This window comes from Polistes dominula, unplaced genomic scaffold (assembly GCF_049000335.1).
Source record: "Polistes dominula isolate Pdom_NZ unplaced genomic scaffold, Pdom_raw_medaka contig_78, whole genome shotgun sequence".
NCBI lineage: Eukaryota > Metazoa > Arthropoda > Insecta > Hymenoptera > Vespidae > Polistes > Polistes dominula.
This window is the reverse complement of record NW_028301042.1, coordinates 1219523-1507880: the sequence shown is the minus strand read 5'-3', so window position 1 is coordinate 1507880 and position 288358 is coordinate 1219523. Positions and strand designations below refer to the sequence as shown.

At 34.4% G+C, this 288358-nt stretch overlaps 1 protein-coding gene and 2 long non-coding RNA genes across 6 annotated transcripts in view; 2 read left to right on the top strand and 1 right to left on the bottom strand.

The window, feature by feature from the left end:
* The window catches only part of cut (homeobox protein, cut), a 163116-nt gene extending 154089 nt beyond the window's left edge, over positions 1 to 9027 (bottom strand). For all 4 annotated transcript variants that reach the window (XM_089175038.1, XM_089175040.1, XM_089175041.1 and 1 more), the window contains exons 1-2: positions 8096 to 9027; positions 1 to 1108 (exon numbers count right to left, since the gene is read on the bottom strand). The exon at positions 1 to 1108 is cut by the window's left edge and continues 1263 nt beyond it. The gene's annotated coding sequence lies outside the window, so the exon portion shown is untranslated. The remainder of the gene's footprint in view (positions 1109 to 8095) is intronic.
* Positions 9028 to 10412: 1385 nt separating this feature from the next.
* On the top strand, positions 10413 to 28478 carry LOC149031724 (uncharacterized). The gene is made up of 3 exons (XR_016177444.1): positions 10413 to 10987; positions 27488 to 27887; positions 28008 to 28478. It is a non-coding gene; the product is annotated as an uncharacterized LOC149031724 (long non-coding RNA).
* A 22794-nt stretch (positions 28479 to 51272) lies between these two features.
* Positions 51273 to 283136, top strand: LOC149031723 (uncharacterized). The gene is made up of 5 exons (XR_016177399.1): positions 51273 to 52063; positions 96702 to 96754; positions 122810 to 122950; positions 253556 to 253802; positions 278389 to 283136. It is a non-coding gene; the product is annotated as an uncharacterized LOC149031723 (long non-coding RNA).
* Positions 283137 to 288358: the final 5222 nt, after the last annotated feature.

The following is a 288358-nucleotide window of genomic DNA, read 5'->3' as shown; positions in this document are numbered from 1 at the left end:
CGTCAGAGTAACGATTCTGGAAATATTCTCGTCCTCTTCATGTTTACCAACCACCGTGGTCGCACCAAAATAATTGTTCTCACTTCGATGATAATTAGAAATAATATTATTGATGATGATGATGATGATGATGTTGATGATCCCTTGTTTCTTATTATTTCGTAGTGGAAGTCGTTAGGGATTCCGAAGGATACAACTATGTGTTAGATATATCCTATTGTATTTGATATCGATGTTGATTAAAATCAACTGAACACTGTCCTCTTCTACCACGTAACTGTTAGAACAACTCTCCTCACGTAGACACCGCATCACACGAATGGACCCTCTTACGTGAACTCTCACTCGCGTTTAACTATTTACTCTGACACACGACGAATGATTTTCGGTTATAACCAACTTTGACACCACGAGACCAGACCAATGACCACTGGGCAAAATGTACCGAACGTTCTCATTTGACATCTAATTGCTACGTGTGTGTATATGAGAGAGAGACAATCGGTTGTTTGACGATTACGGTAGATGATAACAGAAATGATGATAACAATCTTTGATGATCGATCCTTCGATTAATTATTATCGACACCTTGGATGAAAACAACAAATCGAATACACTTTCGGGGCACTAATAATTTCCTTTAGATATTATTTATCGAAAAACACCAACACACCGATATGTCACGTAATCCTTAGTTCCATCTGACAACAACACTTTGTTTAAAGAATAGAACAACTGTTATTGTGGGTTGATCGATATTAACAGGATTGTGTCCAATCGTTAATTCGATCCTGTTCCTTGACAATCCTTCTAGGTGTCTTAGAAGATGAATGGTAAATCCTTGGTTGGAGTCCTCGATTGTTCCTCTTCTTACCCCTTCCCTTTTTGTGCTAATCAGTTTAGTCAACCAATCTGTCTTTTATGCTTTCTCTCTCTCTTTATTTCTTTTCACGTTGCGTATCGTGTAATATTTCACTTTTAGTCGCGACCGGTCTGCGAACACCCGTTGTCCGCCGCCGCCGCCACCACCGCCGCCGCTCTCGTCCGGGTGCCTCAAGAAGAGAGAACGAGACCCGTCCTAGCAGGCTCCTAACCTGAAACTAAGAGCTACCGGACGACCGATGCAATGCCTGGAGGAGGTGCAGATACTATGGTGGGGGTATGGGCGGGATTATGACTCGGTGGAAGGGGTAGGACGACCCCCTAACGGCCAATAACTTTCCCAGATCCATCCCCACTACCAACCCAATGCGCCCGACGACTAAGAGGATCTACCCAGGGTGGGGATAAGCCGATACGAGTAGTGGGGGGAAAACAAGAACGAAGCGGAGGCTGGCTAGGTGGTCCCAACCAGAACGGATCTCATATTTTCAACTACCCGCGCCGCCCTTTTCCAACCCCTGCCGATCCAAGCCTGCCGCCCTTGCTTCCTTCCTACCCTTCTTATTCTTATTCCTCTTCTTCTTCTTTCCAAACTCTTTTTATTCCGATTTATTTCTATACCTTTCTCTTACTACTTTTCTTACTTTCTGTCTGTCCTGTCTTTTAGGCTCTCTCTTTCTCTTGTCTGCCTGCCTGTCTGACTGTCTGTCTGTCTTTACTTTCTTTTAGACTAGTCGTTTTCCTTATTATCGTTCGAGTTCATCGAAACCAATCGTGACAAACTATTAAACATAATATCGCGGGAAAAACAATGATTCACACAAACGCGAATTATTGATCTTTGATTATTGATCCAATCGAACTTAGGTGTAAACGATAATTGAATTAATTAAATGATCCCCTTCCCATCCTCCATCCGTTCACAAAGTACGAAAATCCTGCCACATAGTGGGGTTGGGGAGAGGGGGAAACTTTCTCTTTCGCGAAACGTAAATGATCCCAGCTCGGTACGTTTAAGATTCCGAAACGGAAAGCTCATTTTGGTATTTTGGATGGAAGTTAAGTTTCCTTAAGAAAACCCTTTCTCTCTGTTAAGTCGAAAACTAAGACGGTAAAGACGTGGCGCCCTCGAGCGAGGATAGAACCGTTCATGCTCTTTTACTCGTGATTCTAATGATCGTTAAGAGGGAACATTCGTGACTTTTGAAACGGTGTTCAAACTATCGAACCTTTTCCTTTCTTCTACCAACGATCTTACACTACCGCCATGTCGTTTAAGATTACACGATTTATTTTTTTATGGTTTTTTTTTTTTTTCTATCTTTTTCGTTTTTATCACACTTTTCTTCACTGTCATTAACTTAGAAAGAAGATGAAGAAGAAAATAAGAAGGTATAAGTTCTTTTTTTTATGGTCATAACCCAACCCATTCGCCACCATAATATCTGCATTATTATTATTATTATTATTATTAATAAAATTATGTCCCGAGAGACATAATTTTTGTGATAGTTTCTTTGAGATGAACATAATTATATTATTATCATTAATTAATTAATTATTAATTTTTAAATGATAAATCACTGATTAGTTTTAAACAAATTTCTCACTGAACCAGCTCGTGTTATTAAAATTCACTAGAAAATCATTTTCAAAAATTTTCAAGAACGTAACGAATGATCGGCTTTAAGAAATCCTTGTTTGCCCAAACATCGCATACGTCGGCAGGCAAGAATAAGAAAATGTATAAACACACTGATCAATTTTACTGTTTTATGCGAGTATGTTTAAGTGGTCACGATCGAACAATTAGGAATAGTCAACCCTTCATTTCATTTTAACAACCTTTCCAACCAGTTCATTTTATCATTAAAAGTGAATAACAAAAAACTAAACTATGCACCTGCGAATAATAAAAATAAACAGAAAAGGGTTAAAGAATGAAAACTCGTGTAACAACAAATGTACTTTCTTTTAACGTTTGTAAATGTGTTTGTTTCGAAAAAGGTTTGAAAAATTTGAGTTTAATTCTCATTTAAAAAATCAAGTTGCAATATGTATTTTAATTATTAAATAAACAATACAAAAATCATTGAGCTTTTCTTGGTATTAATCGTGTTATGTGTGAATGATTCTATTAATAATAAAAAAATAATAATAATAATAAAAATAACAAAATAAAAAGAAAGAATTAGGGAAGATATTAACAGAAATCTGTAATGGCGATAATGACACATAGAAATCGACGCAACCCTAATGATCGTCGAAATTTATGCTCCTTTCTACGAGAAGCTCGGTCGCGCGCGCACACCGTTAACTTTCTCGGAAGTTACGCGCGGCCGGAGAACGTAGACGATAATCCTGTGTAACGCGATGGTTGGAGTACTACCTACTACTACTACTACTACTACTACTACTACTACTACTATTACTATTACTACTACTACGTTGTTGTTGTTGTTGTTGTTGAAGCGAACGTTAGCGTGGCGAACGCGTTTGGCGCCGGCTAAACAACTCGGCATCGAACTACTACCAACAGAACCGCACGTAGTCAATGTTACTGGAGTGGAATCCCCGTTGATTATGTCTACGATCATTCTAACAAAAGTCTTAATGTTTAACCATTATCCTAGATTATCATTGAAATAATCATTATCGATTATTATCCACAAAATATTTTTCATAATTTAAACAAAACCAAAAGAACAACCAATATTCTCTTCTTTGTTATATTATTTTATTCAATTTAATAAAAATAATTTTTGTGTGTGTTTTTTATCACCCCCCCCCCCTACTTTTAAATTACGAGATCGTTGAAGTTTTTTTTTTCTATACGAGTGTCTTTTTTCTCTTTTTTCATTTTACTTTGTTCAAACAAAACGCGAAATCTTCGTAACACACGTCTGAAAGTTTATCAGACCCCAACTTCTTCGTTACCCGCCCACGAAAATAATACTACGACCGTCTAGTTGTCAGCGCGTGCTTTACGATCACCCGGTATAACGTGAGGATTAGTTTGTCAACGGCGAACACTGAAAGAGAAAGAGTGTATGTATTTGTGTGTGTGTGAGAGAGAGAGAGAGAGAGAGAGCACGCGCGTTAAGTGCGTGTTAGTATTCCGACACGCACACACATACAGATACACACACACACATAAACACAAACACAATTCTAAGTTTCGTGTTGTGTTCATAATCTGTGCATAGGTGAACTCGTTTAACGCGTTTCTATATCTTTCTAATGTTACTCTACTATCTATTATTATTATTAATAGACACTATGTTATATATACTATAAAACACTATACATAAACACTTTAAGAAAATTATTTATGGTGTCACTAACACATGTTCTTAACTTGTATCTTATAAATCGTAATCATCTTTTTCAAACTTAAGACTTGTTTTTGATTTTGTTCATTCTTTTTTATTTTAATTAATTGTAACACAAACACCTCTAGCCATTAATAATAATATTAAATAAATATGAATATTTTGTATATTTAAAAATAAAAAAAGAAAAAATTAAACATAATCGTGAAATTGATTAAACGCACATTTGGACACTTATGAGAAAAATATTGAATATTACTAGGGTTGAAAAAGAAGGAAGGATCGTAAACATCTTCTCTGGTTTGCGCAGCTATATAAACGGCATTTCGGTGACTGTACGAGGGCCCCTGACTTCAAACGGATCTTGGAATGCGTTTCTCTTCCCTTCCCTTCTCTAACTCCCCTCTCATTCTATCTTTCTCTCTTTTTATCCTTCTCTTAGCACGCGAGCAAGTTAAGAAGACGAAGAAGAAACGAATATGAGAAGATTCAAATGATTTTTCCAAATGTTCAGTTAATCATTTTTTTTCTTTTCTTTCTTAATCCCCATTGTTACAACTAACGATAATTTATTTAGAAAATAATTATTTAGATATGTGTGTGTGTGTGTGTGTTTAATTCTCTCTCTCTTCTTTTTTTTTTTTTCATGAATAAATTTGACAAAACTCAAGTGAAACTAGGCGATTGTCCAAAATCTATGAGATTTGGTTTGTGGGTGTATTGCGTTTATGTGTATTAAGTTGTGAATTTTGTAACGAGTATCTCTTCTAGGTTAAATAGAGAGTAAGAGAGAGAGAGAGAATTTTACTGGTCGTATATACCCGAAGTATGGTCGGTCGGTTCTCGTAATAGTACGACAAGTTAATGCGCCGTCTGATATGCGACGTTGGTCAGCGTGTTTTCGATGTACCGTGGAATAACTCACTTGCGACAAATCATTTCTGAGCTTTGAATTACCCCTCCCCCCGCCTCCCCCTTCCCCTTTCCCAGCCTTGCTCCTCAACCCATCACAACTCTCCTTTTATCCATGAAGACCCTATCTTTTCTCTAGTCGATCTTTCCGCCCCCCCCCCTCAACCCCTCAGCTCCTTTTAAAACATTTTATTTCTTAAGAGATACGACATCTTGTCATGGGTTATAAAAATCTTGCTATTATTATTATTATTATTACTAAAATGATGAACAATTGTGATCACTGTACATTGATTATTATTTGTTTAAATTTGTAATTGTTTATTGAAATAAATGTATATTTATTGAATATTATTTTGGAAGTTTTATTTGAATTGTATAAAATTTAACAAATGATGTTTCAATTTTGTTGTTTAGAAAATATTTATACAGAACTTAGTTGAGTATTTGAAATAAAAATCTTTGATTGTGGTAAAAATGATCGATGTCACGAGTTATAAAAAACTTTACTAACAATATTAATTTATTTATATATTTATTTATTTTTTTTTTTTTAAATCAAAATAACTTTAGTGTACACTTAGTAATACTCTGAAGTGAGAAAAATTAATTTACGATCAACTGTACATACGATACACGACCATCTTGTCGCGAGTTATACACAAAATTTACAATCACCAATTTTCACTTATTTATTAATAATTTTAAAAATTCAAACAAATATTCCAACCTTGCAATAAATACTTGTCACTTAAATTCTCTACAAATATCAAATGAACTCGATGAACACTTAAAAACAAATTTCAAATCAATCCCATCTCTTTTAGAAAATACCAATTACCTATCAAACAAATCAATCTTCCTAATATACCTAATTGATTTTCCAACTAAACGTTTAGAAGAAAAAAAAAATGTAGAAAAGAAATTATCCAAGTACCGATTAAAAATATTATAATCAAAGAATTTCGCTTGGAACAGCACACAGAGATCTCACTTTCTTCATACGGTCACACGCTACTCAATATACCACACACTGATGATAAAGGATTCCACTTCTCTCTCACTCTCTCTAATTCTTTATCTGTCTTCTTCTTCTTCTTCTTCTTGATTTTATTCTATATATCTCACACTAACATATTTAAAATCTTCTACACCATTTCTCCCTACTCTTCTCATCACATTCTCCTCATCTCATCTTCGAAGCAACGCGATTCCTTTCGTGCATTTTCTTTTCGAGAAACCCTCCTCTCACCACCCCCATTCACCACCCTCTCTCTCTCTCTCTCTCTCTCTCTCTATCTATCTTTCTTTATCTCTTTCTTTCTTTATCCTAACGATGCGATTGTAACAATATCTTTTGCCCCGGCACGAAAGATGCGGTGGTTTATTCTATACTCGTGTACTGTTTAAAAGATCCTGGGTAAGTTCAAGAGCCTCGTTCAGGGACATTCAACATAACACACACTAACTCCTACTTCGAACTCGAATAAGAAACACCGACACGAGAAGAACAACGTCTTATTCGTATGTTTAAAACGTTGTCATATCATTCGTATTATGTTATATAGTCTTCGATGTCTTTTCTATTTGTCTGTCTGTCCGTCCGTCATTCCTTCTGTCTGTCTATCTGTCCTTCTGTTTTTTCAACGTTTGACTATCTTTGTTTAATAATCAGACGAAATGTAAGCAAATTTTTTCTCTGTTACCAAGGATAAGGTGTCAAGAGATTTGACCGTTTAACGAAACGTCGGAGGATATGAAACTTACACGCGATATTTTTATCTTTTTTTTCTGTTTTTTTTTTTTTTCTATGGAAAAAATTATTTTTTCAAATTTCATTCAACCTATCCAAATTCAATCAACATTTTCAAATTTTCGTATATATATATATATATTTTGAATGATTTTTTTCTATTTTATTTTTTTCAATTAATTTTATTGATACTTTCAGATTAGATTCTTTTCTTTTTGATCATTGATGATTTAAGATACAATTGATTTGATATATATTATATATATATATATATATATTTTCTTTTATATTTCTGAGATATCAAAATCGTGGAATTTAGTTTAGAGATGGGTTTTGATTTTCGATAAATGCTAACTAACCCTAACGAAGTTTCTCACTTGCAAAGAATTGGATCGTGCTAGTCAGCTAGACGCTATCACAAAAAGTCTCGAGTTCTCATTTTTATTTCTTCTTCTTCTTCTTCTTCTACTGGTTAGCGATTTCTTTGCATCATTCTTTCTTTCTCTCTCTCTCTCTCTTTCATGACACGAGGTAAGTTGGTTGACCGTATGCGATAAAAGAAAGTACGTCTTTTCTCGAGGACAACGATCATAGGAATTCATTTCTAAAACATTATCAAACATCTCTTTTTATTTTCCTATCAAATTTCTCAAAACCTCAGTTCCCGTACACGTGTTCAATTTTCTAGAGAATATTTATTTATTTAAAAAAAAAAAAAGGGAAAAAAATTATTTAATTAATTAATTATTTAATTTATGAAAAAATAAAAAAAATTGTTAAGTCAGTTGGTTGAACCTGTTTGACTATTCCTCCTTTCCCCCGTGGTTTCTTTCAGTACTACGCGTCAACGATCTCCCCTCGTAAAATCCCCCAAGGTCATTCCCGCGAGTTAGCCTCCACCACCAACCCACCCGACAAAATAATTCCCGATACTTAGTGTCGAGTTTAACACGAGCTGTTTCCTTTCATTTTTTCTTTTTTTTCTTTTTTTTTTCATCTTTTTTCCCCCTTTTTTCTCGGGATACTTCGAGATTTTTACAAACTGTCATCTCAAAGAAGACAATTTTCTAATTTGTCATATCACTGATACTAATTTACGTATACATTTATATATTTCGTTAATTGTATTAATATATATATATGTATACATAAATGAAAAAAAAAATATAACACACAATTATCACAAGCACACAAATCTTGATTGAAGACAATCACCTTATATCGATGCACTTAATTATTCTTCAATCTCTTCAATCTTCTTTCAATAATTATAAACAATTCCGATTAGTAATAAATTTGTTAATATTTTTCATTAGTTAAAGATGAAGATTAAAGTGTCTTCGACGAGTAGTAGCGTGTTCCGGACTCGTTGGTGCATCCGACGAAACTCGGCCGTAAGAAGTTAGCGGAGAGAAGAGGAAACGACAAGAGGAGGAGGAGGAACGAGGTTGAGGTGGAGGTGGATGAGGAGAAGGTAAAAGTAGACGAAGAAGAAGAAGATGAAGAAGAAGAGGGGCAAAGAAGGTAAAACAAGAAGAAGAACAAGAATAAGAAGAGGAAGAGGAAGAGGAGGAGAACGCACACGAGGTGGCAAGAGGAAGGAGGAAGGGTGGGTAGGAAGGGGGTGGGGTTGTAGGTCGAGAGTACTCGCGCGTACGTGTTCTCGGTAGCACGCTTTTGACCAACTCTCGTTTCTCTTCTGAAAATGTTATCCTCCTTGGTTTAGTCCTTGTTGTTCTTCTCGTTTCCTCGATGTTTTTACCGGAGAGCCAACCGTGTTTCGCGTATTTTTTTTTCTATAAATAATTCGTTCCTTACGTTTCACCAATACTACTAATCGTATTAAAAATAAACGACGATAATTCTAGTGGTAGTTGATAGTAATGGTGGTGGTTCAAGTGGTGGTGGTGGTGGTGGTGATGGTAGTTTTGGTTTTGGTATTAATGATAATATTCAAAACAATAATCGTATGTTTGTTCACTTAATTTCATTTCGTTTCTTTTTAACTTTCAAATCCTCCTAATTGTCTTTCTCTTATTATTATTATTATTATTATTATTTTTTTCTTTTCCCATCCACGCACCTAACTCTCCACCGCTCGTCCCGTCTGCGTGAACGATGATCCTACTGGGCCTGTGTTCTGCCCGAGACTAACTCGAATGCTCGGCTCCTGCAGCCCTCACAGTCATCCCTCCAGTCACGCACTTTTCTACCCCGTCGAAACTATTGTCCAACTAACCTTACACCTTTTACTAAACATTCTATTCATTTTATTTAATCCTAAAACCTATTCAAATATACCTAATATTATATATTTATCAATTAATAATAAAAAACATATTTTTAATAGTAAATAATATAAATAAATTTAACGTATGAACGTATAAAACGTTTATAATCAAATACAACGAAACTTGGACTAAATTTTCTCAACCAGCATACGAGGGACGACTACGGCGCAGGCCGTACGGTGGCGCCTCGTGACGGTAAAACCATGAAACCTGGCCGATGGAACGCAAAGGGTGACTACCCCTCCACTATGGTTCTATCCTACAATCCCCCTCCTACTATCTCTCTCTCCGTTCCGTGACCACGAGGACACGGAACGCGCAAACCTTCGGGGGATGGTGCGCACCGTGTATCAGGTATCGGAAATATCGGTGACTTCAACGGCCTGATCGGAAAGAAGGGTTCCTCGCCATTGGTGATACGTTTTCTCTTCTATCTTTCATCAAATTCAAATATTTTCTTCTTCTTATTATTCTTCTACCCAAATTTATATTCTATTATTATTTATATTGATTGATTATTCACTTGTTCATTTTTTATCTTCTTCTTTTACAATTGATCATCAAAATTATCCTTTCCCAGGACATTTTATTCGATTATTATTCTTCAATACTTAATCATCGAAACTCGAGACACTAAAGTTTATCGACTTTTTCATATTTCTCTCGACAAATATTTGTCGAAAGTTCATTCAATTATAATTCTACGGGAATATTTTCACAATTTTAGAAACAGTTCAAAAATGATGTTCAATTTAAATCTATTTGTTAGACTATTATAAAAAACGATCTTATTCTATTCCAGTTAGAAATTTCATTTAAACGATATACGATTATTCTCCCTCCCTCCCCCCCCACTCCCATTTCCCTTTTATTAATCATTTCTCAAATATGATTACAAATACAAATAGATCCTCGATCATACTAACCTAACAAATGACGATCACGTAACCTTAAAAATCAACGATCGTTAAACAATTACCGTTCTATTTAATAGACAAATATATATCAAATTTACAAACAAAATTTGACAAATAGTTCGATAAAAACATAAAACAATAAAACAATAACTAAATGACAAGACAATAAATAGACGTTTAGGTATGAAACAACTATAGTAGTAAGTCGAACACGTTCGAATAGTCGCACGTCGTACAAGATCATTTACGAGTCCCTAAAGTCGTATCTCAAAGGACGTGTCCGGTTCGTCTGGCGAAAGGTGGATGGGAAAGGAGTAGAGGGGGGGAAATAAGAGAGGGGTAAAGGGGGAGAGAGGGAGGGGGTACAGGGTGGAGGTATGGAGTTGGTTGGTGGTGGTGGTGGAAAAGGTACTTTTTGTCACTCCCTCTCCCTATCTTTCTATTTCTCATACACATACGATACAAATACACATACAGATACATACATACACACAAACACACAGTACACAGATGAGACATGTTAAAGTTGTCTTATTCAGTATTTCTGTCTCTCTCTTTCTCATTCTGTCGAGAGCACCGGTTCTTCTTTCCGATCATATCGGGAGTCAAACCTCGGAGACAAGGGTGGGAAAACAGGGTTTAGGAGCATGCGCCGAGAAAGGGTGAAGTTAGGCGCAGGTTTCTAACCCCTCCGTTCCAATATCTTCCCCCACCATTGGAAAATCTCAAGCAGCGGCAGCTTCAGCAGCAGCAGCAGCAGCAGCAGCAACATCAGCATCAGCAGCAGCACCACCACCATGTGAAGGTGGTGGTAGTGGTGGTGGTGGTGGTGGTAGTAGTGGGGTAATGGTGGTAGTGGTAGTGTGTCGGGGGTGAATGGTGGGGGAACCCAATGCTCGGTGCGTTTCTCGACGGTCACACAACTCGACGTTTTTCCACCCTTATCTTTACTCGTTTCTCATCCCTACCTTGGAAAAGTAGTATAGGCACTTTCACAACTCGTTCCTATGTATAAATACATATATATGTTGTATATGTACATATATACAGAAGAGTACTATGACAATGTGTATGGTTAAAAAACACGAGGATGTTATTTATTTATTTTTTTTTTGTTACCCCCCTTCTGACTATGAGGGACAATGATTATTATTATGGACATCTTGTGTCTTTTTTGTTGTTGTCTTTTTTATTAATTTTTTTCCACCTTTTTTTTGTTGGAAAAAAGCATGTAACATATACTTTTATTGGGAGTCGTAAAAGAAACAAAAATAATTTGTAATAATTGCGAAACACGCGTACGACGTGTTTTACGATTTGACGTATCTGTATTTTTTTGTTATTTAAGACAATCGTTGTTATAAATTTGACATTTTAATTGTTTTCGAAGTATGTTGCAATTTTATACACAATTGTTAATTATTGATAACGACGATTGTCTCTTTTTAAATCGAGTTTACTTGTTTGCACATACGACGTGCCGTTAACACGGTAGTTCTCGTTGTTTCGTCATTACAATACCACGTACAATATGCTCTCGATTATTATCCGAAATAATTTTTTTATCGTTTTTAACGTTACGTAATACAATCGACGAACTACGTAATCTTTCAAAAATTTCATCTTTTTATTATCAATGTCGTTTACGTTATCATTTTAACACGTTCAAGCAAGCGCCACACGAATTTTGACGAAAATCTTCGTCAGCCCACGCGTGACAATATAAAGCGCACTATTGACAGATCATGTACTCGATGTAAATATGTAAAAAAAAATTGAACAATTTTTAGTTTGATATATCATATTTTATATTGTCAGTTATGTTAACTGATGATGCTGAACGATAGTGAGCGTCTGTCATCGATAACTAATGCGATTTAACGTTGAGTGTCAAGCATTGGTGACTGACACGGCCTGAATAGGAATTTCAATTTCTGACGTGACTGATTACTGACGTTAATTTATATTTACACGATGCAAATATGTAAATATTATTAAATATCTTTTATAAAATGATAAAGAAGAAGAAGAAGAAGAAGAAGAAAAAAACAAAATGAAAATATGATAAAATATCAAAGATATCGTTCGAATAAGTTTTCATTTGTTCATTTTATTTCATTTCATTTATTCGACTAAAATTTTCCATTGAGTTTAGAAAATAAAATAGAAATCTCGAACGACATTACTTACTTATTTTTCTCCCTTGATTTTACTTGAACGTAATTTCTTTGGATTTGGATGGAAACAATAATATCTTGTTTCTTTGCGTTGGACATGAACATCTATTCTAGTAGATACATTATCTTTTCTATCTGTGTGTAAACAGAGACAATGAGAACGAGTAATAACGTAGTAACGTAAAGCCCGTTAAATAACTATAACGTATGTTTTTATTTCCTTTTATATTTACTTTCTTTATATCAAGATAAATTTGTACGAAATAATCGATAGGACGTATTTAGAAATAATTTTATTTTCTTTACAAATTGTAAGACTAATGAAAGATGACGAATAAGAATAAATAAATTGATATATTTGATATTTGAATAGAAATATTTTATTTAATATTAATTAAAATTTATGTCCAAAAAAAGAAATATGTAAATTATTATTTATTCTTTACTTTTTTGGTAGAAAATATTTATAAATAATAATTAATAAATTATAAAATACAACGCAATGTAAATAATAATAATAATAATGAATTTAAATAATTATTACATTTCAGAAGAAATTAATTACCATCTTTCAAATTTTGTAAACGAATTTTGTAATTTTTACAACACTACAAAAATTAAATAAATATGAATTGTAATAATTGATTGACCATTCATATACAACAAATGAATAACATAAAACAATAAACAATTAACATTATTAAACAATAAAAAAAGTCAAGTATTCTAACATTACAATTAATATCACAATAAACTTCACTATAAATGATCAATTACTTGCTTTAAGATGAAAATAGTATAATAATAGTATAAAAACCTGTCGAAATAGAGAAGATGGTGGAACGAAGAAACAACTAAAAAAATAAAAAAAGAAAAATAAATAGAATGGCGTTAGAATGAGAGAGGGTCTTCCGCGTTGTGTCCAGTTGTTCGTTCATCTTTGCGTGACCTATTGTTTTGCTCCGTTGTTTCTGAAAGCTTCCACGCACATATATATTCTAAGCGTTTATAGTTTCGATCATATAATGAATGCCGATGTAGGCCAGGAACGTCCACGAGATCAGATTTCAACGTACGTGGCGACACTCAACACTCTCTCATTCTCTCTCTCTCTCTTACTCTCATTCTTTCTTTTTTTCTTTTGGACTAGCAGAACTCTTGTTCAGTGTCGCTGAACGGGACTGGTGTTCTCCTACAGGGAATAGAAACGATTGCAAATGATATCCTAGTATATTTCTCAGAATTTCATACTAATCGTCTCGCTTTGGTAAGGTATTATAATAATATAAACGCCATGAGAAGAATTGTTACACATTTCTCATACTCACATTTATTTTCATCTTTTATTTCTATGATTTTATTATTTTTTTTTTTTTTCACACCGTCAACGTTTCGTACTCCTTTTCTTTCTTTTTCTTTTTTTTGTTGTATTTTTTTTTATTTTTTTCTTTTTTTTTTTTTGTTATTATTAATATGAATGACTCATGCTGAATCTGCCGTATTTATTTTATTGCTAACAATAGTTTTTTTTTTTTTTTTTTTGATAGTTTGATAATTTTTTGTATTCTATGGTGCGACAACTTTTTTTTTTCTCGTATTGGGTCACTGTTCTTATTTTTCTTATATAATATTAATATAATGATAAAATTTTTTATATTACAATATACTTATGTATATATTTTTAATATCTATTTATATTTTATTTATATATATTTTAATTATATATATACAATATATATTATAGTATATAATAATATTTAATTTATATTATTAAAATTAATACTGTTAATCTATATTATTATAATATATAAATATATTAATATTTATATATATATTTTTAATATATTAAGATGAATTCACATGAGTCACTAAATGAAAAAATAAAAAGTGAGAAACATTTTGAAAAAAAAAACAAAAAATTAATTAATTTGAAAATATTTTTGATAATAATTAATCAACAAAATGCGCTTACTCAGCTTAAATCATTTTTATACATTTTTTTGGATACGTATTATATATATATATTTTTTTGTCTCTCTTTTCAATGACATATTACAAATACAAATATTATGATATAATAAAAATGCGTATAATAAACATCATCGAACTGTAGTAGCAGCACGCAATCGCGTTTCTCGATGATTTCCTTAAACAATTCAACGAAATTACGAGATACGCTTTTTATTAGCGATGAAAAAAATTGGAAACAGGAACTCCAAATTGTTTTTTTTCTTTTTCTTTTTTTAATTTAACATATTTCTTCAATGAGTGAATATTGCATAATTTACATAAACAATTATATACCAAATTATTATATTATTAAAAATAATACGTAAATATTGGATACTTGTTTTATTTATATTTTTTCAATGATAATACGATTTTTAGTTTTGCATTTTGTTTGTTTGTCTCAGTAAAGTAACAATTACAATTACGATAATTTGATTATTGCAACAAACCTTTTGCTACTCCAAAAACTAACGGAGACAATTGTCATAACTTTTTTTAATTCTATTTCTTCTTCTTCTTCTTCTTCTTCTTCTTCTTCTTCTTCCTTTGTCGTATAGTATACTTCATCTTTTTCTTCTTCATCATCATCATCTCCTTCTTCTTCTTCTTCTTCTTCTTCTTCTGTCGAGGACGACCGTTCTACTTTATTGTGCAACGTGAACGTTATAATTTTACCTAATTGCTCGGTGCGGCAAGAGGCAATTCGCAATGGACGTCTTCTCCGAGGATTAATTAAGACCTTTCTTAAAGGTGGCATTTAATTTCCATACGTTTAGAAAATCATTTTAATGTTAGAAAGAAGCCGGAAGAAAATTTCGTTTAATTTTTTTTTCCTTTTTTTTTTTTCCTTTGTGTTTACTCGTATTTACCATTTCACCCACGAGTTACACATTTTTATAAATCCCTTTCACCCCACCTTACCTCCAGCCTAAAAAATATTACACGAGTGAAGTATACATACAAAATGATGCATAAAGTGCATGAAGTAGAAAGAGAACTACGTTAAGTAAAATTGAAATCAATCACAGATACATATAAAATAAAATTGAAACCAATCTGATCGTTTAAAATAAAATTACAAACCAATGATATTTCATTTATTTCATTTTTGATTTAATTAACTAATACAAAATATTTTAATTAACAAACATACGAACAATATTAATATTTAATGTTCATAATAAAAAACTTACATTTCATAACGTTTACTTACAACATTTATGTGTCTCTATGTGTGTGTGTGTTTGACTGTGCATACTCTACAAATATTATTAAATAATTATTAAAAAAAAAATCCCAAAAAATAAACAACAAAATCAATAACAATTTAATCATCAAGGTAGGACAGATAAGAGAGATCCTTATTTTATTTTAAATATCAACTCTTTTTTTTTAAAGTTTCGTTTCCTTTTCCGTAGAACTCGTTTATCCGGTTTCTTTCAGATCGTACGATTATTATTCTCTATGGGAAAAAAAGAAATTCAACTATACTAAAGCCATTAATAAACATAGATAGAATTGTTATTCGAAATATCGAATTAGCATCGGACATGTGCGATTTGCTTTAGACTAACTCGATACGAAAATATATGCAACGATTACTACAAACCAAAGTTATGCGAATGGTTGCGTATACACAAGAGACAAATAGAGATAGATAGATAGAGAGGGAGAGAGAGAGAGAGAAAGAGAGAGAGAAAGTGAGAAAGGGGAAGAAAGGGTAGGGGGCATAGAGAATCCATCCAATTGGTGAATGCTCGCCAATTGTCATTAAGATTCCTCTAGCAACAAAGTGGTGGGGGGATGTTCTACATCTCGAATGTTACATTTGATCACCCTGTATAATTAACGGTATTACAGTTCACCTTTCAAAATTTCTAATACCCTTTTTTAAATCTCTGTACAATATCTTTCCAAGTATACAATTTATTTCAATTAATTTACAAGGATAAAGAGAGAAGAAAAATGAAATTGATGTTTATAACAAAACAAAAGAAAAATAAACAAATAAAAATATGACAAAAGTATAGATTCGTTCGAAACGAAAAGGACACAGTTTTACCGGTAAACATCTAAGTTACGTAAACTACGAAGTAATTACAACTGCCTAGATTTGTTCCGCGCCGATGAGTTATACAATCGTTATACAACGATTAGAGTGGGGGTTAAGAGTACAGAATGGGGGAAGAGAGATAAGAGAGGGGGAAAAAAAGAAGAATAACGAAGAAAAATGTGATCGAAGTTTTCTACAAGAAACTCATCCTGATGAATTATCTAACTCAATTACGAACAAAATATTTATAATATTATAATACAAATTTATTATAATATTAAATTAAACAAATTTAATATTATATTAAAATTAATATAATATTTGTAAAAAAAACAATTTGTAAACATTGAAATGTATGATTAATTTAGTAATATAAAATAATGGTATTGACTTGATCAATTTTTTTATATTTCATCGTCATCATGATTAACCTTATATACACACATACAAATACATATATACTAATATTTGTAAAAACCAATTTGTAAAAATGGAAACCTATAATTAATTAAATAATAAAAAATAATATTATTACCTTGATGAATTTTTTTTTATATTTCATCGTCATCATAATCAACCATACATACACACATACACAAATTTCTATATACTAAAATGAATTTAGGAATGAATGCAGAGTGCAGTTGGGTATATACTATCTTTCTCTAACATATATATGTATATATAGTCTTTCTATCTCTATCTCTATCTCTCTGTCTCTCTCTCTCTCTCAGTCGACGATGCAGACGATTGCATCCCTCCTGGAAGCCATTCGTGATGAAAGTCCAGCATGGCGAACGCGTACACGGGGGGCAATAGGGTATACTCGAGTGTGGGAGTCACATTCCGGCTGAGATTAATTCAGAGCAAAGAGGAATTTAGCATTCATCTCTCCCGCACCCGGGCGCGCACCATACCCCCCCCCCACCCACCCCTCCTCACCCTCTCATCCTCATCCTCACCCCTCTCTCACTCTCACTCTCTCTCTCTCTCTCTAACTCGTAGAACCATTTTCATGCAATTATTTCAGCAACATTGCAAAACGATCGTTTTGACCCGAGCAAGCAACAACGTTCAACCAAACGACTCAAATCACCAGATTGTTTTTAGAAAAAAATCTTTCTTTTCGAAAAGAATTCGAAAAAGATTCGATCAAGGATATTTTTAAATTCTAACTTTTTTGAGTACTATGTGGAAAACGCATATATGCGTTTAATCTTATTAAGAATTAATTGTTCTAACGTGAAAGTTTCTAATCTTATAAATTGAAACGAATATATTTTTGTTTAACAAGTTTGTATTTTTATTTAATAATGTAATCATTATCCCTCGTTATCAACAACCTTTTTTCAAATTGTAATACCATTAAAATTTGTAAAAATCAATCGGTTTTTGATAAAAAAAATATCCCAAATTGGACATTTGTAGAAGCGACATGACTTTCTGGTTCCTCCCCCTTTATACTTGCAACAAATATATCTGAGAATAATTAAAGGTGTCACGTTTTTAAATATATACAAGGTGTTACAATTATTGTTAATCCAATTTATTCATTTAAAATACAACGATGTTCTAACATCCTCGAATCTCACGGTACCATTTATAAATTGCTTAGGTATTATGTTAATAAAAAAAAAAAAAGAAAAAAATCAATAATGATTTTCAATGTTCTCACAGGTTACATTTAAATAGAAACAGGTTTAATTTGAATTATTTAATATAAAAAAATGCTAATATCAACGAATACCACCGTTTATATTCGATTAATCCAATGGTATAAATAATACATGTTAAATCAATGAAAAAAGGTTTTTGATTTAAAGTACGAGATGGGGCAAAAATAGGTGATGGTGGTGGTGGGGAGGGGAGGGGAGGGGGGATTACCTTTTTCTTTGTTAAAATAAAATCATGCTATCCATCCTACTCTTTCTTTTCTTTAAGAGAGAGAGAGAGAGAGAGAGAGAGAGAGAGAGAAAGAGAATGAAAAAGACAGGATGGGAAGATGATGACGATGTTAAGAAAATGTTAAATCAAGATGACGACTTGGTATACAATAATAAACTGTTTAATAATCAATGCGCGCGGTTCTCAATAATTACGATTCGTTGAAGGGAGCGGGTATGCAAAATAAGTACAAAACGCGAACTGGTTTTTCAGACAATGACGACTATGCGAATGAAATCGTCGTACGACGATATACGCTTATTGTAATGATATTCTTTACCTTTAGATAGCTATATATGTAGTATAAACCCAACGTATCTTTGTAACTTTTGATACGCCTTATATATATATATATTTTGTTGTTGTTGTTGTTCAATTATTACGTTGCCATTTCGATACGCTTTAAAAGTCACTTTATTCCGTTCTCACGATCATGACCTATCATTTAATTTATTATTATGTTTAAAATATTTATCGTTATATTAATGTAACACACTAAAATTGTGTTATAAAGTATATAATTAGGGATTGTTTTTTTTTGTGGAAATATTAATTTATAATTGAAAAGATGCATGAAAGATAATTGATAATTTGAAAGATGTATATTTAAATAAATTGTTTTTTTATTGTAATATTCACGATTTTATAATTGTTATTCGATTGTAGTAATTATTTTAGATTAATACCATGTAATTTTTGTTCTGTAACATTAATAATTAGGGTAAACTAAAATTATGGTGCAAAGTGAATAATGAATTGTTTTTTTTTTTTTTTTTTTTTTTGTAAAACTTACTTTGGAAATATTAATTTAGGTTTAACATTAAAGCCAAGGTTTTATAATTGTCATCCTAATAAAGTTACCTTAAGTCTCATTTTTGTTGTATAACATTAATAATTTTAAAATTATAATTACGACGATAAATAAAAATATAATAAAATTACCGAACAGTATTGGTAATGACCTATCATTTATTTATTATTATATTTATAATATTTATCGTTATTAGGGTAAACTAAAAATTATGGTATAAGGTGAACAATGATGGATTGTCTTTTGTAAACTTTACTTTGGAAATATTAATTTAAAAAATGCACCAACAAATTATATTTTGTTACAATATTCACGGTTTTATAATTATTATCCTAGTAGTTATCTTCAATCTAATTTTTATTCTGCAACATTATTATTATCAAAAATTACAACTACGACAATAAATAAAAATATAATAAGACTACTGAACAGTATTGGTAAGTTTGAGTAATGTTGCAAGATGGAAGGAAAGGAAAGGAAAGGAAAGGAATAAACCGTAATTCTCATAGATGAGAAGGAAGATCCTGGGAACACTCGAGGTTATCTGTCAATTCTTGGCATTGGGTTTGATTCAAAGTAGATATTCGGATTAATGGTTCGGATCAAGCAAACGATCGCCCGTGAAAAGTATTAGAAAAGAATTTTCTTCAATAGCCATCCTCTCTTCCTATCTCCCTCGTACTTCTACTTATGCAAGAAGGAATGAGATCAACACTGAGAACGCACGAGAGAGAGAGAGAGAGAGAGAGAGAGAGAGGACGTAGGTTTCTTGGTACAATGGTTCACCAATATACAATGAGAGGAAATATCCAAGATATGCAAATTAAAGATACGAAGTTCCCGATCATCTTCGGGGCCTGTTCGAAGCGGTGGCCCGGGAAATAAAAAAGGGTTTCCGAAAGACGAGAGTGAGCTCGAGCGCGCGCACTACCATGTGTCCCACTGGTGGTTACGTTTATTTGCATACCTTTCCCCCCTCTTAGATATTTGCATACGATGAAAATTTGCATCTTACGTGAAACCTGCGTGAGTTTCAAATACTTCTTCTCTTTCTATCCTACGTCTTCTAGCATTAGGGAGATAAAGAAAGAAATAATGGAAGGAAGGAAGGAAGGTAGGAAGAAAGAAGGGTAGGGTGGGCCCTTCATCCTATCTATCTATTGAAAGGGTATAGACACACGTAGAAAACGGCTTTGGTTATAGAAGTACGAGAGAAGAAAAAGTCCTCGAAAGAGGAATAATATATCAAGGGAGCAAAATGCTGCTAATGCCTTTGTACCCCCTCCCTCTTAACTCTTCACCGTCCTCTCTCTCTCTCTTTCCCTTTTCCCTTCTTTCTCTCACTCATTTCATCATTCTTTCTTTCTTTCTTTCTTTCATAGGTTCATACCGAGATATAATGCTACTTTTTCCCTTTGTGGAAATCCTAATGTATTTTCATTCTCTTTTCTCTGGTCGTAGCTACTACCACCACCACCACTACCACCACCATTACCACCATAACTATCTTCACAGTCTGGGATTTTGAATCTCGAGTGGATAGAAAGAGAAAGATTGAATTCCACCTGAAAACGATGTCTCTGGTTTAGTACTCGATGATCCCTTTTTCATTTATTTGATGGTTTATTTTGTGAAAATGTATGAAATTTTGGTTTAATTATTATTTGATTTATAATTTAATTATATTATTTAAAAATATATAAAATAATATAATATATAATGCATAAATATATTTTCAAATAATTTCTAATTTAAATTTAAATTATATATAATATAAGATATAAATAATATATATTGAAATAATTCATTTAAATTAAAATTAATTATTAAAATAAATTAAATAGATATTTTAATTTTTAATATTAGGGATACTAACAAAATATCTTTAATAAATATTATATTTATAAATAAAAAAAAATATATATACGACAAAGTATTTTAATATATTTTTAAACTATTTATATTTCATTATATTTTATTTTAATATCAATTTTCATAATTATACTTGACAGTAGTCGAATAGTATCGATATAGATATCTTTCTTTTTAGTTTTTTTATTTTTCAGTATCTTTTATTATAAAATATAAAAATGGGGGCAGATCGAATGATATTTTTTGATTCTTTTCGATTATTGTGTTGTTGTTGTACATTCTTTCTTGTCAAGAGTGTTTCTACCTGTAACTTTGCACTGTCTACTCTTTATCTCATTTTGTGTGTGTGTGTGTGTGTGTGTGTATCACACACAACTTCCGATAAAGTCTCGTGTTTCCAATTCTAGGACACCATGGAAACGTACAAGGAAGAAAACGAATGAATGGATATTATTTTCCTTTTTATACAATTCCTATGACACACACGTAACTTCTTTTCCACCAATATAAAAGCTGTCCCTTTTCTATTCTATTTATTTCTTTTCTTGTGTATCCTTCTCTCTTACACCTTCCTATTCTACCATTCGATTTTCGAGAGAAAGAGAGAGAGAGAGAGAGAGAGAGATAAAAAAAAATAAGATTTGTTTTTCTGTACTACCTGTCACCGTTTTTTTGTCATTTTTTTGTGTCATCTACTTTTCAATACCAATCCATGATTTTTATCCATTGATGGGGGTGTCTGGTGAAAAAAGAAACTGAAAGGGGTGCTATTGGTTCAAACTGTGTGGCCTAAATATAATAAATAATCTACTTTGACACATCATAGTTTGACTTTGATCTAATCCCATACACACATACTTACACACATTCATTCATTCATTCATTCAATCGGTTTATATCTTTCTTACATTCTTCTTAAATCTTCTGATTTTTCGACTTGATATCAAAAATCGATTAACTCAATAAGAAGAAGAAAAAAAATATTAACCCATAAAGGGAAAAAATTTCATAGAATTCCAAAAGAGGTGGTCAGAATTCTTTGATCTGTTTCAAAGATAATCTCGAGATTATTTTTCATCTTTTCTTATCTTTGTAAATCATGTGATACACGTTTTGAAAAAAAAAAGAAAATCAAATCACATTCAAACTAAAACCAACATTTATTTAATAAAATGAACAAAATAGATTGTAGACTAGTTTTGAAACACGAATAATTTAAAAAAAAAAAACGAAGGGGTTCGATGAAAAATAAAAAAAAAGGAGGGTTGTTTAAAAATATTCCATTGCTTGCTAACCGAAACGAATCGAAATCGGTTCACACACATAATGAAATGATACTCGAATAGTGTATCTCTCTCTATTCCCTCTCTCAACACCCTTATTCCCTTATTCCCTTTCCCCTTATTTGATCTTCTGTCTCTTCTACTTCTACTTCTACTTCTTCTTGCACCTTCCGTGCGATTGGTAAGATATGCAGACATTAACAAACAAAAAGAAAGAAAGAAGAGAGAAAAAAGAAAACTTGGCGCAATGCTAATCCGAGCTCATCGATCCGCAAACCCTTCGTAACGATCGAAAGACAGAGGAAACGGGTTCGACCTTGGGCTGGCCCTTTTTCACCTGGCCCAATAAAGGAGAGGTAAACCGGCCGTAAACGTTCTTCCTTCTTCTTCTTCTTCTTCTTCTTTTTCTTTTACTCCACTTTTAATACATGCATATATACAGCAGACACATACACATACACATATATATATACACATATACGTATGACTATCTTTCATCACTTTTTTCTTCATTTTATTTTCTTCTTTTTTTATCGAACACGTGAGGTGTTTCTATATGCGTGTCATACGATATTCCATATTCGCTAGCACGAGTTGGCATACCTTTTGAGTTAAAAAAAGAAATGAGAAAGAGTTGGTAATAAGAGATGGGAAATCATTTGAAAAGGAATAAGGGGTGAATTTTGAAAGGTTTGGGGGATGTTTTATCGAGGACATTGATGTATTTCTTTTTTTTTTTTTTCTTACATATATATATAAAAGAATCGAACAATTTGTTTTCAATATACAAAAAATGCGTTGGCACGTACATGTTCGTATGCACATATTTCTCCCTCAATTCTCCTCCCTCCCCCTTCCCTCTCACTCTCACTATCTCTGTCTCTTTCTTGAGCATATGTAAAGTTCGATATATACACGTGAATATGGTAATTCGTAGATATGTAAATAAGTTTGATTTGAGTTTTGTTGAACTGAACAGAACAGGGTGGTACTGGTTGGTGATGGTGTTATGGTTATATGGCGATGGTTGGCCCTCGAGAAAAGGAGAACCTCGATGGGAACTGTACCACAGGAAGAAGTGGAATCACTGAATAAGAAAGAGTGAGATAGATATAGAGAGTGAATATGCGTAAGCGCCTTAGTAGCTGCACGCATGATCCGGACGACCGGATCCAGATTTATTGGTTCCTTCGCATCGGGGAGGAAAGATGTAAGGAGATGGGATATAAAATGCGAGTGAACGGTGTGAACGGAAGCCGGGGATTTTACGATCTTGATTCGGAAGAACCCGCCATCGTTTCATTTCGTTTCGTTTCGTTTCGTTTCGTTTCGTTTCGTTTACTTTAATTTTATTTCATTTCTTTTTTCTTATTTCGTATCATTCATTTCAATGGGATATTATAAATAATAAATGAGAGAGCGTGACGAATAAATGATACTACTTGATATTCAATTATTTAAATATTAGGTTTACCGGGAAATTTTGTCCGTTGTTCAGAAACGTTAGTTCAATTTTTCGTCACTAGGAGTAAAGGCCCAATATACTAATTGCCACCATGTTGGCAAGAGTTCAAAAGTAATTCAATTTAATTAATTGTTCAAATTAGGAATAATTCATTATTTTATTTTAAATCTAATATCTCCTTGTTATTTTTTTAATAATTATTCTAACTAAAATTGTTGTTTAAAATTGGGGTCATTGGAAACTCGATGAAACGAAAATACGTCACTAAAAAAGTACGAAATATACAAAGTAAATCTTAGGTAGCTTTTATACATTTGCACAAAACAAAGAGAAAGGGTGAGGGGGACCTTTATGAAGAAGGTTCTACATTCGAACCGGTTTTTTCGGACACCCTCGCTCGTAAAAAAAAACGAAGACAAAATCTAACACTTTCCCGCTATGATTTACATACGCAATATCAGCCACCCTTCTTCTTCCTTTTCCTCCCTTTTTCCCACCCCCTTTTGCCTATATCTATCTATCTATCTATCTATCTATCTGTCTCTCTATCTTTGTCTCGTTTGAAACCCTCTTTTCATGGATCATTACGTTTACACGGACCGAGTCGAAATGTCTCTAGGAGTATTCGAATCCAAGGACTTTCTAGGCCGCGCATTGTGTCTCGTGGAATTGAACATCGAGGACGATTCAAAGGGTAGGTGGAAGAAGGGAAGAAGGGAAGATGTGACTTCTAACCAAGACAGAATCGGGTCGTCTGAAGTTTCCAAGGAATGGAACAATCGTCCATGCTCGGTTATATTAACATCTGAAAAGGGACGAATAACTTCGAATTTTCAAGACCTTCAAGAAAACCTGATCGGACCCTAACCCTACTTTTCAACCCACTATATTATTCTCTATCTTTTCAAATCTTTTCTTCAAACTTTTTCAAAATTGTATACTACTGTATTATCATTTTTTACAAATCAGTATTCAACAGACTAAAATGAAAGAAAATTCAATCGAAATACTTGTAAAAAATCAAAATTAAATCTATGTATGTGAAATGTATTATCAAACGTGTAAACAATTTGTCATTTTATAACTGAATTTCTGCAATTGCGTGCAAATATGCGATTTATTCTTAGTATTATTTGCAAATATTATTTATGGTTGCAAACACGTAGGATAGAAACGTATAGGATCCGGTTCGATAATTTCACACGATTACCTTTTCAAAGAAAATATCATTCAAAATAATTGCATTTATTTATTCGAATTATAATAATAATAATAACAATAATAAATAATAAATTATGCAAAAAGTAAAAAGAAAAAAAAAAGATTAGAAACGTAATATTGTTGAAATACGAAGTAACGTGAATTATTTTTCCTAAGCTGTATTTCGAAGTTTTAAACTGGAAACTGGTTTTGATGTGTCATACGTCTTTTTTTTTGTATATGTTCCTATATATATCTGTGTGTGTGTGTGTATGTGTTTGACTATCAGTGTCACGTAGGGTACTAACTCTAGGTAAAAAAGTAAACGCGATAGGCCGGAAAATACGAGCGGTCAGACCGCGATGATCGCATACACACTTGCTGTTATTAGCATAACACGATATACATAACCTAAACGGTGTACGGTCAACCTTTTGCCAGACCTTATAAAGACCATAAGCATAAGTTGTTTCTTTTGTTTTATTTTCCCCTTTTTTTTTTAACTTCCTTGCCGATTTCCACGAGTGTTTTGTTTTTTTGCGTTTGCTATCGAGAAAACAGGGTTAGGAGTAGGGGTGTAGAGGGGGTTAGTTGTAGAAACAGAAACGAAACGATTTATCAAACACAACGCGTTACAAATTCTAAACGACTTTCCATCTCTTTTTTTCCCTTTTCCTTTCTTGATGGTTTTTTTTTACTGAGACTTGGGTTAAACGATAACATCGACTATGGCCATAGTAACTCCTTGGTAGTATAAACGCGAATCAAGTCCCACCAGAGATTGTTGAAAACGTCAAAGAGGAAAGGTAGAAGAGTCACGACGAGTAACATGAAAGAAAGGGGGAGGTTGGCGAGGAAGGGGGTTGGATAATGTTGATCCCAACTGTGCGTGAACTTTCTGCTGACGTTAATCAAAACTGTAAAACACGAAGAGTTTACATTCGAACGATTAGCATTTAAAGTAAACTTGATATAATATTGGGTTGGCAAGAAAATAATTTTGGTTTTCTAGTGTAAAATAAAACTCAATTGTTTCTAAACTAACAGTTGTAAACAAAATTACACGAAATTTGTTTCTATAGCAACCTAAAATTGTCAACTTAACCTCAAAAGAACAAAATTCTAACATTAACAAAAGAATAACGAAACAAACATAACGCTATCTATTGGTGCAAGCCGAAATTACTTTCTTGTCAACCCAATACATTGTTAAATAGGATTAATCATTGTTATAATTTTATACGCACGTTAAAATGAAATGAAATTTGTATCCAGGTGTTGTTGTTCATCGAATTGAAACAAAAATATATATTAATCATTATTTGCCAAAAAGATTAATATCAATTTTTAGTTGTCGCGTTTAACTTAAAATTTGAGATTAATGATAGGGTGTTAATTTTTTGTTGTTCTTCCCCTTCTTATATACCGGGTGTTATCGAAATGTTTTCTATTGGTAAAAGATGGAGTATTCTGATTAAATAGATAAGAGGAGGTGGCAGCACCTGTCCGTCCCTCCGTCCGTTTGTCCGTTCATGTGTATATCTCACCCTCACTAAAGTTACTCACTCAAACTCACAAAACTCTATTCGTCAGGAGGACTAACACATTCGCACTTTCGTCACGCGTCTCTGAACAATGGCATTAATAGGCCCTGGCGAGTTATTAATTGCCGGTGCCCGCCGGATATGACTGTCTATAGAGCATCGTTCGTTCGTTCCTTCGTTCCATCGTTCCTTCGTTCAGTATATAGTTGAACGAGAACGTCCCTAATATCTGTGGTATTCCGTCAGCCGTCTCTTGGCTCTTAAATCAGGGCCCAGTCTTTTCAACCAACCTCAAACGCACATACGTCAACGTGTATATATTTCTTCTATAAATGTATCTTTACATGTGTATGTTCATATATCTGTGTATGTATGATATAGGTATGAACGAGAAGGTTTCCTTTATAATCCAAGAGAACCATTCCGGACGACCGAATAAAATTAAAAGATCACTTCTTCTCATTCGGTTTTATTCTATGACGTTATACTTCAAATCTCAATCATATATTACCTTCTTTTTTAACACTTAAATACTAGTAATATTCCTGAGAACGCGTTCATAGTTTTTATTTATTATATTATTATACTTGATCGGATAAAAATTTTGAGGTTAGTAAGGGTTTATCTTCGTTGTTTAGGAATTATGATTCAATGATTCTAATTTCAATGATCAAATGGTATTAAATTTCTACTTATAGTTTGTTGATTATAAAAATTAATTAACAAAATTATTTGTTTAAAAAATTAAACAAACTTTGTGTTAGAAGTTGATCAAAAGAATAATTTTTTTCTCAAAGTTTCGCGATAGAATAATAAAACACGACAGAGCGATTCGAATTGAAATTAAATCTATACCGGGTGTCCGTAATTAGTTGTACAAATAAATGACGTGTCTAGAGGCAATAAATAAAAAAAAAAAAAGAAAAAATGAAATAAAAAAGAAGAAGAAAAAAAAAATAGAGACCATTCGTTTGTTGTTTTTTCTATGTATATTTCTTCATCTCTTTCACATTAGTTTGTCTATTATTTTTCATGAGAAGGTTGCGAAGAGAGTCCCCTTCAGACTGTCCCCCCTGCCCTTCTCCCCATCGAAAGAATCGAGTATATAACCGAGTGATCTTTATGGTCAATCTACGTGCGCGCGAGGTTCCGAGGTGGCGTAATTAAGAGCGAATACCGACTGTCGGGACTGATTAATAGAGGAGACGAACGCTGAAGATAATCGAAAGGAAGTAACGAATGGAAAGGAGCTATAAGGTAAGAAGAAAAAGAAGAAAAAAAAAAGAAATAAATAAGAAGAAGAAAAAGAAGGAAAAGAATACCGGGGTAACGTCCTAACACGCCGTTGGTGATGCCATCAAATAAGAAAGAACAAAAAAAAAATAATAAAAGAAAGAAAAAGTATTGATCAACATCAAATACGAAGAAAAAGTATTGAAGGTTTGCATGCTGGTCTTAATTATGCAATATAGTTTTTGAATTAAATAACAATTTTCATTTTTTTTTGTTTTTTGAAAATAATATTAGGTTATTTCAAATTTCTTTCTACTTTTAAATTAGACGTCACGCCATCTTTGAAAACTAACCAAGAAACAGTAGAATTTCGTTTTCTACTCAACGATGCGTGCCTAATCGTCATCGTAGTGGTTGTGGTGGTGATGGTGGTGGTTGTGGTGGTGGTTCAGTAATTCGATTTTCAAGGAGCACAAGGAACCTTCGGCTTTCTTCTTCTTCAACATCGGTGACTTTGTCGAATGACAGTTTGATGAACGGACACAGGAAAGAGGAGGAGAACTAAGAAAGAGTGGGGGAAACTAAAGAAGGCCCACCTGGCTTCAAGCAGACAATTAGGATCACTCTTGCAAGGTGCTTCTCACTCTTTCTCACACTCATTGTCAATATTTCATTTGTTTCAATATTTTCTTAACAATTGTTTTAAATAATTTTATGATATTGAACAAACTCTTGCAAAGATTTTTCATACCTATTGGTTTGGTAAGGAAATAATTGCGAATTTTGTCGATAGGTGGCTTTATAAAAATCACCAATGACTTAGTTGCCAACCCAATATATGCAAATCAATAATTTACAATAATATATATAATTAAATAAATAACTCCATGATTAATTCATTTCAACCTTCTTTTTATTTGATCCAATCCCCTCCCCCCCCTAACAATCCTAACCTTATTTACTTCTAATGAAAAAAAAACCTAGAAAAAATTAGAAACAAAATGAAAAGAAAGGAAAAAAGGTAAGTTAGGTGAGTGCGTGGACTAAGCTCGGAAAGGATGATTAGAATCGTTAGCCGTTTCGGACCAGCGAACGAAATCGTCCACGCGTGGAAGACTCAGCTGCCTGCCAGGCCGCAATTACAATACGTCGGGGGCCCCGACGCGTGTCCCCCTTCCTCTTCTAAGCCCCTCTTTCTAACCTCCCACTCTTCAATCCTCTCTCACTCTTTTACTCGTCCCCACGGTCGGTCACCTATCCAACACTATAGTACCAACACACATATACACCTACACATGTATAATCTAAGTACTTTTCTTTTACTTTATCCTACTCATGAACATATCTGATACATCTGTGTGTTTACACACGTATACATACCACTTGGATACTTTTTTATATGTTGTGTATGTGTGTGTATATCTTCTGTACATCTCATTAACTCGACTCTGTTTCAACCTGACGATCTATCGGTCGGCTATCAAGCAGACATCGACTTTGAACGTAGGAAGTGATTCACGGTTCACCGTGCATCATTCTACGGGAATTCGAGGACGATCTAAATATGCATGTGACTTATGCATGTGAACTGAATTTATGTATCTAAAGATCCCTTTTGTTATCTTTATCTCTATCATCAATCCGATGACAAATGTTTCTATTGTATATCAACATTTGGTTTTAATCAAATTATTGTCTTGTTTTTGTATTCGCGAATATTTGTAGCTTCGTGATTGTCCGTTCCTCTGTCACGTGATCAAACGTTTAGGTTATGTAATGAATTTGTTAATAAGTGGACATCCGATTAATTTAATTTATAATGATTTTGGAATTAGTGTATTGCAAAATATATTAGAATTATTTTTTGAATGAAATGCTTATTTTCCTAACTTAACCTAACCTAACCTAAGTATTGTATGTTACTTCGTTTCAAATGAGTTAATTATATTCATTTAAATTTTGATATGATTTAGTAAAATTATTATAAAATATATTAAAATTATTTTCATTTACAAATATTAATTTAAAATTCATTAATTATTAGTTAAATCAAATATAATATTATTCCAATTATTTCGTGATCCACAATCTGAAAAAGTAATTACTATTATAAATAACTATTATTATTCTGAAATTAGATGTAGAATATCAAAAGTGGATTAATCTCATTTCGAATAATACAAAATTTAATAAAAATATTATTTCTCTCAACTCGAGAATACGTATGCAAAACAATATATATATATATATTAGATAATATAAATTTTGTTCACAAATTAGTTGATAATAATTCAAGAACGCGTCTAACGTACTTAAAAGTATTTAATTTTCTTCAGTAATATCTTTTTGTTTAATTTTTTTGTTGCTTTTTCATTTTGTTTTTTCTTTATTATAATAATAAACGCGTACCGCTAATTTCCTTCAACGAGCAAGAAAAGGCAAGATGCGTGGATTATCCATTCGTTCTGTATAATTATCATTAACTTTGATAATTGCTCCTTAGAGATTATCATTAACGGTTGATAATTGCTCTCGTTCAGGTACATCGCTTCAGGCAACTATACTACACGAGTGCTACATAAAAAATAATACTTCGTTGATAGACCGAACAAATCCCTTCCCCCACCACCTCTACCCCATTGGTAGATATTTTCTCTTCCAAAGAGAAACACATACACACATGATAAAATCAAACAACATATTCGTCTTAAAAGTATTAAAAACAATAAATAATCGAACATATAACATTTGTATACTTGAAAAAAAATCTCATAAAAGTATTTCTAAATTATTGAAAGACAAAATGTGAAAGTGAAAGACTATGAACAAAGGTGATACATATAAAACGTTAAATACTTGCTTGGCGGCATCAACAAGCGTGATATACGAGAAACATTATCGCTTGCTGCTGCAACTTCTGTTGCTGATGCTGGCTCAGCGGGTGGAGCGGGTTGAATACGCGCCCATGTGATTGCGCGCGAGCGCACCAGCAATATCAAACCAACCAACCAACCAACCAACCAACCAACCAACACGTACGTATAAAATCAGAGAAATTCTCAGTAAAGTCAGTTAGACATTTTATTTCAAATAACCAAAAGAGACAAAGTGAGCATCGGTACTCGCATTTGGTACCTGCCAAACAGTCAACTGCATTAAAATCACTCCCACCTTTTTTTCTCTCCTCTACTTTGTTGTGGAATGTCCTTTTGACACGCGACGAGCGATGATTGAAGCAAACTTATACATGTATATGTGCACGTGTGTATGTATGTATACGATGACGAGGGATATTCAACGGAGTCTCCGATCCATCAACTCGAACCGCTTGTATCAGCACGAATGAAACAAATGGGCACCGAGAGAAGCAATGGGACTAGACCTCGAGCGAGCCCTGGATTAAAACGAAAAGAAAAAAAAAAAAAAAAAGAAACAGAACAAAATAAAAGAACTAAACAATAAAAGGAAGAAGGGTAGGAAGGAATGAACGAAGAAGTTGGCTTCGAAATCGTGTCGACGAGTTTGCACTTTAACGTTTCCAAAAGGATCGATCTCAACCACCGACCTCAGGCTCGTCGTTCCAACCTTTTTTTATTCTTTTTCACGATCGGCTCTCCTTTTTTTTTTTTTTTCCTCCAACTAACGACACAGATACAAAACGTACACACATTCATATTCACCTTCACACGTATATTTCTCGCTTCTTTTTTTACTACACGTGTGTGTGTGTGTGTGTGTGGGTATCTGAGCTTTGAGAGCTTAAAACGCTACCCAGCTAGCAGTCTGTCGGTTACAAAGAGTCGGAAAAGATCGCCAAATGGGGTGGAGTTGGGGGTGTACAAGAGGTAGAAGGTTTTGGGAGGTAGTCTGGGGGTGGATTTACACTACCTAGCAATCTCTTTTTACTCGAGGTCTATTCCTAACGATTCTTTTTTCGTACACATACTTGTATATATTTCTTTTTTTCTATCATTTATGAACCACACGTGTGTGCATATTTATATATATATGAAAATACTATATATATATAGATGTATCTGTTGTATTCGACTGTACGTTTTCCTGTCATTACCGCATTCTCCATATCCCGCGTACCGTGCACCGAACACCCGGTGCATGTCTACTCGTTTCGATCCCACGAACAGATACGATCCTCCTCCTCCTCATCCTCATCCCCTTCCTCTTTCTCCTCCTCCTCCTCCTCCTTCTGCTTCTTCTTCTTCTTCTTCTTCTTCTTTGGACTTTTTTTTAAAAGCTACTTCGACTATTATAATTCTTAAAACTAGGACATATTGTTCAGTTCAATCTGATTGGTTACTTTATGCAATAAGATACACTATACTAAGTAAAAAGGTTTTACTAAACATAAGTAGTAAAGTCAATTATTTATGAGATATACCAAAAAAATATTCAATAGTATTTTTATAAACACCCTGTAGATAATTCATGTATAATAACTATTCTAAATTAAGTAGAATGCATTAGATTATTAAAATAATTGTTAATTAATCGATGCAAGGGTTTATTGTTGTTTAAATACACTTTATTTATGTCTAAATCTCTGTCCTCTTCGAAATTCACCTTCAGACTGATACCTTGTCATATATTATAGTTACTTTTGATTAGTTTATCCCTACTCACAAACCCTCTGGACCCATCTCACTCCCACTACTTCTACTCACTCCCCCACCAACTCTATTCACTCCCCACCACTTGTTTTTCACTCCCCACTACTTATTTTAGTAGAGTATCCTCTCATTAGCTGCTCGACTTTGCCGATCGCAAATTAATTACGTCGTTCGAGAACGCCCAATTAGGGCATATGAAGCGTAAAGATAGTGATCGGCTTCCTTTCGATAACCCCATGTATTTTATTTCATTTTTCCATGGTGTCGGTGAATATATATATATACTTCAATTAATTACCATAATAATAATCTTATATTGACCGTGGCACCAATGTTTTCCTTCCTGAATTTTATTATTATTATTATTATAATTATTATAATTATTAAATATTTTTAGAGTATATTCGTCAAGTAAGAGAATGGAATGATGGTGAAGTGTTACTTTATGAAAGAAAAACAAAAAAATCATTCGTTCCATGACGAATAGGACAAACAGGTAAGAAAACAATAGGCGGAACAACCTCTGGTCTAGGTTGTTGACTCGATCGTCACCCGACTTTTCTTCCGTTCCCCATAACTAAGACGTGATTTTCCATGATAATTCCTCTTTCATTCTTTCTTGGTTTTACTAAGGTCGAGTAACACTAAGACTTTACTTCGTGAAAGTTTCAATATCAGGTTGATCAGAAAATGTGTTTTGAAGTACAATTATTTATTTCATATTTTTATTAAATAATTTCATAAAAAAAAATTCATTCACATTTATACCCAGAATAAACAAATAATTTTTACATAAATAAATTCTCTATACAAATGTTCTTTTTGACAATCCTATTATTATTTAAAGAAAATTTTAATTAGATTCCTAAAAGTATTGAATATTTAATTGAATTTCAATTGAAAATATTCATATTAAATGTACAATAGATGTAAAAATTATTAACCAATAAAATGATTATAAGTTAGACGATACTTGAACCAATATTACCAAGACGCACCATGTTGATCATACAAATAACGACTATGACGATAATGATGACGATGATTCTCATAGCGTGAAGACACGAAGAACGAGTGTTCTCACGAGTGTCTCACGCACCTGCGAGTTCACATTTTCGTAGCGCGAGCAATCGACTTAAAACGTAGAACTGTAGTCAACGTATCTAACTAAAAGAAAAAGGAAAAAGAACGAAGGAAACGAAAGAAACTAAAGAAACAAGTGAAACAGTTCGGTGAAGGGGAAAGAAAAAAGAGAAAAACAGAAGAAGAAGAAGAAGAAGAAGAAGAAGAAGGTGGTGGGTAGAAGGGTGAAAATGTTAAAGGGTTTGGTGGCAGGGGGTGGGGTGGGGGGGTGGGGGGAACAGTGAATACCGGAAATAGATATCTGCCTGGTGGCACGAGTACAATGGGGAAACGAACTACTACAATATTGGCAGTCGAACGTACTCGAACAATGAAAACACGATGGCGGAAAGAAGGTTGTTAGGGAAGGGGCAAAAAAAAAAAGAGAGTTCTGTTCAAGAATGGAACTTGACGATTCGATGGATGCGCGATGTTCAAACCAAACGCACAATTCTTTCCAATTCTTCTCTACTTTCCCATCCAACTGCAACAAACTTTCACGGATTTTTCTTCTTCACGTTCGAACTAATCCAAAGGTCAACGGATAATACAATTCATGTGTGGAAACATGCATGCACTTACGCACGCGTGCGTTAGGATAATCTCTCTCGTCGTAATTAAATGTGTGTTGGAGTGGCGACGGGTTCATTTCATTTAAAAATTAAACTTCTAAAGTGTTTATCGTTTTATTCACGTTTTTTTTCTTGTTTTTTTTTATTTTTTTTTATCAAAACGCGATCGAGTTATTACGATTAATTTTCATTTGCCGTGTCTGTGAAAAACAATTAGAAACTATTAACGCAAACTGGATAAAAAGAGATTGGTTATTATATTTTTAATAGAATAATTATTGAGAGCATGTTAGGATAATTAAAAAGTAATTCTATCGACATTTGTATTTATGATTAAAAAAAAAAAACATTTGCAATTTAACAAAAAGAATAAAAGAGACAATCATATAATAATAATAATAATAATAATAATAATAATAATAATAATAATAATAATAATAATAATAATAATAATAATCTACGCAAATGTCCGAAGCGGGGCAGAAAACGTTTTACGGGTTGTTCGTTTTGCTTTGAAAAAATTAAAAAAAAAAAAAGGTAGAAAAAAATATTAAAAACAAAAAATATAAAACAACAGTGTTATATCCGAGATAAAGATACAGATAGAGAGAGAGAGAGAGAGAGAGAGAGAGAGAGAGAGAGAGAGAGAGAGAGAAGATGGACACACACGCATACAAAAACATAAATACGTATAGATAGATACACAAAAACATGCACGCATGCACCCATACACATATATATATACAAACGGGTCGGCCGTTCTCGATGGATGAGTATAATTATATGCAAATTGCCCAATTAGTTGTGCCCGGCATATTTGCAGTACTTGTTAATTTCACTCTTGCCGCGCAACAAATTGCAAAGATTACGACTTTGTATACATTTTCAAACGGCGTACGTTTACTTAGGCGATTAACTTTCAACACTTTGTTTTTTTGATAATTGTTTCTAATTTTATACAATACTTTCTATTTCGTTATGTTTTTTATTTCATTGCAATTGATCGAAAATATTTGTATCAATCAATATCAAAATAATTTCACACTGATTTGACTTTTTTCATCGGCACGCTTTTCAACCAATTCTGAAATTTGTAAGATTTGCTGTAAAAACAAAAAAATAAAAGAAACAAAAAATTCATCTTCACGGTTTTGGATATGTTGACAATAATGAAATAAAATGATTTAAAGGTACAGAAATTACATAGAGCACGCGGTTGCGTTTGAATTTGGGTTTGCTTGCGTGTGTGTAGCCCAAAATGAAAGTTTGCTCAACGTTTTGTCGTTCACGCAAGGACATGCGCGTGATAGACAAGAAGGGTCAGGGGGTTGGGTGGAAAGCTAGAGAATAGAACATAGGTGGAAGAGAGGGTTGTGTGTCTAGCGTACAGATTTTCAAGCACGGAATTCATACTTTGAATTTCCGCTCGCGTTCCGCGTTACCAAGCAGTGGGAGAAAAACGAAAAGCGTAAATAAAGGAGAAAATCGTGTGGCACAACAAGCTTGTAAACCAACGTAAGCCCCCCCCCCCTTTTCCCTTCAGTCTACCTCTTCCTCCCCTTAAACCCCTGAACACATCACCAAACGAGCACCTTTACCATATCTATATCTTTCTCGTCGTATGTTGTCCTTTATTTTTTGCTAAAACGAAATAATGCGAGATATGTCGTTGACGATGAATGATAAAAGAAATAGGAAGAAGAGAAAAATGAAATTGGAAGGGGTTGAATTGCGTCAGAGGGGATAGAGTGGTCCAGTGTATGGGTCTGTGTTTCAATTATTTAACTTGCGAGCCACGTGTAAAACTTCAAAGACGAGTCGTACAGTTGTAAGTGTGAAAAAGTTTGGAAAATGTTTTATGAAAAAAAAAAAGAAACTAGATGAGCACGTAGAAATTAGGCTCATAATTAATTTAATAAATTTATTTATGAATTTTTATAACAAATATCAATTTGTCGAGTTTCTATCTAAATTTAAACCTTTTTAATGCTACTAAGTTTTCCCATATAAATTAACTATAATAATTTGTGAAGTTTTAGCTTAAGATATATATATAGATAAAACAATAAATAGATAGATGCATAGATAAAAAAAAAAAGTTGGTAGAGAAATGGAAGAGGTTTAGGAGAACTGAGCTAAAATGTTAAAGGGAGAGGTCGGGGTAGGAAGGGGGAAGGATTGGGTTGAACCGAATTGCATCCCGTGGGCTATAGAGTGTTCCGGTTCGAAACCAATATTGCGATGTTCACCGCGGAAAGTTCGTCCAGTAATGCCATACAATATCTACTCCAGCTTCCATTACTCCGCTTTGCCAGGCCGTGCCCTGGTTGCTTTTCCTCTCTTTTGCCTCCCACTTTTATTCTCCTATCTCTCTCTCTCTCTCTCTCTCTCTCTCTCTTTCTATTGCAATAGGATAGGATAGGAGGTTTGCTTTCCCCTCTACCAATTCGTTCAGCTGACTCCACGTTGGTGGGAAGTCAGGGGCAGCAGCACCAGCAGCTTCAGCATCGTCCTCGAGTGCTTCAGTCCACCTCTAAACCTATACCTTTACCTTTACACACATACACTTACAGTCAGATAAAGATAGTGAGATTGGTTCTCATTCAATGAACGAAGAAAGCAAGAAGAAGAAGAAGAAGGATAGACTAAACAGGGTGGTTTGCCCACCACCCCATTCTTTTGCAATAAACGTACTCTACCCATACACTTTAACCTCCCACCACTGATTTATTCTTCCACCCAGCTATCTCTTCATGCCTCCCACTCCAATTCTATACGACTTTGTCGTACAATTCCACCACCAAACTCCCATTTGTGTCCCTTTTTTTTTCTCTCCCCAATTATCGATAAGACCGAGACGGCGCAATACCGCGAAAACCGTACAACCAACTCTTGACTATTTTTCTTTTTATTCTTTTCTCGATTATTCTCTTTCATTCTTTACGAAAAACCCATTCTACCAATACCAATCTACCAACGACCATCCACTACTACTATTGCTACCGAGTATAACTTGCTGGAGATTCTCTCGTTGGTGAATCTTTCTTCATTTCTTTCTACCTCAGTCCTCGTCTGGTTCACTCGAGCGATAAAATTGCCTTCTCGGTCTTGTTCGATTCTCCTCTTCTTCTTCTTCTTCTTATTCTTCTTCTTCTTCTTCTTCTTCCATCTCTTTCTATCGTTTCACGTATTATACTCCAAAGGTAGAAGCAGAAGAGGAAGAGGAAAAAGAAGAAGAAGAAGAAGAAGAGTAGTCCGTTCTTTGGTCCACGGTACAAAAGTAGTGGGAGGAAATAGCAGATACCAGCAGACTGAAAGAGAGAGAAAGAGATTCACTTTTAGTCTGAGTGAGATAGAAATAGTAGAAGGAAAAGAGAGAATGAGAAAGAGAGTGGTACGGTCGAAGCGATTTAACACGATTGGCCGGTGGGAATAAACTGGCAACACGCGCATTGGTTCCATCGGTTCCATTGGCTATCGAGAGTCCGCCGTCCTCTTCCTTTCTATCTCATTTCATCCAACATCCAACCCGATACCTCGTTCGTTCTACTTCGTTCTATCTTTCTCGAACCAATGCAACAGCAAAACCGTGTTCTCTCCTTCGACGTTTCCTATCGGTTCTCCCCACCCACGAACTCCCGCATCTCACTGCGCTTTGCCACTCTCTTCTCACTATTTCCCTCTCTCTTTCTCTCTCTCTCTCTCTCTCTCCCATTTTCCCTCACTGGGTACTCTTGCGAACCCGTTCGTCCATCTACCACTACGTGTGTATTATATATGTATCTGTGTGTACGTTTTTACAATTCTTTTTTTTGCTCCTTTTGTTTTACCCCTTTTTCCTCCTCTTTTCCTTTTCGCATTCCCAGTCCAACCTCCGACCATTACCAATCACCGCCAACTCTGCTAGTTGTTTGTTTTTTACTTATCAACTTCCCCAACTTTTCAACCTTTTCTAAACCATTTCCACTTTTTTCCTCACCCCCACCATTACTCCTAGTACTATCGTAACGTTTCAACCACTCCAACTTATTGTGATTATATTGCTATCAGTTCTTTTTCTTTTTTCTCTTTTCTTCAGCATGCACGTGTTTAGATAATCGCATTTTCTTTTTTCTTTTTGATTTATTCGATATCGTACTTACTAACGTAAATTATTTATCTATTTATCTTCTTTCGTTTCTGTGTTTTTTTTTTTTTTTGGTGTGTTTTTTATCTATCTATTTAGTATGTGTACACACACACGAGTATGGGGAGTTAGGCGCAACCTAACAGTTAACAACGATACTAAAGTGGTTCCCATGCTATTTTTCCATTTCCAAGTATCGCTACTGTCCATATACGTAATACGGTAGCGTGCACGTGCAACACGCGTCTACGATAACGCGGTAGGCGGAAAGCAATTGGCACGATTTCTCGTCACGCGCTATTATATTTCCTTTAACCACTAAGTTCCTTCATTTAGACGTCAAATAACAAAATAAAAAGAAAATAGAAAACGTTTAGAAATAATACACACACACACACACACACAAGTATATTTGCATTATTTAATTATTCTTACAAATACGGAAACAAATCATTATTTCTATCATTGAATAATCAATTAAAAGTCAATTTATTAAATAAGTAATGTTGTTATTTTCTTTTTCTTTAAACAATAAATTTCAAAATCGTTAAGATCCCAACGTACGTGTGTTGTTTAAAAACCTTCAACTGTATATCTCAAATCAATTGTCAACGAAGCGCATCGAACGTGTTACTTATCACGATGCCGATGGTAACAAATGATAAAGATCAGATGTTATTAAGTACGGTTAAAAGGATTCAGGGTAGAAAAGTAAGTATAAGTAGGGAGGGTTGAAAAAGAAGGAGATTGTGGTGGTAGAAAGGACAAGCAGGGGAGGAGAGAAGACAGGTGTTCTCAGAGTTCATTTTTGTATTTAAAAAACAACATTTAAAAGAAACCTAGCTACCAAGTTTCAACTAATTTACCATTGATAGATAGATAAATAGTTAGTTATATTTCTCTCATGGTGATGTTGATTATGGTCGGAATAATATTAAAGCCTGCGAGAGTAGAAGGAGGCGTTGGCGTTGCTCACTTCGAGACGCTCGATTGCCCCACGGGCGCCATGTTTGATTGCCCGACGTCGTTGATCGCAGTCCGCCAGGAATTATCATAACTCATCCCGGTAATCTAGCCACCGACTGGAAGAAAGCGACACCGTCACGTGGGTGTTATTTACCCGGCACCGAATGAAAGACAGAGACAGACAACAAGAAAAAGAACAAGAACAAAAAAAATGATGCGAAGGGAACCTTTGAGTCATGGTCATCGTTCCTTGCTTTCTCCTCCTCCTCCTCCACCACCATCTCTACCTCCACCACCACCTCTTTCTTTCATACGTTATTCGCACTGTTAGTCTCTTCACCAAGCTATATTGGACTTTATGTGACTCGACCTTACTGCTACGAGCTAAAATATATGAAAGTAAGACGACTGTTAATAAGACTTGTCCGCTTTCAATTCGGTTTTCATGGAAAAATTAGTATAATTACGATTGCCACCAGTTAACAGTCTGTTATTTTCAAATTATTCTTTATTTCCCGTTCTTTTGTTTCCCTCCGTTTAGATATTTTTCAGCAATTTGTTTAATTTATAATTCTACATTGTGTATCAATTTTATTCGATTCCATGTTTATTTAGGTTAGTATTTGTTTTGAAAAGAACGTAAGAGTGAACAAGAATAAATAATATTTTGCAAAATTTATTTTAAAATTGAAACTTCTTCACATCGCAGAAGAAGGCAGGTAAAATAAACCCTCCTTACTACCACCACCACCATCACTACCATCGTTCAACCATTATCGTGCAGGACGCGTTATACTTGTGGAAGGTAGCCATAACGTTAGCGGTATTATTTATCTTTTGAACACCAAACAGTGGTCAGGAACGTAGTACCAGGGCATTGTATTATAATTTACTTACCGACGTTATAATTACAATTTCGAGTCAAGTGACCACCGAGGTTACCTATGGGTTTCGCGAAACCTAGAGTCACTCCCTCTCTCTCTCTCTCTCTCTCAAACGTTTTCATGGTTCCGCGATGACGGTGGGTTGCCTGTTTGCACAGCCCGAGCATAATATTCAATTCCAATTCATCCACTATTAACCTTGCCGCGGAATATAATGGGTTACCTGATACCCAGTGTAACTTTCCCTCGCCTATAACGTGTCTGCACCCGCGCACAAACCTTTATATATATATATATATATATCTATGTGTAAGAGAGAGAGAGAAACAGTAACATCTACCTTCTCGGGTACTTGCATTCGACCAGCAAGAACGGACCCAGCAAGCTACTATGTTTATTTGATCACGGAAACGAGTACCGGTACTGCTACTAGAATTTTCAGCTTTTCTTGCCTTTCCACAATTTTTCAACCTCGAACCCCGGGATATTATATTTTCATCAAACTTTCTCGAATCTTTCTCTTCTTTCAATTTATTTAATCCTAGTCGTTCTAACAGATCCTAGAGTCGGTAGAAGAGTGTCGTATTTAAATATTTTCTTAATTAATTCTATCCACCGAACCCCAACCATCTTATAGGATACACTTTAGACGAAAGTCAATGAGTAAGAAAAAAAAAAATATCAAATAAAATAAGTTGAAGTATGCATTTCTGATAAATTCAAAGTAATAGTGTTATTAAACTATGAATATTCATAAATACAATATTATCTTATTCAAAAGTATCATAGTTTAAATAACTTTTGATAGTTTTTATATAATCCAATCACATAAAGATTTAACATTACACATAAAATATTGTTAAAAAGTTTTATTAACATTTTAGTATACATATGTGCAATATAGTGCATTTCAATATATGTATGATCAATGTTTTAATTAGATAGTAATGACAATGAAAGAATGAGAAGGAAGTTGTATTTTAATATTTATTTATATACCCTTCGTGTCTGGGTTAGCAAAGGGTCGTTTAGAAACGATCGACGAACGATCGGTATCGACAAAAGGTGGGGTTAACGTGCATCTGGCGCACCTGACGGTCAAACTCTGTTCCTTCCTACCTTCCTTCCTTTCTTCCTTTATCGACTATATCTATCTATCTATCTATCTTTCTCTTTCTTACACTAAGGTTTACTTCGCACTCGCCCTTACCCTTCCTTTCCCTTCCCTTCTCTCTCATACACTTTCAACTGAAGCGTGCAACGTACCTATACTCAACCAAACCAAGCAAGCAGCAGCACTCTCTCCTAACGTTCGCTTCTTAATGGCCATTATTGAAATTTTACTGCCTCTTAATTGGAAATTAATGGTGGGTTTAACCTGCACACATTGGTCGTTAGGAAATTAGCGAGACTGGACCTTGTTGTGTTCATATGCCAATGATCTTAAACAATTATCGATGCTTTATTATTATTCATTTATTCACAATCTTAAATTAATTTTACCAACACCTGAACACTACTTTTTTTTTTTTTTTTTTTTTGTATAAACAGGAAAAAAAGCGAAATAATTAATTAAACTTTCTTAATTTAATTTAACAATAGTCTTCAATATATTTTCTGTAAAATAGTGTTCAACTATTTAGCATTTGTACGATTGAAAAAAAAAATTGGAGAAACAAAAGACAAAGAAGTGATTAAAATTCAGTCAACGTTTTGACCAACTTAAAAGACTGGTTTCTGGTAAACACGAAAACGAATTGACCAATTCCATTTCTACGTTTCCTCGACAACGTATCTTTTAAACACACATATGCATATGCATACAAATACAAAGGACAATTTAGAAAGAAGTATATACATCGTATAGAATAGTAAGAGCACGTGACAGTGTACGAATTCGTGCATAGGTAAATAGTATCCGGGGGTAATAAAGGAAGACGATATCTGAAGTGGGTTACCTTGTATACTTATGCGAGTGGTCGCATCGGTCGAGTGACTTTTCGAACGGAATTTAAGCGACATCTGCGCGATCCAACCAACCAACCAAACAACCATCTTCGCGGCTTCCTTTTTACTTTCTTCCTTACGGTACAACGAACTCACCCTCTTTTTGTTACATACGTTATATGCACCTACGTATGTTTCTCCTCACAATTACGTTAGTGTTCTTCAAACCTGGGACTTGAACACGCACGATACGTCAAAGTGTTTCTTCTTTCGTTAAGCACGAACGAACACGATACAAACACACGTGCAAAAAGAACAGACGGACGACTCCTACGAAATTCTAATTTCATGATTTTAAACAAATGTCTTATTACGATATTTTACGTTTATTGAAGTTCAAATTTCATTAGAATCTAACTGATTTGACAATTCAGAATTTTACCATTTTTCTACTTCATTTTTTAATACTTTTCTTTTTAAGAATTAACAAACCATTCATAAAGTTGTCTGATTAACTAAAACAACGAGTAAGACTCATACGAAAACATTTGATTTAAAGAACAATTAGTACCAACCTGACTTGTTATAAGTCTTTTTTTACTTTTAGTTACATACAATTATTATTATTATTATTATTATTGAATAAACGAATATAACAAGGTGTTTACTATTCCAGTATTAAAATATTTAAAATAAAATTTCACTTAAATTGAATGAAAATTAAAATTAGCTCCTCCCCTCTTCCCCAAAAAAAATATTCTACATTGTATTTAGTTAACTAGTACAGGTGTAACGTGGCCGATCCTCATTGGTCGGATATAGAGTGGGCCATTAAAGAAAAGGTGGCAAAATGAGAGAGAAAGAAAAAGAGAGAGAGAGAGAGAGAGAGACACAAAGAATCCAAATTGAAAGTTAATTTTCTGCGGCTCGTTCTTACGCCTTTCTCGCTTGACTCGTCTCTCCTCTTTCTATTCTTGTCTCTATCCAATTCACTCTCTTTCTCTCTCTCTCTCTCTCTCACACATACACTCTCACCTTCTGTCTGTCTTTTCACAGCAGCAGGTACTTAACACCGATGGCGGTTAAGTACCTACCTGCTGTTAAAGCCACAGAGAACGGCAGCAAGTTTCCAGCTGATCGTTTGAAACGTGCCGAGGTCCCACGAACGAAGGAAGAAGGAACGAATGAACCAACGAATGAACGAATGAGTAACATCGATAATTAATATCTTCGGCCCGTTTCCGTACCGTGCGTTCTAATTGACGATAGCAATTAGTTCCGGTCGATATAACCCTACCAATCGGTATTACCGACCATCGTATGCTTTTGCCATCTCTTAAACCCCACGATTCAAACCCCAACCCCCACTCTACCTGCAAATCGACTGGATTAGGGAAACCTTCATAGTCTCTGTTACTCTCTCACTCTTTCATTCTGTGAACATATGCTCCCTTATGGTCCCTTAAATATAGGCACACGACTCTCTACACCAAATCTGGATCATTGTTCTTTGATTATCTTCTATCAAATTTCAATTAGTTAATCCCTTACGTTTATAATGTTTTACTAATGAATAAAATGTTAAAAATAAATGTTAATAATCCAGATTTGACATATCTTCATTTTTTAAAATAATTTCATTGCAAAATTGACGTTAACGTTTTAAAATTACAAACGATTCTATAAATGATGTTTGATAATTAAACAATCAATATTTTATCAATATAATATTTAATATATAATTTAATTTATTTCTTAATAGACAATTCTCGAAGACGTTTAATGACAATTACGTCTTTCTCTTATCTGTCTCCGTTCAGTAGGAAGAGCTATTAACATCCAGTAACGTGTGAAAAGGGCAGTAAATTCTGAGCGGCAGGATGTAATGGCTTGCAAGGACTTTAAGGATGTATAATACTACAGTGAAAGGAGTAAGGTAGGGAATAGGGTGATGGAGAGGGGTAGTGGGGGAGGAGGAGGAGGAGGAGGGGGGGGGGTTTGGATTTTCTACTGGGTTCTCATCGAGAGCCCTTTTCTCGGTAGATGTAGAAGACACCCTACCTACCTACCTATTGCGTAGATTCTCCATCCTTTTTCCTCTTTCATTTTCCATAAGAATGTGTAGAGTAATACACTTGGTGATGGTGGTGGGTTGCCCTTTAGGAAAAGGGGTAAGTAAAGTCGCCTTAAAGGATACCGCATAAACATAAATTATCAGCTGGTAATTACGAGATACAGCTAAGTCCTACCCGCATCGTTTAGGACCACCACCACTACCACCATCACTACCATTCACAACCACCGATACTACAACAACCCTTAACATATATTTTCTCTTTCTTTCTTCAAACGGTTTAAGGGAAAGACAAAATGATGCTTCTTCCTCTTACTGTTCGAGGGAAGAATTAGTGCACGGCAAAATACCACCCAACTTCCACCCCTTGATCCCCATCCTCTTCTCATTCCATCACCCTGCTACCATCGCACGGCAGTTGTGCCTTCTTCCACGTGCTGAAGGGAACAAACGATTCGGTGGTATGCTTAATTGTTATATACATTCCATTAGGTTAATTGCAAAATTAAGACTTCTGTTAAAAGAATGGGAACTTTCTATTTCACGTTCAACAGATAATTATTATTATTATTATTCTTTGGTATAACGGTGTTACAATAACCGCGAAACCATAGGCTCTCATAGCGACTAATAATTATCTATCATAATTTTATCTCTCTCATAAATATTATCAATGATTTATATTATTTATCATTTAAAATTTATTTTAAAATAGAAAATTAGAGAAAAAAGACACTTACACGAACAATACTTAAAAGAACATCTTCGATGAAGAGTCCCAAGTGTCCTTCGTCCTTTTACTGTTCTCCAAGAGACAAGTCTCGGCCCTTAAAACTGTGATTGCGTGTCCCGTGGGAGGGCAGACATAGAAAACATAATACACACGGAGTAAGTTGAATTTCAAGAGTGAAAAAGAAATAGAAAGAAAGAAAGAGAGAGAGAGAGAGAGAGAGAGAGAGAGATATGTGGAGAAGAGTAGGGTTGGGGTAGGGATAGGAGGAAGGGCATATGTGACGCACTTGGTCGCCTTCTTACTAGTTGCACGTACATATCTCTTGGAGAGTTCGCTTATGCGTGTGAGTAATTAAAGAGAGCGACTGTCACATCCGGCGACCCACGCGTCAAGGGTGCGGCAATTGTCCCTTTCTCCCTTTTTTGTTTTTTTTTTTTTTTTTTTACTTTCCTACCTTTTCTTTTATTTTCTTTTTTTCTCTCAGAACACGCAGAGAACACACTACAAGTCCTAATCACATCACTCTTTTACATCTACACACAACACATTAGTCTTTACTTTCATGTATTGTCGTTTTTGGATTCTCTTTTATTGTGTTTTGGATTATTTGAAATTATGCTCACAAAAGACTAAATTGAAATTACAATTTATTTTATGTTAATACGCGTACGTGTATATGTGTGAATATATTGTTAATGAGTAAAAGTAGAAAAGGATATTTGAGTAATTAGACAATACTAAGAAAGTAATGTTTGTCATAGAGGAACTGAATTTGTAGAAGTGTAAGAGAGAAAAGTGGTGAAAAGATAGAGGGATTTTAGAGAGGAGGAGTAGGAGGGGGGGGGGGAGGTTAGTGATAAGTAAGGGTGGTGAGTTTAGAATAAGAATTATGTTTTCCTACAACTCTTGGATAAAGTTTTCCGACTTTGGTAGCCTCTTCTCTTCGTCTCTTTATAAGAGCAAGAGAAAAGGTCGAGTACATAAAACATACAAAGTATGAGAGAGAGAGAGAGAGAGAGAAAGAGAGAGAGAGAATGAGAGGGAAAGGAAAAGCGTTGGCTTTTCGGAAAAGGGGTGGGCCTCTTCAACCCAACCCCCGTTTCATCTAGTTGGTGTGTTGCATTCAGCGCGTATCCTGGCTAATAAATAATTAAAACTTTTGTTTCGAAGATGGCGGTGATGTACGGTTTCTTCCTACCGGTCCTCCTTGTCCCCGTGCCCAAGTGCAGAGCTGAATAATCGCACTTTATGAATTAAGGTTATGCTTTATGTTAAAAGATTCGCCCGGCATCTGTTTCTAATTACCCGTTAATGGCTTATAGCACCATGGCGGTAAGGCATTCGTTACCATAAGGCATTCTCATCGTCTCCTACCGTCTTCTAACGCACCTTGAATTAATATCCTACCATATCATTCGCCATACGCATCGTTAAATTATTTCTCATCGATGTTATACTAAATTCTAGCTGTGTTCGATTAGTATCTTGAATTATTTTACATTTGTTTTTATTTTTTTAAAGTTGTCATTTGATTAGCTCACCATAGGAATTAGTTTACATTAAATCGTGATACGTTTAATTTAGAACAGAATAAAAAAAAAAATAAAGAAACTAAGAAATTTAAATTTTAAATCATTTGATTCGATAGTCAAATTTTTTGGATGATAATGAAAGAATGGGTCTAGGTTGAATGTAAAAGCACGCTAGTATTAACACTATGGGGTTGCCAATGGTTATCTTGCTTGGTAGCTCCCCGTGCTAACGGTAAATCAAGGATTTCTTTTAACGAGCATTAATTGTTTTTGCGATAGCGAGAATAGCCTTGGCGGGACGGTTAAACCTAACGGGCTTTTGCCGCTCGATATTGCCTGTCGAGCACCATGTAAACGGCCTTTCTCGAGACTCCAACCGAGACGCATTTTAACGTCTTTTCTTTTTTGATTAGATTTCATTTTCTTTACTCATAGTAAAATAAATTTTTAAATTTAAATAAAAAGAAACAAAACAAAAAAAAACAGTATTTTCTAGTAAATTGTTTCAAATGATTTTAATTCCTTAACAGAACGTACGCCACCCTTTCCAGAAGTTCACGTTGGAGAAACATTAGAAGCGGCTAGGTTAAAGGGGGTTGAAAATTGTCGTAGAATAAGAAGAAGAAGAAGAAGAAGAAGAAGATGGTAAGGGATTATAAGGGGGAGGAATAACACGTAAGAGAAAGGAGGAAGAAAGGGATTCGGTAATGGTATACAGCGGGTGAACACAACTCTTTGGCCCATAGATCAATGGTTGGCAATTATTGTAAGTTCATTAGAGCAAGCCCTACGTTTCTACCATACTCCGAACCCCCTAACCCTTTCTTCTTCTTCTTCTACCCCGTTCTTCTCTTCTGCTGTCTCGCCAAACTACACCACGGTTCGTTCCGACCTTCTCCATCTTCTCTAAAACCCTTTACCATGTTCCCAATGGATAGAAGAAGAAGAAGTAAGAAGTTTCTTCCTCCGCCGTGTACAATTCTACCTATCTATCTATCTCTCTTTCTCTCGTTAACATTTCTATCCACCTTCTATTCAAAGTAAACCCTTCCTTGTCTTTTCGTCGAGTCCGAGTCCCAACCCTTTGCCACTAACCCCCACCCTATCTCTTCCTCCTATCCCCCTCTAAAATCCCCCTGACTATTCTCGCGGACCTGAAATTGCGACATTCCGCGCGAAAACGCCGAAACTATTTGACTCCGTAATTTGTGATTGTAGTTTATTGTGCGGATAGACTAACGGACCCTCCTCTGTACTATGGCAAAAGCATTGCGTTAGTGTCACGGCTACCAACTATCGTATGTACACCTATTCTATCTCTCTCTCTCTCACTCTCTCTCTCATTTTATCTTTCTATCTTTCTCTCTTGATTCTACCAACTCTTCTAGCTAAACGATTTCTAGCTGTTAGATTCCGTTACCTTTTGTTAGATGAGGATCGTTCTCTACGAAAGAGAGAATTACAGGACTTAATTACTCTTTGAACTTTCCCGTTTTGCGTTGTAATTTTAGGTGTTTCCTTTTTAAATTGAAAACTTCTTTAGAATCGGTAAGTTAAAATCATTAAACAAAGGAGTGTGAAACCGATGAAACAAAAATGTGGCAGAAAAAAGAGACTATTGAGTTTAACGTGTGAGAGAATGAGACAGAAGATGGTATTCATTTGTTTCTTCTTTTCTTGGTTTCCTATTTGGTTAATATCGTTAAACAAAAGAGTGTGAAACCGATGAAACAAAAATGTGTCAGAAAAAAGAGACTATTGAGTTTAACGTGTGAGAGAATGAGACAGAAGATGGTATTCATTGGTTTCTTCTTTTCTTGGTTTCCTATTTGGTTAATATCGTTAAACAAAAGAGTGTGAAACCGATGAAACAAAAATGTGTCAGAAAAAAGAGACTATTGAATTTAACGTGTGAGAGAATGAGACAGAAGATGGTATTCATTTGTTTCTTCTTTTCTCGGTCTCCTATTTGTTGCGATGTTTCGTATCCCCACTCTTTCCTATTAAGCATTGTACGCTTGCATGTTAAAAAAAGTAGAGTTCTTTGATTGGACACTAGATAGCAATTATGAAGTTCTTTGACTGGACACTAGATGGCAAATTCTATTTGCATTTTCTCACAAGAAAAACCATCATATATTATAATAAATAAAATTTGATAATCAGAAACGAAATCAAATGGATTACAGTTTGTATTATAACATTCATTGGTCAATCTTTTCGAAACAAAAATCTCTATACTTTGATTTTAATTTAAAAAAACGAAGAAAGAAATAAATTGTAAAATTCATCATCTATTAAAAGTTATACTAAAGCAACACTCTTTTTGCGATAATCCAGCTATTTCATAAGAAAGTGACTTGCGGTTGACGTGGCTAGAAAAAAAAAAAAAACAAAAAAAAAAATAAAACTCGCTTTGAGTATCACGAAGTAGAATATTCGTTGTTCTCTGTAATCTTCGTAACGATGTCGCGGGTGCCGTAACACGGTAAATTACTGGATCAATGCATTTTCAAAATCATTTCGTTAGTTTCTTCTTAAACTTTATGATACTGATTCAACAAAACGATTCAACGTTCGAATTAGATTAAATAAGATAAAGATACATAAAAAAACAATGACGATTGAGAAATGAAAGATACGAGAGAGGTGAAAGAGTGGGGGGGATAGAAAAGAAGGGTCTTCTCGTACTAATCAAAAATTTCAATCAACAAAATGCGTTATGTCTTCGTATCTTTTCATTTAAAAAAATATATAAATAATGGAGGGAGAATGGGAAGAAAAAGGGGCTAATGGGAAAAGAGGGAACATAAATAAAAATGAATCAGGGACAATGTGATTAGCTAAAGTACATTGAAATATATTCGTGATTAGTTCATATCGATAATTTCATCTAATCAAAATGTATATTAATGATATGTATGACATAAAAGTGACGAGTAATATATTGCAATAACAAATAACCAATACGTATAAGCTAATTAATTATTAAACATTACATAAACAACCCTTCCCTGTCCCCACTTTTGCAAAAAACGAAACGAAATATACCAATAAGTTACTGAAACAAAGTGTAACGCAAAAAGATTACAAGTCTTTTGAATTAATGTAAAATAAGATTTCATTATCGTTGAGTTTCTCTAGAATAGTACAAGATAAAGAAAGACAGAAAAAGAAAAAGAGAGAGAGAGAAAGAGAGAATAGATTTGGTCGAGATGTTGTAGGAAGAAAAGAGAGATGAAATAGAAAGAGAAAGAAAGAATGAAAAGAGGAGGGGGAAATGTACCAAAGAGAAATAGAAAGAGAAAACGAACGAATGAACGAGTGAGAGAGTGCGAAAGAGAGAAAGAGAGAGAGAGAGAGAGAGATGCAAGCCCCTTCGCGCAGACTGGTAGTTAAAAGTTACAAGATGATTCGTTGAGTAATCCTAGACCGTTTCCAGACGGTTGCAAATTGCAATCGTGAACGCCGCGATAATTGTCGCGCCAGTTCGCGTAATGACAATTTTCATTCGTGTCGTCACACGGTTAGGGCAAGCAAAAGGTGGGAGGTTTAACGGGGTGGGTGGGAGAGAGGAGAGGATTTGAGAGGGAAAGAGTAGAGACGGTAATTTCCCTATTGCATCTTTCGAGGCATCGTTATTATTGTATGCACGTATAGACAACTCGAAAACGGTGACGGCCCTTCCCTTCCCTTCCCTTTTCCTTTCCATTCCTTTTCCTCAAGTAAATCTCCTTCCAACTCCCCATATCTTCATCCAACCTCTCCTCTTTCTTCTTCTACATCCTTTCCTACTCTGTCTCTTTTTTCTCTCGTAGGTTCTACTCTCTTCAATTCTAACTTATTAACTCGAGAGTTTATCTAAATTGGAGGAAATATTCTAGGTAACGTCTGTTAAAAATAATCGTTCCTCGATGTTGCGGAAGATGATAGGTATCTTTTTTCTTTTTTTCGCAAATTTGTCTTATTTCGTAAAATGCTTAAAGAAATAATTAAAGAGATGTGTAATAATAAAAGGTTTTTGTTTCACGAAGAAATTGTTCTTTTTCTTTTTTTTCATTTAAGGTTTATTAAACGACTTCTCGTGTAATTATAGTAACGAAATAATTAATAAAATAATTTAATCAATTTTTCTTTTTAAAATATTGTAAGTAATCTGTTCTATATAGTATACAGGTTAATTTTGAAAAGTTCGTAGGATATTTCCGAAAAGTTCGTAGGGTATTTCGAAAAAGTTCGTAGGTTCGTTTTAACGAGACTTGATCAAGTACACGCGTACTTTGCAAACATTCAAAGTCGATTTTCTCGAAACCAAAGCTTCAAACGAAAAATTTTTATTCTATATTTTCGATTTATTTTTTCATGTAGAATCACTCCCTTTTTTTCTTGTACCATCAATTACAGATCACCCTTTATAAATTACGTATACGTGCACGTGTACGCGTGTTTAGTTGTTATACAAGTAATATGCATTTTTATAATCTTTTAGAATTTATTTAAAAATTATAAATAAAATCTACAAAAATAAATTAAATTAAAATTAAAAAAAGTTAAATTGTTATTACAATATTTAAATAAATTATTATGTAAAATAATGTTTAGCTAAAGATTTATTTAATAATATATGTGTACGAGTGTATTACTACTGAAAAGTTATATATTGTTATGCATATATATATAAAGTATACGTGTATATACATCTAACAATAATAATTATTTAATAAATAATTAATCAAAGTATCATTAAAAAATAAAATATAATAAAACATTGAATTTAATATAAATGATAAAATAAATGATATAATACAACGTAACATACCCATAACAGGATCAATTTGAAAAATATCCTTGGTCACTGTATCCATACTGATGGTCACTGTATCCACACTATGCCACTGTTCACACACATGTTAACACACACACACACACACACACGAATTAATTAATAACGATAAAACATAATTTTATAATAATTCTAACAAAGAATACATTTAACACGTACGTTCATTATCTAAGAAGAATACTAACTGAAAAGGTAAGGAGAGGGGTATGTAAGTTTTTCTAATGAACGCGTTTACTTCTTGGTCGTTCAATGTTTTGTTTGTGATCACCTCTCTCTCTCTCTCTCTCTCTATCTCTCACTCACTCTTCTTCAATACCTCCTATGTTGTTTTTATTCTAGGAATACGTTATTAAACTCGAACTTCGTAAACAATAATGATAAAACGTAATATTATAATATTTCTAACAAATAATACATTTAACGTACACGTTCGTTCTTATCTAAGAAAAATACTAACCGAAAAGGTAAGGGGAGGGGTATGTTAAAAGTTTTTCAAATGAACGCGTTTAATTCTTGGTCGTTCAATGTTTTGTTTATGATCACCTCTCTCTCTCTCTCTCTAACTCTCACTCACTCTTCTTCAATACCTATGTTGTTTTTAATTCTAGAAATTCGGTATTGAACTCGAACTTCGTAAATATATTGACCTTCGGTTATGTTCGGAATCTTTCGAATGTACAGGAGTTTAGTCTTTATCGTATTTTTGGAGATACAACATCGTTATATTAGATTGGTATTATTTAATTCGCATTTTACGTATACGTGAGGGTATTTTATCATTGTGCAAGTGTTACGCATATATATGCAAGTATGTGCAGTGTTATAAAGTGACATACATATGTGACTGTGTGTAAATGTGCAAGTGGACAAGTGTGGGCATTACTGGACACGTATTACACCTATACACGGATACACAGATACACGGATACATCAGTATTGGATATTTATAATGACAGGTAAGAATATTTTTTCAATTCTGATAGATTTTTCTAATACCACCAAAGGTGGGGGAGATTATTTATTAATGTTATCGTTATTTAGCTGATTTAAAAAAAATATATATATTAATACTCTTAAAGGTTTTAAGAATATTATTTGACAGTTTAATTCGTTGTTTAGCATTGTAATTAATTATTAAAAATTTATTAATTCAAGTATGATAAGAATCACAGTGCTGGTGAAAAGTTGAAATTAATTACTAGACATGTGTTTTGCTTTTTAATAATAAAATTGCAGTTACAGTTATATGCAATTTCTGCATATTAGTTTTGTTCTCTTACTTGGTAATAAATAATTTTTCTTATAGTTAAAAAATTACGTTAGAATTTATATTAGAATATCAATGAACAAGAGTAATTATGATACAAAAACATATATGTAATTATTAACACAGATTAATATAAATTAATATATATATATATATATGTAATATAATAATTTATTTTAATTATATATTATATATAAAATAGTAAGAGTTAAAATAACGATAACAATTCTAATTAATTTGCACGAACAACAATTATCATAATTTTCCTATAAAAATTACTATCCAATTAATTTGTTAAAAATAAATCTGTTCAATTATAATAATCATTTTGGAATTAAGATATAAAAATAAAAGAAAATAAATGCATAAAAGATAAATTGTATACTTGAAATAGATCTTTACACCGAGTCGTTTCGTCGACAAAGAGTTTCCAAAGTATTACTATGTATGTGTATAGGTGTATATATATATATATATATATATATATATATATATATATATTATATGCTCGTATATGTAAGATGATAGTATGTGGTGACGTGTCGTGCACGCTTGGCAATAAATAATAAATAATTCTTAAAACAGTCGGCTATACATCATCGTGTCATTTTCTTCGAGGTATATCCACGACGTCATCGTTGTGTTACCGTTGTCTTTCTTTCTCTTCTTCTTCTTCTTCTACTTCTCTTTTCTCTTTCTCTTTCTCTTTCTCTTTCTGTTCCTTTGCAGGGAGTAGTTTCGTTACTCTGAGACATTGTGGAAGGTACGACGTGGCAGAAAATTTATCGATGCTAATTTCCCAACGCCCGTGGTCCTAGCTGAATTCGCGAGAAAGAATTGTTATCTTTCTTTCTTTCTTTCTTTCTTTCTTTCTTTCTTTCTTTTTTTCTCATTCATTTTATTCTCTATCTTTCTCTTTCTATTTTACATACATTTTTTTTTGTTATCCTCTCGTGTACGTTTTCCTGAGGTTTTACCTGTAAGAAGAAATAGAAGAAAAAAACATTTGGAGGAGGAAGATGAAACGTGGTTCGGTTCGGTTTTGTTCGGTTAAATTCGGGCTTTCTAAAGCTCCTTTTTTTCAAATCTTCTATTTCTTTTTATTATCATCTCCTCTTTCTCGGTGCAACGAAGAGGAGCTTAAATGGGTGACACGAGATGATGTGTCAGAACGATTTCAAACTCAAGGGTATTGGAAAATTTAAATTATTTTTAATGCATTTCTAACTGCAACCTTTTCTTCTTCTTCTTCTTGATTTATGCAATTTCTAATTTTTATTATTTTTTTTTTTTAGTAAGATCTTTTATCTTTATCTTTCCCTTATTTCTTATTTTATTATCTATGTTTCTTTATAGATGTATTTTGTCACGTTTTGCTTTTGTTAATATGCAATTAACGTTGCACTTATATAAATTGCATTTTTCGATGTTTCGAATCGATAAAACATAATCGTATTATATTTATAATTATTACAGGGAATATTAACAAACGTATTTAGTGCAATCTAAAAAAATACCTATTTTAAATATTAAATACAAATTCACCATTTAAAAAGAAAATTTGTAAACGAAAGTATAAAATGGTTTTTAAATTAAACAAAAAAAAAATAGATTAGAACTATACGTTAAATTTTTAAAAATTGATAAAATAAAAATGTTATTATCTATCGATTAGATAAGAAATAAAATGTAACGATGACAAGTTAAAGTTTCGAAAATAAATTTGAGATTATTTTTTATAGAAAAAATAAAAACCGCTGGTTATGTTGGTAACGTAAAATACGTTCGTTCGTTCTTACCGTTCAAATATCATCGTTGACATTTTATTATTATCGTACAACCCCTTCCTACCATCCATTTCTTCCCCACCCCACCCCACCCAACCCCACCCCACCCTTATGAAGCTTTCGCATTACTGTCATTAACGCCGGGCGTGCTGCCTATTTTCACTCTCGGTCCTCTCTCGCGTTCATCGCGGTCGTAGCATAATTAAATACGAAACTGTAAAGCGCTTCACCGAGTCTTGGGCTGCCCTGAATTTAGCAACATCTAATTTCCCCCTGTCCCTCCCCCACACCCACCTAATTTCTACTCTCTTACCGAAACACTTTTACCAAAGCAACGCAGCGTTAAACTCTTGAAGTCGATGCAAGCAACCAACCAACCAACGAACCAACCAGCAACTAACTCTGATGATGGAATCTCATTTTTTTCCCCTTTTCTTTTTTGTTAAACAACAAATTAATTTCATTTGAGGAATAATTAAATGATAATTGTTTGGAGTATCTGAAAGATTAATCGTATGAAGGGTTGTTACGTTTAATTAGGTTTTTTTTTTAGATAAATGTATTTGTGAACATACAAATGATTCGTTGTATGTTGTTGCACTTTCCAATGCAACTTTCAACTTTGTGCATGTAGAAAATATTATTTTTATTATTAATTATTATATTTGTTTTTATTTATCATATTTTTCATTATTTATATTAATATTTTTACATTTTTATCATTAATATTATTTTTTGATAAATCTATAATTATTATTGCATTATTATTTGATGTCTAACTTAGATGCATACACGTCATTTGCATGCTATATATTTTATTTGATGCAACCTTCTACACCTTTCTTAAAAAAAAACACACACACACACACATTCAAAAACGCAAATAATTTTTGTATTAATCATACTTAATATTTGATATTTAATTTTGATGCAACATACACTTTCAAAATAATTCAAATGAATATTATTAATTGTATTAATTAGAAACTTATTGAACAAATATAATCGAACCAAAAGATTATTATAAATATAAACATAATTTTTGACAGTCACCCCACTCATGATAATTGTTATAACAGCTTTCATCATCAGAGACGATTAAATTCCTTTTGATAATGCGAAGATTCGATCGGCACGAACAAAGGCCGAAGTCGCGAAAGCAATTTTCTCGGCTCGATACTGTAAGGTGCAAGCGAGTTTCCATCGATTCTTACAGGAGGTGAGTAAGAAGAAGGAGAAGAAGAAAGTTAGGGGTAAGATAGGGGGGTGGGGGTGGGGTGGGGTGGGGTGGGTGCGTTATAGTAAAAGCAGTTTACACCGCTTACACAATAAGATCCTTTAAGAGGAAAGCAAAAGCCTAATCGTGAGAGGGAGGAAGGGTGGGGATAGGAACAGGCAACGATGGTCTACGTTTTTGCCATAGTCGTTGTCGTTACCATCACTGTTGTCGTCGTAGTTGTTATTATAATAGCAGTAGTAGTGTTAGTGGTATAGTGTCGGCAAATTCGTCGAACTGAAGGTGCTGAAAACCTATTAACTGCCAGTCAATAAACAAAGGAACGTTTTGGGCGATATAATATTGATTAATGGGGAGGTTAAGGAAGCGTGGAGGCGTTTAGTCGAAGTTCTCTCTAAGGCATCACGTAGAAAGAGAGAAAGAGAGATAGATAGATAGATAGAGAGAGAGAGAGAGTAAGAGTAAGTGAGAATGAGTGAGTGAGTGAGAATTCTCTTAGAAGAAGAAGAAGAACAGGGAGTGAAGCCAAGTACGAGGATGTCAGATGAACAGAGAAAGAGAATGAACGATGAGTGGGATAGAAAGAGAGAGAATCTTTGGCACGAATCTCTATGTATATGTTTATGTATTCTATATATAATTGTGTGTGTTTGTGTGTATATATATGTATATGATTTGGGTTTTGTTTGTGTGTGTATGTCGAGCGATTATCGAATTTCCTCTACGTAACAATGAGGTCCTATTAACTCCCCCCCCCTTACCCCTTGCACCAGCAACACCCGTTTTACCCCGATACACAACCCCCCGCTTTTGTGTATTGTTAAGTCTATCCGCATTAAGCGATCCATAATGCGGAGTTACTCTTCGCGATAAATCGTTTCAAATTTCCGCGTCCGTTACGGATACCGTTCCACCCCCACCCGTCAGTATCCCTCCTCCTTTTTTTCAAACTGTAATCCCCTCCCTGTCCCTCTGTCCCTGTGCTCTGTGCACAATTCGAATCTGTGCAGTGCGACGAATTTTGTTTTTCTTCTTTGTTTTTTTTCTTTTTTCTCTTTGCCTAGTAGAACAGATTTTTCATTTGAATGAAGAATAAATATGTTTGAATATTATTGCAAAAAGAAACATTTGACGATGGATTATTGTTTATTTTCTATTTTGGTTAATGTTGTAAGTTTTTTTCTTTTTTTTTTTTTTATGGATTTAAAAAGAGAAAATATTGAAAAATTGAAAAGTATATGAATAACTTCGTTGGTAGAAATATTAATATAAACGAATACATTTTGTTATTGTTAAAAAATAAATGTAAGATTTAAACTATGCAAAAAAATAATATTTTAATTCAGAAAAAACAGAAATATATTAATAAAAATAAATATTGTTTGTAATAGGTCTAAGTATGATACTTGCATCTTAAAATAGTATGCAATATTAAGATTTACAAAATAATTGATTTGATGTTTCCAACTTCATAAAATACTACATTTAAAGAAGACTACTTTATTTTTTTTTTTATAAAATAATAATAAAGTAAGAAACATTGTTAATAATAATAAATACTTAGGTTAGTTCTTTGTGAAAAGGTATGTCATTTTTAGGTCGCATCTTGAAGAAAGATGAGAAGAAGAGTTTCTGTAGTAGTAGTAGTAGTAGTAGTAGTAGTAGTAGTAGTAATAGAGAGAGTCAGAGTCGGCATTCTTTCGTTAAGGTTATGTTGGTATTTGAGAGCTTTGAGAAGGGGTGGTAGGACGTAAAGTTCGCCTTCCTGCCTGCCTGCCTGCTTTGCTGGCTGGTGGATACGCGATTTGAACTAGTAGACAGAGCTTCATGCTCTAATTTCTCGTTTGCGTTTCATACTAAAAAAGGAATGATTCCCCCCTTTTATCTTTGAAGAGGCCCAACTATCTTTCGCGAGCCTGAAGCACGGCACACATACTCGAGCTACGACGATGCTCTAGAATTCCAGATATACTACGAGAAGAAGACCCCTATTTTTCTTCTTTCTTCTCTTTTTTTTTCCCACCCCCCTTTTTTTTCTTCTTCTACTAATACTATCTTACACAGGGTAGTATATTTTTTTATCTCTCCACCAACCTCCAACGTTTCCTGTTGTTTTTTCTATCATCGTTTCTCAACTATCATTTTCTATTTCTCGCTTAGTCTACTTCTTCATCTTCATTTACTTCTTCGTATTCGTATTCGTTTTCGTCCTGGTTTTTTTTTTTTTTACGTAGCCCCTATCTCTCTCTCTCTCTCTCTCTCTCTATTTCTTACCTCGTGTTTTTTTTTCTTTCCCATTCTCAACTTGTTTGCTGCAGAAAACTGTCCAACGTCTTTCGAGAAGGGTACCAATTAGATGCATTTTTCCTTCGAGGATTTCAACCTCTACATAGCGTTTGCCGAACGCTTCTACGTTTCTCTTTTCCTACGTTTCTTTCCTCCGGAGATACTCGGCAATAATTGAAAATATTTGTCCCTTCTTTTCTCTCTCTCTCTCTCTCTCTCTCAGAGTTTCCTTTTTCTTGCAACTCTTCTTCGTTCTATCGACTCGTTCGAAGGAAGAAGGAAACATTGGATAAGAAGAAGAAGAAGATGAAGAAGAAGAAGTTGTAAATGGTAGGGTGGAGTAAGAAAAAGGGGTGGGAGGGGTAGGAAGGAGAAACGAATGTTGAGAAGAAAAACGAGACTCGCCTTTCGCAAGAATTTCACCGGCTGCTTGCAATCCTACCGGTCGCTATTATTTCAGAGTACAACCAGTTTAATTGCGAACTGGTCGACCTGTCGCAACGTTGGACTCTGTAACACTCGACGAGAAAGATGCTCTTCTAAGGGGATATCGTATTGCGAAAGTTAAAACCAACTTAGAGATTAACGTCACGGATGTTACAGAATATACGTTCTATATTTCTAGTAGTTCAAATTATATTATAGGAAATATATTATCGTTTATTGATAAAATGTTAAATAATATGGTCACGTGTACGTGTTATTGTAAAATACCGAAATTGATTCACATGGTCCTAAATATTCAATCTTTCAGTGACATATTTAACATAATGTTAATTTTACCATCTTTCACGTCATACATATAAATAAATTAATTAGCTTTAATAGAAAGGAATTAGGTGGGGATAAGAATAAAAAAAAAAATAAAATAAATAATAATGTAAAACGAACAACACAATAGAGTCGGATGCACTTCCTTTGGTGGATCTTTTTTGAAGTGTCGAACAACATCGTTTGCAATCATTCCGGAAGCTTTGTCAAGGATCGCAGTTGACTCTGTAGAAGCGGGGGTACAAAAAAAAAAAAGAAGAAAATAAAAACAAAAACAAAAAAACAAAAGTAGAGGCAAGTGAACACACACTGTTACCATCTGCAGTCGTAGCAGAAGCTCGACGAGTCGTCGACTAGTCGACTGTTTCCTACGGTATTGAAGAGCCTCATTAGTGCTGTTTGTTATTGTTTGTAACCCGTACTCTGAGTGAAAAAGAGCGTGATACGAGAGGGTGCCCGAGGTGTCGTGCGCGGTGATTCTGCTTGATTCTAACACTTCCTATCTTTTACTCTCACCTAGTGGAAACGTCAACCGACAACCAACTAACCCTTTCACCCTACTCCACCCTATACTGTCCCTCTCCCAACTCTCACCCTCACCCAACCCTCTCTCTATCTCTTTCTCAACATCCCCCACTCCCCCATTCTACTTCGGTTTGTGTTCACACCTCTTCTCCGTTCGGACTACTTGTCCTCATTTTTGGTTTCCTTTTAAGCATGTTCCTCACAATGCGTGAAAGCTTGTTAAGTAGAAGCACACTTGGACTGATACACGGAAATACCTGGCTCTGACTACGAGCATCCCGACTAAAACAGCCTGCGGATTGTGACCCCGAAATAAAGGCTTACCCAATAGTATGAATCCTCTCTCTATCTTGTAACAAATTTTATCACTAAATACATATACATATGCAATAGTTATTATTCTACGGAACTACTAAACAAATATCGTAATTGCAATATCTTAAAATGATATCGGTTAGAATATTTGTTTAGGTTCATCATTAATATGATGCACACTCACTCATCCAGACACATATTTGAATTGTTGGTTATTAAGAAGGTAGCAACAGGGAAGATCATCTAAAAGCACCATTTGTTTTCAACCTTAGTTGGTGCAGACAATTACTGCACGTTTTTCTTTTTATTTTCCTGCACAACTTTCCCTCTTCAACCCCCCCTCATCTTATCCTCCGATTCCACTCCTTACTTCAACCCCTTTTTACCCCACTACTACTTCTTCTTCTTCTTCTTCTTCTTCCATCAGAGGCCACGTTCAACGTGGCGCGTGCTCCCGCAGTTATCTTGAGATTTGCTCCTCATTAGTCGGCGGCTGGTAAATATAAGACTCTGCTGCGTTATATGCCAAAGATTCTGAGAGAAAGAGAGAGAAAGAGAGATAGTCAAAGGTACAGGACGCTAGAAGCGAAGAATCTTGTGTTTCTCTTCCTTTTTTAAAAACCTTTTTTTTTCTCCCTTTTATTCTTCTTACCTCTTTCTTTCCTTTTTCTTTATTTTATTTTATTTTTTTTTTCTTAAATTTTCTTTTTATTTTTATTTTCCCTACACAGAGAGCAATCCGTACGCCGTTTACCTACAGGCCAGGTTCCCTTATTCTCCCTTTTTCTACACCTTTTCCTCGTTTTTGTTTTCTTCTTGTTTCTCACAGTTACCCTCGAGTTCAGGGCGAATAACCGAGAATTTGGAGAAAGAAATCGCTAGTAAGACAGAGACCAAAAGGATAACAGAAAAATCACGATGAAGGGGGAGAATTGAGAAAGGGGAGTGGTAGAAGCAAGGCAAAGGGTATGGGAATGGGATATGGTAGAAGAAGAAGAAGAAGAAGAAAAGAAAGGGAAGGCCTTCTTCATTTAGCTGAGGCTAATGGTTCAGCCCCGGGAAGAAGGTTATTATACGGAAGTACAAAAGCGATACCTTTGCAATTAAGGGAATAGCCGTAAACCTTGGCGACTATGCTACACACATATACACATGTACGTAAAACACAAGTCAAGTCAAATATGCACACGCATATACACACAAACACACACATATACATACGTTCGGAGATTGAAGTGGGGTGAGAAAAAGTGTTAGAGAGAAGGGATGAGGATGTAGGGTAGGGGTGGGTGGAAACGAGGCTGGTGCTCGCTTTGTTTGCCCAGCGAAACGACCTGAAAGGCTCTCGTTCTTGGTCCTCTTTCTCTCTTTCTCTCTCTCTCTCTCTCTCTCTATTTCTCTCTGTCTTTCTTCTCTTATCGTTTGGCGTTCGTCATTCTCTATTTCGTTCTAGCGTTCTCTTAGTCCGTGCAAGTTTGATGTCCTGCTAATTCTAAAGGAATGGGTAATCGCGCCCTCGCACCGCCCTTCTGCGCGAACCCCACTCAAGTGGACACCCTCGACCCCTTTTTGCGAAGCAACGGACTAGGTCAGAGTAAAAAATTTCTTTTTCTTTTTGTTTTTTTTCATTTGTAGACCTACAAAAGTCTAACAATCTAGCCTTTGAGTTTATTGTTGCAATATATTGGTTCAATAAGAAAGATCTGTTGAGTAGGTTTTTCTAGGGAAACTGTTGATTGGCGTATTTGTATTTAGAATGATTGTGTGGAATTAATTGAACGGTTTTGGATTGTATAGTTTAGAAGGGTTCGGATTAGAGAATCGGGAATCTGTTTGACTGACCGAATAGCAGATGCCAACTAATGCCAAGCAACAGAGGTTCAGATCTTATTATTCTCTGAATAATTCAACGAACGTCTTCGCGCTTTCACCGGTATCTTCCGGGCGAAAAGCCCGCCAACATGTTGGAATGAATCCTATGGTGGTGGATTTGGGGTGGTGGTAAGCACTTTGGCAGTTTCTCTCGTCGCGTGCAATTAAACGCGCAATCGCATCGAAACCTATACACACACACACACACACACAGAGGGAAAGGAATGAGAATTGGTCGATCACAATCGAGGTGTTGGCGATCTCTTTGAGAGAATCATCATTCAAGTGAAATCCCCCTCAAGTCGTCGTCTAGTCATCACTCAAAGGGCTAAGTGGACAGGGATAAGGAGTAGGTCGTCGAGTGATGAGGGGGGAGTGGTGATCTGCGTGAGGGCTTCAAAATATAGATAGAGAAAGACATGGATAGGAATGACGGACGGGGTGGAGGGGGTGATGATAGTATATGATGATTGTAGTGGTGGTGGTGGTGGTAGTGGTGGTAAGGGTTGGTTCGGGCGGCAGTAGGGTGTACTCATCCGCTGCAGTGCTGCAACTAATGAGACATCGCTAAAGGGCACGTGGGGTAGGTTGGGTGGGTTAGAAGGTACAGGACGGAATGTAAGAGGGGGGATGAGGGCTGGCATGAAGGAAAGGCATATAGGCGGTGGTGGGTACAGGCGATACACTTCACCTGAGACTTCGTTGCAGACTGCAAGAGATAGACATAGACATAGACGACGACGACGATGACGACGACGACGACGACGTCGACGAGGATGAGAGTGCAGGCACAATTAAAACTGACGCTCCTAATGGCAAGTCAAACGCCGACGGGCTCAAGAGGTTCTTGACTTTCCAATGAAGCGATTGTTTCATATTCCTCTGCGTTCCTACCCCTTTCGTTTCTCCTACTCCTCTTCTTCTTCTTCTTCTTCTTCTTCCTCCTCCTCTAGCACCACCACTTCTTCTTCTTCCTCTTGCTAGTACTACTGCTGCTTGCTGATGCTGTCTTCATCCATCGACCTAGCTTCTGCCTGTTGTTCTCTTTATCCAACTCTATTCTTATCTCTCTCTCTCTCTCTCTCTCTCACTGTTCGTTCTATCATCCTCCCCCATCCTTTCTTATTCGGCGTCGACACACGATTCCTCCTCGTGCGACGTGATAGAGCGAAAGAGAGGTTTGAAGTAGCACGAGTACGAGAAGGGAATAGAAAGTTTCGGCACGGAAGAGGGATAAGGTTGAGGGATGAGAGAAATAGGAGTAACCCGGGGGTTGGGGTTTGGTTGGACCGATTCCGCGGAATACGCGACACAACGGTGCACGTCAACTAAAGGTGTCTGTCCTTGACAGACATCACGCGATTTTACCTACTCCGATAATTCCCTATTTCACCAAACCCTCTCACTCACTTTGTCTCATCAAATGACGAGACACAGACACTCTTAGTATCGAGTAACGCGTTTTGTGTTTTAAACTTACATTTTAACAATTAACGAATATTCCTTAAGTGAATAAAAAATATATAAAACAAGTAGAAAGGGGATAGGGGGTGAACGTCATTGTCATTGGATTCGTAAGAAAGTAATTTGATACTCGAACGAGGAAACTTGTACGACGACTCCGATATGCGGAGACAACGAAGGTGGAAGTGGTGTAGGAGGAGGAGTAGGAAGAGTATGGGGGTTGAAGAAGAAGAAGACGAGAGAAGGGTGGATAGGAGGAGGAGGTCGGACGACGAACGGGTAGTAGTAGTCGGGGTTGGAAAGGTGGATACACAAATGCTAGATAGTAGCTCCAGGCGGGGCTTGATTATTTTCCGCTAGCTCGTTCATTCAGGTGGAGAGCGTGGCGCACGAGAGGTTCAATTGGAAACAGCAATCACTGCTCGCCTGTATTTTGTTCTCTTCTCGGGTGCAGCGAACTCCAATAATAAGCTTTCTCCTATATTGCCTCTTCAGCCTCCCCCTTTCCCTCCTCCTCCACCTCTTTCTCTCTCCTCTTCTTCTACCCTCTCTTCATCCCACCCCCGTTGCTGCTTCTATTCCTATAACCCACCCCCTTCGATGCCAGCCGACGAGTCTCCGCAGAGCTCGGGCGAGCAACAGAACCACCACCCAACCACCCACTTACTCGCTCACTAACCCTACTCTTACTACTTCCATCCCTTTCGCACCAAACATCATACCCCATTCGACCCTCGTCCCTCTCAAACTCTCCAACACTCTCTCGCAATACTCTTCCTTCCTTCCTTCCTTTCTTAGAGTTCCTAACGTTTCGTCTCCGTACTGTAACACCCCAAACTACTGAACACGGTTTAAGGTATTAAAGAGATGTGACTTTATTCATTTCTAGTACAACCATATTCGCATAACATTTTTCGAATTCACACCATAAACATCCTTGAGTTGCATCCTAACTGCCTTCAAATCCTTCATTCTCTGGGCTACTCAGGACAGCTACTGTTGTTTACTAAAATACACTCTTCGCTATTTTTAAATTTGGAAATATTTATTTTCAATCATGGCATCGATATATTTTATAATATACATATTACTGTGTGTGTGTGTGTGTGTAAACTTTTATTTATACAAATATTTCAGATACTAGTTAGTCTCGGTTGAATTTAAAAGGGGGAGGGTTTTTACTAGGATGTTTGGGAAAGGTTTAGGTCAAAGGACGAATAAGTAGAACGAGACTTTTGAACGACACTGAAACAACACGACGTAGGAATTGCTTGCTTAGACGTTTCGTATTGTGAATGAACAGTTCTCTCGTGTGTGAGAGAGAGAAGACTCTGATTTATTTATAGAAATATCGTTCCCTTTTATTTATGCTCACGAGAAGTGGCTAACGTAAGCTGGCTCTCGCCCGTTCATTGTCTAAATCCTCTCTCTCTCTCACTCTCTCTCATTCTCTCACTCGTTTCCTAAAATATTATAGTTATTTCGGAAAATGGTGGTCAGACGAAACGAAATTCAGAGAATTTGAGAGAAACAGAGAGAGAGAGAGAGAGAGAGAGAGAGAGAGAAAGATGTTTCCTAGGAGAAGGGAAAGGGGGAGGTGGTGTTGGTGGTGTTGGTGTTGGTTGGTGGAGATGGAGCATGAAGAGTAGAGACTGCACGGCACGTGAGCGAGGTGGCGCTATATCAAAAGACCAATTACAATAAATTCCGAGGACGCCGTTTACCGTGTTGGAACACGAAAGGACATTAATCCGAACTGGATGTCAGCGAGTTCGGTGATAATGAAACGAATCGGTTTTTATCGGTCTCGTGAGAATAAACCGACTATCCTAAAGTTCATCACCTCTCTTTCTCTCTCTTTCACTTATCGTTCTTTTCTTATTAACCACGAAAATATCATCGGTTATAGTATAAAAAGTTAAAGAGTTCTAATGCATTATATATATATGTTCGTATTTGTCGTAAAGTTCAACAAACTTTTGACATTTCGTTAAAGATGAAAATTAGATTCTTATTTTTATAGAATGGAATATCTATTTTTATATGACATTAAAAAGTCAGCTATTAAAAAAAAAAAAATAATTTTGAAATAAATTTGTTCATTTGTAAATGGTTCAAGTAGGTTTAATAGTCTCGATATTAGTCCTAGTACACGATCATTTTCCTGGCCCTTTTACGAAGGAACAGGTTGGATAACGTCCACCACATTGTGGCGTGCAATTACACGAGTGCCAACTTCAACCCTTTCTCTTTCTCTCTCTCTCTCTCTCTCTTTCTTTCTTTTACTATGTACACATACGTACATGCATTTACTTTTGCAACCACCAGCTCAACCTCTCTTTCCCCCTTTTTTCACGTAAACGGTACATAAATACATCGATTCAATTCCGTTTCGACGGTGGACACCCCTTCCTTCCCCCACCCCCAACCCCAAAACCCCTCAATTCCCTTTTTGTCGTAGCTATCGTCCCTTCCTATTTTCTCTCTCTCTCTCTCTCTCTCACTTCGTTTCTCTCATTCACTTTTGTACCTATCACGATTCCGCACTTTTGGTTGGTGCGTGCGCGCCCTTCTATAAAAATTTATCGACTGGCAAATTGTTTCACGCGGCGGTTCGGTGCGTACGCTTTTCGCGATTCCACGCAGATAGACGCAAAGTGAGGAGTGTTTGCCGAACGTTACAAGGGGTGGTAGGGGGATGTGTGTTTGTTGAAATGGTGTAAGCTTTAATGGACGTTTGGTATTTGTTTCCTACGACCGATACAAAGGGTCATCGAGGAAACAATCAAATAATCTTCTTCAATTTGTCATTTTTCATTTATGATTATCTAATAACTCGATTGATTAAGAGCAAGGTTCATTATGAAATCGAATTGAATGTTAAATAAAATCATGTTTTAAGGTTAGTCGATAATTCACCAATGAGATTACAAAAAAGAATAAAGGACAAGAATTCATTTAAATTCGCCCTTCAATTTTATGCTTACCTAATTTCTATCTTTTCTCACTTCTTTTATTTTTTCATTAGATTCTTCAGTAATTGTCATCAGTTTCGTATCAGGAACAATAACGTTTCAATTCCAGAAAGAACGGAACGCGTTCTTCATCCCCACCACTTGACCCTTCGTTTAAAAATTCGATTTAATTTCAATTTCGAATGAAAGTATTTCATCCCATCAGCGTTAAACTCGACGATTACCTAGCAAAGGTAGAAACACATTAACCGATATAGAACCCTAACAATAATTTCTCATAAAATAGTACTCTCATGTCGAGTCCCTTGGAAAAGCCAGCTACCCGAGTTCCTTCCCTTCTCCCTTTGCTTTCCTTTTTCCATTCGACTAACATAAATGTTCTCTGTACGAATTCGAAAGGGAAAACCAGTGAGAAGCCTAAACACCGCAAACCCTAAACGGCTCGATAATTTTCCGTTTAGTCGTTAAATAAATTCACCTGCTGCTCACACATACACCCCCTTCGCTCAATACACACACACAGAGTTTCGAGGATGAAAACAACAGAAGGTCCCCAGGTTCGTGGCAACAACGTTGGGTTCTTCCGCGTTTTGTATAAAACTCGAGGAAAATATTCTCAGTTGTACTTCCACTAGGTTCCATAGGGCCTACTACCAAAAGCTACATAGCGTTAGCAACCCTTATCCCTTAAAAAGGGGTTCCAAGAACCGTCGATTGCGATGACCACCATTTAACGTGCGGCTACATTTCTGAATTCTGAAGCTGAAATAATCGAATTTGTTGGCGTCGTTTAAATGAGACAACCCCTACCTTATCCCAGCCCCCCACGCAATAGTTGTCCGTGTAATTGGTACACACCACCACCACCTTCCCCACCTCCTATAATCAAACCCTGTCTCGGTCCCTTCAAAATTTTCTACCGTTTTACTATCTTTCCTCTATTTGGTATACACTTTAGCAAACGTTACGTTGTTTAGTTCACTCTCTCTCACTCTAATCGTTGACGATAGCCAACAAGATAGAAAGAGAGAGATAGAGAGAGAGAGAGAGAGAGATAGAGAGAGGGGGGTCTGGTCTATGCTGTAACTATTTGGCTCAAGTGTCTTCGCACGAGACCGCATTCAGTGGTTCTCCGTTATTTCGAGTTCTCCAACGATTTTCTAGACAATGAAACGATTTTGCACACCGTTTCCTCATCATCCTAGCACTCAACTCTTTTTTCCTATTTTTGTTTTGTTTAATTTCTAAATCCCTTTTTATTTTGTGACTTGTACTAATTAAAATAATCGATATCATAGTATTAGATTTTTTCTAATAATAGAATGAAACAATTGTGTTCGACTTATTAATTAATATATTGTTAATTATGTTTATATAATTATTTATAAATCTGTGATATGATTTAGGTATACAAAGTGAGTTGAGAATAATTGGAGAATCCCTGTTTCGGCTATTTACCGATATAGTGATTAAATGTTCCATGAAATCACGAGTTCCACGTCATAACATTTTAAGAGTGCCGGACCACGGTCCTCCTCCTCTCCCTCTCTTCGTCAACCCTCTCTCCTATTCCTCATCCTCTCTTTCTCTGGACTAGGACTTTAATACACTTGGACGGGTCAAGTGCGTATAGGTATGCGACGATTCGCACACGTTCGCATTAACGCGTCATGGTTGCACTTTAACTCACTTCCCATTCTCTTCATTTCTTCCTCTTTCCCTCTCACTCACTCTCTCTCTCTCTCTTTTTCTCTTTTGTAGTCTGTGTCCGTCTAGTTGATTGTCTCTTTCTGTTCCTCTTTTGGGATAGGCTCGAATCGTTGGTTCCCTCATCAACGTAACGCTCTTGCTTCTTCGCTTGCCGTTTAATTACAGTGCATTTGCTTGTCCTCTCTCTCTCTCTCTCTCTCTCTCTCTCTCTCTCTCTTGTTCTCTCTTTTATGCTTTTGGTTTAGACTATCTTTCTCTTCTTTCTGTTTTATCTTCGTTCAGTTAAGTTAGATAGAGATAAAATGATGTTGAACTGTTCTTTCTCGAAAGACATATCTCTTTTCTTTCTTTCTCTTAATTTTGATCTTTCTCTCTCATTCTTTTTTCCGTTTCCTATTTCGCGACGGTTTCGTTGTGCAAGAAGCGTAATAGTAATTAGTCAACCCCCATATATGTTGGCTGCTGAGTAGCAAAGTGTATGTCCACGATGAACGATTATACCACTCTTGGTAACTTCTCTTACTCTTATTCGTACTCTTTCATAGTCTTCTTCTAGGTTATTTTACATAATTGCAAAAGACGGATGAAAAATATTACCATATACGTTTCATTATAAAGTTTGTCAATTTTTTGTTGTTGTTGTTGTTGTTGTTCTAATTGAGATTCCAATAAAGTCAAGGAAAAAGAAAGTATCATAGTTTGTTAATTAATATCACTGTAAATTAAAAGCCATTATGGGAGTTAGGTGGTCTCGTTGGATCAGCTTCTTCGAGACTCGCATAGATTAGTTCGTGGTGTTTTACTAAGGTGAGGTAAAGAGAGGGGATGAATATAGCTGATGTGGTGGTGGTTTGGTGGGTCGGCTGGTTTGCGGGGTGCCACCATGGTTGCGCGCGAGAAACTGGATGAACGAAGAGGGTTGATTCGCGAAACGTGTTGGGAAAGAGAAAGATAGAAAGAGATAAAGGGAGTACCGTTAAACCCGAGTATAAACCAACATTATAGTAGTAAAAGAGGAGAGGTAAATAAGTGAGGAAGGAGGTGGTGAAAAATGGATAGAAAGGGGAGGGGGAAGATAAAGACGAGTGCAAACATCGAAAGCTAGCCTCGCTGTTAACGTCGGTGTTTCATCATACCTCTTAAGAAACTTCCCAGACAAATATATGTTAAGGTACAACCCCCCAACCCTTGAACTATCCTTTAGCATGTTTTATTAGATTATTCTACAAGGTTACCAAAGAATATAATCTTAGGATTTTTAGTTAATTGAATTATATAAATTTACATTATTTTAAGAATCGAATGACAGTTCACATATGTTTTATTTATTTCATAGTGTTAATATAATTCCAAAATTGTACAGAATAAATTGTAGTTTTATTTTAAAAATATATGTTGATTTAATGAAACATTTTTGATGATCAGAAATGATGAAGGAATAATTTAAACTTCACTTATATATATATATATATATATATATATATATATATATCATATTTTAGTGAAGTTTAAAAAGACCAAGGGTTGGGGTGAGATCGAGAAGATGGCGTAAGGGGGTAAAAGTTGTCATAAAGAGGTCTTCTAGTTTCATGATTGTTGGCAGATTTTTAGTCGGTCTAATTATTGTCCCCGAGGCGATTACAGCCCTCGATATGCTAGCCGTAGTCGAGCTATAGCAATCAACAAGATCGTAACCCTTCTCCCGTTCCCTTCTCTCCCTATCTTTCCTACCAGAATAGAACCTCAAGGACTTAGCAAGTAGTTTCGTCCTCCTCTTTCCACCCCTACCTCTATCACAGTGTCGTCGACATCGAAGAAACGAACTATCTTCACCCTCCCATGACATTCCACTTCTCCTACCCCCAGGTTAGCTTTGTTCAGCTTCAATCGGACATGCGCAACGTTTGGAAAGTCATATAAACAATATTTAATTAAAAGTATTTTGACAGATGACAACCTGTCAGTCTGAAGGTAAATTTCGAAAGGGATGGTACTCCGATCATATAATTCGAGCTTTTAAACAACATTAGACACTTGCATTGATTAATTAACAATTATTTTAATATTCTGATACATCCTTTTTATATTACATGTAAATTTAACCCTCGAAGTCATCACTGCGCATGTGTAATAAAATAATTACATTATAATGTAAGAAATAATCAATTTATAACATTATAATCTTAAATTTTATTAATTAAATGAATTATTTCTGTTATGCACATTAGCAACTTGTGGAAAGTCATATAAACAATATTTAATAAAAGAATTTTGATATATGACGACGTTTCAGGGTTAGCATCAGAATTTTATCAGGGTTTTGTCAGGGTTGAATTTTAATTTCGAAGAAGACAGTGCTCCGAACATATACTCAGTGTTTCTAAAATATAATACACATTTCGATCATTTAACAATTAATTAGGATTTATCTAACTCAGTATTGTTGTCTACTTATATTTATAATTACTTAAACATATATACATTGTTATAAATATTGCATTACTTTTACCTTACTTAGAATATTAATTAATTTTGATTTTATGTTTGATTGGATGACAATTTTAACTTTGAAGTTATCACTAAGTAAGAGCAATTGTATCTTCTGTCTCATTCTCTCACATTCTAAATCCTATTGATGCAAAAATGTTTGTCTTTTTTTAACGATGCATTTTTGTTTCATCGAGTCTGAAACATCACTTCGATTCTAAAGAAGCTTTTCATTTAAAAAACGATAATATTATAACTGTGAAATAGTTGTATAATCAAATTGGAAAGGGTCTTAGGGTTAGAGGGGTGGGTGTAAATCTGCAGTCCGTTGTATGAAGCATATCTCGCGAACAGTTTGGATAAAATGTGTGACGTTAGAAAGCGACTGGCAAAGCCAGCCTCCTCCTTTGACTTCTCTCCTGTGACCATAAACCTCTGATTTATGCTACTTTGGACTCTCGAGTCTTGCTACCGTTTGGCCCAAACCATGCGTGAGATCGACCTGTCGCGAAAATCGGATTAGCGTCCGAGTTCTTCTTCAATTCTTTTTATTTCTTTTTATTTTTTTAGAGGATTTTAATTTTTTCTTTTTGTTTATCATTCACCGAGAGAGTCTTCAGAAAGAAAGAAAGAAAGAAAGAAAAAAAAACAATTGTTATTTAAAAAGTGAATAATCTTCAAATTTATTTAATATTAGAATTTGTATAATACTGAAGAGTATGTAAGTAAAAAAAAAGCTGTACAAGATTTATTTAAAAAACATACCTATATATGTATATACTTAAGTTTAGATGTATTCGTTACTATAAAACATTCGTCTTTAGACTAAGATAAAAAGATTATGCGAAAATTTGGCGTGTGGTGTAGGACGCCGCCAAAGCGGACGAACTTACTTACATAAACGAAACTTACACGAGTGAAACGAAATAAACGTGGTCTCTTCGGCATAAGAGAGAAAGAGAGAGAAAGAGAACAAGAAAAAGAAAGATACAGAAAGTGAGAAAGAGAGAGAGAGAGAGAGAAAGAGATGAAGGAAAACGAGAAGACGCCGTTCGAAGATCGCAGGGGAAGTAGCCAAAGCAAACGTAAGTGGAGTGCACGTTGGTTTGTCGGCAAAAGCTATGGTTGAAGTGAGTAACTATATGTGTATGTGTACATGTGAGATAGAAAGAGACAGAATGAGAGAAAATGAGAGAGAAAGATGCCGCAGACTGACAAAAAAGCACTCGTATAACCAGTAGGAGTAAAGAGAGAGAATGAGAGAGTAAGAGAGCGAGAGAGAGAGAGAGAGTAGTCGGCGGATCTTGTATAGTAAAACGCATGTATCGCATATGCTGTTCGTTCCTGTATAGTTTCATCTTTTCATTTGTATTTTTTCTCTTTCCTTTCCTTTCCTTCCTTCCTTTCTTTCTACCATCTTCTTTCTCACTCTATCTCTTTCTATCTTCTCGCCGAAGATGCGTATATTTCGAATCTCGTTTCTTTCTTTCTCTTTTTTTTTTTCTGTAAATTTCAACGAGAAAACGTTATTTGGTTGTAGTCTTTCTTTTCCCCCTTTTTCGCAAATGATTCAATCTACTGCCGATTGTAAAAATAAACTCGATGTATTATTTTATTTCGTTCGATTTTTAACACATTGAGCGTCACACGAAGTCTTACGAAAATCTTACGGAGACTTTGAAACGCACTACTAATAGATTGATATTTACTTGATGCAAATATGAATTTTTACATACTTTTACATATTTTATAGTGTCAGTCACGGTGACTGACGAAGTTGAACAAAGTTTAGCGTCTATCAAAAGTGACTAATGCAACTTAACGTTCATCGTCAGTCACCGATGCCTGATACGGCCTGAATGTGAATTTCAATTCTTATCATTGACGATTGACGTGGCACTCAATGTTTGAAATCAAACGGAACGTTTGAAGTTTCATTTTTATTTCGAGTAACCAAATGGAAAAAGTAATTGCAAGTTCGCGTTCTGATTCGGGTAAAATTTGTTAAATAATTTCTACGCTTTATTGATCGCTGATGTTTTTTTTTTTTTTTTTCTATTAGATTTCTTTAAATGGATTATAGATCAATGAATTTTCTTCTATTTTTGGATACTTGGTAAGATAAGAGGGTTGATTTTAATTCGATTTTATTTTGTAGTAATGTTTCTTCAATCTAATCAATGATATCTTTAAATGAATTTTGATTTTGTTCGATATTAAGTTAAAGGATTTGGTTTTATTTCGAGTAACTGAAAATATTGTAATTTGATTTAATTTTTTGATTGGAAACCTTCTTTTTTGTTAATCGATGATTAATCGTTTTAAAATAATTGAATACACTTTTTCCCCACTTGTTCTTTTTCTTAATAAGATTTGAATTCGATTACGATGAGTTTTTATTGATTTTTTTTGTTAGTTTTTCCTTAAGTGAAATCAAAAAGGATTAAGTTTGTATAAACATTTGAGAAATGACGTGGGTGAAACCGATACTCGTGAAAATCGTGAGTTGGCCATGTTGTGTCGCGTTCGGTAACGTTCGGTTTCTCGTTCACCGGTGTATTTATAGTTTAATTTGTGGCTTAGGACCTCGTTGAGGGTCGCGAGTATATTTACTTGGTCGTTCCCCGGGTTTAGAAAAGAGAAAGAGAAAGAGAGAGTTGAAGACTCGAAAACCCGTTCATTCTCTTCTTCTTCTTCTTCTTCTTCTTCTTCACCTTCTTCTTCTTCATTTTCTTCTTCTTCTTCTTCATCGTCTTCTTCTTCTTCTTCTTTTTCTTCTTCTTCTCTAAACACCATGGTGGTCGAAGGAAAGAATTTTTATGAGGACATTAAACGGCCGAATGTATCTCAAGATTTTCGCCTCCCGGTACGATCGGTTTATCGTTCTTCGAACGATAGCAAGTTCCTCCCCCTCATTCACCTCCCCTTCTTACTCCTATCACCCCCAGATCCTCATACTTTCTGTGTTCTGTCGTTTTGAAAAATATACAAAGAAGAATCTTCTTAACGCTAATCTCACCATTGCCATAAATAAGAAGAAGAATCTCGATACGATTAGAAAATATGATCCTTGTGTTTCCAAAAATTCTAAACACCAATTTTATTTCTTACATTAGTATACATTTAAATACATATATATATATATATATATTTTTTTAAATTTTTAATTGAGAAATAAAATTGCATAATTTATGTGTCACACATCATCCTTCTTATGGGAGAAGGTTAATGAGAAAATAATAAAAAAAACATTGCAACAACATTTATTTAAATTCTAATAAATTTTATTCGAAATATAATCCTATGAACAAATTATTTTTTTTTTTTAAATTATTATTGTAAATAATATTGAATCGAATTTTCCCCCGAAAAACTGTCAAAATCCTTGACGATGAAAAAAAAAACACATTGGAACACAAAGAATGCTAAAATCTGAACGTTGTAATCTTAAATTCACTTTATAAGGAATATTATTACAGTTGCACACATGGGTAATGTTCGAAATAACATATACACGAGATTGAATAAAAAAATTTTGACAGAGAACAACCTGTCAGTCTGAAGGTGAATTTCGAAGAGGCCGGTATTCCGATCATATATTCCGAGCTTTTAAACAACAATAGACACTTGCATTGATTAATTAACAATTATTAAACATACCTACATTAATTTAATGCACTCTACTTACATTTAAGATAATTTTCAGCTTGCATATATTAAATTGAACATTACACTTCCAAAAAAGATATCAACGATGCAAATATCAAAGCATACAATGAATAGTTTTATCTAACAATATTTAGAAAACATATAAAGTTGTTTGTAGATAAGTAAATTTAAGTTTAGTATCTGGTAATGAAACGATTACTGTATTATATCGTCAAGTGTCGAGGGGTAACTTCCTCTTCTTTCTCTTTCTCCTACTCCTCCTCATCCTCCTTTTCTTCTTTGCCTTCTTCTTTCCCCAGTTGGTTTGAGTGGAGTCCTCCTTGGATGCTGTGGTCCGTGCGCCAAGTCGGTACTTGTTTGCTTTGGCTAACATCTCCGACGGATCTCTACGGGTAGCTTCTCATTTTCCATGCGGCAGGCACGCCGAGTTACTTTGCACGTTCTTCCTCTCCCCACTCCTCACTGTTTTTTCCCCTTCCCCGTTCCTTTTTCTTTCTTACCGATCGTCCAACTCATATGTAGAAATAATTCTACACACTCGTACGTTTACATGTGCTTATATTTATGCATGTATTTATTTAAATGTACATACGTACGTACGTATGTATGATGTGTGATTTGGCGGACTTAGGGAAAACAATGTCAACTCATCGTTACAGATGCTTTTAAATTGGAAACGAGATGCGAATTTTCGAGTGTGTCGACGTTGTCCCTCTCTACTCGAGTTTAGTTCAAAGAGAAATTTACCAAAGGAATGTTTTTTTTTGTTTTTTTTTTCTTATTCTTATATTTTCGTTTTTACTTACTTTTTGGCTCGTTTAATTAAATAAACATTCTTCTTCTAGCACAACGATACTACTAAGAGGATATAATTATCTCGAGGATAAACGTTAAAATATTCATTTTAATATCATTCAGAGATCATTTTTTTATATATATATATTTTTTTTTTTAATGAGAAATAATTGAATTGGTAGACATAAGACAATGAAAAGTAATTAAATAAATAAACTGAAGATTTAAGCAAAAATTTGTATCAAATTATGAGATGATTTTTACGTACACGGTTTGAATTTCTTTTGAAAGGAAAGATTGTGGTGGTGGGTGTTAGGAAGGTGGAAATAAATATATATTTAAAATTATAAATTCTATGGTAATTGTTTAATCGATAAGAATAGATTCGCTTAAGTGCGTTTGAAATATATTACTGTCGTTTGTTAAGTATACAATAAATAATGGATACAAACATTAGTCAAAAATCATGTAAATCTTTAGAATGCATTTGATGCGGATCATCGGTAAAAGCCTTACATTTAAAACAGTTGGTCGTAAATCTAACTTGAAATTAAACTTGGCTAACCGCACAACTAAGGAGAAGCATTATGAAACTATTATCGTTTCGTTTTGGAATTCTTAACCTAATTTACATCATATATTCCACGTTGTATCGAATTACATTGGTAATAGAAAACAAAAAAAAAAGACACTCAATAATTTCTTTCGAGAGTGAGAAACAAAATTCGTTTAATAAGAAATTCAAGGGAATTAGGATATTGTTTATTACAAAATGAATTAAATTTATTTTATTGTTTGAGAAAATTTAGAAACAATTTATATAACAAAAAGAAAATATATATAATACCCATATATAAATATAATATAATATAATAATATTATATAATAAATAAATATATAATACCAATACTCCACCATAAACAAATACCAAATACAATAAATAACCAACCCCCTTGATACAACCAACGAAAAATATTCCTACCCTAAGTCATAGACTATCAATTAACTTCCCTAATTAATAAACAAACAAAATCAATAATAAAATACTTACACATTATATATATATATATATATACATTTCTTTAAATAATTATATTTAAATATGACATACACCAGTTTTGTGTTTTCTATTTTAATTAAAATCGTATACAAAGAAACCAGAAGATTCAAATCATATAGATAAGATTGCTAAGCACCAAGCAAAAGAAGAAAAAGAAAAAGAAAAAGAAGAAGAAGATGAAGGAATAAGAGATGAAGAAGAAAGACGAGAAGACGATGAAGAGTGAGTGAGGGTGTCAGAGGGGAAAAGGGGAGGAAAGAGACGTTTGTGGAGGATGGTCTCTGCTCGTCGTCACGCTGTTAGCGCCAAGTTAATCGGGGCCGGAAATGAAGTGAGGGATAGAGGAATATTAATAACTGAATCTAATCAATTCCATGAAACGAGGCTGGCCACCCCGCGGAACTCCCTCTATCCCCCGTATCCCCCCCTCACCCCAGACCCCTCTTTCTCTTTCTCTTTCATTCTCGCAAAATGATAGAGAGAGAGAGAGGGAGAGTGCAAAAGCATCTATCCTCTTCCCCCTTTTCCCTTTTCTTCCAGCATGAGCCTCGCATTCGCCCACCCACCCTCTAGTCTACTTCACCAGTACCATCATCTGCACCTTCAACCTCGGCAGCGATCTAATCAAATGCATCGCATTAAGCTAATTTAGTGGCGGTGGTTAGTAGCATGGTGGAACCGTTCTCCTATCATCATCGTTTTCATTTTCCTTCTTGTTCTTCTTCTTCTTATTATTCTTATCATTATTATTATTATTATTATTATTATTATTATTATTATTATTATTACTCTGAACATTCATATTTCTGTTATTTGATGATTTAAAGTTTTCATTTTTGAATATTTGTACATTTTATATCAAGTTGAACAACGTACTGTTAAACAAGGAAGACAAAAAACATTGATGAGTCTCGCAGATGCATATACGTGTTTATAGAACTCGAAGGGTTGATAAAGGGTTAATTTTAATAAAATTTGAACATGTATATATTAACCACTTGATGTGCACCATTTCATGTGCCATTGTAGACTTTGACGTCTCCAAAACGTCAAAAACTGTTTTCGGTTGTTTCTGTTTGATAATGTATTACACGTTACAAAATTATTCAATTATTATTTTATAGTATTACTTAATTAATTATCAATCTTAGTGAATTTTATACAGAAATGTAAATTTCCAAAATAAAGCATAGCGCATTTTATTTGTATGTCAAGTGGTTATTATGAATTTATGAGAACATGTTGCCAATACTGAAACAATTCTTTTCAAAAGATAAACCAAACTTATTGTAAATATTTTCGAAAAAATGAATAAGTTAATTACACAAAATTGAGTTAATCTGAACTTAATTTTGGATAGAAAATAATGTTAAAGAAATAGAGTGAGATAGTGAGAGAGAGATTAGGGTAAAGAAAAGGATTAACGTGAAGTGTGAGAATTTTCGACACGGTTCCAAATTTTCGATCGTATAAATTCGAGCGGTGCAACACTTGGTCAGGTTTATTTTCGACGGTACGAAATTTAAGAGAAGACATCTTTTTTTTCTTTTTTTTTTTTTTTTTTAAACACAGAGAACAGCAGCAGCAGCAGCAGGAAGGACGACGACAACGACGACGACGACGAGGAGTACGACGATAGCCGTAAGCTCGTTTGTTTCGAAAGAGTTATCGGCACGCAGAAAACGGCTCGGATCAGCGAGGCTATACGTAAACGAACGTAAATTGTAAAGACAAGTTAGGGGAAGTAAAGGGAAGCCAGGGGGTTGAGGGGAGAAAAAGACGAGTATATGCATTCAACGATGGTATGTGTGTATGTGTGTGTGTCCGTAAAGTACATGATTTTCTTCTTTCTCTTGTCATGTGTGTAGGATGTTCCAGTATTCGTCGTCGTAGTCGTTCAGCTCTAATTTCGAGGATAAAGGTCGTGAAAAAATCGAAGGATATACTGCGACAATGTATACGACTAATTACTTCAACTCTAGTCAACCTGGATTTGCACGTATGTTATTTATATGGTAGGATAACCATAAGAGAATATTTAATGTGTATTTTATTGGTAACAGGTTAATAAGACTCAATTACAATTCATAAATTCATGAGAGAATGTTTGCAAATCAAATTTGAATATATCTTATTTAAATTTAAAGTGTAAGTGTTAGATAATAGATTAAATTATCTACATAATCATGAAAATAATAGGACTAGTTTGTGTAAGATTTTGAAAAAGATTGAAATCCATGAAAACAAACCATAATAGTGGAAGAGGTTAAATGAGTTTATTTTTAATGGGATTTATAGTGCTTTTTTTTTCTTTTTTGTATCTTCTTTCTATCCTGTTAACAACTCGTTAGTTTTAAATTATATTCATGTGTGATGAATATTATGCATGTATTGTGACCAACCATGCGATTAGGTTCGGTAAGAAACTTACTGAGTAATCAGAGCACTTCAACAAGTACTACCTGTATATTCTGAATTAATATATCGTTAGATTATTCGAATCTCTAATCATGATTTTTCATAATGAGCGTAGACGAACGAGTGCATCGTGCATCGAACTAGAACGAACAACTTTAATAGGGGAATTTTTCGATCTTAACATCTACGACAATTGATTGATTGTTTGCATTACAATTTGTACACGATTGAAATTTATTCTATTACTTTTTAATTTAATGAAGTAATTAATTTCATAACATATTCATTTTGTGTAATTACGATTAGAATTTTCATTGATTTTTTTTTTTTTGTCAAGATAAAATAATTATTTTGTAAGTGTTCTTAATTATTATTTAAAAACGATGCACAAATTTTTGCAATTAAAATTATCGTTGCTGATTTACTGAAAATTGTTTTAACTCGTTCGATGATAAACAATTTTTAAAAATTGTACAACGTTATTGGATTTTGTTTTGTTATTTTGTTGCAAAATTGGCAAACAAAACAGACGAATCGAACATCAGTTTCCATGGCTTTGTCTGTTCCCTTCGAATGAGAAAACGAGAGAGAGAGAGAGAGAGAGAGAGAGGGAAAGAGAGAAAGATCTCATAAGTGTTTCTTTCCACGGAAGTCGACGGTGGTCGTCGCATATTTGAAACAGAGAGGGCATACTTCAAATCGACACGATGATTCACGAGGCCATTAATCTATTTCCACGTACCACGCCACCGATGCCGATTTCCACGAAGTGGGTCTTTTGATCTGCAAAGATGAATCGACCCTGTGAGAGAACTGAGAAACTGAGAGAGGGAAAGAAAGAGAAATTTTCATACATTGGTTTGACTAAATTTCAATACAAAGAAGCATCATTTTGTTTTGCAATTTCATCCTTTTAACTTAAAATTGATTCAATCATTTAATCGATCATCAATAAGTTTCGTTTACGTATTTTCAACTTTTCCAAATGTTTATAACAAAAACAATAATGTTTATTGTATTTTTTATTTGTGTAAGTTGGTACAAAAGTAATTGCAATTGTTATTTGTAATTTATTCCGTGTGCAACTAGTTTTGTATCTAAAACAATCCTAAAAAAAGAAAAAAACCCCACAGAAACTGTTTAAGTTCTAAAAAAAAAAAAAGGAAATCACTGAACGAGTTAGGAATTTTTCGTAGTAGAAAATAAAAAAAAGCGGCCCATTTCCGTCTGTCATCGTCATTTCCGGAACCAAGTATTTTGCTCATAAATCTTCATATTTTTTTGTTCCTTCAAATAAGAGAGAGTGAGAAAGAGAATATGTCATTCGCATAAATCTCTGTCATATGTTTAAGAAAATCATAGCAATCGACGTTGGTGGTCAAGTTTGGTGGTGTATTCTTGGTTGGAATTGAGTACACTGGTTGACATTTTTATTATTTAGAATACATAATATTTTCTATTGGTAAATAGAAATGAAGGGCTAGGTGGGGGAGGGTTTGGGTGTTGGTTACGAATGGGTTGGGGACTAGTACATGCTTGTGAATGTTTTCTTCCTCTTGTAAATATACACGTCTCCTGATATTCTTGATGGTTTGGTGCGAATTATATTTAGTGCATAAGAAGACACGAGAAAATTCTATACATGTGTTTTGTGTGTGTGTGTGTGTGTGTGTGTATTCATGAGTTTGTATAAGTGTTGGCTTTTGCAACGAGCTACTTCGAAGTTTCAAGTAGGAATGAGATGGGTGTGTCCGTGGAACTCACACGTCGTGAGTGTCATCGAGAGGGAACGATCACTCATCCTTTCTAAATTTTCACCTAGCACTCGCATACTCGTTCAATTTTATTCACGTGTGTGAAGTATTTCGAATAACTCGATAAGAGAACTTTTGCGACTATTCCAAGTCTTTTATATGTATGTATATACAACATGTATATTAGGTTGTAATAAAATATAATCAAAGGAGTGGGGATGAACGATTTTTCATTTCTATGAGTGTTCAGTTCAATCACACACAAATATATTAAAGTTTATTATGTAAAACAATTGCAGTACGATTTATTTTTGTTAGATAAGATTTTGTAATATTTATGTAGTTTATATAGAATATATTACAATATAACAAAGCCAATATAATGGCTTGTATAGAATAATATAATAAAATTAGTGATGCTTGTTGTTTTATAACACGAAATTTTACAATGGTGTGAAACATCTTTCAATTTTTCAACTATTATAATAATTTGCATTAATAAATCGTAATAACAAAGATGGAACTGTATAATAAATTAAATAATTCTCAACTTTTTGAGTTTTGAATTAGTTCAACTCTCATAATTATCAAACACACATCATATACACAATATTACGGTGGAAGAAGAATTTCTTGGAAAACTTGTCTTCCTTTTTAAAAATAACTTATCCCATACTCGAATCGTTTTTTCTTTTTTTTTTTTTTTATGTTCTTCTTCTTCTTCTTCTCTTTCTTACTTTCTCTTTAACTTCTCTCTTTCTTTCGTACGTTATTGGTAAGGAAAAAGATCTTCTTTGATTTAATGCCGCTCGGTGTGTGTGTCGACAGCTGCCATATGTTGCAGCTCGATCGTCTATTTATTCTTCTCTTGGAAGAAGAACCGTTCGAATCTTCTTCTCCTTCTTCTTCTTTCTTCTCTTCTTCCACACTCTTTCTTTCTTTCTTTCTTTCATTCTCATCCAAACACACGTCACAAAAGTCGTGATTTCCATCGAGGAAAATATGTATAACACTAAGTCGATCTTCGATGACGATGATCACCGAGAATAGTCTCTGTCTTTTGAAAAACAAAAAAAAAAAAAAGCAAAAAGAAGAACAAAATTATTCTCAGAAATTGAAAAAAACAAAACAAAACGAGAAGAAAAAAATGAATATTTCGTAGGTCGTTAAAATCGAATAAGATTTTTAGCACAAAAGTTTCAAAAGAGGAATCCCCACCAAAGTTTTTTCAACCATTCACACTTCGCGCACCCCTTCTCCAAAAGAAAATGTCGACGACCGAAAAAGATTACTTCCGTTGGCTGTTGTTTATCCATTGGTTGCATCAAATTCGTGCAGTGTTAGAAAATGCACAGTTCAACCCTTACAAAATAAATTATCCTTTAATTGAAGTGTCTCCTAATCATACTATTTAATAAATTATATTTTATAATAACAAGTTTTGTTTAAACTAACCTAAATTTGAAACGACAAGGACTTTAAATAATTTGCTGAGCAATTTCTATCAAGCGTATATATGCGTCCACAACATTCACAAGAAATTTAGTATAATTTTTATGAGATATAGTTATGAAAAGATAAAGAAGAGTAAGTTTTGAGTGGACGTTTGTTCTCGATATTCATTCCACGAGTCTAAATTAAGACATGGTGGGATTTGTACGCCATGAAAATAACACCCCCATTCTTGCTCTGTGAGACGACAATAAGAAAAGGTAAAAGTTTCTGAGAGAAAATGAAGAAGAAAGAAGAAGAAGAAGAAGCAAAAGAAGTAAAACGAAGAGAAGGGTGGGGGTAAATGAGGTTGCAGGTCTGAGACACAAAGACGGTTCGTTTAAGCATAAGTCAAAATCTTTGGTATGCAAGCACATGGTAGGCGACAAACAGAGAGAATACATGTATGAGTGTGTGTGTGTGTGTTGAAATAGAAAGAGGGAGAGAGAGAGAGAGAGAGAGTCGTACAGAGTTTCCATTTCTCTGTTCATATCGTTTTCCTTTTGCCTCATGTGGTTTGGTTTGGTTCTTACCTTTCTCTCTGTCCTTTCTTCAACTCCACCCCTTGAACTCACCCTCCTTCCTATTTCCTCTCTCAATCGTTCGTTTCTCATTCTCCTAGTTCTTCCTATTCCTCTTTCTCTTTCTCATCGTTGCTGTCTCACTTAAACGCCGCGAGTGACAAGCGGTCGCAAGTAAAGAGAGTTGGCTGAGTTAGAAAGAGAGAGAAAGGAAAGTTCTATACCGAGGAAGAAGAAGAATAAGAAGAGGATGAAGAAGAAGAAGAAGAAGAAGAAGAAGAAGAAGAGTTGGAGTCGGTTTATTTCCGAGTCAATTAGGCTCGTTTGTTTGTAACCCCGGGATCTTCCCAAGTAATTATGCCCCCGTTAACAGCTAATGCTTGCTCTTACGCGGACAGGTGGCCTGCCAACTACTTTTTTCTAACGTTTTGACATACCCAATAGGGATACCTAAATTCTTCCAATTATTTTGCCTCTTTTTAATTGTTTATTCTTTCTTTTGATCATTTTTGTCTTTTCCCTTTAATTCTTCTTGGATGTAATCCCATACACACTTGTATTATTATACTTGTTTTTAGTCCTCAAGATTAGAATCTGAATTATTTAAACTACCTGTAGTTACATGTCAGTGTGTTGATGAAGTTCGTTTAATTATTAATTATTTATTAGATTGCATTTATCTATCAACATTTGAATAGTTGACGAGACAATCGAGGCAATGGCTAAATTTCACAACAAAAAACAAAAAGAGAGGTTATGTTCCTTCTCTTTACAGTTCGACATTCTATAAACGTTCATGCACCGGAACCGAGACGTCTTTTCCCATCTTATTCCCCGTGACGGAATGAGCGATGTTGGTTGGAAATTCCCCCCCACTTACCACCTTTATCCCCCAGTTGTAACACACACGGATAGTCGGATGAGTAAAAAGAAAATTGGCTCCAAAGTCCGAGTTAACGTTGGCCAATTAACCGGGCCATGCCACCTCGACCTTATCCTTCTTTCCCAACCTCCCTCTTGAATCTCATGCCTCACCCCCTTTTCTCTGAACCCCGTCTCCTCTGCTACGAGCCAATTCTTTATTTGTTATCTTCGTTTTTTTTTTATTTTCTCAATTTTATTGCTTTGGGTTAGGTCGTACCATCTTTCACAAAGAGATTCACGTTGCACTTTAGAAAAGAAAAGTTTTCTCTCTTTCTCTCTCTCTCTCTTTCTTTCTCTCTTTCTTACATTCATATATACAGACATACATACACACACATAGACGACCTTGACGCGTACAAATGTGCCGATGAATAACCGAGTCATTTTATTTAGAGAACCGATCCGTCTTTCCACGGGTTAGTATAAAGAGAGCGCCCAGTCGGCCCACGAATCTCTCAGGAAAAAGGGTGAAGTGGGAAGGAAGGGAGAGAAGAGATGGTTGAGAAGATGGAAAGATGGTTGGTAAACGGGATGAAGTGGGAGGAGAGAAAAGTCGAAGAGAAACTCGAAGAAGGCGCATCGTTTCTCCAGGAATAGACCAACGTAGTCATGGTTTTTCGTTTCTTCAGGATCATCAGCAGTGTCCCAACCAACCCCTCGCCCCCTCGCCCCCTTCACCCCTCACTCTTTCCCTTTTCCCCTTTTATTTCTTTATTTCATTCTCTCTGTTTCTGTTTCTGGGTCTGGGTCTCTCTCTCTCTCTCTCTCTCTCTCTCTTTTTCTCTGTCTTTCTCGCTCTGTTCGTTGATTTCAACTTCCATCGAGCGAATCTTCATTTCTCTTACTTTTCTGTTCTTGTTCTTTTTCCCTTTCTTGTCTACTTTCTTCTTCTTACTGTTCTCGTCATTCTTGCGGGCTGTTGCCTCGGGCGACCAATTAATGCCCTTTCCTTTGATTCCCGCGAATAGAATTTCACGGTACGATTTCGTTAAAGAACGTGTCGCATGGATTTTGTTGAGAATTTTGAGAGAGAGAGAGAGAGAAAGTCAGTGAGTTTATTAGTTCCATCATTTTTTTTCTTTTTTCTTTTGGTAAAAATATGCGAAGAGTTTTCGTGTCTTTCAATTAAGTTGTGTTGGTGGTGGTTTCATGGTGAATATTTTTAAATTTTTTCGATTAATTTTGGATCTCGTGTTTTAATAGTTTATCGTTGAATGCACGGATGAATTCAATTTATTTTGATCGAATATAATGACAATCGTAAATAATTGACGTTTAATCTTTTGTTCAAAGTAATGATAAATAAAATAGTGGATAATTTTGTATTATATTTATTTAAGGGTAGAAGGTTGGGGGGGGAGGTAGGCAGGCTATAATATTGTTAACGTATTGCGTGTTGTGAAAGAAAAAGTAATCTTTTGGGATGGTGATTAGTTCAATAAAATAGCCTCGATTCGTTGAAGAGAATTATGCATCTCAGATGATACGAGGAACGACAACGATATTCTGTGACTGAAGTGACAACTCGTTCGCATTTTCTAAAGTTACGAATACAGGTTAGAGTGATTTAGGATGTATTTAAGTTGAAAAGTCATGTGAAGTTCTAAGATAAGTTGAATTTAATAAAATAAGAACTGGAAATTCTTTTTTATCTTACCGATGAAGTGTACAATAAAAAAAAAAAAAAAAATAAAAATGAGAAGAACAAAATCCGTGACTTGGAACAAAAATCTTGATTGTTTTTTTTTCTTTCGTTTGTTGCAAAAATTCAGTTCGCTTGATTTGTTTTTGTTTTTTTTCTTCTTCTTTTATTTGTCAAAACTTGCGTCCTCGTTACTGTTTTCGAATGACACTCATGACTTTTAATCTTGATTTTTATCTTTATCAAGATTATTTTTTGTCTTTACAGTTGCTTATTCTCTCTGCAGTTTCTTTTTTTTTTTTTTTTGAAGAAGAAGAAGAAGAGATACGAGCAAAATGGAGTGGTTACTTTAACGAGTTGCTTTTAAATGGCGCACCACGCGCACACGCTTGCGGATTGATCGTCTATTCGCGCGTTAAATTATTTTTGGTTTGTTAGTTGGATTTCATGGGGGTGCCATAAACGTCAGTATAGATCAAATCTTCCTACGTTATTATCTTCCCTGTTAATACAAACATTAAAGAGAATGAGAAAGAGGAGTTGAGAAAGATTATTTTCTTTTACATTATTTTTTTATTTTTTTTATTTTAACCCAAGTGTACAATTGAAAAACCAACAGAAATAAAATTATCCAACGAGTTTATCAATTAATTGATTAATTTCTTTGGAAAAACAATAAGTTAAGCAAAAATAAATAAAAAAGATTTAACCGATAAAGTTGATTAATTTTTATTTACATTTATTTATAATGCATTTGACAAAATTTGAGTTCTTTGAAGAGAATCAGTTGACAACGATGACAGACGTGTCTTTGTAACGAGCCAATGTTTCTTTCTATTTTCTTTCTTAGACTTCTCACTTTATCTTTATCTTTCTCTCTCTTTCTCTCTCTCTCTCTCTGACTTACTCGTTTGAGTCTATACGACTTGGTTATGACTCGTAGACATAATATTCTTGACACAACAACAACGAGACTGGTCTAATAAAACCGCGAACAACGCGGAATGCAAGAGACCGACCGACAGTAAAACAACAAGAAGAAAAAGAAGAATCCAAACGTGTCACTTGGACGTTGTAAAGGGTGGTGGGTGATATTAGAAGGAGCGGGAAAAGGTAATTGATGTAGAAGGTATAAAACAGTTCTGAAGCTTAAGTACGAACGAATGAACACGCATCACGATTTGAGAAAGCCAAGCCGTAGATTTGAAACGGAGATATGACCGGCCTTTGTTGTGCCAAAATTCTATCTCTCTTCTTCTATCTCTCCTTTCGTCGCTTCTTTTAACACACACACACATACAGCAGCAGTAGCAGCAGCATCAGCATCAGAGACACGCAAAACTAGTGTGAGAAAGAGAGAAAGATGCGTGGGCGCGAGTGCAAACGCGAGTGCGAGGACAAAGCGATGGCATTTCCGCGAAAAACTTCGACACGAGTTTCGGTTATCGCGTAAAGACGGGGTGTTAGAGAGGAAACCAGGCAGAGGGGGGTTTGGGTTGACGTTGTTGAAGGGAAAAACGACGCTGGGATCCATTATGGCCAAAACACAACGATCAAACGTCGCCCGACGCATTAACTCGCCGACGAAACTCACCCATCTCTCTCTCTCTCTCTCTCTCTCTCACACACTTTTTTTTCTTTTTGTATTCTTTTTATCGAACTTCCTTTACTTTCTTTTACTTTCTTTCTTCTTTTGTTAGTTGATACCTTTTGACATTTATCTAAGTCGCTATAGTTCGACTTAAAGGTTTGAAAATCAACGTTTTTTATTCATTTGTTCGTTCAAATTGTATCGAGATTAAACAAAACACTGTATACATTAAACAATTGTGGCGGGAAAATGTGCCATGCACGTCGAAAAAAAATGGCGTACGCCGCACATCAATTGTTCATTTCTTTGCACTGCAACTCGTTAATTAGTGTATATTCATTTGCACAAATATATTGGACTAACTAAGTGTTATAAGCGTTGCTTATTTATTAATAAACATTTTAGAAGACGCGATAATGAAAACCATTCGAAGTTCTTACATTTGAGGTTATAAATTGGTCACGTGAGTGTGGCCATTGTTTGACACGAACATTCTTACATTATAGAACAAAGTATTCTTTATGTTGTAAGAGTTGGTTGTTCAAATGGATTTGAAGAAGCTGATTATTCTCTGACACTAAACCTTTCTCTAACATTTTAGAATATAAAAATGTAAGACTTTACTCTGAATCTCATTTATTGTATTAAAACAAGAATAAGTAATCATTTAAGAGAAAGAGAGAGAGGGCTATATGGAATTGGGAAAAGTTAAAGTCAGTAAGATTCGACGTTTATTAGATAGGTACTACTGGGTAGCAGAATGTGTCGGGTAAAGGCCTCCTCGTGTCGGGACATGAGAGAGGAGGTGACTAGATCCTAGCAGGCACTGTTCTTCCGTTTGTTGTTTTAGCAGTCAGCTTCAGAGAGCGTGGCAAACATATCTGACAGAAGATGGAAGTAGCCCGGTGCTACACATTCACATTGTCACAACGGGGGCTATGCAAACATGCTGCTTGCTGAGTAGCTTACTAGCTAGCAAACCTTCTTCTCTTTGCTACGAATTTCAAACCGAGCGATATCGTTTTCTTTCTCTTTCTCTTTCTCTTTCTCTCTCTCTCTCTTCTTTTTCTTTTCATTTTGTGTTAGGGTGGATCCGAACATCCGTTTAAAGTTCATTTGTCATTACCTTCATTCTACTAATGAATGTTTTTTTTATCTTCCAACAAAACATTTTGTCTCACGATTGGATTCTAGGATATTATATTAATCATTGTATTGATATCAAATATTTTGGCGAGATTGAGGTTAGGCTCCGAAGTTTTCTTGTTTAGTTGAATGTTTCTTTCGGCAGTTTATGCCGTGTGTTTCTCGTTAGGGTGGGGACGGGGGTTCTTCAGGAGAGTTCCTCCCCTCTTCTCTACCGGACTATTATACATAACGTACAACATTTTCGCAAAAGCTCGACGACGCTTCTGATGGCGGGGTTAGATATTATTGGATCGAATGCATCACGTCAAACGATACGTGAAATAAGTTATAGGTTAGTGGCTGCATTGGCACCGCTTCGTGACAGCCTATTCCTGGAATGTCTTCTCTCTCTCTCTCTCTCTCTCTCTCTCTTTCTGCCTCTCCCCTCACACTTCAATCTCTTTCTCTCTTTCTCTTTCTTTGCCCCCTCCCTCTAACTCACCCTCCCTTTTTCTCTCTTTCTCTTTCTCTTTCTCATACGACGACTACCACAACGACGACGACGACGACGACGACGACAACGACGACGAAGAAGAAACTGCTCTTTCTATAGATAGCGAAGAATACAAACCACTCACGAGCGCGATTCACGTTCCGCGTGAATCACTTCGTAAATGCAGTCCCAGTCACGATTATTCCACCGTATATTACGCGAGCGGTATAAATGCGTCGGCGAAACGACCGCGGACGTCTATATTTTATCCGTATTTAATAACGACGATATATTCAGAATAGATCTAGCGCGTTACGCTGTGTCCCTCCTCTTTTCCATCCCCCTCCCCCTGATATTTTTTTTTATACTCAATTTCTCGTAGTATTCTACTCTGAATGTTAACTCGTTGAACACGCGGCTGAACACACGCACGTTTAGAAAATATATATGTACTTTTAAAAGATACACCGTGTATATCAACGGTAAACGCATTATTTTAATTTCAACTTCAACTTCAACTTTAACCATGAAGATGAAGATGGGTGAAGATGAAGATAAAGAACAACAACTCACACACACACACACACAAACGACAGTAATCATCTTACTCATGCTCGATCGAATTTAATCGAGGTATGGTTGTATATATATTCAACTGACCAATAAACGTCCGGATACTCGACTTCGTGATACTATTATTCTTGGCATCAGATAGACCTAACCGTTCACTCGTGATGATTCATAACAGGATTGACGGGATCTCAAGCAGGTTTATCGACGATTAACGAGTATCGTAAATAATCATATTTTAGTATTTTACAATTGTTTATTTTGTACTTAATCTTTGATTTGGTACATCTCGTCTCAGACTGAATATTTCATTTACCGATGGTATTTGTTGCATTTTCATTCGGTACGTTGAATTATTTTTATGATCGTAGTATCGTTGAAATAATTATTTTCACTATTTAATGATTTTTTTTTTTGTTTAATTTTTATACTGAACAAGATAGAGAATCGAATAACTTTTTGTGTTCTTTTTTAAGACGGTGGGCGTTTCGGTGCATCAGTGATAAATTGTAGAAGATCTAACTCCTATCTGTTAACATAGTCTAACCTTCCGGGTAATATCTTTGGCCAACTATCATAGTATAGACTATCTTCTATTAAAACTTTTTCAAAAGAGTGTCCTCGATCTAAAGATATCGTAACCGAATTGGTAACGATGCCTCCTCTTCATCGGTTGCCAATAATTCCTCATTTTGATTAGTTAGAAATGTATGTTAGTAGTGTCTGTTGATTATTAACTACTATGTTTTATTGCCAGAAAGAATTATAACTCTTGTGTCTTCAATCAAAATCGTTGAATCAAATTTAAATTGATGACGATTTATACAAACGATCAATTTATTTCGAATAATTCGAGAGTGAGAAGAATCTCGTGTAAAATTGGGGCCAAATTGTTAGCTGAAAATTCGGAACGATATCCAAACGTCGATAAGATAAATATAGCTCCGTTCAAATTTTATTTTATTTTATTTTTTTTTTTACAATTAAATCATTATTAATGTAAATTGTATTTTTTTTTTTTTTAAATAAAAATTACAAAAAAATTACTTAGTCAGATTGCACAAAGTTGCATTTGGTGATTTGATTTGAAACGATGGAAAGAAATATAAGAAAAAATGTAATTGATTTAATTGTTTGATAGTTTTGTCTTTTTTTTTCTTTTTCATTAATAAACGCGTTTTTAGACGATATGTGCAGTTCTTGCAAACGTTGTTTAACTATAGTATAGTTGAAAAGCTTTACCACTCGGAAGAAACAGTCAGCGTTGGTAGTAAACGATACGCGTTTCGTTTCTCGTCTCGCTGACCACCTGTCCACGTCTTATTTCAAACTCGCTTTTACATCGAGGCCACCCGCTTAGAACTAACGCAAAGAAATGACGTTTTCAAACGATACACAACGTCCCTTTTAAAATGATTACTATTGTTATTGTGTGTGTGTGTGTTTGTTTGTTTTTTGAAGTAAAAACTTCTTTAGAATGGAAGTGATCTGAAAAGTAAATAAACGGAAACGGTGCTATGTAACGAAACTATAAAACGGCCGCCATACTAAATAATTTTTCAATAAAATAGAAAAGTTTTTAAATAGAAGAAACTCGATTACGAGGCTTTTAACCGAGGCTTGTTTACGAGACTCTTCCTACGGGGCCTAATAAGACACCCTACGGACTTATCGGAAAGACCCTACGGACTTATCGGAAAGACTTATTCTATTTATTATTCTATTTATTATTCTATTTATTATTCTATTTATTATTATCCTACTCCTGATATTTAGCAGTCGTCTCATTCTCTCGAAACTTAGATTTTCGAAGGTTTCACTTGTAACACGTGTGATCTGCCCACATGATATATCTTTTATCTTGTAAAACAAAACTAAACAATTTAATAAATTACAAATGGAACGAGGTATAATACGGTATTTAATACAATAAATTAATTAATTTTTTTATTAATAAATTCGAGCAAAAAATTTCAATAAATTTAATTAATATATTAACAATAAATTTGTATAGAATAATTGTCATAATAATTTATGTAATATTAAGTATACTTTGTTCCTATTTAAATTTGTACAAATAAAATATTATTACTAACAATTATTTTAAACCCCAAGTAAAAAATAAAATAAAATTGTATGTTTTAATCAATGAAATACGATTTAATTTTGCATACAAATTAATTAGAAATAAATATAATTGTTCATCGTTAATAAGATATGTATATCTCTTTAGAATGTTTTTACGTAAAACCAATAGTCACGAAATAGGGATTTGTTTTCCTTTCGTTTCGTTCTTGGTGATCTTGTCGCATTCCTTCTTTTTCCTCTCTCTCTCTCTCTCTCTCTTATACTCTTCCCAGAGAGTCTAGAAACTCGAACGAAAATAACAGTGGCAGTCACGATCGAGAACATATATTATTCGCTTCTAACCAAGAGACGGGTGTCGTCGAATGACTAATTGCAACAACAACAATGGATACGTTTTACAAGAAACGGGGGTGGTCCTCGTGGCCGGTTTGATATACATTTATTATTGTAACCCTCTAACCCTCCCCCTACCAATCCCCATCCCCCTCCAGATCCTCATCCCCCTTTTTCAATTCCTACTTCTTCCCCTATCCTTGTTCTTTACCTCTTTTACCATACCACCGAACTGGAAAAGGTCAGATCGAAATTCATTTTGTAGAAAGATTCTAATACATGTGTATATGAGTGAGTGTGTGTGAGAGAGAAGATATGAGGATAAGAAAAGGACGAATTGTACTAGATTCCTTCCCTCTACCACCCCCCCCCTCCCAATCTTCTCAAACACTCTTCCCTTCTTCTTCTTCTTCTTCTTTTCTTATCTTTCCCACCGTAAATTAATCTCCAACGTTTACAGACCAATTCTGTTTTTCTCAATCCCCCTTTTTTTTTTCTCTCTTTCTGTTTTCTCACACTATCTTGATGTTTCGAAAATGTTACGTTTATCTCGTAATACGATTAAGAATATATCTTTTACAATTTCTTTATCATCGTAATATTGCGTTAGTTTTTTGATATCATACTCTATTGTCTTCTATATCTAGTTAATTGATATTGTTTTAATTATAGTTTGAAATATTTAGCAGGTATTGGTAGGAACGTGTGTATGAATTAATAGAAATGTTTATTTTATTTGTTCATGAATTTTTATTAATTTAATAATATGAGATTATAAAACAATTGGTAGAATTGTCAGAAATATTTTGGTTTAGATTTTTGTAGTGTATCTTAAAAATGTGTTTAGAATGATTTAAACTATGTTTAGGATTTACTATTAAACTTTTTAGTGCTGAATACTTTTAATTAAAATTTTGTGTAGGAACAGAATAATAATTAAATAAAAAAAAAATTTATAATAATAATTATAATTATATAATTTATTATATTATTAAGATAATATATTTAATATTTATATTTAATAATTAAAGTTTTTCTTATATCTAAATATAATTTAATTTAATGAATATAATATAAATTATATTCTACATTAATATTAACAAACACGTACATGTGTTGATAGACCATTATGTTAATTTTTATTAAACGCATAAATGCGTCCATAGCACTCTAAAGGTTAACAAAATTTTGATATAGTTTTAATATAATTATATAATAAAAAAATAAACATTGTATTTTATAATAAAAAGAGAAGATATATCGTGCGCATGATAGTATTATAAATAAATAAGATAATTTTGGTTAAAAGGATAAATTTTTCGTTAGAGATCTTTAAGAGGTCGTGATCTATAGTTCGAGCATAACTGATCTACAATGTGCTCAGCTATTACTCATGCTGGCGCGCGAACGTTGGGATAAATGTCGGTATGGCATGATGATTTCGACGATGGGCGTATCGGCGAGAAAAGATAGAGAAACTCTCTTTAGATAGAGAAAGAGATAGATATTTCAAAATGTTAGATCAAGAGAAAGAGAAAGATAGAGAGAGAGAGATGGACCGAGTCCACGTAAAGAGAAGGAGAGTCCTCTCTCATCTTATTCCGAAGACGAAAATGTATCTCGTTCTCGTATAAATGTAGCCGCGAAAGCGGCAACAAATGCGGCGTGTTAGCATAAATCTCGAAATCCATTTGGTGGTGCGAGAGCCTATTACCACTTCTTGGGAGCCTTCACCGTAAGAAAACGCAAGACGGGGGTTTGGGGGAGGGGGTGGTGGATGATGGAGGGTGGTAGAGTGTTAAGTGAACGGGGGAGGAGGAGGTGGTTTGAAGTATCTCAACGACTACTAACACGAACAAGTTGAACATTCTTGCTTGTTGTCTTTTGTCACAATTTCAACGAGTTTATTTCTAAAGCGATACTAATTAAATTAATGCTTTTTTGATTTAGATCAATCCGCGAAAGTACAAATAAAAATAATAAAATGTATATATATATATACATGTATTTTAATTTAAACTGTTTGAAATTTATTTAGCAAAAATGTAATCGAACGATTACTAAGACTTAGGATTAATATTTTAATAATATTATTAATTATTAAAAACGTTTGATGAAGAAACCTAATTATAAATTATTTCAATACGTTTTTTTTTTAACATTTTTTCCAGAAAATTTTAATATATATTTTTCTACGAAATAAGATAGTAAAACTTTATATTTCATCGTCACGTTTATTATCTCGAAGAATAAAAAGAAATAATATGTAGAATTTCTAGAGATTTAAAGTTGATGATAAATTATTAATAAATTCCGTCTTCTTTTTATCTAATTAATCCTCGTTTTTTCTTAAAAGATATACATTATTTCTATTTTTTTTTTTTTTTTTTTTTTCATTATAGACTGAAAGAATAATTTAGATCGTCCGAAAAATATTCTCACCAATTTCAAGATAAGTCAATTAAAAACTAAGATTATTAGCGATCCCCTATACGGGTCGGTAAATTTTAACAAAGGCTTCCTCTATATAGGTCGTTAATACAAAATTTAAAATACTCATCATAGATAAATGAGCCCCTTTTGCCAAAAAAAAAAAAAAAAAATCCAATACCCACGTACCCAGAAAAAAAGAAATACTAATATTGCATTCAAAAGAAGAATAGCAATCAATAAGACTCATTCTAGAAACATACTATCCGTCTATCTCTAATGTCGAAGATAATTTAGGCATTAAAATGCTGAGAGAAAGTGAGATGATAAAACAAAAGGGTTGCTTGGTTGTGGGTGTGGGTGGCTGGCGGTAGAGGAGTTACTATTAGCGAGTTCTCATAGGGCAGTGCAGCTACTTCAACAGATGCAATTATATTTTATGTCTCTGCGTTTGCTTCTCCAACCCTAAACGTTTCATTCCCCCTTTCAACTCCCACCATTTCACCCAACCACCACCCAGCTCCTTTAACTCCCCTTTCTTTCTCCTTCAACTTCTCTACTCTCAATTCCATGCTTTCGCTTATGTTCTTATAGTTTGTGTCTACCTCTCTTTCTTTTTCTGTATTTCTCTCTCTCTCTCTCTCTCTCTCTCTCTCTCTCGTACTCGTTCTGTCTTCATCAGAGTATACGAGTATAGATTTATAACTACTTAAAGTTTAGCGATTTATTTCCCCGCTTATCGCCCGTCCGGATATGTCTACTAAGGGGTAGGGGTTTACTTATCACTTAGTAGATGCAAATACAGGAACGAAAGTGAGAGAAATTGAAGAAGATGAAGGAAGAAAGAGAAAAAAAAAGGAATGAAGGAAGGAAGGAAGGAAGGAAGGAAGAAGAGGAGTCCCACTCGGTACTACGGGTTTTAAATTAAACCGACGTTAATTCGGGATGAGAGCTCCGGTCCGAAATTGATTTTGAAACGAGTCGGCCCACCACCGTACCGTTCCGTTTTGTTCTGAAGCGTTACAGTTGAAAGTTGCCTCACGTCCCCTCCTACTCCTCCCCTCCCCCTTCTTTAACTTACCGATCATCTAGGTTTCGTCTGGAGAAAATATTTTCATCCATTTTCTTCACGACAACTAGGCGTCAACTAACAACTTTAAAATCGCATACGTTTTTTTTTTTTTATTTGAATCGGTGTCAAGTAAGTTGAGTTAAAAGATTTTGATGTTCTTCACTGTTCCTTAGGACTAAGATAGGGGAATAATAAGTCGTTGAACCTAGTTGAGATTCGTTTTAGAGATTAGACTTTTACGTAGAAGCGTGAACATCAATTTGGCACTAAGAACTAAGAGAAGACTTGGGTTGAGGTCTACGGGAAAAAGACTTTTTGCAACGTCGGGTTTTCACTTGGGTTAGGTAGGATTCATATATACACACACGTAAAGACATATATATATATATATATATATATATATAAAGTATAGATACACGTATATATAGTGTGGCACACGGGAAACATTAATTATATCAACGCGGGACAGTTACTTATTAGCTAAAGGAACTAAATTGCCACTTTGGCATCGACGGATTAACGTTCCATATCTAACTTTGCGCGAAGCTAAGAAATGAACCGTATGCAGATACTATTTTCAACCCCGACGCACTTACATACTCTATCGCATTGAGTACGCATGCAGATACGGTACGGTACGGTACGGTACGGTACTAGAGTTCTACCATTCTACCGTTCCCGTAACGTATGTAAGAAAAGGCGTGGAAAGTGCTTACGTCACACGCTTTAAATCGCATCGGATAAATTACGACTTTTCGCGGCTTCTAAGATACGCGATTACTTATTACCTTCTTCTCCTTTCTGTCACCTAAAAGGGGTGAGAGGTAGTACGAGGAAAGGGATGGGGACGGGAATAAGAAGAAAAGATTTCATCATCATCACCACCATCACATTTGATCAATTGTGATCACAGTATGATTGAACGTTTAACATTTCATCCCCTAATTGGTGATTATTTTTGTGTCCCCAAATATAAAGTATACTTGTTTTCTTATCAATGATTCATACTTTGACTTAATGTTGGAAAAGAAATTATAGTTCGTGTTATTAATTGAATTAGATATAATTTGGTAGCGAGTATAGTCCATCGTTTGCTTTGTTTTTGTTTCAGATTTTATGCAGGGATGGTTATGGAAAGTGATCTGTAAAAAAGTGATTTGAATAATATACTTATTAAATCGAACTTATGGTGATTTTTAATTCGTTTCGTATCTCCTCATTGGGTTGATGCTACTTTAAATAGAAAGAGGTCAGACGTAGCTACTTCTAGACTAACTACGGATGTCATTGAACCGGCTCTTGAGGATTAATCCTCTCGTTACTGACAAAGATTCTAATAAAACGATTTCTATATATGAAGACTCAGAAAACTATTGTATATTCAAAATTATCTTTTAAGTTTCTAACATGCGTGAATGATCAAAGAAAAATTGGATAATTTCAATTGATTATGAAAATCATTTCAAATTATAAACTTTCGATCTTACGATTAGTTGGTAAACTCATGTGAGAAATTATCTTAAGTATCGTTTGATAAAATTGTTGAAAAGTCTAATTAGGTTTCCCTACTAAGTACATTGCATCCTATGAGGATTACTTTGTATAGGACAAAATGATGATTGTTATTCATGGTTTATTTAACAATTTTTATAAATTTCAATGTAATATTAACACTAGAATTATAGACAGTTGAGACGTAACTCAATGTCAAACTGACTAGTCTTTAAAAAAGACGTAAAAGTGGAATACTTTTATATTTATTAATTTATTATTATTTTACAAAAAGAACTCCATGTTCTGAGATCTTAAAAACAATATAATAACCATAACTACAATAATGAAGAATATTTGGTATCAAAATCATGTAACATGAAGTAGAAATTTTAAAATGAAGTTGTCAAACTAGTCAAAATGACTGGTGTCTTAGTTCTAGTGTTAAATCAACTAAAACTTATTGAACAACCTAATGGCAAATCAATGTCTACCAGTTAAAAGATAAATGTTTTAGTTAGAAAAATAATTTAGTAGGATATATTTTCTAAATAAAAAATAAGAATAATCTTAAACGTTGAAGTATGATAATCATACTTTAGATAAATCGAGATAAAGTCGAATAGGAATGTATACAGTTTTGGGTAGCGATGCCTTGGGTGATATCGTTGATGGTGTTGGAAAAGAGGAATGGTAGATGGTGAAGGGGGTGAAGTGTGGTTTGATAAACTATATATATATAGAAGCGAGAGGAGAGAAAGATAGGAAAAGGCGGAGGAGTAATAGCTACGGAATATTGCAATAATATGCAAAGTATATGAGGGATATATTAATTTCGCGAAAACGGTGAAAACGTAGATAGCTGCCGGTTAGGTTCTACTCGGCACACCAACGAAACAGCCGGGTTTCTCTACGGGCTTCCGTGCCCAAAAGAGGTGCCGAGTATAGTCGACCAGAGCCAACGTTTCTCGTCGTTGCCAATGTGAACGAGCGTAAGTTATAGTTGTATTAGTAGCAGAGAAGAAGGTGGTGGTGGTGGTGGTGGTGGTTCGGGGCCTACGAAACCGGTGGTTTCACAGACAAATAAATACACGATATTTCAGCAGATGGGAAATGAGAGTTTGCAACGGCTTGCTTACTACCTCGAGACTTTCTCTCTCCCTTTCTCTCTCTTTCTCTATCTCACTCATTCTATCTAGGAAAACTAAATTTTAATTCCGAGCTTGCGCCCTTTTACCACCCTCGATCCCTCTAAAGTCTCGATTAGCTTTGCTTAGTATTTGTTTTCCAATCTTCTATCAGCCTTAACGAAATCTTTCCATTTTCCTTTCCTTTCCATCGATGTGTCTTCTGTTTTTAATATTTAAACAAAAGAAATCTGATCTCAAATGTATATCGTATTAATGTAAAACGTTATATGTGTTTTAGGGAAAATTGAAGAAGGTCAGTAAGAGAAAGTTGAAGGAATTAATAGCTAAGAGGTAAGTTGTAATAGTAGTAGTAGTAGTAGTAGAACGTTAAAGCTCGATCGTAGAGACTCGAGCAACTATTGTATCACTGGCACGCAACCAAATGAAACACGTTATACACTACTATACCCGAAGCCCTGGCTAACCCAGTTTCAAAGCTTACCTCGGCTGTTATGCACGCAAAGCGTTATAAAGCTATTAAAATATTTCCTTTCACGTGAAATTAATGGATGATGATCGAACGATTATAAACAAAACTCTAACCGGTTGTTAACTCTCCTCTTTAAACAACCTAACCAATGATCAGGATGCAGACTAGGAAAAAAAATAAAAGGACAACAGAGAGAAAAAATAGTCAGAAGAAGAAACGTGGAATTGAGGAATCAGCAGAAGTCAAGGTAAAAACAGGGAAGTTTGAAATGCTCGTTAAGCTTTGCCCATTTTCATTTTTCTTCTTCTTCTTCGTTGTCTTCTTCTTCTTCTTCATCTTCTTTTTTATATATTTTTTTCTTCCTCTCTCTCTTACTCTTGTTTTCTTTTTTCTTCACCGGGTGGCCGCGAAAATCCAAGAGAATCAAGAGGAACTTTAGAGTCTGGTCGGAGCTTTAGGGGGTTGCAAGTTGGTTATAAGTTCGAGCAAAGAATTCGCACGGGAATGAGGAATTGAAGTAAGTTGCGGCTTTGCAGGGCTTTGGTCGTCGTCCTTCTCGTCCTAGTAGTAGTTGTCGTTTTTTTCCCTTTATCTTTTTCTTTCTCTTTCTTTCTTTCTTTCTTTCTTTCTTTCTTTCTCAGTACTCTGTTTCTACTTTCTTAGTTGTCGTCGTTGAGATCGACGACGATGGGCGGTCCGGTAGAACGGAAAGGACGCTAGTAGTGGCTCCACTGTGATACCGCCGGATAAAAAGTTGAGAAGAGCAAGAGTAAAGATCAATACCTCCGGCCGTCCAACGTCCTTCCTTCCTTCCTTCCTTCCCTCCATCAGAACTCCTCCTTTAACCACCCAACTACTTCTACCACCAGACCAGGATAGAAAAAGGTGGTTCTGATAGGAAACAAGACTCCTCTACTTCGATCATTCCATTCTTCCAGATGATTCTTTTCATTTTTATGAGACTAGGTTGAAAATTCATGAGAATAAGAGAATGGAACCGCGATATCTTCTATCTTCAATCTTGGCGAGTTAGAAATTATTAGAAGTTTCGACTGTGAACTTATTTCCTAGTAGTATGACCCAAACGAATGAACGTTAGCTAGCTAGCTAGCTAGACTAGACTAGGCTAGGTAGGTAGGTAGTATTCTGTGCGATTCCTAAAGGGTACTTTCGTAACAAGATTGTTGGTTAACAAAGTTTACCGGTATCTACTCTCGAGGTACTTTAACAGGAGATGAGGGTGAGCAAGAGGAAGAGGAAAAGGGGCATAAAAAGAGCAAGAAGAGAGTGGTAAATTGAATACTTTGCGTGATTTCAAGGATTATCGAAGTAACGATTTAACCAAGTCTTGGAAAATTAATATCGAGCTTATGGTTAACTTTGCCTAAGATTTCTAATTTTCAAACAATAATCTTTAGCGTTCCTTTAACCTAGCGTGAGTTCTGATTTCATTTATTATTTCATATTTTTTGTTCGTAATCAAAACAAGTACGAGTTAAGAAGAATAAAAAGCATTTGGATGATTAAACGAAATTTTAGAATACGTAGGAATGGGGTCTACATTTTATCTGGCCAATATCCGAAATGCTTCTTAAGATATTTACGGAGGGACTGTTTAAGTGACAGTACACGTTAGGGTTCTCTCTATGAAAAGAGGAAGGAAGTGTAAGAGTGGAGTAAAGACTCGTTGTCTCCTCCGCAGTGTTATAATTCACTGCTAATCTAATCCTCAGGGTTTCTGTTGCCTGGTGTGTTAGTACGTAGGACGATTTATAAAAGTGTATATTCCGTGCAAAAATACAATGGGTGCGGGGGTGCAAGGAGAGGGAGAATGGTTGGGGTAACCTAGCCTTGCTAGCTTAGCTAGTTCTCTTTTCTTCTTTAGTATAGTAAGAGTAACAGGAAGAGAATAGAAGAGAAGATAAAGAACAAAACGAAAACGAAAAGATAGAGGTATGGTATGGTTGGAAAATAAAGAAAAGGGCGTACGCGTGTTCGTAGTAAAACGCATACTCTTGTCGTAGACGACACTACTTTCGTACGGAGCAACTACGTTTCTAACTCTACGTATATTTGCAACACATAATCTCAGATACCGTGGAAAGACAGATATACGAAGACCAAGCTCGGCCGGTTACCTCCTCTTTCCTCTTTCATCCTCTCTCCTCTTCTTCTCCTCTACTTCGTCTACGTCTCCGGACACACACCGAAAACACACCGAGTATACTGAACGCGGAGTTTGTAGCGTTGGCTAACTTAGTTTGTGAACTGCAAAATCCCTCCACCAGGCAGCAAGGAAAGGCAGCTACCCACCCACGAGGGCATACAAATAATAATTCTTTGTTTCGTGGGGCTGGTGAGGGGGGGGCGGAACGGGACTACCACGGAGACGTGTAAATACCGACCCTGGGACCGTTCTTCTTTTTTTTTTCCCTGAGCCAGGAAAGGTAAAGAAAGAGATGAACCCAAAAAAAATGAAACAAAGAAAAACAACAGAATCCGAAAGAGAAAGAGAGAGAAAGAGAGAGAGAGAGAGAGAGAGAGGACTGGTTCTTCTTTCAGCGGTAACGCCTAAATCGCACCTACAACTCATCCGCTGAAAGTTGCGACGAGCTTTGAAGATCTACGACGAGAAGGAAGAGCAGGATGAGAGCAAAATAGGTGGAGGTGGTGCTGGTGGTGGTGGTGGAATAAGAGGCAACAGCCTCTTCGTTTTCCTTTCCCTCTCACACTCTCTCACTCTCTCTTTGTCTATCTTTCTGTCTCGTGTAAGCTTTTTTCAAGATTCCTACAACCGTCCTATTCCAACGTTTTGAGTGTAATCGCGAAAATAAGGATCACGGGATATAACTCAACGGGGGTGAAACGTCGTCTAAGTGATACGCTTCTTCTCGTCTCGTATTAAGACACCAGAAAAGACAAAAACATTCAGATCTGTTCAAGTTTTTTAACTGAAAATTTTTGATTGAAATATTAGATAATTGGGATTTGTTAAAAAACTAACCTCAAAATCAAACGTTATTCGATGAAATACAATTTCAAATCTTTTTTAAAAATAAACTTTTTTGTAAAATCATTGTCTTTTGTGAAAAAAAAAAATAATAATGATTAAAGGAATAAGAATATTGACCGGTGATGGGAGAGGGGAAAGGAGGTAAAGTAGGAAGATGAAGTAAAATGAAGAAATGAGAAAGGGATAGAAAGAGAGAATGAGATTGGCAATAGACGTCGAAAGTCCAACGCAGGAAAGTCCTGGACGGTCTGGCAATAACGGAGTAAACTTGAGGAGTCTGAGAAAGAGAGAGAAATAGAAAGCGAAAGAAGGAGAGAGAGAGAGAGAGAGATTGGAAGCGAACGAGAACGGCTGGCCGCTCGTTTCAAGTTGGAAAAGGAAGAAGAGGAGTAAAGCAAAAGAAAGATAAAGGTAGTCAGACGGTGAGAAAGAGAGATAGAAGGTCGTGCCTAGGTTGTGTCGGGGATTGAAGAAGGAAAGGAGAAAGACGACCGACCATACTCTCGCTTTCTCTGTCTCTTTTACTCTCATTCTAAAGAAAAAGAAAGATAGGAATCGTGGATGTTGGAAAAGAAAAAGATTGAAAGAGGGAAAAAGACGCGTAGTAATAGTAGAAAGAAAAGAGAGGCAAAAAGGGAAAGAATAAGAGAGAGAGAGAGAGAGAGAGAGAGAGAGAGAGGGTAGGTGGGTGGGTGAGGGAAAGGGTGGGAGTAGAGTAGAGAGAGTCGTAGCGGAGCTTCGCGAAGAAAACGCTTCGGTTTATTTCTGTTCGATTTTTCCAGTGTCGCCGTCGCCCTGACGACAATTCGCAGGCGCGGCACCGTCTCTCCACCTCCCCTCCCCTGTCCCTCACCGCCTACTACCAACCAACCTACCTACCTAGCTAGATAGCTAGCTACCTACCTACCTACCTACCTATCTACCCATACGTAGCCCTCTCTATCACTCTTCTTCTTCTCTTCCTCTTTCCTCGGTTCGGTTCGGTCGGTACGACGGAAGGAACGAATGGGTTACGCCCAGATGCGCGCATCGAACCCTGGTCAATAGCCTGGTCTCTCTCTCTTATCGTCCTATCTCCTTCATCCCTTTCCTTCCCCCTTTCATCATGGTTCTGTTAAGCTCGTTCGTTTGCTCCTTCTCCTATCTCTATTTCTCTCATTCTTTCACATCCTATCTCCACCCTCCAAAAGTGGGTGGAAGTTGGTAGATAGTAGTTGTAGTAGTAGTAGGAATGTCGAGCCAACCGATATATACGACTCTCTATCTCTCTCTCTTTTCTATTTCTGGGTGGTGGGTATCGACGCTGAGAGAGAGTAGTCGGAAAGGGGTGTGCGAGACTAGAAGGAGGCGGGGAGGGTTGGTTGAAACGGGGGTTGCGTGTAGGTGCGTTCATCGGTCCACCTATTGAGGAAAGGGTGGACCCCTTTGGTCGAGTTGCAAGCCTCGGTGTTGTGGCAAGTTACGGGTGCGCCATCGAGGACCACCCCCCGCGCGATTGGAAATCTATTCCCACCCTCGAAGTCGAACCTCGACCTATCGGAGGGTTCGTTCGGTTTGGAGATATTGAGTCTGCGCTCTTCACTACTCTCTCGATCTTCCCTCTACTCTTCTCTTCATACCCCATCAGCTCACTCCCTTCTACCTACCACTCTTTCTTTCTTTCTTCTTCTCTCTTTTTACCATTATATCTATCCATCCCTTTTTTCTCATCTTCTTCTTCTTCTTCTTTTACATTACGTTTCAATTTAAATCCTCGGACCCAGTCGGAGGACCAGGTTCCACCATCTTTAACAACCAACGACCACTTACTTTTCATTCCAACAAATCGAATTTTCGATTGTTTTCTCTCTCTCTCTTTCTTGTTAAATATTCGAGTATCATATCGCTGACGATATTCGCGGTGTAGCGCATTTATGTCTCTTTAGGTCGAACCACGAGCTAAAATATTTTCATTCTCGCTTATGGGTTCATCGCGGGGCTATGTTCGTTGTCTCTCTTGCACTTAAACTCGCACGTGCGTACCTTAACACTCGACCTATCACACACACATACATACTTTATATATAAACTCATGGCTGGGACCAGCCATACCTCATTGCGCCGGACAGTGGTCAGATATTTTCACAATAGGTTCCGCGCCGGTGCTTTCATTGCAGGAAACTTCGTGGCTTGCCGGGGTGTTAAATGGCGGAGCGCCATTGAATACGTTTCCACAATACGCTCGGTATACGCAGTATCGTAACGCGTTTCTACCTTTGCCCGCTACGGACGATAGGAACGCCTATAGGTTTACATATACTACTATTCCAACTATATAACTCTATATTCTAGTTTTACATATATACTTATAGGTGAATAGACATATATACAGAAATGGTACATAATATTCTCGATTATGTTAAATTCGTTGGAAAGCTTGGAAACGCCCTATCCCATTGACTGTTTTCCTTTCATTCGTCTTCAGAAAGTTTTCGTTACTTTTGAGAAAACAATCTAGTATCTATATTTAGCTGTAGCAAAAAATAATCTTAAAGATATTTTTTTGATAAATAAACCAATATAAAATGGGTAAGATTGTTTAGGTTTTTATAAATTAATTTGAAAGTTCCAAAAAAATTGATTAACCCTTTATAGTTCTATCAAAAAATATAAAACGTTCGTCAAGAATATTTTTGTATCTTTTATCTTTTTGAGTAAGTACTTATAACGTAGACTTTCTTCAATTAAAAAATAACATTTAAATCGTTATCAGTAATAATCTTGTGAAAGTTTAGTCATGGAATCGATATAAAATGGTAAAGTGGAATAACTGGTATATATATATATACATACACAAACATTCATAGAGCATATTATACATAGGAATATAAGATGAGAATGAAAGAGAGGCTAGAAAAGAGAGGAGGAAAGTAGAAAAATAAGAAGAAAAAAAAAAGAGTAAGAGTAAAAAGATCGAAGATCGTTGGAGGCCATCCTTGTCGTCGTCGTCGTCCTCGTCGTCGTCATAGTCATCGTCATAGTCGTCGTCGATGGTGGTTCGGTCGGACGACCGGCCATTTCTTCGACAATGCGTACCATAGCCAGCCGAGCGAGAAGCAAAGCAGGGGAGCACACGGCGCCCATAAAAAAGAGGAGTTCTTCTCTCCTCTATCCAACGATCCTCCCCCTCTCCTCAATTTTTCCCCATCATTCTATCTCACTTTCTCCGTCTGCGCACATTTCTCCCTCTTTTCTTCGAACGCCGCGCGCGCGATTCCGTTGGGGGCGGTGGCGGTGGCGGTGCGTCGAGGAGCGACGACGACGACGACGACGACGACGACGACGACGACGATGAGGTGGAGGAGGAGGAGGAGGAGAGGACTGCTAGGAAGGTAGTTGGTGGATGGGGTTGTTGAGTGTAGTGGTGGTGGTGGTAGCTGAAGAGGAAAGAAGAAGAAGAGGTGAGATAGAGAAAGAAAGAGGACCGAGACGAAGAAGAAGGGACGAGGGGGGTAGGTTGGTGGTAGGGGGTTGAAAGTGGGTGAGAGAACGCTCGTCGCGGCGCCTCCGGGGGTGGTGAGACGATGGGGGAGGGTTTTGTCGGGAGGAACGTTCTCTCTTTCTCTTTCTCTCTCTCATTCGTTCACTCGCTCTTTCTCAACGAGTGTATATGTGTGTGTATGTGAGATAGAAAGAGAGTAAGATAGATATAGAAATAGGTGGAGTAGTAGAAGAGTGAGAGAGAAAGAGAGAGGTATATAGAAACTATCGACGTTTTTACGTAACAAATCAGTCGTAACTGGCCCGGCACTGGCTGCGACCGTGCGCGGTGGAACAACCAATGGGAGAGCCAGTCGATATTCGATATCCGATCACATCATAGGTTGCCTGGCCTTGCCTGAAACACCGTGCCAGTCCAATAGCCTGATAGGAAAAACCGAGCGTGGAAGAGGAGTGGAGGTTTGGTGATAAGGGGGTGAGGAGATACGGAGAGAGGATCAAAGTGGGAGGGAAAACGAATGAGCGAACGAACGAACGAACGAACGAACGAACGAACTAAAGGAGGGAGAGAGGGTGGTAGGGAAGAAGAGGTACATCTAGGCGGTGGTGTCGTGGAGCAGGGGGTGAATAAGAGAGAGTAAGAGAATAAGAGGGATGGGGGTTGGAAAGCGATTGCACGTCGAGCAGTCAACCTCTCGTGGCAGGCAATTCGTCCTTGGCTTCGGGATTTCTTTTTCTCTCTTTTACCCGTTCTTTCTGTTTCTTCCGCCATCAGCCTCTATTGGATTGCTTTCGTGAGAGAGAATGAGAAAGAAATTGATAGACAGTTAGACAAGGAAAGCTTTTCGATCGTATATCTTCGTCTGACTAGTATTCTAGCGTTACTTTACCACTGTTATGTTATCTACTTTTCTATTTGATTAGTAGAAAATAAGATATCGTAGTTCGAGCAAAGGAGTTTGATCTTAGAATCTTAGATCTCATATGAGTTTAGCAATCGGCATTCCAAGCACGAAAGGATATTCCTAGTGTTGGTGCTGGTTCTGCTTGTATTGCTACTTCTACTACTACTACTACTACTATTATTATTACTTCTACTTCTACTTCTACTTCTACTTCTGCTTTCGGCCTCTGTTGCTGATATCGATTTCAGAGTGCATCCGAACGCCAGTAGGAAAGTTTCGAGTACAGTATAACCCAACGTATGTAACGTTGCGCGTATTTCTACTACGGATACGAGAGGAAACTCGATACTAATATCGTGATGCGATCCTGGATATATGAAAGGACGATACGAGAGTAGGATAGGAGGAGGCTGGGGGGTTGGTATGAGGATACGCAAGGACGTCGTAGAGAGACGTGGTAGAACTTGGAAAAAAAGGGGGCTTCGTGTTGGAAAGATGGGAGGCAACGGGAGAGACGCGGAGAAAAGAAGTAAAATGAAAATGACGATAGTTAAGAGAGAGAGAGAGAGAGAGAGAGAGAGAAAGAGAGGAGGGTTGGGACAGATATAGGAGGAGGAGGAGGAGACGAGAGCTCGTCGTTGGAAGTAAAGGCGTGAGCGTAGAAGGAGCGTTTTAATCTATGGTCGCGTGGAGGAGAAAACGAGAGAACGTTTGTGGGGGGTGGTGGTGGTGGTAAAGGAGTGTAGAAGAGAAGTTCGGGAGAGAAAAGGGGGTCGAAGGGAGATAGGTAGGTAGGTAGGTAGGTCCTCGCTCCCATGCCCGGATTATAATCAACCCTTTTATCCTAGGCTTTCCATGTCGCTAATTTCCATAATTACACAGACGCTAAAATCACAATATCCTCTGCCGGGAGAAAGGAGTAACCTACGTGAGCTTCTCCCTTCTCCCCCGAATCCCTTTTCCTCTGGGTAGTGTCGGTCGCCCGGCAGTAACGTCACACGAGTAGAATGAGATGGGTTCGAACAGAGTGAGTGAGTGAATGAGTGAGAGAAAAAGATGAAACGAGAGTGGAACAATGATGAGACTAAGGTTGGATAGTAGAGAATGAAATAGAAAGAGAGTGAGAGAAAGATATAGAAAGGGTAGGGTATGTGATGGTAAAGAGTGGTGAGAGGGTGTAAGAGGGAGCAGGAGGTGGAAAATGTTGAGAGGAGGTGGAAGCGGCTCGCTAGAGATAAAGGTACTCTTTAGCTAGGATGGCGCTCTCTTGCATCTCGTATGTTTATGTACTCGTATCCGCGTGGCTGAGCATGGAAGTGCCTGGATAACCAGCCAAGTGACAAGCCGGCACAGGTCTTTCTTTCTCTCTCCCTCTCTCTTTTTCCTCTCCTCTCTGGTTGGCAGGTCTCAGCCAGCCTGGCTGGTTGTGTTGGCTGCTGGCTGACGGCGGGGGCATGCCTCTCGAGTCAAATTTTGAAAGCCAGCCAACTCGGGAAAGTGGGTTTAAAAGTCTCTCGATAAGTGCCGTCTCGCGTTGAATCGGTCCGGCTTGGCTGCTGATGTTTGCCGCAACAACGCCTGCCTGCCTGCCTGCTTGCCTTACTTGCTTGCTTGTCCTTGATGTTTCGCTTTGTTGTTACGTGTGCAACTCCTTGGGAAAATCCCCTCATTCATTTTCACGTTTTATGGATAAAAAGAGAAAGAGAAAGGAAGAAAAGTAACGTAAGGATGGGTTAGATGAACGAGTAAGAAAAAGAGAGAGAGAGAGAGAGAGAGACAGACAGACAGAAAGAGATAGAGAGAGTTTTAGTAGTTTGGCGAAGGGCGCGAAAGTAAAAGACGGAAAGTCGTGCGGTAGACTAGAAGCAAAGAAAGTTTTACCAAAAAGGACGAAAGATCGCGAGTGCCCTTTAGTCGGTACAGGTCCTTAACCCGTTTCCTGGATAATTCTACGTAGACAGTCTAGTATACTCTCTCTCTCTCTTTCCCTCTCTGGATGTTCTAGCGCGCGGAAGGACTCAGCGGAGTGACTGGGGTTGACTTTTCTCACTTTAACCTCGCGATGCGATGCTTGGAGGGGTAGAGGGTGCTGCTGGGGCTGTATCGAGCGGCCCTCCTACATACATCTATCTCCTCCGACTCGCTCTCCTCCACCTTCTACCCCTCATCCTCTTCCTCCTATCCCGATGTTTCTCTCGCCCGGCACCGCTTGCTCTCTCTCACTCTCTCTCTCTCTCTTTCTATCTATCTATCTATCTCTTTCGCTTTCCCTCTTTTCCCTCCGAACGTTCGTGGCCTTCCACCCCTCCCATCCTTTTCCTCCAACCTTACTCTCTACCTCCTCCGGCTCTTTCTACATCTCCTCCTTCTCTGCTACCCCTCGAGTAGTCCGCTTCCCCCATTCTTCGCTACTCACCTACCTAACTCTACCTACCCTCTATACCACCTTCCCCCTTTGTACCCTCACTCTCTCTCTCTTTTCAACATCGGCCTCGTCCTTCTTCTACCAACCTCGTTCTCTCTCTTTCTATACTTCCTACCTTCCTCCCCCCTCCTCCCTCTTCTCGCAGCAGACTTCCGCTCGCTCTCTTTCTCCGTTCGCCTCTTTCTTACTCCGTGTCCGTCTCCGACAAACCCAACCACCACCACTACGACTACCACCACCAGCACCACTACCACCCCTCTTACTAACCCCTCTTTCTCAATCCTCCTCTTTTCTACCTCACTCTCTCTTCCTCCTCCTATTTCTCCTGTTCGTTCTTTCTCCGAGGCCTTTGGTTCAAAACGCTCTCGCCGACAAACAAACCGCAGACACTTTAGAGTTTTACGCAATCGTAAGTTTCTTCATTTGTTTGCACATTCAACGTTGATTCAAATATTGTTGCTTACTACGGTGTGTTCCATGTGCCCAGAAGAGTGGAAGAACGTTTGCTCTTTGCTTTTCTCTCCCACTTACTTACCAACCAACTGTCTTCTTCCGTACCACCCCCAACAAACCTCCTCGTAGAAATGTTGTCACGTGAGATGCAATAAGAACGCATGATGGAATATGGGTATGAGAAAGAGAGAGAGACAGGGTCCTGGACTTCAGTGGAATGGCTTATGAAACTCGGAAGACTGGAGTGCATCGTTCTAAGAGCTATGCGTATAAGTTTCCCTTTTCAACCTCCTCCTCCCCCTCCTCCTTCTCCTTCTACTCTCATCTTCCGTCCTTTTAATTAAATTAAGATTTTCTGAATTCCCAACTCGGTAATTTCCTAATTGTCTTTTGCGTACGAACCTGCTGTCTTATTTTTCTTTCATTTTCATTCTTTTAATTGCAATGCAATCTGTAATCGATTAGAGTGCAATTATGAAAATAAGAAAAATTCTTGACGACAGTATCGTTCATGGATCTCATCATATTCGTCAGATTTTAATCTGTTGCTTTGAAGAAGGAAAGTGGAAACGTGCGAGAGAGTAACCGAAGGACTGAGCGTTGAAATTGTTGGAAAAGGACACAATAACACACATTCACATACACATACACTCTTTCTCACTCAGTAGTGGTAGTAAGAGTAGTCGGTGTATGTCGGCGGGCAACGGTGGGGCTTAGTTGACGCCGAAATTGCTTCCAGTGTCGAGTTGCTGGAGAAACTTTGGATTTTAGGCGAGAGTCTAGTTGAGAAGTGTGCGCGTAGACACGAGAGAGAAAGAGAATGAAAATGAGAATGAGAATTAGAAAGAGAGAGAGAGAGAGAGAGAGAGAGAGAGAGAATAATTCCAAGAGATAGAATGAAAAAGAGAGAAAAGGGAGATGCTGAGTTGGAGTACAAGGTCACGCGTCAAGTCTGATTATTAACTTTTTTACCAAAGATACTTGAAAGGAGGGTTTCTCTTCTCTCTCACTCTTTCTCTCTTTCTTGCTCTCATTCAACCATTCCTAGTGCGTAATCATAAGAACGCTAGCATTTTAAGTCGATGAGGAACTTACAATGAACTTACTTTCCTTTTCTCAAAGATTTCAAATTCTACCTTCATTTTTTCTCCCTCTCTCTCTTTCTCTCTCTCTCTCTCTCTCTCTCCCTTTCTTTAACTAAAAACCATAAAGCGAAATATTAACACACCATCGTACTTATACTAAGATCTTTATCTAAAGATACATTAAGAATTACTGCGATTAGATCGATTATGATAAATAACTAATTAAAATAAAAAATAATTTCTTATTCTTCAATTATTCATTAAGTATCATTCAAACTTTCTAAATTTCTTAGCATTCGATATGTTCACATAAAATAATTCTTTCTTATTCATTCGATATAGGCATACTTATGAATATGCTCGAAATGTCTAAGGTGTACAAAACGAAAATGAGAAGACAGAAAGAGAAAGAGATAGAGAGAAAGAGAGAGAGAGTAGAAGGAGAAGAAGGAGGTGAACAGAAGTGGTATGGGGTGGAAGGTGGTGGTGGTAGTGAGGGGGTAGCAAACGTTGAAGATAGAAAGAGAGAGAGAGAGAGAGAGAGAGAGATAGGGTAGTGGTGGACGAGGGAAGATCACGGGGAGGGTGGGAACGACGGGAGATTCGCAATGGGTGTGGGAAGAGGAACGAACTGATGGGGGGAGGAAGGGGGTGGATGAAAAAGGAAGATCGAGAGAGAGAGAGAGAGACTGAACGGGTGTAAGAGAGTACGATAGAGATAGAAGAGTAGTAGGAGCAGTATCTTGGAGACTTCGCACTGTATCTTGAAATGAGTTTTGTTGGATCAATAAGTTCCACTATAAGAACACTCTCGCTCTGTCCCGGTGTAGTATCGTAGTGATGGTTTCTATCCGTGTTTATCTGTGTCTGCAAATAGATACACGGCGTACATGGGTCCACCCTCTTCCCTCTTCCCTCTTCCTATCCAACCACCTTTCTTCCTCTTTCTCTCTATCTCTCTCTTCCTTTCTCTACCCCTTCTCCATAAGCCCTCCCCCCGTTCTTCTTCTTCTTCTACTACCACCCAATCTCTCTTCTATCTTTCTTACTCTCTAACAACATCATCCTTCTCTTTCTCTTTCTATATCTATCCATCTATCTATCTATGTATCTATGTATTTATATCAGTGTTAGTTTCGCTCGTATATGTATGTGTATGTGAATGTGTATGCGTGTATCTGGCGCAGTAGTCGACTATATATCGAATAGGATAGTCGCTACAAGCATTTCGAGATGAGTCGAACTCAATCTCGCGGCAGACACGGCGAGTTCTCCTATCCAGAACGAATCCACGTACCGGTGGTGATCACGTGAATATGGATATGCGAGAGTTTCCGTGATTAACGGTGAGAGATGAGCAGAAGAGGGAGAAGGAGGAGGAGGAGGAGGAGGTTGAGCTGCAGATCGAGTACGAGATAGATAGGTTGTAAAGTAGAGGAGGGAGGAGAGGATTTTATACAAGGAAAGGGAAATATACCTACTGGATACCTAGGACTGCATTATATCTTTTTCTTCTTAGACATTAAAATCAAACATTAGTTAAGATTTTATAAATAACAATAGCAATACGATACTTGTATTTTAAAGATTTGAAATATTTTTCTTCGAAAGTCATTTTAGAAATGATTTGAAACCTTAGTGACAAATAATAACCTGTTGTTGTCGAGAAGATAGTAAATCAAACGTTATTATATTTCTTTGGCATTGTTGAATATTTTTTACGAGACAAATGGAGGAGAGTTTTTTTTGGAAAGGGTCTGTACCAATGCCAGGAAAGTACCAATGCATTGTACCAATAGGATTGAATCTATACATAGAATAGTCGTGTAACGTTTATATAAGAGAGATTTTACTTCCCCTAGCCACCCCACCCAAAAAAAACTCAACTTCTTCTACTTTCTTTACGAATACATTGAGAAGAGTCGTAAGTAGGTATACGATACGTTCACGTACTCCGTTTATATTCTCATACCAGTAGCAACACCAAACAGGCAGACAGTGTAGCCAACCATCCGAACTGTGGGACTCCAGTGTCGCAGTGGAACTCGTAGATAGGGGAAACAATTATTATCGGTCCGTAACAAATGCGTGGCAAGTTGCGTTTTCAACCCTACCAAGGTCCCACTATCTTTCTCTCTCATCCACGATTCAACTATTCAACTCATTCTCCTATCTTCTTACGTTCCACGATCATCTATTCTATTCTAGTTAATCAGACGTTAATTGGTATACTCGAAATCATTGTATTTTTTGATTTAATTATTTTAGTTTGAATGTTTAGGATTCGTTATTTGTCTCAATTACATTGGTTAAACACGAATATGGTTTTTGGTTTTTCGTTTAAGACTGTATTTCTGATCAAACTTATTTATAATTCTTAGTATTACTTTTATTGTTCGATTTATCACGAATTTGTTCGACTATTCTCCACTGTGTGGAAAGGAACGAGCGACGTTTAGTTTCGAGTCGAACAATTCTTGGCTAGTTGCCTTGTATCTCGACTTTCCTTGCCTGTAACGCCCTCGTAAATAACAAGTCCGAATTACTGTGCGATTGATTTTACGACAGGTACAAATAATTTAACACAAGGGTAACGCGAGCGTGCAAGTTAGCAAAGTTATGTGCCAAAAACTCCATTCCTTTCGGTGTTTAAAGCGTTAAAATGTACGTTTTGTTTGATGTTATTTTCGATTATCTAATTATATGCATTGTTCTTACCTCGATTCATATAAAAATTATGAAACGTTTACAAAATTTATTTAGAATTTAAGGAGACAATATTTTTTATATATTACATTTAATTTACTTAAGTCTAAGTGTGAAAAAAACTTGACTCTACCTTATTAATATCATACGAAAAATTAACATTTTTAAGCATTGCAGTTTTCGAGTTCTTAAAAACTTCACGTGATGAATTTTCAACTTAGGAATGTTTTTACATGTATTAGACAGTCTATATTTTTATAATAAATAAATAAAAGTTCTATTTGTATCGTCTAAGTATGAAAAAATCTTGACTCTAAATTTTAATTATTATACCAAAAATTAGCATTTTTTAGCATTGTAGTTTTCGAATTTTTAAAAACTCTACATGAGTACTTTTAGACTTAGAAGTTTTTTTACATTTATTAGACACACTATACTTTTATAATAAATAAATAAAAGTTCTAATTATATCGTCTAAGTATGAAAAAATCTTGACTCTAAGTGTTAATTAGCATACCAAAAATCTGCATTTTTTCGCATTAAAGTTTTCGAAATTTTTAGAACTCCGCATGATAAATTTGGAACTTAGAAGTTTTTCTACACCTGTTAGACACATTATATATTAATTATGTGTAAGTATAAGTTTAAAAAAATCTTTTTATAATGCTTTCCAAATATCATAAAAAATATTTTTACACGCCACTGCACATCATAACCCTTCCATAATTAATAAATTAGTATAGATAATATATTTCGTCTAAGGTATTTGTTAGAAGAACACAGGTTGAAAATAAACTTACTAAGGAAGTGAATATATATATATATATCGTGAGTAAAAGTGAGTGCAAAGTTTACCTCAAAGCGACAATCAGTTAAATAGTTTCCTGCGTGGTCGGTACTATCGTCATCGTCGTCGTCGTCGTCGTCGTTGTCGTCGTCTTCGTCGTCGTAATACTTATATACATTTATACATACATATACATACATATATACTAAGAGAAGAGTGCGGTATGCCTAGAGACATAAAGAGCAGGAAGGTAGAATAGATCTACGTTGTGGATAAGCGAAATAAAAGTTATACTTACTCCTCATTGTTCTTGGCCGCTTCTAATTACGCACGTGAGCGCTAGACTATCACGGATAAGTGCACATGCGTGATTCTTACACGTAAGTTAGTATTATTCAGATATATATCTCTTAAGGTATCTTCCATACTTATTTCAATTTATTTTTGTTTCCAATAAAATACTTCTACATTATCAGATATGATTTTTAGTTGAGAATAAATGATCAAGTTTTTAGGTACTTTAATTGAAAACTAATGGTTCCAGTACAGATTGATACCGCGATTAACGGTAGAAGTGATTTTAATCGGGTAAGCCACCTTTAGAAGGGTGACAATCACGATGAAACTGAAGGAATATAACAGAAGAGTGAGAGTTGGGGGATGTGAATGAGGAGACAGGTAGGTTTGATGGTACGAAGTGAGAATTGGTGTGGGTGTTAGGGGGTCAATCGACGCGGGTAGGACAATTTCTGGAGCTATTTTCGAGCTCCCGGCGGACACCGGTCTGCCTTTGGAATATATCGATAGAACGAACATTATCATATTATGGAACTCTCTATACAGTTTCGAGCCCTGGCCCCTTCCTTAATTTAAATTCTATTACACCCGATCTCTATTCCCTCTTTCCTATGAATATTCAAACTCTGAACGAGGCAGTCAACCTCCCCTTATGCCCCCAGACCCCACCCACCCAACATCCCTTCTTCTAAAACCCCCAGACCCCCACCCCCATTAGAAACCCCTTTTCAACTCCCACAACCTCTCGTTGGCGTCACCGACACATCACGAAACCCTCCAGACTTCGTCCTTCTTCTTCTTCTTCTTCCTTCTACGGCATCTATCGGCTATCTAAAGAATTAAATTAATATACCCAGCAACACAAAACAGCCCTTATTGTCTCCCTTTTCTTCCTTGCTTGATCCTGTTCTGCATCCTTGTTGGGTTCCTTATTTGGTTGGTACCTTGCTTGCTTTTATAAGAGTTTCTTGGCTTCATCCAAGTAACAACGAGGTATGACGAGCTTCCAGAACATCTTCTGAGAAGATAAGAAGCGAAACCAAGGACGATGACATTGGATGCCAGCTCGTTCATTTTCTTTCTTTACTTATTTTCTCACTAACTTGCTTACTTATTTATTTAGATTATTTTTCTTTAATCATTTGAAAAATTCATCTTGATCAGTTATTAATGAATTTAATCATTTAATCAGTGTCATTTTGATTGAAATGATTTATTTTGTTGAAAATTTTGTTAGATTTTGACCGATGAATATATGAAATGACTTAGTGATTTAATTTTGTATTTTATTTTAAATTCGATGCTGTTTCATTTATTTCAGATTTAATTTAAGATTGAAATTAAATATTAATGATGCAATTTAGAAACATTGATACGTTTTAATGGATAACTCTTAAAACACGAGTTTTATAATACTGAAAGAATATCTTTCCTACATTAAGTTCAGTTGTGTATGAATGTATAATGTTAACATCAACGTATACGCATAATTTTCGTAAGGTAGATATTTCATAAACGATTAAGATCACCCTAATAATTGTGTCTTGAAACAAAAAAAAAGAAGAAAAAAAATTATCAGGTTCTTTCGTTAGTCACGATATCTATTAATCAGTGTTGTTATTGTTTTTGTTGTTGGTATCATTACAATGTTGCTTTTCTAATTTTATTTTTCTCATTTATTCTATAGGTAGCATTTAATGCGTTCTACGCACTACTCATTTGCTTGATTACAGTTAATTGTTATTCTTGGAAGGGTGTAAAAGAAAATCTAATAGGATAGACAGGTAAAACAAAAAAAAAAAAAGAAGAAGAATAAGAAAAGAGTATCTTCTAAGATCTCGTAAATAATCAATGCACCTTTATTCGCGTTCTATCTTTATTAATGACCAAGAACTTAATCGTGACCGTGGTATTAAGAACGCGAATGTAATAACGCATCTTATCTGAGGAAAATGAAGTTACGAGTCAGTGACTTTATTATTAGTTCTTCTCTTTAACTTATACGATATATCTGTTTAAATTCAAATTACATTGAAAAATTTAAAATTAATATTAGATTAAGATTGTACGATCTGTTCAACAACAGGTAGAACAATAGTCGATTTATATAAATAATAAATTTATATTTATATTTTTTTTATTATTATAATAAATTCGATTATTTACAAATCAATAGTAGATACTATTAATAAATTTTGATATTATAAAACAAATCATCAAACACGAATGTACACTTACGTGAAAAGTAATGCAACAAAACAATTTAAAAATAAAGAAAAGGTTTCTGCGATTTTCTATCAATTTGTTTAAGAACGACAATTAGTAGATAATTATTACATGTTAAATATAGAAACATAATTATTGATAAGCGTTAATGAACACATCTCATCCCTAACGTTATGCTCATATCCTTTCGGGGTGGTAAGAATTGCAATGAGCACGCTTAACTTGCTCACGCATAACCTGCACACATTATTTTCTTCTTTTCGTATTCATATTCAAAGTTTATATATCGTGTGTTCATATTTATATATGTATAGAATTTTGTTTCACACTGATGCATAAATAGCCATATCTCTCTCACTCTTTCTCAATTTCTTTGAGTTAAACAACATCGATGTAAATGTTAGTTGCCTTAGGCCTCGGAAAAACTCAGTCGGTAAGATCGCCGATATAAATATAGCATAAGTCGAAGGAACCAACCTATCTTGGTGTATGTGTGTTGGATGCCTCAGGCAAGATTTTGCGATCTTGATCGTTGGATTTGCCTCCCTGACACGCCGCCTTGCGTTCTCAGTACTTTCTTATTCTTATTTTCATTTTTTCTTTTTCTTCTTTTCTTATTTTTCCCATTTTTTTTTCTTTTTATTATTATTATTATTATTATTACGTTTTCTTTTTCCTTCTTTACCTATAGATAGAAGAAGGAGACTGTTGTTTTCCTTTGTTCATTTCAAGCGAACTCAGTTCATCCGGTTTGTTCATACGTTAGAAAGGTAGATACATATAGTTGTACACATCTCTAACATCTTATTTTACCATAGATTATGGCAATCTATTATTAAGGCTTATTCGTGAAAGCGTAAACTATTTGATGACAGTACTTTTTATGTTTTTTTAAAAATTATTTTTTATTTTTATTCATTTGATTTTTTTTTATTGGATGTATTTGGAGTTATTAACAAATTGTTGTTTTTGATATTTTATTTATTTTTTATATTTATTTAATTTATTATACAATTTTGTATAAAGTAACATAGAAATAATTTAAAATTATTTAAGTTACAATTATAATATGATTGAAATTATCTATGCTATTATTTACTACAATATTATAATTACAATGTATGATATAATTATTAATATTTGATAATTAAATTAACTACTCTTTAGGTATGATTTTAAAATAGTATTCTATAAACTTTTTGATAATATCTCTGATCAGTTTATCTTTATAATAATGATGATTGTCTCCAACTAAAATGGATAAAATTACTTCAAGATTTTCTTATTTATAGATACTTAATAGTCGAATTTTGTTAAAGAAACTTATTGAATGGATATATCCCAAAACCATCAATTGTCGTCTACTTAAATAATATGATATTCATCTACTGTAATTACGATTTGCGATATAATCGGATTCCCGATGTCAGTTCAATCACGTTAATCAGCAGATTACAGTGAAACGAAGGCTAGTTCTAAAGATTCGATTAAATGTGACGTAGATATCAGTGACAGACAGGTCAAGTAAGGAATAAGAAGGATCTTTATGTCAGCCGAAAATCAAATCAATTTTATGTTCGAGCCATAAAGTCTATCGAGATGAGAAAAGACGAACAGGAGTGAGAAATTTGTATGATGAACGAGTTAGAAACGGATCTATAGAAATCTTTTACAATTAGAATCAAAATTATAACCATTCCCATTGATATAAATATCACAAACTAACCGAAGAACTTAAAAATGATTTTCTGACAGTTTATACGGGACTCTAAAAAAAAGTATCTTTTAAACAATCACACGTTTTTTTTATTTTTTAATTTTATAAGTAATCAGAATATAAAATATCATTTGATATACTTATAGATTGCGAGTGACACATCTTAAAAGAATTATGTTAGTAAAACCAAGGTTCCAGTGTATCATGAATGTTTCGTACGGGGGGTGGGGGAGGGTTGATGTTGAAAAGTCGCATACATACCATATCTAATAGTGAAATAACTGAAATAATTCAAAAGGTGGAGTTATGCGGATACTTTATCGTTCTGACACTTTAAATTACTCCGCCAGTGGAGTCCAACGAAAAGGCAGAACATAGTGTTAGAAAAATAAAAAAGGAAAAATAAAAAAAAAATAAAAATTAAATAATGATACGACGAATACGAAGAAGAAGAAGAAGAGAAGAAGGTGGAAACAGAAGAGATTAACACTTGGTCAGTTAGTGTGTTAGTGGTTGACAGAAGTAACTGTGAGATGACGGTGGTGTTGAGGGTGGGGTAGGATGGGTTACGTATTTTTAGAATGATCTATGCATTCGTTTGATTTCGAAAGATTGCGCATTTCGTGGAGAAGCTGCGATCTAGTGTCTTAACGGGATCTGGTTACGGTCCTCTGACGGTATTTTCTTTCTCTTTCTCTGATGTTTTCGGATTCCAGCATGTCGGTTTTGTTGGTCTTCTTCTCATCCTCCAAGAGACCGCACGATCACTTCTTATCGTTACTAAGAATCTTATACAGGAACATCTTTTATCTTTTTATTTTTATTTTTTTTTCATCTTCTTCTTTTTCTTGTATTATGTGACTTTGCTTTACGTAGTCCCAAAAAGCCGCTCGATTTATACTTGATCTAGATTGTCACTAGATTATTTTATATCAAATTTGTAACACCTACATTCGATTAACATTTTTATTCATAATTATTTATTTTCAAAGAAAAAAAAAGAAAAAAAAAGGTTTCAGTATAATGGAAAAGCTTTTGTAAAGTGAATTACATTGCTGGTAGGGGTGGATTTGATAGGTTTCGATTGGCTTCGTAATGGGTCTTGAAGCTTCGAAATTTCGGATTTATTCGAATAATCATGCATAAAATACCGGCAGCCATTATGTTAGAGAATTAGGAACGAGCGAAGCATGATTTAATTACTTTCCAACTACTTGAAATTAGTTACACTTAGCGATGCGAACGAATACGAGACGTTTAATAAAAACCCCCTGAGTACACAGGGAAGAGTGTCCTTACAGTAAATATAGGAAAATCGAAATTAAGCTGAGTTACGTGCGCTAGTATGTTTAATTGAGATTTATCGGAACTAATTGGTTAACATTTATTACGACAAATCCTTTTTCTCTGTTACATTTTATTGTACTTTATTATCAATCTACATTGCAAAATCTTTCAATTATATTTAACATTTGTGTTCTTTCGTTTCTTTTCTATTGCAAAAATTGTAACAATTTCAATTGATTTCCAGATTTTTATATTTATTTACATTTTATATTAAAATGATGAGTATAATTAAACAAAGAACAAAAGAGAATGACCATGATCCAAGAAATTTTTAACAATAGTACCAGAATCCCGTTATTTGCGATCGGATAATTTACCAAAAAGAAGAAGAAAAAAAAGAAAAGAGGAAAGAAGAAATCGTCGCGAACTGTGACGAGCAAAGCAAACGTCTCGACGATTATCTTGTCCGTCGCGATTAGCCAAAGTGTCATGGGGGTTCTTTTGATAATCCAAGAAGATGCGATACGGTACGACAACTTTGACTAAAAGAACAGACTCTTAGGAAATGGATAAACTTAATATAATAGACGTTATAATAATTGTAGAAACAAAAATAATAAATGAGCAAAAAATGATGTCTTAGGTTGTTGTAACTCGTTGAATCCGTCGGACTCACACACCATGTTAAATAAACTTGGAATTTTTCTAACTGTTTTACCTAAACACTTTTGCGCTTTCCGGTTTCTTTAAATTACTCTCCCTACCTCACTCATTTTACAGTTTACCCCATCTCTTTTTCTTTGTTTTATCATTTGGACTCATGATTATTAATTTTGTTCTTGTATTAATTTATCTAACAAATATTTCCTACTTCAACGTATAGGTGTTTAATATATTATAATATTGTTATTATTAATTTAAATTAATTTAATTTAATTTAATTTATTATTATATAATTTTAATTAAATTAATTTAACTTATTAAGATACGTGAGAAATATTAGGGGGATTAGAAATTAATGTCGTTTCTATAAATGTCCAATTTTTGTGTATTTTTATCAAAAACCGATTAATTTTGATCAATTTGATATTACAAATTTTAATGGTATTACAATTTGGAAAAAGTTTGTTGATAACGAGGTATGGTGATTACATTATTGATTAAATAATAAAAATTTATTAGAAAAAAATGTATTTAAGGTTAGAAACCGACATTTCTTTCCACCATAAAAATCCTCGATTCTTTTTATTTCGTCTTTCATGGTATTTATCTATGATTTTAAACGTTATCTATCTTTCTCAATCTATCTTATTGTTAAAAGGTGGGAAAAATACAAAAGAGTCGTAGTATTTTTTCTTTTATCTTCAACTTCCTTATTCGATAATCTTCCATCATTGTTTGTCTCATCTTGTACATCTATTTCTGTCTTTCTTGTATTCATGTGTGTTCCATCTTTATATTTATTCTTTTTCGAATATCTATATATACTTATTTTCTTTTATCTTCTTTCCTCATTTCTGGTTTAATCGAGGCGACGAGTGTGTCTGGCCGGGACATTAGCCGCTCACCGCCATGAAAGTTCGTTCGACCGTATTAACTATGGCCGCGCGATTGTTCGCGCCGGTGGAGGCGCGATGATTTCACCGGAAACCAACCTGGCACCCGCGTCCAACAGTCGCCGTTTAGGTTCGTTCGTTCATTCGTTCGTTCGTTCGTTCCTACGTTCCTCGGATACGGTCCCTCGACCCTTTTTCCTTTATCTCATTCGAAGATTGCAATTAGAGCAGAAAGATCTTTAACTTTGTTCTTTTCTTTTTCTTTATTGTTTTGTGTTTGTTTGTTTGTTTTTTTTTTCGAACACCCATCAATAGTTCAGCAAAAATTTTACTTTTAAGGATATTTTATTTTATTTAACAATATAATCGTTTGTAATGTGTTAAAAGTTTTATAAATTATTTTATATGATAGATAGGTTAGGTTATATTTCATATTTGTATATATTATGCATAATGTATTGAATTTATGTGTTGTATAGATTGTTAGGGTCTCTGAAATATTCCTTAGAAAAGATAATGATGCTTAACCTTAAAAATATTCTTAGAAATATCTTAATGCCATTTATTTATTCGAAACATGTTAAGAAAGAAAGAATAATATGAAATTTAAAAGAAGAATAGTCACATCATCGAACAATTGAACGAGCGAACAAAACAGTTTAAAAAAAAAAAAAACAAACAAAAAGAAATAAAACGAGTGAAAATCACGTGACCGAAAACAAACGACTGACGATGATAGTTCAATGGCTCGTAGAGAAGTGTCGCTAGTATAGTTTGAGTGAAATTTTCAAATATGGCGGAGGACTCCATTACGATTTCTCGCGAATCCTCTTCACTTCTCTCTCTCTCCCTCTCTATTTCTATCTTTCTCTCATATTCTCTTGTCGGCAGAGTCGGAGGAGAGTCTGAAGAGAGATTTGATTTGTCGCAGAGTCGCTGGAGTTCACGGTTTTGAGCTACGATAATGTCCCCTTTCCGCGTTTACGCGAGCTCGCCCCGTCTCTTCGAGTTAAGCGTCGTATATCCGACGATACACAAGGATGTCGCACGCTCGAGTTCGTTCTACGCTTTTGCAACGGATTCCACCATACTTCTATATCCCTCCCTTCATCCCACCCAACCCCACCTCATCCTCTAGCCCCTTTTTCTCTTCTCTCTCTCTCTCTCTCTTTTTCTCTGGTTGGTAGCAAAGAGACGACCGAGAAAAGCCTTTACTCTTCTTTAGTTGCTCACTTATCGCATCGCACTGTCATCAAACAGTCAAAAGAGAGAAAGATACGTCCGGGACTTTCGATTTGAACTCATGCGGGCGGGTAAAATAGTACGGACGTCGTTGTTGTCTCTTCTACGTTACAAAACCACGAATAAGAATCAAGAGAGATATTCAGTCATCTTCTCGAGTCGATTAATTTCGTATATCCCATTTTCTCTATCTCTCTCCTTTCTTCTCATACCCTTTTACCCATCCCATAACGTTCTTTTTACTAAATCGATTTTAAATTTGTCCTTCCACTACTACTCGAATAATAGAAATTTAACATGACCAACGAATCAAATGATTTCGTTTATTATATTTCATATTCTATAGATCATAATCCTTTTTCATTAATCATTTCTTCTTTACTGTCACATGTTCAAAATATAATCCTTTAATGAGCTGATGAGACTTGTTTTCTTAATCGTTTAATTTTTGTTTAGTTTTATTACAATCGATGAAATAGGATTGGAAAAAAAAATGACGAATGATGAACAATTGAATTAATTAGATTAAATTTTTCGTATTTTATTAATTGAATACAATTGTATTGCACGTGACAAAAGAATTCATTGAATTGATTGTAACTATAGTTATTTTAAAATACAAAAAATCTATGATACTTTTATAGAAATGGGGGGGGGGGGTCACTTGACTTAACGAGGATCGTGAAAGGGAGTAATGACACGACCGGATGCGGTACTCCTAGACATCGCTTTACTCTCCGCAAAGAAGAATAAATTTGCTTACCGGTTTTCATAGTGGTGTCCTAGGTTGTATTCGTCCTTGACAAAGAAAGCATACTTCTTTTTATGATCTCAGTTCTCACGCTCATCTTAATTTCTTGTTTCTTTTTATTTTCAACGTATCACCTACTCTTTTTTCTTTTTTTTTCTTTACTTTCCAATCTTTTTTCATATTTTGTATGTAACATTATTTATTTGTACTTGTTGTTGTTGTTGTTGTAAATTCTAAAAGTTCAAAAGTTCATGAGTCGTGGTTTTCATTTTTTCTTGTTTTTTTTTTCAAACTTCTTACAAAAGATTTTGGAATCATCTATGTTTTTATAATAAATTCGGGGAAACGTTCGTTTAAATATTTGCCCAAACCAACTCGTTTAGGTTTCCGATCTCGTTAGTATTATTACGAAATGACATAATCCATTCGTTCGTATTTAAACAGTTAAAAGAAAAAAAATGAGTTTTGTAATACTTTCAAATTTATTAATTAAAATTCGTGGGAAATTTTAATCTAACTTTTGCCATAATTCTTTTTTCCTTTCTTTCTTTCTTTCGTTTTAACCGATTATAAAAATAAAACGATCAGAAATCATTCGTCTTAAAAAAAACAAAAAAAAAAAATGGAATAAAAATTCATTAACACAATAGAGTTATTATACAACAATTTAGTTTAGTTTAATTTTACAATAGTCGAATGGAATTAATAGAGTATGAAAATGATTCTTAATGGTCAAGGTCGGTTTTAAATATTGTAAGTAAAACGATAGTAGGGACTTCAAGATTATAAACGATAATAATCTACGTAGAAGTATCCGTTAACATTTTTATATTTTTTTTTTCATTTTTTTTTTCAGAAAACGTTTAAAATAACGTCATCTAGGTTCATGTTCATTTAATAACGAATATCCGAGTTAAGTTAATAACCAAGAAATGATGGCAATATGACAATGACGATATGAAGACTACAATGTTGAGGGCGTCCTCAAGAAGAAGAGGAGGAGGAGGAGGAGGAGGAGGAAGGTGGAAGTGGAGGGGATCAGAGTTTAGGATGGTTTTCAGTATCAGCATCAATGATGCGTCGGAGTGAGTTCGCCGTTGAAATTCATTATTCTCAATTCTCGTAAACAGGCGGTTATAAATTATTCAGGCCGAATGACCGGCCACGGTTGGAATGACCTAAGCGCTCGGATAGTCGCTAACTGCCGGTAAATTAGTCAATTGAGGACTTCGAGTATCCGCGGATATCTTATTACACACTTGCCTGTTACAACGATGGCGCCGGTGTGCTTATATACGCACACATTCACTATCAAACACATACAATATCGAACAAAAGTTTCTATTACTATATACTTAACTATATATAAAATAGTTTAATAATTAACTTTATAAATTTACTATAATTAATTTCCTAAAAATAGAGGATATTTGTAAACAACATTCCTAAAGTGAAATAATTTTACCACTTTTTCTAAACATTATATAAAATAATTATAATTAATCAATTAAGTTATTTTGCTATAATATGAGGGAATTCAAATAGTCCCATAATGCATTGTTGTTTATTAAATACCATAATGATTAATTGTTTGACCATCAATCGTTAAATTGATTTCAAATGAGTGACAAACTTTTTGACTATAGTGTACACTCATGTATGTGCAAATATAAGTACATCTCTCTTTCTTTCTTTCTTTCTCTCTCTCTCTCTCTCTGTCTCTGTCTCTGTCTCTGTCTCTCTTTCTAGCTTTTTCTAACTCATTTCCTTCCTTTAATCTTTAGAAGCAAGAAGTTACATTAAAGAAACTTGCCTCAGTGTCCTTCAGAATCGTTAAGAGTTTAAGAAGAACGGGTTAAAGTTTGATTTAGTTAGACAATCATATTTGTTTTTGTCGAAAGATATTAATTAAGATGTTATTTGTGTTTAGATCTCTGTTACAGGATTAAAAGATCTAATCAAAAAATATTGTTCAATATGTTTCAGAAAAAGGAAAGAAGGAACAGGATCAGGAGGTTTCAGTGTTTCCTGTGACAATTGCAATCAAATGAACTCCATGAACATGGATTTTGTTCCTGTTCTTGCCCCCTACTGTACTTCGTGTATTTCTGGCATACTTTGAGTAACGTGAGTATGGTAAGCCCTAAACAAACGTAATATAACTTTATTACAAAAGGGTCAAGAAAACATAACGTAAAATTATACAAAAGGAAATAAAACTAACCTAAAATTTTACAAAAGAATTTTTGATGTTAAAAGGGAACCAATGATGATGGAATAGAATAAACGGGAAAAGTTAAACGTTCGAATGGTGGGTCAAGAAAATATTCTCGATTAGCTCGATCGTAAATAATAATGAATATCAAAAGATGTAAAAGAAGAAAGAGAGGTTAACATGAAACTGTTAAAAAAAAAAAAGGTAATAGAAGGGATAAAATAATTTATGACTCAAATTGGAATAAACAAACTTTACGATCAGAGATACGAGTTTATTCTTTAGGATTTTCGTAACGCGACGAAAGGTTTACGATGATCTACCCTGGTACAATCAGCAGGTTAACCTCAAACAAAATGTTAACTTTTGATTATCGATATTTTCATATTGAAAGTAATAACAGAATTTAGAAATAAGCAAAAGATCTTTCGTGAGAGTTCGTTGGACGTTCTTAACTGATTAGTTTCAATCCGGTCGTACTTGAAACTGTTGCTGCTGCTGCTGCTGCTGCTGCTGCTGTTGGATGTGCTTGCTATAGCTGTTACTATAGTATAATAGTAATAGTAGTAGTAGTAGTAGTAGTAGTTGGTGTAGTTTGCCACGAGATAGAAACGAAGCGTCGGAATAATTCGCGCGCGTGGGTGTTCACCATCGGTCAGCTTCCGGTGCTCGAGTAGTTTGTAGGGGGACCCTGTTCAAAGATAGAAAGAAAGAGATGATGACGACAGAGAGTAAGAACCGAACAGGAGGATGAGAATGATGATGAGGAGGAGGTGTGGGGTTAAGGGGGACAGACAGGGGAAATGGTTGAGTTTTAAGGGGAACTAAATCTTTCTCTCTCTCTCTCTCTCTCTCTCTTTCAAACAGACCGATATAAGTGAGCAGTCAGAGAGATGGCGCCTAATAGATTGGTTTGTAGGTGGACGTATTATCTCTGTTTCTCTTTTTCTTCTTACTTTATTTTTTCTTCTTTTTATCTATCAATCTATTTATCTTTTAAAATGCTTAACGTTGTATCGGTGTGCACGTGTGTTTGAACAATGTGTATGGCCCAGGGCGGAAATTAGTAATGTAGCAATGAGCAACACGTCGACCAATATTAAGGGAACAACTACTACTCCTAAAATTTCAATTTTAAATGCATGAATATATAATTAAAAGGGTAGGAAGGATAGGGGGGGATGATAAAGACTAGAATTCTAATTCTTACAATCAACCGTTCGATATTTGAGGTTAAATTTGAACAGTTCTAACCTAAGTGTGTTTTATTTCTGGATTAAAAAAGGGAAATAATACATTTGTCTCCATTTTATTGCTATGCGTAAAATTTTGAACGATAAGCTAATCGATCGTGAACAAAGGGAGCAAACAAAATGGTTGAAAAGGGCAATTTGATCGACCTATCGACTTTCGTACCTCGACTATGTCGTAAAAAGGCAAGTGAGAATGTTCGCGGTGCGTCATCCTGATCGCTTTTACTTCTTTCCCACCACCCTCCAAGCCCGCACCTCTTCAGCCCTGTTTTTTTTTTCGCGCCGATATAAAAAGCGAAACGAGCGTAAAAAGCGGTACCGCGAATCTAATCGACAGCTACATAAAATGAAAGCCATAAAATCATAAAATCGACCACTTCCACCATACAAACCCACCCGTTCGTCCTCGTCCCCCACCAATCTTCAGAGAGAAAGGAGGAGAGATGGCCCGGCAGGAAAATATTTACAGTCCTTTTCGGTGTCCCGCTCTCATTCGTCTAGCGATGGCTTTAAACCGTGCTTGAATCAATCAAATCATAGATCAAAATTCATCTAACAATTATTTTCTTTTCATATGACCAACAAAATTCATTTGATTTAACAAAACATGAATATTATTTAAACTCAATTTATATAATTTTTGCATAAACTAATAGAATATACAATAAAATACTTTATAATTTATATTTAAATAATATTAAATAATTGTTTAAATTATTTATAGAAATGTTATCGGTCCAAAGCCATTGCTGATTTACTTAAATTAGAAATCGGAGGATCAGAAAGACACAAGGGTGGTCGTTGGTCAAGCCGTTTCTTTGGTTATCTAGGAGTTCCTTTTACTACCAACGCCAATACTCACTTTAGTGGCGGATCGATTCGGAGATATGCAAGCAATAAGCCTTTAATTGCACGGGATTCCTCATCTCGGCAGCAGTCTCTTTAGAGCCGCCTGCAGTCCCGCGGACTATAAAAGGCATCGGACCTATAAAATGCATCCTTGGCTCGACGATCGTTCCCGTACCATTGTATGCATGCGTGCGACCATCTCATACCCTTTCTCAATCCCTCCTCCCTCATACGCCCTCCTTTTATCCTCTTCAAAAACCCCCTCTCTATTCCCATCTTTTCATCCATCCATTCTATAAAATATTTCTTTACATTTTATATTTTTATTATTTTGTATTCTTTTGAACAACCCTAAAATCAACCCCTACACCAACTGAATGTTGTGTTATTTTTGTTCTCCTCACTTTCACCTATCAATTTTTCTTTGATTTCTTTTATTCTTTTCTTTAACACTTTTCTATATTTTTCTTTGCTTTATTTATCTCTTACTTTTCTATTGGTTATTCCCATAAACTCTCATGCGTATCTCATTGCGAAGAAGAAGATGAAGAAGATGAAGATACGATTTCACGATCAGTTTGACTTGTGGCGCTTGGTTCTACGTTTGTCATGTGAGATTGTGAAAAGTGTCGAGCGAATGACGATGTCCTTGAGAGTTCTCGTTCGGATAATATAGGATTACGACTTAACATTATTGCAGGATGGTTAGGAAGCGTAGAAGATTGTGGAAAATAATAGGACGAGGATGAACGAATCGGTATTTTATGTAGGACATGGAAAAGAAAATGATACGAGAGTAAAGAAGATATTTTATCGTAAAAAGGGGATTTTGTTCAAACGAAATGAACCAATGATTTTATTCTTTATATTCGTTAGGAGTTCATAAAAATGAAACAAATGGGTTTAAAAAAGGGTTATTAAATTTTATTATTATTTTTTGTTGATGCAAATGATGATATTTGATTTGACAAGATCATTGATTGTATTTCATTTGTAGAAAAAATGTTAAAAACTTTAGTTCTACGAATATTTTTAGAAATTTAATCGAACGAAGAGAAGAGAGTTGAAGAGAATTTGGGTTTGGTTGCAAGATTGAAATGGAAATTTCGTCAACGTCGTTATAAGCAAAAGTCAAGATAGAATCGTAGTATTCGTCGTCATCTTTCCTACTAGAGTCGTTGGAAAATCGATGGTTGGGGTAGGGAAAGGTTGGAAGAAGAAGAAGAAGAAGAAGAAGAAGAAGATGTGATGGTAGTGGTGGAAGTGGCGGTGGTGGTAGAGGTGGTGGTGGTGGTGGTAGTGAGAGAGGAAGGGGGAATATTTCTGGCAGGACTGGCTATGAATCTCGGAAAGGAAGTAATTCCAAACATCTGGAGAGTCTTAATTAATGGGTTATATCTTGCCGTTTCACTTCTTTCCAAATCTTACCTTCGATCACAAGTAAATATTAATGACAAATATATATATATATATATATATATATACATAGATAAAAACAAATTGAAATGAAATGTTTAATATCACGATTTGTTCAGGTATCTTTAGAATAGATCGAAATATATTATACGGTAATGTTTGTTTGATTGATATTTCCTCTTTTTATTCTTTTAAGTTCGTGCCGATTATAAAAGATATAGTTCAAAAGTTGTAACAACTCAATTAAATTAAGAGATATGATTTATTACAAATTTTCTAACTTTCTATTATTGTATATGCTTTAATAATTCAATACATTTCAATTATTATCTTAATAATGTTAAAATATTTGATCAAATTAAACATTTTTATACGTGAAACAATATGAAAGATTTTGCACATTACTTTTCGTTATTATTTTTACACAAATACAATAGAAATAATTTATTATAAATTTTCGAACTTTCTAATATTATATATATTCTAAAATAATTCAATAAATTTCAATTATCAACTTAATAAAATTAACACAGAAGAAAAATTGAAACAACATTCAATATTTTGCAAAACACTTTTCATATATTACTTTTTACAAATGCAATAAGTTTTATTGTAAAAGTTTAATATTATATAATAATATTAGAAAATTAAAAAAAAAAAAATAGTAATAAATAAGAAATAAGAAATAAGAAGGAAGTTATGAGCTCGAGAGGCTTATGAGAATCGCGATACGTAAATGACGGCCAGGGCATTACATAAAATGGAAGTTTAATTGAAGGCAAACAATAATGCGATGTGCGCGAAACCACGCGGGTCGGGAATGGCATTCGTTTATGTGTCTCTCTGCTAGCTTCTCTCTCTCTCTCTCTCTCTCTCTCTCTATCTCTTTCTCTTTTCATCTAAAATATTATCTTTCTCTTTCTCATTCAATTCCATCGCATGTATGTGTGTATACCTCTCAACTTGTGTTACCCCCCTCAACCATCGTCTCTTGCTCACCCCCACCTTCCCCTATTCCTAGCCCTTCTCTCTCTCTCTCTCTCTCTCAACTCTATTCCTCTCTTTATATATCTTTCTCTTTCTGTCGAGTTGTTTCATACGTTCCACGTCTCCGTGTCGAACGTATTAAATTTCATATATCGTGTCTCCCACACTCCCACGATTCGCAATTGCTCGCATTCTCCGCAATCTAGAAATCTAGATCACTATTAATTTTATATCCTACTCTTACCAACGTTTCTCCCCTTTCTATTTAATATCGCACCCTCCCCTCACCCCCTTTCCCCCCTTAAACTCCATATCAACCTTCCTCTTTCTTTCGATATCTTCAAATAAATTATTTATTTATTTATTATCGTACATTAACCCTTAAAGTCCTATGAATGCATATACGTGTTTGTTAATATTAATTTAATATAATGTAATGTTTATATTAATTAATTAAATTTTATTTAAGAAAGAAAAACTTTAATTATATAAATATAATATTTATCTAATAATTGTTATTATTAGAATCTGGTTATATAATGAATAATTCCGTTTCTACAAAATATTTTAGTTATTATAAATTCTCAGTAATTACATTATTATATTTTTTATTATTATACTTTATTATTATAAGTAATAAAGTATTCGGTACTCAAAGGATTAATATTAACGTTTGGTATATTACATTAGTTAGAAATTTTTGAAGTGAAAACTTCTTTAGAATGGGTGCGATTTGAACAAAATGTAACGGAGCGGTAGGCGGCTATGTAACGGAGCGGTGGGAGGCAATGAAACGGTCGCGATACTAAATAAGAAGAAAATACCATTATCCTACAGCAGATATTTTGTATTCGTCTGATTCTTTCGGAACTTAGTTTTTATGAAGATTTCACTTCTAACACGTGTGATCTGCACACATGTTTCTTTTATTAAAATTTCAATAAAACTCATACAATAATTTATTTCAATTATTATTAATTTTAACTTTTCTCGCCAACCCAATATTATAATTAATACCGAATGTTAACTAAACGTTTTTCTCTTTTTTTTAGTTTGTGAATTTGTTTGGAATATTAAAGATATTTACATAGAATTATAAGTTAAGTTGATATCGTCTTGTTAATATGTGAATTGGTTGAAACCTGTTTTCCATGTAACTTGAAAGATATTCGAAAGAAAGAGAGAGAGAGAGAGACAAAGAATGTTCAACGTCAAGATGTTAATAAATTAATGTTAAGAAAGCAAGGTTTTTAAATGTCTCTCTTATTTTTATTTCGTCTTATTTTTTTACTTTCTTTCTTCGTGTGAATATTCGTAGAAAAGTATAAAAAAAAAAATTCTACGAATTGTATCTCAAATTTGTGTAGTTTAAATTTATAGTCTGAACATCGAAAATAAGCACTTAATCTTTCGATTCGTCGATAATTCAAGTATAAACCCACCCACGTTTAAGTTCAACGGTACCAAAATGGCGTTATACCTTGTTTGTCTCCTTCTTCCATGAATGTTGACCATATTTATTGGTTCTCGCTTTTCATCGATTAGTCAAGCATTAAAGAATTTCAACTCTTTCATGTGAAATAAATGAAAGAATGAGAATGAAACAACAAGTTGAATGAATGAATGAATGACTCGATGAAATTGAAGTAAAAAGAAGAAGAAGAAGAAGAAGAAGAAGAAGAAGACTAACAAGATGATGATGACGATGAAATAAAACAGAATTGAAAAGAAAAGAAAAGAAAAAAAGAAACGAAAGAAAAGGTTTGAACGTAGAAGAAGGATCAACACTTTAGGATGGAACCCGATTAATTTTATAATTTTTAATTTTATGAACAGTTGGGGGACACACTCGGTTTCCGTTCGTTTAAGCTCGTTAATACTAACCTCCGTCTCTTACTTTCTCTCTCTTTCTCTCTCTCTCTCTCACTCTCTTTGTGTGTTCTCTGTTAAAAGCGCGTATCCACGCGTTCTCCCGACGGTCTGGCATACTGAAGAGACAGCTCACTCGGTTTACGCAGTCATGTAAATTCATCCGAGTTAGTTGGCCTGTCACAAAGATGCAGAGACCTTTGCTCGTGAACGATCTACTCGTCTTCTCCTCTCTTCTCTTCATCCCTCTTCCTTTATCTCTTTCTCTCTCTCTCTCTCTCTCTTTCTATTTTACTCTGTCATTCGTTGATTCGTTCGTTGAGTCCTTCTACATGTAAAAGGGAACATGAAATTTCCACTTGTCATACGAATTTGATCGATATTCATTTATTTATATCAAATGAAAAGAACAATATGTGTTTAATCGAAATATTTAGGATTAATTAGTATCATTTATTTATTATAATAGAAATCTAATTTAATTTATATCAATATACTTATACTTAATTTATATATAATATATAAATAATAATAAAAATATAATATAATTTATATAAATATAATTATACTTCAAATAATACTAATAGTACATGAAAAATTGTTTAGAATGATAGTATACATTTTATTTGTTATATTAAAACTAGAAAACATATTTAATTGTACTTAGGAGTAGAAGTATTATTTAATTAACAAAAGTGTTATTTTATTATAATAATTAATTTCAAAAATTACTTCTTTAGAATTATTTTAATAAAATAAAATACACACTTATTAATAAGCAAACATCTAATTTCATATTAAATAAACTTACAAAAACGATACGTTGATTCAATGTTTAAGAAACAAAACTCTACTCACACAAAACCTTAATCCTTATTTTCGAAATGAATCTTTAAAAATGAACACAAAATGAAAATAATAATTAATTCTTGTCACGTATTTACAATATGAAGATTTTTTTGGGGACGATAATATTAAACTTTGTTACCTCGACGAATCATAATAATATAATAAAACATATATCAAAAAAACGTTTATTAAATGTTTCAACCATAAAGACAACTTCAGATTTCTATGGAAGAAAGAAAGAGACGTAAAACTATTTAGAAAAAAAAAAGATGAAGAGAATGAAATAAAGAAAAGAAAACTGGTCCTTCTTTTTTAAAGCATCGGATACCGTGGGAAGTTGGTTCGCGGGTCATCGCCAACTAAAACCTGACACATAGAGAAAGAGAGAGATAGAGAGAGAGAGAGAGAGAGAGAGAGTTTCTTGAGTTTTGTTGTTGTCGTGCATTTACCTGGGCTACGGCTTCTTCTTCTTCTTCTCACCTCGAATCGCCTCGTAAAAGTCCAACGGACTCGTTGCTACTACGCGATGATAATTGTCCGAGATTAGGTTGTTCTTTTCCGACTACTCGTGCGATTAAATTATGATAAAACGAAAGAGAAAGAAAGAAAGAGATATACAAAATAAAGAAAAAAGAAACGATCCAAATCATCAACTTTGGCTAGTTCCAAATAATTCTTTCATTATTTGACACGTACCAGCTTAACTTTTCTCACACTGATTATACTGCTTGTTGGTTTCCTGTTTTTATTACTTAAAACTACGATTTTGATAAAGTATTTAAAAAAAACATAAATAATACAACAAATTAATAATTATTAATAAATTTTCGAATTATTTCAAATCGCGTTAAAGTTCCAAAAGATCTTAACCTCTATAGGACCCTATAAAGTACCAAAAAGTGACAACCATGTTATGTGAAAAGTCAACTGGGTGGAAGGGGTTGGTAAAGGTTTGGCTAACATTAGTACGAAAAAAAAAAAAAAAATATCATATGGGCAGATCACACGTGTTAGAAGTGAAACCTTCGAAAAACTAAGTTTCGAGAGAAAGAGACGACTGCAGAATATCAGGAGTAGGATAATTGTTGGGTTTATTTGTTATAATATTATTATTATATTATTGTTATAATACGTATATCTCTGTTTATTCTTTTACCCTTCTATCGTTCCTACCTACAAACATTTCGAGTATCGAAAAAATACGTGTCCACGCTTTGTAGTATGCAGTCGCACACAAACACACACATATACAACCAGGAGCGATAACTACGAAGCATAGCATAAAGAGGAGACCGAGAATAGGAAAAGCTCTATAGCTATATTCCGTCTCATTCCCTCGCAATCTAAATCCTATGTTTGTCTCTTTTTCTCTCATTATTTAGTATGGCAGCCGTTTCATAGCTTCGTTACATAGCTCCGTTTCCGTTTATTTACTTTTCAGATCACTCCCATTCTAAAGAAGTTTTCACTTGAAAAATAATATTTGAAATAAAATGCGAATGATTTGAAATCACGAAGGAAAATGCTAGCCACGCCGCAAAAGAGAACCTTAAAGAAGAGAAGGAGGAGAAGGAGGAGGAGGAGGAGGTGGATCAGGAGGAGAAGGAGGAGTGACGTCTGCGAAAGGAAAGAATGCGCGATGGCTGCCGTTGCCGTTGTTGAGCCGCGACCCCTTTTGTCTCACTATCCTTTTCTTTCTTTATGTTTCTTTACTTGTTCTTTTTCTTCTTTAGTGTATATAAGACATTACAAGCAGTGCCCAACACTAACAACAAACAACAGTAGCAGGTAAAGCATGAGCAGCAGGAGCAGAAACAGCAGCAGGTGCCCGTAATCGTTCACAAATTAATGTCGCCGGTGCAGTTTCTTCTCTTAGAACGCGGATTTACGCGTTGTCGACCATATAAGGGCAATATAGTATAGTAGTGCCCTTAAAACTCGTCAAACGTATTTTTCAATCATTTTGCGAAACCAACCAACTATCCATTTGAACGACTGAACTGAATTTATTTTTTATTGTTTTTTTTCAACATAAGAATTTGGACTCGTTGTTGCAACGTTTAGAGAACAGAAAGCAAAGACAACCAATTATAGGATTATTAATTTTTATTTTATTATTTATTATTATTAAATTATGAACAAGAAAAACTTATATGACCTCGTTACGATGTTTATATTCTCATTTGTATTTTCTTTTCTCATATACGTAACCTGTTATCGTGGTTGAACTATCTTACATATAAGAAATCGATTCCTCGAACTTGTAAAAGTCTTGTTTTTATGGTTTCCATAGAAATCCCTATCCCCCACCCATTTTCATAAGTTAAATCGAGGAAAGATATTAACGCGAGTTTACGTTAGTTCGTCAACGTTGTCCAAATGTTACAAGAGATCATTGTTATCGTAATAACCATCACCATTATAATAATAATCATCGTCATCGTCATCTTAATCGTCATCGTCGTCTCTTATGTTAGTTGTCGTCTTCGTAGTCGTCGTTGTAAGTTTCTTATCTGTGTCTCATCTTTCTCACACTTTCCACGTGTCGGGCCCTGATACGATCTGACTGAAAAATACAGAATGATTGCTCAACGAGAGGTCAAGCAATCTTACGACGATTCCTGTTGTTTGTTCATTTGTTTGTTTGTTTGTTGCTATTGCTCTTTTTTATTCTATCTAACGAAAAAAAAAAACATGTAAAGAAAAATGTTTGACGAAGTTCGAAGTATGAAAGTAGGGTAAGGGGTAGTTGTGGTAGGGGGTAAGAAGAGAATTTCGTGTGATACTACTTGGTTCAAATGATATTCCTGATTTATGAATATTACCCATTACGCTCCCGCGAGTTGTCCTATTCGTACAGACACGTGTAATAAAACCCACCGACAAATATACCAACAGTAATTCAATGTGTGTGTATATGTGTGTATTTCAAATCGTGCGAGTAAGTTCATGATACTACGAGAAAGAAAGAACCAAATGAGAATGAGAGAGAGGAACGTGGAAACCATTCTTGTTTGACCTCATGAACTCTCCACTCCACATGCCGGTTTCCAAAAGCCGATGAGACACTCGCGGACACCGAGCGTTGAGCTAATTGGTCCGGTGTTGATGACCGCGGCACAGTTGCGTTTAAGTAGAAAGCTATGCGACCATTTGAAATCGTGTCGTTAACGATCCTCTACCACTCATTTCGTCTTTTAATGTTACAACAAGAATCCCATTTCTAGTCTCTGACAAATTTCTTATCTTTGATTTAATTTATATTTGTTCTCCTTTTTTTTGTATTTTGAAAAATAAATTATACAAATATTTAAATTTATTAGGTCTCGTGAAATAATTTGTATAAATTATTACTCGTAAGGTTTATTGTGTTTTAATTGACATCAGTGGTACCTAAAACCATTAATTCTTCCAATACGTGCGATTTTAGGTTAGGTTAATCGAACAATTCGTATTGGTTTAACAAATAAAGTAATTGTATTTATAATCAAACAATATTGATAGTAAATTTCAAAGATTACAAAATAATTGTAATAATTTAATTAAATAATTTATAAAATATTCTTTTTATTATATATTATTGTAAAGTAAACTAACCACAAATGTTTCATAAAGTCAACTCTACAATACAATTATCATTACTATCAAAACGAATACTTTAGTATTAATAAAATAACAAAAGATACATTTAATATATTATAAATAATATTTTATTTAAATCGATCATAAAGAACGTTAAGATCAATTTGCAACGATAAAAGAAAAAGAAAGAGGTTAGGCGACTCGTAAATTCTCCCTCACGCCTTTCTCGCTTTCGTTTCTCTCATACTGGCTGGGCAGGAATGGGCGGATGAGGGGAAGGGGGAGGGTTGAAACGTAAGCCCTTTGCTTGATTTAGCATTCAGCACTTAAATCAATTCGAACAAGTTCGGTACTTAAGAGCTAGCTAGCTTGCTAGCTCCCCGAGTTTGTACAGAAACCGTTGGTTGCTCGTTCAACCTTTTTGGAAAGGATAGATGTATTCGTCGTTCCTTCACAAGAAAGAAAAACAAGATAAGAAAAAAAGAAAGAGAAAGACAAACGTAAAGGAAAAGAGAAATCGGTGATAGGGATGATGATGATGGTGGTGGTGGTGGTGGTTGTGGTTTGAAGATATGGCAGAGGGTAAAACTTGGACGCAGATGGGCTCGCTGAATCTCAAGGCGTTCATTACAATTATCATAGTCGGCCCACAACCGTAACAACCATCTTTGGTTATAAAAGATATCCTTGAAATTCCATCCCTTAGAAAGAAATCCTTTGTCTTATCGATTATCTCTTATTTTTCATCCCCTATTATTAAAAAAAATAATGTCATTTTTATCATTACAATTTTTTTGTATTAAACAACGATGTAAATAATTTTAAAATAATGTTTTATGTTTTTTTTTGTGTGAGATTGTAGTTCTAGATTACATTTTATTTAGTTGGTGAATGTTTTTCTACTCTTTCGTGTTTCAATCTTTTCGTACAAGTTCGATCAAAAGGATACGAAGGAGAAAAGTCGTTCATGAAAGTGAGAAGGATAGGAGAAAAGCTAACGGTGAACCTTTTAGCAATTGGTAGTAGCAACCCCTTTTCCTTGTAATTCGGCGAAATAAACACCGAACGTTAGGACCCGAAAGCAATAAAATAAATCAGACCTGGTGTGCCGAGTCGGGAAGGAAAACATTACCGCCCGAAGCATCGTCCTACCAAAACGAGAGAGGAGAGTCCTTCGACTTTCGTCTACCAAAGATTCTTCCATTTTATTCTACTAGAGTAACATGTTTAAAAATAAAGAATTAATCTAGTTTTCTTATTATCAATATAATTCTATGATATATTGTTTATTAATAATTTTTAATATTTGGATTGCAATCAAAATGTTTTTACTGTTTTATATTTTATATTTCACAAAATCAAATTGCTGACAAATTTATTTCAAAAAACCATCTAATTTTAAATTAAAATTATTTAAAATATTTTTACAAATTTAATAAAATATTTATTTAATTTATATAAATTATTAAATCCTATATATAATATCTGGCGTTTATTTTTACTGCAAGAAACAAAAGAAAATTGTTCTTATCTATGCTATTTTTAATCTATCGTTTCAAAAAAATATTTTATTTTTATAGTAAGGAACATAAGGTAAGCGAATGGTATGAGAAAGTAAAAGATTGAGACATCGAACGTAAATCTCGTAAGAAGACATTCCCGGTAAGATTCCAATGATTATTTCACGTCGAGACTGTGAGCAAGATGATGAACGATCTTGAACAAAAGCCATATAAACTGCTGTTAGACGGCAGTTAAGGTGTCACACTGTAAACGGTCAAGGCAATTATTAGCGATCGTTAAATATTGATTGATTTTTCCCGCCTAATTTTTTTCAGAATTTTTTACTTTTTTTTTCTAACGTCTACTACCATCAATTATTTTCATTTTTTTGAACTTTCTAATTTTTTAACATATGAAACAAAACAAAAAAATGTTCACATTTAAGCATCATTTTTATTATTTCAATAATTTATTAAAATTGCAATTAATTAGATTAGTTTAAAATCAAAAGATTACAAACTAAATAAATGAAAACAGTAATCAGCATAAATTCAAAGATTAATCAGTTTCGCATTAACGAATCCATCTGACGATCAGTGAGGATCAGTTTTCAGTAAAGATAGGGCCAATAAATCAGATTGAAGGAGTTAAAAGGATTCTCTAAGGTAGTCTTTGGTTGGCACCCCTTTCTATCCTTGACGAAAGTTTCCATCACCCTTTTTTGGAGAGAGGTGCCTGATACTACAACACAACCCTCTTTCTTCCATTTACCAGTACCACCACCCATTTACCACCCCTAACAGTTGGATGCTATTTTCAGTGGCGTACTTCTTGATAAGGATCGAGGATCCTTCCGTAAAACAGAGAAAGAGAGAAAGAGAGAAAGAGAGAGAGTTGGTGTATCGTAAGAAAGATGGATTGGGAATCAGAGATATCTCGAGTGTTGGATTTAAGGGTAGAAGTGAAAGAAAGAAAGAGAAAGAGAGAAACTAGAAGGGTAGTTCGAAGAGTTCGAAAGATATCAGCAGTTTCGTCTCCTAGGTCCTCGTCCTTGAGAAAAAGGGGATGGTTTTATTCGAGGGGTATAAATACGGGCAGCACAGGCTCAACGTTCGAGAAACACAAACAGTAATTACGAATATCTCGGCTTGGGATCGAAAGGACATCGCGAATCTTTAACTGCTTTCAACCAGCCGCTTTACTTCAAATGAAAACGAGGAGGGCGATTCACCCTATTTTCGTCTCACCCTTCTACCCCTAACTCTTCACTACAACCTCATCCTTTACTTTCTCCATCTTCTCTTTGCTTTTCACCGTCTGGAAGGTATCGAAGATGAATCCCAAAAGCGAAGCCCAATTCTCTACCAAACCAACCCCCCCCCCCACCTCACCTCACCCTCTTTTTTCCCATCCTTTTCCCACAAACTCTTCCTGTTTCTGCTCTCGTACTTTCGGATTAACCCTCTCTCTTTTCCTCACCTCATTTCGTGCCGAAAACTTATTAGTAATTACGCCAGATATCTTCTTGGCCGATCGAAAGGGCTGAAAGGGAAAGAGAGAGAGAGAGAGAGAGAGATAGAAAAAGGGTTGTTTCGAAGACTCTCGTAAGATTCGCGACCATTTTCCACTTCCTCTCCCCATTTTCATCTTCGTTCCTTTTATATATCTTTCTTGGTGTTTTCACTCTAGCTGACAACTTTCATCAGCCAATCGTAATCTTTTTCTTTACACATCGATTTACTTTCTTTCTCACTTGTACATAAGCTTTCTTTCGGTACTTCGTTTAATTCCTCAGTCTCTCGCGGTTCGATAACTTTTGGTAAATATCGTCTCGTAGACGAAGGGTTTCGTCTTCAACGTCATTATCCACCCCTTTCCCTAAACCCCCGTCCAAACCATCACCAAGACTCTAACCATCTTCATCCTCTTTCGTCTGATTTTCATTCTCTATCCTTTTCCATGAAATACGAATTAACGTTCGAACGCTTTTGAAATCATGCGACTATTCACTTTAACCCCCACCATTACTTCATCGTTTCATATTTTCCTCAATTCGAGTCACCATTATTTTGGTATTAATTAGTAAATTAATGTGTTGTCCCTTTTATATTTTAGATTGTGCTTATCTTTCTTAAGTACAATTTGTTAGTTTATTATTGTATCATTTTATTTAGTTTACATTCAATTAAACAAAACCTGCGGCGTGCAGCCTTTAAATAAAACAAGAATTAAGATAAATTATTATTTATACATTAAATGCAATAAAATTAATACAGGAACGTTAATAAGAAAAATATTCATTGGTATTCTCCCCCCCCCCACTTTTCAAATTAAACCAGTTACGAGCCTAAAACGCATCATAAAATCACCCTAACTCGTGTGTTTCTTTTTTCTTTACATCATCCCAACTTCCCTCAACCATTGGGTTTGGGAAGAACCATATTCTACATCTCTTTTCATTTCCCTGTATGAATTCGAACGAAGAAAAATAGAGGAAGAAAGAGAGAGAGAGAGAGAGATGAAAATAAAATGAAAATAAAAAGAAAATATAGATATAGAAGGGGGTGGAAAAGAAAAAAAGAAAGAAAGAAAAAAAACCCCACTGAAGTTGCATATCCCGTCCGATACGAAATTCCGGGACCACCCCTATCTTTTTCTTTCTTTTTCTTTTTTACGAGAAGGGTGGTACGATCAACAAGTGTATCCGCGTACAAAAAAAAAAAGAAGAAAAAAAAAAAAGAGGAACAACCCCGACCATTATCGGTGGAATTGGGAATCAATAGGCCATGAAGTGGAAAGGGACGTATTCTCGTATTCTCCTCCTCATCCTCCTCCTCCTCCTACTCCTCCTCTTCCTCTTTTCCCTTTCTCCTGTTCTTCTTCCTCTTCGTGCTATTCTTTTTTCCTCTTTTCCTCCATCGAGCTATTTTACTCATCGTGTACGGGTACGGGTATACGTTTTGTACCTTTTTTTATAGCACCGGCCCTTTTCTTTTTCGTTACGAACCTGGCCACGCTTCGGATAATTCGATTGTCACCTCTGGCGATCGTTAAAAAAAAAAAAAGAAAATCAAATGGGACTGCCGATTTCGTTGGAAATAATGAATTAATTCGTTCGTTTTCATTTTCTTTTATTTTATTCCAACTTTAGTTACTTCTTTATATTCATTAATACCTATTCAAATTATAAAATACATTATGTTATAATTATACGCTTTTAATTACAATTATTCTTATCTGAATAGTATACTGTTTGTATAAATTAATTTATTCTTTAAATTAGGGTTCAAAATATTCCATAATAAATAATAATAATTTTCTTTTTTTTATTGATAATACTTTAAATAGAATTTTCTTATTTTTTAGTAATAACTTAATCTAATAACTAAATAAGAAAATACAAATTTAGTAAATAACTAAATCCAATAACTCTAAATAAGTAAATACAAAGTATTTACTAAGTAAAAACTTAGTAATACTAAGTAATAATAACTACTAGTATTACTAAGTAATAACTTAATAATTCTTATCTGAAAAGTATACTATTTCTATAAATTAATTTAATCTTTAAATTAGGGTTCAAAATATTCCATAATAAATAATAATAGTTTTCTTTTTTTTATTGATAATACTTTAAATAGAATTTTCTTATTTTTTAGTAATAACTTAATCTAATAACTAAATAAGAAAATACAAATTTAGTAAATAACTAAATCCAATAACTCTAAATAAGTAAATACAAAGTATTTACTAAGTAAAAACTTAGTAATACTAAGTAATACTAACTACTAGTATTACTAAGTAATATCTAAATAAATGACTAAATAATTTGTAGTATTAACTAAATAAATAACTACATAATTTTTTTAGTAAGAACTAAATTTACTAATAAACAAATCAAACAACTAGATAAGTAAATAAAAATTTAGTAAATTAAATAAATAACAAAATAATTTGAAGTAATAACTAAATTTAGTACTAACAATATAAAAAACGAGTTATTCGGCCTTTGTAAATTATAAAACATTTTTCAAAACATTATTAGAATTAACTTTGATATTTTTAACAAATTATGATTGCATTTAAATTCATATAACAAACATTATCTATTAACAAACTCAACTTTACGATTAGATTACATTTACATTTTTAATTATCAATACTATTAAAAATGATATTTCTAAATATAAGTATTCGTTCATAACCCTTTTTATTACACAACTCATAAGAATTGTAAAAAAAGAATTCGGTATATCATAAGAATACCTAAACAAATATCGATTTACGATCCTGCAAGCTGAAACAAACACATCATTCTATGAGAACGATGATATATCTTAAGAAAAAAAAAAAAATTCGTTTGTACCCACATTCTACCCCATTTAATCTTTCCCTCTCTGATTTTTTTTTTTTTCTATACTTAAAATCAACGTTGTATGGCAATCACAATGCTTGCTTGCCTACCTCATAAAACTCACGCCTTCTTTTCAACGATTCTCATCCAACTGCGCTCCCTGTTATTTTCTTACTTTATTGCACTGGAAATCTTAGCCCTAAGTTTGCACTGTTACGTTAACATCCTTCCAACCAATTTACAAGAAAAAAAAAAGAGAATTAAATAAATAAAAAATTCATTCTTTAAAAAAAGGGACACACGAATTCTTTCTTCCATCTCTTTTTCTCTCACACTTTCAAAGAACAATGTATCAATTGTTAACCACCTGTAATCTCGAGTCTCAGTCTCGTATACACCAGGTTCCCTCGTATCCGCCAGGTGTATTTCCAGAAACTGATAAGTTCCTTTAATTTCTTTATTGCTGCCATGCGGTCCTGAGTAAACAACTAACATAAGCTAAGAACCCCACTCGAGAAGTTTTCAAGAGCACAGGTGTTGAGGGGAAGAAGAAGAAGAAGAAGAAGAAGAGGGAAGAGGATGAAGGGGGGAATTGTAGGAGAAATTCAAGCAACATTTTATATCAATCCACAAACGTTTTAACCATTTCTTTAAGTCCCCCATTTTATCATTCTCAACTCGTATCTATGTCAAATTAAAATAACCTTATCAAAAAAAAAAAAAAAAATTCAAACAAATTCTTATAACATGTGCCATTAATGAAAAACTAAAGAATAAAAATGAGTTTATTTTATGTTAGGTTATTTTAAGGGGACCTTCTACTCTGAGCACCTAAAAAAAAGGCTATATTCGCGAATTTTTTTCAAGAAAACTATAAAAGATATCGATCTAAAAGTTGTTGGGTTTGTTAAATTGAGTCTTAAACTATATAAATGAATTTTTATTTTTTTATTTTAATTAATTTTTTATTGCAAAAACAGTAGTATAAAAAAACACCTTAAAACTTTAGTGCTTTGGTAGCTCCATCAGAACTTGAGAATGGCTTACCTAAAACATAAAAGTAAAATGGTAATTATCGGCCCATTAATAAAATTAATTATCGGCCCATTAATAAAATTTATTATCGGCCCATTAATAAAACTTATTATCGACCCATTAATAAAATTTATTATCGGCCCATTAATAAAATTTATTATCGGCCCATTACCGGCATTTATTATCGGCCCATTACCGGCATTTATTACTGGCCCATTACCGGCATTTATTATCGGCCCATTACCGGCATTTATTATCGGCCCATTACCGGCATTTATTACTGGCCCATTACCGGCATTTATTATCGGCCCATTACCGGCATTTATTACTGGCCCATTACCGGCATTTATTACTGGCCCATTACCGGCATTTATTATCGGCCCATTACCGGCATTTATTACTGGCCCATTACCGGCATTTATTACTGGCCCATTACCGGCATTTATTATCGGCCCATTACCGGCATTTATTACTGGCCCATTACCGGCATTTATTACTGGCCCATTACCGGCATTTATTACTGGCCCATTACCGGCATTTATTATCGGCCCATTACCGGCATTTATTACTGGCCCATTACCGGCATTTATTACTGGCCCATTACCGGCATTTATTACTGGCCCATTACCGGCATTTATTACTGGCCCATTACCGGCATTTATTACTGGCCCATTACCGGCATTTATTATCGGCCCATTACCGGCATTTATTATCGGCCCATTACCGGCAGTTATTATCGGCCCATTACCGGCAGTTATTATCGGCCCATTAATGGTAGTTGATCATTGGCCGATTAGTGGGCCCAGCAATGGGCCACGTATTATTCAAATTATTAGCCCATTAACATCATCATAATTTAATAATCTATATATCATCATTTTCAGACAGTTATATATTCCTCTATGTCTGATCCCCCGAAAAATATACCTGACAATGCGAAGGATTATACAGATTACAATAAAAAAAAACTGCTGGAATAAACATTGAAAGAGAAAGGGATTGAACAAGATAAGAGTCGTCTGTGCGCGCCGAACGCTCAGGAAAGCGGTCCGAGGTAGTTACGTTCAGGCACCAAAAATGTAGTTACAGACATCGGATCTTTTTGAAATTTTAACACAATATTTCTACATATATATACATTCGAAAAATGATAAAAAAAAAAAATAAATTTTTTTAAATTGCAGAGTAGAAGGTCCCCTTAACACGTTGAGTGCTATGCGAGTTCTTAGGGGAATTCACGTCAGGCAACAGGCGTTACTTTGTATTGAAAAAATAGTTGAATGTGTCAAGGTTGTGTCAGGGTTTCGTCAGGGTTGATGAGTATTCTGAATTTTGTTCTTCATCTTCATCTTGTTTTTTCATTTTCTTTATCATTAGTATTTCCTTCCTCTTTTGAATTGTACTTTAGGTACAGGAAATACGTGGGCGATCGACTCGTCCTTTATGGGTTAGAACTAACGTTGGAATATTCCCAAAGAATTACCATATTGAGAGGACATCTCGTCACCGGGGAATCCACCATTCTTGGCTTCCTCATCAAATAGTCAAAAGTCGATATCTGTCTCCTGTATGTTCTCCCTTCTCTACAATATCTATATACTTCTACATACACACCCATATATATATATATATATATATATATATATATATATATATATATATATATATATAAATATAAGTACCTTTCTATCTATCTACAATATCAGCTAAAAGTTTCGAAAGCACTATATAAATTTCTAGGAACAGTATGTTTGTTCAATGTTTCCTATTAAATTAATCAACATTGAATAAAGTATCAACCAAATTTTATGTGTTGTTAAATGTTTTATAGTTTTTATTAATTTTAAGTTGTTGATTAAAATTATTTTTCAATTTTTTAATGACAAATCGGACGTACTTTTATTATCTTGGTGATAAGATGATTGTATATCGTTTATTATTATTTGTTATATATATAGTATTTATTTCATAAATTAATAAATTTAAATAATTATTAATATATTTTAATTTAAATAAATTATTATTAAATAAATATTTTATTTATTTATTTTAATATTAATTTTATTTATAGTATATATATATATATATATAACATATACTAATAATTAAAATATAAATTATTAAAAAAATATTAATATAATAAATATGAAAATAAATCCTAATAAATTAATTCAAAAATATTATACTTTTGGGTTTCCCAGAATTTTTCAACTTAAATTTTGTTCTTATCGTCAAATGATTAAAATTGTTCAAAGGATTCTCAAACTTTTGCTCGATAGTGTATTATATTCCTCAGTATTATGCGCGTAGATATATTTTGAAAAGGAATATTCTACGATACCACGAAACATTCTGGAAAATCACCCTTTGCATCGTCGATTCACCACCACCATCACCAGCAACAACAACCACTACTCGCTTGATATTTTCTCTCATCGTGAAATCGATGGGGACTTTTCGTTGCTCATTGTTCGCCATTCAACTACGACCTTTTACTTTTTATTTCTTTTTTCTTTTCTTTTTTTATTCTTTCAATACTCTCATTTCTTCCTCGAGTTCAAATATGCGAAATGTCGCGTGGCGAAAGGTTTTAGTTTTTTTTTCTGAGACCATGGATTGAAAATGGAGTTTCTTTTCATTTTCTTTTTTTTTTTAATTCTACGATCGAACCCTTCGAGCGTGTATATCGTATAGTCTCTCTCTCTCTCTCTCTTTTTCTTTATCTCTTTTGGTAATTTGTATAACTAGCGTTAATCAACGTAATTGCCAACGATCGTATTCTCGCTCCTAATTAAACGATGTTACAACGGATCCGTAAGTTTCGTTGAAAATAAATATTGAAAAGTTTTGATGGTATCTCTTGAAATTTATTCGCTACTTTCTTCTCCCTATCCCACAATCCCAATGGTTCGTATTATTTAATATATAGGTTATATTAAAGATTTATTATTTAAATAATTCATAGACGTTGTACCAATTAACAAGAATCTAAAGTAATAGAAAATAAAATAAAATTATATTTATATTTAATTATATTATATATAATATATAATATTATACTATTATTATAATAATAAAATATTTTTTATTAAAATATATATTATAAAATATATATATATGTAATATTATATTATACACATAATTAATAATAATTAATTTTAATGATAATTTATTATTAATAATAAAAAAAAATAATAATAATCAAAAAAGAAAACTACATTCCTATATAAATACCCTAAAATATTAATTACGTACTAAACTTAATACGGTCCAATAAATATCCCATAAGTAAATATTAATCCATACATTAATGAATGTAAACATTTATATATACACACACATATACAAAGATTGAAAGTGGTAAATATAACGAGAGGGAGAGTAGACGAAGAGGTATAGTATTCTCGTTGGCATAAGCCGCGAAAAGACGTAGGTATATCACCCTGTATAGTTACAGCGAACCTTGGTCGCATTCCATCCCCCCATAAGGATTCCCAATATCGTCCTCGAGGAAACTCTCTCGAATTGTTGCGTCGTTAATAATTTTTAAGACTCGACGTTGGTGGTGGTTCACCCGAGAGACATCAAAGGAGGTCCTTTAAGTCGTTTCACCCTCTGTACAGGAACCTGTACAGAGAATCCTGTACAGAATCCTGTACAGGCTCCTCCTGTACCGAAAGCCACGTGGTTTAAAGTTAGACATTTTCTCTCTCACTCTAACAAATTCAGAGAAGAAGAAGAAGAAGAAGAAGAGTTTGGGGTTGAGTGGGTGGGTGAGGGGGTTGTTGGTAAGGAGAAGTACCGTAGTTCCGTATTTAAAACATCCTACCCGCGAAATACCGATACCGAGTGAGAATCTTGACGTGTAGGGGGTGGAGGCAGGGGTGATGGGGGTTGGTTGAGAAAGAAGCATGGTAAACGAAGGTAAAGAGGAGGGTGATGTTCGAGGTGTGGGGGTTAGGGAAAGAGGGTTGGTTGGTTGGTTATTCTCTTCTAACATTGAAGGTGGATGCTTGCGGGATTTTCCAAAGAGCTTACGCGAGAATTTCCTATACCAGCAACCCCTTCTTCTTCTTCTTCTTCTTCTTCTTGTTCTTCTTCTTCTCTCTTTCTCAATTTCTCTCTCTTATTCACTTTCTCTCGTTGTCTGTCTTTTCGTCGACGAGTAAGGTATGCCTTTGGCCTTTGTCATTTAATATCGGTGCCGGTATGCGAGGACTACAGGGGTAAGGAAGCCTCGGGTGATCGCTTTGATGGTTGGGCGGTCCGTTCTCGAATTTATGGCAAGTTAACTCCCACTAACTCACAATTCCAAACCTTCCTACTATCTACAATCATCGTAAGTTTCTTTTTCAAATATTCCTCATTATATTTCTAATTTAATTTGTTATTATATATATTTTCAATCATTAATTACTTTGTTTTGTTATCCTATCAAAGTGTTAATAAATTCACGTACACTATAATACAATTAGAATATTTGTTTCAGTTACACAACTAGTATACTAGTGTAAAATTTGCATTCTTTTGCATAAACATAAAATTAAAAATAGATTGTTCAAATTTAAAATATTATTTGATTAATTTATTTTAAATGATGAAGTGAGTTATTGGTAATATAAAAATTGTAAAATACTTAAGATAATAGCTACCCTAGTACATATATACTTACGTACACATAGACTAAGAAACATATAACCTAGACTAAGTTAGGTAGCTCGGTTATTACTTTACTTCAAGTTTCCCACAGAAGTCACGATCTGTGGTCGCGGATCATAGCCTGGTCCGCGCGATACAAATACAGTGTTAGTATACCTATAATGAGCTTCTGCATGCGGACATGAATTAACGGTGGGAAATATCCGAGAGGTTTGCACGCATACACGTTCGAAAAGAATGAAAGAGAGAGAGACAGAGATATAATATAAAAGGACGAACGTCCTCCTATTCCTCCACCTCCTTCTCCTCCTACTCCTCCTCCTTCTCGTTCTTCCCATTTTCCCCTGGTTTTACTCCGTTAACCCTTCTCCAACATTTTCGAATCTTTCTTTCTTTTCCTGTAGCGTGAACCAACGTATATGATGCGGTTTTGGGTACGGTCGTTACGGTTCGGTTGTTCTCCAATAACGCGTAATGTCCACGGAACGCAAATACCGTCCACAGGAATGCAGATAGTAGTACGGGTCCGGTACGCTATTAATAAAGCACGGGCATAGCTTGAAATTTAACCAAGAGAGAGAGAGAGAGAGAGATAGAAAGAGAGAGGATGGTAAATCAGCACGAATGCAAGTGTATTTACGAATTGTATGCACGTATCAAATATATTATCGTTGTTTGTATCAGGTAAAATTGTTAAATAGAATAATTTCAAATCCACTTTTGAAAATATCATTCGAAATACTTAAATACATTTATTGTTTTTTCAAAAATTAAAGAATTAAGTTTAGAATCATTGTTTATTTCTATTTCAAACATGAATAGAATGGAAAAGAATCGAGACGAATCTCAAGCGTGTCATCGCATCCGGTCGAGTTCGAACGATACAAAATTAGCTTCATTTTTTTTTTTAGTTTTATTTCTTTTTTTCTTTTTTTATTTCTCTTTCTTTCTCTCTCTCTCTCTACGAAGAACTAACGTCGGGTTCGCGATTTGTCACACCGCCGCCCCCGTAAGATACGCCATGACAATGCATCTACGGTGCGATAAATTATAACGTTATGGTTTCTCTTGACATTTCTGTACAGTTGGGTAACCCGACCTGGCCTAACCTCCGAGTTCTTCTTTGCACTGTATACTATACAGGGTATGCTTTAAACTAATGTGTATTCGTATGGGTTATTTGCGAGAAGTTGGTTAGACACTAACAACCGAACGAGAATACATGTACGTGTATATTAAAGAAAGAAAAAGAGAGATAGAGAGAAACAGAATGGGGGTGGTGCTGAAGGGGTAGGGAGGAGGGAGGGAGGGGGAGAAAAGTCATCGGCAGTAGCGGGAACCAGTCAGAAGGTACTTATCTTTTGCAAGGAGAACTTTGCGAACTCAACAATGCCTGTTCTGTACACGCAACTGTCCCTCTACTTCCGCTCTCATCGAAGAACCTTCATTCTATCTTTCTCTTTCATACTCGGTTAAAACTTTCGGAAATAGAGACGAAAAAGTAAGATCGACCGAGATAGAGTTATATATTCTCCATAGAAAATCGTGAAAAGAGAGAGAATCGTGACTGAGTGAAGTACCTTAAGTTAAAAGAATGAAAGAAAGGAAATAAATAAAGGTAAGAGATAGATAGAGATAGTTGGAAAAAGAAAGGTTCTTAAACTTACTTGGTGTCTCTTACAAAACTACAATGGAACTCCTAAGAAGAGATTCCTTGTGAGAGTTACTACGTATATTTAATAATTACTGTTATTTTGTAATGACCGATCCAGGCCATGGGAATACTCGATAATCCTATGAATTATATTCTCGATTCTGCTGTTCTTCTTGTTGCTGTTGTTGTTCTTGTTCTTGTTCTTGTTCTTGTTCTTCTTCTTCATTATATTCTAACGTAGTTTTTATATATCTGTTTTTTTTTTTTTTTTTTTTTCCATGACTACCCCTTTCTTATTTCTTTTTTTTTTTTTTATTCCTAATATTAGCGAGCAAACGTGTCTTCTTTTCTCGAGATCTGTGCATCTTATTTTCTATCTCTCTTTTATTTAACGGTGATCTTTTTATTTTACTACTACTACTACTACTACTAATGTAAAATGTGAAACGCCCCTTTTAGTTTCTTACAGAGACAACCAGAGTGAAGATACCTAAGTTCTATTACCTGTTTACTTCCGCTACCGGTGAGAAAGCGGACGCGAATCGTACGTAATTTTTTAATAAACAATCCTTCGAGAATTACACGTCCTTTTTAAATCGTCACGAGTAAAAGAATATAAAATAATAAAAAAAAAAAAAAAAAATCAGAAGACATGCAGCAATTATTTCCAATGACTTTTACGAATATGGAATCATGATTCGCTTGATTTTTCTTTTTCTTCGTTGCTTTCTTTTGTGACACACGTTATTCACATGATTTATATAGAATTTTATTGAATAAATTAATGTGTTTTAGAAAGGAGAGGGGGGAGAGGAGTGTGATGACTTTAATCAAACAAAAATCTTATTTTTTTTTAAATATCTGCAAACTCGAGATAATTTGTTCACGAGATTTGTTGATTTAATCTTAGTTAAACCGCAACCATGGTGACCAACGACAAAACGAAAGGTTGATGTGAACTGATCCTTCGATCGATCAAACGAAATCCTTCCTCGATCTCCTACTAGAATTTAACCCATCGTCTACTTTCCTACAAAGGATTATCTTCTACTTCCTAGACGTTTTCTTCATCTAGTTCTAGTTGATCTCACCAATTTGTTCGTTAACCAAACTTACCATCCTATTTCCTTTAAACCTTGACCCATTCCTCCCCTCAACCTTCTGAAACATAAAATTACTTTGAAATGATTTTTCATTTAAAATAAATTATAATTATTATTATTATTATTATTATTATTATTATTATCATTGATATTTTATTATTCGTGTTATTATATTTGTATGTTTGTATGAGTTAAATAAATGTTGCATTTTGATTTCAATTGTATTCAGGAATAACAGTAGAGACAAGAATGTCTTTGTGTATTTTGTCATACGTCATATATATCCCCCCTCCTCCTCCTCCTCCTCACGCCCCCTCCTCGTCTCATATCTTCTACATAAAGTCTTCCATTCGTTTCTACTTTATTCCACGATCACGATCGTTCTTCCTATTCCCTTGTGTATTTTCACTATGACAGAGGGTGGGTTTTGTCGTTTTTCACCGAAAGAGCAACACCGAATCGGCTGTTGAAGTGAACGAAACGCGACGTGTTAGGTGAGGCGTGAATAAAACCATCCAAGAAAATCATTTTCTCTTTCTTTCTTTCTTTCTTTTTTTTTTCTGCATATAATATATACTTTTCTTTAGATTATACTCGTACGATTTGATCTTTTATACTTTTGTCAATATTAATTTGGATTATTTTGGTTTGTTTGTATGAGATACTAGTTTGTAATAAAAGTAAATGACACTTAGAAGTATCTGATAATGAAACGAATGAATAGGAATGAAAAATAATTGCAAAAGTTTTTCGTTTACTATAACATTAGTAATTTTAGGATATGTGGACCAAAAGGATTTAGATTCAAGACAGTAGGAAGGATAGAGGGTGTTGCTGGACATTTGTCAAGCTGAATGACTACCGAAAGGCTGACACCAAGCGATATGTGGCTACGAACAGGAGACTCGTCCTGACGTTTTGACGAGGGTGCATCTCAGGATATCGTTATTTCAAACCTTCCCCCCATTTTCCTAACTAACCATTCATCCCCTTTCCGATAGCTTACGTCTATCCTAAATGATTCATGATCGTATCGTTATTTTATCTACTTATTAATACATTTTTCAAGATAATTTGTCTAAATCAATCCAATTACTTTTTTTTATTTTTTTATTTTTATTAAAATCCCTTAATCATTTCCTACCCTTCTTCCCTGGATCTCACCCTAATATTTTAAATAATTCAAGGTAGTTTGAAACTGTGTCAGTGTTCAAATATTTGCATTTTAACATTGAGATATGCGTCAGAGTTCATTTATCTTTTTTTTTTTTTTTTTTTTTTAATTTCTGATTCAAATCATTATTCGTTCTCAATATAAAACAACAATCTTTGATTATATTAATAATTAAATTGCTATTACTCGGTAAGGGGAAAATAAAATTTAAAAAAATCGTGTGACAATGCGTTAAGACGTAGTCGAGTTTATTCGCTATGCTTCCTTCCTGTCAGATAGAATAAAAAAAAAAAAAAAAACACACACACACAAAATAATAAGAAAAAAGATAGAAAGAGAGAGAGAGAGAGAGAGAGAGCAATCTAATCGTCTACTTTTTCACGAACTTATCTTGTGTAGCGCATCGCGTCTGATTATTTGATGCGCCAGCGAACCGAACCTTGAAATAATAAGCGCCTTCCCTGATTCCGGGTTCTGTGTGTCGCCGTGTTCACACGTGTGTACGAATGACGACGACGACGACGACGACGACGACGACCGATGTGTGAACCACCATTACCTTCGCCAAACCTTTCACAATGGCGTAGCATTCTAAAAATTCAACACACACATACAAACACACTCAACCAAGTACGCATGTATTTAGTTAAGACTAAAATTCATTTGTGATTCGTGTACAATAGTTTTCTTTCAAATTGAATATAATATTCTAAATTTCAAATATAATAAATAATCAAATGGAGGGTTACAAAAATGTAAAAAAAATAAAAGAAAAAAATATTTTAAAATAATCGAGAATATGACGTCCATTAACTAGAGTGCACATTTTTGATAATTCTTCTCAAGCTAAAGGAACCAAACAAAAAATCTAAATCCCTTGAAGAAAGTAAAGAAGATAAATAAATAACTAAAAATAAAAAAAAATAAAACTAAGAATCTGCGCCTTTGTAAGAAGCTTTTTTTTCTTTCTTCTTCTAAGGACTAGCAAAGCGTGGCATAAGTAAGTAACGGCCACGATGCTTGGGTTCTATAGAAGAAGAAGAAGAAGAAGAAGAAGAAAAAAGAAAAAGAAAAAGGAATGAAAAAAAAGAGAAATAGAGAGATGTCAGGTGAGAGAAGGGAGGTGGGAGGAGGGAGGATGTAGCGGGTAGAGTCAGTGGTTTCCTTGAACGATGATAATCAGTGATTTCGTGACAGACACGGGGCCGTGGCCACGCTAACGAGCAATCGTAGACTTGAGTTCGCTCGGGCGACACTTCTAGGTGTGTGGATATATACCTTTAAGGATTCTTCCTTCTTCTGTTTCACGCCTTTCTCCCTCTTCACCCCCTTTCATCATTTCCCTCCCCACTCCATATTCCTCTTCCCCATGTAAACTCCCACCAAACCCATTGCCCTTCTTCCTTCTTTACACTCACCTACTCTTCTTCTAAATTCTTATTATATTTTTTTTCAATCTCATCATCATAATCATCATTATCATTATCATTATAATCCTGATCGTGATCGTGATTGTCGTCGTCGTTGACGTTTCATATTAGTTGTCGTGTCTTAGCACGCGTATCGGATGTAATTAATTTAAATTATTATTAATAAGATGCTCGAATGCAGCATAAAGGAGTTTTATTTTTTTTTAGGTATATGTAATAATAATTTTGTATAAAAAATTTTTATTATTAGACATTTTAATAATAGTTTCCAAAGTGAAAACTTCTTTAGAATTGTAAGTAGTTTAGGGAGTTTAGAATACGGACTTTTCGGAAAACACCTCACTACTTTTCGAAAAAACCTCACTACTTTTCGGAAAAAACCTCACTACTTTTCGGAAAAAACCTCACTACTAAAAAAAAGGTTTTATAATAAATAAATTATTTACCATACAATTATATAATTTTCTGTATTTTGTTATTAATTTTTTTTTTTTTTTTAAGGAAATATGCAAAACAAATATTTTTCCATATACTAAAAACGAAAATGTTGGTGGATTTTTATCCTCCATCTAACGTCTCGAGAGAGAATTCCCATTTTTAATTATTATCTTTTTCTTTCTTATTTTCTTTTTTGTCATCTTTTTTTGGTTGTATTTTTTTTTTTTTTTAGTCGAAGGAAGGGCAAAGCTTTCGGACAATATTTCGCGTGTAGTTAAGTCGATGCGGATAGCATCGTGCGAAGCTTAAGCATCATACCTTGCTTTTTCGTGATTAACACCGAACGTAGTCGATGCATTGCACTCCACTGGAATTATTTTTACGTTCATCATCATCATCATAATAATAATCATAATCATCATCACTATATAGCATTCTTTCTCTTATAATATCTATTTTTTCTTATGATGCATCTTCATTCATACATTTTTCTATTATATACATTTATTTTAATTCATGAAAATTTTTTATTACTCGTGAAAAAGATAATTATTGAATAAAAGATAAAAAAAGATTATAATAATAATAAAAAAAAATAGTAAAATAAATGAAGAATGAAACCAAATAAATGGAAAGTACGAAAGAGCAAGGTGGTTGATGAACATTGGAGGGGTGGTTGAAAGAGGGTTGTTGGTCGAAAGGGGTTGCGTTCGACGACTGATACGGGCGATCGTTTCTCGTCGTCGTCATAGTCGTCATAGTCGTCATAGTCGTCTGACGAGAGGACTGATCACTCTGCCGTCGCACTTATAATTATTATTCGTATTTTAATGGCCGCGGAAAGGTTTTGCTGCACGCCTTTGATGCCAGCCGAAGTAGTACGGGTGCCTCCTCGAGACCCTTCTTCTTCTTTTTCCTCCTCCTCCCCACCGTCATCTTCTACTCCCACTTCTTGCATCCCTCTCTGTTTTTCTCTTAGTTTCTGTACGAGAGTAGGTAAGCAACCCCTGTGCTTTTAAAAATATTGGGGATTTCAGATACCAAATGCCGCGTGGTTCTTTACTCTAAGTCATTTTTTTTTCTTTTTCTATTTATTTCTCTCATTCTCACTCTTTCTTCATACTCTACGACTCAAATGGAAGAGAAAAAGGGACAGGTATATAATATTTTTGTCATTTTCTTTCTTTCTTCTTCTTCTTCTTCTTCTTCTTCTCTTTCTGTTTTAGTTTTCTACGTCGAATGCCTACGGCGCAGCCATTCAATCAGAAAAGCTGAAGTCTCGGATAAGTCGTGACTTTCATTTCGAAGCTCCTTCTTCCTGCCAGAATGCACCTCACCTCCGATAACGATAGGTGAAGGGCGGGCTTTCTATTTCTTTCTCTTTCTTTCGTTTTTACTATTCTCTATCCAATGCTTTTTCACCCAACATCTCTCTCTCTCTCTCTCTCTCTCTCTCTCTCTCTTTTCCTATCTTCATTTTTCTTCTCATCTTCTTCGAAACCTCCTCACGTTTTCGATGCTAACAAGAAATGCGATATTTTCCTTTTCTTTTTCACTATACCAAGAATACTGTAATAACCCTGATGTATTTCTTACTAATCCCCCTCGATAACAAATAACTCGGACTTTTTTCATCCCTTCGAAATTATTGCAATAGATGATACAAGAACAGTTGAAAATATTTGAAATGTTTGTGAGAAAGATAGGTCGAATTGGGGGAGGTTAGGAAAGATGTAAAATGAGGTGGGTGGGAGGAAGACCAACAGAAGAATGAGACATCAATCAATTTACAACCCTTCGGTCGATTAAGTCGAATAAGCCGACTAAAGACATTCGTACGCTCCGGTGGCCTCCACGTTAATATGGATTAATAGATAAATATACAATTAGAAGTAATCTATATTAATTGAGGGAGGGTCTTTTGCCTTCGCGGTGGCTCGACTTGGCTCCTTTGTGGCTGCACCGTTGAATATCCGGCGATTCATTCATTAACCCCTCGCCATCGACCTCGGGGGAGAAGGGCTATAGGGTGGGTAGGAGGCTAAAGGGAAAGACAGAGTTTCATACCGCCCAAGACTCCAATTGCATCTTAAGTCCAATCGTTCGATCTTTTCATATGCATTTTTATATTCTTTAATTTGTTCCATGATATTTCACCGGCATACAACGAATAGTTTTTGCATGGCACCAGCGTGGTGCCATCGGACGCCATAGTGTTAATATTATTTAATCATTGTAATATTGTTCATTCATTTGTTAACCGTGGTGATTTGAAAATCGTGAAACAAAAAAGCGTGAAACCAATGAAACAAAAATGCGACACTAAAAAGAGACAAACATATGCCCATCTATAGGATTCAGAATGAGATATAAGATAGTATTCATTTGTTTCTTATTTCGGGCTCCTATTAGTGCGCTCCCCACTCTCAGCCTACCCACTCGCAGCATCCCCACTCTTGGCTACTAAACGTTACACATACGTATGCTCCTGCATATTACGAAGCGTACACTCATATTACTCATGATACTCTGCATTTGTTTCATCCTCTCAAAGATTGATTTTTTGAAGGTTTCAATTCTAAAGTATTGTGATCCTTACACACTTGTTTGCATAATTTTTATAAAACATAAACCCTTGTACAACACAGTAACATATACAATAATTCAACACTTGTTAACTTATTTGAATTTCAATATTGTTTTAATATCATATTCATATACATTTCATATATAATAATATAAACTTATTAAAAAATATCTAACAAAAATATTAGCAAATGTTTTTCAGGTTTTTCATAAAATAATCGTGTGAAATGACGAAGAGAAGCAGATGGGATTTTTTTGAATTCAAATGATTCGATTTAAAGAACGACGTGAAAGTGCAAGATATATATGTATATATAAAGATAGATAAAGAGAGAAAAAAAGAGAGAACGAGAGAGAGAGAGAGAGAGAGAGAGAGATAGCTCTCAGTCGTCTCGTCAAAACGAACTCTAAAAGCAGCTTTTCTCGTCGTTATCTGTCAGCAGGTAGAGATTACTTTTCAAAAATTACCTCCGGCTTGGTAACCCATACTACCACCCTATAACCACCCTATACCACCCACTTCCATTGGCTGCAACAGCGCGTGTACCACCGTAGGCGATGGCACAATCGTAAAACGTAGACAAAGGCGAAGGGTAGACGCTTGACACTCGTTCGTAATCCTAAGATTTAGGCGTACCCTCATACTCCGCAATCGCTATAAACAAAAACAAGGGCTCGTTGTTGAGAAGAGAATAGGTAGCCAGAGAATATGAGAGTGAGAGAGAGAGTGAGTTTCTAAAGGGGTTTGGGGGCTGGGGGTTTGAGGAGGAGGGAAAAGTGGGCGAAAGAGTGAGGGTAAGTGGGGGTGGGTGGATTGAACAGGAATAGTGGAAGGGATGTTGCCTAACAGGGAAGAGATGTGGATCGTTATTAATACAAAGGGACGATGCTTCCCAAATCCCAATCTGAAATACGACGGGGAATAATCCGGTTGAAATAAAACGAGAGGAGGATCCCGTGAACCACGTTAAAGAGTTAAGCTTATTCGGCATTGCGCGTCCCGCGTATTTGTCCATTTTACCTTATATCTATCCTTTCCTTTTTTTTTGTTTTGTTTTTTGTTAGATATGTATGCATGTATATCTATATTTATTATGTGAGTAAATGTGTGAGAAATATCGTTGAAAATATTATATGTTATCTTAGAAAGTTAAAGTAAAATACACTGTGATTTTTGGATTTTTGTTCTGCTTTTTGTTTTCATATTTTTAGAACACATAGATTTTATTATTTTATTTATTACACGAATGTATTGTACTACCTAAGATTAGTATAACAAATAATAGTTTTAGATTCATTAAAAAGATGATATTTTTAGTGATAGTAGTATTGATTATTTGTTATTGTAAATCTTATCGATTATTTAGAGAATTCGATGAATTGGAAAGTTTGTTGTATATGCTTATTTTATACTTGAGATAAATTATCGTAGCTATTAAAGAACATACTACAAGGTGGTCCGATCTTACTTTGAAATCTGGCATATGCCGTGCATTAAATGTTGCAATACTGACGTTGCACTGACGCCGAGACTGATATACGACCTACTAGCATATTTCTTTAGTAAATTGCTTTATTTATTACATACTTTTATGTATCGTGTTTTATATACTCGTACATTATATTAATATCATGCTTGAAAATATATATTTATCGTTTATTTCGGGTTTATTGATTTTAATGAAAATTTTAACGATACATTTGTGAATGTGTGCTTTATAAATGCATTTCAAATATGATTTACATGATAAAACCATTCTTTATATATTTTAAATTATTATACGTATTTTATTTTCTATTAAGTTAATTAAATATATTTCAATAATTAAAATAACGGTCACATGGAGAAATTTGAACACGATTTGTCATTAGCAGGTGCGATTTTTTTTCGTCTTACAAGTTTGAACCAAAATTGTGGGCGCTTATTTCGTGCCGAAATAAAAATAACGATAATAGGAAGTTGAAGAGGAATCAAGTTGCCGGCAGGTGTAGTCTCATTCCTACGATTAATTTTATACAATATAAATATACATATATTAAAATACATAACCATATGTTATGGAAAAATCGAAGTCATCAGATATGAAGAAAAACGATCGGCAAAGTTAAAACACTAATTAAAATTGTTTTACATTAAAAAAGAACAAAAAAAAAATATATTCACGTAAAGTAAACCAACTTATACCTGTAAACAAAATTGAAGAATTTCTTTATGAAAGGTGAGATTGGAAGTCGTGATATTAGAGAAAGGGGTGAATGGGTAAAAGATGTAAAAGAGAAGAGTACTACTCGAACAATGTGGTGGTGGTGGTGGTGGGGGAGAAGAGTTAGTTGGTGGGGGGAAAGGTTTATGACATCAAATATAACAGCCATCTGCTCGATCGTAATTACAAAGTATTCGAGTATATTTCCATGGATTGGTTATATATAAACGTATATACAACTCGTTCATGTATTCAAAATAAAATACAGAAAGATGTGTAGAGGACACGTAACGGTGGGTTTTCATAAATAATCGAACGTTAACGAAATAGCTGTATACTGTGTATAGTATAGTATCGTCTGCCCGTGTAAACGATACTCGTTCGAACTAACGCGAATCAACTGTTCTAGGGAAAAAAAAAAAAAAACTGACCAACGAATGTGTTCTGATATTCAACGACGGACAAAATATTCATCGGTTCCATAAACTCGTAATGATTGTGATATATATATATCATCGTGCTACGAATATATTTGTATAGTTAAAAAGAACAAATTCGAAACTTTCTTTTGAATAGAGTAGTATGCATAGATTATATAAAAATTATAAGATTTTGAGGTTAAAGTAACTTTCCCAAGTCAAATCAGTCGAACGGGCCCAAATTATTCCATTAATCGTATTTAGAAAACCAAGTAATAATAATTGAAGATAATTTTGTATTAAAAATGAGTAAAGATCATATTTTTGGGTATTAAAATAAAATCAAATGGTGAACATCAGAATATTGTAGCAGAAAAAGAAGAATATCATCACATGGGTAGAAAAAGAAATAAAATAAAAAGGAACTCGGTTTGGCCCTGAAGTATTCCCCTTCTCCTCGCTACTCCCTTTTACCATCTTCCCTCCTTCTCTCCCTTATTCCTCTTACTTTTTACCTCCTCCCACGCTCGTATATAATCTTGGACGTTAAGTGGGGACCTCCGCGGCGCCGTAGGCCCAACCAGTTTTATCACCAGGCTCATACGGTTTCAATACGCCATCAATAATAAAGTTCTTTCCTCTTTCCCCCTTTACCCTTTGATACTTACCCGAGACACGCGCGTTTGAGTTAGAGCAAGCTAAAATGATGACAAAGAATCAAAGAATGAGAAAGAGAGAGAGAGAGAGAGAGAGAGGATGAATCGTTGGTTGGATGCGTTGTGTTACGTTTTAAAGGTCGTGGCAAGTTTCTCTCTTTCTCGTGATGGGAATAATGGAACCGGTACGTCGTCTATACGTTCATTCGCCACTCGTACTCGTTCACGGACATGGTCACATTGTTGCGATGCCTTGAAAGATGGCCGCAATTAAAGCTCTGCGAAATTTCTTCGAAACATTTTGTCTCCTTACAGTTTTTTTCTTTCTTTATCATTCTCTTTTCTATAAAACGACAATCAAAATTGGCGTCTTAACTTGCAAAGTTATTTACGACGAAATATTATTTTTAGATTAGGTTTTAGGTTTTTGGTTTCTTTGTTTCTATGGTTGAACAGATTATTGTTTGTAAGTTATTTATTATATTGTTTTAATTGATCGTTGGTAATTATATTAATTGGGTAAGATTGTAGTAGAGTTTGTGTTTGGTTTAAGTATTTAATTAGGTTATAAATTTTTATATTTATTTAGAACCATGTTAATCAATTGATTTTAATTTAAAATTAATGTTTAAGTTCGTATCTAATTTATACACAAATCTTACAATAATTAATCAATAAAATTATGTATTAAAGAAAGAACATAACATAACCTTACAGTATGATTAAAATTAATGAACAAATATTTATAATATCTTAGTAGATAGAATCAATAATATTAGATTATCAAATGTTTGAAATAATAAACCGTAAAATTTATTTATTAGATTATCATAAAAATGTAATTAAAATATATTTTATTACAAATCAATGAATAATATATAACATATATCTAATAAAGGAATAAAAAGTAGCACAATATACCAATTGAATTTAAAATGTAATTCTCGTCTCTAATTAGAGATATAGACTCGTATTAGATGCACGATTATATTCATTAGAGAATAGAAAAAGGATTTTTTGTTCTAATCATTTGGCGAGAAGGATTCACGTAAGTAGATAGATTGCACGTGTTCTACCTTCGTGATGAGGATCAATTAATCATGCGATGGCAACGAGAGAGTAGCAGCAGTTCTCTTTGATTGTTATTGAAATTTCAATTTCAATTTCTACATTATTTCCGCTTCCTAGATCGACCACTAGGTATATAACGTATCAAGATCATAGAAATTAATACGATAATCCTTTACTTCGTTCTACTTGCCATTTATTTTTGTCCAAATAAATGATCATTATTAACAATTTTATTATTTTAAGATAATAACAGACAATTCTTAAGTATGACATTTATTTTTGAAAATAATTAATTATAAAATTACACTTAAATATTTATTATCGTTTAATGTATCAATTATCTTCAAGATTTTGTCAAATTATTTATATGAAACAGGAATTATTGAAAGATATGTGAATAGGTTTAAATGAGAATTCAAGTGAGTACTCAATTCTAATAATTTATTTCCGTTTTCACGATTTATATAGAAAGTATCTTTTAGATAACTTTCAAACTAAGAAATGAGATAGTTAGTCGGACAGATTTAACGGCCAGGATTACGGAACGAATACATATAAAGCTATTGTGATCGTTCTCCAAAATAATTGAAACGCATCGCGAAGAAGTAGCAACGGTTAACGCGTTTACTAATGAGCAAAGTCGTCTGTCTGGTTGGTTAAAGTTAAAGTTAAAAGAAGAATAATACAAATAAAAATAAGAATAATAAAAAAGTAATAAAAGAAACGTTAAGAAACGATAGAGGGAAAGTGCGTGTAAAATACGTAGTAAAGAATAGTAAATATCGTCCATGCATGACACGCATAATGAAATCAAAGAAATATCTAAGAAATACCTTAACAAAAAATATACACACACATACACATACATGCACACAATTCTAAGTACAAGTTTTTTGTTAAAACGTTTTAGAAAACTATTGAGCAATAATCTAACACAATACTGTATCGTGATTAAGATTTGTTAGATATCATTGAATTAAGTATCAAAATTATATTTTCGAAAGTAATGTAAAAAGAATTGTACTTTTTGTTCAGGTGGTCACATTAAGTGCGAACGTATTTTTTAAATAATAATATTATAAATAAAATTGTATAATATTAATTGTAAAATAAATACTTACAAGCATAGGTTACTATACATGAAACTCATAAATGATAGAAAAAAAAATAAAACTTGGACGGTTGTGTTCGGCGAGGTGATCAAAGAGAATGTTCCAAACTGATAGCCCGCGTAGCAATAAATGATAGTGATTTACGAGGCTTTAATTACTAATTAGTAGATAATTGTAATATAGTACTAAGAAAGAACATAAATATGGATTGATACTGGCCATATATTTTTCAATCATCTTACATAGTTGGATTCCTTTTGCGTGCACCAGTAATAACCATCATCCATTCTATCACCAAACATATGATTAAACATATAACATAAAAATTACAAAATAAACTTTGATCAATCATTGAAAATCTGAAAACACATAAATCTCGAACTATTCCATTAACACAACAAACAATTATTTTTAACACATACACGTTAAAATCATTCAAGTTATCTACATATTTGTATAATACTTTAAAGATAAAAATAAATAGAGGGTGTGGGGGGGGGGGGGAGAAGTGAGATTATAAAAGAAGAAGGGAGCATTGACAAAGGCGTCATTCGTTCATGGTACGGGTTCGACGGCCTTTAAACGTGTACATAAGATATCTATCGAGCGTATAGTGCAACGACAAGAAGAAAAACCATGGAGACGGGTTGAAGAGACGAAGGAAAGACCCGCTGGGCAGATAGGATCTTCTCGTGCTAATAATTATTGCATTAATTAGTCGGCAACGCGAACGATGGGGGAGTATTCCTCCTCCTCCTTCTCCTCCTCTTGCCCCTTTCCCTTTCCCCTTCCCCTTTGGACTCTTATTCCCTTCCTACATCTTTGAACACCTCTCTCAACCCCTCGTCTTTGGTTTCCTTACGTTCGTTTCAATCTTAAAGTTAAAATGAGACTCCGTATGATGAGGGAAAGAGATGGATGCGATATATAACATATATATATGTATGTATGTATACATATCTGGTTGTAATGCGAGTAATACACACTAGAAACACGCGTTTGCTTTGCGAGACAGAGCGAGGAATGAAGCGCAGGTAAGCATTAACGAAACCACGCGACTGAGACTGACGAGACGTCCGGATTTTCCGGCTGAGAGTTTACTATATGTGTGAGAGTTACTCGATAATATATGTACCAATCTGTTAACATGTCTTAGGACAAAGTAATTTTTCTCTGGTCAACACTAGGGTTTAATTTTTTTCATTTTTTTTTTTTTTTCATTCATTTATTCATTTTTGTATCTTACATTTTGTTATTTTGTTCTATGTTTTCTTTCTTTTCCCTTTGATACATTTGATTGTTATTATTTGTAATTTTTTGATACGTGTTTTGTATTTCAGATTAAATATATATATATATATGTTTAATAGTGTAGTTTTTTGTTTATGATTGTATTTTATTTTATTTCAATTTGATTTTGATTTTATTTTGTATATATATGTAACAATTATGTTTGAACATTGAATATATACAAATATTTTCTTTCAAATTTGACTTCAATTAGAAAATTATAAATTATAATCATTAGTGATAACGTCATTCTCATTTCGCATAATGAGTCATGTTAGATCCAGTTGTATGATAATAAATCCCATTAAGATTTGAATCAATACTCTTCGGTAAAGTTTCATTAGAATATTAATAATTGTACTTTCAATAAATATATATCAATAATTTGTAATAAATTTATAAAATAAATTTGACCATAGGTACACAAATTATTTATTAATAATAATAATAATAAAAATAATAAATTACAAAAATAACATTATAAAAAATGAATATAAAACTTATCATCGTGATATCGATTGATCCTCGTATCGATTGATCGATAGATCCGATCTAAAGTTCTGTTAGTTCGATCATTCGTGCTGAGTCACGTCGTAATTAAGTCGATCATTAACGTCATAGTAATTTCTCTCTTTCCCTCTCACACACGTATAGTAATTCGTCTTATTCGAAAGACTCTGAAGAGTAAAGAAGGAAACAGAAAGAAAAGAACTAAGAATCGCAACGTTCATTGGTGCATACCGTTACGCGATGGTTGAGAGGTGATAGGGTACCTTGACTAATGCGATCGTAACGTTGCACCTTGCAAATTGGCCAGCAAGCATAACTGAAGCCCTTCGAAGTGTTATTTCAAACGACGACGATGATGAAAACGACGATATACAATAAAATTGAAGGGAAGTTGGAAAAAAAATGAAGTAAGATGATGTGATTCTTTTCCTAGGGCAAGGTTTTAGCTTTGTATTTCACATATTGTCCGAATTATCGGTCAGTCAATGTGTTTAATAAAAATAATATAATTCTAATACAACCTTTCACGTTCTAAACTAAATATTACTTTAATTTGTTACATGTAAGTGTGAACAAATTCTGACCAAAATTTCCACCCTTTTACAATACTACAATCTATATTTTTGATCCCTACTATACATAAGAAAAAACTGCTATTTCAAAACATATAAATTATTATTATATATTTCATTATATTTGTTTAAATGTTATCAGTAAAGTTACGTATAGATGAATATTGGAAAATATCAAAAGAGACTAAGTTATATACATACGAAAAATAAAATTCAAATTTCTTAGATACTCATGTCAGAATATACTGATCATGTATATATATACATATACATACATATAATCCATATCTCTTTGCAAGGACTGACGTAATTTAATTTTCCCGAACGATAAGAGGACGACGCCTTAGCGAATAAGCAAGCTCGCGCTCTGATATCGACACGTCAAACGTAAATACATGCAGATTAGATATTTTCCTATGATATGCGCTGGTGGATCTCTTCGCGACGCCAAAGGATTCACTAGATATACACTACACACACACTTACACATACATACTTATACATATAAATGTACAGAGATACGTGTATATAACTATATACATATATATAAATGTAGGAGAGGGTGGTATGTACTCACGCATTTCACATCTACGGGGGTATAAAGATGGCGTAGATAGGCGTCGCGCGTTATCTATCCAATCCCCATCCCCTCATACCCTTGACACCCACTCCCCTTACCCTTCGCAGCCCTTAAAACTCGCTCTAGGTATTCCTAGCGACGATATTGCCAAGTGTGCACTACGGTCGAACGTGTGTAAGCGGATATTGGCTATACATATTTATAGGAGAACTACGCTACCAACGCTTTTGCAAAACGTACACCTATCCCTTCCCCCTTCCCCCTTTCCCCCTTCCCTTAACTCTTTACCCCTTTTCAATATACGACTCATGTACGAGTATTTTCGTTATTTCCTTTTCAAATATCTTCCTATGTACTTTTGCGTACTTTAATGAATCATTTTTCTTGAACTTTTTGTTATATATTAAAACAATAAATAAAATTTGTAAAATAAATATAAATGAAGACAAAGAATTCACGCTCGAAGTTTCTTTCTTCAAACACTTCATTTCGCATGTTGTTCATATACATCCAAAAATGACCGAACGAGACTCGTTGGTATTTTTCAATTAATTTTTTCATTCCTTTTTATGGGGAGATATGTTATGTATATATTTCAGTTGGTATCAGTGGACAAGAAATATCATTCATTTATAAGTATGGTGTATTACATTTACATTTGTATAATTTAAACTAAGCTATTAACAATCAAACAGAAACAATTTATTTTGAAAATAGCGTGAACCCATATTCTATTGTTTCATTTAATTAAATAATAAATCAATTTAAAAAAAATGTAGGTTTATTATATAAAACCTGTCAATGTTTCTACTAAATTATATATATATATATATATATATATATTATGTATCATTTAATTAGATAAATTTATGAACTGCAAATAGATAGACTTGCACATCATTTTTAAAATAAACTTTATTTATTCTCATCGTTGTTTGTTAATTTCATATTAACGTTTTACCTTTCAAGTATGGTTTATCTGTTTAAAAAAAGAAATGGGAGAAAGAAAGAAAGAGTTCAGCATGTAGAAGAGAAAAAGAGAGAGAGAAAGAGTACTCGTTCTCACTCGAAGCCGCTTGCTCGGATCAATCAGAGGCGGCCTATAATTAACGAGTTACGTCGGTGCCGCCGCGTTTGCATTAAGACGCGGCTTTTTGTCACTCCGTTGCGTTCCTCCGGACTCCACTCCGGTCTCCTCTCCTCTTTGGACTTCTCTTTGGTTGAAACGACGGCGACCGGGGCCGGGGCCGGGGCCGGGGGCCCTTTCGTCCAAGGAGTATAGAAGCCGCGCACGGTCCCTTCGGTAATTACCTTAGGCGGCAGACGGTCGCTTGCTTGCTTGCTTGCTTGCTTGCTTGCTTACTATAGTCCCTTTTCTCGCTCCCTTTATCCTAAGACTTTTGTTAAAGTGAGATAGACTACTACGATATATATCGAGTAGACTGACATAAGAAAAATATAAGAGAAAGAAATGACAAGAGAAATAGAACGATCCTGGTTCCTTCACCCTACCCCATCACCACTGCCCCACAACACAGTGGGTTCTTTTTTAGGGAGGCCCAATTGTCGATACCCGACACTCATAGTAAGTTGCATTCTCGATTTATTTAAATAGAAAATAATATTTAATGGTGTAATTTAAGTTTGTTAATATTTTAAAACTAATTTATGGTATTTATTGAATTTATTATTATTAATAAATAATATTTTATATCTTAATATGCTTTGATGCGTTTCCAAATAATAGTAAAACCAAATGTAGATACCGATATGATAATAGCATTTTAAAATAATAATAAAATATTTTATTAAATTTGAATGAAATAAGATTTGAACAATATATCAAAAAAATGTTTAATACCTTAAATTAGAACCTTGGTATATTTTTATACTTAAATCTTTTTAGAGTAACTTCGATTAGTTATACCATGTATGTTTTTCATCCCTTACATTCGTAATGACCACTAGCAATATTATAAGTAATACAAGAATGAGATAGTAGATTTTCGAAGTTAAGTTCTTTTCCTTCTTTTTCTTCTTCTTATTATTCTTCTTCTTCTTCTTCTTCTTCTTCTTGACCGTTCACAAAGCAAAAGCAAGCTGAGGACTATAAGATAGGTAAGCACGCTTTCAGAGTGAGCATAACAACGTCTAGAAGCGTAATTAGTAGGCGTTAACCCACGCCTACCAGACACCGTCTCTTTTTCTCCATCGTTGAGCTCACGCCTTTACCTTTTTCTTCTTCTTCCTCTTTCTTTCTTTCTTTCTTTCATTTTTTTATTTATTTTATTCTTATTCCTTTTTGTTTTTTTTTTGTATATTTCTTTTGCTCTATTTTCGTCATCCTTACCGTCTTGCGTCCGCTTAACGTTTCTACTATCCTCTTCCCTCTGCGAAAATCGTTTAGAAAGTGAGTGAGTGAGAAAGAGAGAGTGAGAGTGAGAGTGAGAATGACAGAGAGAGAGAGAGAGAGAGAGAACAACTATTCTCCTTCAGGCTTCTCTACGTTCATCCCTTTGATCGGCTTTTCTTTTAACTTCTTCGTAAAAGCTCGCGTGCCCGTCATTAACGTTGGAATCATTATTCTCAAAACGAATATATATCCTCCCCTTTTTCCTTGAACATAATTCTCTTCGGAGTCATTCTATTCTTTTTTGGTTTTTTATTCTTTTTTTCATACTTGGTACAGGAAAGTGTAATAGTGTTCTCATGTTTTGTAATTTTCTATTACTAATATTCCAATTGTAGAATTATATTTATTATGTGTACAATTTGTAATATATTTATTCGATTATTTTTTATTTTTGTGGTTAGAATAAGGTATAATGACATTTAGGTTATATTCTTTTTTTAAATTAGATTCGAAAGAAAAAAAATAACTGTGATGGTAAATGAATAATTTAGATTTTTATTTTACACTTGAGCAATGTTAAAATGGCTAATAACCGAATTGTAGAATTATATTTGTCATATTCGTGTACCATTTTTATTTTGGGGTTAGAATAAAGTATAATGAAATTTAGGTTATATTCTTTTTTTAAATTGGATTCGAAAGAAAAAAATAATAACTGTGATGTTAAATGAATAATTTAGATTTTTATTTTACACTTGAGCAATGTTAAAATGGCTAATAACCAAATTGTAGAATTATATCTGTCACATATATAATTAATTGAATATAATTAATAATTATTTATGTATTATCTTATGCTTTACACACAAGGATCGAAAAAAAGAAAAAGAAAATAAATCAAATAAAACTGAGCTATAAAATTGAACAAAATTAAAAGGAAGAGATAAGAAAACAATTTGAAAAGAGGAAAGTGTTCCTAATTTTTTGTTTTCTTCTTAAAATTGTGTCGAACTTTCCGAGGAAAAAAAAAATATAAATTACTGGACAAGAAAAAAAGGGATGGAATCAAAAAAAAAAAATGTAATTGGGACATAAAATACGCGTACTCTGTTTTTGTATTTTTCATTTTTTAAAATCGCGTGTCAAGGTGTACGATGATTGGTAAAGTAGAACGATCGAAATAGCAATTGCAAAGTCGTTGATGAGACAAAAGAGAGAGAGAGAGAGAGAGAGAGAAAAGAAGAGAAAGAGAGAAAGAGAAAAAGAGAGAGAGATAGAGAGAGAGATCGTAAAGATCGATTAATTTGGCAGACTTGATTCGTCCCGGTTTAAAAGTGGCAGATGTGCCCCGTCTGTCGTCGTCGTTGAGCGTGCCGAGTTTAAACGAATTTGCACCTCTTGTCTCTTTCTTTTCTTCCTCTTCCTCTTCTTCTTCTTCTTCTTCTTCTTCTTCTTCTTCATCACTATCTTCGAGAACGACGAATCATTCTAGTAAAGAACCTCAACGTGTAACACAGCAGTGTAACACAACGAAATCAACTAACTCCGACTGTGGTGGTGGTGGTGGCTGTGTTGGTTATGAGAATGGTGGGGGTTGACTGGAAAAAAGCTAACTACAAAATAATGGACATTGCCGAAAAAGAATACGAAGAAGAAGAAGAATCGAAAAAAAAAAGTAGAGTAAGAAAGGAGGTGAAAGAAACGTGGGAAGGGGGTTGGAGGATGAGAAGGGGGAAAGCGAGTAAAAGGAAAGGGGAGAACTTCCGGCGGATACGGATCATTTTTGTCACAATCGGGACATCATGAGTGTTACGAGTAAAACCGGTCAAAAAGGGTGACGATGCTTATTCGTTTTAAAATGTATCGATAATGATCTAAAACCTACTATATTTTATTTTTTTTTATTTTTTTTTATTTCTATTTTTTTTTTTTTTTTACCTGACAGGCTTACATTTTCATCATCTTTTTATATATATATTTCTATTTTAGATTTTATCAATATATATATATATATATATTTCTATCAATAAAACATATCAATACCAATTGGATCAATTGAATGAATAATTTTATTAATAAATTAAAATATATATTAACATTGTTTAAGTGTAAAATAAAAATCTAAATTATTAATTTACTATAAAAGTTATCATTTTTTTCTTCCGAATCTAATTTAAAAAAGAATATAACCTAAATTACATTATACCTTATTTTAACCCCAAAATAAAAATGGTACACATAATACTGGTATATATATATAGAATATTAATATTATATATAGATTATAAATAATAATAAATAATAGAAGATAAAAAAAAATTTAGAAAATTAAAGATATTCAACTTCATTGCAATAAAATTATTAAATCAATTATTGTACTATTTTAACATTTAAAAAAAAAAAAAAGAAAAACATATAAAAATAATTTTCAAGGATTCACTCGAGATATTTTGTGATCGACGTTAGTTGCTGTGTAAAAGAAGAAAATAATTAAGAAAAAAAAAAAAACGAAAAGTAGAAGATAAAAAATAAAAAATAATTTATCTGTCGTTGAACGTCACGGCCGAGATGTTTGAGATGCGTGTGAACGTGAACGCACGCGTGCGTAGACATTAATCATAAGAGTAGAGAGAAGAGGTTTTGCGTTAGCCATTACAGACATAGTAACCAGCGAGTGCAATTGTTATGCTAACCGTTCTTCGCTCTTATACAGTGTTCTACGTTTCCTGCCCGACCACCTGTTACCCTTTCGAACCACACCACAACCCTTCTTCTCTTTCTTCTTTCCTCTTTAAAAGCTCACACTTTCTCTCTCTCTTTCTCTCTCATTCTTTCTTCTTAACATACATACACACATATTCTTTGAAGACTCTTTCGTGTAACTGTGTGTCAAGACTTTATTCATTTTTTCATCTATCGATATAATTAATTACTATCATCTTTAATTAATTCTTAACCAACACTTTTATTTTATTTTGTTTGTTTCTGTGATATTCACATTTGATATTTAAATTTGTCAAAAACATTTGTTTGAAATTAAATTGAACACTTTGATTTCACGCACATGACACATCTAAATGGTACCAAAACACAAATGTAATATCATTTATTGATGATTGGCCACCGGTGGGATACAGCGGTGATTTCTTTCTATTAATAATAATTCGGGGTTTAATTGACTCGTACGGTATTATCCTGGAAATCCAAACTGCGTCGACATGGAATAAAATTATAATATCTTAGCGTGTAGATACGGGTAAGGATAATGAACCGTGCTAAAGAATTCTTTACGATCGTTATCTTAATAACCGCCTGTTCTTCGAGCAAGGCATAAATTATACGCGAACATTTACGCGTCTTGTAGCCCGAACGCACTTATTTTATTTTATTTTTTTTTTGTATTTTGTTTTTTCTTCTTTCTTTCGGCTTTTTCTTTTTTTTTTTTTTTCTTTTGTAATATACTTTTGATATTAACGAGTATTAGAAAAGAATCAAATTTACACCCTAAGTTGTTTCAATTTAATTAAAATCCAAGGTGTGTTGAAAATAAGTGACAGGTTAACGATAAGTCAATTATTGGATTTTTATGCAAGGGAGGACAAGACCAAAAAAAAAATGATGAATTCGATTGAGTTAATCGATGATCTTACATGATAAATGATCATCGTTCGTTTCTTTCTGTATTAATGATAGAATAAAATATTAATAATAAATAAATATATAATTCATCTGAAGTTAATTTGTAAGAAAACTATGAGTGAAGTAAAGAAACAAATGATGAAACTTTCGAAAAAGAAAAAGAGAAAGAATATAAAAGAAAAAAAAACGATAAGCCCGTCAAGATATTTACGTGGAAACAAATGAGGACGATGGTGTGCGGCTTTTTTAATTGCCGCACCTGCGGTAGAACTCCGCCAGCGGCTAAAACGCATATAAGTTGCTGAAGGTGATAATTCTTCCTTCTACAGCTGTTCGATCGCGTTTTTCGAAACGTCATCGGTGCGTATCGAGAAGAAACGAACGAACTAGGACGTTGACTTCCCTTTTACCTTGTTAGAAAAAAAAAGACTCTTTTATCAAATATGTTTAATAAGTCATTTCTTAAAAAAAAAAATTAATATTCAATAATAGTTATGATTATTAAAATGTAAATATAAATATATTATAATTATTATAAAATTAGAATTTTATTTAGAGTATTATTAATAATTATTTATTTTGTAATTCGCGTAAAAAATGTATATAATACATTTAGTACATTATATATTTTAATTATTATAATTTTTAATATAATTTAATTATATATATATATATATTAATATAGTATAATTAGTTAGAGTATATTGTATACATATTTATTACAATAATACAGTTATATATTAATATATATTATATAATATTATATAATATAATATATATTATATTAAAATATTATTATAATATATTACATTAAATTATAATAATACAATATTTTATTATATTATATTTATATTATCATTAATATTAAATTATATTAATATAATTAAATATTAGGTATTATTATATATATAATTTAATATTATATTATTTATATATAATATATTAATTAATATATTATTTTATATATTAAATAATATAATAATATATATATATGTAAGATTAGTGAAAAAAAACTGGGCCACTGGACTTGACTGGACCGGGACTCGAACCACGGATCTTTCGCTTTCCGATTTTTCACTTTCCGGACGACTGCTCTTTAACCAATTGAGCTATGCAGGGCCCACCGATCAGTTCCCTTCCACGAATGCTTAACAAGTTTTGCATGGAGGCGTTCGTCCCACATATATATATATAATAATAATAATAATACCTATTCAATAATTAATCATTGAAAAATCCTAATAATAATTTCTTTGCAAAAACACTAAAAAATAATTAATCTCATCTATCAATCACGTTACACTCTACAACAAAACATATATATATATATATATATTATTAATTTCTTATTAATAATATATATATATATATATATATATATATATATATTTATTAATTTCTTATTAATAATAATGAATAATATATTAATTTCTTAATAAATTACTATAATTAAGACTAAAACAATAAGAAACATATTATAATATAATATGAAAAAAAAGAAAAGAGAAAAAAATCGTATAATAGTTTCTCTAGAATAAAGAATATACAATTTAGCATAAAATATATCCCGAATTTACTTTCTCTGAATTAAATTTTATTTCTTTAAGATTATTTAATGAGCTAACATAGATATTTTTTTTTCAATGTGTAGGTGTCAGGAAACGAGACGAACGAGAACGTTACGAAGAGTAATCATCGAGTAGATATTTATTTTCTATTATTTCGTGGGAATCGACCAACTTGTTCCTCTTACCATCTCTCTTTTGGATTCAGAAGCAACATTTTCTCTCAATTCCCTTCCCCTCCTCCACCTCCTTCCTCCTTCTCTTTAACCTCTACTTCATGCTCACCCCTCACCTTTTCTATCTCTCTTTACCGTTTCTCCATTTTATTCTATAGATCATTTCTTTCTCTTTTTAGTTCAATGACGGATTTTTATTTGTTCGTTGGGTTCTCCATCAAGAAACCGACACGCACCTATATATATATATATATATCTCTTCCGGTAGCGATGGCTTCGAACCATTCTTCGCAATAATAACGTTACGATCATTAATCTTAGCCGGGTTATGACTGAAAGGATTTATTTATCCTTAAGCTTTATATCTATATTTATTTCTAGGCTACATCCCCCTTTACACCCCACCCCCTCCCCTTTTTACCCACGTTCATTTATCCCACACATTTCTAAGTTCTCAGTATCTTAGTTTCATTTACAAATATTTATTTAATAATTATTATTTTTAGAGTATTTAACTTATTGTTAAATCAGATATCGATTGAAATTAATATTTTTTGAAATAATTTATATTTAAATCCTATATGTTATTTATAAAAATATGAATGATACCAAATTGACAATCATAGATAACAAAATCTGAAAAAAAGGGAATCATAAAAGCCAGAAGAAAAATAAAATAAAATTAAATTAAAAAATTATAATTATTTAATAAAAAAGTATATGTAGGGGTTGGTGAAGGGGGTAAGTTTAAACAAAGATAGAAAAACCAACGAAAAATTTGATTAAACTTTGAAGTAAAGTTTACAGTGAACAGTGTTTCCTATTTAACAATTTGGGTTCGATTACTTTTTGATGAATGATGAGTCGATGTTGTACACCCGGTAGATGAATAGAAAGAGAAAAATATATAGAAAAAGAGAAAGAGAGAGTAGCTATTAGTCGAGGTAGTAGTAGCCTTCGGTCGTTGAGTCCTGGGAAGAACTCGTTAGATGCGTGCGATGCTCGTTGCGTGGCACGTAAACGTTGCGTGATACTAACGCGATTGGTTCTATGGGAATCCAACAGCATTGACGAGGCCCGTTTATTAACCTACTTAGATATCCGATTGCTCTAACAATTGGCAGATGGAGATATTCTCTCAACTTCCCTTTCACCACCCCACTTTTATCCAACCATGTCCCCTTATCGATCTTATCTTCTTCATCCCCCTTGTTTCCCGTCTTTTTCTTTTTCTTACTGAATTATAAACAATTTTTTTTTTGGGGTATTGGTTGTTGTTACCTGGAAATTATCAGACTAAGTTCATATGTTCACTTTCTCTTTTTTTTTCATTCGAATATTGTTGAACATTTTTGTATCTTTGTGTGAAATAGATTGTTGAGATTTAATGATGGATGGTTGGATGGATGTGGAGACTTTTGATAGGTGTAGAAAAATTGGATGATAGAAACGTATCAATCTATGTCTCGAATTGGTTGGGTAGGTTGTCCTAGTCGGCATGGGGTTTTTTTTTCTTTTTTATAGAGAATCCATTAGTTACGATTTCTTTTCGTGTTCCTTGATCTTTCGATTCACGTTTTTCTTCTTATGGTAGATTATATATATTTTTTAATATTGTTATACCATATGGGAAAATTATTTAAGGGTTAGGTTTAGTAAAAAATTTCATTTGGTTAATTAACACTTGTAGTGTTCATTCATATATGTATATTAAAAATACTGTAACATATTTTTTAAATTATATTAAAATAAATAAAATAGTAAGATATTGAATTTATGTTCATTTAAATACAAAATATATTTTGCAGTATTAATTTATTTAAACATATAAAAAATATTCAATATATTTTTCTTTACAACAATAATTATTTCAAATATTGAAGTGAAACCTTCATTAGAATAGGTTTGATTTGAAACGCAGTGAAACAGAAAAGTGTTACTCGATGAAACAAAAATGTTTCACTAAAAAGAGACAAACATATGCACATCTATAGGACTTAGTCTGCTAACGAATGAGACAGAAGACAGTATTCATTTGTTTCTTATTTCAAGCTCCTATTTGTTTGCTCTCAGCATCCCCACTCTCAGTATCCCCACTCTCAGCATTCACCCCACTCTTTGCTACTAATTTTTATGCATATCTGCATATTATGACTTCTGATGCTCTGCATTTGTTTCATTCTCTCGAAACTCTGCTTTCCGAAGTTTTCCTTTAAACCATGTGTGATTTGCAGACATTTGTTTTTATTTATGTAATTCGATCAAATGTTTGAAAATTTATTATTGAAGTTTCTTTTTTAGTATATAATACAATCAACGAATAAAATCTCGTTCAATAAAGGAAAGGTCTAGTTAATTTTATTTATTTAGCTAATTTTTTTCTTCTTCTTCTTTTTCTGTATACTAGAAAATCCACACATGGATGACGGTGCAAATGATTAAACCGTGAAGAAGAGTTACACGTAATTTCCCACAGTTGAATTGTAAAGGCATCATCGTTTTTCTCACTTTCACTTTGCTAGATTAAACAACAAACTATCTTGAGATCGTTCTAACAGATAATACAGTTTAACTGTGAACGAATGAACACATTCGTATCAAGCGAGAGTATTATTAATTTTTATTATATTTAATGATCGTTTCTAATTTTTCTTCAATTCTAAAGATTAACAAAACAATTTGATATAGAAATTTTTTTTCTTTTTTTTTTTTTTTTTGGAAGACTAACACATCGATTAAAATTTAATTTGTATTTTTGATTATTTTGTAAACGAGTTGTAATCGTTAAATGAACGTTGGTAAATTTGATAAACGCGTGACACGAATATAAGACACGAAGTTAGTTTCTTTTATTTATTGTCAAAGAGTATACCTTTAAGTTATACTTTAAACACCGAATAATGAACTATTCGAAAAACTTTTCGTCACGAATCCCTTAGACGTGGATGATTATTCGTGGGTGTCGACCATCGTCACGCTAACCCTTTTTTTTCGCGGTTTCTCAAGGTCTAATTGTTAGTCTATTTTAAATTACTATTTCTACTATGTTATAAAAACCAAATTGTTAATTTTTATTTAAAAAAAGAAAAAAAAAACAAAAAGTAATGTAAATTTATGACACTTTGTACTTTGATTTATAAACTTTTATACATCCAATTTAAATTTGTTACTTAAATATTATAATAATTTATCAAATTATTTATATTAAATACAAATTATATACATACATAAATTAATACAAATAATACAAAATTATTTTATACAAATAATAAATTACAGAATACAGTATTTTAATAAGAATAATAAACAAAATGAGATTAGTATTATAAATCTTAATAAAAATACGAATTTAAATCATTAAATCTATCCCACACAAAAATTTCATTCTTAATATAAATAAATCAAAATATTTATACAAATTTCATCTAAAAAAAAAAAAAAAATATCAAACAAAACGATAATATTTTACAGTAAGTGTCAGAAAGAAGAAAGAAAAAGATTAGACAGTAAACGACTGTCTTTACAGACTTTACAACGGGGATGAGAGTAAAGGAAAATTAGGAATGAGAAAGGAGGTGAGGAAGGGGATGGGTGGGTGGGGGTTGAGGGTAACAGAGGAAAAGGGGACACGAATTTAATTACTTTTCATACTTTTAGAAGGTTTACCGCGACAACGCGAGGCGTTGACAGTCCGTTTGTTGTTTTGCAGTGTTAAGAATGAGAACAGGAAACGAAATATGTTCGAAGGAGTAAAACGTAGAGAAAGGAAACGATGAGGTGGTTGGTGGGTGAAAGGGCAAGGACGTAGAACGGGTTGTTAGATGATGGAGGAAAGAAGGAGGGATAGATGGGTGGTGGTAGTGATGGTAGAAAGGGGTGTAAGAGAGAAGACTATGCACGACTTTTGCTTGGGTGCTTTTAAATAAACGCCTGTCCTCCATCCCCCTTTTTGACTTTACGGTAATAGCTTTGTTTGCATTCCAATTTTCACTGGTTTATTTCTCGTCCTTTTTATCGTTTCTTCTTCTTCTTCTTTTTTATTTTCTTAGTATTTTATATACATATATATATATGTATAGTATTTTTTAATTTATTTTCATATTTTAATACGGAATACATTTTAACAATAAAGGTTCAACGCAATGTTCCAATTATGTTGGTTATTTAATTTTATATTTAATTATATGATGATTAATAATTTTTTACTAGTTTATGGGGAAAGGGGTGGAATTGTGGTACTTAGATGTTAAATAAAATAATAATTATTTGTTTTATTAATTTTTACAAATTAAATAAATATATATATATTAAAGATGTATATTAGTGTGTGATATATATACTTGTATTTAATAACTAGCACGAATAATAATATATAATTGTTATCGTTGATAATAATGAAGAAAATTTGTCAAAGTTTTGTAAAACATTAAACCGTAAACGTAGTTTCAATAATATTTCCGTAATAATAATATTGCAACGATTCGTTTGTATAGACAAAAGAACGTAAAGAGTGAGAGAGAGAGAGAGAGAGAGTTAGAGGTAGAGGGTGGAAGTGGGCGGATATGAAATTCGTAATTTATACGACAGGAAGCACAATGTAACTGTAGAGAAAAAAAAAAATTTCCTCGAGGAAAATTCATTAGGATGGAATATCGCGAGGAGTGAGTTTTCGTAGCAGGTACATACAATGGCTAAAATAGCATTAGTTTCTCCATTATATCGAGATTAATATAATAGTCGAGAAGGTTATATTCCATCGTAGGGAAAAGAGATTTTGGGAGCTGGGAAAACGGAAAACGACGGTGTGTCTCAAGAGAAAAAAAAGATAGAGAGAGAGAGAAAAGGGAGAAATAATAAAAAGAGAGAGAGAGAGAGAGAGAGTGAGATATAGAGAAAGAGAGAAAAGTAAGAACGGACGATGGTCCGAGGTTTCATCATAAACTCTCATTATAGTCATAATTATCATGCAAGTAATATTACGTAGAAGCCAGTGGCGTGGCACAATGCACTGAAGATCGTGTTCGTCCCAAGCTAATCCGCATTGCACGCGAATAAATTGTCCCTGCTAATTTGATACAAAAGAAAGAAAGAAAGAGAAAGAGAAAGAGAGAGAGAGAGAAAGGAAAGAATGAAGGGGGTGCAAAGGAAAAAAAAAAACATTAAGGAGAATAAATGTTTGTCACTGAAAGTGTCAACGGGGTCTTTTTTATCTTTTTTTTTTTTTTTGTTTGTTTTTTTTTTTTTTAAGAGAAAGAGTTATGCCAGTCTCTGGCAAATAATACTATTTTATTATTAAAACTTAAACTAACGTCATTTCGATAATTATATTTAACGCTTTGTGCTTAATTAAATGTAAGATGGAGTAGGAGGGCTGAAGTGTTATTAGGATTTTATTTAATATTGCAATTTTCGATATTTAATTGCAAAATTAAGAAAAAAAGTATTTAATTCGTTGCTGGTTTTTAAAAGCCACCCATCGACAAGATTTGCAATCATTTTCTTACCAACCAAATATAATAAAATCCAATTGCAATCAAAAATCAATATTTCGTTGAACAATAATAAGAAAATATCGTCATTCTAATCATAAGTTTAAAGTTTGGTTAGAAAGAATTATATAAATATAATCGGGATTATTGTTTATGTTTTTTTTTTTTTTTTTTTTTTTTAACAAAATACCCATAGAAAAATGATCGAAGTATTATTTAATATTGCTTAGAAACGCGAGATACATTATATTGACCGGACTCGGTTGGTATCACGGAATCCGTGCATTAATAATCCGGTCGGTCTTTAACCCGTAAACTTTGAAACTCGGACGGCGGGGTAGCAGACGATTAAGAGGCTTCCACGGAACGGTCGCGTTTCGTGTTTCCTTTCCACGGTAAGGAGAGTAACGAGAGAGTCGAAACAGAGAAAGAGAGTATGTACCCTCCTAACTCTTTAGAAAACACAAGCTCTAAGGGTGATTTCAAGGGTGGTGGTGGTGGTTACAAACGGGTTAAGGTGGGGAGAAAACGGCGGGTGAATAGAAGAAGGTAAAAAGAGAACTTTGAAAGAAGAAAACTTATAGATGGCCCCGATCGAAGTTACTCGCGTGAGACGTCCGTTTCGAAACGATCGTTTCGAAGATTGCAATCGTTTTTCTACAACACGAAAAGTCGACCCTAACCCTTTTTTCAACAATTATTAATACTCTCGTTTAATTTCTTATACTACTACGTGTACATTTTTCTTTTTATTTTTACAAACTTTTATTCGCTTTTATTAGTTCCATCTGGTTGCAATTATTTATATGATATTTAAACATTTTAATATATTTAATATGTATTTTAGGTACAGATATTTTGATAGATAAATTTAGTAATTTTTATCTCTTATGTTTCAGTTACACAAATTTATTTGAAACCATCAACATTTTCACGAAAGGGGTTAATTACAATTTATTATTATTTAAAATTATTGAATTTAGGGTTTTCACTATTGTTCGTCTAATATTAAATAAATTAAATATTATTTAATAAATAAATAAGTTTAATAAAGTATCATTGTGTATATATGTATAGGTAGGAAGTTAATAAGTATTCCAGGAATACCAAGAGTTTCGAAATATTTGTTTGATAAACAAAGTTCGAAGAGTCGTGCGTTATAACTCGTCGTCGTCGTCGTCGTGACTGTCGTTGTCGTTGTCAGAGGCTTGTACCAGTAATGGTCGCGATATATTAGGAAAGTTTCCTTGGCCGTGGTTTGACGTCTTTATAAGATCCCAACTGTTTCTATCCTGAACGAGCACTCGCTATCATTGCTACCACTCACGAGCAAACATCCTTTTAACATTACCATATTATTTTTTGAAGTGAAAACTTCTTTAGAATAGGGAGTGATTTGAAAAAAAAAAAAATGAAACGCGGCGGCGATGTTACGGAGCGGTGGGCGGCGAGGTAACGAAGCGGCAGGCGGCGATGTAACGGCAACGATATTTAGTAAGAAGAGTAAAAGAGACAAACATATTGGATTGAGCCTGCGAAAGAACGAGACAGAATATAGCTATACAGTTTTTCCTATTCTCCATTTCCTCTTTATGCTCTGCTTCGTAGTTCGTTGCCAAATAATTTTTGAATGTTGTAACAATATTATAATAATAATAATGTAATAAATAAACCCTGCAATTATCTTACTCTTGAAACTGTACATTCGTCTCTTTCTCTCGAAACTTTGTATTTTGAAGGTTTCACTTCTAACATGTGTGATCTGCACATATGTTGTTTTCATTTAGCCTTGACTTATTTCTCTGTTTCTTATTTTTATTGGTTACTTTTATTCTGTATATCTTTATTTAATAATAATCCAAAAATATCTAAAAAAAAATACCAGCTTGAAAGTATTCAAAAAAATTAATCAATAAATCAAGATTTAAATGAAATAATTTCATAATTGCTATACTAATTGTTCATTAACTTTTAATAATAATTAAATTGTTGTTTCATTCATTCGTATTTCTGTTTTTTTTTGTTTAGTTAATTTATTGATCGAAAAAATTGTGTCAACAGTTAATTATATATATGCATATCATTATAAACGATCTTAATATGAAACATTGTATCGAACGTTAATTCGATAAGATAATCATTTTATCTTTTATTTGTACGTGTAAAAATAATCCTTGAACTAAGAAAAAAAAAACAAAAAAAGAAAAAAGAAATTGACTATGAGTAATTTGTTAGTATACTTGGATAATATCGCATAAGTTCTTGTGTAAGTATGCTTATCGTAAGATTTATGTAGCAGTATCGATTACTCGAAAGAGTGACGATCGTGAAAGTATTATATAGGTGGTATCAAATCGACATTACAACTACGTGTGTTTCTTTGAACGGTAGTTCGAGGGTATCACCTGGCCCTATCGTTTCCTTCCTTCTTTCCTTCCTTTCTTCCATCTTTCTTTACCTTGCTTAACTGAATACACGTATTTCAGATACTCATCGACGTACACTTCTTCAATTATCTTGCATCTTTATCTTGAAAACATAACGTCATTCTTCCTTTCTATTTCTTTTTATTATCTTTATCTTTTTACTATTTACATACGCACCTGTATTTTAAATAGACAAAGGTAAACGTTGAACTATACGTCATCTATAATGTTCGATTATTTTATGTTAAACTATTGTTTATCTTAATATATATATATATAAATTACGTGTCACGTTGTTTGTCCGCAATGGACTCTTAAACTACTGAATCGATTTTTATAAAATTTTGCACAGTTTTGTGCAGTTTCATCCAACTTGAAAGATAGGATAGTTTATATCTCAATTTATAATCGCAATTATTTGTTTATTAACAAACGAGTCATGATTATCTTTGGGTAGAGAAATTTTCTTGTAGTTTTTTTTATTACGTTTGAATTGAATTAGAAAATGGTGTTGACCCAGAATAGGAATAATATTTGAAGATGATTTCTGTTCTGAATCTTTTTCTTCGTTCTTTCTTCCTTGCCAATCAGGTCTCTCTACTTGGTCGTTCGAGAAACGTAATATTCAATTTCAGGCGCCGCAATTTACCTGGACGAACACGAATGAAGAAGAAATGGTAGTAGTGGTGATAGGGCAAAAAGTTCACTCGGAGAACTGGAGAACACCATCACGAAAAGTCACTTTAGATGACTCTTACTTCGTGAGATAACCAAAGATTTATATTTCTTTATTTTCATATAATTATTATACTTTGTCAATAACTATTGTCAGAAATATTTATTTAACAATACATTTAAATATCTTATAAATATTTCAATAGTTGATTTAAGTCAATGAAATATTTTACTTGTTTAGATTTAAGATAACTAAAAATATTTTAATATAAAAACAACCATAAAATTACAAATTAATAATCAACAAATCTAAATAATATTATTAATTAATTATACATATAAAAATTACCAAAAAAAATGTTCTCCACGAGAAATAATAAGCCATAAAAATTAAAATACAAACGATACAACATATTCAATCATCACTTTAATTAACATTTCTGATTAATCAAACACTAACCGATGAATATTCAGATAATCTAGTTAACTTTTTTTAATAACTATTCGTGTTCGTGTGAATATAATAAAGAGACTTAGTTAGCCAAGCATTTCATAAAACGCCATGTGCATAACATTAACGCTTAGACGGTGTTGGCCTGTCAATTATTGAAATGCACTAATTATTGTTTTCTCAGACAAACAGCTCGAGCCTCATGGCAAACAGCTGCGTCTTCGAATGAAGGTGAAGAAAAAGTAGAAGGAAAGGACGTGTAAAGGAAGTGAGACGTCGGACTCCTGGTGTGGTTGATCGCGCGTGCTACGCGAGACTCGTTCTTATCCAAAGAATATACCGGGTGTACAAATTTTACTTTTCTATCATCCCAAACATTCCATTTCATTTAGAAACCATTACCCCGAAATGAATTTAAACTCAACAAATATATTGGTATCAAAAAATCACCAAATACTTCATCGTTACATTCATTCTTATCCAAAGAATATACTGGGTGTACAAATCTCACATTTTCCCATCATCAAAAACATTCAATTTCGTTCCAAAAATGAATTCAAACTTCATGAAACTTTTATTCGAATTAATCTCACAAAATTGTTGATCGATTTGGATTTAAACAAATCAAAATAATATTCTCATTAAACCGAAACCATGAAAAAATATCAAATAAATTCTAAAATTATAAATTGCCATATGCTATGTTATATTTCTTAGCTCAGAGAAAATCCATAAAAGTCTCGAGACGTCGAATCACACGCAATTTCCTTCTGCAAATAGAAGCAATCCGACATTTTTCGCAGCGCAGGTGATCCAACGTGTTATAAGACGACGAGAAAGATATAGACGAGAAAGCAGGAAAGAAAGAGTAAGAGGAAGGAAGGAATAAGGGAATCAGAGGGGTTGAGGAAGAGGAAGGGGGTGGTAGGAATACGAGAGGGTTGCTATCGTTCGTCTGATGGAACGAAAATGAAGAAGAAGAAGAAGAAGGAAGAAAAAGAGATAGAAATAAGATAGAAACGACAGAGTAATAGTAGTAGTAAAAGTACTAGGAACAAGGGGGGATAGGGGGAAGGGAAAAAGGAAAGCAGCTGAGAGTGGTAGGTGGAGGGTGGGCAGAGGGGGTTACTGAAAGAACCTTATTTCGCTCGTTTATCTGCGGAGTGCAGATTCTTAATAGAATACTCGATGAATGTATTTCTCTTACGGGACTAAGACCGGTCACGATACGGACTCCTCCGGGCCGGTTGAAGGTGAAAGAGGAGGAGGAAGTGGAAAAAGGAAGAAATAGCAGCAGGAGGATAGAAAGATAGTCCTCGACGCGATAATAAATCTGTGCTTAGCTCTGCGACAATGGAAGGAATCGGGGTAGGTGATGGGTAGGGAGGGGGGTTCTGGGTGTTAGGTTGGTTAGTCGAGGTATAGGAAAGGGAAAGAAGAAGGGCTTAAGCCGCGTCCTACTTACGAGCACGGGGAGATACACTCAAATGGATCGTAGTCGAAGTTAGGATTAATCCGTCAACGTAGTAGATGGATTTCTTGTTGAAGAATGTGTTTAGGGTGTTTGAGAAAGGATTTACGATTATATTTTGTCCAATTGTTCGAATTAAATTCGATTATTTGTGATTGGTTTAAATGGTCAGTTTGAAATAGTCACATTTTTCGTCGTAAGTGGAGAATGAACTTAGTACCATTAGTGATTCGCTTTTAGGTTTGCGTAAAAACGATAAAACGCGTTAAGAGATATTGTCGAGTTGGATTTAATGGCCTTGAAGAAAAGTAGGGAGAAAAGGTGTCCCGCGGGGGCCACAGATGCGGCTCAATCAGTGTCGCATACTCCCGAGGCCGTACCACTCGACCTAGCCAAGGTCGCCCGTTCGAACCACTTGCATTCTACGTGTTCTTGTCTTATCTTACGTACACCACCACTACCACCATCATCATCACTAACACCAACAACAACAACAGCACCAGCAGGTGATCTCTTCTCTTCTCCTCAGGTGGGGCACCCTAGTCTCTTAGAGGAGCCTGACACCGGCGACATTTTATGGATTCGCCAAGCGAACCAACAACCGCTTGTGATTTCTTCCCTTTTTCTTCCGCTTGTTTCTTTTTATTTTCTGTTAGTTTTACTAAGATATGGGGGTCTTTGAACTTAAAGGTAAAACTGTTTATCTTTGGTTAGCCTTGAATCATTATAATGTATCCTATTTAAACAATAATTTTTCTTAACACTGAATTAAATGTACAATGCATTTATGTTGCTGAAATATTCGAGCTTTTTGGATAAACTGTATCAAGAAATTAGTTTGATCCAGAGAAAACGAAAGGTTAAGATCGTTTATTCGTACATCACGAATGATTATTCTAGTTTGTTCGAACGTGACTCGGAACAACGTATGAGATTTACAGATCTCAAAGGTTTCCTTCCAATCGCAGTGAAATGGGCGTGGCTCGTGTACCAAGAGTTAATAGTTTGAAATCGTGATATGTTACCTGAATATACTTCAAGTTGTTGAAAAAAGAGAGAATGAGGAGATATATAAACGCAAAATATAGAAGTGGGGATCGCGAGGTAGAGGTTGTTGTGTTGGAACCGGTCGATGAAGTACGACGGGTATGTCCGAGAAATGCCGTCAGTCGGCCAGCTGATCCTGGGAACAACGCCCCGCGACGATTTCTTGCTGGAATTAGGGCCTCCTTGATTTAAAGCCGACCAAGCTCCCTTTCTCACACCGAACTCAACGATTATCTTACTATTTTCTATCCTTCCTTCAATTCTAACCTTTTGCGTTTAACTCTCATACATTGATCATCTATCCAATCAGTTCTATCGATTGTCAAGGCTATCAAAATTTATTTAAATATCTTACCTTGAAAGAAATGGCTAATTTAAGACTTCAAATAAACGTCAATCTTAAAATCAAACTCCATTTTAAATCACAAACAAAATTAATTATCCTTTAAAATGAATCCTACAAAATAACCTCCAAAGTTGCATCAACAATTTCAAATAACTCTTAAAATCTTGAAACCTTAAGAAACAAACTTAGGAAGATTAGAACAAAATAAAATCGTGAAGATAATCGAAAAGATATCGGGAAAGAATTGAGAAAGGTTGATGGAAAAGGAGAGAGAGATAGAGAAAGAGAGGTTAGGTTGAAGGTTTGTGAGTTTGAGAGGCGGTTCGCAGCGTGGTTCCCAAGGGGCAGAGCGAGCGGTGTGTGTCGATTGGTCGGGATTGTTTGCGAAATTCCTTCGATAGTATTCGATGAATCTATCGAGGCACGTCGTCCGCGGACTCTTCGAAAGGTTTTGGTATGCCGAGTGGCGGTCGTTAAGGCGGGTCTCGTCTTTGCTATCGAGAGTCCCGCGGATAAAACCGTCTTGAGAATCCTCTACCACCATCTTACTTCTTATTCTTCTTCTCATTCTTATTCTTCTTATTCTTTCACCTTACTCTTTCGCACTTTATCTTCTCATTCTCAGGTCTCCAGAACGTACACTGGTGATTCCAACTCTGCTGACAACGGAGACCCTTTTCTAATTGTTTACGCAATAATTAACTCGACATCTTTAAACTCAGACTTTTCTCTGTTCACCTGACATCCTAGGGAATTGAAGAAGTTCTTGAAGAAGACTATCAGGTACCGATATATTGAAGTAACTTCCTGATTAGTGGTTAATACCTAACTTTAGATTTTTGGGGGTGTAGGAAATAAATTACTGGACATGTTTAGGTTGTCCTAATTGCTACTGACGTTTTAAGTGAGTAAGGATTAGGAACAATGATATATTTAACTTTGGTGTCTAATTTTAAAGTACAAATCTATTTTGTTATTGTTGAATGTTAAAGGAATGGAACGAGTTTAACGATTGGACTATCTGTTCTGTTTCACTTTGATCACTCGTGTGAAATGGATAATAATATTTTTTCGAAACTCTTTCAACGAGCAAAAGAATTGTTTTTTTATCGAATAATAAAGAATCATAGTAGAATATATTCAGAGGAAGTGAAAATATTCTATTTCAGCGATTCGCATTAAAAACGTTTTTTTGAAAACTCGCGGATGAGCGAGTCGATGAGTTGATCCGTGAAGTACCATCGAAGATGCATCTTCACGTGCATGTCCTGATGAGTATCTCAAAAGATATAGAAATGATAAAAAGATAGATAGACAAACACAAACAAAAAAGATAAAAGCAAACAGACTACGAAAAAATAAAATCTTTGGTTACTTTAATTTGAAGTTCCTTTTTGAACGATATAAACGTCGATGAAAAACACAAAAAATAAAGAATACAAGATAGAAAAAAAGATAAGGTTAAAATGTTAGAGGAAAATGCACGCACCTCTCATTGGACTACTAGACTGTATCTCATGGATCAGAGTCTGAAGGGGGTGGTCTGGTGTCCGATGAAGAAGAGGATGGGAACTGGTAGGAGGAAAAGTAGTTGGGGGGTGGGGAAGGAAAAGGGTGGTTTCAGCGTTCAAACAAATAGGAAGTTTGTTCGGCAAGCGCACAATAGGTGGAAACCGAATGATATGTCTAACTAAATACGTTACCCGTACGGTATCAAAGGGAGAACCGAACCTTTATGATGGTTTCTGGTTGGCTCGCGTCTCCGCACTCGCCTCTCTGTGGTTACACGTATGTGACATATATTTGTGGTAGTTTAACACACAAACAAATGCATTTACTTTCACGTACATTCTCTAATACAAAGATGAGGGTATCCGTTGATGTAATCGTCGTCAGAGTTGTCGTCATCGTCGTCGTCGTCACCGTCCTTGCTTTCCAGACGATGCATCAATTGCAAAATTGAAATTTCAGCATCAACAATAATTACCATTGTCACCGCAACCGACTATGTTTCCATGTTCGTTACAGATTCCATACGGGGTTCTCATCATACTAATTATTTATAATCTTCAATCAACTGTCTTTCATTTCAATGAGAAATTTTATCTTTCATTCGTTTCATTTTATAGAACGAATGTTAGAAAAATTGTTAAGCTAATATATTTTGTTATAGGTTGTATTAGATTTTGAGGTTATGAGTTTTTATATATTATTTTTTGGAACTATAAAAGATGCCTTTCGATCGTGACTATCAAACATTTAATTTAATTAAACATTTGAAACGATTTAAAGTATTTTTTTTTAGGTTATGGTAATGTTGGTTATGTGCACAATTGATTAAAATATTCATTGTTTAACGTAGTATGTTAAGATGAGAGTCACTGATAATTTCAAACATCAGGGAGCCCGAAAACTTTGCCTAAAGGCTCGGAAACATTGCGAAATAGGTAGAAACAGCTAAGGGCGGTGGCGCATCATCGTTTCTCGATGCATTATCTGTCTTTCTCTATTTCTCTATCTATTTATCTCTCTCTTCTTCATTTGTACAGTACCATTAACATTTCCGGTTTAACGTATATCGAGCGAGACGTTTGTTCGTTCGCCTATACGCTAATATGTCAAAGGCAAGTATAGTAATTGTCTCAATTACTAACTCAACAGTATGGACCTGTTCAGTTTCTCCTTCAAATCATTCCAATTTCTAGGAATTTCTCACCTTTCCTTTCATCTTCCTTCTTCAATACCATAAAAGCTTACTCATCAAATATAAATCAATGTTATTCTAAAAAATTAATATAAATTCGAATTGTAATATTAAAAAAGTTCGACCATAGTTCAGAGTAAGTTTGAGGTTAGAAATCTGGAAACTGTTGTTCAAGCTCATTACTAATCATTTCATTTTTATCAATGCATATTTAAATATAAAAAAAAATGATAAATAAATGTCTAGTTTTAATTTAAAAAAAAAAAAGAAAAAATTAATGAGAATAATAAAGCAAGAAAGAGAAAAGATAGAGATGGAAACTATTCCCGTGGGAAAGCATTCCCTTTCGTGGCAGGAGACGAAGGAAAGAAATAAATAGATGTAAAAGGAAAAAAAATAAAAAAAGAAGGATCGCGAATGGATGGTGAAACAAAATCGAATAGAAAAAGAGAGAGAGAGAGAGAGAAAGAAAAAAAGTAAGAAAGAGAAAGAAGGAAGGGAAGACAAGGTTGAAGAATATGGTGGGGTTAGAATGAGAAGGAGAAGGATGAGAAGGTGGTGATGGTGGTGGAAAGGGTTGAGGGAGAGGGTCGGTGTTTATAAAAAGACCGGCGACAGAGAAGTTGGTTGGTTGGTTGGTTGTAGCTGCCGAAGGAGAAATCGGCTTTGTCGGCAATACTGCTAATTAGTTTACTAACTTATCGACTCTCTTTTGTATCTATACTTTAGCTGCTGTCACTATACAGAATAGCATCAGACAGACTGACAGACAGACAGTCAGACAGTCAGAGCAAGCTACTGTACTGGATGATAGAATAAGAATAATAATAATAAGAGAAAGATTGAAAAGGAATTGGTTGGTTAGGATGCTCTTCCTGTCACCAGATGGCTGAGGTGTTGCAAATAGTTTAACAAAATAAAATAACAAATCGTTTTGATCCTAGTCTAAGAAAAACACGTAACTAATGAGAAAGACAGATAGATAGATAAAGTGAGATAGAAAATCAAAGTATCCATCTGTTTGATCGAAACCGATATAAGTTGCATTCCAAGAGACAAATTAATTTCTTTTCAATCTTTTTTCATCTGTTTTTCTATCTGTTCTCCTTATTGGAAAGCTAGTTCGATCTTTTCTATCCTCTTCCAATTACCGTGTGTTTCTTTACTCGATCAGAGAAAGGAGAGGTGGAACTATGAAAGGATCGAGGATCTACTAACTAACGGTTCGTGGAAAATGTTTTAACCGTGACGACAAGAAACGAACCGATGCGTAGAATAGATTCTTTCAATGTTAAGGTTTTCTCTTTATACGGCTGATCGAGAGCGAACCCTTTTTAACTTAAACCGATTACTTTTATTCTCAAGTTAAATACTACGATATACACACTAGGAACAAAATTGTTTCGCTTGAGTTTACTTCAGAACACTCGAAGAAAACTGTCATTTAACATGATCGATCCGTTAAGGAATGTATCGTTCAGTTATGGTCATCGAATCTAACAGGAAACAATCGATTATTGTCTATCTATCATTTCAAAGGTTCATCGTACTCCTTCAGACAGATGTTCATAGGGTGTCGAATTATTTTATTAAACATTTTATCAATGCTACAGGAATATTGGTAAGTTGGTTAGGTTGGTTCTGAACTACTATAGCAAAAGAAAAAAGAAGTTTGAAAGGATGTTAAAGAAGAAAATGGCTTAAGGTTGGTGTTCAAGCGTGCGCGTCGAAGCGAACTGATGAAATTCAGACGAGGGATAATTTTTTAACGTTATTACCCGTCGACCAGGCTGCGAATCGCTTGGACTACCCCCTTATATACTCTTCCACCCTTCATTCTCGAACCTAACTGGTTCTATACCTATGTCCTTTCTTTTTTCTTCCAACATTCCTCCTCGTAGTTCTTTCTTTCTTTCACCTTCTTGCTCTTTCTCTCTTGGTTGAACCTATCCCTGAAGCCAGCAGCAGCAGCCACCACCACCACCACCACCCACTCCCCGGCCACCCTTTGCCCCGTTGATTGGCAATTTCGCGTCTTGAATTTTTATCCCGCTTGCGTACTACCGTTAGGTACGAAGGCAACCCCTTCGTTTTTAAATTATCCGCGAGATTAATCAAGGCGTCATTTTTCACGTCCAATTTGCAATAAAAAGAAGCTCGGCGCCGAAGCGAAAAAGCTTTTGCTAAAGTGAGAAAGAGAATGCAAGAGGGAAAGAGATAGAAATAGTCAGCACGCGGAAAAAGTAAACCTTATTCTTAATTGATATATTCTGAATTAATTAATCCTTCCAACTGGATGGTCCCTCTGCAGGACTGGAAACGTCCGAGTGCAACGATGAAGAAAAATAGAAATGAAAGAAAGAGAAACCAAGAAACTGTGTGGACGTAATAAGGGGTTGGGTCAGAGAAAAGGGTTTTCATGATCGCGAGAGAACCCCTTTTCCTTAATTAGTGCCAGTCGTAAATTTCTTTCATTGGACACTTTTTTCTTCGATTATTAGCGCATACATCTTCCGGCAACCCCTTATTGGCTGCTCGGTACCTACCACCTCAAGTTTCCCTTCTTCCCTCCTTCATCAACCATCCCTTGGTGGGCCACCCACCCACCTAGCCAAACTAAACCAGTCCAGAGTTTTTATATTTCCTATAGCAAAGGTTCCATACTTATTTCTCGTACTTTTTCAACCCCCTTACTTTTGCGGGCGCTCGACATCTGCTGGCTACGACAGATTGCCGAAGTCTTTGAAACGTTTTAACGACCCTGGAAAGAACTACCGAGTTGTAATTTAAGCGTCCTGTATTTCTTCTAACGAAAAAGGGTCGACACACGCACACATAAACACGCATATAGATACATTTTAGGTTTTCTTATAAGTATAGTATTAATTGTTGTTAAAGGGTTGATACAAAGTGTTAGGTGTTTGATCAATAAATCATTTCAAGGTTTTATTTCTTCGAACAAAAAAAAAAAAGAAGTGTAGATTGTATTGTTCATAATTTTCTTCCAAATTTTGTTGTTTAGTTTATTCTCTATCAATTTTAAGATCGAAAATTACTGAGGGATTCCTTATTCGTGGCTTAATAACGGAATAAAGTTAGCTCGAGTATCGTGGAAAGGGTTGAACTTTGATTCCCGAGGGTATTCGGAGTCTGTAGGAAATAAAAGTAGTAGAAGAAGAAGAAGAAGAAGAATAAGAAGAAGTGAAATAAGAAGAAGAAAGTGAAAGGGGTAAGAAAAAACCGCCTTTGTTTAATAAGAAACCAGAAGAGCGTCGAAGATTGAGGGGTGGAAGCGTTGAAGCGGAGTAATTAAAAAATATACGGCGATAAAATAATATTGGTACAAATCGTAACCTTTCTAACATCCCCTCCTCTCCCTTCATACTTTACAATTTTTACCCCTTTCGTTCGTTTCTCCCCTATTTTTTTTTTACTCATGTTTTTCGTTTTTCTTTTTTTTGTTGGACAACTACGAAGGTTCGAAGTATAACCCCCTTTGACTTTTTATATAAGATATTAAATTTTTCGCAAGCTTTTGTGTTTAGTTATAAAAGTATTCGTGTATCCTATGTGTGTATGAATATGTGTAGACCTCAGGTAGTTCAAGCTAGTATTTCGTTCTTTGCGCATTTCTCATTTTCCTAGACATTTCTTTTCTTTATTCAAGCAGTGATTCTCATTTGCCAGGGCCGGCATACTGATTCAAGATTTACATTCCTCATTTGAATCTCGTAGGTAATCTTAATTTTACATTCTTTTTTCTTTTACGAATATTCCATATATATACATATATATCATTATTTTTGATAAGATCACTAGAATAATAAATGTATTATATTATTAGATAAATAAAAATCAACGGACATGAATCGATCATACATTTGATATTGATAATAGATACCACGAAAGTCTTATTATATACTCAAAGTACATCATACTAAAACTTCAAGTATAATATATACAATACATACATATACAAACTTACACACATACAGAGATATAGGTATATAAAATATAACGCAGATCCGCCGCAGGGCGTCCGCTCGTTTTCATCCTGGAAAGGCGACGGAAACGTTATGCAAATGGGTTTTTGCGGGGAGAACTTTCGTCGGCAACGAATAGAAGGACGACGACGACGACGACGACGACGACGATGAAGAGGTGGAGAAGGAGTAGAAGGAGAGGGGTGGGTGAGGATGAGGTTGAGAGGGTGGTTAGTTGAAGGAGGTGGGAGAAAGGGTCAGTTAAGCGTGAGAGAAGGTTAGAATGAGATAAAGTGTGAGAATAAGAGTGAGACACTCAAAAGCTGCATAAAAAGGTTGAGTGGGGGAAAGAAAAAGAAAAAAGAGAGACAGAAAGAGAGAGAGAGAGAGAGAGTCGGGATAGGTAACGGGACTCTCATGGACTACTACTCTTCTTCTTCTTCTTCTTCCTACAGGAGCCACAAGTGAGATTGAGTGTGTGAGAGAGAGGGCAATAGCAAGCCCGGATCATTTTTACCGAAATTAAATCGAAAATTAGACTCGCATTAAAATGCGCTCTCGTTCTCCCCAATAGGGGCGCAACTCGGGGCCCCGAATCGCCGCCGGTAACTGAACGAGCTTCCTTCAGCACGAGTGTGAGAGAGAGAGAGAACATACCGTTTTGGTATTTCTACTCAACGACAAGGACAACGAGGGTTGTGCTAGAATATAGAAAGTGAGAAAGAGATGAAACACTGAGCCTTCGGGGGTTTAAACCGAAGGAATTCCTTGCTCATGCAAATCAGAGATCCATGACCGAGCGTAGAAGAAGAAGAAAGAGAGATGGAGAGGAGGTGGAGGTGGTGGTTGGTTGGTTGGTTGGTTGGTTGGTTGGTTGGGATTGTACGAGTTAATCAGAAGCCATTCGCGCGGAAGCTACTGCAAAGAGAAAGATAAAGAATATAAAAGAGTAAGATTGAAATTGTTGGTTGAGAACCTCTGTTTGATATAAGAACTCTGACGTGGAAGAAAAAGAAAAAAAAAGTCAGAGAAATTAAGGGGGGGGGGGGTTTAAATAGATTGGGTGGGGGGGACGAAGTATGTAAAAATAAAAGTGCTTGAGACAAAATGAAAAAAGTTATCTCACTCTTACCTAGAATCAGGTATAAATCAGGGTGTTTAATAAGTAACAACAACAAAGGGTTAGTAAGGGTTAAGGGGGTAAAAGTTAGGGGGTTTTTAGGCTTTTTTCCATGTTACAGGGTTATTATGTTCTTTTTTTTTTTTCTAAGAGATATCGGTACTACTAGGAAGATAGAAAAGATGAAGAAGAAGGAGTTCAACGGGGGGATATGAAAGAAGGGAGTTTGAGGGACGGGTTTAAAGGAAGTAGGGGTAAAGGGGTTGGGTGGGGGGATGCGCTTCGAAGGGTCGGACCTGCAGCAGCTCCAATTTACGATTCATTTCGTCGAAACGGCCGGCACCGACGGTGCGCCTTATATCGCCATTTTACCGATCTGAATAATTAATTTTAATAACGAATTTTGCTACTAACACACATACTAAACCTTTACCTACAACTCTTCTTCCTTCATCAGTTTCTATTACGAAACCAACACACCGACACATTCCAACCGTCGAACTCAAACTCACCGACCATTTCTTCTCGTTTCTTCTTTTTTCCTTCTTCTTCATCTGCTTCTGATGTTGTTTTTCTTTTCTTCTTCTTCTTCTTTTTCATCCTTCCAAACAAGAGGAAAATATCTGCTACAGACGTTTGACGTAAAGCCTCTATTGTGGGATACATTTTTAATCGGTTCAGAAGTATGGCGAGAGTACACTGTTTCTCAAACTTAACCTCAATCTTTTCTTTCTGTTTCTTTATTTTCTCATTTTATTTTGTTTGTTTGTTTGCTTATACAAACATGCTGCTGTAAAAATCATGGAATTTACAATTAGAGATTTAAAAATTGTAACATTTTAAAATTGCAAAATCGTCATGAAAGGTTGGAATTATTTCAAAAATGGTGTTCCAAAGATAAAACAATATTAGTTAAATACAGAATTTATTTAATAATTCAAATAATTATAATTTTTTAGGTATGTAATTTTTTGTTTGTTCAATATAATTTAATATTTCATTCGAATGTTTGAAGTTATCGATAAAAGTAAAAACAAAAACTTTGAGTTTGTTTTTCTACCAAGAGAGAAAGAGAAAGAGAGAGAGAGAGGTTCGATTAACGAGTTTAGAGTTGAAAATCGTTTTCGTTCGAAAGAGGACCCGCTATCTCAGTTCACGTCAACAATGATACACGAGCTTGAAGTGAATGGTTAATTGTCAGGAATTCTCTTGTCGGTTTATGGTATTCGAAAGAGTCTTCGTGAAAGCGTATCGTTCGAACGTTACACTAAAGTCTCCTGAGAATGATTACGTTTGAGAAGGTAAAAGATCGAAATGGTAGATATACTCGAACGCTTGGAAATTAAAGAATAATCGACAGTGAGATAGAGGGTAAGAATCAAAAGAAAAAAGAAAAAAAAAGAAAAATTATCCAGTCGGTTGTGTATATCGAATAAAAACAAGAAAAAAATAAATTGAAATGACGATAAACTAAAAGAAATTGTTTTCTACCGTTCCTAAGATAAAACATCTAATTGGATTCAATTAAAGGTGCGAAGAAAATTATCTAATAAATTATCCACCATTTGTATCATCAATTATTTATCGCAAATATTTGTAATCCTGTATTATAGAATTTTATTATCAATTTTATGAATATTAATAAATATTAAAAATAAAACAATTAAATAACCAAATTAAAAATAATAATTTAAAGTGTATGTAAAAGGTGGAATTTATTATCAATTTTATTAATACGATCATTGCATCATTTCTATGACATTGAATATTAAAAATAGAAGACTGCAAATATATAAAAATAGAAAAAAAATATTAAATAACCAACCTAAAAATAATAGTTTAAAAGTGCGTGTAAGGTGGAATTCGTAACGGTGTTAGCCATAATCGTGGTCTCTCGCACGTGGCGGTTAGAGTTTAGGGGTTTTGGTGGGTTTCGTAGTCACTGATATGGTGTGTCTGTGTTAGGAATGATGTTGATGGTAGTAGCAATGGTGATGGTATGGTGGTGGTCGTGGTGGTGGTGGTGGGCCAGTGATGTACAACGCTATCACCCTCGTATTTACTGCAGTGTCAAACCAGGGCGACAACTTGGTTACAAATTAGTGCTTTGCACCGTGCGCGCCTGGCCACATCCCGCTCTTACACCGTACACCCGATATACAACCATACGATACGTATACGCGTTTCAAACCTATAGGTTGGTAGAGAGTAAGGTTGGACCTTCCAACTGAACGCGTACGAGTCTCTTGTGCTGTTCTCTCTCTCTCACTCACTCACTCGTATGTTTATGTTCGTGGCAGCTGCGTTGCAGAAACCTCTTGCCAATATTGGTTCTCAATTTGAATCATCTTAACAGTTAACAAATAAACAATTCAATTGAAATATTATTCGTTGTATAATGTTAATAAATAGTAATCCAAGATTAATGTTACGACCTAGGTTGTCTGTTCAAATATCTGAGAAGAAGAAGAGCAGTTGAAACTTTAGACTTATATACAAGCATATTATTTCTCATTCCTAGTAATACTTTTTAACCGATTACGATCAGAAAGGTATAAGAAAATATCTAAGAGAGTGTGGTTTTAATGTTGTCGGTTCTAGTAAAAAGATAAGAAAACAGAGAGAAATAAAAAAAATAAAGAAATAGAAGAAGAACAGCTAAGAGTTTGTTCAAGGGTTCAGATTAATTACCACAGAAAAGAAAAAGTAGAAATAAAGAAGTAGAAGAAGAAGAAGAAGAAGAAGAAGAAAAAGAAAAAGAATGGATCGTTGGATCCTCGATCGTTGTATCGATCGGATGAAACTGAGAACCCCGTTGGTGATGGAAGAGGCGATATATCAGCGGCGGGTCAACAATGTGTAAGCGGTCTCATCCCCGAACCCCCAGGTCGACCGACCCAAGTTCGCTCTCGGTGACACTTCTGGAGTTTCCGTTCCTTGGACGGTGCACGGATAAGATATATGTTGTTTCACATTAGTGTAGGTAGATTGAGAGAAACAGAAACACCTATAGAAACCATTACACACAAACATACACCTGTGTGTGCGTTTGTATTATTTTCTTCACAAGAGGTTCGTGTATTTGTGCTTGAGTATATGTTTCCATGTGTGTGCAGAGATGCAAGAAGAAGAAGAAGAAGAAAAAGGGTTAGGGTTAGGGAAGGGAGAGGTAAAAGGAGAGGGGATTGGTCGTGGAGTCGGTGGCGTGCACGTACTTTTACCGAAGCTTTCAGAATTATTGCCACGACCGACGAGCATATTCTCCCGTGGTGGGTCCCCCGAAGGCGACTTTAAACGGCGCCGTACTTGTCACCTTTACCGGACGCGTTAGTCCGGATGCTCGAGGATCGATTACACGATTAGTTTTCGGGGGACGACTGCATCGGCCAATTTGTAATCCGATTACATCCCGATTACCCAGAATTATTTCTCTTCGGTTCCTCCGTCTTGTGTTACTCCTTCGGGTCTTGCCAATAAACTTTATTCCAATCTTCTTATTTTACTTTTCGACTGAGGGAATCCTTTATTCGTAGGAATCACCGTTAAATATCCTTTGCAAAGTATTTTGTGGAGATTTGGTTTGGTTTTTTATTTTATGGTTTGATTTCTTTCTTTTTTATTATTGTTGGATATGTATTTTTAGGTTTGATGATTATTGGGGATAATTGCAGTATCGTGTTAATGAATTTAAGGTTACTGTTGGGTTGCTGTTCATTTTAGCAAATAATTAACACGCTGAGGTGTCACATCAGTCATCAGTGACAGAAACTGAAATTCCCGTTCAGGCCGTGTCAGACATCGATGCTTGACACTCAACGTTTAGCCGCATTAGTCATCGTTGACAGACTCTAACTTCATTCAGTCTTGTCATAATTTGTACGAGGGGTGTAAATAAAATCGTTGAAATTTTCAATGTTACCATTTCGAATGAAAAAAGTCTTCTATCCAAAGGAAAGAAATTTAGTATAAAGTACATGACCCTTTTTTCTACCTCGTATGGTTAATGAGTAAAAAAAATGTTTCTTTTTTTCTCCCAGGGGTATGGGTCCACAGGTCCACGATGATGGATTTTCCGTTGGTGAAAAGAAAAGTATTAAATTACGGGGTGCGTATTATCGAACCGGTGGTCCATCGTGCCGTGAATCGACAAATTGCTTTTCATTGGAATACGATGTAATCACGGATTCAGATGTCGCCCTCATTACTAAACGACTACGACTACGTTTTACACCTGTATTAGTAACAGTTGTTAAATAGTAGTGGTAGAATTCAGAAAACCGTAAAGGGAAGGGAAAAGAGGGGGTAGGTGGAGTAGGGAAAAGCTGTTGGGTGTTAGACTTCAATGGTAGAAGCAACAAATTGAGGTTTTGAAAAAATAAAAGAAATGGGTAGGGGAGGGGGCTATGAGGAAGGTAAAATAAGTGGTGGAGGGGGTTGGGTGGAGATTAAAAAAAAAAGGAAAATGGGACGGGAAATGGAAGAGAGAGAGAGAGAGAGAGAGAAAATGTATAAATAAAAAAGAAAATAAAAAAAAATAAAAAAAGATATTCGCCTTCAACCGTAAAGCTTTTACTAAAGGGAAACCCATTGATTTCCTCCATTCATAGAGCCGCGATAATTAAATGCATTTTATATACACGAGTCCTTGGCGCGCGCGGCCGGCATAACGCCGAGTAATTAATAGACATTTAAACTTTTTAATAACGATGCTTTTATGCATGCCGCACCACTGGGCTTCCCACTCCTCCCCTTCACTCCCACCAACCCAAGCCCACCCCTATCGTTCTTGCGCTTGCTCTTTCTCTCTCTCTCTCTCTCGCTCTCTCTCTCTCTCTCTCATTCTCTCTTATTCGCTCTTCTCACCGCAACCCGGCCGGTAATTATGGTCCGGTGAATGGATCTGTTGCATTTGACTTTTAATGCCCGCGGATCAACGTGCCACCACGACACTCGTCGACGCTTATCAACCCCGCGCTAATGACGGGGCAAATTTTCGTGACGCTGGCTTACCTACCCCCTACTCCTACCTCTATTCCTATATCCGTTACCCCCGAAGTTTTAGCAGTAAACCCTAACCCCTTCGCCAACCTGCCGTCTGTTTCAGTTCAGTACTGCACGCACCCCTCCAGTACACACAGTACTGAACCCCCAATGTACCAACTCGTTCTCTTGGTTACTTTTTGTGTGCATCCCTCTCTCGTATTTACGTGTTTTTTTTTTCTTTCTACTAAAAGGATGATGAACAGGAAAAAAAGATTAAATTAAAAAAAAAAAACAAACAAAACAAAAAAAAAAGATAAAAAATTGGGTAACGAGAAAAAGGTTTTTGCGTACACGTATAGATCTGTATGCGTGTGTATGGGACGTCTAATGAGCTGCGAATAGTCAGTGGTTTATAACGTTCGTCGTTCGGTTTAAAACGTGACTTCTGAATAGAGTTATACAGAAGTTGATTTATAGTTTCGGTTAAGAAGAAATAGGGAGAAGGATGATAGAAGTTGATGAGTTTATATCGTGCGAATACAAGTTGAGGGTTCTGTACACTCATACACCTCTGTTCACACACTCTCTCTCTCTCTCTTTCTCTCTGTCGTTCTTTCTTGCGTAAACGCGTAAGCGTTTTGTGTCTGTGTGTTTCTCACCTCGTATAATTGTCCTAACTTCACCAAATGAATTTTTACCTACCGGTAATTAATGTCGCGCAAATAGATTCAAACTCGTGCTGAAAGATTCCGTTCAATGGGACTGACATTTTTCATTTCATCTGTTTTACGACTAAGTCGACTAAATTATATGAAAGAAAGAAGAAAAAAAAAAAAAACACAAAAATCATGAATAACGTAAAGATAAATCCCGTTGTTCGATAAATCGTATTATAATGGCTTTCATTTTTAATTTATATTTTTTTCAAATTCAATTATCATGACGTTAATATATTCTGAGATTTTTGTAATTTAATAAATAAATAAATAAAAAATAGAAAAAAAACGAAAATAAGATAAATCAAAAGTATCGCTAGATATCGTATTATTAATAAATATTACACACCACACACACACACGATCTTTTTTCACGTACGAGAGGATTTTATTCATAAGTCGTGAACGAATGGCGACGAAAGACGTTCAAGGCTCGTCCTGGTGTTAATTTCTTCCTTAAATTAATCGTCCAAGGACTCCTTTCTCCTACAAAAGAAATAAAACGTTAAATGATAGTATGAGTGAACTAAAGAGTACAAGAGAAAGATAGGACACATATTAGTGTGAGTGAGAGAAGACGAAAGGGGGTTTCTGCACGATTTTACTGAATTACGAGAGGTATCAATGTAGCACTTTCACGATGAAGAAGGTGTGAGTAAGAAAGAGAGAAGCATAGAAAGAACGATAGAGAGAGAGAGAGAGAGAGAGAGAGAGAGAAACATGGAGGATGGTTTAAAGAAGGAATGGATAAGGAACTTGGTGGGATTGGATGATATCGAGTAGGTCCTCTGTCTTGATATAGACCACCATGGGCGTGCTCAGGCCCAAGCGGTAGGCTTTAAATCGTCCTCGCACCAGGAGTCCAACCGGTACCCCCCTTTTCTTCCTTCCACCACCTCTCTCTTCATCCTTTTCTTTCTTACTCCCCCGTACCTTTTGATATACCCCACCTAAAATATCCTCGACCTCAGATATTCCGATCGAACGTGTCCGACGGCGTGGTTATATACATAATCGATACGTCCTGCTATTAAATCACTTTTGCAATTCTAAATATCCATGGTGTGATATTGCCAGTACTATTTTATAAATTTCTATCCCCTCTATGTTTCTTTTCCTATTTTTTTTTTGTATTTTAAAACGCTTACTAATAATATATTCGCTATTTTCTCACGATGCTAAAGATCATCTGTTTTATTTTATTTGTTAATGAAATTGGATTTTGTATGGGATTTGAATTCTATTAAAATTTGTTAATAGTATCTTAATTTTATGTTCTGTGTTATTATTGTGACAAATAAGCCCACCATAGGAGTAAGAGAATCAAGAAATGGGGATGAAGAGAGAAAGAAGAGGTGCAAGAAAGGAAGAAAGATAGGGTAAGGGTGTAAAAGGGTGATGAGGATCGGGGGGAAAGGAGAACGGAACAAATAGCTTCGCGGCCGGGCGTCAGAATCAAGATTATGACGGGACGGTGGGTATAAATTTGAAATTTAAGAGAATTCCACCTTTTCTGGCCGGTATAGGTGCACGTATTTGTGTGATTCTCGTGCAGCACCTCTTCTTCTTCTTCTTCTTCTTCTCTTTTCTCGCATTACGAGTGAAAGAGAGAGAGAGAGAGAGAGAGAGAGAAAGATAAAAGGGAGGGGGTTGAACTGTTCGACGTAAATCACAGTGATATGCGGGTTCGCCCAAAATTCCCGGCTAATCTCGAAATCAAACAGTCCTCCTCTCTTTCTCGACGGACATAAAAATGCTTTATCGTTGGTCACCAAAAAAGATTCAACTTAACCTAACTTTACGTACACGGGGTATCTCTGTTCTCGTTCCTTATTTTACTCTTTCTTTTTTTCTTTCTTTGATCCTCTTCTTGTTCTTTTCTTTTTTTCAACGTTTTTGTTTTTCTCGTTTTAATCCAGAAATTTAATCAAAACGATTCGTTCATTTGATCTACCATTAAATTGGATCACGTAAAAATATTTTCCAATTGTTATATTAAAATAAAATCATCATCAAATGAAATTGGAATTATTTTAGAATAAGATAGGCAAGACTAATTGGCAAAATACAGAAAAAGAAAGCGAACGTGTGATGAGAGAGAGAGAGAGAGAGAAAGAAGGGTTGAAGAAGATGCAAATAAAAAGATTTGAAATCCCGATCGGATATTCGAAACCCAAAAGAAGATAAAAAAAGGAAGTAAAAAGAAACTTTCAAAGGTGTATCGGCGGACAGTGATTATTGACGACCGGCCAAAGTCGTGGCGAATGCATTCAGCGATCGTGCATAAATTTCGTCCTCGGGCTCTCATTCTTCTCTCCCTTTAACCCTTTTTCTCCCCTTTCTCTCTCTTTCTCCTATCTTTTAATTTGTTTTTTTTTTTTTTTTTTTTTTTATTTTATTTTATCTTCTGCATATTTCAACTAATCGATTTTATCCCGATAAATCACACATTTGCAAAATACCTAATACGCGTTTTATATTAGCCCTTCAAACGAATTCATTTTCCGATGTTTCTTTTCTGTAGCCAACCAAAAAAAAAAATTAAGAAAAATAAAAAAGTGCAGAGGAAGAAGACAAGATTAAACATGTGGACGACGTGGTATGGTACAGGTACCAACAAATGCAACACGCATGCCCCACGCATGGCACGCAGTGTTGAAATCCCTTTCGAATATCCCATCGGCACGTTGCTGTAGTAGATTCCCCACTCTCTCTTTTCCCTCTCCCTCTTTCTATCTTATTTTCTCTCTCTGTTTGGTTCGGAGTCCGATCAGCACGCTTGCCCATAAATATTTCATTTTTATTTTGAATGGAAAAACGAAGGACTCTTGCGTACGATGCTTCGATGCCGCTTGTCTCACTCTTTCTCTCTCTCTCTCTCTCTCTCACTCATTCTCTCATTCTCTTTCATTCTCTCTTTTTCAGTTCGGAGCACACAGTAAATCAGCGTTACTTTATTAAGTATTACCTTTAGTTAACAGATACTTAATCAAAAGGTGCACGCGGTACGCCACTAATTTGACTTTGGCCCTCATAAATATTCGTGGAAGCTCACGCGGCAACTCTACAACATTGTAGCCGAACTGCAAGCGGTACTGTTCCGTCCGTCCGTCCAACCGGACGCGGTCGATGGACGCGGAAGGACCAGACAAACTCACGACCAACCAACAGACGGACTGACTAACTAACCCAAATGGCAGGACCAAACGTATCTGCCATCTAACAAACGACCAATGACTTTGTAACCAATAAAATACACCTGTAATTAAATAGCAAACTAGAGATTGATGTTTATTTCCATCATTATCATTTTTGAAAGAAATTAAACTGATAGGTTTCTAAGAATAAAAAGGTTCTTCAGACTATGGGATCAACAATTAAAATAGAAAAATTATTAAGTAGATCATTGTTCAGTTATTAACGTCAGTATGATCCATTAATTGTTTTGAAAAATAATTTTACATATAGGGAACATTTCTTAGGTATATTTGATAGGTGAGCATCCACATGGAAAGGTCTGTATGTGTACGTGTTTGGTGGGGGAAAGGAAAAGCGGTTGGGTTCGCGGCTCGGTAAACACTAAACACTCGTTAGCGCTTATAGATTGAAACGCAATCTGTATTCGGTGTGGCTACCTCGAATGCAAAGTGAGTAAGAGAAAGATAGAGAGAGAGAGAGAGAGAGGGAGAGGGAATGAAAGGAAATGGTGCTTCGGGGGTTGGTGGACGTACGGGGTTAAGGGAGGTAGAAGAAGAAGGGTAGTTGTGGAACCCGAAGAGCCTGAGGCCCCCTACTAATTGATTTGTGCTTCAGAAGCCCTCTCTAACTCTCTATTCTCGACATTTCGATCCTTCTCTTACTCTCGATCTCGTCCAACGTGAAAACAGCAGCAGCAACAGCAACAGCAGCAGCTACAGTAACAGTAACAGCAGCAGCAGGTAGGATCAACACGAGACCCACACACAACATCAACACCAAAGACTTCACCTATTCTCGATCTAATTGTTTCTCTAGCTCTTTCTAAATTCCCTCCTTTCCCCTTATCTCTGTCTCTGTCTTTAGGTCCACTCGTAAACTCCTCTCCGTACTTTCCTTGTTCGACCCTTTTGCATCAAAGACTCAAAGGGATCCTTGTCTTACAAGGTTGCGCCAGGACTACAAATGCTACTCGGACTTCGGCTAATTTCATGCCAGGCCTGTGCATTCTCTCACTGGTTGTAAACAATACACACTACTTTTTGAAGTTTCGATCTTTGTTTTATAATTTATTAGTTTGATTACTCGTTACTTTAAAATATACATTTGTTAATGTTCCTTTATGTTTCTCTCTCATCTTTAGATCGAACATCAATCAAGATTAATTGTCGTAAGATTTGATTCTAAATGAAGTTGTCTTTCTTTGATAATTATTACACGTATAAATGAACGTATTTTATAGCGTAGAAGAAGTGAAGTGGGGGAAAGGGGTTAAAATAAGCTAGAGGCGTCATCTCATAAAGGAAAATCTTCATTTAATAAAGAGCCCAAGCGAGGTTTCACGCTCAAGATCGACCGAGGAACATTCGTTGTCGTAGTTGTCCTTGTCGTTGTAGTCGTTGTAGTCGTCGTCACTGTAATTATATTCACCGTTAATTGCTTGGACGAGTCGAGCGTTGCCTTCGGGTCTATCGTTCGAGGCAAAACATGCTTGTTGTTCGTTGTATCCTTTGTTCAACTCTCATCCTAGTTGTTGATGACCACGTTTAGCTTTTGTGCATCATTTTTCCGTGACTTAGGTTCGTAATATCCTGGAACCGGACCCCTATTCTCATACCATGGTCTTTCCTTCTGTCTTGTCTCTGGCCTGCCTGACTCTCTTTTTGTGTCTCTATGTGACATCGTAAACATGATCTTACTTTCCGGTTTACTTCATTTCGCGTTTCTCCAAACACGTTTGTTTTATTGGCCACTTCTTCATTGGACTATTGTTTTATATATTAGAATCATTTTACTTTTTTTTAGCTTAGTTAACAATTTCTTATTGGACATTGAATTATATGATAGAAATCATTTGAAATTTTCCTTTAATTAACATGAAATCAATTCAATCCCTGTGTTTCTTTCTCTCCCTCTCCATAAAACTAGAATATTGCTGTTGGGTAAATACAAGTGCATAGAAATAACTAACGTAGATGGAGAAAGATTTCTCTTGAAAGACAGGTCGAACGAGTATAGCAGAGTCCAGTCGTACCGCTTGTCAACGGCGAAAACGACGAAGACAAACCCGCTTCTGGATAATTGGATGAGCTCTTAAACAGTGGAAATTACCCCCGCGGCGACTTACTTATTACGCTCTGAAGTTCGCATAGAAGGTTGAATGGGTAGGGTGGTGGGGGGTTAGGAGGAAGTAGGGTGAGAGGAAATATAAGAGAGAAGAGGCAAGGACGATGTGTGGGGGAGTTTCAAGGGGGATTCGAAAGTGGTGGTGATGCTGATGGTGGACTGAGGGTTGGGAGGTTAAGGGGAGGAACTGGTTGATGCAACATACGAGTAACATAGTCGCCGGTTTGTATTATAATTTCAAGCTACGATTACTTTAGCTCTTTTGTCGTCGTGACAGTTGAGCCTCCTGGTGGTGGTCAAAGTTCAAAAGGTTACTTATTATTTTTGGTCAATGTCAGAAGCATCCTATGGGGTATCACAAGCGACAATTCCTTTTTCAAGGTGTTACGCCCAAGGGCTAATCTCGACTAACATGTTTTAAACTCTGCTCTTCGTTAAAAGTCCAACAATAGTTTAAATATATATATTTGTAATTATGTGTGTGTGTGTGTGTGTGTATGTATATTTTAATTTACATATTATAGAATTAAAATTTGTATTATTATTTTATAAGAACTTTCTGAGATTTAAATTATAACATAACGTATACCGTTTGAAAAGTAAGCACACATAACCTAAAATTAAAACCATTAAAAATCATCATTAGAATTGTTTTTTATTGTATGAGATAGATTGAAATATGTGTAAATGAAAGTTAGTTGGAAAGTGGAAGGGTGAATGATAAAGGGTAAAGAGGTAAAGACGTAGAAACGTGATTCGATTGTTGATCATCGTAGGATAAGGCCCCACTTTCCTCTTAAGTCCACACGACATTGAATTGCAGAAACGAAGTAAACGAGGTACGCAGACGGTATGGTTACAAAGAGCAACTATATCACGGACGGCTGATCTTAGGTTTAAACCGTCTACGAGAGGTGGTCCAGATTCCGCCCACGGTTGGTAGATTCAATTTGAGCGGAGCGAATTGCAAATTCTCACCGGGCTGCCCGCGGGCTTATTATCGCACTTTACCGGCTCGAAACATCGGCCGAAATTGTTCTATCTTCCATTTATCTCTCTCTCTCTCTCTCTCTCTCTATCGTTATCACCATAACCACGATCATTTCTAAATAGGATTTACAAGTGAACACTGATTTGATTCATAGATTCAACTCTACGTTTAAATGTCTGTGTGATCTTTGAATTTTATAATTAATATTAGAACAGCAACTTTTTATCAGATGAGTTGAGTTGATTTAAACTTGTAAAATGTAAATATAAACCTAAATGTCTATAAATTTTAACAATAAGTTTAATAAATTGATTAACGATGATAATTATTTTTAAATAAACAATGGAATTGTATATAAGTTCGGATAATTTTGTATAATAATTTTTGAAAAAATTACAAAAAGCGGGGGAGTTGTATAAGAATGGTGAGAAAAAGGTTTAGGTATGGTACTGAAGGGGGGGGAGGAGGAGTAGGGGGTGGTTATTAAAAATGCTCTGAAATATCCGGCGGATTAAATCGTCTCATTTGCATAAGATACGCTCACCGTAAACACGAATTTATGGATATGCGAACGTATAGATTCGAGACCGAACGAGATAACTGCTAATAAAGGCTCATCCTGGCAGCAAATAATGAGGGGGTCCCCTGGGTGGCTTGGCGCCACGATATCCGACTAAATATCTCGCATGAGCTTATATACACTATGCTACATTATTGCCATCCTATACGTTATAAACATTCTTTATTCGATTTCTACCCACTCCCTCTTTTTACACATCTTTTTCTTCCATTTTTCTTTTTTTTATTTGACCTGGCTGTAAGCCAATGATCCTTCTTCTATCTCGTTTTATCTTCAAGCAATATCAATTAGAATAATTAATCAAATATTTATATTACTTATCGATTACAACAACAAGTTGTTCAGAAATATCATTTTTTTTAAATGTGTGTTATTAAGAAATAATTAATTGGTTAAATTGTTTTAAATACAATCGTCAGATTTGAGGGATTAAATGAATGTTGATGCAACCAATTTGATCGAACCAATGAGAATTATACTTCACTCTTTGAACACATCAAATCTTCATTTCCTTTCTTTTCTTGCAATTGGAGGATAACATTGATGATGAATGTAAGAAACGAATGTAGACAATATTTTGGTTTGAAATGTTTAAAAAAAGTTCTAGCATCTCAGATCCATTCGTGTAAAATTGTTTCAATGTAAGAATACAATATAAACAAAGTGAAATGTTTTTTTTTTTGAACCGTTATATACACGGTGAGAACGTGAAACGATAAATTAATCCAACACATTGGCAATTTCATTCTCGCTTTTCGTACGATACCCAACACAATTCACGAGCTTTACTATTTTCTGTTTCTTTTTTTATTATTATTTTGTTCTCTCTCACTTTATCTTTCGTGTGACACGCTACTTATCATTAATTTATTAGAATTACATCTGGACACGCGAAAAAAAAGTTACTCTATCTCTCTCTCTCTCTCTCTCTCTCTTACTTGTTTCATTTTTTATTTTTTCTAGGAAGTAATTTATAAGATCTATTTATACGCGTTTTTAGTTTGATTAGAAAAATATTTCATTAAAATATTATAGTTCTTTTCCATTTCTCATTTTTTATGTATAAGTTTTACTGTGAGCAAAAAAAAATCATAAGTAATACGTTTGATGAGTTTGATTAATCATTTTTTAATTATTTTAGAAAAGAAAATTTTTTCAGAGTCAGGGTGATTGGGAAAATGTGAAACAGATGAAACGAAAATGCGACAATCGATGAAACAAAAAGAGCATCACTAAAAAGAGACAAACACTTACAGCGTGCGAAAGAATAAAACAAAAGACATGTTTCATTTGTTCGATGTTTCGTCTCCCCACTCTTGGCTACTAAGCGTGCGCATGTTTGTACGTAAGTCAAACAAACAAACGTGCAGTATTCATTTGTTTCTTCTTATCTCTGTTTCCTATTTGTGCTCTCCCCACTCTTGGCTACTAATTGTCTTACATATGCGTGTGCCTGCACAATAACTCTGAATTCGTCTCATTCTCTGGAAGTTTTGTTTTTTGAAAGTTTCACTTCTACCATGTTTGATCTACACATCTGTCTGCTTTCATTTTTTTTATATAAATTCAACTCGATTCATTATAGATATATCAATTTTATTAAACTAAAATTAAATTCACCCTAAAAAGTTTCAAACATTTCATTTACATTTTCTTATCAACCATTTTCACATAAAATTGTACAAAGATAATACTCAAGAAACGAATTTTATTTCTATAAATTCTTATCGTTAAAATCAATAGAATATATTAAACGAGTTCATATTAAAATTCCTAAAGATTAGTATCGCACTAAGTAAAATGAATTCAGTAGTATAACCCGAAGTAGATTTAAAATGTACGATTTCCAATAGAACATAAATTCATTGATATAAAAATCGAGGGTGTTTCAAAGCAGGGTGGGAGAAATGAAAGGGTGGGTTGAGTAATAACGATTTGTAGTTTGAGAACGTTGGAAAAGAGAGAGAGAGAGAGAGAGAGAGAGAGAAAGAGAGGGTAAAGATTTAAATTATAATTCCGATCGAAAAGGAACGAGAAGGGGGCTTAAGAAAATGAATAGTCTGGTGGTTCTCGTTAATATACACAAGTTTTGCCGAGCACGCTTGGCGGTAGCAGCTACTCCAACTTAAACATAGTCATGAGCTTTTATATACAACCTTGAATCACTATGTATTTCACTATACTTTCGAATATCTATGGGTTAAAGCAAATGTAATACCATACCACAAATATAACTGATACTAAATAAAACTAAAGAAAAGGATTATTATTGCAGTAGGTCTCACAGGTGTGTATCGAACTGGTTTATCGATAAAATGGAAATCGTATCGTTGCTAAGTTTATGGGAACTATGGTTTTAACAAAAAATTGTCATATGAATTACTATGTGAGACACTATGGTGGTTCTTCTTGTTATAAATCCTTTCAAGATGTCCAATCTTTTTTTCAAAATACCATAACCTTTACACCGTAACATAAGGATACCACCTTTTCCGATGACTTGGGGGATAGTGGATTTCGAAGGAAGTTGAGATAACAAGAATTACAATAAAAATAATCAGATGAAAGAAGAAGAAGAAGAAGAAGAAGAAGACGCGGACTATTATCTTTACAAAGTTTCTACGTAAATACTCGTACAACAACTTGATTTTATTTATCTTACCCATGATCCTGTAAGATAAGCTCTTTCTCTCATATATTCCTCGACCGGTTATTCTTTTATTCCTAACCGAACACAAGCTCAAATTTCTTCGTCGATCTCGGACCTGGTTATACAGAAGAAAAAAAGGAAAAAAAAAACTCATCTTTTGTCCTATATTTAAGAATCGTGCTGAAGATATTTGGACGAGCCTATTTCCAGTTAATGACGGTATCCTAATGAAACGATAATCATCTGAGTTTACGTTCGTCCAACTCGTCTGTCGATTTGTCCAATGATTTTTCACTCGACCATACACTCATTCGAGAATCCTAATTGGTTTGCAAATGTTAATATCGTATAGAGTATCTTGTTATATTTCTTATCTTAAAAATGGACAATCATTTTGAATGAAATCATCGACGTTTGTTAAAAAAATATTTCATCGTTTTCCTTTTAACAAAAAGTAACTCGACAAAAGTTTTCTCGAGTCATCTAGGTGTCTACCTTTCTCGGTGCTATTAAACTGAACAATACCGGAACCGGTCTAGGATATATCCTGTTCTTAACGCCTTCTATTACTTCCGATCTATCCATCTCTTTCTTTCTTTATTCTTTACTTCAGTTTCTCTCTGTTTTGTGGCATCTTGTTTGCCAGTTTCACCCTTCTTCAAGCAAACCTTACCGAACAGAGAAAGAGGCCCAATGCTTTTTATTCCTTGGCAATTTATCAAGACTGGTCCAATGTTTTTCTAACTGTCAAAGTATGCTCCCTCTGTGTATTGTGTTCAAAACTCTTCTATATACTTTGTCCAACAAGTTACGTGGGTAGTGGACACATACTCGGATAATACCACATCCGGTAGATGCCATTTACAGTGTATGTGTGTAATACAGACTGCATTGCTCACAAGGATTCTTTTAATTCGTTCTTACGAAAAATTGTAGGATTCTGCAACGTGGGATAAAACATGGTCGAGTTATCTTCAAACTTAGGCATCAATTTTTGACATTTTTTTTCTTCAACGTTCAATTAACTCTCACGATGACTGTATACCATATTCTTGAGCACATTATCAAACTGTAAAAACTCAACTCAAATGCTTTTGATGAAACAGCATGCTTCAGTTTTAAGCATCAATGATATTCTTAAGAAAATATACATCAATCAGGTGTCCTTTTTAAATTGTAAAATTGTTAGAAGTGGGGGGGGTGGGAGTAGATGATTTAACAAACAAATATAAGTGTACGTGTGTGTTGATATTTGTTTGATCGTGGGCGTAACCGACAATAGAAGTAACAGAAGCAGAAACAGCAGCACCCCCACTACCACCACTACTACTACTACTACTACTATCACAAACAGTAGAAGCAGTAAGGAGCTTCCTTCGAAGTAATTTATATATTTTCTTTCGTCCGATATTTGTCATCAAAGAGTGGCCATTAGTAGAAGAGCAGAGTATAGAAGAAAGGCCTCTGGGAGACACAGCGGGAGGCATTAGACCGTGGCTCCCATTAGCTCCGCCGGGTTTTTCTCTCGAAAGGAAATTAATGGCTCTCGATCTCCGCTCGAATTCTGACTGCCTCTCTGTCCTTTAGATATAAATGTCGAATGTGGATGTAAGTATATATATATGATGAATCATACTAGTATTTGTACACGTTCACACTGTTTATTATAAATAATTCATATTTTTCTTAGTAATTTTAGAAATTTTTTTGTATACACCCAAATAGGGTTGGTGTACAAATTCGATTGGTGTACAAAAATAATTGCATCTATAGATGATATAAAAATATAAAAGTTTTAGTATTCTAATCATACAATTTAAAAATATTTATTTAAATATTGAACAATCCTAGATATTACAATAAATATATTTGATAATTTTAAGTTGACAATACGAATAGGAATATTAATAGATTCCATGTTTATTATTTAAATTAAACTACACATTTAATTACTACAATTGTCATTTAAAAAAAAAAAAGAATAATATAAGTAGAAATAAAACTGTATAAACATCGAATAGAAAGATCACCAGCATCATCGATCGATCTTCAAACATCGATCAAAGTTGAAAGATTTTTTTGTTCTCGTAGGAACTAATCGATCAAGTTGTACGTCAACGAAAGCGTCGAGTTTAAGTGGTGGATAGCACGAGCCAACGTCGTTCTCGCACGTACCTTCGTACACGTAGACACACAAACACATATAGATACACATAGCGTATATATATATATATACGATGCTGCAGTTGGGAACCACGTGAGTGGCACGTGACTAAGAGGATGTAGCAATTATATCTCAACTGTAGCCTCTCTCTCTCTCTCTCCTCAGGCTTACCATCAGCAACAACAACAGCAACAGCAGCAAGTAACAGCCAGCACCCTTCTTCATATTTTTCTTATTCTCTTCACTTCTTCTTTTTCTTCTATCTTTCATTCTTTCTTTCAATTTTTGTCTTTATTTAACTCGTAGCGCACAACCAGCTTTTATAAGACTGAACAATTAACGTTGACTTCGCGATATCAAAAATGAGCCTTCCCCGAATCTGAAAACTGCTGGCTACTCATCAAAGGCCGCCGCAATAAATCCTTATTGCCAAGTTGATCAGGGGACCCCTCTTATGTTAGTTGTCTTCTTCGAATACTATTACTGTTACTTATTATCGTTATTACTTTTTTACCTCTTTCTTTAATCCCTCTCACCCCTCCATTCCTAATAACGTCTTGATCACTTTCTTCCTTTTTTTTTTTTTTTTAATTCGATCAACGTAATAAAAAAAAATAAGATATAAAATAATCATTTTGATAAATAATGAATATGATGATTAAATAAACAAAAGAATGATAATAAAAACTAGGTAACATAGTAGTAATATTACTGAATGTCGATTTTCTAGGTAATAACTTTACGCACAGGTAGATAAAACGTAGGTCAGAAAACCCAAGTAGATGTAAACACACACGGTTACAACCCCCATACACCCCCATGTCCGTTCTCTATAAGCACGGTGCACGTCTACTATAATTATCCTTGGGTAATCACGACCCACACCACCACTGCTTTACCTTGCCAGCTTACCGCAGTCCGGCCACCGTATTCCGCAAAATTAGTATTTCCATTCCCCAAGAATAAGAAGAAGATGATGAAGAAGAAGAAGAAGGAAAGAATACAAGAGGACTGAAGAGATAGAGGGAAAAGTTAAAGGTAAAAGGAAGAGAGTGAAAAAAAAAGATACTAAGAAAGAGATAGGCGACCACCGGTCCTCGATTTCACGTTCCCCCGAACCCTTTTATTCTTCTGATGGTGAACAGGAACGTGTTTATTTTTGCAATTTGCTCGCTACGTCGAAGACCGACAATTAGATTTCCTGAGGTCGTTCGGCTACCGTATAAGTGCAAAACCTTTCTTTCTCTTTCTATCTTTGCTTGTTCGAGATCGGGACCTAAGATCCCAAAGGGTCCCAAAGGGTCCCAAAAGGTCCCAGTAAATAGCTTCAAGGACCACCTACACCTGCCTTCTAAAACAGATAATTCTTTCTCTTATCTTTCTTTTATTCTTGTCATGAAATTGGCTAGGACAGATGTTTTTTGGAAATTAATTTCTTATTGGTGTGTATTAAATGAACAATTTAGGTAAGTTTTGATAAATAAAAAATCCTTTGACTCATCATAATCCAATTGACCGATCAATTTTCTATTATTGCAAATAAAATATGAATAATTAGAAAAAAGAAAGTATATAAGAAATGTATTGAAGATGTTGAAGAAAAGAAAAGAATGAAAAAAGGGTCATGAACTTGGAGGTTTCTCGAAGCGGTGAATTGTTGTCTTTGTCTCTTGGATGAAGGGCGCCCGCGGTAGATATCTCGTAGGGTATACGCGTACGCGGTTTCGAGGTGGAGGTACTAAATCAAGGCCCCGCATGCTTTGGATGGCGTCTAACAAATGAGCCAATGACAACCAGCCCGGCTTTGGCTCCAGCTCGCCTCCCTTTTTCTATCCTCTTTCTCCCTTCAGTTCGTTTCGCTTTCTCTTTCCTTTGCTCGAAGCAACAAAACGATAATATATTCTGAGTATGTACGAGTGTATGTGAGTGAGTGTGTGTGTGTGTGTGTGTGAGTGAGATAGAAGGTACAGACGGGATCCGGACGAATCGAGAGGATACTATACACCGTTTGGAAGGATGATCGAGGTTAAGGAAGAAGAAGAAGAAGAAGGAGATGGGAAGGGTAAGGGAAAGGGTAGGTGAGCCTTTTACACGTCACCGAGAACTAATACCCCGACGTGCGCTAATGACGGCCAATAATTTAAAATATGAATTTGTATAAATCACCGGTAATCGTTAATTTCTCGGAATGTTAGATCGGCTTCGGTCTGTCAGAAAGAGAAAAAGATAAAGGTCGGTTAAGGGGTACGAAGAGAAGGACGGGGGTTGGATATGCCGGTCTTTGAGGTCTTCGCGGAGGTCATTTGTGCTTCAGCCTAGATTAATTGGATTAATTAGGCATTACCGTGCCCTGAAGCACCACGACTCTGCATTATTAGTTGGAAGAGTTCGAATAGGTATCTACGATATTCCAAAAGAAAAGGCTCTAACGTGAATCCCTTTCCCTTTTTCCTTCAGATATTATAACTGAAATAAAAATGAATTTGATTGAAAATCAAGTTTATCGATAACTCAATAAAAATAGATAATTTTTAGAAGAAACTATTGAAAATTGAATCATTCAAATTGTTTTCTAAGTTTTATTACATTTATTGACTCTAAAAAACAAAACCCTAAAAAAAGGATGTGTAGGACAAAACGGTTGTCGAATGTCCGTTCACGTGTGAAACCACGAAGAATGTATTTTTCTGTTGCATGGTCAAAAGTCATTACCTCGGACGAAATTTGACATGGTTTTTACTCTCGCGTTGCGCTCAAAAATAAGAAAGAATAAGAAAGAAAGAAAGAAAGAAAGAAAAAGAAAAGAAATCAAATAAAAGAACGAGAAAGAAAGAGAAAGGATTAGAGTGAATGTGTTGGCGTGTGTATATAAGTATGTGTCCGTATATATGCTCGTTGTATACGAGTGAAAAGAAATAAATAAATAAATAAAGAAAGAAAGAAAGAAAGAAGGAATGAATGAATGAAAGAAAGAAAGAATGAAAGAATGAAAGTAAGAGAGAGAAGGAACGTTCGCCTATAATTATTTCCACATCTATCACTCGGCACCGGCAATGGCCAGCCGCGGTTATGCCTCGAAGATTGAAGATCGGCTCCGGTGAAAAAAATGAGACGCGAAACCTGGGCCCCATTTGAGCAATAGCGCGCGCGCGCGCGCGCGCAGGGGGAAAACGAGGTAAAGGGATGGAAGAACGTTCCTTCAGACGATGATAGAAAGAGAAAGAGAAAGAAAGAGAAGCCCGTAGTATAAGCCGAGAAGAAAAGAAAATAAGAGAGAGAAAAAGAATAAGAAGAAGAAACGAGTCGAAGAAAGAGGAGTAGTATGAGGAATAGGGGGGACCAGGTGAGGGGGAGAGTTAGGGGACAAGAGAATGGATCTATACTCGGTCCTCTGAATACTCCTCACCTTTCTTCCTTCACCCCTAACCAACCAACTCACACCCCTAACTTGTTGTTGTTGTTGTTGTTGTTTTGTTGAGAACTGATGTGAGATACCAAAGATGACGAGGACTATGACAACGAGGATAGAAATGACGGTGATGTGTGACGTTAACGAAAGACTTCGATGACGTATGTTTCAAGAAGAAGTGGGTGGAACAATGAAAGACTCCTTTAAGGGAGGAAATATCTTACTCGGTGACCTGTTCTTTCTTTTATGAGGTCATTTTGTTCAAATGATGGTTGGCTTTTTTTCAGGGATATTTATCAATCGATTGTTAAAGGTTTTTTTTTCTTCTAAGGGAGCATGAATTGTTAATGATAAATTAGGTGCTTCTTGTATAAGTTGAAAAAGTATACTAAGTGTTATTGTTCGATACTTTTCTATTGGTCATCTTGTTGTTAATGTATTTGTTATTATTTTTAGATATTGTAAAAACAACTTGTGAAATAATTCTAATGATTAGTTGTGTTATTAGAATGATCTGTTAACAGGAAGATAAAATTGAACTCTGATGATATTTGAGCTAACGAATTCTTACGTCACTTTGCTTGATTTATCTTTCATACTTTGAAAATAAAATAAATAAAGAACAGGTAAATAAAGAGAGAAAAGGAGAGAGAGAGAATAGGAAGAATGACCATGTCTAGTTTCTATGAAATTTACTTGGTGGAAACCTAACTATAGCAAAGTTATGTTTGTCTGCTGAAAACATATATATATATATATTTCTAAAATCTTGGCTAGAAGCCACCATTATGCACATGATAATTAGAATGCGTTAGCCACGTGTCTCAATATATCCACAGGGTGTTATAATTTGGTTTAAGAACGATACCACAAGACATACATCCTTCACGATTCGTCGTTGTCGTTGTCGTTGTCGTCTCAGTCGTCATCTTCATCATCCTTGTCACGTCATACACGTGCTACGAAGAAATTCTCTAATTCCATGTTTTCGTTTGTTACAATCAAATATGATTAAAATCTAACTTTACTTAGAAAATATTTTGCTTACAAATTCCACGCATGTTTTTTTTTCATATATTATTCAATAAATTATATTCAATAATACAATTAAAAATTATTTCGAAAATTTCAATTAAAATTATTACAAATTGAAATCGAAAAAATAGGATTGTAATAATTTAAATATAAAATGTTATATTATTTATATATAATTAAGTATAAAAAATAAAAATAAATAAAAAGTAGTAGTAGAGAGAGTAGTATTATATAATAAAATCCTAGGACACTGAAACATCGCGTGACGAGTTTGGCAAAGAGCATAATATTCGCTTTGAAGAGAGAACGAATTGATTCAGGAAAGTGTTGAAACTCTGTCTGATTACCCGGACGAATAATCTGACTGACATTCTGACTTTGCTTTTACACGTTTTCACACATTCATATATATATATATATAATATACTCTTCTTTTCTAATAAAATAAAAACCAAAAAAAAAAAAACATATAGATAGGAGTAATGAATAAGAATAAATGTAGATCCGGATACGGGGTAATTTGTACGGTAAGTTTTAATATCGAGTTTCGGTATCGAATGTTATTTCAGAAGAATACGAATAAGAAGAATAATAAAAATAAAAAGGAAGAAGGGTCTACTGTTCGTTGGAAAAAGGAGAAGAGGATGGAAGTACTTACAAGTAGGAAGGACTGACTCAAGCGCTTCGAATCACCCAAAGTATAACAAAAAATAAAAAAATAAAAATAAATAAAAGATAAGAACAATGAATGAGAGAATGAAAGAAAGAGATAGAAAGATTGAGAGTCGTGAATATCTTGTTTCTTTAATAAACGGAAACGAAACGTAATCGTATTATTTGTTTCTACCTTTAAGAATTTTACCCCCTCGACTTAATACTCTTCTCAACGATAGGAAAGAAAGAAAGAAAGAAAGAAAGGAAAGGAAAGGTAGAAAGGAAGAGAAAGATCGAGACTTGAAGTACTAAGAATATTTCGAGACAGGTTTTAAAGGGTGGGTAAGGTAGGACAAGGGAAAGGGAAAGATGGATTCGAAGAGGATGTAGGAGAATGGAAAGAATATTTAAGAAGGGTATTAAGATCCTTCTCTTCTATCCTTAACATTCTATCCCAGTTCCCTATGGATGAAAACGTATTAACATTGTATATTATTTACTAAGACCAAATGAATTTTCATATATATATCATCTTATTGCTTTATAATTTCTGATCGTATTAACAATCTTATAATTATTTTTATATATGTGTGTTCAATACAAATAATAAAATATATAAATAAGTAATAAAAATAATTTCAACTTACTTCATAAAGTCAATTTACCTTTATTATATATTTTTATTATTAAATTAAGTAGATTAATATTTTTTTAAAAATAATCTACTTAAATTTTAATTATTTTTATTTTTAAATAACAAATTTAAATCAATGTTGCATTAATTAATTAATTGAAATAAAAATAACACACACCTTTATTCGGGAATAACAATACTCCTTTTAATACTAAAAGTACTCCTACAAAAAGAGTAACATATTTGATATTAATTATTATAACACATGTATAATCGGAAGCAGAAAAAATAAATAAATAAATAAAAAAGTTATAGTATCGTTCAAAAGCAAAGACTAATTCAAGTGAGAATAAAGTTTCCTGCTGCGATATTCTTATCGAGAAATAGCCGCGAGAAAACGTTTCGCGATCGTTGAATGGCTCACAGCAGTGGATAGGAGTCAGGTGTCGTGGTGGGGAACCAAAGAGGAACGCATTAACAGGTGCTATGCTCTCGGGGTAATAGCCGATGTATCATTGCCATCATGGTCCCTTGTGAAAACCATTCACGATATCTTAGCTAACACTATTATTCAGAAAATAGAACAACAAGGACAATCTTTTATTAAAAAGAATAAAATGAACCATATGGTTTACCTATTGGAATCATCAACATCATCATCATCATTCTTATTCATCATAATATATTTTATTTAATCGATATTACTTTTTTTTCTCGTCAGGTGGTCGATACAAATCCCATCATGTTTTTTCTGTTTCTTCGTTACACTATCATTTATTTATTTTTCAAGTATAACTTCCTTTAGAAACAAAGGGACTTTGGAAATCGTGAAACAAATGAAACGAAAACGTGACAATCGATGAAACAAAAAGAGCGTCACTAAAAAGAGACAAACATGTACAGCGTGCGAAAGAATGAAACAAAAGACATGTTTCATCTGTTCGATGTTTCGTCTCCCCACTCTTGGCTACTAAGCGTGCGCATGTTTGTACGTAAATCAATTAGTTTTTTGACTGGACACTAGGTGGCAAATACCATTTGCCGTTTCTCACAAAAACAACTATATTATTTTCTATATAAATGTTTAGAGTACCAGTTAAATGTTTTGCAAATTAAAATTTAAAATTAAATACGGTGCAGTGATTGACTTTCTGAAAAGCAAATTAAATTGAAAAATATGCACTAGTTAATTGCATTTATTTATCGGTTTATGGTGTTAAGAAATTTGTTTAATATTGCTTTTACTTATTGTTTTATTTTTTTAAACGATTTTGAACATACTTAAGGGATTTTATCCTTTTCGTAACATAAGAAAAGGAAATCCCATAAAACATTTGACCAAAGGAACGAGGGGTGACAACCACTAGAGTCAGAAACTTGCTGCGATGTTTCATCGAGCTTCCGAGCAAAACTTACTTCTACATTACACGTCGGATCTTCACGAGTGTCGGCTACCAGTGAAAGGGAAAATATGAGAATGAGAGAGAGAGAGAGAGAGAAAGAGAGAGAGAGAGAAGGTTAAGGTGGGAAGACCAAATCAAGTTCGGTTAACGATTACAAATTGGGTTGGCCGATCGGGGACCTATTCCACGGATTAATAGTGCGATAAATAATCGAAAGCTGATTACCGGGAGCAAGGCAAGTAGTACATTGGTCGATGTAAGTAGGTATCAACGTGAAAGGGAAAGGTATTTGCACCTTTATGGTGTGAGAACAAAAATCTTTTTCACAACTCGAGATAACTTTGCTCTTAAAATATCCCTCCAGTCTTGAAAATCTTTTTATTTACATGCTTTTGCTTATTAATAATATTATATTCAAATAGAAAAATATTTCCTCTTTCTTTTTTTATTTTCAAATTAAATTCATCAGGATTAAAATTATGTTACAATAGTTCGATTAAAATCATTTCAATGAAGAAAGAAGAAAATTGCTATTGGCTATAGTTAAAAAGCAATTTGAAGATTACAATCAATACATATTCGTAATCTTGATATCAAACAAGGGAGATAAGATTGATCGTAAGAGAAATAACGAATGCTATCAAGTTCGCCGAAATTATCCAACCCCAAACGAATCGTCATCTTCTTCTTCTTCTTCTTCTTATTCATGGTTTGTATTTTTTTCTTTCAATCTTTCTGTCTCTCTTCAACTTAGAATCTACCAACGGGTTCCTCGAAGCATCTTACTAACCGGTGATTCCCTTTCCAGCGTCCTTGGTAGCGGATCGTAACGATGGACGACGGGTGGTCCATCAAGCGCGACCACCGCGGACGCCAAAACGAATCGACAAATCACCTTTGCTAGTTTTTCCTCTTCTCGGGTATATTCTCTTCAACTTTAATTTCAAATCTACTTATATATATATATATAAAGATATATATATATGTACAATATTGTTGTACAATATATGTACTGAGTCAAATAAGTGAGTTAATCGGCCCAATTTTTATACTCAATCAGTTTTATGAATATCAAAATAATTGAAAAAAAATATTCAGCCAGTCCAATTGATTTTTTTGTTGCCAATTTAAGAAATTCAATATTAATATGATTGATTAATATTCACCAATCAAATGATAACCACTTGATCCAGTTGATTTTATTACAAGTGTTGGATTTTTGAAGAAAATTTATTTTATCTTTATATTACTCAATTTCTTTAATGTCTGACTACGGACAACGACAACTACAACGATGATGATGATGGTGGTGGTTATGGTGGTTCTCGTGTCTTCTCGCTAACCTTTTTTTTTTCTTTTCTTCTTCCACCTATGGTCTTCTTCTCAACCCCCTGTACTTCGTTTCTGCTCGCGTATTACGAATCGCCTTTCACGTCAAGCGCCGTGAATTAATGCGCGTAATATGTTGGCCGCGAGCGCACGTTTACGGGTTTACCTTCCACGTGGGTATAACTTAAAACCAGGTACACTTAGAGCCTATTGCCAGTCGCTAGGATATGACACTTTTAAGGATATTCTACAATATCCTAGTCTTATAAGTATCCCTATTTTTTATTTATATTATAAATAAAAAAACACTGAATCTTATTTGTAATTATTGTCAATTATATATCATCTTTAATTTGGATTATTTTAGGGTGAAAATACAAACATATATGTTTACATTTACATTTTAATCCATATATATACATTACATTACATTTAAATACATATATATATATGTTTGGGGTAAGTTTGATCTAAAATATTATTTTGAAATACTTATATTTTATATTAATTTTATTTATATATATTAAATTTAATTTTTATTGGTTAAAACAAATGAGAAAAATCTTATAATCGTGTAATAATAATAATATAATAAATAATTAAAATTTAAATTATAGCTTTAAATAAATAACTAAGGAATATTCCCTAAAATATGAAATAAACTAAAAAAAAAAAAAACATCTGATAATATAAATAAATAATTCTAAAACAATATTATAAAATAAGAAGATCAATGAGTAAAATGGTGTAATAAAAAATAATAATCCATTGAATATTTTCTGAGTAGTTCATAATAGAAATCATGAAGGAAGGGATGAATAAAAGGAAAGACAAAGAGTATGGTAAGCTGTTAGCAGGTACTCGCCAACCGATTTAAACAAAGACGGACGTCCTTCGTCTCTTAGGAGACGTGACGGTAGATAGGTAGGAGAACCTCGAATGGGTTTGGTTCTCCCGTTAGTAGTGGGTCTAGCGCGAAGCCCAGGGTCCCGTTGTAATACCCGTTGAATTAATCTATGCCCGCGATGGTAATAATAAGGAAATGTTTCAATCTCGATGATGTATGATGCATCGTGCTTCGTGCGTTTCACGCTAGGAAAAGGGTCTCCCTCTTGTTCCGCAGAACGACGCTTGTCGTTGAGGAACGATCAATCTCGTCAAGGAGTCCAAGACCATTCGGTCTACTGTTCAAGGGGATCCTTTCTTGATGAGACCTAGTCCAACTCTGAACGACAACTCGACAAGTCAACCGTGAGACTATGAAATTCATTTTGCTTACTATTTCATAACCATCTAATAGATGAATCTTCAACTTTAACTGATAAATTACACACGATTTATGTCATCTTGTCATCTTTTTTTTTTTTTTTATTGCAAACGTTAGATTCATTTTTAGTGACATTACATATGAACCAAGAGTTTTATTGTTGTGGTTAAAATTAACGATTAATGAAAATATTTACTGGATAGAAAAAAAAAAAACAATAGGATATTTTTACTATTATCTGTCTCGAAGGAAGTCAAATGGTTCAGTTGATTCCTGATTTATCTAGGATAACATAGGAGACGTGATCCCTTCGTTGGAATCCCCTCTTCTCAGCGTGCCGACAACGTTCTTACCCCCTGTAGTTCAGACGTGAAACGTCGACTTTGATAACCCTTAGATAGTAAAGGAGAATAAGTGTGTATGAGAGAGAAAGATAGATAATAAGAAGAGTAAGTGTGCATATATGTGTAAGAGAGAGAAAATGTTAGGGTGGTGGTATACGCTGTGGTTTATCTTCGATTACGGTACGTCTTGGCGTTGGTTTCTTGGGGTAGGATTTATGGCGAGCGATTTGTCGGTAGCACCAGATTAGAATTAGTTTGCGGAGTCTCGTGGCCACGTTTGTTCGGGATCCGACAGTGTCTTCTCGTAAGGGGCCTTGTGCTAAGAGATCGAGATATCGAGATCTTCGTACTTTAAGTAACCTCAAATTAACTGTACTGCATTTACAATATTTGTTTTCTTTATAATCAGTTGTCTTACTTGTTAAAAAACAAAATGATTTATTTTTTCAGATTAATTAGATTTATCTTGAGTGTTTAACAAAAGATTCAGATATTTTTTCATTATAAAGTATCTTTGATAAATACTATGGAAGAATTGATCCTATTACAAAGAACATAAGCGTGTGCGAAGGGTTGTTGGTGAGTTGGTTGGTTTGCCTGATTTTCGTATACTTGGCTAGTTTGCACCCTTTTGAACAAGCAATATTAATATCTCTAATCATTCACCAACAAACAACCCCTTTTCGTCCAGAACCCTTATCAAGGGTTCAAGCATGGGCATCGCTTGATACGTGTTATTCAGATTTATCCCATTTACCTCTTTGAGAATACGTATTTATCTCCTTGAACTAACTCAAATAAATACATTCCTTACCAGTGAATACAACATGTGGAAATAAAAGATATGACAAGTATATATTGCATTTAATGAATCTGCTTGAATAAGAACATTTTCTATAATATAATAAAAGAAAAAAAAACACATATATATATAAAATACGAACAGATAGTAATCATTATGAACACACCATAAATAATTTAGAACAAATTTAATTAACGATTACAATCATTGACGTATGATTTAAATGATTCACATTTAATATTAACATTATTTTACTTCTCTCAGTTTAGATAAGGTTCTCTTTCTATGTATGTGTGTTGGTTTGAAAGACGAAGGACCATTGGGTGATACGTTTAAGGGAACAGAAGACCGATGGACGTATATTAGAGATAGATAAAACGAGAGGAAACGTTGGATGAAAAGATATAGAGTAGGTTGAGCTCGAGTCAGATTGAGAGAATGAGTAAAAGAGAGAGATAGAAAGGAAGGAAAGGACGAAGGGACGACCATTTAGCTCACCCCGCTCACCTTTGGCCAACCTCGTCTGGTTATTAATGAACTCGCTGATAGGAAGTGTCCATCTCTGCTGCGAAGAATCGCCTCCCAGAGCAAAGCTGTCACGTATTCGGCTTCTATTTCCCTTAGCTAACGCTCTCTATATGCAAATACGTCCTCTTCCCTTTCCCCTTACAACCCTCTTTTCTCCTACACTCACTCAGAATCCACCTAACACCTGGCCAACCCCCTTTTACTATTCGCGTATCCTCTTTCCGCGGGTCTATCGTTCCTTCACACGTTCATCTGTAGGATATGTTTTTGTGTGAGCTATATTTTCTATACATGTATGTCTATGTGTGTGTGATTTCTATGCGAGTATATTATTTTATAATACATCGTTAGATTTAACTTGTTGGTTGTGTTGTAAGTGTTGTATAGGTTACGTTCTATACGTGAAGATTTTAAGGTTAGGTTTGTTAGGTTTTATTTTTAAGTAGATTTATTTAACATATTTTAGAAATGTAACTCTTAACTTATTTTCAAAAATCATCTTTGATTTTGTACCGTAAAACATTTTGTATTTAAAATAAAATCTTGTCGTGTAGACTCTGTCGATAAGATTATTTTATTTATTCATTTCGATAAGTTCGAAGCGGAAGTTAAAAGGAGGTAAAAATAATAAGAGGAAGAAGAAGAATACATACGTCAGTGAAAGAGAAAACACAGTATAGGTTGGTTTATAGCGGAAGTGCAGGTACCTTTGTAAGTACGAATGATATCGAAGCGAAGGTGGTAGAAAGGCAGCTGGGTTGCGTTCAACGTGCACCTGTCGAGTTTGAGAACAAACGAAAAGAACTTGGAACAGATAATCGTTCTTTCATTCTTTCTTTCATTCTTATATCTCTCAACACCATCCATTAACAAACCTTTCTGAATCCAAAAAAAGAAGAAAAAAATCAGTTCTTCCAATCTAACCTATATTTCTATAAACAAAATCATTCACATTAGTGTTCCAAATTGTATTCCATTAAAATACTCCGACTTTTTGAAATGTGGTAAGAAAAAGGGTTGGAAAAAAAAAGTAAAATGAATAAGACAGAAAATCAGCAAGAGGAAGAAGAAGGGTTGAGATTCAGTTGGTTCTATTAGAGTCGTCGTAGCCATAAGTCACAATTAAGTATAACTTTTTACAAGGGTGTGCCATCTCGCATCTTTAAAAACACGTAGGTGTAACTTCTTGACCAACTAAATAATATTTCTTCTCTTTGGAATTTTCTACACGTATTGGGGTTTGGGAACAAGTTTGCGTTGTTGTAAGAAAAGAAAAATGAGAAGAAAATAAATGGAAGATAAGGAAACTAAACAACAAAGAAGAGTTATCATCGTAGTTGTCGTCGTCGTCTATAGTGATTTAAAACTGGCCAGTGTCTAATTCGAGGATTCGTGAGAACACCTACACTTAAGAAACATTTATAACCTATACACACGAACTATTTTACGAGTTAGGTTTCTTTGTTGTTACACGTTGCCACGTTTCTATGTCTGCTTCTTTTCTTCTTGATCATCCTCACCCAACCTCCTACAACCACCCCATAGAACTTTGTTCCTTTGTGTCCGACTCGAATCGTTTACGACCATAAGATTTATCGTTGGTGAACGTTGGTCTTTACTTAGGTTAACCTAACCTACAAAATCGTCATTTAAAAGATCGATAATTCATGCGTGCTACGATTACTTGATCAACAACTTAAGAAATGTTTATAAGTATTTGATTATTATTTTTAATATTATAAAAACTTTTAATACCTTTTTTATGCAGTATATACAGTACATTTCTATTATACGTAAGTACTAGTATACTTACGTTTATTCGAAGAATATCAATTGCAATTTTATTATTTTATAATTATAGATATAAAAAAGTTTCTTTCCAAAAGTTTACAACTAACGCGTTAATAAACAATTTAATTAATCAACGAGTTCAACAAACTTTAAAAAAAAAAACAAAAAAACAAGTGAAATATATATTGTATAATAAAAAAGGAATATATAATTCTCTTAAATTAATTTATTAAGTATTAAGATTAGATAGTAACTCGTAAAATCGGCATCGTGGATGCACTTGAAAGCGTTCTAATGGCGATATCAATTTTTTTCTTCTTCTTTTATTAATAATAAAAGAGAATCATTGAAATTACGAGAAGACTCGTTATCAGAGATCCTATTTGGATGGTTTTTGAGAAAAAGAGTATGCCGCGCTTGGTTAATGTTTTTAAGAGAAAAATAGGTGAAAAAGATTATTCTTCCCTAAGAGTTGAAAAATCGAGTTAAACGACTTAAAAGAAAGCAAAAAAGCAGCGGGGGGTGGGGGGGGGCTGTGGGGAAAAAGCAAAGCAGAAAAAAACGATTGACTACTTGCCATTTCGTGCCATTTCGTGGCGTTTCGTTATCTTTACGAGCGGACGATTCGGTCGGCATCGGCACACGATCGTCGTCGTCAACAAATAAGAGAAAAATTCTTTTTTCAAGTATTACGACGAACGTGAGACGTTCTCTCTCTCTCGGGGAGGTGGGGTGGGGTTCAAAACACATCTCCAAGTAACAACACATCGTTCTCGCACACTTATGTACAGAAGGTTAAGAGAAACGTGAACGTTTAGGTGAGTTCCAATAAGAGAGTGTATTTCTTTCTCACTCTTTGAGACGTTCTCACTCTGGGGGGGGGGTGTGGTGGGGTTCAAAACACATCTTCAAGTAACAACACATCGTTCTCGCACACGTATGTACAGAAGGCTAAGAGAAACATGAACGTTTAGGTGAGTTCAAATGAGAGATAGAGAGAGTATTTCTTTCTCACTCTTTTCATTATATTATTCTTATTTTTATTAACTTTGTTCTTTTTTGTTTATTGTTTTTTTTTAATCTTTTTTTTCTATCGTAAACTTTAACGACGTCGAGTTATAATTATTTTATTATCGTCGATCGTAAACGATCAAACAGTGAAGGTAATAATATTCAGTAAATACCTTTTAATGGAGAGACCGAGTCGTGCTGAAACGAGTTTTTCAAACTAAAGAACGTTTAAGTCAATTTCTAGTCGATTTATCTTTAAATATTTTCAAGATCGATGAATCAATCGATACATTTCTTTATTCAAAATGATTTTCGTTTAATCAACATGAATTTGTTTCATTTATATCATTATTATTATTTTTTTTTTTTTTTTTTTGAGAGAGGAAGAAGTAGTGAAAGAAGAATAAGAACTGATGAAAATGTCTGGCATACTATTTGCGATCATAAATTTGATTTCTGTGATAGGAGAGATAGTAATATAATGTATCTAACGAGAATGTAGTATATAGATGGATAAGGGTGAATCGCATAAGGGGATGAGATAGAAGGAACATAATGCCGAACCAACAGAGTTTCTCGACTCATCAGTATCTTTGATTAGAGACTATATCGTTCTCTCTTTCACTGATTTGCTTCTAATAAAGTCATTAAATCGTTCTATGGAATAAGACAAATCGTTTCTTATTGATCGTATTTTCAGTATAAAAAAAAATAAATAAATAAAAAGAAATATATTCCCCATTATTTTCTAGTTTCATTTGTAACATAATATAGTAATAATGTTTTAGTATATTTTTGGAATTTTAATATTTTTTTGTATTAATTATTTTTAATATTTTTTTTTTATTCAAATAAAAATATTATATATAAATTAATTAGAAAATTATTATTTAAAGTATATTAAATCATATTTATTGCATGTTTTTATTTAAATAAATTATAGACTATAAAATATTATATTTATATATACAACTACTATTTTATTATTATTCGTAGGGAATAAATTAGAAAATAATTATTGGAAGTATATTAAATTTAAATAAAATATAACTCACTGTTCCAAATTATTAAATATCTAAAAACAAATATCAAAAAATCAATAACAATATTAAACAAAACAAAAATAGTAATAAAACTTATCTATAGTAAACCTTAATATCAGTTAAACATCATATAACTGAACTCATCGTCTCATCGTTGGGTGCATTCTCATTTCGTGGATAATTAGTCCATTCGAAATCAAGTAAAGAGAGAAAGAGATAGAGATACTCTAACTGGCTGCTGGTTCCACGGTTAATAACTTTCCATCTCGAATCGGGCACCATTTTCCACAAGTTCCAATACTGCTTCTCCTACTCTCCTTCCTCTCTTTTTTTTACTCTCTCTCTCTCTCTCTTTTTTTCCCGAGGCACTCGCCAATCCGTACCCTCGGAAAAGCAAATGAAGCTCTTTCGACGAAGTAAAGGAGAATGAGTGAGTGGACGAACGGACTCGAAGGCGGCATTATATACACTGCGGAATACCTCCCGCTGGCCTGGAGAAATCACTGCCGGGACTTAATAAGCGTGGAAAGAGCCGAAGAGATGGAAGATACCTAGCAGGATGATGCGAAAACTTTGCTATATTAGCTGCTAGTACTGCTGCTGGCTGCTGCTGCTACTTCTACTGCTGCTGCTGCTGCTGCTGCTGTTGCTGCTCTTGGTGCTATTGGTGTTAGTGTTGATGCCGATATTGGTGTTGGTTCTATGGATTCTGCTTTGGATCTTATCCGAGCCAGTTTCTAACACTGCACCTTTTATCCTAACCAAAACTCAACCCTACTCTTTCAACCTTTCTAAACATTTCCTATACTTTTCTTAAGACTTTTCTATACATCTCATTCGTTTAAACGTGTACTTGTAATTATAGGTTAGTTTTGAAGTTTAGGGTAATTATTCTGATACTGCAAGGGATGTTTAGTTTATAATAATTCATTTTAATCGAATGAGACTTTTCAAACCTACTCAGCCCTACTCTTCACCTTTCCTATACTTTTCTTAAGACTTTTCTATACATCTCATTCGTTTAAACGTTCACGTGTAATTTTAGATTAATTTTGAAGTTTAGGGTAATTATTTTGATACTGCAAGTGATAATGATTCATTTTTATCAGATGAAACTTCAATAAATTATTTCATTAGAATTTGAAACATTGTTTTTCAACTAATATCAGCTTAAATATGAGGATATCAATTTTGACAATAATGAATTTACAAGTTCCATCAAATATATTTGGATAAGGAAGAAAGTAAGTGATTAATAAGTTAAGTTGGTTAGTTGTTAGTTGATGTTGAGACAAAAGGTACGTGGGATAGTAAAAGAGAAGGGGTTAAAGATATAATTTATTCAATTCTCTCTCGGCGTGTGCGTTAGTAGCAAATTAAGAGCAATCGATGCGCCGTCTAAGTCGTGACAGGCGGTGTCAAGCAATCAGCAACTTCCGGCAAATGATAGAACGCGAGAGTAGTTTCCTCGCCTTTAAATCCGCGAATCCCACGCGGGACACGAGTGCGTGTTTAAGAAAACTCGTAAGTTTTAAGTTTGTATAGTGTGTGTTTATGTGTGTATTCGAGTGTGAGAATGAAATTATATATATGAATGAAAATAAAAAAAAAATATATATATATATATTTCGTACTTTAAAAAAGAAAAGTGTGGAAGACACAGAACTTAAGAAGAAGATAAAAAAAAAAAAAAAAGATGGGAAAATATGAAATGAGAAGAGAAAGGATGAATAAATCTTCCATCTCACTCACACTGTTTCATATTCAAGGATCGTTTTATCTTCTTACTATACTCACTTTTCTGTTTCTTTCTCATTCTTACTTACTTAGTTTCATTCTTGGTTGTTTATTTCTTTCTTTCTTTAAGCGTATACGAGGACCGAGGAAGAGTTAATGAACGAACGCTCGTCACTCTCGCTCTCGCTCGTTGATACGGTGGCGTCTTGGCCCACGCGTCACCATAATTACACCGTGCACGCACGCGTGTCCCATACTGCGTGATCGGAGTAACAAGTGCACAAAACAACTGAGAGAAAGAGAGAGAGAGAGAGAGAGAGATCAGAAGAGGCTTCTTTTCGAATCTAGACTGTCTGGCGCGATGACCCTCTTCTTTTTCTTATTTTTCTTTTTCTAATTTTTTGCCATTAGAAGTAATCCTTTTTTAATATTTTTTTATATTTATTAAGATATTTTCTTTATTATTTGTGTTAATTAAAAATTAGTGAATCTTTTAAAATTAGTATTTGCAATTTTAATTTCCAAATTTTACAAAAACACTGAATGTTATCTTATGAAAGCTTTAAAGTAAAGTTTCAACACTTTAAAGGCATTAATTTTTGATTATTACTAATATTGTTTATTTTTTAATACATACAAAATAAGTCTGTGTGTATTGTTTATTTCATAGTTTATTTATTTGTTACTAAATAATACTCTGTAATACTCTGATTGATGAAGATTTTATTTAATTAAAATTATTTGTGTAACAAAGTGAAATCGTATTTATATTAAATTAAATTAAATAAATAATATTTTAAAATATATTTATTAATATATTTTCTTTATTATTTGTGTGAGACAAAGATGAACCTTTTTAAATTAATATTTGCAATTTTAATTTTCAAATTTTACAAAAACAATTCATGCCATCTTACACCAGTTTCAAATTAAAATTTCAACACAATAAATGCATGAATTTTTTGATTAAAATTAATATCATTAATTTTTTGAAACAAACAAAACAATTCTGTGTGTATTATTTATTTTATAGTTCATTCATTTTGATAGAATAAAATCATATTGGAATAAAATGAAATAAAACAAAATAATAATATATCAATTTAAATCAATTTCATAGAAATACATTTTCAAGAATTCATTTGAGTTATATAAGATTCGATTGAAAAATATAATAATTACGATATAAGCTTATCGAAAGTACGTTATGATGTCAGTCAATGACATCATCACTCTAGTAGAAGATATCTTGCTGTCGTTGCATCGAGTAAAAGAGAGAGAAAGAGAGAGAGAGAGAGAACTAACCGGTCGTGAGCAAAACGGTCCAGACACAGGATATTGTCGCGGCACTCATTCGCTAATTGATACAGTATGATGATGATGATGACGATGACGATGATAGTGATGGTGGTGGTAGAAATAATGGTGTGCTTTATTTTACACCGACTTTACATTGACAACGATGGTTCTCAAATAACTATCGACAATTATTTATAACAAATTATTACATCATAAATCAATCAAATTAATTTACATACATACATAATAATAATAATAATATCAATTATAATATTGTTTAAATATATATATATATATATATATAATTGTTAATGTTGTTTAGGAGAAGTATGAGTGTGATAATTAATGGATTATTTTAGATGGTTGTTAATAATAAAGAAAATAAAGAATTTCATTTGAGAACCCTTTTGAACTGGCAACGATATTAATTCATAGGGTTCATAATCTATTAGTTACGTTAGCGGACGGGCGTTAACGAGTGTAATGGTAGCCACACGCCGTCTACGTGTCCGTTAACTCTCCTCCTCGACGTTCAACTCGCACCATCGATGATCTCATCTAACCACGACCGGCCGTACACTCTTGACTCGACTTAATTGTTTGTTATCATTTAGGAACGCGTGCTATTGAAATTAATGTTAATCCGTCTCGGTTAACCATAAACCCGTCCTTTTTCTAATATACCAACTTCCGGTCCATTTTTTTTTTTTTTTATTATTATTATATTCTTTACAATTATTATTATTCTTATTATTATTGTTGTTGAAACATTAATTTATTTTTTTTTTTATTATAGAATTAGATTTTAATTCTCTCACTCTGTCTCTCTCGTTGATTTAAATATTTTAATAAAAAAAAAAAAGAGACGTTTAAATAATAATCTACGATCTTATTATCTTATAAGACGAAACTTCCGGTCAACACACGAGCCCTTCTTATATTTAATAACTATAATTATTTATTAATTCATTCAATTCTAGTATTTATTTTACGCTTTTCTCATTAATATTCTTAACACGTTATTTTCTATCCTTTTTTCTTTTTTTATGATCAACTAAATCTCAAGGATACACACGCACTCTCTCTCTCTCTCTCTCTCTCTCTTTCTTTTTCTTTTCTTTTCATAAAGTAATTTTTCCAGAAAATAAGCCTATTTGTATGACGGAACGAAATTAACTCGAGCATCGAGTGTATCGATAATTTTACTCAATATTATCGAATAACACGCAATCGAGATAACGTCCTACTAAATATCGTAAATTATTTATCCTATGTTATACAAATGTTAACCACCACTCGCCATAATCGTTTTATTTTAACCTCGTCTAATGTTCGAAGAAATTTTTTTTCTTTTTTTTTTTCATACCTTTTTAATTCCAAGGTTTTCTCTTCTTTTCATCTTTTTTTTTTTTTTTTCTATCTTCTTTCAGCAATAATGTTGTTAATTTCATTTTTATATTGAAACTTAGCAGCGTGTACGCGAACTCAGCAAACCGTTACACGTAACGTTAACACGAGGAACGGAATGAAGAGTCAATTAAGGATTCTTTTAATAAATTGCCTCTCTTCCCCCTTCACCCTTTCATCCTCTTCTCCCCTTACAGCCCCTTTCCTATTCAACCTATGGTGATTACCTATCTGTAATTATTTGAGATCATTAATGAGTGCAACCGAGTGTACTGTAATGAAAATAATCAAAAAAAAAAAGAAAAAAAAAAGTTTGATCATCGAAGATTATGCGTCAGTCACGATTAGTATGATTTTTGATTAGCTAGTTAATATATCATGAAATATTTAACAAATCATTGATTTTGTAATAAGATTTTTTTTTCCTAATGAAATCTAAATTGAGTATTATTATTTATTAAAAATATACGATAGATATAGTAGAATAAGATAATGTGATATAGTTATCGATATTGTCGAAGATGGTTTAAACGGTTAATCATCAATTTCACAGAAAATTTAGTGGAATCTGTAATAATATCGTCAGATGTTACTAGGGGAATATAGTATAATATAATACTAAGTTTGTGAATGTGGACCGTACATGATTCGTAATAAACTACGATCAACGATTATGGAACTGGAAAGTTGGCAACACTTAGAAAATCATTCTTTATAAAAAGAAACAGAAAAAGACGAGAAAAAATAGTAGGAGGAGATGGAGGAGGAACAGGGCGGACGGGCGGGCGGGCGGGGGGGGGGGGGAGGGAGAGATCTTCGTAGAGCCGGTTTTGAGATTACGAAGTTGTGTAGTATAAAATTTTACAACTATGGTTCTACGTTTACGATACTTACTAGTAAAAAAGTATTTTTATTATTTTTATTTTTTTTTTATTTTTAAGGTTGGGTCAGAATTTTTTTTTTTTTTTTTTTTAAAGGGTTGAGTCAATATTATTTCAAGGTTTTGTACAATTTCGTCACAATGATGTATTTTGTTTCTAATACTTTCCCGTATTATTTTAATTATGTCGTACATTTTTTTTTCCTGCAAGACACCCAACCGGAAATAATGGTAAAAAAAAGGAAGTAATAGTTTAGGATGGTATGGAATACTCGAATACTTGTGCTTGTAAAATCGCCTTTTTATAAATCGCACGGTTAAAGTTGGTTTTAGGTACGCGAGACAGAAATAAGTTATCGCGTTGCAAAGGCGTGCTATAAAAGCACCCGTTATTCTCACCAACGTAAATTGCTTCGTACCACCAACACTATATAACCGATACTAATGCTAACACTAATACTAATGCACTAACACTAAGAGATCATCATTGTCAGAATTGCTATAACGTCAACCTACTAGCATCGAGAACCACAAACACTATCAAAGAATTTGCTGCTGAGACTTGCAATAAGATGTTGTTATTCTTATTCCTAATATAATAGGATGAGGGTGATAACGAAAATAAAAGGGCAAGGGGGTGTAGGATTACTAGGAAAATCTATATTTTAGTATAATTATTTGTAATTATTAAAATATTTCAAAGTTTTAGTGAAATGTCAATTTTGTTTCGGTTTTCTGTTTATTATGGTTATTAAAATATAATAATACAAAAATAATACAAAGATATACTATTTAAGATAATTAATTTAATCATTCAAATCTCTTATTTATTAATTACCAAAATTAAAAGATCAAAATTATCTTGTTTAAGTAAAAATAAAAATAAATAAATTTAAAAGAATAAAATATAAAACAAATCAACATTTATACCCCGTACGTTTTAGTTATCAGTTTGATAAAATTAAAAAAAAAAAAAAAAAACCAAAATAAAGAAAGGTTCACATTTGGTTTTAGTTGTGTTGGTAACCTTACATTTCCTTTCCATGATATTCCATGCCATGCCTTCTTCTTCTCTCTTCTCCAGAACAATCCGTCTTGCGGTTGGTATAATTAGCTTGAGTTATCGGTGCCAGATTCGGGGACAATAGCTGTATAAATATCCGCATGTTGGAAAGGGGGAAGAGGAGAAGGAGAGGTTGTCGTCATCGTCTATCCCTGTTCGGGTTCGTGAAACGAACCCAAGGTATATAAACGTGGGCAGATGCAACCAGGGTATATAACGTTTTTAACGTCCGCAAACTCAACTGCATATCCATCCTTTTCTCTTTCACCGGCTGCTGTTGTTTTTTTTTTTTTTTATCTTTTCATTTGGATCAACTGTCTCTCTCTCTCTCTCTCTCTCTATCATATATGTAGTTGTAGTAGTAGGGTACGAGAGCAAGGGTGGTCCCTTTCGTACTAAATGCAAGAAGACACACGCCGTGCTTCCACCAGAAGACAAGAGTTGTACGTAACGATGCGCCTGTTGTTACAAACATGCACGTGATGCACGACAAACCGTTGCATTTAAGACGCAAGTCGTTTCTTGTTTGCCACTTTTACTTCTTAGTTGTACTAAACATTTAACTCACACATTATTTTATTCTTCGTTTTATTGTTCTATTTAATTTACTTCTCTTACTACGTACATATATATATATATAGTCAACTTATTTTGTTAATTTTATTTTATTAGGATGTAATTCATAGAAATATAAATGTTGATTATTAATCATTACATTTAATTAAATTTATTGTTTTTTTTTTTATTTCATTCGATTTGCATTGTTTTATCTATTTTGTTAATTTTATTGTATTATAATCTAATTCATAGAAATTGTCACATTTAATGAAATTCATTCGATTTGCATGTATTGTTATTAAATATTTATTTTTATTTATTTCAACGATAATTTGACACGTCTAAATTTTTTCTTAATTAAATTCATTTATTATTTGCAACAGTTTACTGGTAAAATTCAAAAGTTATCTTCACTTTTCTTTTCCTACAATGTTTTCGAAATTTTTACTAAATCTAATTTAATTTTAACTTATATATATATTTTTTTTAACGAACAGGTCTAATTCATTTAGAATTTTACACGCTCGTGAATAATTTTATTTTATATATATATTATTTTTAATTAAAATTCATTTTTATGTATTATCGTGAACACGTTTCACAGAAATTCATCTTCTTTTTCTTCTTCTTCTTCTTCTTATTTTTTCATGTTAGACATTTTTTTTTTACAACTATTATTTTATATTATTATATTCAGTAAAAGCAGATCTAAATTTCATTAAAAAATAATATTCATTGATATAATAATCATTGTACATTTAATTAATATTCACCCTAACGATCAATAAAAATAACACGTCAAATGATAAAACGAAAAAAAGTAATATCAAAGATAAGAAATAAGTTGGAAAGAAACTAATTGAATCTCATTATGAGAAGGGTTGATGATAAGAAGTGAAAAAATATTCTCACGAAAGTCACGAATACTAAAGTAAGTGTTAAAAATATCGTCTTAACACAATATTAGAAAAAAATCGTAATGTTTGTTAACGCATAAAAAAAAAAACACAGGCACCACCAATCATTTTTACTGTAATATGAAACAAAGAGAGACATCAAAAAAGAAAAGAAAGGAATAATAATAATAATAAAAAAAAAACATAACTCATAAAAAGTAACATAATAAATAATAGATGAGCTATAAAATAAATGTAACGAGTCAAAGTTTTGGTTCGATGGATGAGCTAAAGGCTAATGAGAATAGGTGCGTGCGAATGTCGCTCGAGACAACGCCCCAATTAACATAACGCATCGGCACCGAAGAAGAAACTTTTATTTATTTATATTCGTCCCCCGGGGATGGTAACGATGTATAAAAGAGAGTAAGAGAGACAAAGAGTAAGATAAAGAGAGAGAGAGAGAGAGAGAGAGAGAGAGAGAGAGAGGATGGGCCTCGGAGTTTTATTTATGGTCTATCAGGTTAATTAATAACGCGCGCGACGCGTCCGCTTTTCTCTCTTTTCACCTGTCCCCCCACCCCACCCCACCCCCACCCCACACTTTCCTCTCTCTCTTTCTCTTATTCTTGCTTTTTTTATTTACTATTTTGTATCTCTTCTTTATCCTATCTCTCTCTCTCTCTCTCTCACTCACTCTCACTCTCTTACCGTTTCTATTTATCTCCCTCTCATTCTCTTTTTCTGTCATTCTTTCTCATTTTCTATCTGTCTTTTTTGTTGTTCCTATCTTTGTCTCACTTACTCGGTTGTCTCTTTCAAAAGCTTAGCGTGTATAACGTTGTATGGCGTGGAAAAATTAATTCGGTCATTAACGAATCGCATACGTAACGGTATCGCGACTCCGTGGCTCTTTGTATTCCCACAGGACAACGAGGAAGGATGAGCTCTACTCCCTCGGGCATTTCGGGAAATATCGATTAATCAACTCGAAGGTGAGGTCCGGAATCGGTGGACATTGTATAAAAAGCTTTTTATCATTACGCTCTCTTGTATCTATTCTCTCTTCTCTCTTTTCTCTCTCATTATTTTCTCTCTTTCTCTTTTCCTTTTTTATTTTTCTTTTTTTTTTGTTATTTTCCTCATATACGTTTCTCTCGTTGTTTACAACATGAGATTATTCTCTCTTTCACGTTTCTTTCTTTTTTTTGTTTGTTCATCTTTTCTACTACATTTCAGGATCGATGACACAAGTACGTGGTGTGTGTGCTTTTAAAATTATATTTTTTGAAAGGTTTTTTTTAATGGTTTTTTTTGTTTTGTTATACTGATTGATATATTAATTCGTAATGTTGTATAATGTTTTTGTTATATTTCAATTGACACATGTTTTGTTTAAAATTGCATTAGGAGATGCATGAAATAAAATTTAGATCGTCAAATATGTTTTATATGGTATGTGTTTTTAAAATAATATTTTTGTGTATTTTTTAATGGTTTTTTTTTTCTTTTTCTTATATTAAACAGTATATTAATTCGTAATAATGTTCGTCACATTTTTCTTTTTTTTTTTTTTTTTTCATTGGTTATTGTAATATTTTATTTGACACACGTTTCTGTTTAAAAACTGCATTAGAACTTGCATACAATAAAATTTTCATCTTAATATGTGTTTTTATATTTTATTTTATTTTATTTTATTTCTTTGTTTAATTAGATTTAGTATCTCGATAACTAAACTACACAGATCTACAGTATTCTTTTAATAAATAATTTTTTAATTAAATTAATTCAATATTTAACTCCCTGACTACATCATCGAACATTAATATCATTTCTATTCTTTCATGTTACTCATCTTTATTAGAAAAATATGATTTTATACATTTGTAAGAATAAGAATTAACATAAAACAATATGTTCATGATTCCCATTTAAAAATCCTTTTCAAAATGAACAAATTATACGAATACTAAAACGATTTATTATTATTATTATTATTATTGTTATTATCATAGAACTATCGAAAAAATGACATCTTAACCGATCATAAAAATCAGACAAATGTTGTAACACGATCTTTAAGTGTCTCCATAGTATAAATGTAAAATACAATAAAAAACAAACAAAAAAAATAATAAAAAGGGTAAAGAATGATAAAGGTAAAGGGCTTGAGGATAATTACTGGCACACAGGTACGACAAAAGAGAGACCGTGTAACATGATATCTCTTATGTCGTAGTGAAGAATAAGAATAAGAAGAAGAAGAAGAGATGGTTGTGGTAAAAGTAGGGGTAGGGGTTAGGGAGAAGAGGAGGAGGAGGAAGAAGAAGAAGAAGAAGAAGAAGAAGAAGAAAAGAATCCTTTGAGATGGGTCGTTTGAATTCGACTGACCTTCCACGATGCTTTAAGGATACCATCTCCTTTAAACCTCGACCCTCTATAAAACAAAAGTCCTCGTGCCCTCCTAATAACCTGACCTAGCACGTTTCCCGAGGTCGCTAAAGCACGGAAGTTCTATCTCATAAAGTGCTAGATACAACCTTGGCTCGAGATGTCTTTAAATTGAGAAACCAGAAATATGGTTTTATTATTAAACCATTTTCTATACAGTGTTTTTACTTTGTTTCATTGTATGTTCGTAAACCTGTTTAAATGAGGTTATTATATTTGATTTTATTTTATTTTTCTTTCCATTCAATTTTTTTTTTTTTTAGTAACTATTTATACAAATAATAGACTAAATAATTTAATTGTAAAATGTAATGATACTTTTTTTTGATTATTTATTTATTGAGATAAATAATTATTTTATTGTCAAACCTTTAGAAATAATTTATTTTGCTAAATTGGTTTTGATTTTTATATTTTTATATTTAATTTTCCAAAATTACAATATTAAAAATTTAATATTTAATATAAATAATATATATTATTTAAATATAATTTATAACATATTAAAAATTTAATATTAAATATACAATTTAAATTATATTAACAATTTATCTATCATACAAATCATAAATTTATTCTTACAGTACAAAGAAATTTTCAATACCACATATCGAAAAAATTCCCTTCCTAAACCTAATTTTCAAAAACAAAAAACAAAACCAGAAAAAAAGCCCCAATAAAAATAGTTCCTTTTTAACTGTAGATACAATAGAACCATACAAAGAATACGAAGGACATATAAAGTAACGATAAATGAATACTCTCTTTCTCTCTCTCTCTCTCTCTCTCTCTCTCTCTGAAATAGTGCACCAACGATGAGAAAGATAAAAGAAATAAAAAAAAGGGTAGTAGGAGAAACTGATGCTAGAAAAAAGAGAGGGGTGGGTGGATGTTGGTTTGGTTGGGTAGAAAAATTGTTAGGCGAGTACTCGGAAAGCGTTTCTCGCGTTATGCTGGACACAATGGTTTTGGTGGTGGTGTGCCAGAAAAGAAGAGGAAACCAGTGAAAGAGTTGAGGGAGTTGGGTGGTAGAAAGCAACGTGGGGAGGAAGGGAAAAGGTTATGGATAGAAAGGGAGGGACAGGGGGAGGGTGAGGTTGGTCTCGACGACTCGCGGCACTCTACAACGACTCTGAACCGCTCTGGTATAATGTTTTATGGCCGCGATCAGCCGTAGAAGTATGAAGTGTCGATAGAACGAGGCAGAAGCGAAAGAGCGGCGAAGATCAAAGGGTTTCCATAGAGGCCCCGCGTAGTGGTAGCTCTCCCACCATTCCTTTTCCCTCTCCCCTCATCCTATCCCCACTTCTACATTTCTTCTTTCTTTTTCTACTTCTATCTCGTTCTATCTTTTTCCTTTAAACCCTTTCTCTTTCTATTTCTCTGATGTTCTGTTCTGTTTGGTTCTTTCCTACTCTTTCGAATGGTTCTCTTCTTCTCTCCCTCCCTCCCATCCCCCCTTCTCTGACAGTTTTGTATTCTCTTCTTCTTTCATTCTTATGGTTCAAATCGAACTATTCGTAGTTCTTTCTCTTTTACTTTTGTAAAAGTTTGCATATGGGTTTGTACTTGTGCATGTGTGCTTGTTTTTTTTTCAATTGTTAAAACATAAAATAATTTGTTTAAATAAATAATAAACATTAGTATCAAGTTTGTAGAATGAGGACGAATTTAAGGAATTCGTAAGGAAGCAACAAAAAAAAAATGTAAAATTAATACAAATAGAAGTTCGTGGTGGGTGGAGTTTTAGGGGGAGAGGGTGGGGAAGAGGGCCTGACGACTCTTAGCGAATTTCTTCCGTCCGACGGAAACTCGGACTAAAGCGTCGTGTTAGTTTCGAAACTAATAATGGCCAATTGTCGGCGTATCGCGTACTCGCCATAATTGGAGGAATAAATTGAAAAATTAGCAGAACGACCGCGGCTGTGACTCATCATTGGACTCTGTAGTCGATAAAATAGTAAGCGGGGGAGGGACTGAAATGAGTAGTGGGGAGGGTGGGACAGGGAAAGGGAAAGAAAGAAATAATGAAGAAAGAGAAATATACAGAATGAGATAGATATCGTGGCAGTAATTCTGCAACAGCTTCGTTTGCCGATAATAATAACTGCTTGGAATGTCGACTTCATCTTTACGAGTTGTGGGGGACATTATTATTATTATTATTATTATTACTATTTCGTTTTTGTATTTTATTTTTCATTTTTACCACTTGCATTTTTATCACTAGTCCTGTTTTTTTTTTTTTACAGATAAGTTAGTAAAACTATCGAAACTTCGTGAATGGTTTAACGATTTGTCAAAGCAAAGTTTAAAATTTAAAATTAATTTCTTATTGGTTTAATTTATTTTTTATTTTTATTTATTTCTATTTTTTTTTAAGTTATCAAAATTAGTTTATTAGGATTGTTATTTTTACTACTGTACAGAAATATTTTTTTTTAAATACTAAAACGTTTTATATATTTATATAACACAATTTATATATATTATTTAATTTATAAATAATATTATGATAATTATATAATATTTATATAACGATTTGTTCTCAGTTCACATTTTTGATATTAAACGTTAGACGTGTAAAATAAAGGAATAAGGGTGTCATAGTTCGTTGTTAACTAATTCAAAGGGTCATCCAAAAGAATGTTTTTTTTTTTTTACTTACACACATACACATACTTATATATTATATTATATTACAGAAATGGACGCACGATGATGGGTCATGTTAAAGTTATATGTAATTTCATCGAGCTCTCGAGAATTGTCGTGTCCTTCGTAACTTCCGTCGCACGGATTAAAGACAAACGTAATCGTCATTGTCGTAGAACTATTAATTAAACCTTCCGATCGTTCACGGTAATATTAAATATCATAATTAAAGATAAAGATTAGTATAAGTATTCATTCGTAAGATGTAACTGAACGAACATACTTTTAAACGTACAAGAAACAAAACTAAATTCATTTTTTTTTTTTTTGATTAAAATTGCAGATGAAAATGAAAAAAAAAAAACAATAAAATTAAGAAGAAAATAATAGTTTAGAAGAAATGATATTTAGTATGTGTGACGAGCGTGTATATGCGTTTATACCTGAGTTGGTTCTCTGGAAAACATTGACACGAGCATCGTACTGTGTGTACGATGACACAGAGGCGCACGTGCGTTCAGAGTAGTCGAGCATAAATAATACAAGACGTGGACAAAGATGCCGACCCTTTTTCTGTGACCATTTGTTTAAATTAAAATTATTCTTCTTCCTTTATACACACATACATACATATAACCAACACTGACCATACGTTCAACCATACGTTAACAAAAGTAAAGACAAAGAGAGATAGAAATTGTACAAATTCACGAATCATTCAAATTAAATTACAAATAATTTATCTAAATTAATTCTCAATAATTATTAAGTTAACAATAATTCAGATGATTTTAACAATTTAAAAAAAAAAATATAAACAAAATCTATACGAGATAAATCTTTCTTCTTTCTGTTACTTTATATGGTATTTCGTTGTTGTTGTTGTTGTTATTTTTAAACATAAAATTCGATAATTGAAAAAGTCATAATCTTCGGGGTGTTCAGTGTTGTAACAGCAGCGTCAGCAGCAACGGCAGCAGCAGCAGCAGCAGCAATTCACGTGTTCGACGAGATAATCAAAATTCCATCCGCTCACGCGAGAAAGCCTCGAAACGAAATATTTCGACCTACACTATGATACCAGCTGGAATATATTGTTGCAGGAAAGTTAACTACTCGCGCGACTCTCGTTATTCCGTTCGATCGTGGCAAAGCTGGCCGTGCTAATTGGAAAATTAGTTTCAACGTATGTACACACATACCAATATAACACGCATATACATACACGTAAATGCATATGAGAGAAAAAGATTCAGATAGAGAGGGAGGGATTGAGGATTATTTCGTTGCGTTAACGAAAAAATGTTCTGACCGGTATGTTGAATTAAACAACCGTAATAATATTTAGTATTTTCTATATGTTATATAATATTTATTATTATTACTTTCCTTTTTAATCGAATTACATTGTATTTTGCATTTGTTGAATGATTCATTTATTATTATATAATATTATTTAAACTGTGAGAAAACGTTCAATTAGTCACGAACGAGATCGACAGAAGGATTCAAACGAGTCAGCAATAAAATCTTACAAAGTATAATAATCGTATTTTGAAGTATCCAAAGTTGAGATCTTCTCGTTAAATAAATCGATATACAACTGAAACGAAGATCGGTATCGTTTCAGGTGGTTTCTAAGGTAGAATCTTGATGATGATGGTAGTGGATATGTGCGGCATCCTTTCTGACCATTTTTATTCTTAATCCTGATCAAAACTTGATTTCAACTTTTCATTTTCAGTTATATAAATTTAAATACTGGTTTTCTTTTTTGTTTTTTTTTTTATTTTGTTCGATGTGTCGTAAGTCGATGAACATGAATGTCATTCGTTTACTAAATCATCTATACGTTAGTCGCATATAAGACAAAAAATTAGTATGTACGACGATACTCGTCCTCGGGACACTCATTCCAAAAAAAAAAAAAGAAAAAAAAACAAGAGAAACGAAGAAAAGAGATAGACGGGTTTTCTTTAGAAAACTTTGGAGAAGGGGAAGAAGAAGAAGAGGTGGGAGACTTGTTGGGGCTTTGGGCTTTGGGCCTTTTCAACGATAGGGGCAAAACTCGACGAGCGAATTAACTGACATACACAGCGATTCGATCGCTCGTTTACCAGGACGATCACGTGCCGTTGAAATGTAAACTCGTTCCTACGATCTCTTTCTCATTCTCAACTCATCCCCCCCCCCTTCCTCCTTCCTCCTCCTTCAGCTTTCCTTCGTTCACCTCCCTCTCATCTCGGAGATTCTCCTCCTTTCTTCACGATCTTTCTAATTTTTTTTTCTTACTTTCTTAGGTCTACTATGGTTTCTATCTTATTTTAGTTTATTTTTTTTTACTTTCTTAGGTTTGATAAGGTTTCTTCTTCTTCTCTCTCTCTCTCTCTCTCTCTCTCTTTTCACTTATTTTATCTCTTTCTTAGATGTAACTTGGTTCTTTTGTATTATTTTCCTTTTTCTACCTTCCGTAGAAGCACTTTGCACCACCACGTACGAGAGTAAACTTACGTTTTATCGAATTCTCATCTCTCTCTTTCTCTCTCTGTCTGTCTTCCATCGTCTTTTATTATTTTTCTTTAGGTTACTCGTGAGGAAGTTAGTTTGAGATTCAACCGATAGTCAAATAAGACTTTGGCCAGATGTTAGGTTAAAGCAATTTGTGCAAAAAAGGATCGATTAGGTTACCCTCATCATTCTTTCTCTTTCTGTTTTATTTTGCATTTGTTTAAATTGAATTAACAGGTTTAATACTTTCACTTTTAATAACTTGTAATAAATAAGATCATATTTTTTGTTAGTTGAAGGCATAAGATGTCCTTTGAGGGTTGCATACCTTCAAAATCCTTTTATCTCACACGATTTTTTCCCTAAGATTATCGATGTGATCTTTTTGTTCAGTTTATTGTCAGAATTCGTCAACGTCAACAAGGTTTTTATTTAAAAATAAAGTTTCATATTTTTTGTCACAACCTTCTTCGATCAATTCGTCATATTTTTACGTTTAAAAAAAAACATAAATTGTAAAATTGAAGTAATTATTAAATAATTGTTGTATTTATTTATTATTATCAGAATTTGTTCTACCCCTTTTCTCTCTAGAAAAAGTTCTGATTTTATTTATTTTGTATAACTCTTTCCCTTTTTTTTTATTTTGAAGAACTTTAGAGTTGTTCTTTGAAGGCTTTGTCTCAGATGATGCGAGAAGATAGTACATGGAAGGTGTAATGGATCGCCACACGACCATCCCATCCCATTCCATCCCATCCCAAGTTCCAAGTTCCAATGCCCATATGGAACACCGGGAAAGATCGGTTTGAGATTACAGGGAAGCAGGGCATAATGTCCAAACAGTTGCTCGTCAACAACCAAGTAACGGTCGACGAAAACGTTTCTCTTCTCTTTTATCGAACTCACCTCACTCGCACCCGTTGTGTCCCACAACAACCTACCACCACCACCACCATCACCACCATCACCGATCTCCGATCAAACAAACAAACAAACAACAACAACTACTACTACTACTTCGAATTCTCCGAACAACTATAACGACGGTCAAAACGTTTTTCAAAGCCAACGTAGAAGCTAGAAATTTTATTTCACTCACATTTTTTATTTGCCCCTTTCTCGAACGATCACAAATTGTAACCCTTTTATTTTTAAATCTTATTTAATACTCAAAAGGTAAAAGAAAAAAAGCGTTGTTTTATTATATTAGTTTTCTTTTCAAGGGTAATTTCATTCGATATCGCAAATAAAATCGTTTACATTAAACATCAATTTTCTTTAATCTTAAATGTGGAATGGGGAAAAAAGGAAAAGGGTTTAGAGTTTTACGAAGAATCAGTTAAAGGTTTGTTAAAGTTTCATTGGTGTTAATTAAATTTATTGTATTTTATTTTATATTACTTCTTATTTTTAATGTTGATTTTATATTGTTTATTATTTAATATTATTTATTAAAAATATAACACATAATTATAAATATGTTTCAATAATAAAACATAAAAAGAAATAATTAATACTCAATAAACGAGATTTAATATTAAAGATTTGTTATAAAATATTATATATAATAAATAAGAATTAAATAAATTAATAATTATATTCCAAATATTATCAAAGATTAATTTTTAAAATTCAAATTTAAATTTTAATAAACCACCAATTATTATCATTATAATCAACTATGTTTCAATAGTAGAAAACAAAAAGAAAATGAGAATAATATCCAATAAACAAGATTTACGATACATATCATTTTATCCTATAAACGATTGTCGTGTTCAAGGTTAAACGAAGATTCAAAACAGAGAAAGAGAGAGAGAGAGAGAATAAAACGTATATCGTAGATCAACATATAAACATAGTACTTAGGTGTATTGGTGTCTTGATATCGAAGACACTAAACATTCAGACTACACGCAACTCAGTTCGATCCAAGGCAGTGTGCAAAACGTTAGCTCGCGACTCGTAAAGTAGCGTGTAAAAGGCGTACTACCGATATTATTACTGAGAAACGCTACCGGCGTACCAACATGCAAACAAGAATTTATTACGATCCTTATCGGTAGGTACGCGTTTTACTAGAAGAGAGATGGAAAATACTTTACTGATCTAACATAAGTATGAGAGAATCATGAAACACAAGGGTTTTCATATATATGTACATATGTACATATGTATGATTACTATTTTACAACTTTAGTATTAATTTCAATTGAAATTCGAATTATATGGATTTAGTTAAATTGTTTTTTTTATTTTAATATTATTCTATTGAAATATTTAGATATATGTGAAATAGGATAATGAGAGAAGGTAATCAGAAATTATTACATACAAATTATTAATTATATTTTAAATTATATTATATTTAATAATATATAATAATACATAATTATATGTATATAAGAATTATTAATTAAATTTTAAATTATATTATATTATAAATATTATAGGTAAATATATAATATATAATTATAAATATATATTATATATTAATAATATAATAATAACATTATAATAATATTATATATATTATATTAAACTATTATATTTATTATAAATTATATTTTTTTTCGTGTGGTATGTTTATATATTATATATATTATATTAAATTATTATATATTTATTATAAATTATATTTTTTTTTTCGTGTGGTTTGTTATCCCGGGCGCTCAAAAAAGTCCTCGAACCATTGTGCTTGGGCCCCTTGCGGGGAGCACCTATCATTGTGGTGTGGTCCCGTGGGCAGCCACCGTCCTCCGTGCGAAGTACAGCGTCCGGTCCCCCCAAAGCCCAATCACATTGGATGTTGGCGGTGGTCCCAAATGGCATCATTTCTGACGCCCGCGAGCCCAAAGCCACGACGACGAGCACAGGGCATGCATATGCCCCCTTCGTTCGATGTCGGAGAGCGGGGACTCGATCCCGCGAATTCCGGGCGGGAGTCGAGCGCTCTACCGACTGAGCCATGCCGTACTCATATTATAAATTACATATATATATATATATATAACATTTTAATTTTTTAAATTAGGTTATCTTATTAAGTATTAAAAATTTATTTAATTAAAACAATTGTAAATATATCATATATTTACAAAAAAATTCATAAATACCATTAATAATTTTTTGTTTTAATAAAATACAAACATAAACTAATTTTCAAATTAAATTTAATTTAATATCCTACAATATAATTTTACAAACACTTTAAAGATAACAAATGCATATAACATATCCATACATTTACATATGTATGCATATGTGTATATAAGTATAAGTATAAGTAATATGTAAAAGTATTTTCGAGAAAAGGAATACGAAACGGTTTTAGAGTTAAAAAAAAACACACACACACATACACAAGAAAGAATCATACCATTCTAGACTGGGAAAAAGAGGAATAGAAGAAGAAGAAGAAGAAGAAGAAAAAAGAGAAATAGAAATAGAAAATGTATAGAGAATGAGATAGAGAAAGAGAAACATAACCTAGCAATGGATGGAATAAGAGGATGAGAATGAGGATGAAGAGAACGAGAAGACGAGGAGGAGAAAGAGGAGGAAAAGGAGGAGAAGGAGGAGAAGGAGGTGGAGGAACGAGACACAGAGGGAACTTGTTATGCTTTGAGAGATATGGCGGAGGCCTGCGGAATACATAATTTTGTAAAGACAAAAATGCTGCGGTCGTGCCTCGCCGGAGTCGCATTTTTCCTTGTTTCACGAAATGTTCAGACTCGTTTTTCCCTCCCTTTCCTTCTTCCTCTTACCTCTTACCCTCTTTCCTCTTCTCTCTACTTCTCATCTTCTTCTTCTTCTTCTTCTTCTTCTTCTATAATCTCTCATACTCTCTCTCTCTCGTTTTCTCTTTTACTTTTACTCTTTTCTTTCACCCTTTTCTACCACCACCACCACCACCACAGATACCACAACTACCACTACTTCCATAATCTCCCTCACCAACCCCTCCAACCCTCGTTTGGCTATTTCTTTTTTTTTCTTTTTCTTTTTTTTTTTTCTCTATCTGTTCGTGGCCCTTTCGGTTTTCTTCTTGTCCAGCTCAGTTGCGAGTATCATCACCCTCCTCTCTCTCTCTCTTTCTCTTTCTCTTTCTCTTTTTCGTAATATGGCTGCTGCGGAATGAGAAACGTTTTGTACAAAAAATAAATGTGTATGTATATATATATATATATATTCGTATGTACTCTCAAACAGTATTATACGACTTATTTGAGTTGTTTGTAAATGGTTACTTTTAAATCTAACTTAATGTTTTATTCCTTTCTTTTATTTGATTATTTAGTCGTCATATTTTTTTTTTTTTTTTTTTAATAAATAATTGATACAGTGAATTAATTATAATAATATTCATTTTTTTCCTGATGATAGTGGATACTTAATTATAAATAATATGAGTTTTAATTGATCGTTGGGTATATATTTTTATAATTTGTAACTTTGTTTATTAAAATAATAGTTCTATTGTTTATAAAAAAAAATCTCTTTCAAGATTTAACAGGTGCAGTTTTGTAAATTGAAACATCTATGATCATTGTAATTTCTTCAAATATTACACAATTTACACTTTTACAAAATTTGGATTATTTTATAAATTAAATACCGAATTGTTACGAATTTTAATTGATCGTTGAGTATATATTTTTATAATTTGTAACATTTTGTATTGCAAAGTTTATTGCTATTATTTATAAAAAGATTTTTTCCAAGATTTTAGGTGCAGTTTTGTAGATTAAAACATTTATGATCATTTTAATTTCTTCAAATATTACACAATTTACACTTTTACAAAATTTGGATTATATTATAAATTAAATACCAAATTGTTAATTACTCAATCTTCATTCCAATATTCACTCTTTCGTATCGAATTAAAAATAAAATAAAAAAAAACTCAATTGCATAACATTGAAGAGATTAGAACAGTCCAGGTGTTCGTTGTAATCGAATTCTATTCTCTAAGATCTTTTGAAAAATCTTGGGAAAGTTCTTTTTATCTATCGACGTTACAAAATCGGACGACATTAATCAAGTCGAAGAAAAGAAAAGGAAAGGGGAAGAAAAAAAAAAGAAGAAGAAGTAGAAAGGAAACGAAAAACTAAAGAAGGGAGGGGGAGAATGCTAAGAGTAGGGATGAAAAAAAAAGGAATCCAAGGAGAAGAAACCAAATCCAAACTTTTTCCATTTTCCCAGCAATAATTCACAAACTGATCATCTATCAGTGTGATCGTAAATAATTATGGCTAACCCCTCCTCACCCCCTTCCCCATTGTCCCCATTGTCTTCCAAATAAACCATGGTCAATATTCGTTAGGGATCAATAAAGATAAAATAACAATGGCTAACGGTGCTGTTAGCACAAAAGAAACAAAAAATGCAAAGTTATGTTAAAAAAGAAAATCTGAAAAAAAAATTACCATAAAATAGGCGGAGACATATTTTTTTTTTTTTTTTTTTTACAGATCGACGCAACTCGCGTGTTTTTCTTTTCTTCCTTTCCACATTCTTAGTGAATATAACACAACACTTCAGATATTTTTCTTTTTTTGTGATTTTTCTTTTTCGATATAACAGCAGTAACAACACGTCCCAAAACGAAGGACCCACCAGCTGAGAAATCCATCCTACCTTGCCAGTCCTTTCCCCCCTACAGCCTTCTTAAACCACCACCACTTCCTCTTTCTCTTTCTAACCATAATGTGAACATAGTTGAGATCCCTAACTGATTTTAGTGGTTTCCCTTTGACTTTTTGACATCTTACAAGGGCCGACAGCCATTCAAATAGTTTTGTAACAGGAGGTTGAACTATCCCATAAACTAACCTCGGTTAATTCTTAACCAAAATGAATTTCCTTCATGCATTTAATCATATAATATCAATTTTACGTTCGATTATTTATTGAAAGATCGATTATTTATTTTAATTATTTATTTATGATTAATATACAATCGTAAATTGTTTGAAAATAATTTGATAATTAATCAAGCAACGTATTGTTCACATTATGAAGCTCGTTTGAAATTCTTTGAAATATAAAATTCATTGTAAAAAGGAATTGAAAAGAAATCGTTAATTTCAATCACGAATGTGAATTTACGATGACGATAAGTTTAATAGTCGATGGGAATGAGGAAATTTTTTATGGTGGCAGCTGCGGTTTTTAAACTTTGTCGTCAAAAAACCGATCGGCCCGGTTGAAGTCTCGCAAGACGACGCATCATAATTATCGTTTAGGTGGCGGGGAAGCCGAGGGGGGTTAGGGTCAAAGCTTAATGCGCGGGTGGAATATGAAACAGCAGTAACACAGAACAACATACTAACAAATAAAAAAAAAAAAAAAATAAAAATAAAAAAGGATCAAAGAGAATCAAAGAAAAAAAGGAAAAAAGAAGAAGACAGATACACACACAACACATATACGAACATACAGAAGTAGACGCACGCGAGGCATTGCCGGCATCGTTGCGGTCGTTCCGGGCTGGGCTATCAGGTACGGGCATTTCTATTTATGGCCTCGACTCCTGGGACCGACGAGTTATGATATTGTTTCGGCTGCTTCTTGGAATCTACGCGATCGGTGACTCGGATAAACCGAAACCAGCAACAACAAAAAGAAAAATATGAAGGAAAGAGAAAGAGAGAAGTTTCTTCATGGATTCAACCACCATAAGACACCATAAGACACCGTAAGACACCATAGGCCACCATAGGCCATCACCACCAACCACCCTATATTTTCTCTTTCTTTCTTTCTTTCTTTCTCCTTCGTGTCTTTTAAATTCTACGAGATGTGAGAAAGAGAAAGAGAGATAGATGCCAAGGTAGCGACAACAGCTACCTTTCTAAGCAAAAGAAAGAGAGAATGAGAGAACGGGTACAATTTTATTTCTTCATCAACCGCAGACTCCAACTTGCCTACCTTTTATGATACCTTGACCGCTTCATTAGTTCGCACAACTTTCCGGTCACACCAAACTCTTTTACATTCTCAATTCTAACCTCAAATTTCTTATTTCGATTTTGTCTTTGTCAATTATGCCAAATGAATTTTATTTAACACCAAAGTATTTTATCAATTAATTCATTAGTTATTTCTAATATTTTGTCAATTATTTTTATTAAAGTTTAATCGAATTATTTACAAACTAACTTCGAACAAGTTCGTAATTTAAACTATTGACTCTTAATTAACCTAAAAAATTGTGGTCACGATCACGAAACGAATATAACCTTTCCTTTTTAATATAGTATTATTTACTTATTATACTTTCTTAAAGATTTTTTATCGTATTCGAAAAAGGGAAGGAAGAAAAAAAAAGAAAAAAAGGAATGAGATGGTCTCGTTAGAAATGGAAGGAAGAAAACGATGAAGGTTAAACACACGTGTCTTCGAACACGATTACTATTCCGCGGCTGTCCCTTGCCCGTTGACTTATGTTAATGTCGTAATTATATCATCCTAATCTACCGAGGCACTCGGATATACCTACTCTACGTGTCCGCATCCTATCAAATACCCATCTTGAAAACTGCCATACGTGCCAGAATGCAAGCAACGAGAATCTCTCGCAGACTTCTCTGACCATCTTTTCATCCCTCTTATCTTCTGTCTTCTTTTATATATATATATATATATATTTTATTTTATTTTTTTTCCAACCATCTATGGTCTCCCATGACGTGAACTTCTCTAGAAAGAGTAAGTTACAACGTAGAAAACGTTTTCCTAAACATTTTAAAGAACCATAACCTTTTTGTTCAGTCCCTTAACACATTTACAGTCAACTATCTTTTCTTTTCGATTTAACTTGAAATGATTTACGGAAAAAGACATGTTTTTTTTTTTCTACGGATGAAATACTTTTTGGGATATCCAACAGGTGTTTGGAAAAAATGATGGATGATACTGACAACGAGATAATAATTATTTTCATTAAATAACAAATACTAATATAATTTATCAATAAAAAAAAAAGAAAGAAAGAAATAAACCAAAGATAATTACCGACATTTTGTTCAAGTTAATTAATAAATTTTGCAACAAAAAAGAAAAAACAATAACCATAGTGAATAATACGAGATTAATATATAAAACAAGAGAAATGAAAAGAATAGAAAACTATGGTGATAGAATGGGGTAGTAGTGGTAGTAGTAGTATTAGTAATAATAATGGTGGTAAGGGGTAAAAGGGGGATGATGACGATAGCGATGGCGACGAGTAACGAGAGGATGAAGTTATTCAAAGGAAACTGGATCGCTTTGGTTATCCTTTCATGGATTTTCGTTCCTTTGACGATTCCATCCATTCTTCACGGTCCGAGTCTTTTGACATTCGCCACGAGGACGACTCCGGTTGGTTACCTCCGTCTTCTAGGAGTTTAAAGAATAGAACTACGAACTATACAGGCTGTGCTCGCTTAATCCGCGAATCGAAGCTTTCATGCATAATTCATGATTTTATCTTCCCACCCTTCTTCTTCCAACCCCCTTCCACCCCACCCCCACCCTCACTTATTTCTTTTCTTTCTTTCTTTACTTTACTTTACTTTACTTTACTTTACTTTCTTTTCTTGACTATTTTTCTTTATTTCTTACGCTTTAGAATCCGAAAACTTTGGATATTCTCTCTCTCTCTGTCTCTCTCTTTCTCTTTCTCTTTTGGTTAGGTAAAATTTATCGCGCTTATGGCATTCATATCTACTCAAGAAAAGTCTACTTTTTTTTCTTTCTACTTCCAAATCTTCCCCCGCCCCCTCGCCCCCCCCCCATTTTCTTTCTATCACCCTCTTTTGCTTTGGTAGAAGAAAAGAGTAGTTCGTTGTAATCTTTCTTGATTCAGAAAAAAAACGTTTCGAAAAAAAAAAAAAAAAAAAATAGTCAAAAGAAAAACTGTCTGACCAATTCCTTTCACATTATTTTTCGTTTTTATTCAACTAACCAACCAGTTACACTTACACCGACCGACCCTTCGATACAATTTCAAAAAGTAACCTTATTCTTCCTCGAGCAGAAAACCATCACATTTTTTTGTTCAATTTTTCTTTATGGTATAGGTAACCCTCCTTTGAAGGGTTGTATTATCAAAAAAAGGGACAAAAGTAGATCCTAAAGAAAATGAGAGAATATTGTCAAAGAACTGGAATAATTTTTGAGGAAAATTTGAAAATTTCACATTAACCCTTTTAATACTACCACAACCCTTTGAATTTTTTTTTTTATTTAAAAAATATAACAGAACGAGATGAATGATCGTAGAAGGAACACAAATATTTAACAAACATTTGTATACTTTAATCTCATCATCGTGCTCACACCGTTTGAATGTAGTGGAAGAAAAGAAGAGTGGGGTGGGGGTGGAAGATTTGGGACCCCCAACTATTGAATACAAGCCAGTCAAAGACTTTTGTCCTTTTTTTGTTGTCTAAATGGTCATAAATTTTCAGATAATACAAAGACATGGTATCTATCTTCGTGGTGTCCTTTAAGTAAAAGGACACCACGACTTGAAACGATCAGGAGGACGATTTTAAGAAGTGGGGTGAGAGGGTGTACTCATCGGTGTGAAGGAAAGGAATGGTTATTATTAATATTTGAGAATTTATAGGCTGACGGTAGTATTAGATATGCCTTCCCATAGTCCCTATGGGGGAACCTAAGATCTTAGTCATCTTATGTGTTATGTGTGTTAGTGTGTTTGATCTAATACCATAGTCGATTTACTTTGCAATTGATCGTTTGATCAATGTCATTTTATTATTATGTCATTTAAATTAATTTTGTTACTTTTTTTTTAATGGTGGTATCGATGGTTTGATTATATGATTTACTTGTGGTATTATTTTTCTATGGTTTTATTTATATTTATTTAGGTTATGTTCAAAGAATTTGGTAAGATTGATTTTAGTAGGTTGTTTTTATTTTTAATCGTTGGTAGAGTTCTTTTCAAGTTGTTTAAAGTTGTTGTAAAGTTTATTTAATATTTTGTTAATAAGTGGAATCAATTTTATTATTATTTAGGGTTACATCCTGATATTTCTGGTTGTTAAGGTTTTTTTTTTTTTTTTTTTTTAGCATTTAACATTTCTTTTCATATTTTTTCAAGAATGAAGAAATATATATATATATATATATATATATATATATATTTAGTATTAGAGAATTTTATGGGAAAAGTTTGTACATTGATTTTAATAGGAAATATATTTCCCCAAGTCACAATCTTTATACGTGTATTTTATTACACACGTACAAATGATGCTATATCATTTCTTATGTGTAACACGATATGCGGGTGTTCGGAAGATGGTATTTATGATGTAGTAAGATCATAAGTTGTAAAAAGGGACTTGAGAATAAAGGGCATGACTTTGATGATAGCTTTTGTCTTGGTCATCGAGTATCGGTGTCAATTTCAATTATCGTATTTCGTGATTGATCGTTTTACGAGTTTAAGTTATACGGGTTGGTAATTGCTTACGATTCGAATATTTGAAAAATATATTGTTTTTTTTTTCTTCTTTTTTTTTCGATACGGGATCCCCATAAGACATATTACCCCGCTCACTTATTTCAAACTCTATTTTCATTATAAAAATAATGTAAAATAAAATTACTTTTTCATACTTTTTTAAATAAATAGAAATTGATTGACAAATTATTTTTTTTTTTGTGTATAATTTCAAATGTAATTAATTATCGATATTATTTTAAACATAAAAAATATTCCTGTTGAATTTAATAATAATTAAATATATAAAAAAAAATAAGAAGATGTGAAAAAGATGGGCCTGAGATTTGACGATGCACGTTCCCCTCTCTCTCTCTCTTTCTCTCTCAGTGCACGATCTTTCGGGGAACGATTATTTGGATAATTTCACTTGGACCGTAGATCCTACTAAGCGATTAGGTGGAACGACCGATCCTTTCTCTCACTCTCTCTCTCTCTGAGAATCTCTTGGAAAGTTACCCACTTGAAAAAGGTACAAAGTATAGTTGTTACTTACTTACTTGATAAGCGTGACGTCAGGCTTGCCAAAAGAGAGGGAATAAGACATACATTTATTTTATCCAAATTCATGCGAATACTTTTACAAATATTGTCATCCTCCTCCTCCTCCTCCTCCTCCTCTTCCTTTTTTTCTTCTTATTATAATTTAAGATTCATTCCTTTCATTTTCTTTTAAATTGTCTTACATTTTTAATTTCAGTAATTAAAATATAACCAAAAATATAACCTGTATCTTTAAAATATAATTAAATATAATAAATTATAAAATATAATCTTTTTAAAAATATAACCTATATATCCTTCCTAAAATATAACCTATTATTCACAATATCAAAATTACTATGTAATATTAATTAAATATGCTTTAATAAAACATTAATATATAAATATATTTTATATTTATTTTATTATTAATTTAAAATACAGAAAACACAATAATTGTTAAATTAATTATTTTAAATTATATACTATATTATATAACCTAAATAAATAATTAATTTTTTTAGGTTATGTAATATATTATATAGGAATTATAATATTTAGGAATTATAAGAAATGCCTAAAATGTTTCAACAACATTTGTAATATAAAAATACTAATAAAACTGTTATATAAACGAAAATATTATTTTTATTCGTTATCATAGTCTCATTCGAAGATTCACACTGTTCACAAAATAAAAAGATGATTTTACTATCGAAACGAAGTATAGCATTTCTAGCTGGGCCCTTCTTACCTAAATGGATTTATGGCTTTGCAGAATTCACCAGCGGGATATGTCTCGCCCTCGTACAATTTTGGAGACGATATTAGCATTAGAGAGATGAAGAAAAAAATGTATCTTCCTCTTACTCTCTCTCTCTCTCTCTTTCTTTCCTTCTTGTTCTTTAGCTTTCTCTTTCTCTTTCTCTTTCCTTTCTTTTCGGGCCCTGGTAAGGCCCATCAGGTATATCATCCTACGCGTTGGTTCAACAACGACAAACCACACCCGAGAACTTTGGACAATGGATGACGCACTCGCACTACTATCCACACTTACACGTACATACTAACACACACACACACTAACCCATTCTTGAATCCATTTTTTTTCTACTCCCCCCTTTGAATTATGGTCTCTTAGTTGTTCCTTCGTTTTAACTATCATTCAAATACCATAACTCTTCTATTTTAAATCGAATCAAATATATTATTCTCTTTATTCGATTAATTTATTTTATTTTATTTGAAAGTGGGAGGTGAGTGGAGGAGGAAGTTCAAATTTTACCTTGTGTTTGTTTAATTAAATCAATCATTTTATTACTCGATATCAAGTGAAGTATTAATTAATGTAAAGTCTTTTTTATATTCTACACTTTCTTGTATCTGATATATGACATAACCTCAAAATAAAACATTGATATTAATTACTATTATATCTTACAAATTAATTTCTTAGAAATATTCAATGACACTACAATACACAAGACGATAAAAATATTATTAATTAATTAACAATCATCTTTAATTAAAAAATAAAAATTAGTAAGAAACAAATAACCAACGTTCGATCATTTTATTTTTCAATGAAAAGACCACACCGATCGTTGAAGATATGTGAGAGTATATTTATTGAAAATTAAAAATAAAAATCCTATTCGTTTAAAACATTTACTATGGGGAGATTTGTTGTTTTTTTTTCTTTTTAATTCTTTTTTTATCCGCCAAAGGCGTCGTGGGTATTTATCTTTCGATGTAGCGGTATTAATTTTAAGATGGTTCGATGCAACAACACGATTAAAGATCTTACCAAGTTGCAGAAAGAGGTGGAGGAAGGTGGTGATGGTGGTGATGGTGGTGGTGAGGGAGGAAAGGAACTTGTGTAATAACCATAGTCACGATCTCCTATGATCGTAGTGACATTACGCCAGTCGAAATGTCATCACTTTCAGCTTAGACATTTTTCATGTCTTTTCAAACAGTTGGGGGAAGGGGAAAGGGGAAAGGGGGAGGGTGGAAGGGAGGGGGAGGGAGATTATAACGTTTTATGTTTGTTATAAATCATGACTTCATAAGTTCTTCTTTTATTCTTTCTTTCTTTCTATTTATTTATTCTTATTTTTATTCTACTACTACTACTACTTCTTCTTCTTCTTCTTTCTCTTCTTTGATTTCAACTTAAGCTTTGGCTTCTTTACTTTTCCAGACTTTTCTTTTTCATTATTCTTTTTTCTGATATTTTCTTTCTTTTCGTTCGAGGTTGCTGTAACTTTTGCCTCATTATCGAACGTTTAACATTCCTTTCATCGTATCAATTTCAATTAAGGTACCAGAACTTCATAAGTTTTCCAATATACTGTTGAGTAAATTATTTTTTTCCTGTAAATTTTTCAAAAACGTTAAATGAAGATTGGAATGAAGAAGAAGAAGAAGAAGAAGAAGAAGAGGTTAATGACTATCTTGTTATTTGTTAAAAAAAGAAAGAAAAAAACGTAAGAAAGATTGTAATTTAAAAAAGAGAAGTCAGTAAGAAAATATTTGACTCATTGAAACCAAGGATTAAAACTGGTAATATTACTAAATTAAAATCGATCAGATTTTTAATACTTCACTTATTATCAAATAAATTATTTAACTTTAATAATACCATAAAAAAATAAAAAAACATTTAACCACGTTCACTATACTCATTTAAAGTAATTATTAATCTGACTAATAACATAAGCAATATATAAAATTTAATTTCTATTAAATACATTCCTAATAAAAAGTTAATCGATTCAATTAAAATATCAAAATATCGTTTAGAAATCGATCAATCAAATAAATCAAAGGAAATAATTAAATGTTGAAAAATGAAGAAATCAAAAAAAAAAAAAAAGAAAAAAACACCATACAGGTTGAAGAAATATTAAGAAAACTAAGAAGAAAAATATAAGTGGAAGGCATCCAACGGTGTAGAAGTTAAATTTCTTGACAAATGAATCTGCCGATATAAAATAACGTATCCCGCGGGATCCGGTCTGTCCAAAAAGGGACAGCTAGGATCGTGTGACGTCTTCATATACAAACAGAAGACATCCTCTTTCATCTATCTCTCTTTCTCTTTCTCTCTCATTTACTCTCTCAACAAACTGTCCGTCACACAAATCGCTTAACCAGCCTTCCAGGATGTCACCGATTTATTTTACGAGCCGGTTCGTAGTCCTGGGTGCGGCACCGATCTCTTCTTCCGTCCTTCCCCACAACCTCACATAACCCCACTACCCCTCTTATCTCTTATTTCTCTTCTTTATTGAAGTTCAAACCGCCATATTGAGTTCTCACTCTAAGCTCCCGAAGAACATGGAACAAACGAATCGATGCTTTATCGACTACCATTACCGGATACGGTCACCACAACGATATAACTTCTACTCTTCTACATTTTATTATTATTATTATTATATTCCTCTTTTTCTTTTTTTTTTTTTTAAATCCCCCCTACCCATTTCTTTTCCTCGACGCGAGTAAAAACCAGGGTGTTGAGGGGGAGTAAAGGATTTCTTCTCTTCGCGTTTATTATTTTTTATTTTTTATTTTTTTTTTTTTTGAAAGCTAAGGAACGCTGTTCGTCCTGTTTCGGAATATCGATACGAGTTTCGAAGGACGCATAAGAAGAAGAAGAAGAAAAAGAAGAACTCTAGAATTGTTTTTTTTTTTTTTTTTTTTCAACAGAACATAGGAGTGAGAGAGAGAAGTGTGGAGTGGGAGGGGAGTTTTTGAAAGAAAGAAAAAGAAGAAAGAAGTCATAAGACATCGCGATCACGTTCTCTGAAAGAAAGAGAAAGATACAAAATGAAAGATCGTAGTTTAAGATAAGATGATTTCGAGCTGGCTTCCTCGGTTCGGTAATTCAACTCGATTCGAACCGATCTCTCGAGACTTCTTTCTTTCTTTCTTTCTTTCTTTCTTTCTCTTTCCTTCTTTGACTCACCAAATCCTCGAAATAACTTTGACGCGATCCGGATGGGAAAAGGAAGACATTTTTCACCCTTCGTCGCCTTTTCTAAGATATCGATGTACGCTCGATCGCGTACCGATCTTCGATACCATCTAAAATAACCTAAAAAATAAAGAAGAATTGTATACTTTTGTTTCTTTTACTTTAGTTGAAAGTTTTGTAAAGAATTCTTGAGATGAAATCAACTTTATTTAGATCCTTAAAGATAAAGAGAAAACGTTGAAACGTGTTAGCAAAGTGGCACCTTTATTCCTAACCTCTTTTATGCTACCGTTTTACGTTGGATGACGATTTAAATCGTCATAGGTAATGATGATAATGATGGGTTGTCAAAAATTAATAATAAGTCATTATTTAGTAGCACTATTCTCGATAATTTGAGATCAAGATTAAATCATAATTATCTAATGGAATTAGAATTATTATCTTCTTTTCTTTCTGAAATATTGTCGACCATTTTCTTGTTTGAAGCATCCTATTGGTGTTATCAATGGAATCAAACCGTTCCTATTGGTCGTATCAATGGACTCACACAGTTATTCGTCCTCCTATTGGTTTTTCTTTGAACACGTGACTCAATTTTCTTCAAAATAGTTGAACAAAATGAAAATGAAACGTTTCTTTCAGAAAATGATAATTGTTCTTAACTTTATAGCTTTCTTTTTCATTCTTTATACTTTTTTTTGTATTGGTCTGTTCCAAATATTTTCTTTCTGTTTTTAACTGTCTATTTCTTTATGTGTTTTTTTTTCTTTCTTTCTTTCTTTCTTCTTCTTCTTCTTTTTTATGTTAGATGGTGAGAAGCAGGTATCGAAGGGGGAATGACTTTTCGGCTGGTCTTAAGAAAAATTACAAGACATATTTCACTCCAAGTTCATTCACGGCAGGATACACAGAAGGGTGCCTAAGAAGAAGTAGAAGTAGAAGTAGAAGTGGGGCCAACCTAGAAGACCGATATTTATCCGAGCTTAGAAATAATGGATTGGCGATCGTGATCGAAGAGATAGATTATTTATATCCTTCCCTTCTTCAGTCGAAAAGTGAGTTGATTATTATGCCTTCGTTTGATAATACTGAATAAATTGGATCGTTCAACGGATATTTATTATAAATATCTACAGGGTGTCTTTATATTTTTAATCCTAAATTGTGTCAGATAGAAAAATATTCCGAGTATTTTAAAAAATATTTTTGTATTTTAAACAAATTGTGAAAGAAAGTTGCAACTTTGATAGTTCGGAATGATACTCGGTTAAAATTGTTCATAATTTAACGATTAATTAAATGAAATCTATAAAGTTAATTGTACATACTTACATTCCACTCTTATGACTTATTTCATTTTTTTCTTCATCATTCTTTTACTTTCTTCCTGTTATTAAACAATCGTACGATTTTGTTGCACTTTTTTTTTTTTTTTATCTTCATTCTTCTTTTTATGATACTGACTGTAGTTGATAATTTATTACGAGTTAATCAATGATAATAATATAGGCATTAAAGATTATTAAAACTGTAAGATAGAGTTTTTTTTAAGATTTCCTTTCTAGTTCGTATTTATTTATAGTTTCTTATAAAATCGATTAAATTCTTAATAACAATTTAGATCGTACTCGATCATTTCCACAAATCGTTTTTACGATCCACTTTCGATAACCGTGAGAATTCAAAGATAAATACAACAATTTATTTTGTTCCTTTTTTCTTTTTCATCATATTCGATCATAAAAAAAAAACTAAACGAACGTAATTGATATTCAAACGAGTTAATTGATCGAAAAAAATGTAGATACAACTTTGATTTTTTAACGAAAAGCAACGTTCAAGATAAATCTATATGATATTAGAAAAAAGATCGCGATTGAAATTTATTAATAATAGAAAACCGGTATTATTTCTCTTTCTCTCTCTCTCTGTCTCTCTCTCTTTCTTACTTTCTTTTCTTAACCGTCTACGGTACGCTTTTGACCGCGCATAAATTACAATAAACAGGGATACGATCCTCAAACGATAAATTATCGAGCAGTTCGACGAAGTTAACATTCTAACCGATGGTATTATAGCAACATTGTCACGATTCAACCATGATATAAACTTTTAGTTAGTATCATTAATTAGTTAATACTTATATTAGTTCTTTGCCAATTTATTTTATTACCTCATGATTTATTATTAATGAATATAATTCAATTTATATTATAAAACATATGTGATTAACAAATTACTTTACAATAGAAACGTTAGAAAATAAATGAAAAATCTGTCGGTAGGGGAAAAAAAAAAAAAACAAAGTGCATGTGTATTTTAATGAAAGTCACAAAGCTTTTGTTTTGTTTTTTTATTTTTTTTTTATTTTAGAGTAGTCCAACGTCGGTGGTGGCATCATGGTTGCACAAGAAAAATTGATACGTGGGCACCTAATGGCCCAACAAAAACGTAACCCGACAGGGTCGGGGCATATGCACAAAAGCATATGCATATTATGAATGGACGAACGTACTAACGTACGTACGTACGTACGGGACGTACGGGACGTACGGGACGGGACGGGACGGGACGGGACAGACGAAGGGAAGAGAAGGAGGAACGGATGCCAAAAATATATTACCCTCTCTCAATGCACCCACTCTCCCTTTCTCTCGTATCTTCTTCTTCTTCTTCTTCTTCGTACACGCAGTGGTGTTCCCTTTGCCCCTTCAAGGGACTATCGAAAGAAGGAAGCACCAACAGTGTAAAAAAAAAGAACCCAAAACCACCGTGTCCTTTCTTTATCGCCCTTTGTCTTTTATTCTTCGTTGTTTCACCCTTTTGTTTTACATATATTTTATTGAACAAAACTTTTATTCGTTCACGCACCAATCACGTTTGCAGGATTTCAAATAATTCTACCCCATACATTATTTTCACAGAAGTAAACAATCAATCATCTCTTAAGGGTTGTAAATAAATTTAGAATTTGTATTATTTTCATATCAATCACACATATTTGAAACCTTTCATTAAAGAAAGGTAACTTGATTGGGAATGATGTAATGGATTATGAGATTCTAGGTTTCTAAGAGTGTGTAATCTTTCCCCATAGATTTTTTCAGAGAACTAAAAAATCAATCATCTCTTAAGGGTTGTAAATAAAATTATAATTTGTATTATTTACATGTCACAAACACATTTTATTTCATCAATCCTTTTATCAAGTATTACATAGAAGAAACGTAACTTGGTTGAGAATGATGTAAATTTGTGTGACATTTGGTGGGGGAGCTTTTTTTTAAGGGGGGTTGGCTTTTGAGAAATTCGAGTTAAGCAGGAGAGAAAATTAGTGAAATCTGTCGGGATACGCGTGGAATTGTCTGTCGGACGACCCACCCGGCGGATTTATAAGGAGCGAAGGTAGGATTTATGTTGGACCCGGTGTTATTTATCGGTTTTGATGGTACACGCGATATCGTTATACGGATATCGATACGCGGGACTGCCGTTTTTACTGGCCATACTGTTGCATACTGGAATGAGGAGTGGTCGTCTCCTGTAAACCCCCCCCCCCACCCCAAAATGCGTCTCATTTTCTCTTCCTCTTCTTTTTTCTTTTTCTTATCTTTATCCTTCTTTCCCTATTTTCTCAAAAGGAAGAGATCGTTCCTTTTGAGGAAAAAAAAAAAGAAGAAGAAGATCGATCATTTTCAACGAATCTTCTGTTAAATCTTTCGAAAAAAAATCTTTTTTTCCCAACTCGTGTGTTCGTTTATTTATTGAAGTGAAAATTTCTGTTGAATTATGAGGGTGATTTGAAAAAAATGAAACAGGTGTAAACCGTAAATAATATATTTGTTTCACTTATATTTATAAGATGTCTGTGTTTAATTCGGGAACGAAATGGGGTTTGCGGACTTGCGGATGAAATAGAATTCAAAATAGAAAGAGAAAAAGAGAGTGAGTGAGTGAATGAGTGAGTGAGTGAGTTAGTGAGAGAGACGGAAGTAGTTGAGCGTGCAATTATTAATCCTGAACATTCGATAAGCTCAAAGTGATGCCTTCCATGATGCCGCCTCTTGTAATTATTGTCGGCAGTGCGGTAGGAAGGAGAAGAAGGAAGAAGGTTGCGGCTGAGCCCTTTTGGAGAACCTTGCGGGGGATGGTTAACCCTCAAAGCACAATGCCACCCTCTAATCACGCATCGACTTATCGGCGAAAGGAGTCGCTAGCTGAATGTATCCTATGAATCTCTTACATATACATACATGAACATTTATATAAAGTTACAGACACATACACATGAATAGAAATTCGATGAGAATATCGTAGCACCACCGAAAGTACAGGAAACATTTTCTTCCACGTTTCTCAAACGTTTGAAGTTCTTCCTGCAACGAACTACACTCACACACACGCACAACATATACGTGGTTGTACTTACTTTGACACCTTTTAAACGATGCCCTATTATTCTCACAAATCTTTAAATCCCTACTGTGTCATTACGAGCTATTATTATATTTTATTTTTTATACTTAAACATCAAATGTCAATCATGAAAGTACCATTAGGTGGTGGTTACGTTTAACGAAGGATTATATTGTTTTATAAAATAATCGAACAATTTTGATTATCATAGCGTAAGATTAGCGTTATCTTAAGTAATTATCAGACCTTTCGGCTTTTCCTTTTAATAGTTATCAAGGGCCGATCTTGAGCCTTTCGTTAATTACTTTGGGAAGGCGTGATTAATCGAATGCCGCGTAAGGCACGACTTTTGCCATTGTTCACCAGTGGTTCCTACGGTTCCGACAACCATTCTATCTCTCTCTCTCTCTCTCTCTCTCTCATTCTTACTGTAGAAGTGAACCTACTTCGCATAAAGGGTTGATCTTTAATTCATAACGGGTGGCGCTCGTTCGTGAACGCGAGCTGCTAATCGCCCACGCACGAGCAAGAAGACAGAACACAGGCGTGCTCGTACACGTTTTAATGCTTCAACACTATCTTAAACAATCATTCGTATTTTATCTCTGTGTAGAAACATATGTATAATGTGTGTGTGTGTGGGAATAGGTAAAGACATATGTAGGTACTCTCTTGTACACGTAGAAACCGCGTTTACCACGAGGGTGGGCTAAGGTGATTGATTGTAATTAGTTTACGTACATATACATATGCAACCAATAAGAGCTCGACGAAAACTTCCTAGCCACGAATCGTCCCTATAGTACATGAATTCCTACTAATTTCTTGACTAATGTACAATTGAGAGAATGAATTAGTATATACGAATGAAACTATGTAAATTAATTTCATCTTTTTATTTTAATGTTAGATCGAATCACGTTTTTTGAGACTATCGATACATGGGATTCTTAGTTCTTCTTTTTGATAAGAGATTAAACAGTGGTAGGGAATTTAGGTGGAATTAGATAAAGTCGCGCATACTTCGAATCTTGTTAAACCAGAATGTTTATGAGACTCGCGTGTGCATTTCTTCCAAGATCCCTACCTGACAAGCTCGAACTTTCAAACTATTTATGCTTTATTGACGCTCAGCTGAGCATACTGACATTGCCGCACGAAACACTTTGAAAATCTTAAACGTGTTCAATTTCTAAATGGTATTAAATAGTTAGTTAAATAATTAAATATCGATACTTAACAAATCTCAAGATATTTCTGATTCCTTTAAAATAAAATAAATAATTTCAATTCAATTTAATTTTAAATAATATTATATAGGCACAAAATCATCCTCTTTCATACTTTTATTATTTGATTCTAAATATTTTGACCAATCGGAAAGTAGTTAGTTGAAAACAAGTATGCACAAATTCAATACACGAATAAAATAAACGTATGCTTATAAACACGAAGAAGACCTTTCCCTTTCCCTTTCCCTTTCCGGTTAAACTCCGCTTAATTTCAGTCTGCAGAAGTCCTCTTTCTCTGCTACTCGAGCGTGGGCTTCCCTTCGAAGGGCTCAGCCGGACCTTTACGACCTACACGCGTTGGTTACTGCCATCCGAAGAAAGCGTATTTCGTTCCGAGAAAGATGAGGTAGAAACGTCATTCTCTTTTTTCTTTCTCTCTCTTTCTCTCTCTCTCTCTCTCTCTCTCTCTCTTACACTCTCTTTCTCTTACTCTTAGTTACTGTACGAAATGGCCGATCTCGGAAATGCAAGGGAAATGTACATAAAATACGCATTAATCCTGAGTCCAGAGTAGACTCGGGGGCTTGGCGCTGAGCCATCGAAGATTTCAGACGTCTCTACCTCCTTGTCTCCCCCTTCCCTTTACCCCCGTAACCCCTCTACCCCAACCTGGTCCACCTCATACACCGCCCACTACTCTCACTCGCTAAGGTAAAAAGCTAAACGTTCCGGATAATAAAGCGGAGATTTACCTCCGGACATTTTTAACGAGGCGAAACAATCAATGCGCTAATTAGCGTCCTGAACTCGCTCTTCCGACCATTCTTCGGGGAAGAAAGGAAGGGGAGGGGATGGGACTCGGGCAGACGAAGGGAGATACTCGCGAGGTCTGTCTTTCTTTCTCTCTCCCTCTCTCTCTCTCAATGTTTCTTTTTTTTTGTTTTGTTTTTGGTTTTTTGTTTCATCTGTCGTATTCTCTTTTCCTTGGTTTGTCAGGTATTTTATCCTAAGTTGTATCTTTCGTTTCTCGATAGTGAATATGTTACTTTGTTCATTGCCAGAATTAAATTGACATTTTCTTTTTGAGGATCTAACTCTAGTGTGGCATTTTTTCTTTTTTTTTATCTTTTTGGTTAAGGAAAATTTTATTTCGAATTAGGAAAATATCGTGAAACTTGTCTTCCATGATGATTTGTTTTATCCTAACCTTACTTTTCGTATCATTTTGAGTTACACAGTGTCCAAATTAGAAATTGATTAATTTATTTGACAAAATTTCTTTTAATGACGATCAATAAGAATAGAAGGAGTTGGGATAATAAGTATAACAAACTTATGAGTATATCTAACTTCATTAAAAATAAAATACACTGCAAATGAATGAGACATCAAAGAAATCAAACAGAACTAATAAAAGGGACAATAATTCTTTCAAACCAATTAGATTTAGAAGAACGAATGGTAGAAAATAATGAAATATTGTAAATTTCATTAACAATGAAACGTTTTGGGATAAGTAAGAGATCTAGCAAAAGAAATCAAACGTTAGAGGAAGAAAAAGTGTTCCAAAGTAGTGAGATGAACTTGGAACTTAGAGAAAAGTAAAAGAAGGACAAGTGGTGAGCAAGGGAAAGGGGGGGGGTTGTGGTATGGGGGGAGGGGGTTGTTAGGTTTTGTAGGAAGAAGTCTGGAAAAGGACAGAATCGCGTATCAGGAGCAAGCGTGGCCAAGCTAAGAACTCGTACGAGGACGCAAGCGGTCCGAAGTGCGGGCAAGGCGCGCAGTAACGTAATGGACGTCATTAGCCCGTGTAGATTATAGGGCGGCGCGCAGTAACGATCACTTCTTATAGGGCACACCGTGGCACAACGAAGAGTAGACTCTCTAAGAGGGTGGGAGGGAAGAGGAGAAAGGGAGAGTGGAAGAAGGAACCCACGGTGGTCGAGTATAGAGTCTTTTCTTCTTCTTCTTCTTCTTTTTGTTCTTCTTCTTCTTCCTAGAGTTTTGCACAAGCAACCGATATCGCACGGTGTGTCCCTTATTCTCATTCTCATTCCCATTTTACTCATTATCATTTTTATTCTGTTGTTTTTTTTTTTTGGGTTACTTTCGTTTTACAGTGTTTTGTTTTGTTTTTTTTTTTGTTTTTTAGGTTAGGTTTAGCTGTAGGTAATGAATACATATAAGAAACTGACTGTAAATAAATCTTTAACTAAAATCTATTATTACTTTGAAAGTATTTGAAATGTTTTTCTGTTCTTCTTTGAGGTTTGATTGTTTTAATACAAATGATGAATAAAATTGAATAAAATTTAGAAAATGTTACGTCGATAATCTTTTCTCGACTTATTTCACAAAGGTTGTCATTTAAAAATCGTAAAAGTCGATAGTTCGTCTTAGAAAAATAAAAATAAAATGTGAACGAGAAATTTTGTAGTGTAAAATTGGAGGGAGTGGGTGAAGATGAAAAAAGAGTGAGATAGATAGATAGATAGAAAGAAATAAATAAAGAAAGAAAGATAAAGAAAGAGAAAGAAAAGAAGGGGTGCGTTTAAAGTAATGGCGTTTCGCTGGAGATGCTATAAATTTATCTGCCATAACTTGTTATACGCGGCTCTCTTCGCGTATTTATACATGGCTCTTCTCTCTTGGCCACACACAAACACAAACACACACACACACACACATATACACAGATATTCTTCCGTTTCGTCGTTTATTCTCTCGCTCTCGTGCCGAACGTATTATTTCGTTTTGTTTCAGTTCTTCAAAACTATGGGGGATATTGTTGAACGATCAAAGAACGAATTGGAAAATACCCTTGAACAAAATCATTCGAGTCTAATAAAAAGTAATACAATTGAATCATGAAACTTTTGCGTTTTGCAGGACTACTAAGATCCGAGGTAATAAGTTGTATCGGTAATCCAAGAAATATGAGGTTTCTCATGGGGATTTAACAAAAGGAGAATTTCAGCGTCATTTTGTTTTCTACGAGCAATTACGAAGCATCCGTGTAATTTTATATGGCGAGTTTATTTTCACATTTTATCGTCCCTACTAACGTAAATTTTCTACAGTCTCAAACGCCTTGGATACTTTAATGTTCATATTTTTTATTATTATTTGAAATGATATTCGTTTGTTACAAATTTTTCACGTTACTAAAACATTTTTACATTTTTTTTTCTTTTTGTAATTAGTTATAAAAATTTATGAATAATTATATGTGTTATAAATAAACGAGTTTGTTTGATTCTTATTAAACGATAAATCTGTAACACCTGCTTGAAACTCTTTTTGATGATTGAAAGAAACGTTCGAGTATGAGTCGAGATGAATGAGGCAGATGCGTCGTACGCACGGGTTTATTAACCTCGCGTTTCATCCTTTTTAATTGCGATGAGTATGACGTTTATAGTAAATTAAAAAGAACGACACGAGATGAGAAATAAAAATGAACAAAATAATATGAAGTAACTGTTAATGGGACAAGAATTTCACTGATCAAAATCAGCTGATCAAAAACTCAAATATTTACAAAACAAAACATTTCTAATAAAAAAAAAATATATCATATCCTAATACAGATAATAATATTGTAAAGATGATTAGAGAAAGAAGAGAGTTAGAGAAAAGATAACGGGTGTTCAAAAGCATCACATCGAAGATACAAAATCCAAGTTTCCTCCCCTTCTCATCATCCCCCTTACCAGTTTCTCCTCTCCAAGAAGAGTAAGTCTCTCTTCTTCTCTTCATCCAGGAGACGATCAAAGTTCAACCTCCATAATCTGGCCTAATCATGGCCCGGTGCCCCGTACCTCGAGTTGCTAACTTCTGTGACGTGTGCCAAGTCTGTAGGAGGGAGGGGGTGGGGGGTTGTCGGAGAGCTTGGATCCAAGAAGGAGAAGGAGTCCCATGAAGGGAAATGAAAGAGGATGAAGAGTAGAACGAGATGGAATAGGTGATGGTGATGTTGATGGTGGTGGTGGTGGTGGTTGGGGGTGGTTGTAAAGATGGGTAGGGGTTTGAATGGGGTTGGGGGTGGTATCAGTATCGCTCCGACTAGTCTGCCAGGCGGGAATAAACGGTTTATCCCATATTATAATTAGTTAAATTCTTCGGGACGTGAAGGTGTCTTTACACGTCAGTCAGCCCACTTCGCTTCCAGGCTCATCCCAACCCCTCCAGCCTCACTCTCTGTCTCTTTCTATTCGTCGTTACCCTTTCACCCTATCGTCCTTACCTTCTTCCGTTCTTCTATCTTCTCTTCTCTTCCCGATATTCTCTCATCGTGATCACTACCAACACATAGGAGACATACTCTTCGACTTAACTCGTACACCTTGCAACCTTGCAAGAGTGAGTGAGAAAGATCAAGGAGAGAAACAGGGAGGGGATGGGTGAGACACGTAAGATATTAAACTATCTGAAAATTAGTTAAGTCGTGTTTTAAAGTTTACCCTCGCTCACTCATCCCCCTCATCACATCTCACTCTCTCACTATCTTTTACTTTAACTTGAAGGGTATTGACTTCTTTACACTCCTATCGGGTTCTAATCATTTTGTTAAGATATTATTTACGGTAGGGCTTGATAGGATTTAATTTACATTCTTTCTTAATTTGATTTTGTCAATTATTGGAATATTAAATGAACGGAACTATATTGTTCGAATTTTATAATTATTTAGAATTCAATGTTGCAATTTGATTGGAATTCTTAATCTTTTTGTTTCATTGCCAATATAAATCTTATGAGAAATCTTCATCATATAAAATAACATTTGACTATCTAATTTGCAAATCGAACCCTTCTTCTTCGATTTATTAGAAACGAAAAAAAATCTAATTAATAAAATAAAATACAAAAAAAAAATGGTTAAGTATTGTAGTATGGTTAAAGTAAAGTTGAGTGGTTGGAAAATGCGTTTGACACGTTTCGGTTTTCTCGACTTACAGTTCTCTTAGCGGCAGCAGAGGGAGGAGGGAGGGTCGGGAGGTACTGTACGGCAGTCCCTTTAGGGCATGTTACAGTACTCGTTCGAGATTCCAGCCGAGATTCTCTCGTACCGATACCGATGCCCGTATCATTATACATACCTACCCACCCTCGAACGAAACTAGTACGTATTCTCTCTCTCTCTCTCTCTTACTCTCAATATACCCTTCCAGCACAGAACAACGTTCACGTCACTTTCCACTCTTCTCGCCATGATCCTCCTCTTGATCCACCATCTTTGATTTTTGTCAGTCCTCGTACGTGCACGCCGATCATTACTGATTATTTACGCCCATGCCACGTTTCAAACGCTCGTGGGGACCTTAATTATTATCCACTGATAGCGAACGGTAACGAATTAATACTTCATTTTTATCGATCATATTATTTTTATCTTCTTCTTTTCTATTTTTATTTTTTAATTCATTTTTTTTTTTTCGTTATCTACTTATATACCATTGTTTCCAACTTAAATGGGGAAAACTTATCCTATTAATTTTAAATAAATATACTAAATAAAAATATTAATCACGTTACCAATAATTTACCAGTAAAATAATCAAACCAAAATAAAAATGAGCCCACAAAAAAAAATTAGGATAGAATGTGATGAGTTTTAAAACCAGAAACCCAAATCGGAAAGAACGTTCGATCATAGGTCTTCCCTTGACTCAACCCTAAAAAACATTTCTTCTAAAAGTTCTTAGGAATATCTAAAAGGGTATTATTATTCTGACAGGATTTTAATTTGGTCCTTCGTTTGTGGGGGGGGGGCTTCCCTTTTTCTCTCGTTTCTTTGGTTAAAAAAAAAAAAAATAAAAGAAAAAAACCTTAAAAAGGAACGTGGCTGACAACAACAACGATGCTGTTTCATTCGTTTAGAAGAATGTTCAAGGATGGGTGGGTGTACATCGATATTGACGAGGGTGTAACAGAGCAGATATGTTGGAAGTTTTGAACGAAAACTTCATGAATTGGATTCTCTGTTTCTCTATCTCTTTCTATCATACATGTCTCCCTATCTTGTGTTTGTGTGTGTGTTAGCCCACTTGGTGAGTTTCTCAGCAGGAGTCAACCCACAAATTATAACCGAGTAGACCTGATGCTAATCTGAACAAAAAGTTTGGAAAATCGTGAGTTGATTGATTCTAATTTATACCCATAGATTATGGTTTTCAAATATGCTAAAGTATTCTGAACCATTTTTTCCAGTTCATTTTGGTCATCGATGAATTCCAAATAAATATTTCTGAATGTTCAATTGTCAAATATCACAAAATATTTGATCAAACGTACGAAAGAATTCAATTTCAGGACAAATATCTTCAGAATTTAGATTAATTGCTCGATCATCTGTTTTCGTATTAACTCATAATACCAATTTAAGTAAAAAAAAAAAAAAAATTAAAAATCTAACTCCCCTAGTTTCCTATTTTTATCTTCTGATTCAACTTCCTGCTTCGATATATTCGAATCCTTAATTCCAACGGGAAGAATCATGGACAATAGAGTTATTTCGGATTTACCTGGAAGAAGTGTTTGTTAGATCGATGCTCCCCTGATTCTGAACGTGATGAGGGCGGGGGGAGGAGGAGGAGGAGGACGGGGGGGCTAGAGACAGGGAGGAAAGAAAAAATTTATGAAAGTAATCCGAGCTCACTTGACTGGCTGATCGGCGTGGGAGAGAGAGATTTCAAAAAAAAAACCAATGCTATCCGTTCTTACACATTGTGCATAGCGTTTTTGACTCAAAGAGAAAAAAATAAGGATAAAAACTAATATAAAAAAAAAAGAAGAAGAAGAGAAATCAAACTTTTCGAACGATAAAATACGAGCTAACGGATATACGCGAGAAGAATATAAAAGAAAACGAAAAGAACGGGAGAATTGGGAGGTGGGGGAAGAAATGGGGGAGTGTCACCTGTCTGTAGGTTCAACAGGTATACATAACAGGCTACATTGTTAAAAATTTCTAAAGTACTTGTGTGCGTTTCTGAAATACCCATAGCGTTAACTTCTGATACGCGTTGGAGCGAAGAAGAAGAAGAAGAAAAAAGCAGGTTGGATCAGAGCCGAAGGTTTGATTTCGATTCCAGTGACGTTGGTAGCTTCCAGATTTTTTTTTCCTTCTTTCCTTTTGATACTAAGAGGGGTAAAAAAATCGAAAAGGAGTGGGAGGGAGACTGGTTCTCGTTTAACGATCCCTTCGAAAATCCCTTTCTCGAGCTCGCCCAACCGATTTTTACACGATCTCTTTTACGGGTATCTGAATTCTTCATCAATCTCGTGATAGATTCTTTCGATTAGGTATTAAAAAGATAGTAGAAGGGGAAGTTTAAAGATTAGGTTTAGGTTATTTTATGATATTATTTCGAATAACTTGTTCATTAAAATAAATAAATTATATATAATAAGTTTTTGTGATTATAACTTTAATCAATTGTTGAACTTGTTAGTTAAGTTAATTATGATAATCGTAAGTTTTGTCATTCGTTTATTACTGAAATCCATACAACAGTTTATTTAATCTTTTTTTCTTTCTCTGGCTTCAAAAATGTCAGGGGGGGGGGGAAGATGGGGATACATGTGGTGAACAGGATTATCCCATAAAAATGAGGATACAATTTAACGATCCAGTATTGCGGTAGGACGCAGTAATTCTTCTTACTTTGAAAGAAGAATTAATTACGGATCAAGATCGACAAACGATCCTTCTACCAATCGGAGTATACGAAAACGAGTTTTCTAATTGGTAGCACATTCACACGTATATATACAGACATGTGTAAGCAGGCAGGCACTCACTCACGCACTCAGATATACATAGGAAGACAAGTTTCACAGTGCATACTCGCGGATTTGTTCGATCGGTATAAGCTATCGTAAATTTAACCTTGGTTGTAAACGATTATCCAACGTTATCGTATATTCAACGATTCGATAAATTCTGATAAAATATTAACGAGAGTTAAAAATTAATAATCCGATGACAAATTGATCTGTGAATTAGAATTTTTAAATAAAATCCAATATTTTATATATAACGAGTTATTTTAATTAATAATTAGTGTTGATTTAAAACATAGAAAATGAATGAACTATTGTATGAAACAGTTGATTAATTAATTAGCAAAACTAAAGATGAAAATGATCTAATAAACCTTTCTACAAAACAAAAAGATCGATAGATCTATTGGATCGTTTTTAATTCACATTTAATTTCTGTTTCTTGATATTCGAGATAGACACGGTGAAATGTAAGTTTAACATTTGGCCAGAACGTAGGATTAGTTTCTCGACGGCATTTCTTCAAAGGTGTCCTTGAAGTTCCACCACCACCTTTTCATCTTTCTCTTCTCCTTCTTACTCACCTATAGTTCATCCTCCAAACCCATCTCTGATCGAAGGTCACTCGATATATCGTGGCCCCCAAAATCGAATGCGTTCATCCAATCGGTATTCCAATGAGGCGAACAAATCCCAGAAACAGAAAGAAAACAAGAATTAAATAAAGAAATAAATAAAAAAAGAATGAACAAACCCAGAAAAGGATAGAAACAAGTATGAGAAACATAATATACAAAAAAAAAAAAAAAAATAAAAAAAAAATCAAATAAAAATGTTAGAAAAGGTGATGTAGACTGATGGCTTGGTACGTTGATCAACAGTAGTATTAGTTTCTCATCTACGAACTTAAAAAGAAAAAGATGAAGAATAAGAATAATAAGAAGAAGAAGAGTTAGCTACCGAAGGAAGGAAGGAAGGAAGGAGGAAGAAGAAGAAGCCCTTTTGCTTGGCAGGGCGTAGCCCGCAGCTCCGATCATTACCGACATTGTCCACTAATGGATATTTATGAATGCACCAATCAACGCCACCACTACCGGTCTTTCAATGCAATCAGAATCGATTATTATATAGATTTCGCTTGCTGGATAACTTCAGTCTCGATCATTCTTTCCTTTAAACCCTCTGGCCCCCTTTATCCACCTCACCTATCAACTCCACCATTACCCCCACTCCTATCTAGCAAACTTTAACATATCTTTTTTGTTTCATTTCAAGGATCTAACTAAATGATCCTGATAAACATCGATTGTTTATCGATCGTCAATATATACCCTTTTTTTTCTTTCTTTTAAACAGGAAATCAAATGGAAAGGTTAAGTTGAACCGAAAGACCTGTTTTTGATCTTTGCCGACAGGTTACTTAGAAAGGATGATGATTTTTCTTTCAAAAAACAAAAGACTCGATCGAACGTGCTAATGAGCAAACTTCTTCCCCCTTCACTTCATTCCTCAGAACCCATAGAAACTGCTTTGCGGCAGTCTCCTGAACATTGGAGGAATGGGGTCCCCCGTATACGTAAGACTAAATCGCAAGATTTTTCTTAAGTCACGAAGCGTGTTTTAAAAACCCCCGAACAACGTTCTTCTCAATAGCGTTAGAGCGTATAACGTGGCGTGAACTTTACCGTGAACGGTCCGTGTATAATATCGCGTACGGACCTCATGCATTGTATGTTTACGAGTTGAGCCCAGAGGGGGCCGTTCATGTTTCCCACTGAAAAAAGCCATCCTTCGGGATATGGTGGCAAAGGGAGGTGCAGGAGGACGTGGAGGAGGTGGGTTATGGGCTACACACACGTTTAAAATGTTCGTATCGATGACTATGTATCGACGGCAGCTTAGCCTTTGGCAATACGCGTGTGGTCCATCTGGAACGTGTTATGCACATTGCAATTTTGCGACCCGCATCTTTCTCGATTCTTGTGGACTATGAAAAAGGGGTTGGGTTTATGGAGCGGGGAGGGGAGGGAGGGAGGGGGGGTAGGTAATAGCAATGAGAAAAATTATTATTGGGATTTGTTCAATTATTTTCTCATGTCAATTAATTTAGTTTTCTTTGTTTAGCATTTTATTCAGAATAAGTTGTTGATTTATCTGTTCAGATCATTTAAGGATTATTAAGACAAATAATTTGTGTTTTATAGGGGGGAAGACAAGAAAAAAATTATACTTTTATGCATCATTGGTTTTATTCATAATAACTAGTTATTATTTATTTTACTCAAAGTTTGCTTGTGCATGTGTGTTGGTTGGATTTAAGATGGATTAGATTGATATACGATCGATGCGTAATACTCTGGTGTCAAGTTATAGGGCGAGTGTTATGGTCTCTAAGCCAAAGTACGAATAACTCGGCAGTGTTACACCATCTAGGTATGGATACCACATGGCTTTATAGCCAATTCATTTTATATCTTATTTACCATGAAAAGGATCGTTACACCTTTAAGGTTTCCCCTAGTATACTTAGTTTTCTTTTCTAAAATGTCAATGGGAAAATTTTACAAGCTACTGTTAAACTGACATATTTTATTTGAAATATATGTTTCACGTAAAAAATTTTCAGGTTAAGTAAAATAAAATATGAATTGTAATAATTTTAAGATTAATCCATAAAAAAAAAAAACAACAACAACAATTGCATAAACTTAATAAAATAGTTCAACAAATACATACAAATGCAATCAAATTTTAGAACAAAACAATTATGAAAACATTTCTTATAAAAACAATACTAACACACGTAACTACCATTTGCCACAAGAGACTCTAGCAATAGTAGAAATGTAAAAAGGAAGATTAAACGAAGAACGAGTACTACTACTCCATTTTTAGATTCCCCAAAGGATTTTCGATGGGATTGGGTGGGGTGTGCGGAGAGGAGTTGGGGTAAGAGAGGATATGTGCTCGTTCGCCAATGATGAAGGTGGATCGGTGGATTCCGCAGCGACGGTGGCATCATCCTGAGAATGAAGAACGACTCTGAGGTGTCCACCTAAGGTTACTAATGATCCCGTGGGCTCCCTGGAATACATATGGAGCGGCCAGTCTGAATTAAAATCGTTCGAGCTATATACCAACGACTACATCCCACCTCACACCTTCCTTCAACCTCCCTCCTCACCACCACCATGACCACCACCTTCTTTACCCCCCTTGCAACCACCTCCCTTCTATCACCTTCTCTTCGTCTCACATTCTATTTCTCTCTTTCTCTTTTACTCTTCCTCTTTCCATCCTTCTATCTTCTCCTATGATTAATGGAGAGTTCACACTCAGAATGCACACACAGGATAATTAAGGGGATATATTCCGACCACCGAGTCTACATACAGTTTTGAAGGATGTAACGGGTGACGAATTCAACATCGTATATTAACCATAAATATTGTTAATCGTTTCATTACTGTTCATATTTTTATAAATTCTATCTTTTTCTTTTGCACATATAATATTTATGGATTTATATTTGCAATCTTATGCATCTTATCTATCAATATTCACAATATTAATCAGATTCTCATACAAATTTAATAAAAAAACGCTAATTATGCAAACATTGATCCTATTTAATGTTCATTGATTTATTAAATTTTAATTAGATTAATTGGATTTATATTTGTTGAATTGGATTGATTAGATTGAAGACACCCGTTATAGCGAGTTTGGTACTGGCGAGTCTTAAGATCCGTCGCATCATGCCGCCATCATGTTGAAGAGAAAAGGACGAATAGAAATAGCAGGAGGAGGGTGGGGAAGGTACTGAAGAAGGTTGAGGAAAAGGGAGGAGGGGGTGTCCTAATCATTAATTCAGGGATTAGGCGTAAACAAACGATGATTTGATAACGTCCAGAGATCCAGATCCTACTCTTACGAGAGGCTACCGAACCAACAGGGGAATCTTCTTCTCTTTATTTGTACGTCCTTCACCTCCTCTTCTCCCACTTCTCTTCTTTGGATGAAATGTGGGTTGAGAAAGACCCAGGAATTAAATGAAAAGAGAACCAACAAAATTTAATTAAACTTTCTGTCGAAAACAATGAAAATTGTATGAACCATATGTAAGAATGAAATTGTTTTTGTTGTTGTTGTTGTTGTTGTATTTTTATTTTGTAGATTAAATAAATCACAAACAACATATGTTACATTTATTTGAAAAAAAAAAAAGGTTAAACGAATGCAAGGACTGGTTTTTGAACGGTGTTTCAAATGAAGTGCGTTAATAACGAGAAGCCGAGAAGCATGCGTTGTAACGTGGTGCGAATTTATAACCCACCTAATATGTGGCAAATTGGCCGAAAAGAGCAGAACAGAAAATGAAAACGGAAAAAAAAAGGAAAGAAAAGATCGCATGTGAGTGAGAAAAGATGCAGCATACTTTCAGAACAAACACTCCCATAATTTTATTTTTTCTTTCATTTATAGTATCACGTAAGTCATGCTTATATATATATATATATATATATTTTTAATTACACCCGTTGTATCAAAATTGGAGGTGGTTCGATAAGAGAGACAGGTAACGTAACGAAGAAAGAAGATGCGTTACGTGTACGGTTATGTTATGTTGAGTTTTTTTAACGTGTGTCTGTATAGGTGTGTAGAGTTTTTGCACGTGTTAGTTTTAGCGTAGAGAAAAGCGCCATTCTTTTATAAGAAGCTCACATAAATTGCGACACCCAAGAGTTAAAAGCAGTCTTAAATTACGTCCCGTCGACTCCTTCTTGATGAATTGAGTGCTTCCACCTTCCACAAGCGCCTTTTCTTTTCGTTACGATGCTTTTCCTTTTCCGAAAGCAACCCCTTTACCCGAAACCCCCAACCCTTTACCCCCCATCTTTCCACCCACTATCTTCTTTACGTTCAACCTTTGCAATATTATCTTTTAACACGAAATAAATATTACACAAATATATATACCTGTTGGTAATTATAAATGTGAATTGTGTGGGTGTGGATTATTAAATTCATATTGCTTACAAAAATTTATTTTATTGTATAAATTATTGTAATTAATTTTATGTATTAAAATATTTTCAGGCTTAAGACAGGATTTTTTTAAAACTAAATATTCCTTAAATATACGATGTGAAATATTGCAATTTTTCACGTAATTTACTGTTGATAATTATTCATGCACACACACACACACATACTTAATTATTTGCATTACATTTTAAGCTGTGAAAGTAACTGGTGACCTTCTAAGAAAAATAAATACATTGCACGTGATTAAACCTTTAACCTACTACTTTTGAAAATAATATTTTATCATACTAAATAAAATTAGGATTATGGATACTTTATTTTTTGTTAGTACAGAAGCATTCGATTAGTAAAACTATGAAACGTGTCTCATTTCTTCTGTCATATCTTTCCACAATTATCTTTCCTGAACAAAACAAGAAACAAGAAAAAATCATTTTATGGAATCTGATCGAACTACTTCTCGCTTCTCGCAGGGATAATGCAAAAGCTTATGGCACCTTTTCTCTTCCTTTTCGACCAAACTCACTGACGTTTCATTTTTCTTGTTCTTTTCGTCCCTCTTCTACCTAAAACGCGAGTATAAATTAGCTCGAAATTCGCGTAAACAAGTTGTAATCGTGGTTAAGAATCGTGGTCACTAATCACGCCTCAGATTATTTCTCTCTCACTCACTCGTTCACAATTCTCTCATATATGCCGACAACCACAACCACCAGCACCAGCACAAGCATAATCATCACCACCACCACCACCACCACCACCAGTACAGTAACGACCATAACCCACCCTTTTCCTTAAATCCTCCTTTTTTCAATCTCAACTCCAATCAGATCTACCTTTCTTCCTTTATTCTTTTCTTACACCGAAACAACCCAGCTTCTTGAAACGTTCGCTGCGGTACCCAGGACCTGGACGAGGCCTCCTTTTGTTTTTTAATATCGTTCTGTATTTTATATTTCTGAAATCCTATCTGATCCTCGCCGACTGATTTATATGCACGATGATACACGCGTGCCGGCACTAACAACGAGAATAACAGAAAGAGTGAGTGAGTGAGTGAGTGAGTGAGTGAGACGATAGAAATGAAAAATCCTTCCTTCCTTCCTTACCCCCCTACCCCTTCTTCACCTTTCCCCTCAACCCACTCAGCAACCCCATATCATATCTCTTAGAGATCATCGGACCGGCGAGAGCAAACAGAAAATAACTGGGTTACGTTTAGTTTTATTTTGGCGTTGAGTTTACCAAGTTCAGGAATCATGTTGGTGGTGATGGTTATGGTTGTAGTAGTGGTTTGTTAGTTGGTGTGTTAGTGTGGTCGGTTGGTTGGCTAGTTGGTTGGTTGGTTGGTTGGTGCGATGAACGAAGAAAATGAGACGCAAGATACGTTATTGTTCTTGGAATGATTCCAAATAAAGATTTCACTGGTGTTCACGGTTCTGTACAAACCTGAATAATAAAATCTTTCAGAATAGTTCCTTCGACGACTATCGTTTAACTTCTGTTTAGTTTTAGTTTTGGGATTATTAGATTTGTTCAATAAATGGGGTAAGGGTTAGGGTTAGACGTTTAACTGAAGTTTTGTTAGAGAATTACGAATTTAGATTAATGATTTTTTGATAAGGTTTCTCTTTTGTATATCTATGTGTGTGTGTGTGTGGTTTAATTGGATCGATTTTGATGAAAGGTTGAAAAAAAAGGGAAAGGACAAGAAAGAACTAGGGATCCTTAAAACGAGCATTCGGCATTAGCTGCGATTATTATATTCCAGTTGGAGATCTGGTACCATAAATTTGATCTCGTTATCTCGTTTACGAAGTGAACCGCGTGTAAGAGAGAGAGAGAGAGAGAGAGAGAGAGAGAGAGAGAGAAAAATACATGGGTCTTGGCTAGACACACACATACATACATTGAAAAAGTGAGAGAGATAGAAAGTAAAAGGTTGAAGAGAAGAAGGTGAGAAGAAACAGATGATCGGGATCTAAAACGTTTTAAGAAACTTTGTTCATCGTGAAATGTGAAACCTCGAATATCGGCTGAAACGTTTATTTTTTTATTTGTATGCACTTCTTGCATTTATCTCTTACGTAACTTCATTTCTTTTTAAATTATAAAACTTTAGAGATGCTTACTTGGTGATTTGATATTTTATTATCTATCGAAAATAAAAATGAAATTATTAATTTATACAGTTGAACCTGTCAATTATTAATAATATTAATATATAAAAATAATAATTAATATAAATAATATATAATTAATATATAATATATAATATCAACAAATAAAATAATAATACAATGTACCTAATACATACCTAATACAAGTTAGAAAATATTATTATTAATAATCATAGTATATAAATTTTTGTTATAGAAGATAACATAACATTTTATAGTGATCGTGTACGAGGTAACAAAAGGAATGGAAAAAAGAATGAAACTTTTGAGATAACTCGATGGATGCCAGTGAGCGATACGACGAAAAGGTAGATACGGGAGACGATGTGGAAGATGGGCAAAGGGAAAGAAGGGATTATGGGGGGGAGGGGTTTAGGGGATCGTACCACCAAACCACCGCGTTCCGGTGATGTATGCTCCCGTCTTGTCGTCCGAGTCCGCATCAAGTTTATATCGCGGTAATCAAATCGCCCAGTATAAATTTCGCTTATGCGCAGTTATGCTTACGTGCCGTGATGAGGAGGTGAAGGAGGAGGAGGAGGAGGAGAAGGGGTGGAGAAGGGGAGGTGGAGGAGACAACGACAAAGACAACGAACACAACGATTCACGAATTTCCATGGGTGACTAGGAAAATATTGTATCGATGATTTAATTAATTAGATAATTAAATGACACAAAAGTCTCTCTCTCTCTCACACACACACACACACATGGAGTTATTTTCTATTGTTAAATATGAATGACACACCTACACAACTAAAGGAAAATATTCGTATATATTTTTGAGTCAAAGGAGCGGAAGTTCCCGCACCCGGGACAGGAACCGGTCGTGGTCTCGTTGAGAGAATGGTACGAATTTTGGCGGTGATGAAGGGACAAGAAGAGGGGGGTGGGTGGGTGGGGGTATAGTGATGCATCGGCGTTGCCTCTCCTTCATGTCGGCACACCTTATTCTTCTTCTTCTCCTTCTTCATCTTCTTCAAGAAAGAATGAAAGAAAGAAAGAAAGAAAGAAAGAATGAACGAACGAAGATGCGTCTTAAGTTCGATTACGTCTAATGATGCCTACACGATGCTGCGAACGGAAACGAAGAAGAAATCGTGGGCGAAGGTCTAGTCGCCTAATACCATCGACCCTTTTTCATTCCTTCAAAGAAAAGAAGAAAAAAAAAAACAAAAAACAAAAGAAAAGAAAAGAAACAAAAGTAAGAAAGAAATAAGAGGGCGTTCCGTTCGAGGAGACCAAGAAAAATTTCAATATTTATAACTTATTGTCTCGAATTTGATATAGGAGAATAATCAGATGGTTCGTATGAAAAAAATTTATGAGTTATTATAACTTCACTCATAATATTAACAATAGTATCATCGATAGGTACTTTGAAATTTTCTTTTCATCGTCAGAATTATCATCGTCATCGTTTTACTTCAAATTTGTATCAAAGAATTAATCATAAACTTGTTGCACTTAATCCTTTCCATAGTAGGAAATAAAAAGATATTAACACTAATTACAAATATAATTTCCAAATGGCACCAACGTGGAGTCACTGACACTTACCTGATAATTTTTGCATGGCACCAACGTGAAGCAACCAGCACTTACCCAAAAGTTTTCGCATGGCACCAACTTTAAGCCACGTGCACTTACCCAAAATTTTTCGCATGGCACCAACGTTAAGCCACCGGACGTCATAGAGTTAATTTATTCAATCTATTCATAATAATTATTATTATTTTGTCAATGTCCTTGTTAAAGGGAAAGATTTATAAAGGAATCAGTTGAATGATGTACTGTTGACACTACTGTTGACTATACCAATACAGAATCGAGAATTTAACCATGGTCAGAACACTGGGACATGTATAAGGTACGGGGGGGGGGGAAGTTAGGGAGAAGGTAGGAGGTTCGAAGTTCGAGGTTGGAGGTTTGGTGGGGATAGAAGGGATGTTCGTTCGATGTCCGATGCTGTAGGTACGAGGACTATAAATCATAATTAGGCTGCGCTCGGTAGCTCTGGACCCGGCTGCAGGCCCATTAGCAACAACAATGCAACCCATGCAGCTTAAGACGTCGTTGTTACCAGAAGAAGAGCATGCACTGGCTTCTTGCTTCATTCAATTCCAGTCAGATCGTATCGAGCTTAAAACTAACCTTACTTCAAATGATCGAAATAAATACAAATCGGAAGAAACAAATGTTAGGATTAAGTGTTCAATGTTTTTTTACTTCTTTTTTAAGACAAAATAATGAATTTTAAGTAAAATAAAAATTTATATTAAATTGATTTGTTTCAAATAAGTTCAGATAATTCATTTGGAAATTAATGGTTGACATAAAAATGGTTTGTTTGAGAATATTGAAGTGCAGATAGGAAATATAATTTCGATTGAAATTTAAGATACAGATATTGTATATACAATGAGTATCGAAATGGTAGGGTGAGGAAAGGGACTATGGGAAGGGTGTGTCCGTGATGAGGAATAAACAAAATAGTGACGAAGCAAACATCGGCCCTTATTCTGCCAGCAGTTCAGTTCCTGACGTGACTTTTGGAGAAGAGATGATGAGGGCTACCCGACACGAGAAAAAGAAAAAACAAAGAGGGAAATAAAGAAATAAGAAAGAGAGAGAGAGAGAGAGAGAGAGAAGAGAGTGATTCGTGGTTAGAAAAGACTGTGACACTATGGTAACAATAAAAAACGGTAGCAGATCTCGTTATTGTCAATTACTGTTCATCCTTTTTAAAGTATAATTATACGAATTTGGAAAAAGGTTTATTTGTATCATTATTTTTCTTATTTTATTTTATGAAAGACCCATTCGTCATATCATTCATGATTGAGAATATTTTTTATGGGAGTCAAAACAGTCTTTTAAAAAAAATTATATGGTAAATCAATCATCAATTCTTATTGTCATTTAATTTTGTTATATATTTAATTATATATTTAACTATATTTAATATATTTAATTATTATATATTTAATTATGTATTTTAAATTTATTTTATATTTATTTATGGTAAATTAAATATTACAAATATGAAATTGCACCAACCATTTGATAAAATATTATTAATAACAATAAATAATTAGATTATTATTAGATATTGCAAATTGCAAATTTTAAAAATACAATTTAAAAACAATTGATAAACTTGTTTAATCTAATTGAAATATTTGTGTTTAACCAATACAAATAAAAAGTTAATTAATTGAGTGTCGAGTAAATGATTTTCGTAAAAAAAGGGGTTCGTAGAAAGGATTCACGGTTCAAATGAATTCGAAAGATCGGAGGAACGTGACGTATTAATTGGGAACAAATCGTTGGAGGCAAATGATGAAATTGAGCAGAAAATTTCCAATTTGTGTAAAACGGTGAGCGAGTAATCGACGATTTAACGGACCCATTCATGTAAACTCTCCTTCTTTCCTCTTTCTTCTCCCTTTCTCTCTTTTCACTTCCCTTTTTTTCTCGACACTTTTTTTTTTATGTATATTTTGTTTTTCTTTTTTCTTTTTTCTTTTTCTTTTTTTTTTAGATGCATACACACACATAGTTTCATGCATTTTTATTTGTATTATTTTATTTAATATGAATGGTACCCTGAAACTCGAACTGGTTCTTGTTAACAATGATCGAGCAGTATTAGCTTTCGATACGGCGTTCGTTTTTCTACCGAATCATCATTCATATTTTTATTATACTCATTTGTGTTCCTATTTTTGATATATGTTATTTAAATATTATTAAACTGGTCGATATTGTTAAATAAATATATTCCCAAGAAACTTTTTTCTACATAAGAAACAGTAAAAATAAAAAACCTAAAGTACATTTTAGGTTAGAAATAATTTGTATTAAATGAGTTAACGTCAATAGAAATTGAATCTACAATGTTGCATATATTTTTCAATACAAATATATTTTATTAAACATTATTTAAAGTTACTATAACAAAAGTCATTAAAATCAAATATTTTAAAAATAAAATACAAGTTTCTAATGATACTACAAAAATACATTCGATCAATCACAATGAAAATTTGAAGTAACAGATAAAAAAATATATATATCTAGATAAATATAAAAAAAAAAAAAAGGAAAGAAGAAAAATACCAGGAGACATCCACTTGTGTAAGATTCAAGAGTAGAAAGAACAAGAAGATGAAAAAGAAAAAACAGAAGAAGAAGAAGAAGAAGTTACGTTCGCGGAGGCTGATTGCCAGCAAACGAAGTAGTCGGCCGATTTCCACTTAGTGGAAGTAATTTCGAGTGTAAAGAATTTCAGACCACCAAAGGTGACCACCACCACCACCACCACTACCACCATCACCACCAAGAAAGAAAAGGATCGTGGGCTCGATGGAATCGTTGCGACCACTTCAATCGACGTCGATTGAAGCTACCAACGAAAGAGGACTACGCTGGACTGGGTCGACCTTATGAGAGAATTGAAGATTCATCCTCGACTACTTGACTCTCAAGTATCGACGTCTCATGATAATCGTTTCGACCTACAACCACCACCATCACCACCACCACCACCACCACCAACATCTTCTGCATTATTTTTCTTATTGCTTTATTTAAGATTCGTTCTTCGATATATTCTTCAAACCTATCTCTCTCCTCGATCATTTTCTTATTTCCTTTCTCCTTTTCTTTTTTGATTCTTGTATTTCGCTACAACGTTGTATGCACAGCTGTGTTATGATATCAAGAAAAAAAAAAAGGAATATCATCGTTTAAACGTTTAAACTCATAAGAAAAATCAAATCAAATTGTTTAACAATAATCACGAATATTGTTTCAAATCTGATACCAAAATTTTCTACTCAATTTTTGCATTTTTTATTCGACTATTCGATAAAAATATGAGCAGACAATGATAAGACTGTTTTACCGATCGATTATTATCTTTTTAAGGTTAAGAAATATTTATTACACTTTGTATAATGATTTCTTTTCAGGTATCCAGCTCCAGTAGGCCTTGTTTTCGAAGGTCATTGATGGCTTATCCAGCCTTCATTACTGACGATCCATTAAAACTTCAACCAAGAAGAAGAAGAAGAGAAGAAGGAAAAGGAAGGTTGCTTTGAGCATTCGGTAGTAGAAACTCGTGTTCCATCCTTGTACTGTATACTTTTACATCGAACCTCGAGCGTTTCCACGGAGTGAATGACGAATGGGCAAAAGTCATGACGAATTATTACAAGAGGTACGTCATGCATCATGCTGCCAGCGTTTATCGCGCGGGAATAAAACGAAAGGATCTATCGCAATGGTATTTGTTCGTATACATGCAAATATATATATATGTATGTATGCGTATTGGTGTCTTCTTAAATTTCATACTACAACAAACGAAGAAGAAGAAGAAGAGAAAGGGAAAGAGAAAGAAGAAGGTGCTGGAGAAGTTGTAGAAGATTGAAGGGTGGGATGAGTTGGGAAGGGGACGTGTGGTTAAGGTTATGGCAAAATAAGTTCCACCAAAGTGGCAACAGTGAAAGACTAAGAACAAGAAACGTGTCGTCTATCAGTAGCACGCTATCTGATATCACTTGTGTAAAAGGCCGGTGAACTTGGACACGGCCAAGTCAATGATTTCAATCTGCTGTCAATGCCAAGCATTGCATTTTTCGTTCCTCTTCGTTGGTAGTGATCATTTAGTATGCATACACTCTGGTCTCTACAACAGAATCAGCAAAGCTTGGCGGCATGCCCGTTGATACTCGATCATATTCCAAGTATATTCAAGTAACTACGAGAGTGAGAGAGTATATTCATTTCTATCTTTTCTTAGGTATTTTTTGTTTCTTTTGCAAATGGCTACCGTGCGATTATCTTTGCCTTGACTATGGGTGTGTATAAAGAGAAGTACGAGGAAATATTCGTTGAATATTATCCATGGGGCAGGGGGAATTTTTATTTTATTTTATTTTATCCGCAAGAATACTTGAATGATTGTTGAGAATTCTTTGAGAAGTGTATAGAAATGGGGAATAGTTTTTAGTTTTCTATTATTTTATTTATTTATTATAGGATCAAGTATCTTTCGTGCTAAAATTTGTGAGAAAATTGATCGAATTTTTAGGATTGTTTTATGATCAGAGATGTCACGGAGCCTCGTTTTCTTTTTTTCAATTATTTTTAACAATAACAATTTAAGCTTAAAGATAGTAACATAAAATAAGAGTTAAGTGATCCCTTAAAGCATTGGTATCGTTTCCAACCCCTAAATAAAAAGCAATCTCAAAATCTGTCTCCTTAAAGACTTTCCAATCGAACAGGGAAAACTCGTCGTTTGAAACTTGGTACTAAGAGAGAAAGAGAGAGATAGAGAGAGAGAGAGAGAGAGAGGAGTAGGAGAAAGAGGAGAATGATCGTGGAGAATATAAGAGGGGAATGGTAAATGCTTTTATGGTCCGTGAAAAGAGCCGAGGGGTTGTTGCCGACAAATTTGTCGGATATCGTCGATTTTTCAACCGAGGAAAACGATTCTCCTATCGGATGGGCGTTAAAGGGACTTTGTCGTCGTCCCTTTGAAGGATTGGGTCAAAAAGAAAGAGAGAGAGAAATATATGGTCGAGGTTTGCATTTTCAACATACGAGCAGGTTTGAGAAGCTGATATGAAGAAGAGAAGGAAGAGTAAGAGGAGAAACACGAGGTGTTTGAGAGATGGAGTGGGGGGTTAAGAGGAGGATGAGGAGGATGAGGAAGGTGGTGAAGGTATAGACAAGTACAAGGACGAAGTAGAAACGTCGACGACCATTAGCCAGCAGAGGGTGTACAGGACCAGGACACCAGGTGTATGTATGTATAAGTATGTGTATGTGTATGTGTGTGTGTGTATATCTGATGTATTCCGATGTTGACGGAAAACCTGTAAAACGGCCTCACGCCAGCTTACCCGGGGATCTATTAGCGCCTGTTATAAATGGTCCCGTCGGCTCCGTCGATGTCAGCCGGTGTCGCTGAAAGGAAATTGACTACTCATCCCTACGCCGAGGCGTATACTCGAAACTTGCCGCCGACGCAGCCTCGAGAAAGCAACCTCGACGTTCTAGCTAGTGGCTTCACCACTCCCACGTTTTTCTTTATGACATTCGACGTGCAAAATTTACATCTTCTTTTTGATATTTATAAGAATATTATATCTCCTTTTTTTGTCAACAAAATTTTAATTACATATTCTCAAGGATTATTCGATCAATTTAGCAAGTACTTTATTGGATTTAGTAATTTAAAATTAGTTATATATATATCAAAGTTTAGGATTATTCTTGCTATAACTTTAGATATATTTATTTTATCAAACACTTGTTAGATGATAAGTAGAATAACACCTGTGCCCAATAAAATAACTTAACAATCTTTAATCAAATCTGACCTATATAATATGTAATACATTGTAAGGATTTCGTTTAAAAATTTATTGAAAGGAAAAGAATAATACGAAAAGAGTTGGAAGAAAAGGAGTGGGGATAAGAGTAGGAGTAAGAGTAGGAGTAGGAGGCAAGGTATTGGAGAGATTCCGGTAGCCGGTGGCGTGCCAACAACGCTGGCGTTAAAATATGGTAATCGAGCCGCGGGATCGGCATATCGACGACTTGACAAACGATGCGACGCCCGAAGCAACCGGACCACCAACAGATCGTGCTACGGTACATGGGCCTCTCTCTTTCTCTTACTCACTCACTCTCTCTCTTTTTCGTTCTCCTTCTTTCTCTTGCATCTTCTTTCTTACTCTTGGCCAGTCCCGCAATCATTTGTTATGTACGTGACTCGAAGGTGACTGCTATCCTGGCATCCTGCCATTCGTTTCTGCATCCTGCCGTTCGTTCGTGCCGCCTTTTCTCTTTTTCTCTTTTTTTTATATTTGTTCTTTGTTTTGTTTTATTTCTTTTTTCATCGTACACAAGTCCTGGCACCTGGTCGTGCGATCGTTTCCCTTCAATTCGTTCGTTACACTTTTACCTGGTAACACTCTTTGAAACTTTGTTGTTCAATCGATCCGAATTTGATCAAATAATTCATGCAACAAGTTGCATGACACGTTAATAGTCTAACAGATTAATCTCATTGAAATAATAAAAATAATTGATTGATGAGATTGATGAATAATATCGGATAATATCCCCCCCCCCAAAAAGGGGTTCGTAAAAGATAGAAAGGATTATGGGAAACGTCAAGTGCGTAGTAAGGAATGGTGCGATTTGGAACGAACACGAATAGACGTTAGAACCGATCGCGTTTAGTCCGGGTGTCACGTTCCTCTCGACGGGATCGGTTTAAGTGGTGTTATTTAAAGGATTTCGTAGAAATCCCAAGGATATCTTGTGCTAGCCCTGTGTAGCCATCAATCCTATTAGTAGACACGTCTATCTTACTCAAGAAGATATTCAACCGATCGAGCCGATCGGTTGGTTATTCATTCGAGAGTATCGGATCAGAACCGTGTCACGTTCCATCAGGAAGAATCCTGCGAACATGGATCTCACCTTGTCTATCCAACAACTTACAAAGGCTACCGATCTTTTCATTGAATATAAAAAAGGGATACATTATATTTTTTTTATTCCATGGGATAATGTAATCGAAATATTTCATCCGTCAGTTTTTTGTTTTAATATCCAATTCTTTTTGTTCTGATACTACATGTGTGTGCTTATAAATAATCCAATATTTTAAAAATACAATGCATACAAATATTAACAAAAGATTTACACCGGTTTCCTCCCTACTCTTTTCTCCCATTAAACGATCGGCATTTAATTTGCTAAGATCAAAGAACCGTATCGAGCGTGTGTTGTGTCGGTAAGAAAACAGAAGAGAAAGAGAAGAAGTTTGGCATAGGTGGCAACCGTAAGACCAACCTAGCAGAAGAAGAAGAAGAAGAAGAAGAAGAAGAAGAAAAAGAAGAAGAGGGAGGAGTAGGAGGAAGAAGAGGAGGGTTGAGTTGGGAGTCGTCGAGGGACAAGGCAATGGGACGCGAAAGACGTCTTCCGTAATGACGGGACATAAATAACTTGGACATTTACGTGCGCATTGATTTAAGCAAACTAATGATTTCACTTTGACCGGTCGGCGGGTGAGAGGAACAACCAATGATGGGCCACCCTCTTTCTCTATCTCTTTCTATACATCTCTTTTTATCTTTCATAACAAAAATAAAATAAAAAAGAGAAAGAAAGAGAACTCAGTCAGTTCTGTTCTGTCATATTGACGTTTATATCCACGCGCGTAATTTACATGTCTATGTCCGACAATTATTACGACGGAATCACCGTCGGCTTCTTCTATCATCTTCTCCTCTCTATACATCTCTCTCTCTCTCTCTCTCTCTCTCTCTCTCTCTCTCTCTCTCTCACTACCATATTCTACACTCACGCATACACACACACGCAGTTATAATATATCTAAAAATTTTTTAATAATATTCGTTTATTTTATCATATCTTATTACAACTAAATTATTTAATCCGTTTATTATATTATCTATGTTTGTTGGATTTACGCTTATTGATTTGTAAAATTTGTTAATATTTTTTAATTATATATACAGAATTATTAATTATTGAAATTTTAAGTGCAACTTCGTAGGAGGTTAGAAAGAAACATTAGGTTAGATAGATAAGAAAGATCACGTGATGGGAAACAATATTTTTAGGTTAAACTGTGTTAGAATGATACTTAAATAAAATAATACCATCATGGATTTATGCCGAACTAAAATTAAATTAGAAATTAACTCAGTTTGTTTTATCCTGTGATTCTTTTTTAGGAATAAATTATGAACGATAAGAAGATAAGATATAATAATTTAGAGGTTAGTCCATTGGTTGTAGGCTTGCTAGATGTTGAGCAAACATTAACCTGCGAGTGACAGTCATGTATATGTGAACATTTACAATTACAGATGAGACGCGTGCGTGCCTTTGTTGTGCACGAACGAGATAGACGCAAGGCAACATCTTCTACAGTGGCAAAGGCAACAACGGTGGTAAAGATGGCAGCAGCAGACCATTCACGTAGTAGACATTCTATTCTGCTTGGCCGAGACTTTGACTCGAGGCGACTAAACTCCTCTCTCTCTCTCTCTCTCTCTCTCTCTCTCTCTTTCACTTGGAGTCTTCTTGACGACTCCTACTCTCGTGTACAAGGTAACTCTCGCGAAAATGACATGCCTCTGAGATGCGAGAGAAATTCTATCTTCTAACAATCCCATACTAGTATAATCATCGAAACATTGCATTTGTTCATTCAAAGAATCCCTTTGGATAATCATTTGATAAGTTTTTTCAACTTTTTTTTAACTAATTACTTTTAAGACCTGATTTATTAATTGTTTATGGGTCCCTATTTATGATATAATTGCAAAGTTAGGTTAGGTACAATTTGTTTTCTAAATTTTAATCAAAAATTGATCATTTTTTCAGGATACTAAAGGATCCATCTACAAGGTATCCAAAAACTACAAATATAAACCAATCATCATAGTTGAACCCATCATAAATGATTAGGAAACTACTATAGTTTCAAATTGAATTTTCAAGCAATAAACTTTAGGTGCCTTGTGTCAGAAACATTTAGAAGTGGTCGAATGTTGAGATTTCAACGATTTTCTAACGAGCCGACGACGCGGAATCCGACGTGGAAATCCGCGATGCCTCTGTGCCACCAAGGGTGAACTGGGGTGGGGTTGAGGGTGGTGTTGTCCAGCTAGGGGTTCCCATTCCCATATTCAAAGAGTCCAGTCGAGTCGAGTCGAGTCCAGTCGAGTCCAGTCAGTTAGCTGTAGCATCCGATAAGTCTGAAGGGACTGAGCTCTGAGGAGATGACATTGATGAGGTAAGCTTTAGGACTATAAAGCCTAGAGCTTAATTTATCCGTCAGTACGCGATACACATACTTGGCCAATCCTAAGTTGACATTCTCGCAAACAGAGACGAAGATCTACATACGTATAGCGTTTAATCCGAGAACCTTCTCTCAACAATCATAAAAGAAATTTTTCATCAATCAAAAAATAATTTTCATATTTGTTTATCAATTTGATTGGATACGGTACATCATGAAAGATAATTAAGTAATATTAATGAAAAAATATCATGTGGGTAGATCACACGTGTTAGAAGTGAAACCTTCGGAAAACTAAGTTTCAAGAGAAAGAGACGACTGCAGAATATAAGGAGTAGGATAATTCTTGGGTTTATTTGTTATAATATTATTATTATATTATTGTTATAATACGTATATCTCTATCTATTCTTTTACCCTTCTATCGCTCCTACCTACAAACATTTCGAGTATCGAAAAAATACGTGTCCACGCTTTGTAGTATGCAGTCGCACACAAACACACACATATACAACCAGGAGCGATAACTTCGAAGCATAGCATAAAGAGGAGACCGAGAATGGGAAAAACTGTATAGCTATATTCCGTCTCATTCCCTCGCAGTCTAAATCCTATGTTTGTCTCTTTTTCTCTCATTATTTAGTATGGCAGCCGTTTCATAGCTTCGTTACATAGCTCCGTTTCCGTTTATTTACTTTTCAGATCACTCCCATTCTAAAGAAGTTTTCACTTCAATAATTAAAGAATTTTGTTTAGATCAATTAAATGTATATCAACCCTCAAGAAACATTTGGATGTTGAACATATCTTTGAATTTCTATCTTGGTGTCTGTTCTTCTCACGTCTTTAGATCCATAGCACCAGGGTTATATTCTCAAACAGACACTTTCACGCTCGTGCTCTTTTACGCTCTCATTCTATCTTCCACATACCATCGTGGAACACGTGCGTGTCGTTTCTCTGTTCTCTCTTTCCTTCTCAACTCTCTTTCTCTTTCTAAGTTTCTCTAACACTTCTTATCGTCATATTCTATTTTTCGGAAAATAATTAATTATTGCCTATACCCGAGTGTTCACAGATGTTAGGTATATGTGGGAGGTTAGGTGAGGGGTTTAGGATACTGAACAGGGAATGCTGAAGGGAGAGGGGATTTTTTTTTGAAAAAAGGGAATGAGACTGAGAGGGAGGGGGAGAAAGTACTAAAGGTGGACGTTGAGTCTGGCGTATAGTTCGAAATGACAGGAAGGACACGTACCGGTGTTACTCCGGAACGCTAATAGCTTCGTAATAATTCTGATTTATGTCCCGGTAAGTAGGCGCGCGACGCACCAACGACAACTATGACTACGACGACGACTATGACTATGACGAGGTTGCCTTGGTATCGTCGTTGTCGTCGTCGTTGTAGTTGTCGTTGTCTTTGTCGTTGTAGTCGAAAACGGGGGTGGCTTCGTTTTCTCGCGATCTTGGCTTTCGTGCCAGAAATATCCTTTCCCTCTTCTATGCGGAGAATCATGAGCTTGCTTTGAACCTTTCTGAAGCTTTGTTCGATGCCTTTGAGCAAAATACGATCTACTTTAAATTTTCTTTTTTTTTTTTAACCTTTTTACTTTTGTTCTTTTTTACTTTTCTCTTGTCGTTGGTTGGAATTTGATAAATGTCATTCCTCTTATTTAAGATATTGTTAGATTTTGGTATTTAGATTTTATAAAGGGTTTACGTATTTTTAATTATGTAGAATTTCGTCATTGGTTGATTTAATAATATTGATTAAATAGATTGATACAGTTGTACTGATAATCCTGTTGGTTTGATGATCGAAAAGGAGGGTAGTATATGAATTTTGTATGGTACCAAACACGCGATCATCCGAGTCATTTTCCTGTAGATAGAACAGGGCATGAATTACATATAGAACGGATGCTCGATCACATTGAAACACGCTAACGACGTGGATGATGACGTTCAAGATTGCGTGACTAGAAACAGTCAGTCCAATGCGAGTGTCACTATGACAGTAGCGGTCTATCTCTCGCGTACCAATGCATTTACTTAGAGAGACCAATGACCGTTCTTCTACCTTTCACCTTGTAAATCGAGATTTACCTTTCTCGTATCATCTTATACACAGTCATACAACATTTTTTTTTTATGATAATTTCATTTTTCTACCTTTCAAATTATCAACCCCGTTACAGTTTTATATTAATAATAATTATCATAATTTAGGATTCATCTACAAAATTGTACAATTAAGATGACCCTTAATTCTAAACAATGATCTACGTTACTTGTAAAATTCAACAGCCCCTTATTATTTATTTTTTAGTATTTAAGTACTTGTAAGCGTATAGATTACTTTTTATCAGATAATCTTAGACAATATTTCATCTCGCATGTTTATCGTGTTATCGTCTACCTTAAAATGTCTTTAAGATTTGCTTTCAATCTTTGTTCATAGGAAGTTCACTTTCACCCGTTCCCTTAGATCGAACTCGAATGACGAGGGTTTGTACAACCCTTCTCTCTCTCTCTCTCTCTCTCTCTCCCTTTATATCTTCTTAAGGTATAATTAATTAATCCCTTAGTAATTATATGTAATCGGTGATGTGACTGCGCTAACGTTGTGCGCATCTAGCAGGGTAGATCTTGCGCATAACAAGTGGGGCTTAAAACCGACGGAATCTCGTGACTCGTGATAAATTGCCAACCGATGACTAACTACCAGATAAAAGCGTCCTCCACCGAACCAACGCACGTCTTAAGAAACACAAAGTGCAAGCCCTTTCCTTCCCTCCGTAGAGGAAATTCTACCCCGTCGAAAATCCCTCTAACCCTCCCTGTTCAACGTTAAAGACAACCTCGGTAAGAAAAAAAAAACAAAAAAAAAACAAATTTATATCCCATGAGGGGTGTCGGGTCTAATTATCGTTTCGTTTATAAAATTAAATTAAACTAGGGTCAGGGATTTGATTCGTTAACGTTGTCTCAAAATAATTCAAGTATTTCATTAAGAATTACGATTCTGTCGTATAAATAAATTGTCAGGGTTAAAGGATGAGAATAGGATCAGTCCGAAATTATTCAAAATCTTCTTTTAATACGTCGTTCTATATTTTGAGGTTATGTGATTTGTCGAATAAATATTGTTAACGTTCAATAAACTTCACGTTCGTAAATCTAACGGAACAAAGTTCTTCCTAGAGAAAAGAAAATATGTATCGAACCACAGATAAAACCATTATAAATCATTGGGAAAATTACAAAAAAAAATATCAGCAAAATGTTAGGGAACCTTTTTGGTACTTGGCAAAGGAAGAAAACGAGGTCGTTGAGAAGCACGATCAAGTTTTGCAGCTGTTCTCAGGAACGAGTCCGAAGTAAAGGAAATAAGAAAGATGATGAAGAAGAAGAGGATGGTGGGAGTGTGTTTTGAGGGGAGTGAAGAGGAAGATGGGGTTGGGTTGGATGTCGTGCGACGTGGTTCGGACCGAGAGAAATAAATACCCCGACGATGGCGCGTATCTCTCGATTACCGCTGAAATCCCTCCATAGATCCTCAGAGTGCCTTGTCTCGCGGATGCATAACACGGTTCGCAGTGCAGTAAAGTAGCGTGGGTGACATGGCGCATGATGGACCGAGAAGCAGGTGCACCCGCTGCCAGTTACTTTACTCTTCTCTTGCACACACACCCCCGCTCTCGTACAATCTCGCGCGTGCTGCTTCTACGCAATGTCCCATTGGCGTGAAATTGGTTAAACCTTTCTACCTAACCTCAAAATTTAATTCTATTTATTCCTTTGGTTACATTCATATTAGTATTTTTGTTCAAAATTGGTTTAAGGATTGGACACCCTCTTTGTTGATTATTTTTTCTTTTAGTATTACTGTGCTATTATTTTTTTTTAAATAATTAAAATATTACTTGGTGAAGATGAAAGATTGTTGCGCTCAAAACACGGCCTAACCTCAATACAATTTTTATTTTTTATTTATTGCTGGCAACTTTGGAATGCTTAAAAATTAGTTACATTAACTTTTTATTTAAATAAATAAAATACAGAGTATTCTATTGGAA